Source organism: Hyperolius riggenbachi, chromosome 5 (genome assembly GCF_040937935.1).
Source record: "Hyperolius riggenbachi isolate aHypRig1 chromosome 5, aHypRig1.pri, whole genome shotgun sequence".
NCBI classification, from domain to species: Eukaryota; Metazoa; Chordata; class Amphibia; order Anura; family Hyperoliidae; genus Hyperolius; species Hyperolius riggenbachi.
Window position 1 is genome coordinate 382,908,828 of NC_090650.1, and position 288,358 is coordinate 383,197,185.

General features: G+C 44.6%; 3 protein-coding genes across 12 annotated transcripts; 2 read left to right on the plus strand and 1 right to left on the minus strand.

The window, feature by feature from the left end:
• Positions 1-16,128: 16,128 nt before the first annotated feature.
• CCNE2 (cyclin E2) lies at positions 16,129-39,091 on the plus strand. Of its 7 annotated transcripts, none has more exons than XM_068237684.1 (12): positions 16,129-16,210; positions 24,620-24,654; positions 25,434-25,554; positions 26,125-26,184; positions 27,235-27,389; positions 28,597-28,732; positions 29,570-29,719; positions 30,722-30,817; positions 30,908-31,042; positions 31,231-31,342; positions 32,289-32,446; positions 35,036-39,091. In XM_068237684.1, the coding sequence occupies exons 2-12, from the start codon at positions 24,641-24,643 to the stop codon at positions 35,147-35,149; spliced, it is 1,251 nt and encodes a 416-aa protein (XP_068093785.1). In that variant the 5' UTR covers positions 16,129-16,210; positions 24,620-24,640; the 3' UTR covers positions 35,150-39,091. The 7 variants fall into 7 exon arrangements, with proteins under 7 accessions (XP_068093785.1, XP_068093786.1, XP_068093787.1 ...); XM_068237685.1 differs by having other exon boundaries at positions 16,155-16,219; XM_068237686.1 differs by lacking the exon at positions 16,129-16,210 and adding an exon at positions 16,238-18,056.
• Positions 38,997-109,389, minus strand: INTS8 (integrator complex subunit 8). Its single transcript, XM_068237681.1, has 28 exons — positions 109,308-109,389; positions 107,298-107,487; positions 101,688-101,862; positions 101,019-101,159; positions 99,026-99,097; positions 97,504-97,555; positions 94,502-94,684; positions 92,216-92,323; positions 90,360-90,512; positions 88,411-88,511; positions 84,743-84,884; positions 83,307-83,377; positions 81,720-81,895; positions 81,151-81,284; positions 78,511-78,621; positions 75,982-76,183; positions 55,539-55,660; positions 54,852-55,033; positions 53,074-53,107; positions 50,286-50,342; positions 50,127-50,188; positions 48,903-49,021; positions 48,684-48,787; positions 46,008-46,058; positions 45,825-45,898; positions 44,901-44,965; positions 41,136-41,179; positions 38,997-39,258 (listed from the first exon to the last, which is right to left on the minus strand). The coding sequence occupies exons 2-28, from the start codon at positions 107,470-107,472 to the stop codon at positions 39,142-39,144; spliced, it is 3,027 nt and encodes a 1,008-aa protein (XP_068093782.1). The 5' UTR covers positions 107,473-107,487; positions 109,308-109,389; the 3' UTR covers positions 38,997-39,141.
• A 69-nt stretch (positions 109,390-109,458) lies between these two features.
• On the plus strand, positions 109,459-238,720 carry NDUFAF6 (NADH:ubiquinone oxidoreductase complex assembly factor 6). Of its 4 annotated transcripts, none has more exons than XM_068234879.1 (9): positions 109,459-109,595; positions 113,770-113,869; positions 116,699-116,821; positions 132,126-132,182; positions 174,389-174,491; positions 192,776-192,909; positions 217,706-217,807; positions 233,017-233,073; positions 238,571-238,720. In XM_068234879.1, exons 1-9 carry the CDS (start codon positions 109,495-109,497, stop codon positions 238,697-238,699), a joined length of 906 nt encoding a protein of 301 aa, XP_068090980.1. In that variant the 5' UTR covers positions 109,459-109,494; the 3' UTR covers positions 238,700-238,720. The 4 variants fall into 4 exon arrangements, with proteins under 4 accessions (XP_068090980.1, XP_068090981.1, XP_068090982.1 ...); XM_068234880.1 differs by lacking the exon at positions 238,571-238,720 and adding an exon at positions 233,330-233,420; XM_068234881.1 differs by lacking the exon at positions 217,706-217,807.
• The last annotated feature ends 49,638 nt before the right edge of the window (positions 238,721-288,358 follow it).

Here is a 288,358-nt window from a genome sequence, read left to right on the forward strand (position 1 = left end):
ATAGAACAACAGTGACTGTCCAGCTGATCAAATTTGGTATGTCCACAATGAAGCAACAACCTTATTATCTTTGGTGTGCCACCCCCCGAGTCACTCATATAGCCGGCGGTCATTGCTTCATTGTGATACACAAGCCCCTTCATCGCGGCAAGGTAATGATCACGAAGGGGGATGGGCACACGTACATGCCTTTTGTTTTGTTGTTGCAGCCGCAGTGCAGCCAGAAAAATTAGGCAGGCATGTACACACACCAGAAAAATTAGTATAGCGGCCGCTGCTAGCAGCGGCCTTAAAAATTTAGGAATACGCCTGGAGTCCTGGACCCTGTTGGTGGTGGCGGAGAAGGCAAGCAGCCTGCAGGCAGAGATGCTGTGTGTGGGGACTGACTTAGTCTATGGGCGGGCAGTAGCCCTACGGGATCCATGCCTCATTCATTTTGATAAAGGTGAGGTACTGAACACTTTTGTGACTCAGTGACAATGCCTCCAGCTGCGCTGAAGGTCCTTTCTGACAGGACGCTTGAGGCAGGGCAAGACAGAAGTTGGATGGCAAATTGGGACAGCTCTGGCCACAGGTCAAGAGTGCGCACCCAGTAGTCCAAGGGTTCATCATCGCTGCTCACAGTGTCTACATCCACACTCAAGGCCAGGTAGTCGGCTACCTGCCGGTCCAGGCGTTGGTGGAGGGTGGATCCGGAATGGCTAAGGCGAGGCATTGTACTAAAGAATGTCCGCATGTCCGACATCACCATGAGATCGCTGGAGCGTCCTGTCCTTGCCTGCATGGACATGGGAGGAGGATTACTGGCAGTGGTACCTTTGCGTTGTGATGTGACATTACCCTTAAACGCATTGTAAAGCATAGTTGCCAGCTTGTTCTGCATGTGCTACATCCTTTCTGCCTTCTGGTGAGTTGGTAACATGTCCGCCACTTTGTGCCTATACCGAGGATCTAGTAGCGTGGCCACCCAGTACAGCTCATTCCCCTTGAGTTTTTTTTATACCGGGGTCCCTCAACAGGCTGGACAGCATGAAAGACGCCATCTGCACAAAGTTGGATCCAGACATACTCTCCATCTCCTCTCGCTCTTCCTCAGTGACGTCAGGTAAGTCCTCCTCCTCCCCCCAGCCACGAACAATACCACGGGGACGTTGAGCAGCACAAGCCCCCTGCGACACCTGCTGCAGTTGTTCTTCTCCCGCTGCCTTCTCCTCCTCCACATAAACACATTCCTCATCATCCGAGTCTGACTCCTCTTCCCCACACGACTCTTCGTCCTCCTACCCCCTCTGTGCTGCCGCAGGTGTTGAGAAAACATCTAGTTCTGATGCAATTTGCTCCCACAACTGTTCCTGCCGTAACTATTTCTCTTCACGCTCCTCCACAGCTTGTTCCACCACTCCACGCACGGCACGCTCCAGGAAGTAAGCGTAGGGTATCAAGTTGCTGATGGTGCCTTCACTGCGACTCACCAGTGTAATGAATAGTGACATGTCAGCTGCTGTGGATAGCAGTACCACCACAGCTGCTTCTGGTTCTCTGCCTGTCAGTCTCCCTGCGCCTCGGGCATCTAGCATGCCAAGGACGGGTGTGGGGAGTAATCGCATGTCGGCTGCGGTCATTGCTGGGTCCCTGCCTGCTGATTTTTCCACGTCCCAGGCACCTAGTACGCCGAGGACGCATGTCTCTGCTGTGCTCAGGGGTACATTAGCGTGTGCGCGCGCTCACCGTCAGGATCTTTATGCCAGGAGGAGGCGCATCAGCTGACTGGCTGGTCGGCTGACGTCAGAGGGCACGCTCGCCGCTCCTGATTGGCCGAGGCTGGTGGGCATGCCTTGGGGGTCTCCTCCGCTTCTTAAGCCTCTTGGCTTCACTTGCAAGTTGTCTGATGTCGTGAATACTTCGTGTTAGCGCTCAGACCTTAGTCAGTTCCCTAGTGTGTTAGAACCAGCAGGAGCTGGGAATTCACACTAAAGTTAGAATCGACTTGATAGCTTAAAATTAGTAAATACTGTTATTATCTCTGTTATGACTCTGTGTATGACTCTGGCTAGTTCTGACCAATCTTACTCTCAGTGATTCTGCACCTTTGCCTATCTGATCCTGTTGCCAAACCTATCCTGATTACCGTTCTGTCTCTGTCTCCTGATTTTGTACCTCTGCCCATCTGACCTTGTTGACAACTTTGCCTGATACTCGTTCTGTCTCTGTCTGTTGATTCTGTACCTGACCTGTCTGCCTGTTGCCGATCCGATCTGTCTGATCATTCTACTCTCACCAGGGACCCCCTGTCTCTGGTGAGAGGTACAGTATGGGTAGTGCCCACCAGCTCCTCTGGTGAGGTAGTACAACTACTGCCAGTACTACTGTTACACCAATCACTACACTTAGTGCATTAAAGTGTGATTAGGTTACGTCACTTCTTAGTGGTATATTAGCATTGCTCAGCTAACACATCAGTATCTATAAATCTGTATTATTGGTGATTCTGCAGATCATCATATAATCAGGTATATATCTGTATTATAGGTGATACTGCAGATCACCTGATAATCAGAAACTTTGTTCTTGCTAACACCAATCGTTACAACCAGGTTGGTCACCTCCTCAAACGGCTGCATGAGCCTGCATGCATTTTGCATCAGTGTCCAGTTCGGGGGCCTGAACATCCCCACCTCCCCAGATTGTGTCCTTCTATTGTAATTGCACAGGTACTGGGTGACGGCTTTCTCCTGTTCTAGCAGGCGAGAGAACATGAGCAGGGTCGAATTCCAGCGAGTCGGGCTATCACATATCAAGCGTCTCACCGGCAAGTTGTTTCTCCGCTGAATGTCCGCAAAGCGTGCCATGACCGTGTAAGACTGCCTGAAATGCCCACACAACTTCCTGGCCTGCTTCAGGACGTCCTCTAAGCCTGAGTACTTTGACACAAATATTTGAATGGCTAGATTGAGAACATGTGCCATGCAGGGTACATGTGTCAGCTTTCCCAAATTCAAAGCGGAAAGGAGATTGCTGCCGTTGTCACACACCACGTTACCGATCTCCAGCTGGTGCGGGGTCAGCCACTGATCCACATGTTTGTTAAGAGCAGCCAGGAGAGCTGGTCCAGTGTGACTCTCCGCTTTGAGGCAAGACATGTCTAAGATGGCGTGACACCGTCGTACCTGGCATGCAGCATAGGCCCTGGGGAGCTGGGGCTGTGTAGCTGGAGAGGAGATCGCGGCACCAGCCAAGGAGGAGGAGGATGACGACAGCGAACAGGATGAAGCAGGCGGAGAGGAGGTGGCAGGAGGCCTGCCTGCAAGCCGTGGAGGTGTCACAAGGTGGTCCACTGCCCAGCCACGTACTCCCTGCTTGCCATCATTCACCAGGTTGACCCAATGGGCTGTGTAAGTAATGCAGCGGCCCTGACCGTGCTTGGCAGACCAGGCATCCGTGGTCAGGTGGACCCTTGACCCAACGCTGTGTGCCAGAGATGACACCACTTGCCTCTCCACTTCACGGTGTAGTTTGGGTATCGCCTTTTTAGAGAAATAATTGCGGCCTGGCATCTTCCACTGCGGTGTCCCAATGGCCACAAATTTACGGAAGGCCTCAGAGTCCACCAGCTGGTATGGTAACAGCTGGCCAGCTAACAGTTCCGCCACGCCAGCTGTCAGATGCCGGGCAAGGGGGTGACTGGCAGAAATTGGCTTCTTCCACTCAAAAATTTCCTTCACGGACACCTGGCTGCTGTGGGCAGAGGAGCAGGAACCGCTCAAGGTCAGAGGCGGAGTGGAGGAGGGTGGCTGTGAAGGTGAAAGGGAGAAAGCGGCTGAAGACGCTGCACCTGAAGGAGGAAGAGGAGAAGGAGGGTGGCTTTTCTTTTGTGTGCTGCTTTTCCTCAGGTGCTCTTCCCATTTGTGCCTTTTCTCCAGGTGCCTTTGTAAGGCACTTGTCCCTACGTGGGTGTTGGCCTTTCCATAGCTCAGTTTTTGCTGGCAGAGAGTACAGATGGCTTTGCTCCGATCTAAGGCACACACACTAAAAGATTTCCAAACCACTGAGCCCCCCTGGGGTGATGGCACTATGATGGCCTCAGCAGCTGACTTTGAAGGGCATGTTGGCTGGCTGTACATAGGTGGCAATACAGGGCGCCAGATACTGCCACCAGCTGTTTCTGACGTCGAGCTCTCCCTGCTTCTTTCAGCAACTTGTCTCCTCCTACTCCTCTCTGACTCCCCCTCTGAACTGTCCCCCTGTTCATCTCCTCTATTGGGAACATACGTGGGATCCATATCATCGTCATCATCATAATCATCCTGCCCAGCTTCGCTTGCCTCAGACACCTCCAAAACTGCACCAACAGCAGGTACTTCATCATCCTCATCCTCACACGTTACGTCCATAGTGTCGCCTAACTCACACTTGCTTAGCGCCTTCATCTTGTTGTTGCAGTAGTGGCTGTGAATCAGTGATTTCACCACCAAATAACTCCTGCAAAGTGTCAAATGCAGCAGATGTGGTGCTTGTAGTAGCGCTGGTGGCTGCGGGAGATGAGGTGTTCTGTGTTAAATAGTCAACCACGTCCTGACAATCTTGGGAATTGATGGCACGTGCCTTCTTCTGAGCTCTGTACTTTGGGCCAGGGCCGCACGAAATCACATCAACACGACCTCGCACAGACCTGCCGGTGCCGGTAGGCCTTCCTCTGGGTCTGCCTCTACCTATTCCTCTACCTGGTTTGTCCGTTTTGTCCATCTCGGCGGGGATGCTAGGTATATGCTGTGATGAGGTGGGTTCACTGAACACAACAGCTAAGTATATGTTGTGAGGTGGGTTCACTCAACACAAAAGGTAGGTATATGCAGTAAGGTGGGTTCACTGAACACAACAGCTAGGTATATGCTGTGATGAGGTGGGTTCACTGAACACAACAGCTAGGTATATGCAGTGAGGTGGGTTCACTCAACACAAAAGGTAGGTATATGCAGTGAGGTGGGTTCACTGAACACAACAGCTAGGTATATGCTGTGATGAGGTGGGTTCACTAAACACAACAGCTAAGTATATGCAGTGAGGTGGGTTCACGCAACACAACAGCTAGGCATATGCGGTGATGAGGTGGGTTCACTGAACACAAAAGGTAGGTATATGCAGTGAGGTGGGTTCACTGAACACAAAAGGTAGGTATATGCAGTGAGGTGGGTTCACTGAACACAACAGCTAGGTATATGCAGTGAGGTGGGTTCACTCAACACAAAAGGTAGATATATGCAGTGAGGTGGGTTCACTGAACACAACAGCTGCTAGGTATATGCTGTGATGAGGTGGGTTCACTGAACACAACAGCTAGGTATATGCAGTGAGGTGGGTTTACTGAACACAACAGCTAGGTATATGCAGTGAGGTGGGTTTACTCAACACAAAAGGTAGGTATATGCAGTGAGGTGGGTTCACTCAACACAAAAGGTAGGTATATGCAGTGAGGAGGGTTCACTCAACACAAAAGGTAGGTATATGCAGTGAGGTGGATTCACTCAACACAAAAGGTGGGTATATGCAGTGATGAGGTGGGTTCACTCAACACAAAAGGTACTAGGTATATGCAGTACTGGGTATTACAATGTGCACCTGTTACACAGGTAGTCACTGAATGTGCTGGGCCTGGCTGGCAGTGGCACACACACAGTATGAATTAACAAGGCTGTCTATGCAACACAAGTGTCAGTGGGACACACAGAAAAAAAAATAGATCACAAGAACAAGATTAGCTCTCAAAAGAGCTGTTTTGGGGTGCTATTATAGCAATAAGAATCAGCCAGGAGCAAGCTAACAAGCCAAGAGCCTAACTAATCTTTCCCTAGGAGAAACAGTCTGCAGCAGCTTGCCCTTCTCTTACTATAGCAGGCACACGAGTGAGTTTAATGGCCGGCGGAGCCTGCCTTATATAAGGGGGGGGGAGTGGCTCCAGGAGTGAGTGTAGCCTGATTGGCTACAATGGGCCAAAGTTGACCCTAATGGTGCACTATGGGGGCGAATCAAACTTCCGCAAAAGTTCACCTTCGCTTGCGAACGCGAACCACCGGAAGTTCGCTTGGAACCGTTCCCCGGCGAACCGTTCGGGCCATCTCTAAACATCACCTCCACCCAGAGGAAAGCCCAGCAGGGACTTTACTTTCTTTGCCAACTGAAGGAGTTTTGTATAGCCCCACAACACAATTGAATTTAATTCATCCTCTGTTACTCCACCCTGGTTTGGTAAGCAGGCTCCTCTGCCAATGACAGACACAAACTACAGAGGGCCATCAGGAAAGGATTATTGGAAAACCTTTCTTTTTTTCACCGCAAAACGTGTTGTCATTTAAAAGTGCCGAATAAAATATTTATTTCTTATATAACCTAGTGGGTGGACTACTTTTTTTTAAGGTAGGACCATCTATTACTTCCGAATTGAACAACTGTACTTCACAATAATCATACAAAATATACACACTATGGGCGCCTCCTCCTCCATCCTACTGACGATTCACCCCAAGCTTGGCGTCACCACTCTGGAAAGTGAATCTTTTGAAGGAACTGCGACCACCGGCAGACAAGGCCGAGCGGGGACAGTACTTCCCCGCATGCGCATTAAATGGTTGCCTGGCTTGCAACCCAATTTTGTGAGTATAACAGCCTAAGAATTACTGTATAAAATTCCAACCATAACTCACAATACTACACTAGATTGGGCTCCCGGCTTTCTTCCTGTCCTTTTCTCTACCTACCCTACACCTGTTCAGTTTGGCATTTGCAGAAATATAATGTTTGTTGTGTTAATACTTCACCCTACTACCAATTACTGAATCTGAGAGAGCCTAAGCGCTTTGAGTCCTATGGGAGAAAATAGCTATAGAAATGTTATTGTTATTACATCAGCCTGTTCCAGCGCTGGGACACCTGAAGAGTGTTTTTCCTGTGCATGCATATTAGCACTCTCCTGCTTGGGCTCTGGAGGAAATCGCCGAGCCTGATTGGGTCCGTGCTACTGCACATGCAGCTTGTACCTGCACAGCAGCGTGGACCATATCCGGACTGGCTTTTTCCAAAGAAAGCCAAGTGGGATGGTGCTAGTGTGCCTGGGCGGGCTGTCAATAAGCTCTTTTTCGTTAGTCCCAGGCCAGCACTGGAACGCCTAAGTCTCTTTAGAATCCTGAAGTTTTTCCCTCCTGAGTCAAGTACCCCCTTGGGACAGTGTTTTCGCTTTAGGTTAAATTTAAAGGAAATAAACATGGCAGCCTCCATATCCCTCTCACTTCAAGTGAACCTAAAGTGAGACGGATATGAAAGCTGACATATTTATTTCCTTTTAAACAATACCAGTTGGCTGGCAGTTAAGCTGATCATTAAATCAAGTATGTAGTTAATCTTGTCAGATTTTTGTCAGAAACACATGTTCGGCATGCTTGCTCGATGCAGATGATCAGCAGGACAGCCAGGCACCTTGTACAATAACGGAAAATTGTTACTTACCTATCGGTAATTTTCCTTTCCCGATGCTTACATGTCACAAACACTTGGGTAGATGCCCCGCCCACTTCTACCCCATAGGACCTTGTAATTATAAATTCTAATCGTTCCCGCCCCCTCCCCCCCCCCAGTCTACGTCCGCCTCCAACTCACGGAGGCGAACATAGAAGGGAGGGCTAGTGTTGTGACATGTAAGCATCGGGAAAGGAAAATTACCGATAGGTAAGTAACAATTTTCCGTTTTCCCTATGCTTCCATGTCACAAACACTTGGGATCTAACTAGGAAGAATGAAGGGAGAGCACAACATTTGCAGAATATACAATTTTTAATTTAGGAATTTGTAGTCAGTACAGCTTTCCCAAATACCAGTGAAGATTGCGCCGCCACATCAACTCTGTAGTGGTGCATAAATGTATAAATGTTCGACCAATTCGCAGCTTGGCATATCTTGTCTGCAGGAACCTTGTTATAGGCTGCCCATGAAGTAGCTATCCCACGTGTGGAATGGGCTCTGATTTGTTCTGGTGGTTCCAATTTGAGAATTTTATAGGCAGTTTGGATAGTTTTAACTAGCCATGAGGCTATGGTTCTGGCCATGGCTGCCTGCCCCTTTCTGTAGCCAGATGGTATAACCCACAATCTCTCTGTGGCCCCGAATTGTGATGTTTTTTCTAAGTAAGTTTTGAGTGTTTGAACCACATCCAAGGGGTGTGGATCATTGGAATCCTCAATTGTAAAGGAAGGTAGAGTCCAGGCCTGATTGAGGTGGAAATTTGAAGTCACCTTTGGGATAAACTCCTGTATTGGTCTCAAAACCACTCTATCTGGGAAAAAGGAGAGGTACGGTTCCTTTGAACCTAGGGCCTGGATTTCTGACACTCTCCTAGCCGAGGAAATCGCTACTAGGAAAACTGTTTTAAGAGTCACATGCCTCACGCTACACTGTTGTGCTGGGTGGAATGGTTGTTTGGTAAGTGCCTCCAATACAAGAGGTAAATCCCATTTAGGGAATACGTTCTTTATTGGTGGTCTCAGTTTTAGTACCCCCTTGGTAAATTGCTTTATTAGTGGGTGAGTAGACCAGGAAATTCCAGTGAGAGCTGTAAGAGCTGATATGTGACTCTTCATGGTATGGTAACCGAGTCCCTTTGAAAGGCCATTCTGTAGGAAATCCAGGACTGAATTTGGTTCCAGTTTTAGAGGTTCAAACTTTCTTTCGTTAGCAAAGAGTTGGAATATTTTCCATACTCTACTATATGTGGCATTCGTAGTTGGTTTTCTAGCACTTAATAGTGTTTGTATTACTTCTTCCGAACACCCGGATTGTTTAAACCTTTCCCTCTCTACACCTTTACCATGAGTCTCAATCTCTCTGGATTCTGATGATGCACCTTCCCTTGAGTCAGCAGGTGTTTGTGGTATGGGAGAGGAACTGGACACTGTCATTTCAATTCCCACAGGAGGGGGAACTATGGTCGTTTCGGCCAATATGGAATAACTGCTATAATCGTCACTTTTTCCCGGTAAAGCCTGAGAAGTAGAGGCCGGATTATCGGTGTCGGAGGATAAACATATGCTATTGAAAAATTCCATGGGACGGACAGCGCATCCACTCCTGCCGACTGTTTGCATTGGAAACTGGAGTAGAAAGTCCTGCACTTCGTATTCTCCGGGGTAGCCATGAGATCCACCTCCGGCATACCAAATTGGCTGCAGATCCATTGAAACGTCTCCTGGGATAAACTCCATTCGTTGTTGTTGAATTCCCGTCTGCTCAGATAGTCTGCTGTTTGGTTCTGTTTGCCCGGTATATATAAGGCTTTTATGTTCCACAGGTTCGTCTCTCTGAGAACTGGAAGACTGCTGCTGCTTCCTGCAGTAATGACATACTCCTGGTGCCGCCTTGTCTCTTTATGTAGGATACTGCGGTCTTGTTGTCCATCTTCATGAGTACAGTTTTCCCCTGTATTAAATGCTGGAAACTGATAAGTGCATGATATGCTGCTCTCAGCTCTAGGGTGTTTGCTGGTATCTGATAGGTTGAGTGAGTCCACTGACCCTGAGCATACTGGCCCTCGCAGTGGGCTCCCCATCCTCTTTGACTGGCATCCGAGGTGATGATGGTCATTACATTGTCCTGTATTAAATTATACTTGCTGAGGTTGTCCATTGACGTCCACCATGTCAGGCTGTTCTTCATGAGTGGTGTAAGTATGATCTGTTGATTACATTTTTTGTTCCATTGATTTAGAAATCCCCATTGTAATGGCCTCATGTGCCAATGTGCCCAGCGCACCATTGGTATGATAGATGTCATCACGCCTATTAAACTGAGGCATTGTCGTGCTCGCATCCTCAACCTGGTCAGTGTTAGTTGGACCCTCTGTATTAGGTTTTGTGCCTTCTGTAGTGGTAAGGCTAGTGAGTTCTGGACTGTATCTAATAAGGCTCCTAGGAAGATCATTGTTTGCGTAGGTTCCAGCTGGCTCTTGGGATAGTTTATTGTAACGGTTGTGGAATTCTCTCCGTGATCAGCGCACAAGACGTGTGCGCTGACACTGCGGAAATCCTCCACAAACGTATAATTTGCGGAAACCCAGCAGAAGATGCAATGCACCTGTAGAGGGAAATTCCTGTCGACAGGGGGAGCTGTGGAGTGCAGAGGAACAGCTCCTCTGCCCTACCACACACGCCAGACAGGAATTGCACGAAGGGACGGAACGCAATCGCAAGAGAGGCGATTGAGAATGAGCACAGAGACAGATTGTATGTGTGTGCACCAAACTAGTCGCCAACCCGCGATGGTGCACACACCACAGCAGATATGAAGTAGGAACGCGATCGCTAGAGGTGCGATCGCCAGACGTGACACAAGGTTACAGCAAGGCAGAGCACGAGAGTAGCAAAGGCACAGAAAATCATACAATGAGGAGATACGGAAAATAACAAACGCTAGCTAAACGCGAACACCGCACTCATTTGCAACAGTACACGCGTTTATGCGCGGTCTCCACGTGATAAGCACAAGAGAGACAAACACGCCTAACTAACCACCGACAGACAAACATGAAACAGAGGACGCGAGCGCTTGCTTAACGGTTACCTCACCGAGCCTCCAGCAAGCGTTCGTAGCAGACAAGACAGACACACAAAAACATGAATAAGCGAACGATAGGATCCACAGCACTAGCGAAAGTGGCTAGCGCGATCCAGGAAGACAGAACAGAAGGATCCACAGCACTAGCGCAGGATGCTAGTGTGATCCAGGTACAGAGTAGCAGAACAGAAGGATCCACAGCACTAGCGCAGGATGCTAGTGCGATCCAGGTACAGAGTAGCAGAACAGAAGGATCCACAGCACTAGCGCAGGATGCTAGTGCGATCCAGGTACAGAGTAGCAGAACAGAAGGATCCACAGCACTAGCGCAGGATGCTAGTGCGATCCAGGTACAGAGTAGCAGAACAGAAGGATCCACAGCACTAGCGCAGGATGCTATTGCGATCCAGGTACAGAGTAGCAGAACAGAAGGATCCACGGCATTAGCGCAGGATGCTAGTGCGATCCAGGTAAACAGATCAGAAGGGGCTACCAGTAACAACCGCTGTTCCGGTTAGCACCCAGACACACAGAACGATTTCCTGTCGACCACCGCTGGGACAGGACAATCGCAACAGACAAACAAAACAGATAAGCAATCCTAACTGCACTAAGGAAACCTGCCCAGTGCAGTCCCAGGAATTACTCTAGGCTAATCTTCAACAAAGAGCAAGGCTGACACTACCGGGGAGTGTTACACAGGATCTAACTCTTATGACCAGCAACTTACTGTGGTATCACATAGTATTTATAGAGCAAGCCCACAAGGGATGTGGCTAGGCAATCTGCATGACAAACATATGCAAATTCCTCAGCAGCAAGCTGCAATACTGACAAAAGGTCTCTCCTCCAGAGACCTGCAGAATGCAGACCTGAACAGTGGTCAAAAGGCTGCCTGCCTGCACAGGCAGCTGAGCAGATCATTACATTTATCTTCCATCCGAAATGTATTAATGTTTCCATTAGTATCTTTCTGTGCTGCAACAGCGTTTGTCTGTCTGACGCTAGAAGGAGTAGGTCGTCTAGGTAGTGATACAACCTTAGTCCTTTCTCTCGTGATAACGATACCACGGCCAGTAGGACCTTGGTGAACGTCCTTGGCGCCGTGGAGATTCCGAAAGGTAGGCAGGTAAATTGGAAGTGGTCTTCCGCAATCGCAAACCTTAGATACTTCTGGGACCTCGAGTGTACTGGGATATGCAAGTATACGTCCTCGAGGTCCACAGAAAGCATCCAGTCTGACTTCCTTATGGCTTGACGAATTGATTCTAGGGTCTCCATCTTGAATCTCTTGAGTCTGATTCTTTTGTTCAGTTTCCTGAGGTCTAACACTGGACGCCATTGTCCTGTTTTTTTTAACACGAAAAATAATGGGGAATATACCCCCTTGCTCCTTTCCTTTACGGGCACTGGTATTATTGCTTCTTTTGTTAACAGTTCTTGGATGTATTGTTCCATGATCTGTCTCTTGTCTGTCTGTGTTGGAATGTTCGTAATCTGGAAACAGTGTCTTGGCGTCGATGTTAAGCTCCATCGATGACCTCGAGAGACTGTCTTTAATACCCATTGGTTCTTTATGTATTCCGCCCAAACTTGCCTGAAGTGACGAAGTCTCCCTCCGACTGGGTAAGCTTGGACGGGTCTCCCATCAAAAGGGCTTCTGTTGTGTTGTTGAGGAAGTGGTTGTTCTCTGTTTGTTTAGGCGTTGTAAATTAGATTGCGAGCTTTGCCAACTTCTTTTGAACTCCTTGCCGGGTCAATAGGATCTTGCATTTCTGTATCTAGCTTGTTGCAGGCGGTTAGTCTGTTGATTAAAAGGTCTTCTTGGTTTTCTGTCTTGTGGTATTAACCCCGACCTTCCGCCGGTTACTCTTTTAATCGCGTCGTCCATTTCTCTGCCGAAGAGATTAGTGCCATCATATAGTATAATTCTTGTGGGAGAGAAGGCAGGCACTCGGGGGCAGCTGCGGATGACTGGCAGGTGTGTGGTTACATCCAGTGGAACTATGTGCTCAGGACAGTAGACATAGAAATGCAAAAAATAGGGAGAACAAGAAATGTCCGGCACTATAGCTCATAATTTATTGTGACAGCAATGCAGAGTAAACGTGCTGTGGCAAAACAACATGGAGTGTGACAACATGTGAGATGCTGAACATCGCTGAGCATAAGCGTCACTGAAACATCTGTGCTGTACCTGGATGCGTTGGAGGTGGCTGGTGTGGGCGCCAGAGGGTGCACGGTCCCTTACGACCGTTTCGCAAGGCGGTTGCCGAGCTTCTTCTGCCTTGCGAAACGGTCGTAAGGGACCGTGCACCCTCTGGCGCCCACACCAGCCACCTCCAACGCATCCAGGTACAGCACAGATGTTTCAGTGACGCTTATGCTCAGCGATGTTCAGCATCTCACATGTTGTCACACTCCATGTTGTTTTGCCACAGCACGTTTACTCTGCATTGCTGTCACAATAAATTATGAGCTATAGTGCCGGACATTTCTTGTTCTCCCTATTTTTTCCATCATATAGTATCCTGCACCAATCCTGTTTTGATGCGGGATCGGCCGCCCAGGATTATAGCCATAAAGCCCGTTTGGTGATGACGGAGGAAGCCATTGCTCTGGAGCTACTGCGATCTCTCCAACAAAGTCAGCCGTGAGGTTGAAGTCATCTAATGCGGCTATTATCGCATCCCTGTCTGTTCCCACTCTTAGTGCTTCCTCTATATTCGATGTCCAAGCTCTCAAAGCTCTAGAAATGGACGTTAACGCAATTGTATAAATTTTCTTTAATTCCACATCCATTCTCTTTTCCAATACATCTCTGAATGATGTTGCGTTTTCCCTCGGTAACGTCATTGGTCTTGCAAGGCGTACTACTGAGGCATCCACAATTGGTGGGTTATCTAAGGATTTAGTTTCCTCCGCTTTGAGTGGGTATAATTTTGAGATTCTATTGTTTATAGGTGCTCTTTTGTCTAGCTTTTCCCACTCTTCCTTGATTATATCTGCGATTTCATTCATCACTGGAAAAGTGGTTGTCTTCTTCTTTAAGTGTGTAAAGTATTCTTTATGCCTAGTGGCACTGGGGGACGGCTCTTCTGTATCCTCAGTGTCCCATGCTATTGCTTCTCACACAGATTGAATATACGGTTGTACCAGTGCGAAATCAAAACCGCCTGCGATGTCGTCGGGTTCTGCTGCTGTTAGTGTTTGGTTCTGTTCGACTGATTGCGAAGGTATTCTTGGCAATGTTGCTAAATACTCCTTCATGGAGTCTTGAACTGCCTGTGTAATCATCTGTGAAATGTCCATAGGAGTTTGTTCTCTGTCTCTAGCCATTTCACTGAAACATCTTCCGCAGACCGCCTTGTCTGGGAAAGCTTCTCTGTGGCAGGCCCAACATTTCTTATAACTAGGTGGAGATCTTGATCTTCTCCTGTATCTAGGAGTAGGGCTCTTCCTTCGAGATCTTGACCTCGAGTGATTACTCTTTTTCTTCCGATGTTTCCTAGGACTAAATGAAGAATAAACAATTGTTCAGCTCCAGAGCGAAATATAGGAATCGGGTAAGAACCTACCTTGTTGCCCGACGCTGGTCTACTGGTGGCACAGTGGGAGGAATAGAAGCAGCAGAAGTGGCTGACGGAATGAAGTAAAGAAAGATAATAAGCCCCCCGATACGGATAGCTACATCAAGCAATAATTATAAGTTACTTATGACAGTTTCTAATCAAAATTGCACTTACTCTGTCTGGGAGCATCCGGAGGTGCTAGATCTGGACCAGTCTCGCTGGGAGCATCAAGCCCGGGGTCGACATCCATACCCCCGGCCACTGCTCACGAACAGGGAGCCAGTCAGCGAGAGGCAACACGCTGCTCCGCCCACTGAACAACGCCCGGACCCAATCTGAATAGGGGATCGCTGGGCGGAAGTGCGCGAGCGGAAGTGCGTCACTGAAAGTGACGGATGCGCTCCAACTCCGGCCAGACGAGGTGCGCATTACCCGGAACTAAGATAGAGGAAAGAAAAGGTATTAAGCTCCCACCGCGCTAATACAGTGGCATATTTAATGCTTACACAAAGCAAAGTCGGCATATGATACGCGGCATAAGAGTCATTTAGACTACCGCCGCGGAAAGCCGCCCTCCGAGACCAGCAGATACGAGGGGACCCATGCTAAATTATAGCTTAAAAGGTCATGCATAATAACAAAAAAATTAATACGGCTGCTATTTAAGTAGCCAGGTAGGGCGTATAAAATTAAAAATTGATAGGCAAATCATGCCCCTCCGGCGATGGTCCTGTGAGGTGAGGTGGAGGACAAAAAAAAGACTGGGGGGGGGGGGGGGGGGGGCGGGAACGATTAGAATTTATAATTACAAGGTCCTATGGGGTAGAAGTGGGCGGGGCATCTACCCAAGTGTTTGTGACATGGAAGCATAGGGAAACTACTTTTAGGCTCGGTTCCCACTTGCGCCGGATCAACGGGAGAGGACAGTGTAATACCCACATCAATGGTCCAACTGTAGCCCGGAGCAGATTTGTTACCTTCACAGGCTATAGGGGGGGAATGCATTCGCCTGCCCGGGATTAACGCGGACTGCACAGGAGTGCAATCTGATTTTTCTCAATGGATCCCACAGATCCGTTGCAGTGACAAGTGTGAATGGGTCCTATTTATAAAATAGGAACCATTCACTGTCTGCTTCGCAATGAGTGGAGAACATACGAAAAAAATGTACGTTCTCTGCTCCAGTGGGAACACAGCCTAAGCCAGAGACTCTGGAGTCTGGACAAACACACAGATCAGATATTTCGGACAAAAATCTGACAAGATTAGTTGCATGCTTATTTCTGGTGTGGGATTCAGACACTAGCCAGAATGATCAGCAGGACTGCTATTGTTTAACAGTAAATAAATATGGCATCCTCCTTATCCTTTTCACTTCAGATTCCCTTTAAAAGTAAATAAATATGAAAGCCTCCTTATTCAGATTCCTTTTAAAAAAAAAAAAAATCGCATTTTTCAGTTTTCAATGGCACAAAAGTAACAAAAACATTTCCATTGTTGTATCACATAAACTAAAGTCTGGTGTCAATCAACATACTCCGATTCCCTTTAAAAGTTAGTAAGTAAATATGGCAGCCTCCTTATACTTCTCCCTTCTGATGTAAATAAATATGGCAGCCTATTTATCCTTCTCATTTCAGATGTCCTGTAATGTGCTGGAAGTTGTGCTGCCTCCAGAAGCAGTGGCTGCAGAGGAAATCCATGTAGTGTTTGCCTTTGGCAGGCCTCCCCCTGCTGTCAGCTTAGAAGACACACACGCTGCTCCGGCAGCCAGTCAGACAGCTCGCGCTCTCTCCACTGACAGCCAGACGGCCCCGCCCCTCCTCCCCGGCCATGTGCTGCCTCTGTTGACATTCGCCAGCTGGCCACGTTGTACTGACTCTCTCTCCCGCGATTGGTCGGCCTTGCCGGCAAATTCTCGCCGAGGGGCGTGGCCTCTCGCACCAGCTGCAATCTAGCGGGAAATTTGAACGCGTGACGGCTGACAGAAAAGAGCGGGTTCACCCGGCGTCCCCCCCCGCTCTGCGCGAACAAAGGGGGGCGAGGTGGGCGCTGTGAGTTGCGGAGCCCGCTGTATCTCCGTCCCCCCCTGCTCTATAGCAGCCCGATGAGCGGGGAGGGGAGAGAGGCGCCCTGTGCAGACGCGCGAGAGTACAGGAAGCCGCCTGATCACATCAGCAGGACGAGGCAGACATATTCTGGGATGTTGCAGCCACGTCACTCATACATTTCATATACATAGCTTGTCCCCCGTGCTATATGCGTATAATATGCATGCAATGCCATGCAGAGAGTGGCTGATAGCAAACCCTATAGATGAGCAGCAGCTGCACCGTGCTACCTTTGTCTGCTGCACTCCTCCATGCCCGCCCGTGGGGGGGTGAGAAAGGCACGTGGCCACGCAATCACGTGCAATTATTAGATTACCATATGGTATGGAGGCTTACAAATACTTTTGAGTTTTATTATTTGTGACAGTTTTCTTAGAGATTTTCTGGCTTCCTGTTATCACAGGAAGTAGTTGATGTCCTCTGGCTCCATTAGGGACAGACACAGTTATACATAAAATGTTCTTGTAATTATGACCCTATGAAATTTGTTATCCTTTAAAGAAGGGATCACACTTGTGTCTGTGGCAAACACAGACGATTTTTCACAAGCGTCTTGCTGCCACGGTTATGTGCAGCAAATCGCTGCACATCTGCGATTGAACGCAGGCATTTTTGTTTCAGTGAATTTTGTTATCACATGCGTTGTGCAAAAAAGTTGTACAGGTTGTATCTGTTTTTAAATGCTATACAGAATTGCAGATGGCTCCTGAGAACGCAGCAGGACCGCAAACAAAACATTTTTTCGCATTGTGGCAAAGGCCTGCGATTTCAACAAGCATGACCCCTGCCTCATTGGATGTGTATTCTCCTGTCACATGATCAGAAATCAATTTTTATTTCAGCGGTTAAGCAATTGGATGCAGTAGTAAATAACGGCAATTGCAATGTCATGTCGTGTGGATGGCCGATTGATTAGAGTGGCAGAAGTAAGAAACTTGCTGGAAGTAAAAATCAGCGTTTTCATACACGTGTGCATTTGGCGATTGCCCAAAAGGTTGGCCAGGAATCTGTATGTACAGTGGAATCCCTTTGGGACCAGGAATAAACCAGACATTGGCTACAATATAAACGCCGGGTCTGATGAAAATCTTGACTGAGGAGGCCTGTTCTCGGCTGATGTTTGATTGGTACACTAGCTTTGTTGTGCATTGAAAAGGACAAAGCTAGTGGCTGTAAATTATATCAGACCAGATTCTAACATGGAGCAGGACAACATAGCACATAAACAATCTGGTGGCTATTGATCTAATGGTGCATGTTGGCTGTTGAACACTGTCTCTGTCATATTGGTGCGTACATGTATTATCGCCGCCCATCATTTTGAGGCGAGGTAAGCCGAATGACGGTTAACTCTGCTGCTGTATAAATTCCAGGTGGTGTTAATTACTATTCCCTCTCCAAGCCGTTGCAACTCTGAAAAGTAATTTGGGGTCTGGCAACTGGATAACAAGCATTTGGGTATTTTGGCTGTTTGCTTTGTACTGGGTGCTGTTGGAAGACTTTCGCTTCTACTCACCTCTCCATAGGACAGTACTTAAAGCTCAAACTAAACCTCCACATACTTTACCTGCTCTTACGTGTTGTTGCCTAAAATGATCACAAACTATTTCAGCCTGCAAGAAAATGGTGTGTGGGTCTCTCAAAGTACAGAACAGCAGTCTCCTGCAGCAGATGGGAGGTTTGGCTAGCGAGTTACAGCGGAGGCTCATGTTGGGTACATTAGGATGCTGGAAGCATGCACAAGGTCTTGGTATACTACTAGGCCACAGCCTAGCCTCAAGTGAGTGAAACCCTTCAGTTCATGAGGTGTAACAGAAACTAGGCCACAGCATATAAATGAATGGCTCCCGGCTTACAGGTTCAGGAGTACCTATAGTTGCTGGAAGGCCAAGGCACCGAACTCATTGGCGGTGTACATAGCCGAACATACTCTTTATCATATATATCGTACCTGCACAGGCTTGACTAGTTGCCCAACCCCACTTTTTCAGTGATATTGGGCAATCAATGTTATCAGGTGCTAGCTTACATTGCTCAATTGCAGTCAGGGCAACATAGGAAAACCTCCCCTGATTGCTACTGTCATTCCAGTCATGAGGCACCCCTTGTCTTCAACACCACAACCTCTTTCATAGACGCAACAGGGGTGTTTGACCAGAGTGTCCCTGCTAAAGCACAGCTGCGTGGATAGTCCGATCATATCTAAATATCTGCGCTAGTATGTTTGTGGGCAGCTTGTGCCAGTATAGCCAGAGTATCAGCTCAGCAGGTAATCAATAAAAACTGATCTACTGTACTGTGTAATAGGGTTTTACATAATGTTGCCAGTTGAGTGGTTGCACTAGTGGAATTACTTCAACAAATTCTCTGAGCAGTGACTGTAAGCTCAGAGGATCAAGCCTGCTGCTTGAGCATGGGAACTCACATTTACATTACAATCCTGTGAATCTATAAAATGGCTGCCACTGTTTCTACTGAAAACAAATGGTGTTCTCCTGGGAACTGTCTGCCTTTGAAGGAAAATTCAATTAGCTATTTAGATTGTGTTACAATTAGATTCTCACCTCTACATACCAGTATGTACATAGGGAAGCTTTTGAATATTAGTAGCACTAGCTTAAAATGGCTCTAATGCATGCAACACACACAATGCAATTTCCAGTCCGATCGACGTGTGATCGGACATGAAGTTGTACTGTGTATACTTGTACAACCTGCTCCTGACCGATAAAGGAATCAATTTTCTGATAACTTTGCAAAAATTGATCACTTTCTTGTTTCGGAAACAGGACATTTTGGAAATAATCACCCGATACTCGTCGATTGGACGGGAAATTGCATTGTGTGTTCCTAGCATTAGGTTATGTTTACAGTTGTGTTACGACATAAAGACCACAATGTGGAACGTTGTACTGTAACGTGACATCCACAGCGTGACGCGGTTTAACAATCTGCGGCATCCGAACACACTGCATGCAGTGCCTTACTGCAGAATGCCTGCGTTGATGTGAAGCATGCTTTTCATTGGCTGTATAAGTTTCAGCGCGCAGATAATGTGCGTTGCCACTTTTACAGGGAATGCAATGCCCACTGTGAGCATAACTTGATTTCTGATGCCATTGAAAAGTTGAGATCTGAAATGTGCCCTGACCTATGCATCTACTCTGAATAGTAGCACTGAATGTTTATATATGTATGCATGTAATATGTTTATATATGTATGCATGCACACATACAGTATAATATATCAAACACCCCAAAACACTTTCTCAGGTTGGTGCTGCTGGCTCTCTCCTCATCCCTCCCCCACCACATAACACCTGTGAGCCTTGTTGTTGCTGCTGTGTGTAGGAATACAGTAGTAGGTGAGCTCCTATTGATATGCACCCCCTCCCCCAGCCTAGCCCGGCAGTGGGGGGGCAACCTGTGTAGTGGGAGCTGGGCCAGGGGGCGGGGCGCATGCGCAGTCCCTCCCCAGTCCCATAAAAGGGGCTTGGCGCCGGCGGATCAGCTGTACTCTGCCTATAGCTGTTGCTGCAGGAGGTGCTGCTTCTCCCCGGTGAGTGTTTAGCGCTGGCGGGACATTGAATTGCTGGGATGACTAGTTCCCAGGCTCTGGCCCCGCTCCTTCCCTGGACCTCCATGCCCTGCCCGGAGACTGATCTGCAGCTACGTGGCCGGGACAGGATCTGTGGAGGATGGATAGGGGATCTGTGTGGATTTTAGCGGGTGTCCGGTGTATCTCCCGCCCGATTCCGCACACCGAGGTTGGGGGAAGTGCTGGGTCTCCCCTGCACGATCACAGTCTATATACATGCATCTATATGTATATATTTCATATGGATTTCCTATGGGGGGGAAGGGGCTGTGTGCTGCACTCCTGGCAGGGAATGGGTTAAGCCTCTGCAGATTGCCCCCCATTACTGATGATAGGTGGGGGGGGGGGGGGGGGGCAGTGCAGATGGGACCTGGGGGGTCGCCGGATGGGGCTATTGATTCTGGCGCCTGATGCAGATCTCATATTGATTATGTTTTTTGGAGGGAGCTCTCTCTCTGCTGCTTGGCTAGGTGTTGCGCCTCTGGCGGTGAGAGGGTTAATAGGCATGGGGGGAGGGGGGTCGTCTTGCAGCTGCACCCCAGTATTGTCCTGGGGGTACAGGGTACACTATAGGTATATGGGGTGAGGGTTATTCTATTGATCCTTGCTGCAAATTTCATTTGATTTTTTTTCTTTTCTGAAATTTTTTTTTTTTTTGGGGGGGGGGGGGGGGGGGGGGTGGATTGTTGAGGTTCAGAAGGGGGTTAAGGCTAGTGGGCCCTTTAGCTTTCTTTTGGGCCCCTGTATTTTTGGCGGGGTACAGCTACATTGGTAGTGTGGGGGTGCTCTGGAGCTCTGCAGCTGTACAGTATGGAGGGGGCAGTGAGAGGGTTAATGGGCAGAGTGAGGGGTTGTCTTGCAGCTGCACCCCAGTATTGTGCTTTTGGGTTCAGGGTACAATATATAGTTTATGGGGTGAGGGTTACTCTATGGATCCTGGCTGCAAATTTCATTGATTACTTTAATTTTTTCTTACTTTATTTTGTGGGTGTATCAAGGAGGATCACTGAGGATCAGAAGGGGTTAATAAGCACCTTATTTTTTCATTTGCCCCCCCCCCCCCCCCCCTGTATTGGTGGGGTACAGCCACATTGGTGTGGTGGTGTTCGAGGGTGCTGAGTGGAGATCTGATGCTGCTGGATGGTAATGGGGGGGTGACATTAAGGGGGTTCCTGACACCCCAGATTGGCATGAGGGACCCCAGGCTTGAGGTACAGGAGTGTGATGTGGGGGAGGGGGGCACAGATTGTACATAGGAGGAAGTGAATAGTTTGCAGCAGTGGAGGGGTTAATAAGCACCCCTATAGTGAGATCAGTAAGTGACCCCCTGGTGCTGGCCTGGCTTGGGGGTGAGAGGCCTCCCGTACTGAGTGATCGGAGTGGGGGTCTGTGTGATCGGTGGGGGGGTTGTCTGTGTGATCGGTGGGGGGGGGGGGACTGGCCTGATCACCGCCAGGAAGTGTGAGCAGAGAGATGTGGCGGGTAATCGCCATCTGCCAGGTTTCGGGTGTAGGTGCCGCGGGTGACCCGCCCCCACTCTCCGGCTCTGGAGGGAAGGAGGGCGGCCGCCGGTTCGGGCGGTTTCTCTAATTTGGCGCGGAACGTCCCCTGTGTGGCCCGGGCCTCTGTGTGACCATCGCGGGTGCGAGGAGGGGACCCCCAATCCCCCGACCCTAAAACCTGCAGCCTGCTGGGTAATGGCGGGAGGGGCCGATTGGGGTTCCGTATTGTGCTGCCACCACTCTGTACCCCGATTATACTGTAATGCCTCAGTGTGCCCTGCTCTGTACCCCGATTATACTGTAATGCCTCTGTGTACCCAGCTTTACCCTGTGTGCCCTGCTCTGTATCCCAATTATACTACAATGGCCTCAGTGTGCCCTGCATTACCCTGTAGTGGCTCAGTGTGCCCTGCATTACCCTGTAGTGGCTCAGTGTGCCCTGCATTACCCTGTAGTGGCTCAGTGTGCCCTGCATTACCCTGTAGTGGCTCAGTGTGCCCTGCATTACCCTGTAGTGGCTCAGTGTGCCCTGCATTACCCTGTAGTGGCTCAGTGTGCCCTGCATTACCCTGTAGTGGCTCAGTGTGCCCTGCATTACCCTGTAGTGGCTCAGTGTGCCCTGCATTACCCTGTAGTGGCTCAGTGTGCCCTGCATTACCCTGTAGTGGCTCAGTGTGCCCTGCATTACCCTGTAGTGGCTCAGTGTGCCCTGCATTACCCTGTAGTGGCTCAGTGTGCCCTGCATTACCCTGTAGTGGCTCAGTGTGCCCTGCATTACCCTGTAGTGGCTCAGTGTGCCCTGCATTACCCTGTAGTGGCTCAGTGTGCCCTGCATTACCCTGTAGTGGCTCAGTGTGCCCTGCATTACCCTGTAGTGGCTCAGTGTGCCCTGCATTACCCTGTAGTGGCTCAGTGTGCCCTGCATTACCCTGTAGTGGCTCAGTGTGCCCTGCATTACCCTGTAGTGGCTCAGTGTGCCCTGCATTACCCTGTAGTGGCTCAGTGTGCCCTGCATTACCCTGTAGTGGCTCAGTGTGCCCTGCATTACCCTGTAGTGGCTCAGTGTGCCCTGCATTACCCTGTAGTGGCTCAGTGTGCCCTGCATTACCCTGTAGTGGCTCAGTGTGCCCTGCATTACCCTGTAGTGGCTCAGTGTGCCCTGCATTACCCTGTAGTGGCTCAGTGTGCCCTGCATTACCCTGTAGTGGCTCAGTGTGCCCTGCATTACCCTGTAGTGGCTCAGTGTGCCCTGCATTACCCTGTAGTGGCTCAGTGTGCCCTGCATTACCCTGTAGTGGCTCAGTGTGCCCTGCATTACCCTGTAGTGGCTCAGTGTGCCCTGCATTACCCTGTAGTGGCTCAGTGTGCCCTGCATTACCCTGTAGTGGCTCAGTGTGCCCTGCATTACCCTGTAGTGGCTCAGTGTGCCCTGCATTACCCTGTAGTGGCTCAGTGTGCCCTGCATTACCCTGTAGTGGCTCAGTGTGCCCTGCATTACCCTGTAGTGGCTCAGTGTGCCCTGCATTACCCTGTAGTGGCTCAGTGTGCCCTGCATTACCCTGTAGTGGCTCAGTGTGCCCTGCATTACCCTGTAGTGGCTCAGTGTGCCCTGCATTACCCTGTAGTGGCTCAGTGTGCCCTGCATTACCCTGTAGTGGCTCAGTGTGCCCTGCATTACCCTGTAGTGGCTCAGTGTGCCCTGCATTACCCTGTAGTGGCTCAGTGTGCCCTGCATTACCCTGTAGTGGCTCAGTGTGCCCTGCATTACCCTGTAGTGGCTCAGTGTGCCCTGCATTACCCTGTAGTGGCTCAGTGTGCCCTGCATTACCCTGTAGTGCCTCAGTGTGCCCTGCATTACCCTGTAGTGCCTCAGTGTGCCCTGTAGTGCCTCAGTGTGCCCTGTAGTGCCTCAGTGTGCCCTGTAGTGCCTCAGTGTGCCCTGTAGTGCCTCAGTGTGCCCTGTAGTGCCTCAGTGTGCCCTGTAGTGCCTCAGTGTGCCCTGTAGTGCCTCAGTGTGCCCCGTGGTGCCTCAGTGTGCCCTGCTTTACCCAATGTGCCCTGCACCCCATTTATACTGTAATACCTCAGTATACTCTGCTTTACCCAGTAATGCCTGTACCCTGCTTCACCCTGTAATTCAGTGTGTCTCTCTATCCAGCTTTGTACTGTTCCCCAGTGTGTTCTGTACTGTTTTGCTTCAGGAAGCCCAACTCTGTGCCCTGCCACATTCTTTGCTGGGTACCATATGCTGGCTATGCTGTAGCCAATAGGGCCAGTTAGTTTACTGCCAGGATCCACTGCATCCCGTATTAAGATGAATGGAAGCATTCGTCTAACTGCCTGTATCCGCCAAGCTCCTTGGCCGGTGGCACTTTCCAAAATGCTGCATCTAGCAGTGTTTGTCGCAGTTTTGTATCCCCCAAGGGATTCAAGATATGCCAACATGAGACCATGCCAAACTCATTTCTGCCCGCTAGCAGAGATGCATGTGAGTGGCTGAAACTCGCCGGTCGTGTGAACTCACCCGCGCCCCCTGCAGCTGCAAGGAGAAATGGAGCAGATAGCGATTGGCTTACTAGGGAGAACTGCATTTGTAGCTACTTCACATTGGGGCATCGCAGCATAATGGCTGCTTTGCAACGTGGCATGTCATTGCCTCTGTGATCTTCACAGTGCAGCGCGTGTGCTGCGGTATACTGCATGCATACTGCAAAACGCACCTAGTAACAGTGAAGCATACTTGTTTTCATTGAGGCAAGGCTTTTGAACTGTATAGATTTTTTAGGAAGTAAACCTGTGATGAAGTCAGCATAAGGGTTTATACTTATCTGAGGCTTCCTCCAGTCCCCTGTAGCTCGCAGCCTCCCTAAGTGTGCGTCCGCTCACATCCAGTAGTTGTGGATGACTGCAGAGCCATGGCCACGCACCTCCTTGGTAGAGCCTCCCATGGCCGAGAACGTTCTGCGCAGTTAGTTGAGGGTGCAGGCACAGAGCGCAACCAACAAGGTGTGCAGCCATGGATGGCAGTGTATGCACGGTTGTCCCGACTGGCTCAGATAGGGGCTATACCGGCGCTTACTGTGGGGGGGAATGGGACCAGATGGACACAGAGGGAGCCAAGGGACTACAGGGGGCTGGAGGAATCCCCAGAGCAATATAAATCTTGGTGCGGTCCTTGTCACAGGTTCTCTGTAAGCGTGTTTATATTTTATATTAAATTTATCATTATTTTTTCTTTTTCAGATCATTTGTCACTTTTGAATAATGTCAAGAAGGAGGTAAGATTTTACTTTTTATTTCCCAACAATGTTTTTACTGGCCGGAAAATGTTTTGACTGTTTCAGTTAGCAAGTATAGACTCACCCGAATTTGGGTGCGATTCCATTCAGGTGCCGTTTCAGGGCCCAATGCTGTGCAGATGTCACTAGGGTCCAGATTAGGGACACTTCCTGTTGCTGTGGAGGAGGGCCAATGGCATGGCACAAGACACACATGGGGCTAGTGGGAGAACAATGCCCTCAGCCTGTGTTTGGCTGAGATGTTTTGCCAGTCTGATCACTGGCAGACTCTACAAGAGGGACCAGGGACCACCGTAGTCCTGATATATTATATATACATTTTTAGTATTCTATAAAATCTGTTATTTTATTTCTGTCATTTTCCACCAACGGAATATCTCTGAGGCCTGGAACCCACTACAAAGAGCAAAACGCTATCACGACTGCTAGCGATTTGTGGTAGCGGTTCGCAAGCGATTTTTGGTAGCGATTTCCCTGCTTCTATACAATTCATTAGAATGGAAACGCTCCGAAAATGCTGCATGCTCTGCGGTTTTTTTTTTTTTACATCCCCCCCCCCCCCCCCCCCCCTAATCGCAATCGCTCTAGTGGAATCAGTCCCATCCATTTACATTGGCAGAGCATTTGGGGAAAGCGCTCCTTAGTCCATAATGCTCTAGTAGGTTCCAGGCCTCATAGATATTTCGCAGTCAGTGGTATTTAGAACATTTTGGTAAATAGTGTCTTCTATTATTTATGTGCTTATTTCACTTTTGCAGTGGACGTCTTCAAGCTAAAAATGGAAACTCCGATGCAGAAGCCGCCTGTCCTTCGACTGTCCCCCGAGTGTCTACGATTGCTTGTGTTGCTGCGGTCGCTGTAAGAAAGCGAAAATCTGAGGTAAGCTACTGCTTGTATATCTCTGCTATTCTTCCTGACAGCTGGAGCTGTGTAGAATGTCATAGGAACTACTGCTGGATGCAGGATCCAGGACTTGGATCCCTCCGGTGACAGGTCCCAGGCCAAGTGCTGTACAGACAAACTCCTCTATCAGGGGAGGAAGGACAACAGTGTGGCGCACGACGTAGTGGCTTCTGGTGGGCGGGGTGAGGAGGGGAAACTCACTTAAGATGGTTGGGCGTCCAATCTGATTGTGGGCAAGTTTGTGTACACATGTTGGCTTCTCTGCAGAGTCCATGGTCCTTTTGTGTATCTAGCTTTAGAAAGATGAGAAATCATAGTGCAGCTGTCTTTATTGGTGAATTTAAGTCATTCATTTACTTAGGCCAACAACAAACTAGCAGAAATTGATGGTTAATCCAGACTGCACCATTGCTGATTAGCTTCTAAATAAGTCAACTGGGGGAGTTAAAATTACCAGTAAGAAGTAGTGGTGTGTTTACTTAGCAAAGTATACAAACAACTTGTCAACCTGCCCTCTCGCTTAATCTTGTGACACTGTTTTTTCAGGAGCAGAAGCCTGCCGGAGTATCCCAGCGTGAAGCTAAGAAACAAAAGTATGAAATTCAGGTAAGTTGATGCTTGCCTGCACCAGCATCCGTTATTTCATACATCAGGTATTTGGGGACCTCTTGCTGGGTAGATATGGCAGCGGGTTGGGTGGTAGTGTTTGTTTTGGTGTTGTAGACGGCTGTTTATTACAAGGAACACCTGTAAGTAGAAAAAAAGAGGGGGGTACTTACCTTGGGAGGGGGAAGCCTCTGGATCCTAATGAGGCTTCCCTCGTCCTCCTGTGCAGCACGGATCCAGCGCTGGGACCCCAGACAGCAGCAGACTGCAATATTTACCTTTGCGCCGGCACGGTATCCTTTTCTCCCTGTTGAGGCAGAAATGGCAGAGTCTGATCGGGTCTGCTCTACTTCACGGGGGTGCAATCGGGCTTGGTTATTTTCGACAGACCCCTGGGGGGGAGGGGGGGGCAGATGGTATTGTGCCTGTGCTGGATCTCAAAGGTAAATATCCAGCGTGCTGCAGGCGCTACTGCATATGTGTGCATCTTGTAGAGGGAAGTCTCACTAGAATCCAGAGGCTTCTCCCTACCGAGGTGATTAACCCATAGTGGCCTTTTATTTCCATACAGATTCTCTTTAAAGGAAATGGGGCAATTTTACCACAATGACGTTTACCTACCCGGGGCTTCCTCCAGCCCCTTGAAGCTTATGTGTCCCTCACCGCAGCTACGATCCAGGCCAATCTCCCGGTGTCCCCTCTGTAGCAGTCTCTGACCCGGTGAGCTCTGCGTATGCACGGCTGTACTCGCGTAGCTGGGAGCTTTGTGTGCAGCACTTCTACGTGAGCAGTGCGGGCTCGCGCATGTGCAGAGGCCGGCGGCTGTTACGGAGGGGAGACCGGCCTGGATCAGAGCGGCGGTGAGGGATACCTAGCCTTTCAGGGGCTGGAGTAAGCCCCAGGTGAGTAGATCTCATATTTCCTTAAAGAATCTGATGAGGTGGACCTTATTGGCGTATAAAGCTATGTGGTGGTGGGTCTTATTGGGGTAGTTTTTCTAGCTGTGATATTCTTTTCTTTGTCACTGATGGCTTATGTTGTGTTCTGCAGGGTTGCTGGTCGCAGATAACAGCCGGGGTGGTCACGCCATGCGTTCTTATTGAAACACCGGATAAGGAGTCTCCCGTTTCTCCAAATGTCTCAAGATTCACGCATTACAGATTTCAGAACCTTTTTATAAACGTCTCTCCATTACCGGAGATTAGGTGGGTAGTTACAGCAAAGCATACCTTGCAATTATTAGGCTTTACATCCTGGTTACCTTTAACTGAAGGGTTTGGGTGGGTGGGGTGATGTGGCTTGACCTTATCTGCTCTTTTAAAACCAGTTATAAACTGCGTTTAAATCTTCACGGCAGCTCCCATCCTCCTGTTAAATTACTAAAATTGTTCATACACAGTGCTGCTAAAAGGTACATTTTATGATCTGTACAATAAAATTCAACATAAAACAGTTGTATGGGCCTTTGCATTGTTTCTGTTCTAGAACTTTTTCTGTTCCAAAAATCCATCTTGTTTAGAAGCTGTAGGATGCTGAGCTTTTCAGGTTGTTCGTGGCCCAATTTTTATAGAAATAATTCTCTGCAATCGAAGTAATCTGTTCTCCACATTAAGACTTTTCTGGCTTAAATAAAATAAAAAATAACTGTCGCTCTACCCGCCATGGCTACATTTTTTTTTTTTTTTTTTTTTTTCATACACTTTTTAATGAATTGTGTAAAGCAGATCAGATTGGCGTTGAAGAGATGACTGACAGATTGGAACTGATCAGGTCTGCTTTTAAGAGACCTCTTGTATGGATACCTGCAAGTATGTCTTAAGCCATAGGTTTATAGATTTCCACCTAATGTTCAAAAATGATCGAAATTTTTCTTTTCTTAGGGCCCGTTTCCACTCTCGCGGAAACGGCCGCGAATCCGCAGAGTTTCCCCGCAGGCAAATCGCGCGGGGAAACTCTGCCATAGGGGACAACGGCGCCGCCGGCCGAATCGCTTGCAGTAGCGATTCGGCCGGAAACCCCCACAGAATTCGCGGCGGAGGCTGCGATTCCCATAGCCGTGCATGGCACGGCTGATGGGAATCGCCTGCGATCCCGCCCACCCGCTCAGTGCCGGCGTGCGTCTACGAGACGCACGCCGCACTAGTGGAAACGAGCCCTTAAAAAAGATTCCCTACCACACACTGCACATCAATTTCCCATAGATTCCAGCAGGTAATCCATTTGAAAATTGATCAAAAACAGATTTGATATTTTGGGGAATCTATTCCCAGCAGATGAATCTAATTAAATGAGAACAAATGTTGTGTATGGCCACCTTTAGAACATCATGTTAGTATTTTATCTGATGCCACGTATGGAATTCTTCAGGTTGCTTTTTTTTCCCTAACAGTATTTTGCTCTTCCTCTTTGCAGCTGGGGTAACGCTAAGGACGTTTGGATGAAACTTCTTGCGAAAGAGAACAAATATGTCCATTCCAGTAAAATGCTAGTGCGACATGCCTTATTAACCTCTGATATGCGCTCAATACTGTTGGATTGGCTAATGGAGGTAAGGGTTTGTGCAGGATCTGTGTCTGTATAATGGGGTTAGTATTGTTTCTCAAGCAAATGACTAGAGGGAAATATTGGTTGCGGTGAGAGTTGATTGTCCTTTTTTCTCTGGATGAAAGATCCTGTAGTGGGAGAGATGGAGAGGTTGCCATATTTCTTGGCTGTTCTACTGATCCCCTCAGCTGCAGTAGTGTTTAAATTGCGCACCTGACATAAGCGTGTGGCTAATATGGCCAGCCTTTAACCACAGCATCTTTATGTTCATATTCGTTATGGGTGAGTGGCTGAAAGCATTAAACATGGGGATCAGCAGGAGAGCCTGGAAACGGGCATCTAAAACTCTCACAACTACTCACTGCTGCCTGGTAACTGCTCGTTGCTGCCTGGTAACTGCTTGCTCAAGTCTGTGGGAAAGAGGCCTTAGTTTGGCAGGAAGGTTTGAACGGGTGGTTCGAACTATGCTGCACACATGTAAACGGTCAGTTCATGCAAAAGACCCAAGAGCTTTTTGTAGTCTATTTCCCATGCTGGCGCTGTTCGCATGAGGGTTAAGAAATATCTAACTCTCTCTCACACACACCGTTGGCAGCAGAACATATCTGCTCGGATGGATTTGAGACAATCCTTTTGTCGCTATCGTTGGAGGTCTACACATTTTATAATTTGCAGATTGATCATTTTCTGAAGATTTGTATCTCGCATTGTGTATGTGACTTTAGTCTCGCTTGTCCTTCCTCTTGGAGTTCTGGTTTAAAATGCCCTCTACTTGTCATGTCACTGTTTTTAGCATGTTTGGATTCTGCGCACGTTCCATGATGGTCTCTGCTTTTTTCAGGTGTCTGAAGTCTATTCTCTGCACAGAGAGACCACGTATCTTGCTCAGGACTTTTTTGACCGATTCATGCTGAAACAAACGAATACGATCACTAAAGGCATGCTGCAGCTCATCGGTGTCTCGTGCCTCTTCATTGCTTCTAAAATAGAGGTAAGAGCCAATTCCAGTCCACGTCCTTGCTGTATTCGCTATGGCAAGCCTTGGGTTTCCTGGCTGTATTGTTGTGGAAGCAAAGCTTTCTGGTGTAGCCAGTGGGGTCATGTAAACAGTACCGTTATGCTAGGTACACACCATACAATTTTCTGTTAGATTTACCTGCCAGGTAATTTCCAACCTGTTGCAAATTATCTAACCATCTATCTGCCTAGCAATTAGGCATTGTTCTACTCAGCAGGAGATAACCAGAAGACAATGCACCAGAGATAATGACCAGTCTCTCTACCAGTACGTTACAGAAAATCGTAAAGTGCGTACACACGCACTACAGCAGCCAACGACTGGTCCGTCGGCACCTCCTGCTGGGCGGGTTTTCAGCAGACCGTAGTGCGTGTGTATGCACTGTCGGTGGACTGATAAGGCTGTTCCTGAATGATCCGCTGGGCGGATCGTTCAGGAACAGCCTTATCAGTCCGCCGACAGTTCGTACACGCACTAGTCTGCTGAAAACCCGCCCAGCGGGAGGTGCCGACAGACCCGTCGTTGGCTGCTGTAGTGCGTGTGTACTAGGCATTACTGAAGGAAAGATAATTAGATCTCTTGCAGTGTTTTGCTGAAACTACTCCCCGCCCCCCCACCCCACGTTTTGCTGCATACAGAAAATGCATGTGGAATCGTATCATAATGCTGCACTTTACAAAGGCATATGTGAGTTCACTTGGGTTGAAAAAAAAATACAACTTGCTCTACCCATGTGTTTTTTGCATTGAAATAATGGCTTCTGTAAAAAAATAAATGCAAGTTAAAATGCACTATTGTGTGGGAAAACGCTTGCAGGGAATGGTCTGTGATTCCTGCAGATGCAAGTGTGATCCCTCCCTAGGTTCAGCATTAGAAGCCTTGCAAGGAATTGAATGGAGCATGTCTTCTCGTCTGATGGGCCCCAAGCTTCGTTTTTTGCACAAAATGAATCTTAACTTTCTCCTCCCTTTCCAGGAAATCTATCCTCCGAAGCTCCACGAATTTGCCTATGTGACAGACGGCGCTTGCAATGAAGACGAGATTATGACCATGGAGCTGGTTGTGTTAAAGGTACGTTGCCGTTGAATTGATGATTTGGGGCGGCTGGGAATGGTTACTTGTGTTTGTGACTTACAATTTTTTGTTTTCCTTTTGTTACAGGCGCTGAATTGGGAGCTGAGCCCCGTGACTGCTATAGCGTGGCTAAACCTTTACCTACAGGTGTCATCCCTCAAGGAGGCTCCAAAGCTGCTGTTACCTCAATACTCTCAGGAACAATTCATACAGATAGCACAGGTAATGCAAGTTCTGTGTGTGTTACAAGAGAATCCCACTTTGCTGGACTGCTGTATACATCTGTCTCACTTCCTGGAAATGGCAGTGTGTCTCTGGCCCAGTGCTGCTGCTGGTTTAGGCGATAGTTTGATGAGCACAATATGTTCTGCAGATTAGACTGTGACTGTATTTCTTCTTCATTATTGCAGCTTCTGGATTTATGCGTGCTTCATATAACCGCATTGGATTTTGGGTACCGGATCCTGGCTGCCTCGGCTCTCTTTCATTATACCTCTATGGAAGTAGTAGCCAAATGTACAGGTAAGACTTCCTGTTAGTTTTAAGCACACTTGAAGTAAGAGGGATTGGGAGGCTGCAGTATATTTCCTTTTAAAACCATACTGGTTGCCTGGCAGCCCTGCTGATCTCTTTGGCTGCAGTGGTTTCTGAATTGCACGCCTGAAACGCGTGTGTGGCTGATCTAGTTACATTTTTTGCAAACACTGGATCTGCATGCTTGTTCAGGGTTTATGGCTTAGAGTATTAGAAGTAGTTAATGTTTAACGTGGACCTGAACTCTTGCACAGGACATAAGGCGAACCTAGAGAAATCCACCCTGTATGTATTTAGAAAGTTTAGCCTGTCTAGTTCCTCCTGATCTGTGCCTAATCACAAGTGTAATTTGACCTCTCAGCTATGTCTGCTCAGGAATCTCCTCTGCCACACAGAGCAGCTAATTTGTAAACACAGGATGTTAACCCTATGTCTGCTTCCATGAAAGCAGGAAGTAGAGACACTGCAGATTTATTGCAGGATTAAAGAACCCGACCCAAAGCTCTGGTTCATAAACCCATACTTGCCGAAGGAGAGGAAGGTTTCCCACACTGTCTTCCGCTGCTGCCCAAAACACTCCAGCTGAATGGAGCCATGTGAGCTTCTCCGACTTACTGCTCCTAGCATTGGAGTGTGGCCCTGATGAGATTACCGGCAAGCACTCGTCAGTAATCTTTGGAAATAAGGCAGTGGGAAGCCTCCTATACGATTTTGTAGACCTGTCAGCCTCCAAATCCATCTCACTTTAGGTTCCTTTTTTTTTTTTTTTTTTTTTTTTTAAGCCTCAGCCTAATGTGGTGGTCTTACCCGCATGCTAGTTTTTATACTACAGATTCATTGCCAGTGTGTTTTTGTCGGACTATGAATTTACTTATTTTTTTTTTAGTGACCTCTTTAGCATAATTTCCATTTTTTTTTTATTTACTAATGTCAGGACTGAACTGGGAGGACATTGCAAAATGCGTCCGCTGGATGGTTCCTTTTGTGAGAGTGGTTCAAGCAAACCCACCTGTGAAGCTGAAGATCTTTAAGAAGGTTGCAAAGGATGACCTTCACAACATCCAGACGCATACCAACTACCTGGATATGCTGGTACGTGTAGAGATGCCGCGCTCGGTCATAGCCTATGCCGACTCTCATGGCAACGTCGGTGCTGCCCCGCCACTCCCTCTGCAGTGCAACACCGTAACCTCTAGTGGTGATCTAGAGCCTTGAATGTGACCCTCTGGCCAAAGCGACAGCCTGTAGTTCTGCTGCTACTTTCCAACTGTTCTTCAGATGCAGTAAAAGGGCCTTATAGAGGGTGGACTTGGACACGCACATGCAGATGGGCTATGTTAGTTCATGAATTGTATAGTTTTTGCCCTCTGTGAGGGGTAAGGGGAATGAAGCTCTGTTGACCAGTGAAAAAAAAATGGCATGATATAGAGTTTCCCCCAACACTTTTGTTTTTGTCTTTTATCTGACTCCCTGTCCGTCCCCATCTCCCATTCCCCCCCCCCCCCCCCCCGGTTTTTTTTTCTTTTTTCCTTCACCTAGACTGGGAAGAGTAATCCACATTTTCTTATCCCAGTTGGGGAAAATAATCCCAGTTGGGGAAAATAAACATCTTAAAGGGTTGCTTTGCCTAAATTCTGTTTATTCTACAAACTGACACTTTTGTCTATTATAATAACCTGTTCCGCCCCTGCTAACAGCTCTTAATAAAGTTCTAAATGGCTGGAGCAGAAGGACAAGCGGCTAAAATTCTTGCAGGAAATGGTTATCCTGAACCTGCAGCCTGCGTATCTTCCATTGTGAAGGGGCAGGCATGTCTGTAGGGGTGCAAGCTGTTCTTGCACTGGGGGGGGGTTCTACAGCTGGTTGGAATGGTGTGTGTGTGTGTGTGTGTGTGTGTGTGTGTGTGTGTGTGTGTGTGTGTGTGTGTGTGTGTGTGTGTGTGTGTGTGTGTGTGTGTGTGTGTGTGTGTGTGTGTGTGTGTGTGTGTGTGTGTGTGTGTGTGTGTGTGTGTGTGTGTTTTAATAAAGGTATTTACACCCACATGTGGTATAAGTTGTGCTGGTAAAAAGCAATGGGAAATGTAAAGGGCAAGTTTTTAAGTGACTCTAATAAACAGGCCTTAACGCTCTAGCAGTATTGACGGTTATACACTTCAATACAAAAGATATTGTGAACAGTTGGCATGTATACACATCATTACTCTCCTGCACTGTATACCAGACCCTTGGTTGACACATTTTGGCAAGTTACAGGAAAAAAAGGTTATGAAAATTAATTGGATCACTTTGCACAGAAATCCTGGGGAAATTGAACGCCAGGGAGGTTAAAGCTGTTCAGCGTAGACTGTAATGGTTTTCATATTGAATCAAATACAGGTTTACGCTTCCCTAACAATTGCCATTGTTTTAAATTGTGAAGACTGTTAAAAAAAAATTGCCACGTAGAAGATTGTACAAGCATTCTACAGACCTCAGACGATCAGTTTAGTGGCTTCTGTCTGGTCAGTTGTCCCTGGACTGATGCTGTTCCAAGTTGTGTGCTTTTTATTTCTTTCTACACAATGATTTATAGGAATAAACAGTAGTTAAGCTGTAATGAGAAGTCTGGTAGCTTGACACGAGCGACAAATGTCCTACGAAGCAACTTTGATTAGTTGTACTGAACAGGCCATGCATTGTAAAGTCTTTTACAGACATTGGTGGGGAAAAGTCTGACACCGACACTCAGGCTCTTTGCGCAAGCGATCTTCCCTTGTGTAGCTAAATACACCCTTGTTACAGTGACACTCTTTGCTGAGACTTAAGCAGTGCTTCTCAGCGCTGCACTACATATTGGCAGTAACTGCACATATTCTTTCATCCTGTGTACCTTGATATATTACTGTAATGAAATGCTCACACTCCATAGGGATTGGGCAGTTTAGAGCTTGCTTTGTGCATGCGTACAAATAAGCAGTGGTAATGCTCTGTGCAGCTGACTGCCTTTGCAGGAAGAGGAAATATGTGGGTTGTCCATACTGATATCTGCAGCACAATACAGTACAATGCTAGACCAGAAAAGAGATGCACAACTTTGCCCTACATTCAGGTTTTTTTTACGAATTCCTAGCTGGCTGTAAACTTGAATTGGAACGTTATACTTTGTAATCTGTACAGTGCTACGGTGAATGTTGTCACTATTGCATTAAATAAAAAAATTTTTTTATCAAATAATTGGTATTAACCTAAAACAATAAACAGCATTGATTAAGTTTTAGAAAAAGTAGCTTAATTCAGTTACCATTATCCACAAACCTTTCTATAAGTAATACAGCTGCTATGAATACTGAGTGGGATTGCAGGTTTTATGGCGTAATTTTTATTTTTTGGGACAATTCTTGCCCGGGGAATGAGACTCGCATGGCGATCCTGGCAGGAATGCTGCATGCAGCACATTGGAGACTTGTGCAAATAGCAGACGCTGTCGTGTGAATGGTCCCATAGGAATACCTTGTTACAGCTCCCCAGTGTGAACCAGCTCTGACTGCATGCAGATTGTGGAGTATATCTGTCTAGATTGGCAAGATCATTGTTCAGATCCCACCAGACCTTCATATGAATGAGTAGATTGTCTAATGAATGTAGTATCTGCTGGTATAAAGTAAAGCATTCTGATGACTGAATTTTGTTCTCTCCCTTTTAGGATGACGTGAATGTGACGCCTGAAACAGTGTTGCTGGAAGAACAGTCTCCATCCGTGTCTGTTGCTGGCATTTTAACTCCTCCCAAGAGTACCGAAAAGACTCATATTTTATGATGCGGTTTCCATGGAGATGTTTTACTTGGTGTGATGTCACGGAGTTCTCTCCGGATCTCCTGTTGCCGGAGCTGGAGGGATGTACTTGATGCTGTAACGTGTTCTTTTGTTCAGCCCAACACCTTTCTGCCCCATCCTGGTTCTCTTGCACTCCTGCCTTGGTGCTCTTGTATGTAACTGACTAACTTATTTATTGCCCCTCCCCTCAGTCCTGTGGGGACCTGGATCTCTAGACTTTGCACAGGCAGCTTGCAGATCTACAAAAGTTATTTTTCTATGACTAGAACAGCTTTTATGGATATAATTTTTACTGCTTTACTTGGCTGGTTTGGCCATTCAGTATTCTTCCTCCTAAGGAGACTTGTAATATATGGAAATGTAATTTGTGAGTGTATGTATACATGTGGAATGCTTGCCTTAACGTACATCTATCGTCAGGGCAACATGGAGACTGCTACTGCCGGTACCTAACGTAGTACTTGTTTTACTGGCTGTAGGTGCTTATCATAAGTCGCATGCCCAGAACACGAGGGCAGAGGGAACATTTTTAAGTCTGATGTGAATTAGAAAGGATTGCAGCTTTTTTTATGTGTGAAATCTCTAACTGATCCCAACATTGAGGGAAGTTCTGTCAGAAAACAGAGACCAGTGCCTATAAATGTTGTGTAAGAAGTGCTTTAAATGGGTCAGATCTTACCAGTGCCTTTTGGATGTCTTTTTGTGAGTGTGTGGATCAGCCATGACCATGTGACAGAGCAGCAAGAATAGATGCTACGACTCCATTTCCCAGCATTGCAGCAGAACATGCATCTACATGAGGATGCAGACTAGTAGTTCATGGCAACTGAAAGACCACACTCTGCTATAGGAAGCTATGTGGTCTTGAGGCTATACTGCCAGATGCACAGCAGTACAGTGGGGTTTTGAACGGGAAAAGTTCAGTCTCAAAAGTGCAGTGGTATTTCTAATTAACAATCAACATGATTGTTCTGAGAATTTTTTGTTTAATTTGGTTAGTGACGATTGCTAAAATTGAATGAATTGAATAGTGTATGGCTAGCTTACTCAACTTCCAGAACCAAACAGGTCCACTTTTCAGCCACAATCTTGCGCAGAGATATAGATTAGGGCCGGTTGCCACGGAAGGATGATGGTCGTGACACTCACCGCTGAAGTGTGGACAACCATCTGTATGGTGGTTTGTGCTACATTAGGGGGAATTCTCCAATGCAAATCTGCTGCATTTTACTACAAATGAAAACAAAGCAACCCTATTAGAAAGCTGCCACTAGAAGATCCCTGACCCCCGCCTCCCCCCCCCCCTCCCCCTTTATCTGTGTCCACCGTCCTTGGGAGATCTCCAGAAACTGCCTATGTAATCAGATCACTTCCTGGCTGTGGGCAGATAAATCCGCCTTTACAAAGCAATGCCTGACCTTGCAAGGCCTGGACATTTCAGGGGTGGAACACTTCATCTAGCTATCTGCACACAACTCTGAGGGGGAGGGAGTGTCAGGAGTGGTAACTGCCATTGTGTGCGCCTGTATTTAGCATAGGCTGAACCTTGCAGGAAAGGTAGATTTAGAGCTGCAATGGCCGATCTGCTTAATATTTTGCTGGGATGTTTTCTGGCTGTGATGATTGGTGGAACAAGTATAAGAGTGTGATAGCCAGCTAGATAGCTGGTCAGTTGTGCTAGGTACACACTATGCAATTTCCCATCGGATCAAATCGATAATTTCTAAAATGTTCCATCTGCTCCTGATAAGGATTGTTTTTTTTTTTTTTGTGCAGCACTGATCTGAAAAATCAATCCCGTTATCGATTTGGGAGCCGACTGGACATGTGGGAAATTACTGATTCAATCTGTCAATCGAATGGGAAATTGCATCTTGTGTACCTAGTATTAGCTTATAAGGATTCTGGCTTTGGCCCGATTTAGACTATACAATTTGCATCAGTCAAAACTATCAGGAAGTGAATTCCATTAGCCTAATTACAAACTGCATGCAAGCCAGAAATGGCATTTCATAGGCTAGCTCTAACTTATTACACTGTTATCTTTACTTCTCCTGCACTGAATATGCAGATCTGCATACGGCTTCCAGGACCAGAACCTTTCACACTAGCAAATTTGTTGTAAAGTTGTTGGCAGCCTCCATAGTGCTCAGTCCCGGCGTGTCTTCTCTTCTGCCAGGTGAAGGTAGTTGGCAGTGTTTGCTCATACAGATTACTAGGGACTCCAGTAGTGGCTGGCGGTTGGGGAAACATGCAGGTACTGGACATCTAAAACTGGATCTGGGCAGCATTTGTTTATTTATGGTATCAGTACCGCTTACTGGGTTAAGGTAACCCTCCTAACATCTATCTGGGAAATGGACTGTATCCCAGCATGCAGCCTTGCCATTACTCCCAGAATGCAGTGTCTTGTATGTTTCATCACTGCTGTTAGAATCAGTTCACTTGTATACCTCTGGTTGGTTGTTTTACCCTTTTTATAACGCAGGTTTCTTTGTTGGTGTTAATGTCACCTGTACTTTAATAGGTTGGTAGTGCCTTTTAACTCAGAACTTCCAAAGACATTATCTTTAGCCCCTAAGAATGTTTTCTAGTCAAAAATGACTGAGAACTTGTACAGATGCAAGTGTCCAGTCACCGTTGCCTTATTCTGAGGAAGGAGGATATAGTTTATATGCCCCTCCCCTGTAGCTCTTCACTGATCTCTGCACTGATTGTTTCCAATGAGATCTCTGGGCAGCAGCTATTTCTCACACTTTCTAGCCCCACCCCTTAACCCCATCATTACAAGTTTCAGATCAGCTACTGAAGATGTAATATAGTCCTGTATATTTTATACAGTGAGTACTATCAGGGGTTGGATGTCAATCTTTAATTTGGAAATGAAACTACTGTATGAACGGTCGTGGGATGCTTAATTGACAAACCTCTGCCAGATTTTTATTGGTGTCTGCAGTGATGTCTCCTCTCTTCCTGCCTTTTGTGACACTGTCACAGAGAACGGGTCTGATTTGAAATGTCTCCATTGGGTACAGATGGCAATAAGACACTTGGTAATGTAGGAAGGTTTACAGCCTTGGTGGTGTTTTATTGCTATGCCCATGTTGAGACCTGGTTACTGAAAACAGGAAGTGAACATTAGGGACATACACCGCAATAAATCCTGATCTATTGTATAGCCCATAGGGCTGGCTCCTTGTCGCAGTTCATGCATGCATGTCTTAGTGAGGCTGTTTTGCCTATCTTAACAAAGCCTGCTGTGCACTTAGGATGGATGCTAGTCTAGCTTTGGGGATCCAGCAGGAAACCTCATAGGGAACAGTTCTCCAATCACAGCATCTTCTACAGCACAAAGTGTTCCGACTGGCCAGATAGGTTGTAGTAAACTATGCTTACTATCTGAAACCTAATGGTTTGAGAAGAGGGCTGTCTGCCCAATCATTAGCGGAATTTCTGCTGGGTCCCCTAAACTAGACTAGTGCCCTAAGACGCTTGGGCAAGAGGTATATTTTTATTTTCTTGGGATATGAAGTGACTTTCTCTTGAAAGTCGAAACGTCCAACATCCCAAAACAAAGGCTGGCTTGAGTATGAAATGCCTTTTGTAAGTATTACTTTGTCACACTTGGTGCTTTTCTTACGTACTGTGAAAGCTCATTGCAGTGTGTTCTGAAATGTGAAGCTGCTCATTCTGTTTTATAGTTATTTCTATTTTGTATTGGACAGGTAACCTATAGACTCTGCTTGTACTGTACAGGGTGGTACTTGAGGCTATTCAACACTTGTATTCCATTTTTTTACACCACTGTTTGTTTTATAAAGAAAAACAATTTGTACATTTTTGTAAAGTTTGAATTGTATATTATCTCAGCATGAAATGTTTTACAAAATGTAAATATGTAAAAAATAAACCAGTTAATATTTACACTGTTACTAATTTATGTACATGGGAAGGGGGTGGGGCTTGTGGGGGATTTAGAAATAGAGCTTGGCCATTGCTTGTAGAAAGGTCTTCTTCCGCCTCTGTGCAGCCAGCTGCAGCACCTCCTCTGGGTTACTGGTGTTCAGTTCTGGTTGGCCAATGGCTTTAATCTGGATGGAAGAAGAGATCTGTGCATTATTACCAAAAAGGCAAGATAAATCACAAAATCTTTATTTGATCAGAAAGATCTATTACCTGCCAATACACTGCAGTTCGATTTCAGCATGGAATCTAAAGGTGGCCACTAATGGTCCAATTTCTAGCGAAAAATTGTTCGAGTGATCAAATTCTGATCGGAAGAAAAATCGCTCACTACACCATCGGCAAACCAATCTTTGCTTCCTATCAACCAATCAAAAAAAAATCCAAATTTTGGTTTGACCAAAATCCAATCAGACGACTATTTTTATAATCGTTCATAATCGATTGTGCCCATCAAACTGAGATTATTTTCAACCAATCGGATCAGAATTTGATTGGTTGAATGATTTTTTTTTTTGCCAGAAATTGGACCATTAGTGGCCACCGTAATTGGCCTAGCAACAAATGCCTCCCTGACCACGCCCCACAAATGTTAAATGATAGTGTGACTATTTTGGTCAAGCACTTGTTCTATTTGGCTTACTGAGGAGGGCACTAGGATATGCATCTAATGCTGGGCATACACTACGTTTATGCGCCGAAATCGAGCCGCCGACTCGGTGAGTGGATAGATTCCCGCTCGTCCCTGCGGGCAGTTCCATATCAGCGCTAGTTGTCCGCCCGTGGGGATCGAGCGCGGTATCAATCCGCCACGGTGATCGAAACAGGTTGAATATTATCAATCGAGCCATCAGCGGCTCGATTAATAACTATTGCATAGTGTATGCCTAGCATAAAGGAAGACGTACACTTTTATAATTCCACCTAATGTTCCAAAACTATCTTACTACTCAATCAATTCAGAAAGCATGGATTCCAACTATACACAAATTTCCAGCAGGGACAGGTTGCTTTTAACGAGTGTCAGTGTACGCGTAGCTACTCTGAATCAAAATTTAAATGAAATGGCTGTGACCGCGGGGGGGTGGGTGGAGGTTGTGTGTTAACTTACCAGGGCAGTCCAATGCATCCCACATCACTCCCAAGCTTCCTCCTCCAACCCGGCAGGAGTGGCAGGGAAAGAGATGCGATGTGGGGCACATCTGCATGGGTGTGTTATCAACCCCTCCTATGGTCACAGCCATTTCATTTAAATTGATTCAGAACTACTTAAAAGCAACAGTAGCTGAGACTGCTTGAAAATAACTAATCTGCTTGAGTGGATACATGAATCACAAATTTTGTTGCAATGTGCGTGCAACTTAAATTAGATAAACAGTTGCTTACTATTTTAAACTGGCCAATTCTAAGCTGCACACAAATTGACAATTGCATTAAGTTGGAAAAATGCGCAAGTTGACACTAGACAAGACAAAATATTTATATCGCGCTTTTCTCCTGGCGGACTCAAAGCACCAGAGCTGCAGCCCCTGGGGCACGCTCTATAGGCAGTGGCAGTTTTAGGGAGACTTGCCCAAGGTCTCCTACTGAATAGGTGCTGGCTTCCTGAACTGGCAGAGCCCCGATTCGAACCCTGGTCTCCTGTGTCAGAGGCAGAGCCCTTAACCATTACACCATCCAGACGCTAAACTGGTGCCAAGGGGAAGGCAGCTACATTAGGATTTCATGCTGAAATCTATTGCAAATTAGGGGGTGCAGTACGTGGGCAAGTAATAGATCCCTTTCTGATCAGAGAAGGCTCTCTCAGATGGTCGATCTGGTGGACTTCTAGTAACCTATGGCCACCTTCAATCCACGGAACACTCTGGTCTGCATACTCACAAGCTCAGGCTGGAAGCAACCCCATGATTCCTACTAATGCCAAATCTGTCATGCTGGCAGGAATGTGTACCGATAACCGTGTATTCATAATGAATAACCACTACCGTGATCAGATCTCACTCACCGCTATTTGTCTCTTATCCACCTCTCCTCTTTTATGGTGTAAATCTTGAAGGACTTGTGAAGGAGATTAAACAAAGTATTAAAAAACAAAGAATAAGTGGGCTGGGCATAGGAACAACTGAAATTCAAAGTTCCAAGTCTAATTTTTACTGAAAAAAAAGTGCATATCTAATCTTGATTGCCCAACTTTACAACTTGCATGTAGTATGGGGGCCAACAGGTCTTGAATACTTGTGTAGGCAAGCTCTCCTACAACATGCAAGCAGTAATAAAACAATTGGCCAACAGTTTGGATGTGTGCACACGCCTTCAGCTACCCATAGACATTGGTCTGTGGCAGGCTAGTGGTTCCTTGTGCTCAGCTGCCACAAAAATTCCATTGTCTAACCCAGGCATGGGCAAACTTGGCCCTCCAGCTGTTAAGGAACTACAAGTCCCACAATGCATTGCTGGAGTCTGAAAGCCACAGCCATGACTCATAAAGGCAAATGCATTGTGGGACTTGTAGTTCCGTAACAGCTGGAGGGCCGAGTTTTCCCATGCCTGGTCTAACAAATGCTCTCAGGATGTTTTCCATTTGCCACACAACAATCATACAAGTGTGTGGTGGAGTTGGCAGAATTCTCTTAAAGCGGACCCAAACCAAAACCTTTTTTTAATTCAAAATATTTAGTTGCACCACTCTGACACATACAAAGATAAACACTCCTTCAAGCCTATGAGCATTTCAGTGCATGCTTTTCACCCTCCTCTTTGCATAACTAGGGATATACTGGGGGCAGTCATTAGCAATTCCTCCATTGCCAGACACCATCTACTCCAGCAGTTTGCTGGATTTTTTGCCGGCAATATGAAAGGAAGGGAGGGGTTTCTCCAATAAATGTAAAATATTTTATATTTGTCATCATGCAGCTGAAAAGACTATTATTATAATTTAGAAAATAGATTTTATTTTTGAAATCTTGTATTTTTAGTTTAGGTCCACTTTAAAGACATTTATATTGTGCTTTTCTCCTGGCGGACTAAAAGCACCAAAGCAGCAGCTACTAGGACATGCTCTATAGGCAGTAGCAGTGTTAAGGAGACTTGCCCAAGGTGCAGGCTTACTGAACAGGAAGAGCTGAGATTCAAATCCTGGTCTCCTGAGGCAGAGCCCTTAACCAGTACACTATCCAGCCACAGAAGGACCACTATCACGCAAAATTATAACCTTTTTAATACATACGTCTAAAAAGTATATTCTCTCTCCTGAGGAAGATTGTGGAGAAGGACCAATTCCAGACCTTGGGGGACCTGCGGAAGCAGTGGACTGAGTCTGGAGTAGAAACATCCAGAGCCACCGTGTACAGGCGTGTGCAGAAAATGGGCTACAGGTGCCGCATTCCCCAGGTCAAGCCACTTTTGAACTAGAAACAGCGGCAGAAGCGCCTGACCTGGGCTACAGAGAAGCAGCACTGGACTGTTGCTCAGTGGTCCAAAGAACTTTTCGGATGAAAGCAACTTTTGCATGTCATTCGGAAATCAAGGTGCCAGAGTCTGGAGGAAGACTGGGGAGAGGGAAATGCCTGAAGTCCAGTGTCAAGTAGCCACAGTCAGTGATGGTCTGGGGTGCCCTGTCAGCTGCTGATGTTGGTCCACTGTGTTTTATCAAGGGCAGGGTCAATGCAGCTAGCTATCAGGAGATTTTGGAGCACTTCAAGTTCCATCTGCTGAAAAGCTTTATGGAGATGAAGATTTCATTTTTCAGCACGTCCTGGCACCTGCTCACAGTGCCAAAACCACTGGTAAATGGCTTACCGACCATGGTATCACTATGCTCAATTGGCCTGCCAACTCTCCTGACCTGAACCCCATAGAGAATCTGTGGGATATTGTGAAGAGAAAGTTGAGAGACGCAAGACCCAACACTCTGGATGAGCTTAAGGCCGCTATCGAAGCATCCTGGGCCTCCATAACACATGAGCATTGCCACAGGCTGATTGCCTCCATGCCACACCACATTGAAGCAGTCATTTCTGCAAAAGAATTCCCGACCAAGTATTGAGTGCATAACTGAACATAATTATTTGAAGGTTAAATTTTTTGTTTTAAAAACACTTTTTTTATTGGTCGGATGAAATATGCTATTTTTTTGAGATGGGAATTTTGGGTTTTCATGAGCTGTATGCCAAAATCATCAATATCAAAACAATAAAAGGCTTGAACTACTTTCAGTTGTGTGTAATGAATCTAAAATATATGAAAGTCTAAAGTTTATCAGTACATTACAGAAAATAATGAACTTTATCACAATATGCTAATTTTTTGAGAAGGACCTGTAGGTCCATACTAGCATAGTGTTATAGGATGGGTGCAGGTATAGGTCCACGCTAGCCTAGAGCTATAGGATGGGTGCAGGTATAGGTCCACGCTAGCCTAGAGCTATAGTATGGGTGCAGGTATAGGTCCACGCTAGCCTAGAGCTATAGTATGGGTGCAGGTATAGGTCCACGCTAGCCTAGAGCTATAGGATGGGTGCAGGTATAGGTCCACGCTAGCCTAGAGCTATAGGATGGGTGCAGGTATAGGTCCACGCTAGCCTAGAGCTATAGGATGGGTGCAGGTATAGGTCCACGCTAGCCTAGAGCTATAGGATGGGTGCAGGTATAGGTCCACGCTAGCCTAGAGCTATAGGATGGGTGCAGGTATAGGTCCACGCTAGCCTAGAGCTATAGGATGGGTGCAGGTATAGGTCCACGCTAGCCTAGAGCTATAGGATGGGTGCAGGTATAGGTCCACGCTAGCCTAGAGCTATAGGATGGGTGCAGGTATAGGTCCACGCTAGCCTAGAGCTATAGGATGGGTGCAGGTATAGGTCCACGCTAGCCTAGAGCTATAGGATGGGTGCAGGTATAGGTCCACGCTAGCCTAGAGCTATAGGATGGGTTCAGGTATAGGTCCACGCTAGCCTAGAGCTATAGGATGGGTTCAGGTATAGGTCCACGCTAGCCTAGAGCTATAGGATGGGTGCAGGTATAGGTCCACGCTAGCCTAGAGCTATAGGATGGGTGCAGGTATAGGTCCACGCTAGCCTAGAGCTATAGGATGGGTGCAGGTATAGGTCCACGCTAGCCTAGAGCTATAGGATGGGTGCAGGTATAGGTCCACGCTAGCCTAGAGCTATAGGATGGGTGCAGGTATAGGTCCACGCTAGCCTAGAGCTATAGGATGGGTGCAGGTATAGGTCCACGCTAGCCTAGAGCTATAGGATGGGTGCAGGTATAGGTCCACGCTAGCCTAGAGCTATAGGATGGGTGCAGGTATAGGTCCACGCTAGCCTAGAGCTATAGGATGGGTGCAGGTATAGGTCCACGCTAGCCTAGAGCTATAGGATGGGTGCAGGTATAGGTCCACGCTAGCCTAGAGCTATAGGATGGGTGCAGGTATAGGTCCACGCTAGCCTAGAGCTATAGGATGGGTGCAGGTATAGGTCCACGCTAGCCTAGAGCTATAGGATGGGTGCAGGTATAGGTCCACGCTAGCCTAGAGCTATAGGATGGGTTCAGGTATAGGTCCACGCTAGCCTAGAGCTATAGGATGGGTGCAGGTATAGGTCCACGCTAGCCTAGAGCTATAGGATGGGTGCAGGTATAGGTCCACGCTAGCCTAGAGCTATAGGATGGGTTCAGGTATAGGTCCACGCTAGCCTAGTGTTATTTGGATGAGTGAAAGCTCAGATATGCAATTTTGCAGTACTTCTCATTCTAGCCAATGCATAAAAGGATACAAGTTAAATACTCCAGAATGGTGACATCCCAAATGTGTTCATAGTAGGAATCCATGGCATCATGGCTGGAACAGAGCAGGTTACAGAGAGACAGTGTGCAGTTATTGCAGAATACAGTACATGACATACATATATGTGTACATGCCTATGATTGGAGGTAGAGTACCACAACACTCCATTGCTGATAATCCGGCACATCATTTAACCCATTAGCAGCTTCAATAGAGATATCTCATTTGAGATAAGCACACTGCTTTTGACCTCAGTCGGCAGAACTCGTTGTGTTGTAAATTCTCAGAATGCTTTGATCCCTCTTTACTAGCAGGAAATATAGAAACTGAAAGCAGAAGTCCTCTTATTGTCTCACACTGCCCCCTAGTGACAAATGGCCATAAATACACATTACGTCAGAACTAATTAGGAGCAATGAAATATAACACGAAATACAAAAAAAGAAAAAAGTGCTAACATAAATTGGCCTAGAGGACTTATAAGCCTCTAAATAAATTGGCTGCTAAAGGGTTAAGCTATAGAACAATGAAATGCCAGCATCAATAATATCCCTCCCCCCATTGCCAAAGATAGTATGTCAGTGGACAAAAACCCCACTGCCAAAACTACTTGCTCCAATTGTTCGTGTTTGTTTTGGCCATACATTTGATGTTCATAAAGGCATCTGACAGCATGCAGGTGACAAGCTATCAGCTGGACTGGATATCTTCAGCCAATCAACTTTGTCCCTGGGTGCTTCCTGCCTCTACCCTCTTCACAGGACAGTACACGCCACTCGGCCATGTTGAAAATGTGTGACCTGCAGGCTGCCACATGTACGATTTCACAAGATGCACCCAGAAATGTGTGCTTATCAACATGTACAAGACTGTAGGATACAGGACACAACATGCACGTGATCTTTTGTTTTACCTATTTTGCTCTTGGAGAGCCTTGAAGGCAGTTTTGTAATCAACTTCCCTGAGGAACTGGCAAAGTATTGCGACCTGTCAACAAAGCAAGGCATGTAACAGAGTCTAATACAGTCAGAATACAGAATACAACCCTTCCTGTGTAGTTCTCCACTCCATCTACATAGAGGCAGCAAACGCTCACCTGAGTGTGACAGTTCAGAAGGGAACAGCACTTTATCATTCTTTTGATCACCTGCAAGTAAACAAAAACAAATACCACATTATCCCGGCTACCTCATGCCATTTTTATTCTATAAACAAATTACAAACTGAGCATTCTTTTTGGGCTTTACACACAGCAATTAAATCAGACCCAAGGTAAACCTCAGGTCAAAAATCAAATACTTACCTAAGACAAAGGAAGCCTCTATCCTCCAGAGGCTTTCCATGCCAGCCTCTGGACCTCAGCCGCTGCCCGGGACCATCCTGCACATTGTGACCGCACTCCTCATCATGTATGCGCACAGCCTTGCTCACACAGCCGCAGTACAGCTGAGGAGCGCGGTTGTGAGCTTGGAATCTGAGAAGAGCTTGTCTGATTCCTTTTTGGCAATGGTGGACCAGAGGACAGAGTGGGAAACCTTTATGGGATCCAGAGACTTAACTCTTCTTAGGTAAGTATTTAATCCGAGGTTCACCTTGGGTAAACTTTAAGCTTTACAGGATTACAGGAGCAAAATGGTGTCTTCCTAAGAAAAAAACAAAAACTCTACACTGAATAAGGGACTACATCTCAGTCCTCCTTCCTTGACAATCTCCCACCTGTTCTGTATAATGTACGCCCAGCAGTGGGGGTGGACTAGGCAGAAGCCCGCGTGGGGCGAGACTGGACTAGGCAGAAGCCCGCGTGGGGCGAGACTGGACTAGGCAGAAGCCCGCGTGGGGCGAGACTGGACTAGGCAGAAGCCCGCGTGGGGCGAGACTGGACTAGGCAGAAGCCCGCGTGGGGCGAGACTGGACTAGGCAGAAGCCCGCGTGGGGCGAGACTGGACTAGGCAGAAGCCCGCGTGGGGCGAGACTGGACTAGGCAGAAGCCCGCGTGGGGCGAGACTGGACTAGGCAGAAGCCCGCGTGGGGCGAGACTGGACTAGGCAGAAGCCCGCGTGGGGCGAGACTGGACTAGGCAGAAGCCCGCGTGGGGCGAGACTGGACTAGGCATCTGTGGAGAAGTGCACTCCCTGCCCGGCCCCTAAGCCATGCAGAGTATGCCAGAAGAGCTTACACTCACCTATCTGCTAATGCATGTCTGCTCTCCACCGCCAGGCTCTTCTCCCGGTGTCTTCTCTCCCAGGGCATCTGTGACAAACACTAGAGGCACCATTGTACCTTACATGGCCACTAGAGGCCTCTAAGGTTTGTCACATGACACAGGCGCCCCGAGAGAGAAGAAACAGTGAGGAACACCCAACGGGGATGGAGAGAAGACACATGCCACCGGATAGAGGAGTGTAAGCTCAGCTGCCAACACTGCACGCCAATTGTCCTGTAACCGAACGCTGCTACTGCCGCGCTCCCGACCCACTGCCCATCAAGGGATAGATTATGTCCGATGCAACTGTCCGATGTCCAATTGTTCAGGCATTGTTTGTAGCATAGATATCTAACAGATCTGCTGGATATCGACAGAAAACATCAATAAAAGTATGGCCACCATAAAGGAAACACAATGCGAAAATAAACTGATGAGATGAACAATTGTATCTACCCTCCTCTTCCTAAAAATTACTTTTTTTTTTTTAGATATCCCACAGTTATTTTATTTTTAAATCTGCTTTTTAATTTTTTTTACAGTTTTATTGTCTCTGCTCAATGATGCATGCATTGACGTATGCCAGAGCTAAAATCTATAAACTATTGACCCTTTTTATCTCGTTCCTGCTTTTAGAAGCCATTTTCTGCCAGGAAAGTGTTTTATGGCTGTAATTCCTTATCAGTTACGCTATCGTGATAGCTATAGCTGATTTTTAACTCTTTCAGGGGGGGGGGGGGGAGGAGGAGAGAGAGAGAGAGAGAGAGAGAGAGAGAGAGAGAGAGAGAGAGAGAGAGAGAGAAGGGAACACAGCACAGTTATTTGGTCATTTGTGTGCTGTCACGTGTCACCTAGGGTATCCTCTATGAGTGTTCAAATCATTTGTAGGCATGTAAATCAAATGCAAAACATTAACTATCATCCATTTAAAGTGTAACTGTCTGGCATAAAATCAATTATTTTTATCTGGCAAACAAGTAATAAGGATGCTAACCAGGCAATCCAAAAGTTAAAAAAAAAAAAAAAAATCATTATTACTTTTCTTCTTGATAAATTATCATTCCCCAGTTTAATTGACTCTTATTTGGTACATTGCCGCACAAAGGAAGTTGCAGGGCATGTTTGGTTGTCTCTTTTTGCTTCTTTACTTTCCTCTCAGACTTAACTAATGCAGCCTGATTGGCTGAAGCCTCTTTCCCTCCTGTTTTACCCTCCACACCTCTGTTCCTCTATGATTGGCCAATATTTCTCATGCTGAGACAATGCACTTTCTATTGCAGAGTTGGGTGGGAGTGCCTGAGGACTGGGAGGAGGGTGGCAATGCATACACAATCAGGCAGAGAAGAGTAAGGGAGGGAATGACATCAGGATTGGCTTCACGATAGACACAGTTAAAATGGAGAATCCCAAGAAGGATTTTCTCTCTTTTAACTTTAGAAAAATCACTATAATTAAAACGTGGACAGTGCAATACTGTTATGTAAGTAGAGCAAGTATTTATCTATTGATATAGGTGGTTTTTTTTCTGAGATATTATGGCTGACAGCTCCTCTTTAACAAGAGGATTACCTGGTCAGTGTAGACATCGGGTGGGACTTGCTTGGTGAAGAAGTCAGAGGAGACGGCCCCAGCCTGAAGATAATAGTTTAAAGCAGCGGAATACTCATTGGTGGCTAGGAATAGAAACACAGCAGTTATGACATTACTTTCTCCAGTTACATTCCCGCTAGTCTAGACCTCATTTACTGACAACAACATGCCTGCTGTACGGCACCAAATCTCACCCACCGAAATAGATATCGGCCTGGATGATGAGCCAGGAGTGGTTGTTGGAATTGATTTTCAGTGCATATCTGACCAGCTCCTTCACTGTGACAGCAACTGCATCAAAATCTACTGACTGGAAGCTGGAAGACACAAGAGGTCAGGGTAACAAGAAATGATGGTACAACAATGTAAAATTCCACAGTGCTGTCTGTCTACATGGGCTGGTACACACCAAGAGCGCTTCTGAGCGCCTTCAAAAACATTAGTTTCAAAAAGCACTTGGCTAATGCCTAGCTATGGGCTACTTTACATCAGAGCAGGTTCTGTAAAATTGCTTTAAAAATCGCTATAGAGCGATTTTTCAAAGTGTTTCCACCAAAAGTTGTTCACTTCCAGATCAAAGTGTACAAGAATTACAAAATTGCTAAACCCAAATGCTCTAAAATCGCTAGGCACATGCCTGGAATCCCTACTGCAAATCGTTACAAAAAGTGCTAAGCATTTGCAATTATGCTTAGGGATTTTTGGTGTGGATTAGGCCTATCCCAGCCTCTGTGCGGCCTACAGGCACCCGGGGGGAGGGGGGGATTTATGCAACAAGTAATATCAAACTCACATTGTGGGTCCATTCACGTTGAACCCAATGCATAAATCCGTATTACAATATTGTACTTACTCCCAAGTAAAGTGCAAATTGATCAACACTAATAATACCATCAGTCAGCTGATATAATGATTGCCAGTCCTTTCCCGACCAGGTTTCGGCCTTCCACCGTCATCAGGGTACCCCCTGATCCCATACTTACCTCAGAAGAGTGAAGACTCTGGAGCCTAATGAGGCTTCCATTGCAGTCCCCTATCACCAAACACGGACTACCAAAAGATTACCGACACGAGCTTGTTGGTAATCCGATCGGGGCTGCGCTCCTCTTGAAGCACACGTGTGTTATAGTGCCACTGCACAAGTCTGGCCACGCATACGCATTAAGCTGGGGTCGCTCAAGCAAATAAGCCCGGCCCTAATAAACTGGAGGGTCCCGCACAGCAGCGGCGGGCAGCAAGGGAAGGCTTATTAGGATCCATAGGCTTCCCTCTCCTTAGGTAAGTATCTTTTTCTGGTCTCTTTAAAAACAGCTTGAAAAAAAAAATTGAAATACTTTAAAAATCCTGCAAAAGCATGAGCTGACTGGTTAAACTCTGTATTACATTACAATATAAACCGAAGAATCAACTTTCCCAGCTTACTTTGGAATGCTTGTTGGCCAGATTGAGATGTACTCAGCAGTGATGTCATTGACAATGTCCTCCTGTGCGATAAATAAAAACCAACATTATATGCATTAATCAGTATTAGAAGATATTCTGGCTCGTATAATAAATGCAGTCTATGAAGAAAGCACCTACCCGGAGATTATGAAGCTTGACAAACAGAGACAGCAGTGTTGTCAGCACTAGAGGCTCCTGGAAGAAGGGGAAGTCATGAGTAATTAAAGGGAACCCGAGGTGTGAGATCTATGGAAGCTGCCATATTGCAATACCAGTTGCCTGGCAGTCCTGCTGATCGCGGCTGGGCCTTTCTTAGTATGGCCACGCCTGCGCACTAGCCCCCCCTGCAAAATAAGCAGCGCGCGCACACACACACACACACACACACACACACACACACACACACACACACACACACACACACACACACACACACACACACACTGTCCCTGTAGTTACGCCACTTTGAGACTTCGATGAATGTTAAATATTAAAGGAATACTATCGATGTATGCATTTATATTTAAATGCTGTATGTTGTAGCACACATTAGGGCAAGTACTAGGAGCAATTTGTTTCCTCACACAGCTGTTCCTCTCAGCTGTAAAATCCTCCGTCAGTTTTGGCGTCAGTGTTGGATACAAAATGTATCTAATACTGACTGCTCCCAGAGGGCTAGACCATGTCTGCACAGGGGAGTTGCTATCAACTCCTCAGTTTATAGTTTAATTATCACCTTGCTGAAAGAATCTTGTTGATATGGTGGTAAGGGGTTAAAGATTCTAGCAATGTGTGTTTATTATCTTTGCTTCTCTTGACTGATAAAGATACTAATAATGCTAATTGTAAACAGTGATCTGCCCCTCTCAGCAGCTTGTAAAGTGGATGCAGCCTGGAGTGAATCACCTCAGCAGACAGCCAGGCAAGCAGTCTGAGTGTAAACACAATAGCTAGTTATATTCCAGCAATATTACAGCTCATTTAGTTACCTGTTACCACCTCAGATCAGCCTATTTCTCCTCATGTTTTCTGCATGCTGTGAGTGACACAGTGAAATATATTTGTGAACTGTGTGACAGAGTAACCAAGCAGCTCAGGGTGACCCAAACTACTATGAGCTGTGTGAGAAATGAATTTTTAAGCAGGGATAGTGAGAGAGAGACCTGGGTGAATAAATAAAGTGCCCCTAGCACTAGTGGTAATGTGTACACTAATATAGAGTATTAAAAAAAAAAGTCGTTTAAATCGATAGTACTCCTTTAAGAAACAATGTGGCCTGCGTCATAGACCAAGTTTTAGATTTTGACCCGTTCCGTGATTTCATTTGACACCCCTGTTCTACAGGATTCTTAGAGAAGTATCTGTTTTTTCGTTTTCTTTATTTTATACAGTCTCGGGTACACTTTAACGTATTAGAGGCAGCCCATCAGCACAACAGTCAGGCAACTGGCATCCTACCTAATAAAAGCCCTGGCGGTCATTCTAGCGCTAGTTTTTGAAACAGGCCAAATGGACTAGTTATTTATAAGGGAATGAAGATAGCAGCCTTCATATCCCCGTCACTTCAGGTGAAGTACAGCAAATCTAACATTTCCATGAGTCCTAGCATGTTTAAAGAATAACTGTACAGTATGCAGTGCAGTAGAATCCCTTTATAGTAAATGCCAAGGAAACTGGCTAAAAAGATTACTATATCAGAAGTGGTCAAAGTCATTAAAGAGAATCTGTATTGTTAAAATCGCACAAAAGTAAACATACCAGTGTGTTAGGGGACATCTCCTATTATCCTCTGTCACAATTTCGCCGCTCCCCGCCGCATTAAAAGTAGTCAAAAACAATTTTAAAAAGTTTGTTTATAAACAAACAAAATGGCCACCAAAACAGGAAGTAGATTGATGTACAATATGTCCACATATAGAAAATACATCCATACACAAGCAGGCTGTATACAGCTTTCCTTTTGAATCTCAAAAGATCATTTGTGTGTTTACCTTCTGTCCCCTTCTTCTCTCATGCACTGAACATTACAGGCTTCCTGCAGACAGCTCTGCCTGTGCCTGTGTTTGTAATCCCTCAGTATGTGTCAGCCAGCTACTTTCACAGCCTAAAGGTCCGTACACACGCCGGACTTTAGGCAACGACGGGTCCGTCGTTGCCTCCCGCTGGGTGGGCGTGCCAGCGACAGTCCGGCATGTGTACGCTCTGTCGTCAGACCCGTCGTTGCCTAAAGTCCGGCGTGTGTACGGACCTTAAACAGAGGAGGATTTTTATCCAGCTCTCTTCTATCACTGATAAGATAGCAGAGAAGCTGCTGGCTTATGTAAATAAAACACACACTGGAATGTGCATAGAGGAACAGACCAGCACCTAAGAGTTTGGCAGCCTTCCAGACACAGGCCGACAAGTCTGACAGGGGAAAGATACATTGATTTATTACAGAGACCGTGATAGTACAAAGTGCTGCAGTGAGCCAGAGCACATTAGAATAGGTTTAGGAACTTATAGGATGGTAGAAAAAACGTTGTAATTTTTGTTACAGAGTCACTTTAAGGCCCATGGTCGGGACCTGGGGGATGCGTTTACTACATTGGAATTTCACTGTACTATGCATGGTGTGGGGTTTCATTTTTTTTTTTTATATTGACTTAAAATAATTTTTCACAACATCCAATACGGCATTCATCAAATTTTCAACAAAATTGATTGAGATTTATCAAAGTAAAACCAAACAAACAAAAGTTTGATTTGAGGTTTCCTCACAGTCCAAAATTTTTATGGAGTAGACCTAAGCATCCAACAATGTGGTTCTATGGTGTACGGGGAGCTTTGGCCAGCAGCAGCAAGCAGTATGTCACATGTGCTTCATAGGACAATCCGCTGATAAGGGAAAGATATACAAGACATAAGAGAAGAGACAAATACTTGCCCTTATCTTCTTTATGAAAGATACAAGTTCACTCCTAAAACAAAAGAGCATGAATTAAAGTAGCAGTTCAACAAATTAGAAAAACAGTCATTACTGCAGGTACTGAGGGTACTCATCAAAAAAAAAAAAAAAAAAAAAAATAAAAAAAAATGTAATGCATCTTTACTTACCTGGGGCTTCTTCCAGCCCCTAGAGGTCTCTGTGTCCCTCGCCGCAGTTCCCCTTCTCACTCAGTCTTCAGCACTGAGCTTGCACAGAACGCAGCTGGCCACGCATACTCAGAAGCCGCCGACCCGGCCAGGTTGCTGTCCTGCTGTCCCCTCCGTAGCGAAGACCGGGTCAGAGGGGAACTGCGGCGAGGAGCTGGAAGAAGCATCAGGTAAGTAAAGATGCATTACTTTTTTTTCGCCTCATGTATCCTTTAAAGAGAATCTGTACTCATTCTTACAATAAGAAAGCATACCATTCTATTCATTAGGTTCTCCTGGGCCCCTCTGTGCTGTTTCTGCCACTACCTGCTGCAATCATGGCTTGTAATTGCCAGTTTTAGGCAGGGTTTACAAACAAAAGACATGGCTTATAACTAGAGTGTGATAGGCTTGAGAGTAGCTCAGTCTCTGACTCATACAGAGCTTGGAGAGGGTGTGTATAGCTTATGCCAATGACAAGCAGTGCAGCACATTCCACACATTCCAGCCTCAGCCGACAGAGCCGACACAAGAGAGAAGATTAGATCATATAACAGAGATAACACAGCCACTGTGCAACTAGAAAAGGCTGCAGTAACACAGACCACATTAGAACAGGTATAGGAACTTATAGGATAGAAGAAATAAGGCTGAGAATTTTGTTACAGAGTCTCTTTAAGCTTCTGTCTACACAAGTGCTGGGGAGTTTACGAAGAGCCCTACTTTCTTCTTGATATATAATTTAGATATTTTAAATTTTGGAGAACACCGCAGGAGTGGGAGCACCCACGCAAAGTCAGTGAGGTTGGTGCATTTTTAATGGGTTAGCATCAGGTAACATTAGGCAAAAATGAGTTCCCTCCAAGTCTAATTCATACATTGCAAAGATTTGTGACAAATCTATAGCACGCTTATACCGCTATCTATTGTAGAAACTCCCCCTTTCACTTTGCGTCCCTGTCCCCATCCATGCACAAGCGCGACCATATTGCGCATGCACAAATACAGTCCACACATGCGCAGTTACAGGAAGCCACGCGTGCACGGAGGAAAAAGCCATGCATGAGCAGCTTCATGCTACCAGGCATGTGCAGACTCCACTCAATACTGCCCAACATCACAAGGAGTGATTACAGGGACCAGGGAGGGCGAGGTGAGCAATGGACAACACACAGAGGTATGCCGATCCAGCATGACCACACCTCTGTACTTACCTTTGGTAACTTTGCATGGGGTCAAGTGTGCCTTAAAGGCGACACGTGTCCTTGATTGCATGCCCGCAGCTGGGAGTGCCCTGTGCATGCGCACCACGTTACAACTAAACAGAGCGCTCCCGACCGCGCGATCAAGGATGGGCGTCGCCGGAAAGTGCATGCGCAGTCATCACTGGCCTGCATGACCAGGAAGTAGGGTCAGTGCACAAAAACAAAGGGTGAAGGAGGAGAATGGGAGAAGCGATGGGTATGAAGAGAGCCAAACACACATGCATGCTTCCATTATTTTTAATTTTTTTTCATGGACTAAGGTATCCTTGAAGGCCAATATAGATATCAATAAAATGATTTCCAGAGCGTCAGTCCAGACACCTACCTGTACACGATGCCCATGGTAGACTCGCGGTGTTTGATCAGGCTGACCCTCCCATCGCTGTTCCTCTTGTGTTGGTTGGAGATGCTGAATATATGCAGCACCACCTCCCAGAGGTCCTTGGCGGTCCTCCGGCTCTCTGGACCAGAAAGCTCTTTACATGTGGCTGCCAGGAGCTGACCGAGCTGAGGAACAAACAAAACCTCATCAGTGGTCTGACAAGGAAACCATGGCAATAATAACCAAAAGCTCCCCTACAACCAATACAATAGCATGCTTATATAATGGGGCAGGATTGGAAGAGAATCTCAAGGTAAAAACCACTACCCCCCCCCCCCCCCCCCTCCTATATGAAATGATTCAGGCAGTTTGCAGCTGAGGTGGGGGAAAAAAATTGATGAAATCTCCCTCGATAATCACAGAAGTACAGAACTAAACATAATTGCACTGCCTTGCACGATGACATCATCAGCAGACGCCTTGCATGATGACATCATCAGCAGTAGCCATGCTCAAATCAGTCTTACAACAGTTACAGTCAAAGAGTCAACTGGTTTAAGTATCTTAAGTTTCGTCATAAATACAAAACAAAACATTTTTCCTTTTTTTTCTACTCCACTACGGAGTGGCGAGAATACCTCACTGCTGACAAAGAAAGAAACACTGCCGTAATCTGGAGGTGACTCTTACCTTTACATATGGATTATTTTGCACTAAAGATGCAGGTGCCTGTAATATCAGGTACTCATTCTCCCGCCAGTTCAACAGGAAGGCTACACACTCCTCCGCAACTACCTGTCGGAGGGGAATATCTGCGGAGACAAGAGATTACAAAATGGAGACTATAGATTATTCTATGAAGATTAGTACATGCCAGAAACACCAAGGGCTTATTCCCACTGAGTACCGCGTGCGTTTCCAAACCATGTGTAGCACCCATGCTGCTGCAATGCTATAGTCCAATCGGTATAGACGTGCCATGCATGGCTATTGGTATCTGGCTGCGTGCTATGAAAAACTGCTGCATGCCGTACAGTATCGACCCGGTATGTGATTCGCACAGCATGCTGACAGAATAGACAGCACCTCCCTGTCCGGCTCGGATGCGGGGAAACTCTGCATATTCTTACGTAATGGAAACAGTATTGGTCAAGACCACAAATGACCTGTCAAGAGTACTTCCTACTAGACACTATGGACCTGAACTTCGGGCAGCACATTCAAAATGGCTCCAAGGGTTACTACACTGTTACGAGGGGGTATCGTAAAGTTTTAAAGAAAACCTGTAAGGAAAAAAAGTGCCCTGAGGGGTATTTACCTCGCGAGGGGGAAGCCTCTCGATCTTAATAATAGGCTTTCCCTGTCCTCCTATGACCCTCGGTTCCAGCGCTGGCTACACCAAACCAAACATGGCAATAATGTGGAAATATGCGCTCCTGTGCAAACGCAGTACCTACTTCCCCCTCCAGCTCCAGCGGAAACACCTGAGGGGAAGCGGGTACTGTGTCTGCGAAAGAGCACAGATGTAAATATTGCCGTGTGCTGTACCCGCTACTGTGGATTTCAGGGCTGCCAGCGCTGGACGCCGCTGACTGAGGACGATTGGGAAAGACTCTTTAGGATCCAGAGGCTTCTCCCTCCTGAGCCAAGTACCCCCCCAGGGCTACATTTCCCTATAGGTACACTTTAATTATCACCCGGAAGTCATTATGGTATATTGTATACTGAAAAAGTCATAACTGCTCATGAAGTGCATGAAGTTGAGTAAATCAGTCCATTGCATCCTTTAAGGTGGACACACACACACACACACACACACACACACACACACACACACACACACACACACACACACACACACACACACACACACACACACACACACACACACACACACACACACACACACACACACACACACACACACACACACACACACACACACACACACACACACACACACACACACACACACACACACACACACACACACACACACACACACACGATTTTATGGAAATTCGATAAAAAAAAGATTGGATTTTCTGAAAAATCAAAACCTTTTTCGAAACAAGAAATCCGATCAGATTTCCCATTTTTATGCGATAAAAGTTGATCGGTAATGGTGGATTTTTCTGATCAATTTTTGTGAAAATTTAATGGTGTGTGGTAGAATGTCAATTTATTAATATATACACCCAAGCAATTTTCTCAGAGTTTCCAATCATTTTTATCATAACTGAGGAAAAAAACGTGTGTGTGAGGTACATTGGTCAGATTTAATGTTACAATCAGTCAGATTGCAATTCTTGAATTGAACAGATATTTAAAAAATTCTATGGTGTGTGGCCACCTTTGGTCACTTCTGGCACAATCTGTAAAATATAAATGTAGTCAGGGGTGCGCTGGACATGAGTAATACACAGTTGCTGTTCTTAATTACAAGTTTTTTATTGTGAATATTATCACCAAGTACCAAAAAACTCAGTCATATACACTCTCATGCATTCATCCTTTCGTACAGAGAGCGAGCTGGTTCTCTTTTAAAAATAAAAATAAAAACCTCAACAGTTGTGGGTTTTAAAAAAATGCCACAGCTGTCGCATAAATGACAAAATGTTAAAATATAAAAGATATGTCGTAGTGTATACTCTAAAAAGTAAACTAATTGCCTAAATACTCCGTATATTCCTAGGGATACCGTATAGTACCCGGACAAAGGTAGATCCTGAACCTTTTTCTCTATTTTTAACTTGCAATTATATATGTGTATGGGTGAATTTCATGGAGCTAGATAGGCAGTTTGATAAAAGAAGAATTCTAAAAGTTGAATGATTGCAGCATTATGTGAGGAATACATCATGGAATTGTACAAGCAGCTACCACTTTAACAGATTGAAGGGCGGAGCGGACGAGTTTAGACCATCCCTACATATATAAAATGGCGACTTCTACACCAACTTATAGATTCTGAGGAAGACGGCCGAGCCGTTGAAACATGTTAATCGTATAGCTGTGAAACTGTTTTGATATAGGGGCGCCACCACAGAGGACTGGAACGCAAGGAAGTGGCCACAGCTTGGGTTGAGACGCACTAGGAAGTGACGTCTCTCCCCTGAAGTTGGTAATCCGGAGAACCGGAAGTTGCAGGTCTGAGCCGATCCGGCGTCCCTCTGGCTGCTAGCAGTTTACCGCTTCAGCGGTTTTACCTGCCGAGTGATTGAAGCGGTTCCCCGCATCATTGAAGAAGCTCCCCGGAGACTATCAGGACTATCTGATCTGGGAAACTCTGGGATATGTCGTAGGAACTATCGCAGGAGTGGTGAGAATCATTAAGGCATCTTACGTATAAGGGCCAGTGACTGCTATTACACAGTTAAAATCTGCACTATTTGGGACATACAATTCCTGGTTCAGGATCTACCTTTGTCCGGGTACTATACGGTATCCCTAGGAATATACAGAGTATTTAGGCAATTAGTTTACTTTTTAGAGTATACACTACGACATATCTTTTATATTTTAACATTTTGTCATTTATGCGACAGCTGTGGCATTTTTTTAAAACCCACAACTGTTGAGGTTTTTATTTTTAAAAGAGAACCAGCTCGCTCTCTGTACGAAAGGATGAATGCATGAGAGTGTATATGACTGAGTTTTTTGGTATTTGTCCAAAACTTCAGCGCTACAAGGTCTCTAATTCAGGAATCCGCCACCAACACCCCTCACAGTGCAGGCTTACCAGCTTCCTGTAAGACCCAGATTATAAGGTCTAAGCGTATATGTGGTCAGCATTACTGTAAGTGGTAACTGCATAGATTAATGTGAATATGTTATACTGTGAAAACTTGTTGAAACGGGGTGCCACTTTAACCTCTGCACATCCTAATATAAGGAGCCTTCTGGAGCGGGCCTGAAATGGTCTTGCTTTAGATGGGGAAGGAGATTCAATGTACACCTTCCTTGCGTTTCAAGCTTATCCCCGAATGACTGAGGGGGAATAGCGATATACTTTACCTTCCGTGCGTTCCACGCGGCGGAATTTCGGAAGTGACGTAGCGGAAGCTACGTCACGCTGATGCGAACGCGCGGCTTGATGCGCTGGCGGCGTTTAAGATGTAGGTGAGAGGGTATTTAACACCCACCCGGGTTGCCAATCCGTTAAGAAGCCCCTGAGGACGCGTGAGCGAAACCTAGGTCGGGCGGAACGGATGGCAGAGGGGAGACTGGCACCCTGCAAAACTATTTGTTTTAAAAGCTTTGTCTACTGAGGGTCCCTGTAATAAGGGCCCTTATGTGAGTATCTGTTTACAATTTTATGAAATAAAGTGCTTGTCTTAAATGAAAACGGAGAGCACTTAGATTTTTCTACTCTTTGATATTATACCCTCATATGCGGAGAACATCTTCAGAGGAGGAATATTTTGGGATCGCAGAACGTGGAAATCACAGATCGGTGGGGTTGCTGACCACATATACGCTTAGACCTTATAATCTGGGTCTTACAGGAAGCTGGTAAGCCTGCACTGTGAGGGGTGTTGGTGGCGGATTCCTGAATTAGAGACCTTGTAGCGCTGAAGTTTTGGACAAATATTATTATGAAGTCAATCTGAAGGACTTTTAACTTCTGGGCAGCTCTCGGGACTTTTTAGCTCTTTGCGCGGAGATTGTAGATAATTTTTTGTGTTACTGTTTTCAGAAATTTCTGCAGCAAAGTGTTTTCTATTTTCTATTTTTAATTGATACTTTAACCTCAGAAACCATGTTGGATGTATTTGATTATATGTCTAGACGTAATATTGAGATTGGTGAGGCATTTGGAGAAACTCATAGTGAGGTGTTTGAAGAGAATTTGGAAAGCCAGTTTAAAACACTAAGTCATGTCTGTGAAAAGAAACTGGCGGTTTGGTGGGACATAGCCTCCCTTGAAAGATATCGTGAGGCAGGCTATGTCCCACGTAGATGCAGATGGGATTTCAGTCCCAATGAAAGTGAGAGAACTGATGTTTCAGATGAGGACTGGTACATATTTTTTAACAAATGTGGGAAAGAGTTATTGGGGCTACTAGTAAAAGGGAAAAAAGTGAAATTGCAGAATCTGGATAAAGAAATAGAAAATATTAAGATTAAGTTGGAACCTTATAAATGCTTATTTGAATATAAGCAATTATCCAAAGATTTACAAGGATATCTGAAAAAAACGGATGAGGATTTAAAAAACAAAAAACAAAAGAAGTTTACTAGAGATTTCAATGACTATAAAGCGGGAGAAGTATTTAAATGGCAGAAGAAGATAACCCCCATAGATAAAGTGAAAGATACCCAACTGAGAGAGGAGGGGGCTGAAGGGGGAACACAAACCCCAATAGTGGTCAGACCTAAAATTAATAAAATACCTGAACAGAAACCGAGATGGGAAAGGAAAGAAAATAAAAAATGGGTGAACCAACCCCAATGGAGAAATAATCCTAGATATCATTATATAGAAAAACCAATGGGATATTATCCTGCCCAATCTCCATATAATAGGATACCGGCTAGAAACCAACATTTAAATCCCCCCAGTGATTATAGACCCAGACAGAAATATGGGGCATATGGAGGGAGGTATGAGGAGAAAAAGTACGGAAAAGGAAAGGAAATAAAGAAAAGACCACAGAGGGGGTGGAGACCGAGGGTTGTACATAACCCCAATCAGATACCTATCCATAATAGATTCGAGGTTCTGAGTAAGGACTGGACAGAATCAGAGTCAGAATGCCCAAATACTCCTTGTGATGCACACCCTTTTATAGATCCCCGTGTAGGGACAAGAGAGAGAAAGAGAAAACCAGAACTAGACGAGGAAACAGAGGAGGAAGAAGATATCAACAACGCCTCAAAAAAATGGAAAGAGTAGAAGGGGAAGGAATATATAATTTGAGCTCCATAACGTTAAATCCGAATCAGATATCCTTGCTAGATCAGGGTTTGAAATTTGCTCCACCTAAGAAATTGGACAAATTCGGAACTTTCATTGATATACATAAGTTCATACGAAAATTAAGTATAAAGAAATTTTTTGCGACCAAAACGGGTCCCACTGATAATACAGTGGACAGTAGTTTGGAAAGAAGTTTTGTTCACAGTGGTTTGAAGAATAAATCTATTTTTAAGCCCCCACAGAATAGTAACCATCAAATTGAAGCATTCAAAAAGATGGTGATTAAAGACTTGAGAGAACTGACTATTCCAAGGTCATATAATGATATGTGGATAAAGAAAGGCATCAAAGAGTTTAAGGAAATTAATGAAGTGGTAATAAAAGCAGCAGATAAGGGGGGTGGGATAGTGATTTTAGATAAGAAAGATTACAATCGAGAAATGCTGCGCCTACTTGAGGATGAGAATACGTATGAGAGATTAAGGGGAGATCCGGGGGCAAAATATAAGAAAGAACTAGAAATTTTGATGGACTGGGGTAATAGAGAGGGGATTTTGGATGAGAAAGAGATTAAATATCTTAAACCCTCGACTATTAGGACTCCAGTAATTTATTATTTGCCAAAGGTGCATAAGAGCACTACTAACCCCCCAGGGAGACCCATTGTCAGTGGGATAGGTTCAGTCACCTATAGATTAGGTGAATACATAGATAAATTCTTACAGCCATTAGTAACTACCACAGACTCTTATTTGAGGGACTCAAAACATGTTATTAATATTATCAAAGATTTAAATTTTGATGAACCCCCTTTTCTAGTGACTGCTGATATAACATCTTTATATACAGTGATACCACATTCTGCGGGTCTTAAAGCAATTGAATATTTTATGCATAAAAAAGGAGAATTAGAAGAGAAACAGATCCAGTTTGTAATTAACTGTACTAGATTTGCATTAGATCATAATTACTTCTGGTTTGGGGGTAACTTCTATCTACAAAAAGTGGGAGTGGCCATGGGGGCAAAATTTGCACCCAGTATGGCAAACTTGTATATGGCTCTGTGGGAGGAAGAACACATATATAGACATATAGATCAGAATTTGATTATTTGGAAAAGATTCATAGATGATATCATGTTTATGTGGAGAGGGGATGAATTTTCCTTAAAGAATTTTATTGAGACCCTAAATGCCACAACCCCAAATTTGATATTTACTTGTGAATACAATAGAGATGAAGTTCACTTTCTGGATCTAGTTATAAGCAACTCGAACGAGATAATCAAAACTAGTACGTATACAAAACCTACAGATAGGAATAGTTTCATCCCCGTGACTAGTTGTCATCATCCCAACTGGTTGCGAGGTATCCCGAAAGGGCAATTTATGCGTCTTAGGAGGAATTGTGGTGAAATTACTGATTTTTATGCAGAAACTGATATATTGAGAAAAAAATTTGAAAAGAAAGGTTATGATAGAAGTAGATTAGAAATCCTCCGCAATGAGGTAGCAATAATAGAGAGAGAGACCATTCTGGGAGAAAACACTAAAGAAAAGAAAGAACTAATATGTCCATTTATAACAGGATTTAGTCAGCAATATAAGAAATTGGGAAAGATGTTTAACAAACACTGGGCCCTTTTGAAAGAGGACCCAGTGTTGAGTGGAATATTACCGGAACGCCCAGAAATGATCTACAGAAAAGCTCCAAATTTGAAAGATATCCTAACTTCAAGTGCTATAGAGGAACCTAGATATAAGGGAGTGAGCTCCTTTGGGGAGGTAGGTTTCTACAAATGCAGAAAGTGCCTGCCTTGTAGGACGTGCATTCTCACCCCTAGAGTACAACAAACTTTCTCCAGTGAGGAATATGAGATAAAACAGTTTATAACTTGTGAGACAAAATATTTGGTTTATCTGCTTACCTGTCCCTGTGGAAAGTATTATGTAGGAAGAACCAAGAGACCCCTCAAAGAGAGAATTGGGGAACACATAAACAATATAAAAAGTGGTTTTAAAGAACACTCGGTATCTGAACACTTTAGAATCTGTCATCAACAGGATCCCTCAGGTTTGAGGTTCTGTGGGATAGAGAGGAATTTGGGTAACTGGAGGGGTACACATAGGATAAGAGAGATTTCTAAGGCAGAAACCAAATGGATTTATTTGTTAGACTGTATGGACCCTAAGGGTTTAAATATTGAGTTAGATTTAAATTGCTTTATAACAGATGAGTAATGGAATTATGTAGATTATTTTATTGAGTTTAATAGTAGTGGTTGATTACCATAGAGAGGGGTCTGTGTTATCATTTTAATCACTTTAATTGATCATGGACTGTATTTATATAGTGTTTAATATGGGATTTCGACTTACTGGAATGAGGTGGAGTTTCCCTCAATTTGCCTAAATCTGAGGTGTTTTATTGTTTTTAGTGTTTTCATTTTATTTTATTTTATTTTATATCATTGATTTTATTTCATTTTATTTTTGTTTATATGTGTATCATCTTCAGTGTATTTTTATTACTGTAAGTGGTAACTGCATAGATTAATGTGAATATGTTATACTGTGAAAACTTGTTGAAACGGGGTGCCACTTTAACCTCTGCACATCCTAATATAAGGAGCCTTCTGGAGCGGGCCTGAAATGGTCTTGCTTTAGATGGGGAAGGAGATTCAATGTACACCTTCCTTGCGTTTCAAGCTTATCCCCGAATGACTGAGGGGGAATAGCGATATACTTTACCTTCCGTGCGTTCCACGCGGCGGAATTTCGGAAGTGACGTAGCGGAAGCTACGTCACGCTGATGCGAACGCGCGGCTTGATGCGCTGGCGGCGTTTAAGATGTAGGTGAGAGGGTATTTAACACCCACCCGGGTTGCCAATCCGTTAAGAAGCCCCTGAGGACGCGTGAGCGAAACCTAGGTCGGGCGGAACGGATGGCAGAGGGGAGACTGGCACCCTGCAAAACTATTTGTTTTAAAAGCTTTGTCTACTGAGGGTCCCTGTAATAAGGGCCCTTATGTGAGTATCTGTTTACAATTTTATGAAATAAAGTGCTTGTCTTAAATGAAAACGGAGAGCACTTAGATTTTTCTACTCTTTGATATTATACCCTCATATGCGGAGAACATCTTCAGAGGAGGAATATTTTGGGATCGCAGAACGTGGAAATCACAGATCGGTGGGGTTGCTGACCACATATACGCTTAGACCTTATAATCTGGGTCTTACAGGAAGCTGGTAAGCCTGCACTGTGAGGGGTGTTGGTGGCGGATTCCTGAATTAGAGACCTTGTAGCGCTGAAGTTTTGGACAAATATTATTATGAAGTCAATCTGAAGGACTTTTAACTTCTGGGCAGCTCTCGGGACTTTTTAGCTCTTTGCGCGGAGATTGTAGATAATTTTTTGAGTTTTTTGGTACTTGGTGATAATATTCACAATAAAAAACTTGTAATTAAGAACAGCAACTGTGTATTACTCATGTCCAGTGCACCCCTGACTACATTTATACTTGCTCTTTTTTAGGTGGGGAAAGGGGAGTATCCCACCCTAGGTGGTTGCAGCAGGAGGCAGCTTACATAGTATAGGGTTACTGCCATTGCTAATAACCCAACAGCCCTCTTTGAGCAGCGCCCTCCAGTGTGTCTTTTCAGTGATTCATTTATATCTCCCCTTTGGAGTATGGCAGCAGCTGACCAGAACCACAACATCTGGAAATTTAGAGATCAACAGACTAGCAGAATTGATGCTTTCTTTAATCGACATGAATACAATGAGAGGAAAGGTATATACTGGGAAGATGTGGTATATGATTTCAGACTTCTTGAAAAACTGCTGATTAAAGAGACAAAAAACCAATGGGAAGTGGCAACCCTAGACCAGTATCTATTATGGGAAGTGTCACCTGTTGGTTTGACAATATATAAACAATTAGCAGCAGATCTTTCAACACCTTCAGTGCAGGAGGAATGGGACAGGAGGTTTCATGGATTTTCCATGCAAGTTGTCTCATTCATCAGGGACACCAGAAAGAGCCAGTGTTTTGGTTTAACCACTTCAGGACCACAGTCTTTTCGCCCCTTAAGGACCAGAGCCTTTTTCTCCATTCAGACCACTGCAGCTTTCACGGTTTAATGCTCGGTCATACAACCTACCACCTAAATGAATTTTACCTCCTTTTCTTGTCACTAATACAGCTTTCTTTTGATGCTATTTGATTGCTGCTGCGAGTTTTACTTTTTATTATATTCATCAAAAAAGACATGAATTTTGTCAAAAAAATGACTTTTTTAACTTTCTGTGCTGACATTTTTCAAATAAAGTAAAATTTCCTATACATTTGAGCGCGAAAGTTATTCTGCTACATGTCTTTGATAAAAAAAAACCCATTCAGTGTATATTTATTGGATTGGGTAAAAGTTATAGCGTTTACAAACTATGGTGCCAAAAGTGAATTTTCCCATTTTCAAGCATCTCTGACTTTTCTGCGCACCTGTCAGGTTTCATGAGGGGCTAAAATTCCAGGATAGTACAAATACCCCCCAAATGACCCCATTTTGGAAAGAAGACATCCCAAAGTATTCAGTGAGAGGCATGGTGAGTTCATAGAAGATTTTATTTTTTGTCACAAGTTAGCAGAAAATGACACTTTGTGACAACAAAAAAAAAAAAAAAAAAGTTTCCATTTCTTCTAACTTGCGACAAAAAAAAAATGAAATCTGCCACGGACTCACTATGCTCCTCTCTGAATACCTTGAAGTGTCTACTTTCCAAAATGGGGTCATTTGTGGGGTGTGTTCACTGTCCTGGCATTTTGGGGGGTGCCTAATTGTAAGCACCCCTGTAAAGCCTAAAGATGCTCATTGGACTTTGGGCCCCTTAGCGCAGTTAGGCTGCAAAAAAGTGCCACACATGTGGTATTGCCGTACTCAGGAAAAGTAGTATAATGTGTTTTGGGGTGTATTTTTACACATACCCATGCTGGGTGGGAGAAATATCTCCGTAAATGACAATTTTTTTATTTTTTTTTTACACACAATTGTCTATTTATAGAGATATTTCTCCCACTCAGCATGGGTATGTGGAAAAATACACCCCAAAACACATTATACTACTTCTCCTGAGTACGGCGATACCACATGTGTGGCACTTTTTTGCACCCTAACTGCGCTAAGGGGCCCAAAGTCCAATGAGTACCTTTAGGATTTCACAGGTCATTTTGAGAAATTTCGTTTCAAGACTACTCCTCACGGTTTAGGGCCCCTAAAATGCCAGGACAGTATAGGAACCCCACAAATTACCCCATTTTAGAAAGAAGACACCCCAAGGTATTCCATTAGGAGTATGGTGAGTTCATAGAAGATTTTTTTTTTTTTGTCACAAGTTAGCGGAAATTGATGTTAATTTTTTTTTTTCACAAAGTGTCATTTTCCGCTAACTTGTGACAAAAAATAAAATCTTCTATGAACTCACCATACTCCTAACGGAATACCTTGGGGTGTCTTCTTTCTAAAATGGGGTCATTTGTGGGGTTCCTATACTGCCCTGGCATTTTAGGGGCCCTAAACCGCGAGGAGTAGTCTTGAAACCAAATGTCGCAAAATGACCTGTGAAATCCTAAAGGTACTCATTGGACTTTGGGCCCCTTAGCGCACTTAGGGTGCAAAAAAGTGCCACACATGTGGTACCGCCGTACTCAGGAGAAGTAGTATAATGTGTTTTGGGGTGTATTTTTACACATACAGATGCTGGGTGGGAGAAATATCTCTGTAAATGACAATTATTTGATTTTTTTTACACACAATTGTCCATTTACAGAGAGATTTCTCCCACCCAGCATGGGTATGTATAAAAATACACCGCAAAACACATTATACTACTTCTTCTGAGTACGGCGATACCACATGTGTGACACTTTTTTGCAACCTAGGTGCGCTAAGGGGCCTAACGTCCTATTCACAGGTCATTTTGAGGCATTTGGATTCTAGACTACTCCTCACGGTTTAGGGCCCCTAAAATGCCAGGGCAGTATAGGAACCCCACAAGTGACCCCATTTTAGAAAGAAGATACCCCAAGGTATTCCGTTAGGGGTATGGTGAGTTCATAGAAGATTTTATTTTTTGTCACAAGTTAGTGAAAAATGACACTTTGTGAAAAAAACAATAAAAATCCAATTTCCTCTAACTTTTGACAAAAAATAAAATATTCTATGAACTCATCATACACCTAACAGAATACCTTGGGGTGTCTTCTTTCTAAAATGGGGTCACTTGTGGGGTTCCTATACTGCCCTGGCATTTTACGGGCCCAAAACTGTGAGTAGTCTGGAAACCAAATTTCTCAAAATGACTGTTCAGGGGTATAAGCATCTGCAAATTTTGATGACAGGTGGTCTATGAGGGGGCAAATTTTGTGGAAGCGGTCATAAGCAGGGTGGCCTCTTAGATGACAGGATGTATTGGGCCTGATCTGATGGATAGGAGTGCTAGGGGGGTGACAGGAGGTGATTGATGGGTGTCTCAGGGGGCGGTTAGAGGGGAAAATAGATGCAATCAATGCACTGGGGACGTGATCGGAAGGGGGTCTGAGGGGGATCTGAGGGTTTGGCCGAGTGATCAGGAGCCCACACGGGGCAAATTAGGGCCTGATCTGATGGGTAGGTGTGCTAGGGGGTGACAGGAGGTGATTGATGGGTGTCTCAAGGTGTGATTAGAGGGGGGAAATAGATGCAAGCAATGCACTGGCGAGGTGATCAGGGCTGGGGTCTGAGGGCGTTCTGAGGTGTGGGCGGGTGATTGGGTGCCCGCAAGGGGCAGATTAGGGTCTAATCTGATGGGTAACAGTGACAGGTGGTGATAGGGGGTGATTGATGGGTAATTAGTGGGTGTTTAGAGGAGATAAGAGATGTAAACAATGGATTTGGGAGGTGATCTGATGTCGGATCTGCGGGCGATCTATTGGTGTGGGTGGGTGATCAGATTGCCCGCAAGGGGCAGGTTAGGGGCTGATTGATGGGTGGCAGTGACAGGGGGTGATTGACGGGTGATTGACGGGTGATTGACAGGTGATCAGGGGGGATAGATGCATACAGTACACGGGGGGGGGGGGGGTCTGGGGAGAATCTGAGGGGTGGGGGGGTGATCAGGAGGGAGTAGGGGGCAGATTAGGGACTTAAAAATAAAATAGCGTTGACAGATAGTGACAGGGAGTGATTGATGGGTGATTAGGGGGGTGACTGGGTGCAAACAGTGGTCTGGGGGGTGGGCAGGGGGGGGTCTGAGGGGTGCTGTGGGCGATCAGGAGGCAGGGGAGGGGGAAATCAGTGTGCTTGGGTGCAGACTAGGGTGGCTACAGCCTGCCCTGGTGGTCCCTCGGACACTGGGACCACCAGGGCAGGAGGCAGCCAGTATAATAGGCTTTGTATACATTACAAAGCCTATTATACTTATTACATGCGGCGATCCGGGTGCTAGTAACCCGCCGGCGCTTCCGAACGGCCTGCGGGTTACAACGAACGGTGGGCGGAGCCAGTCCCCGGCGGCTGATCGCGTCACGAATGACGCGATCGCCGCACAGCCACTCCCGCAGCCGCCCCCGCCGATGGGCGTATTGCGGTCGTTTGGGCCCGGTCTTTGCCGCCGCCCATCGGCTGGGGGCGGTCGTTAAGTGGTTAAACAAGGAGATTAGAAATATGAAAGAAGATATGCAATCATTTAATGAGGTTCCTGAATATCAAAATTTGGAAAAAAACATTTTCAGCAGGTTAGAGAATCTCGAGAGAGAAATTATAACTAAAAAGAAAAAGAAATTTATAAGGGACTCTATCCCCATCCACACACTGGTTCCACATGGAGTCCCTGAGGCTGTGAATGAAATGGAATGTGAATGGAGTATACACGACCACTCATTTGAAACAGTGGACGCAACTGGAGTATGTGACATAGATGGGGTAGGGGAAAGTGATGGAACAATGAACTCAAATCAGGAAGAAGTCACAATGGATTGGGGGAATCTTCGGGGTGCAGAAGGCGGGGGGGAACATGGCAACAATCTGATAGTAGATGAGTTGCCACAAGAAGATACTGTGGATAATGGTAGTATCCTTAGCACCCCAGATTCCCTGGGCACACCCCGGGTGGATTATGCACAACAAGTTAAAGAAGATTGGAGTAGACTCATTAATAGAAACAGTAAAGATTACGAGGACAACCAGTTGGACAGGGTTGTGAGAAGGAAGGAGTTTAAGAAAAACATAAACACACACAAGATGTCCACTAGAGGTAAAGTTACAAATGGTGGAGATTATAATATTCCAATCCACAATAGATTCTCCACCCTGGTAGATGCACCAGGAGAATCCCAAGGTGACCTCAGACCCATGCCCAAACAGGCCCCTAAGGGACATAAAAAAGCCCCAAACTTAATCTTTGATAAAAAGGCCCCTAGGAAGAACTCTTTAACAAGAGGCCTCGGGAATCAAGGGACCTCCAATAAAAATGGACCTAAGTATAACTCAAATAAAAGAAGTAGTGGCACCATTAACCACTAATTTTTAACACAGGGTCACAGACCAGAATTTTTAACACAGGGTCACAGACCAGAAAAAGAGGTAGGAAGAGGAAGAGGGGGACTAGAGGGGGGAGGGGTAGTCATGGGAAGACAATGAATGCAGATATCAGTGTGAAAACGAACAAAGAGAGGGGTATCTACAATTTAAGTGGGGTAGAACTGAGTGAGATCGAGAAAAGGGTATTGGAGAAAGGATTAAAATTCGCCCCTACCTCCAAATTGAATAAATTTGAAACCTATATTGATATTAAAAAATATATGAGGAAATTATGTTTAAAGAAATATTTCCATAAAAATGTACTAGCCCCAAAACAGACCGACTCAGTCTTCATACATACCAACTTAAAAAATCCCTCTAAGTTCAACCCCACACATGAGATCAGTAAGGAGATGCATGTCTTTGAACACAATGTTGTGAGAGACCTTAGAAAGATTAAGCCACTGCCCATATCCCTGAACAATCTGTCCCGGGAGGAATTTAAAGCTATCAATGATCTTCAACAAAATAAAAACATCATAATACGTCCAGCAGATAAAGGGGGTGGGATAGTTGTCCAAAGGGAAAGGGACTATAATATAGAAGCTCTCCGTCTGCTGAGTGACACCAATACATATAGACGTTTGAAGGGTGACCCCGGAAATAACTTTGGTAAGGAATTAGACCAGTTATTAAAAGATGCATATAGGGAAGGAATCCTAAATAAAAAGGAGTTCGATTTTGTGAGCATAACCCACCCCAGGACTGCAATATTTTACCATCTCCCGAAGCTACATAAGAACCAGGCTGATCCTCCAGGCAGGCCGATTGTCTCTGGGGTGGGGTCGGTCACATCCAATCTTTCCAGGTATGTTGACACCTTCCTCCAGAGATATGTAAGATCTACTCCGGCCTTCCTGGAGGATACCAAGCACGCCCTGAACATTTTGGAAGGGTTGGTATGGGAAGATGGTTGGCTTTTAGCTACCCTTGATGTAGCCTCGCTATATACCATAATTCAACATGATGATGGCTTAAGGGCGGTGAGCCAATTCTTGAGTCTAGACTCCACCATGAGGGAGGAACAGAAACTCTTCATCTTGAGAGGGATACACTTTATATTAACACATAACCATTTCAGGTATGGGGAGGACTTCTACCTCCAGACGAGTGGGACGGCGATGGGGACCAGGTTCGCGCCGGGGTATGCTAACCTCTTCATGGCCCATTGGGAAGATACCCATGTATACGGGCGTGGGGGGCCCGGCGCGGACCTGGTCCTATGGAAAAGGTTTATTGACGACGTCCTGCTCGTCTGGAAAGGATCTGAGGAATCTCTTAGAAAATTTGTAAAAGATCTAAATTGTAATACTGTAAATTTAAAATTCACATCCGAGATCAGTAATAGGGAAATTAATTTTTTGGATATTAACATATATGTGGAGAATAATGAAATTAAAACCCGTACGTATACTAAGCCTACGGATGTAAATAGTTATATCCTAACCACAAGCTGCCATTTCCCCCCATGGCTGAACACCATCCCTAAGGGACAATTCATTCGCCTCAAAAGGAATTGCACAGAAGAAGGTGAATATCAGAGGGAGGTGGAAACACTTTCAAAGAAATTTAGTGAGAAGGGGTACACAGAAGATATTATTGAGGGAGCTAGAAAAGAGGTGGACGTTATGGACAGAAGGGATTTACTTATTAAGAAATATGGTGGGGTCCAGAAAGACTTCTCGCTAAGACTTAATTTGAGATACGGCCCACGTAGTGGAGTGATACATAACATTATCTCCAAACATTGGACGACCCTCAGACAGGACAAATTCCTGAACGAGATCTTGCCTACTCATCCCTCAATTACATATAGAAGGTCTGGAAATATAGGCCTCAAATTAGCAATGGCAGCTGGGGACTATGTAAGTGGCCCCAGGTTGACGGGTGAGGGAGGTTTCGTGAAATGTGGGAGGTGTATTAATTGTAAGAAAACTAAAACTTATAAAAAGATTACACAAGTAAGAGAGGGGGACGTAACATATAAGATTAAAGATCTGATCACATGTGACACTAAGGGTGTAATCTATTGTTTAATATGCCCATGTGGTAAGAAATATATTGGACGCACCAAGAGAACACTGGCAAGTAGGTTAGGAGAACATCTAAATAACATCGGGAAGGGTTGGGAGGGGCATCCTCTGTCCAAACACTTTAGGGATGTTCATGAATGTCGTACATGGGATATAGTATATTTTGGGTTGATGGTGGTACAGAGGGACATAAGGGGAGGAGATTATCTAGCCAAAATGTCCAGGCAGGAGAGTAGGTGGATTTTCAATTTAGATACTTTAATGCCCAAAGGGTTAAATGATGAAATGGAACTTTTCGGTTTCATGATGTAATATACATATGTACACATACACGTAAGTTAGGATCCATGACCCTCATTCTATCAATATTTTATGAGAGCAATCTGGTTCTCTATTGAGCTGCTGGTTTCTCTATTTTTAACTTGCAATTATATATGTGTATGGGTGAATTTCATGGAGCTAGATAGGCAGTTTGATAAAAGAAGAATTCTAAAAGTTGAATGATTGCAGCATTATGTGAGGAATACATCATGGAATTGTGCAAGCAGCTACCACTTTAACAGATTGAAGGGCGGAGCGGACGAGTTTAGACCATCCCTACATATATAAAATGGCGACTTCTACACCAACTTATAGATTCTGAGGAAGACGGCCGAGCCGTTGAAACATGTTAATCGTATAGCTGTGAAACTGTTTTGATATAGGGGCGCCCCGCTATATTACAGATTGGCCCACGTTCCTTCCATCCACATTGTTATACTGGATATACATAGAAACTACGGAACCACAGAGGACTGGAACGCAAGGAAGTGGCCACAGCTTGGGTTGAGACGCACTAGGAAGTGACGTCTCTCCCCTGAAGTTGGTAATCCGGAGAACCGGAAGTTGCAGGTCTGAGCCGATCCGGCGTCCCTCTGGCTGCTAGCAGTTTACCGCTTCAGCGGTTTTACCTGCCGAGTGATTGAAGCGGTTCCCCGCATCATTGAAGAAGCTCCCCGGAGACTATCAGGACTATCTCATCTGGGAAACTCTGGGATATGTCGTAGGAACTATCGCAGGAGTGGTGAGAATCATTAAGGCATCTTACGTATAAGGGCCAGTGACTGCTATTACACAGTTAAAATCTGCACTATTTGGGACATACAATTCCCGGTTCAGGATCTACCTTTGTCCGGGTACTATACGGTATCCCTAGGAATATACAGAGTATTTAGGCAATTAGTTTACTTTTTAGAGTATACACTACGACATATCTTTTATATTTTAACATTTTGTCATTTATGCGACAGCTGTGGCATTTTTTTAAAACCCACAACTGTTGAGGTTTTTATTTTTATTTTTAAAAGAGAACCAGCTCGCTCTCTGTACGAAAGGATGAATGCATGAGAGTGTATATGACTGAGTTTTTTGGTACTTGGTGATAATATTCACAATAAAAAACTTGTAATTAAGAACAGCAACTGTGTATTACTCATGTCCAGCGCACCCCTGACTACATTTATACTTGCTCTTTTTTAGGTGGGGAAAGGGGAGTATCCCACCCTAGGTGGTTGCAGCAGGAGGCAGCTTACATAGTATAGGGTTACTGCCATTGCTAATAACCCAACAGCCCTCTTTGAGCAGCGCCCTCCAGTGTGTCTTTACAATCTGTAAAATAAAGCATGAGATGATAAAGACTGAGGCTTGATGACAATGCACCAGCTCACTCTTCTCAAGTAGCAGTTCACAAAGCAAGGGCATGTGGCTTGGAGTTCTTGAAGCATCCGCCTTTATGCTAGGTACACACCACACACATTTCTGTTATGCTGGGAATACAAGGGTCAATTCTGAGCCATTTAGATGGCTCAATAGATAATTTCTGACACGTCCAATCTCCCGCCCCATCGTTTCCGCGCCCGATTCTGCATCGAGGACAATGGAAAAAGATAAGAAAAACGAGCGGAAGATAAGAGAATCGCCCGCAGAAAACGATTGGGTGCGGAATCGAGCAGCAAAATCGACCCGTGTATTCCCAGCATAATGCTGGGAATACACCATACAATTTTCTGTTAGATTTACCCGTAATTAGATTATTTTCTGTAGAGACTGGCCATTATCTCTGGTGCATTGTCTTCTGGTTATCTGCTGAGTAGAACAAGGCCTAATTGCTAGGCAGATGGATGGTTAGATAGATCATTTCCAACATGTTGGACTTTATCTATCTGGCAGGTAAATCTAACAGAAAATCTAACATAAAATTGTATGGTGTGTACTAGGCATAAGATTCCGATCTCGCACCAAGTTACTTTTTCTTGTTCACAGAAGTGAGAAATGCCATTCTTGAAATGGAATAGTGGTTTAAGGAGCAATCTGCAAATTTCTACGATAACGGTATTTGGAGCGTCAAGAAATGCTGGAAAAAAAAAAAGTGTAAATCTGGACAGTGACTACGTAGAGAGGAGTTAACAACTACAAATCAAAACACAAAAAAAACAAAAAAACTTTGTAAACATTTTTTAAAGGTGATGATTAAAAGCTACTTCTTCACTATGAAATGCCAATACATGGGCCCAAAAAAGAGCCAGAAGTAAAAATGAGGAAAGGACAATAGGAGGATAGAGAGTCTGATGAAAATACTGAACAGAGGCGTCAGTATTTTCGTCAGATTGCCTAGTCCACCCTTTTCCTTTCTACAGAGAACGACTTCTTAACCTGAATGGGGGTCAGGTCATAATCTCACCACCTGCCTTTATAGTGGTTGTCTGTATCGGGCAGCACGGTGGCGTAGTGATTAGCGCTCTCGCTTTGCAGCGCTGGGTCCCCAGTTCAAATCCCAGCCAGGTTAACATCTGCAAGGAGTTTGTATGTTCTCCCCGTGGCTGCATGCGTTTCCTCCGGGCACTCCGGTTTCCTCCCACATCCCAAAAACATACAGATAAGTTAATTGGCTTCCCCCTAAATTGGCCCTAGATTACACTAAATACACTACACAACATACAACTATGGTACGGATTAGACTGTGAGCTCCTCGGAGAGACAGTTAGTGACAAAACTATTCTTTGTACAGCGCTGCTTAAGATGTCAAGTAATGGTAACCCACACTTGGGAGTATAACTACTTTATGTTGCTACTTCCATAACCTGTGGTCCACAACATACTATACCATATTGGGCTCTCGGTGTCCCTTTCTGTCTCCTTGTACAAGAAAGATAGAGAGGGAGGGGCAAATATATAATAAGAGGGGAAGAGAATGATGAGAAAAAGCTGCTTTGCACATGCAGCAAGTTTAGAGGCAACAGAACCTCCTGCAGGTAATCTGGCAGCCACTAGAAGTAGGTCCGACACTGTGGAAGCCTCCCCTGAGAACCTAACGCCAAAACCAATTTTGTTAAAGTGGATCCGAGATAAACTTTTACTCATTGCATAATTGTGTTCCTTTCATATAGTTTACTAGTAGACCCAAGCTCGTTTAAAAACGGGCTCTAGGTCGTTTTTTTTACCGCCGCTGTCGCCACCAGTCGCTGCGCATGCGAACGCAACCGCCCGTCCACCCACCTCGCTCCTGTCCAGCTGTTCGTTACTGCGCACATGCACAGTAACAAAATAACAAGGACACGGACGCTGCATAACTGCTGGACGCAGCGACACAGGGTAATTATTATATAGGACTAGTAGACCCAAGCCCGTTTAAAAATGGGCTCTAGGTCTTTTTTCTGCCGCTGCCAGTGCGCAACCGCGACACACGCGCACTGGCCCGCCTTGCCCACCTCGCTTGCCCGCCCGCCTTGCTCCCTGGTCCCGTCCAGCTGTCCGTTACTGCGCACATGCGCAGTAGCAAAAAAAAGGGACACAGGGACAGCTGGACGCAGCGACACAGGGATTTTATCGTATAGGATAGGGCATTCCTCAAGTCATACTTTTTTTTTGTTTTAATACTCTAATTCCCTATAGATTAAACAAGCCTCGCCCAGAGCTTTTCAGAGTGCCTTGGCATTTTAAGACAGTAGCAAGGGCTCATGGGAGCTCAGTCTGGGCAGTAGGAGGGGGAGGTGTTACTAGCTAGAGATTTCAGAGGCAGAGGGGTGGAGGAGGGGGGAGTGAAGTTTTCACAGGCTGAGGGCTGAAGATGCAGAGCAGCTTGCCTGTGTGTAATGTTTACAAATAGAAAATGGCTGCGGTCATTGTATCACAGGAAGAAATAATCATATACTGTTGAAGCTGTTTGCAGCTAGATATGCTGTATAAACTATCTAAACTTTAGATAAGATATATAGACAAGTTACTTGTTATAATTCGTTTTTCATCTCGGATCCGCTTTAAGATAAAAATACACGAAAGAGAACAAAATAAATAAATAAAAAATCTCTGGAAAAGATGAAACCTCTGACTAGAAATGCATAGCAGCCACCACCTTCAGACACAGCGGTGAGATGGAAGCCTGAGGCACACGGGATATAGCATCAGGGATGACGTTTCTTTGCTTGCTACAGACACGGAATAAGCAATGATAACGAGTTGTCCCTCAAAAAGGACAGGGAGAGTTGGAGTCAGTCGGAGAGAGACGCTGGCTGCAGGTCACTCACCAGGAACCCTCATTTCCAGGTAGCCCCGTACTCTGCTGACCAGTTCCGGCGGCGCTCGATCTCCAGAGTCTCCAGTCCTAGCCTCATGAGTGTAAATGTCCAGCAGCAGCATCTCATTGAGCATGACCTGCCGCAGCTTGGGAGAGAATTCTGTCACCAGTTCCAAGCAGGCAGTGAGCAGCTGCTTCGCATGAGGAAAGCCCTGTAAAAAAACAACAATTATGTAATAACTAGTAAAAAGGTCCGCCCGTTAAAAACCAGGCGCTAGGCCACGGTGGCTACACTCCCTTCCCCCCACAACGTGCGCACAGACGCATCTCACTCTTCTGTCCCCTCCACTGTCTGAAGTATATGCACACAGGGAGCTGCTTGCTTGGCAGTTGGAAAAAGCTGTTATTTCCCACAATGCAATGAGGTTTACAGACAGCAAACTGTTAGGTCTGGAAGCACGGACACAAGGGACACAGGAGGACGCAGAGACACAGGGGTTTTATTATATAGGATGAATTATAAACAAGATAGAATGCTGAGAGATCGGAGCTCAAACCAGCGTGTGTGCGCAGTTTAAGTGTATGTGCAGCTTTAAAGAGGACCTGAACTTAAAACTTCCTCTCTGCTCTAAGAGATAAGCAACAGCATAATAACCTTTAAAGAAAAAAACATTTGTTACAGCTGATACAAATCCTGCAATAAATCTGCAGTGTGTCTACTTCCTGCTTTCATGGAAGCAGACATATTGTTAACATCCTGTGTTCACCAATTAGCTGCTCTGCCGAGGCAGCCAGCTGACACAGTTGAAATCAAATTACAACTTGTGATTAGTCACAGATGAGGGGGAATTAGACAGGCTAAACTCTCTAAATACATGTTGATTTCTCTTTGCTTTCCTTCTGTCCTGTGCAAGAGTTCAGGTCCACTTTAAAGCCATTGAGCACCAGTCTTAAAGCATACTAGAGATAAACCAAAGTAAAAAAGTTTTATACATACCTGGGGCTTCCTCCAGCCCCCTACGTACCAATCGCTCTCACGTGGTCTTCCTCCTCTTCCTTGTCCGCCCAGTAGCAGCCTCATTAGAATGACCAGTTGGGGCCAGCCGGCGCAGGAGCAATTTGCCCGCGTGCATCCTCATCTCACTCCCGCGGGTGGGAGTGTTCTGTGCCTGCGCAGTAGTATTGCGCAGAGCACTCCTGGCCACGGGAGGGCGGCCGCACGCATGTGCAGTACGTCCTGACTGGCCAAGTTAGCGGTTCTTCCAGCAGGTGAATGAGAAGGTGGAGGAAGACGGTGTGGGAGCGATCTGCACGGAGGGGGCTGGAGGAAGCCCCAGGTATGTATAAAAAAAAATAATCTTTATTATCTCAGGTTTCCTTTAAATCAGGTATGTCAAACCGGTCCTACGAGGGCCGAGATCCTCACACATTTTTGATACAGCTCAAATGAATTGATGGGTCTGAATCAGGAAAGGTGTGGTCCATCAGGTAGAACACATTCCTCTCTTTCCCAGTCCATCCTAAACACTGGCATGGATCTGACCCTCCAGGCCTGGAGTTGGACACATGTGTTTAAATGAACCTCCCTATAAGGAAGGTTTGTAATTGAGTGTGCTGTTGGGGAGGTGGGGTTACGATGAGCCTCACTACTTACCTACCGGCGCTGCTCACTGTCCCTATGGGATCCGCCATCTTCTCCACGGAGAGACCGCAGCTGCCGAATTCTCACCTTCCTAGCATATGTACTGCAATACATGCCTGGAGATGTAGTATGTAGATGAGAGTACAGGGATGTTGTCACATCCACAGACTACATCTCCCAGCATGCATTGCAGTATGTGACACTGCCAGGAAGATGAAGATTCGGCAGGTTCATTTTAACAAAAAATGTTTCCTGATACTCTGTTGCCTTTAAAGGTGCACATACACAAGCTACATACACACGCTGGTTTGAACTTGGACATGGCAGACGATAAAAACCACCTCGGCCCAAGAATCTTGGAAGAAACCAGTGTAATGACGTTACTCAGCGGAAAGGGGGGGGGAGGACAATGCCTACAACTGGTGCTCGGCTGAAACAATCTGTCAGCGCGCGTGCATGCATGTGTAGGGGGGGTGGCGGCAATCGGGGACCGCTGTACATACACTAGTTTCTTAGCAGAGGTGGTCACTATTGGCTTAGAGCCTCATACATGCATACAAGGACTGCCACTTGACAGGGATTGGGGCTTCTTGGCTAGCGATGTGTTCTGTTGCTATGTATGGGAGGAGGGCCAACAGAGAGGAACTGAGTAAGCGGGTAGAACAATATTCTTGGCCATAAGCCTGATTGCTGGCAGAGGAAAGGGGTTTGGTCGGGGGCTGGTGTGCACATGCTGGATACTCGACAGTGGTGGCGGCCCCCGCCAAGAAACTTTTATGCGTACACAGTGCGATTTGAGATCTGAGATTTTGTTCCAGATTAAAAAAAATGCTTTAGTACAACAGCAAATAGCTAAGTAAAACTCAGCCAAAAATAAATTATAAAAAAAGGCATTACCTTAATTGCACTGCAGTGTAATCCTTTGGCCAGCAGTATGTATACCAGATCCCTCGTCAGGTTGTCTTTAATTCCTAAGATTATTCCACTGTATACGGTTGGCACTTCCCACTGAAGGAGTAGAAAACCACACTTATTATTCGCAAAACTATGAATGGAACAGAAAGCCACAAAGTACTACTGCTTAGTTAAAGAAGACGATCACCTCAATACCTTCAAGTATTCCACAACAGTAGCTTATGTGATTACGAGGTGGAGCAATACAATATACAATTGTATTGATACAATTTGCTGAACGATTCATCGGCTTCAATGCACTAAGACCTGTTCAATAAAAATTACATGTTCGGGTAATTTACCTTATGCGGTAATTTAATTCACTAAAAATTTCACACGTGGTAATAGTTTGGTAATGTACCAAAAAACGTAACCACTTAAGTCTATCTGGACGGATATATCCATCCAGATAGACTGTGCTGCTCCTGCTGCCCGAGGCGCGCGATCGCGCACGCTCCCGCCGCCTGCCGTTAGCCCCTCGATCCATGAATTGAAACATACTTTCCATTCATCGATCTAAGTCCCCCGCAGAAAAAACGATGGTCTCTTATCAGAGGCCGCGGTCTTTCTGCAAAAAACAAAAAGAAGTTTCCTGTCCTCTTTCTAGTTCCTGGAAGTGAGATTGTTCGCTTCCAGGACTTTGACTGTGGCCATTTTGTGGCCAAATAGTAAACTACACCCACATACATTTTTAATTAAATACCGTAATTACATTATATTACATTTAAAATTAGCGGTTTATCTCCAACACCAAAAATTACCCAAATACATTTTTTAATTAACAAAAAATAAAAAAACTACAATTAAAAAACAAACAAACAACATAAATAGTTACCTAAGGGTCTGAACTTTTTAAATATGCATGTCAAGAGAGTATATTATATTTTTTTAAAATGATAAGCTTGTAAATAGTAATGGGTGCAAATTGAAAAAAATGCATTTATTTCTAAATAAAATATCGGCACCATAAATTGTGATAGGGACATCATTTAAACGGTGTAATAACCGGGACAAATGGACAAATAAAATACATGTGTTTTAATTACGGTAGCATGTATTAATTTCAAACTATAATGGCCAAAATCTGAGCAATAATAATTTTTTTACATTTCTTTCTTAATCTTCCTGTTAAAATGGATTTAGGAAGAAATAATTCTTAGCAAAATGTATCACCCAAAGAAAGCCTAATTAGTGATGGAAAAAACAAGATATAGATCAATTAATTGTGATAAGTAGTTATAAAGTTATTGGCAAATGAATGGGAGGTGAAAGTTGCTCGGATGCATAAGGTGAACAACACTGTAGGCTGAAGTGGTTAATTACTGCATAATATTGTGAAAATCAGGTTGTTGTTTTTTTTTTTTTTTATATTAACTTTATTATTTTACTGAACAGGGTAATTAGTTTCCACCTTTTCTCTGCTCTCTTTCTTCTCTTCTATAACGTTCCAAATGGCTGTTTGTTGTCTTACCGACAGCTCCAGACTGGAGGTAAAACAAAGAACATCTAACTTGTTTACCGCATGCTCTATTCTTTGTGAATTGACATTTATGAGGCTTTTACCTCACAAGTTGGTAATTTACCTCACTAGTCTGGATATTTTAGTGGTAACAGCATTCGTGAATTGACATTATACAAAATGTTCCGTAAAATCAGCTGTTTTCTGCTGTACTGAATGTGGTAATGCTTTGTGAATTGGATCCATGGGAGAGAGCAGCAAAGGGCAATGTTGTAGGGGGGCATTCTATACAAAGGTGCAATGCTTGTAGGGGGGCATGCTATACGAGTTGTAAGGATGTAAGGATGGCTATACTGTATATAGTTATGCAGGAAATTAATGATTATACTTTTTTCTTTTATTGACATACTTCAGAATTCACATTTTTCAACCTAAAATAGTCAAAAGTTGGGAGGTAGAGGAAATTATGAAAATGGAGGACCTCTTTCTTATGGTCCATGGCCAGTCGGAAAAGTTCCGGAAGACATGGAGTGCCTTTAAAAATACAGATTATTACATACATGCCCTCACTGAATAACCCCTCCTGGACGTCTGGCTAGCACAGAAAATGGAGTTGTGGGCCCTTTGGCCTGGGTGGGTTTTCCCGCCGGGGAGGACTGGGGAGGTGGCGACCTTTTTTTTTTTCTTCTTCTTTCTTTTTTTTCGTATGAGTTGGGATGAATGATGGTGGTGATTGATTGGACGGCTGAGTGGTAATGGAGATTAGATCCCCGGAGCTCCCTTCTAGTACACTGATGAGGAGAGGGAGCTCTGGGGGTAGTAGATTCACACTGGATAGAAATCCGAACAAAGGAATAAGATTTATGTAGAAAGAAGAATATGTTGCGTGGATTATAGTTGAGAAGTGAGAAATAGATGCACTGGGGCGAGCTCACCCCCCAGGTAATGTTTTTTATATTGGAAAAGTGTGCGTATATATATATATATATATATATATATATATATATTTAGGGCCAACTTGTGCTCAAAAGCAACTTTGTATGAGCATATATGGTAATTCCCCAATCCAAGAAATATTCACAGAGTTCTTCTTTATCTAGGCGTAGTACGGAAATTAATCACACCTTGCTGTTCACCATCCAGTATTGGCTGTCGGAGGTCATGCCATGTAGTTCTATCAGGATCTGCCGAATTCTCCAGGGATCCACCGTGAGGATGAGCTGATGTTCCAGCTGTCCAATGTTAACACTGGCAGATGCTAAAAAAGAGAGAACATCATTACCAGCGGTGAAACTCTCCACACCAATTTACTACACAGGATTCCTCACAAGGCACGGGAGCCCATATGCAATTCACTTCTTCTCCTGAGTTTTCTCCTAGATGATATTCTCCCACCTTGTCAATAATATGCCTTTCAAGCCACCAACAAGCAAGAAAATACTCAGAATAATGACAGTACCTTTTCACCTACTTAGTATTTTTTTCAATTGCAAAGTGCTGAGAAAGATGAAAAGTGATCTCCTAGGAGAAAACGTAGGAGGAAAGTGAATTGCATACGGGCCAGAGGCTGAAAAAAAAAAAAAAAAAAAAAAAAAAAAGCCAGCGGAAGGGCTTTAGGGTTAGCAAAAAAAAAAAAAAAAAAAAGTATCTGACAAGAATTGAATGGATTACAGGGAACAACATTGCAGCTTACCTGGTATGTCATAGAAGGAGGTGACTGGCTTGGTACAGAGGTTAGTGTGTGAGGTTCTCTGTCTGATCTGATCCACAAGCATCTTTCTCTCATCATCTGTTAGCAGCTTCATGAAAAGCTCATGAGAGGAAATCATAAACACCAGCTGTAAATCCTCGATGCCGAGACATGCGTTCCTTGAAATGAAGTGAAAAAGAAACTGAGGGATTCTGGCAATCAGTTGTGCCAAACAGTGTAACGCTGGGTACACACGTTACGATTTTCCATACGATAGATGCATCTGATTGATAAATACCCTCATGTCCTATATTACTCCCGATCAATTCTGTGCTCAATTTCTTATAGAAGTGAATTGAAAAAGATAAGAAAAACGAGCGGAAAAAACGATCGGTGGGAAAATCGAGCGGAAAATCGTAACGTGTGTACCCAGCATTAAACACGCCAAACACAGAAGATGGCTAGACTAGAAGTCGGGGTGCCACTACACACATAACATGTCATATGTCTGCTATAGGAATGGGGGAAATGGATAATGCTTGGGGAGTGATACATTACTGAAGAATGATATAATGAAGATGGCAGTACGGCCTGGTGCACACCAAAAACTCCTAGCAGATCCGCAAAATGCTAGCAGATTTTGAAACGCTTTTTCTTATTTTTCTGTAGCGTTTCCCCTAGCACTTTGCGGTTTTGGGAAGCGTTTTTGGTGTAGTAGATTTCATATATTGTTACAGTAAAGCTGTTACTGAACAGCTTCTGTAACAAAAACACCTGCAAAACCGCTCTGAACTGCCGTTTTTCAGAGCGCTTTGCGCTTTTCCTATACTTTACATTGGAGGCAGAAACGCCTCCGCAATCCAAAATCTGCAGCAGCCCAGGAGTATGCGTTTCTGCAAAATGCCTCCCGCTCTGGTGTGCACCACCCCATTGAAATACATTACCCTAGCGTTTCCACATCCGCAATCGGATCTGAAAACGCGACCGAACCGCTCTGGTGTACACTAGGCCTACTAGGATAGAGCAGCCTTTAGTAGTTAAAGAGACTCTGAAGTGAGTCTAAATTCTCTTTTTTAACCTGTATTCATGTTAAGCCCCATAAGACCAGTTAAACCGCCGCTATCCCGCGGCAAAACGAGGGGTTAATACCCCCAAATCCCCTCCGTGAGGCCTGGGGAGCGCTTCCTGATTGAAGCAGAGCAACAGCCATAAGCTCTGCCTCAAGCGCGTCAATCCCCGCTGATCGCCGCCTCTCCCCCGCCCCTCTCAATCTGCCTTCACAGAGAGCGGCGGGGAGAGGCGGAGATCTGTGCAGCGACTGACGCCCATGGAGGCAGAGCTGCAGCTCATAGCTCCTCCTCCATGAGCAGCAAAATCCACGACCAAGAAAGTCGTGGATTTTGCAGAGGGGATTTGGGGGGTATTAACCCCACGTTTTGCTGCGGGATAGCGGCGGTTTAGCTGGGCTTATGGGGCTTAACATGGTTAAAAAAGAGAATTTAGACTCGCTTCAGAGTCTCTTTACGCCAATATTAAAAAAAAAACAAAAAGAAAACAAAACAAAAAAAAAAAAAAAAAAAAAAAACTTACTTTAAAAATGAAGCCATGGTTCTTCTTTGAGTCTCTGAAGATTCCTCAAACTTCAGTGACTTGGAACACACCTAAAGAGCAACCAGACCGTTATTGCCTAATGTAGCATTACTGGAAATCGTCTGCTTAAAATGTAGTATAGTAGGGAGTTTTGTTTTTTTTAAACATTTCAGCACAGTGGCGTGTAGTCGTTAGCTCTCTCGCCTTGCAGCGCTGGGTCTCTGATTCGAATCCCAGCCAGGGTACTATCTGTACAGAGTTTGTATGGTCTATGTCTGCGTGTGTTTCCGCTGGTCACTCCGGTTTCCTCCCACACCCCAAAAACATACAGATAGGTTAATTGGCTTCTCCTAGAATTGGCCCTAGACTACGATACATACACAACACCATACATAGACATATGACTTTGGTAGGGATTAGATTGTGAGCTCCTCTGAGGGACAGTTAGTGACAAGCCTATATACACTCTGTACAGCGCTGTGAAAGCTGTTGGCGCTCTATAAATATATTCTAATAATAATACTGCAATATTCAAAAAAAACAATTTGATGGCGATACTAGGTAAATATAACATTTTAATATGTGTTATTTATACCTGTAGCAAACAGAAGGCTAAGACTCTGTACAGACAGTATTTTTAGATGGCCAAACATATTGCTTGTAAGTGTTTTGGCCCACACCTTCATCCTTGCTGAGGTGTGTGTGTGTGTGTGTGTGTGTGTGTGTGTGTGTGTGTGTGTGTGTGTGTGTGTGTGTGTGTTTGGCCCACACCTTCATCCTTGCTGAGGTGTGTGTGTGTGTGTGTTTTGGCCCACACCTTCATCCTTGCTGAGGTGTGTGTGTTTTGGCCCACACCTTCATCCTTGCTGAGGTGTGTGTGTGTGTGTGTGTGTGTGTGTGTGTTTTCTGGGACATAGACAAAATAGACATCAACTGAACTGCCAACACCGGTTTCTACGCAGAAATAACTGTTGCACTTTGTTAATCAAATCCCTACAATGGTTTGCCGACTTAGAAAATCTGTATTCTGTGTAAAATATTTAATTATATTGTGAACCTAATGTCAAATAAATGCACACACATAAAAAACAAAATAAGGGTGCCATTTTATTAATGCATGAGGTTAGTTCTAGCTGGTGGCGAGCACTATTCTGTTCGGGGGCCATCTCTCTGCACGTCACGCTGGCCATCTCACTGCGAGCATCCAATCAGCGGCACAGCCAACCACAGTGGGCAGGAAGGGGGACGTGTGCGGGGCGGACACGGCGCCGTGGCCAATCAGAGCTGGACGGGGCAAGTGTGCTGGATGTAAGAACATACAGAGACACAGTGGATGGCTTGGAAAGTATTATTATAGATCCAGGAAACCCACACTACGTATTAGATCATGGTTACTGAGGAATAATGCACAGCAGATTATGAAAGAAGAGCCATACCTCAAGGAGATAGTCTATTTTCTCATTGTTTGGCTTCATGAAGAGTTGATGGAACTGCACGCAGACCGGCTGTCCATTCAGAATGTCGCGCACTGTGTTACACGCACAGATTTTAAAGCAGACTTCAGTCAGAGCATCATTTCTGCAGAAAGGAGGAATCAGACAGATGTCAGCGTGTTAAGGTAGCCACACACTTATTGAAATTACAGTTGACATTCAACTCCCTTAACATTTTGGGCCCTGGATACATGAGGGACTTGCTGACACTGCCTCACAGCCTCAGATCAGCAGGTTCCATAAACTTGGTCACTTGGAGCCGGAGCTTTCTGTCATGCTGCCCCTACCCTTTGGAATTCCCTAACAAACTCAGCGCCATCCCTGGAGTTATTCAAATCCAGCCTGAAAAGCCACCTGTTTAGCCTGGCATTTGCAGACTTGGTAAATTTTGGTACAGAGGAAGAATTCTACAATTACTGGTCTGAGTAATGCTTATGCGCTTTGAGTCCAATGGGGAAAAAAGTGCTTTACAAATGTTTGTTGAAGAAAGATTTCATTACTCTGTGCCTCATGTCTGATTGATCAAAATTTTTATAGATTCTCCCCCCCCCCCCCCCTCCCAAAAAGTAGATCGAAACATTGCCAAAATTTGCCCCAACACAGCCCAACTCCTGGTCCATCCTCTAGTCATCTCCTGTCTGGACTACAGAAAAGCTATCCTTTCTGGAATTGCCGAGATCGGAGTCCAGAGAATTCTAGCCAAGGCAAAACATCACTGGGAGGGCGGGGCTTCTTGCAATAGACAGCAATAAATAGATGAAGTAAGGGTTTCTGATGCTAAAATTGTATCAAATTAATGGGCAGCTTTAGACATAACAAATTAAAGGAGAACTTTGTTAAGTTTCATCTGATTGGGCTTTTTATACTTTTTCTTTGAAGTTCTCCTCCAAAATGTATAAGCTGCACCAGTTTTAAACGAACACTTTCTGCAGGCGGCTGGTTGACTTTCGCTATTTCAGTAAGAAGAGAACTAGAAAAACAGATCATTTGCAGTACAGCTTCAATGACAACAGATTTATCCTGAAAGACATTGACAGGAGTTTAGCTGTGGGAAGATTATTATTCTGAACACGGCAAAAGATGAAAAATACCAAATTCTAAAAAAAAAATGTCAAACTCACTTCAGGGCTACATGGTGTATTTTAAATCAGAAATGCTGCTTTCAGCGATCTTGCAAAGCATACTTTAACCAGCATTTTAAAGGCTGATTGTAATAATTAACAGAAATGGGAGAATGTGTCTGTTTAACAAGTCTTGGATTTGTCCTTCAACAGCGCTGCAAAAGAAAATAAATAGTTGGACATTTGTGATGTGATTAAACAGGATTCTACTCAGTGGGGTGAAAAGGGACACGTGAGCCTTAACAGGTCTTCTCCAAACTATATTACAGAAACAACACACAATCTGAGGAGGGGGCAGTGATGTAGAAATATATATATTTTCGCTTCAGTGTCCATTTAAGGTGGCCACTAGCGGTCCTATTTCTAGCGAAAAATCGTTTGAGTGATCAGAATTTCTGATTGGATGTAAATAATCTCCGCTGATGGGCACAATCAATTAAGGAAGATTATAAAAACAGTCGTCCAATTGGATTTTCGTTTAACCAAAAATTGGATTTTCCAGTTGGTTGGGATAGATAGGAAGCAAAGATTGGTTCGTTGATGGTGTAAGTGAACGATTTAACTTCCAATCAGAATTATCTGATTGCTTGAACGATTTTTCACTAGAAATTGGATTGTTAGTGGCCACATTTATACTGTCCCCCCTCCCCGTCCCCCCTCTTCTTACACCTCTCTGACACTGCAGCTGTCCTTGGCAGGTTTTGGTGCGCCATATTAATTGTTATGTATAGAGTGCTGCACTGGGGCCCACAGCACCTAAGCTACGATACTAGGAGAGGGGGAAAGATTTGCTGATACTTAAAGGGGACCTGAGGTGAGAGGGATATGGAGGCTGCCATATTTATTACCTTGTAAACAATGCCAGTTGCCTGGCAGCCTTGTTGATCTGGCATAAGTAGAGTCAAAACCCTCGAACAAGCATATGGCTAATCCAGGAAAATCTGAGTCAGAGTACCTGATCTGCCGCATGCTTGTTCAGGGTCTAGGGTTAAAAGTATTAGAGACACAGGATCAGCAGGGCTGCCAGGCATCTGGTATTGCTTTACGTCCCTGGCATTATGATTATTTCCAGATTTAGGCTGGTTTCACAGCGGGACGTTAAAGTCCCACGTTACAGCAGCCAGTAATGCAGCCTAACTCACAGCACTGTAAAATCAATGTGCTGTTCACAGTGCACACGTTGCATTACATAGTAACGCAGCACGTTTAAACAAAGTGCTGCATGCTGTACGTTATACTGGGCTAAGCCACGTTAGACTGTTTGCACATGCTCAGTAATGTTGGAGGAGGAGGTCTCCCCTCCTCCTCCGCAGCCAGCCACATGGCTAATTAATATTCACTGTGGAGACTCATGGTGGGACTGTAGTGTTGTCCAGATCATGAACGAATAGTTAATTTGATCCGGATCTTTTTTGTGAGTCGAATCATCCGGATCATCAATCATCCGGATCATCACAATGAAAGATTCGGTTCACAGTGGATGTCTGTCTGGAAGAAACAGGAACATTCAGAATGTACAGTGCAGGGAAAGTCCTGTCCTGCTAGTCATTTTACCCAGTCTGCTTCCCTAGTAAAATGATTCAAATGATTAGGTTCAAAGATCCGGATCTTTTCAATGATCCGATTCAAATGATCCGAATCCTTAAAAAGATCCGGACTTCCGATCACTAACCTGGAGCGGCTGCTTTGAGAGCTGCATAACGCAGCTCAATCTGATGTCCAACTTACCACCATGCGTTGTGTTAGGGGCACCTTATGCGACCTTAACGCCCCCTAAAACGCAACATCTTGGTGGGAAAGTAGCCTTAGGGTCTAAAAGTCGTGCATTTTTCTCACAAGCTTTTGGACCGTAAAAATAAGAAATAAAAGCATACCACAGAGAGATCTGCAGCTGCTCATGCATAAAACTCCCTCTCCCCCCCCCCCCCCCCCCCAAGATCAGAAATGCCGGGAGCACGACCACAAAATTGGACAGCACTGGCGTAAGGGCCCATTTCCACTATCGCGAATTCGCATGCGTTTTTCGCATGCAAATTCGCATAGCAATACAAGTGAATGGGACTGTTTCCACTTGTCAGGATTCCTGTGCGTTTTTCTGTGCAGAAAAAATTCGGATGGCAGAGCCATCAGAATTCGCATACCGCTATGCGAATCGCATACAATGCATTTAATAGGAAATTCGCATGCGGTTTGGGTATGCGAATTTTCATAGAAACAATGGGAAAAGCACACCAGCACTGCCATGGTTAAATTCGCATACATCGTCATCCATGCGAATTCGCATGCGACTTCGCATACACCCGCATGCGAAATTCGCATCCGCATGCGAATTTTTGCCGCGGCGATTCGCACTGCACAAGTTGAAATGCAGCCTAAGGGAAAGGCTATAGTGAAGGTTTTGATATTGCTAAGGTTAAATAGGTCGTTAATCATGATTACCACTGTGACATTGTTATAGGCAGGCCTGCAGTCTCACATGAAATCACTTACCCTTGCTGCACCTTGTGGAAGAGTTCTCTCAGTACAGACTGCCTGAACTGGTCAGGTAGGTTACCATTCACGTTATCTTCATAGAAAATATTCAAGATTCCCTGCAAAGAGCATATATGTACACAAATAAGGATGACCTTTCACAAACTCTCTCTTAAAGTGGATCCAAGATGAAATACTAACTATAACCAGTAACTTGTCTATATATATATCTTATCTAAAGTTTAGATAGTTTACACAGCAAATCTAGCTGCAAACAGCTTCAACAGTATACGATTATTTCTTCCTGCGATACAATCAGGGCAGCCATGTTCTGTTAGTGATCATTACACACAGACAAGCTGATCTGCATCTCCAGCCCTCAGCCTGTAAAAACTCCACTCCCCTCTCCTCCTCCCCTCTGCCTCTGAAATCTCTGGCTAGTAACCTCCTCCTGCCCAGACTGAGCTCCCATAAGCCCTTGCTACATGGGTCTGAGTGCCTTGGCGTTTTGGAGAAGCTGTGGGCGAGGCTTGTTTAGTTTATAGGGAATTAGAGTATTAAAATAAAAAAGGACTTAGTTTAAGGAATGCCCTATAAACTATATGAAAGGAACACAAATATGTAATGAGTGAAAGTTTATCTCGGATTCACATTAACTACAGGAATCTCTAAGGAAGTTCATTAGAAAGCTTTGAATTCTACAATGAAATAAACGCCACTACAGTCAAAATCCCCCTCTGCTCCAATTTTTGAAGGATATCTGAGGTGATAGGTACACAAAAAGCTTTACTTACCTGGGGCTTATTCCAGCTGCTAGGAGTCTGTGTGGTCCCTCGCCTCAGCTCCACTGTGCTTCAGTGATCATCAGTCTGCTCTGTAATGATCACTGACCAGACGGGTCTGCAGCTTCTGCACATGTGCGATTTTGTGCACGTACAGTAACACTGCGCAGGCGCCAGTACTGCCCACGCATGAGCAGTAGCACAAAGCCACTCATATTGCTTTTCTCTCAGTGCACGAGCGACTCTATGGCCTTCGCATTAGCACAATTTTGCCTCCACAGTACAGATGCCCCTGCACATGCCCTTGCAAAGCAGAGGGTGTTGGTGAGCAGTGATGGGGTGGGAGAGGATCAAGAAGCTTTCTTCTACTGAGGTAATTAAGTAATTTTTTTCTTTTACCAGCAGGAATTTACTTAACTACGAGGGGCTGCTTAGCTGCCCTCCTGTCCACATTGCCACTTCCTGTGCTTAAGTACCTGCAGCACAGAGTAGCTGCGGTGATGTTGTATGTTCCTAGCTGCTGGAAAATGTAGTTCATTACAGTGATTACATCCCCAGCTGAGAGATGTAATCACATTAAAAGACTACATCTCCCAGTATACACTGGTGTGGCTGGGAACACGCGTCATCAATAGGTACGGACAGGAAGTAGCAAGATGGAGACCCTCACACAGATGGAAGGGTTATGAAGCAGCCCAACCCCCCATAGGTAAGTAAATGCATGCTGCTCCCACACAAAAGCCCACATCATTTAAGAACCGCTAAGGAGCACATTTTTAAAGTACATGAACCACTTGAACTGCCAGGATGCGAGACTCACGTCCTCTTTTCCATCGTGTAGCTGCGCAAGGGCGCGAGTCCCACATCCTTGAAGTTCTGCAACCCGCTGTGCATGATTGTGCATGCACACTTCCGGTGACTCCAAAGGCAGCACTGATTGGTGCAAGGGAACATTTGTTCCCTGAGCCAATCTGCGTGTTTTTTGTGAGTGATCGCTGTTACAACCAGTAACAGTGATTATTCTTAAAGGGACCCAAGCACCTATGTTAAACAAGGATACAAAACAAACTAAACTATTTTTTATTGGTCAAGAAAGTGAAGTTACTATAAGCAGCAGGGTCCACCACATCTAGATCCTTTGCAGATATACAGTTCATTTATAAGAGAACACATGATCTGCCTTACCTGGTAATTGCCAGTCTTCATAAAGTTATGGATCTGGCTATAGCTTGTCGATTGTTGCACGGTCAGATTTGGTGGGGCCAGAACGCTACATGCCTGGCAGTAGCCGGCCAATCTCTTTTGGTCTATTGAGCAGTGGGTGGAGTCTGTACCAATCTGAAGAAGAGAGATATTGACCAATCAAATATGTGCATACAGAATGCGTAGTCCAGGTGAGTAACAGTAAATAGTTTAAGTGCATCTCTGCACATTTCGTGTAGTAGGAAAGGTATAACTAAAGGCTTTTTTTTATGCTGAGTCCCAACACAGTAGATGCCCTTTATTTTCTGCCCTGGTAAGTAACATGATGTAAAGGGAAAGCTTTTCAGCTGAGAGAAAGTGATAATTGCAGCATTTTAGTTTCAGCTGGCAAGAATTTTGTTGTCATTTATTTGTTGGGAAGAGGGTAGATTTGACACAAAACGACCTTAAAGAGAACCCGAGGTGGGTTTGAAGAATGTTATCTGCATACTGAGGCTGGATCTGCCTATACAGCCCAGCCTCTGTTGGTCTCCCAAACCCCCCTAAGGTCCCCCTGCACTCTGCAATCAGACAAATCACAGCCTCGCTGTGCTTGCTGTGTTTACATCTGTAGTGTCAGTCTCGGCTGCTCCCCCGCCTCCTGCAGAGCTCCGGTCCCTGCCCCCCTCCCTTCCCTCTAATCAGCGGGGAGGGAAGGGAGGCAGGCGGGGACCAGAGTTCTGCAGGAGGTGGGGAGAGCAGCAGACTGACACTATAGAGAAAAACACAGCCCGCTGCGACACGCTGTGTGTCGACAGCGAGGCTGTGATTTATGAGGGATTTCAGAGTGCAGGGGAACCTTAGGGGGGTTTGGGAGACCAACAGAGGCTGGGCTGTATAGGCAGATCCAGCCTCTGCATGCAGATCACATTCTTCAAATCGACCTCGGGTTCTCTTTAAAGGACACCTGAACAGAGATATATGACGGCTGCCATTTTCCTTCTAAACAATACCAGTTGCCTGGTAGCCCTGCTGATCTCTTTGGCTGCAGTAGTATCTGAATCACCCACCTGAAACAAGCATGCAGCTATTCCAGTCAGACTTCAGTTGGAAACATCTGTTCTGCATGCTTGTTCAGGGTCTGTGGCTAAAAGTATTAGAGGCAGAGGATCAGCCAAACAATTGGCATGGTTTAAAAAGGGACACATATGGCATCCTCCACATCCCTTTCAGTTTAGGTGTCCTTTAAAGGGAATCTGAAGATACACACAAAAAAATAAAATAAAGGGCTACCAGGCAACTGGTATTGTTTAGAAGGAAAAAGATATGGCAGCCTTCATATATCTCTGTTCAGGTGTCCTTTAAGGTCATTTTGTGCCAAATCTACCCTCTTCCCAACAAATAAATGGTGTATTCCTAGCATTAGATTTTTTTGTTAGATTTTCTGTTAGAATGCATAATTAGATTATTTTCTGTAGAGAATGGCCATTATCTCTGGTGCATTGTCTTTTGTTTATCTCCTGCTGAGTAGAACAATGCATAATATAGATAGATAGTAAGATATATACATTTCCAACATGTTGAACTTTATCTATCTGGCAGGTAAAGGTCCGTACACACGCCGGTCTGCAGACAGACTGTACACACGCCGGACTGTCGCTGGAACGCCCACCCAGCGGGAGGTGACGATGGACCCGTCGTTGCCTGCAGACCGGCGTGTGTATGGACCTTAAATCTAACTGAAAATTGTATGGTGTATTCCCAGCATTACAAGTGGACTGCTGATAGTTAACAGGTCTTATGAGAAACAGAAAGAACTGGTGAAAACAATGTGCTTCCTTTGGGTGTGAGAATGTTACCTTTGCAATCAGCTGTTTTGTGTTAAAAAAGTGGTCTCTCGTCTTTTCATAATTCACAGGGTTTATGGGTCCTTGTTGGAAGTAGAATGTTCCCAGGTCATAACACACCTGTATGAAGGAAAAATAGTAATCTAATAATAATTCCAACATTTGCATTTCACTTTTCTTGTCGGACTCAAAGTGCTCGAGAGCTGCAGCCACTAGGGACCCGCTCAGTAGGCCACCCTGCAGTGTTAGGGAGTCTTCCCCAACGACTCCTTACTGAATAGGTACTGGCGTACTGAACTGGAAGAGCCAAGAGTCAAACTTTATGGTCTGCTATGTCAGAGGCGGTGCCCTTAACCTCTTGAGGACTGCAGGGCTAAACCCCCCTAGTGACCAGGCCATTTTTAGTCAAATTGGCCACTGCAGCTTTAAGGCCAAGCTGCAGGGCCGCACAACACAGCACACAAGTGATTTCCCCCCCCCCCCCTTTTCTCCCCACCAACAGAGCTCTCTGTTGGTGGGGTCTGATCGCTCCCCCCATGTTTATTTATTTATAAATATTATTGTTGGTGTTTAAAAAAAACAAAACGAAACTGTTTCTTTAACTACCTTCCCTCCCCCCCCCCCCTCCCTCCCCACAGCCAGCCAATTACGGCGATCGGCTGTCATAGGCTTCTGCCTATGAGAGCCGATCGCTCTCTTGTCCCCCAGAGGGACAGCCGTGTGACACGGCTGTCCCCAGTACGGCGCTGCTGCCGATCGCAGCGCTGTACATGGAAATAGACGGCAATCACGCCGTCTAACAGTCTCCCGAGCGGCAATAGCCGCTCGGAGACTGAAGGCGGGGCGGAGCTCCGCCCCCCAAGCAGGAGATGTGCGCGCAGCCTGTGCGCGATCTCCTGCATTAGCTGGCCCCAGGACTTTACGCCAATCGGCGTTAGGCGGTCCTGGGGCTGCCGCCACGGCCATGCCTATCGGCGTGACACGGTCGGGAAGAGGTTAACCAATACCCTATCCAGCCACTGCCACAATGAAAGCAGATTTCTGACCAGATTTTGTTGGCTGCACTAGCTCAGTGTCCTACTGCTGCTCTGATAGGTTGCCCTATACTCCCAACCAGATTACCTGAGAAGTTGGGGGTGAAGGGGGGGTGGGGGGGTGGGGGAGAGGAATGTTTGCCTAATGTCTGCTACAAAAGTCAAAAAGATGGTCTCCGTCATAAAGACACAGATTTCACCAAACCCTCGTCACCACACTCATTTGGTTCCTCATATGCACAACATTATATTACTCTGTTAATATTCAACAACAGCTGTCCATAGAAACATCATATTAAAAGAGGAATTCCCAGAAATATTTATTTACTACACCTTCCTAACGAAGAGAAAAACGTGCCCTCCATCCCATCCTGATCTACACAGTCCTCAACTTTGAGGGTCACATGACATCTCCCTTTTAGAAGCGTCAGGGTCCCAATGAGGCTTCCGCCTTCCCTGTAGCTTCGGGGAATCCAACGCTGGCTCGCCCGGAAACCTCCCCCGACAAGCTTGACAAGAAGAGATTTATTTACCTCTCGGCGATCCTGCGCAGGCGCACTAGTGACTCTTTGTTTGGGCTAGACGCAAATAGTCGAACCCAATTGTATCTGCTCTACTGTGCAGGTGCAAAGGACTCGCGCTTGGACAGTAGAGCGGATCGATTGGGTTCGGCTATTTCCGCCTTAACCCGAATGAAAAGCGGCTAGTTCGCCTGTGCAGGATCGCGGTAGGTAAATTATTTTGGGGGACCCTAGCACTTGAACGGAGGAGGACGGGGGAAGCCTCGTTAGGATCCCCCTCTCAAGGTAAGTATCTCCCAGAGGGCTTTTTTTTTTAAAATGCAGATCCTCTTTAAGGAATAGAGACTGCTGGTAACAAAGAACAGCGCCTCCTAACAAATCACAAATCACTCTCTGCTATCGCTATGATGGCCCAGCTGTGTGAGCAGGTCAGGAGCAGCTTTCATTGGCTCCTGACGCTGTCCATCAGTGTAAGCCAGTGTAAGCCACGGGGTCAGGAGCCAATCAAATCGGCTCCTGACCAGCTCACACAGCTCTGCTGTCATACCGACTGCAGGGCGAGTGATCTGCAGCAGGGAGATTGAAATCTACGCCCTGGCAGGTATAACAGGATCAAAACAGGGAGTAGATTTCAATCATCAAGGTCTGGAAGTGGTTAAGGTAAATATTTAGGTTTATGACTGCCATTTATAGTGGAAGTAAACATGCTAATTTAGGGGCTGAGCAGTGTAGCTCAGCGTTACCTGGCACTGTATTTCATCACTACTGATCATTAGGCCCGCAGTAGAATTCTCTGTTTCTCCATTCACAGCTCCTGGCTCCATCGCCAGCAGGTCCAGCGTCCTCATAGTATGAACATAGAAAGATTTCTTCAGTTTAATAGCTTCCTCCAGCACTGTGATGGAATCCTCTGCTTGCTCCTTTAGCTGTAGAGATTAGATATGAGGAGGATGATAACAGGCAGATCTTCCAATATATTTATTGCAAAAAGCACAAATGTGTCAATGCATAAACTTTGTGCACTTGATAAATCATGCAAATATACCATGAATTCAATGGAAACAGATACAGGCTTAAACAAAGGCTTTACTGATAACGCCAATTTTGCACCTTTGTTTTGTGAGATGCTCAATATAATGTTTACTCTTCTTTTCGGATCCTGCCACCACCCAGGATCCCCATTCTACATGCAACACCAAAAGGGCAGTGCAATCGGCCTCACTTTTAAAAAGCTAAAAGCACTCATGTGTGAACAAGCCCTTTGTGCTGTGTGGGATTAGGCAATTACTGCTTCTTTGGCGTTTGGCATTAACCAATGGTAGATTTTAGGTCAGTGTTCTACTTTAATGTAATGTTGAACCAACTGCAGGGTACAGACAGCGTATGATATATAAAAACCATGATCAGTACATATGTACGGTGAAACTGTGTGAAAGGACAACTGAAATGAGAGGGATATGGAGGCCAACATATTTTTTTCCTTTTAACCCTTTAGGGACCGGTTTCCTAACCCTCCCTTAAAGTGAACCAGAAACGAAGCACCCTCATATTTTACCATATACAGTGGGAACAGAGAAAACACCTACCCTGCTCTCAGTTTCATTATTCACTGCTCAGCCTGCTCCTAATCAACCCTGATAAAATCCCAGACTAAGCATTCAGTCTGACTTTACTCAGGAATCATAGCCGAGTCATTATAGCAGAGCCAGAAGGGGGCAGGCTTGGGCTTAAAAAGACATCAGAGAAGACAGACTTAGCTATAATGATTCCTGAGTAAAGCCAGACTGAATGCGCAGTCGGGGATTTTATCAGGGCTGATAACAAGCAAACTGAGCAGTGTAGAATGAAACAGATAGTGGGTAGGTGTTTTCTCTAATGTTCCCACTGATATATATGGCAAAATACATGAGGGTGCTTCGTCTCTGGTTCACTTTAAGGTCCAGGCCATTTTACATGCGGGTGTGGAGGGGTGGGGAATATGGCTGGGTAGGTATGGTCTTCCCTATGTGGCCAGGTGTCCCCCGTATTGCAGGCAGCCTTTACTCACCTCCCAGGTTCCACCGATGAGCAGCTGTAGACTCCTTCGCACTCGCCGGCATCCCCGATTGCACTGCCCCCAGTCCATTCAATCACCACTGATCACCGCTTCTCCCCGCCCCTCTCAGTGAAAGAAGACTGAGAGGGGCGGGGAGAGGCGGCAATCGGCGGTGATTGAATGGGCTGGAGGCAGAGCTACAGCACAAAGCTCGAGGCAGAGTAACAGGAAGTAACGGAGGATTCTGCCCGGGGGATTTCGGGGGGGGGGGGGGGGGGATAAAGACCTCGGGTAGTCGCGGGAATGCGGTGAATCATCTTGGCTGATACTGCTGAAGAGGATTCTGACATAACAATAGGTACTTTTGAATGCTTCAGACTCTCTTTAAGTGCCCCAATAAACAGGATTGGGTTGAAAAGCTTATAGAAGCTCTTTTGCATATACTGTGTAACAAGTGATGTTTTTTTTTAACTCTTCCTGTACTGGAAAACAATATTCAACTCTTTTCTTCGCTACTACTGTTCTATTTCTTAGCTGTACTACACATACAATTCATTATGTCATACGTTTATTTTCGGTTCAGATTTGCTTTAACTTCCTTGCCGTCCTGATTCTTTCCAGATTTTAGGGTCTAAAAGAGGTGCAATTTTTCCACTCTTTCAGACCCTAAAACCTGAAAAAAAAATTATTCTGGCAGGGAGATCTGCAGCAGAATAAAAAATTTACCTTCCTCGGCTCCTGCGCTGCAGTTTTCTCTTTGCCCACAAGATGGCGCTAATATACATATAAACAAACTTCTCTATATTTCTCTAATATAGAGAAGTTAGTTTTAAATATTAGCCCCGCCCCCGATGTCACGCCGCCGCCACCGCCGCTCCGATTGGCCGCCGGGTCCCCGGAAGAATAGCAGGGACATGGGGATCCCGGCGGCCAGGGAAAGACCCCACACTGCCGGGGAGAGAGGCTGGAGTCCCGCTGCGCGCGGGACTTTACAACTTTCAGGTAACGTGCTGCACTCCCTACCCCGACCTGAGCTCGGGATCACCGCTAACAGCTTCTTTTTTCTACCCCGAGCTCAGGTCGGGAAAACCGGCAAGGAGGTTAACCACTTTACCACCACAGGTGTGTATATCCCTTTGCACAACCTTTAACCACCAGGGACGGAGATATACACACTTCCCGCCTCTATGCGCACTCCCGCACGCTGCCGCCCGCAGATCAATGAGCGGGAATAACCATTCACGTTCGTTGATCTAAGCCCCCCAGCAATGATCGGCTGCTTCTATGAGACTGATGCCTTGGACAGATGCCGGTCTTCACAAATTCCTGTTATAACAACACAGACACAGATATTTCCTCAGCTGAAGGCATGTGCGGCAGTCGTGGCTCTGACGCAAGCAGTCACATGTCGCTCTGCCATAGACTCCCTCTCCCAGAGTCATGTTGCATTTACACTTTCCAAGTATCAGAATAAATGCTATTCATCTCATTCATGGGTCATTTCACACAATAACAAATTACCCTGACACATGAACACACTGCAGAGAGCCAGCTCCGCCATGACCTAATACCGCTGTCACAATGTGTAGGTGTCACGACTTCCTCCAGACATGTATAAACTGGGACTCCAGACACATCAGCAATGCCTGACTGCTTGTGTAGAGTACACAGCGCACAGCGATCGCTATCTACTGTAACACCAATACCTACCACTTTCAGAATGTTTTCAGTCAGCTCCTTTTCTTGCTGCATTTGGTTCATTCTGTTAAAAAATATAAAAGGTAATGAGAGGGATTGAAGCATGCCGGTACTGTGCACACAACCACATTCCACAGAGAAGCTGGAAGAGTCATCTATGCAGAAAACACAAGTGTTGGTGGCGAGTCAGACCTGTGCTGCCCACATTCTAAATCCTGGAGATTCTGACATCAGAGCAGATTACACCTTGCATCCCCAGATTCCCTTCCCATATGTAAACCCTTCCTCAGAGGAAGCCACTCATATGCCACAAAACAATCATTAACCCTCAGAACTCAGACACTCACAACAAGCTAGAACTCTAGTACTGATCAAAACAACTTGAATAGAAGTTGTATTTGGTTGCACTAATGGAGGATATTTGCTTCTAAAATGGTTTGCATGCAAGAGAATTATGTACTAAACCCTTTCACCAGCGTTGAGTTTCCCTCCAAGTCAAAGCACCACCAGCGTGAAACAGCTCTAAGGCAACTCTCCTCCCCTGCACCCACCAAATAACCAGGACAGTATGAGCCCATTTGCATAAACATGTAATGCCCTGAGCCTTTTGAATAAATGAGTGTATTTTGTTCTCCTCTAGAATTACCTCCTCGCATTCACGTATACAAGATTTTGCACGTGCTTTACCCCTCCTCTTGAATGCCCTTTCACAACACTTCCGTCACTCTCCAACCTTTAAATGCTGTCTCAAAACGTACTTTTTCTGACATGTATACGCTCTACCTTAAACTATTCCTCCTTTGACCACTGGCCAGGTTGCACTCCTACTAGATATTCTAAAACACAGTGCCTCTAGGTATGTTTATTGTATACTACCCTACCTCGTTTCCCCCTATTCATTTAGATTGTAAGCATGTAAGGGCAGGGCACACTCTCACTCTTTTGTGTCTTAGAATGAATTATACATTTTATTCATCATGTTACTTTTGCCACTGTCATTACCAGTTCTGTCATTTGTATCGAATCTGTATTTTGTATATTGGTGTACACTATTATCTGTATTATTATGTAACCCATGTTTGTTTCCTACTTTGTGCAGTACCATGAAATATGTTGGCACTTATAAATCAATAATAATAATGATTAAGCAGTGCCGACCTCTGTTTTCGTCTATCCTACCATAGTACTCTGAATCCATGCAATGCCAGAGCACGCTCTTAGTCCAGCTGCAGGTTTACAGACAGCCCATCCACCACATCTGCACCCACCGCAGTGCCAACATGTGCTGGTAGCTCCTCTATTCGTTATACAGTGATGTGATCTACCCCTGACAAGGCTGCAATCCCCTATAGGCTGTACAGGCTGATTTCTGCGACTAGCGATACACTTTATATTCCTTAGCACTGAAAGCTCATAATCTTCAATAAACACATTTATGGAATGGGAATCCTAACTTCAAAATGTTGAATTTTAGGATTCTTCTATAATATTTACATTATGTAACATTAATCACAGCACAACATTGATGACTTACACATTTGGCTGTAGTGGCCCCTGCTTAATTGGCTTCACATGGAAACTGCTCTGCACAATAGTCCTGATTGCCCTACAAAAGAAAATACATAAAGATAGAAGAAGTGGATAAAAAGATGCTATTATGCCACTATAATACTATGAAAAATGACACATGGGTTCACTATTAAACAAACATGGTGACGGGCCTAAAAAGCAAATACACACTAAGCTGGTGGAGAGAATAAACCCCGCCTCCACCTGGGGCTCCCGATCATATCTAGGGTTGTCACACGCCGAAATAGAAGGGGGTAGCGAACCCAACCTTCCACCAAGGTGGGAAAATAACTGATACAAGGGAGGTGCCAAGGGATATACAAATTAAAATTAGTAAAAAAAATAAAAAAATAAAAAAAACAAACAAAAAAAAAAAGGGAGGAGGATGAATGGTGGACTGACCACGAGGTCTATAAGAAAAACGAGACCACGAGGTCTATAAGAAAAGAGTTTTTACAATAAACAATTCCTGACAATGTGTTTCATGGCACTAATGACTTCAGGGCAGTCAACAATATAGTGGATGCAACAGCAAAAAAAGAAGCACCACCAGAGCATGTCATTTTGAGTTAAAATAAGAATTGGGGGCTTTTAGGACCATTGTAGTCCCTTACACACTCCAATGAGTTCTGGGTCACCATGATCTTGCTGGTTAGTCTGCACCTCTGGGTGTTTCAAGCCCTACCCCACAGAGCCAAATTAATCTATGCCATGCACTGATGAGGATCAACCAATCCGAAACAGTCTGCACGCATGTTGGATTATTCTGGCTCTGTACAAATTAACAAGCTGACACATCATTGCATTCCAGCAGTTCTGGAGGTGTGTTTAGCTTCTAAGGGTACAATGGTTAATTTGCATATATTCAGCAGTGTTGCTCTGGGAGATATCTCAAGCTCACTTCAACCTGAATTATCGCAAATTCTTTCTGTTTTAGGAAAGCAAACTTGTTTTTGAGCTATAATGAAATACCCTTTTTTTTGGTTTTAAAGCAGGCAAGTTCACCAATTATTCTTACTTTAAATGAATTTAATTGTTTTCTATCCCTAGCATGCAGGAAGCTCAAAAGTCAGGCCAAACAATACATAAAGGAACTTTAGCTCAAATTCACATGAAGCTGTGGCTACACTCAATACCTTCAATAAAACTGTGACTGTTAGTGCCACATTGATAGATATGAGAGTAGCAAGTGGTTGTATCGTCTGGCTTCATATGAGCTTCAACCAAGGTCACTTTATAGTCTCTCATGTATAATATGCCTCACTCTGAGACAGAGTAGGCTTGTTTTTAAGCCTTAGGCTTTTAAAATAAAACCTTGTAAAAAGGTACAGACAGACAATATAAGGGACGCTTTGCAATTGCTCTGGAAAACAGCCCGGTGTCTGTATAGGCATCCCCCACTTTATGCACCCCTGTAAGCACAAGCAAACAAATGGCTGCAACAGAATTTTCCCACCTATTTCCCTCCCATCACACAAAACAGTATTGCTCCTACACCTCCATCACTTCTTACAGGTCACTGCCTACAGCTCGGCTAGGTCCAATGTTCACAACAGTCATTGGCTGTTGAAAACCATCAACAGAAGCTCCCCCTACAAATCTGCTGACTATACAGGACTTCAATATTCATTCATCTTGGAAGTTGATGCATGAAGACGCAGTAAAATTGCTGTGTACAGACAGTGCACAGCAATATTACTGTTACAAGTAATTAGCACGACCTGTGGTACTAGAGTACTGCAAGCGTTGCTATGGTAACGTTCATGTTATAACACCATTACCATAGCAACTCTTGCATCACTAACGTACTGCGGGTCGTGCGAATAGTTTAACTTGTAGTAACCTGCTGTGCGTTATCTGTTAGCAACAATATTACCGCAGCTTTGTGCATTAACCCCCACAGAAAGGTTTTTAGAAGTTGCTGGACTTAATCTAAAAATGAGATTGATTGAGCTTACCATCTGTTGTAGAGTATGACGGCCATGGCAGTGGTTGGAGGCAGGCTGGAGAGGTCCATGTCTACATGTTTAGTTCCCGGCGGAACTTTACTCACACAAAGCAGCTCATTCAGTAGCATGTTCAGCACGGGGACCGACAGACTAACCAAAGGGAAAAAAGTAGAAATTCTTAGGAACGTAGGTTTCCATAGACAAACATGCATGCAAATCAAAAATTGTTTTAGCAAAACACCTAAAAGGTGAGGCTTTGTTTATACTGAATGCCTTGTGCCAGCATCTACAAAGCCAGCCAGATGTTTTTTGCGTTGTGGTGGTGATGTAATGCTCCCGCTGCATCCCACCGCACAAAATTACAAACATGAACCTGTGGTAGAGTGCGCTGACAGGCTGGTACGCATAGTGCCGCCTCCCCGCTCAGTGACATACTTCCTGGTCACTTCCCATGGTACGCGCATGCGTCCAGTGACGTACCGTGTTCCATCGTTTACACTATGCTCGTCGCCCATAGACTACCATTGCCCCAAGCACCGCACGTTAAAGAGAATCCGAGGTAGGCAGATGGGACACAGAGGCATGCTCTCTGCCTCATGACATGCCTCTGCCCCGCCCCCCCTACAGTTCTCTGCCCCCCCCCCAAGATTAGGGTACTTATGTGTACTGCATTCATACCTTTTCTCCAGCACATCAAGATCCCACTTCAAGAAAGCTGCTACTTTCAGAGCCAGTAACTTCAGGGTGCGATTCCTCTTGTTGTCTGTAGGGGGCTGCACTTGATTCTGCTCATTTACGCTGGGTTTGGAAGCCTGCTCTAGAAACTGGACAATCAGCTGCACAGGGGCTGGATCTAGAGATGATAGAAGACATATAAAATAGTGAGAAAATAAAAATTGACTTATAAAGTACTGTGTTTCCCCAAAAATAAGACCGTGTCTTATAATAATTCCAGGGCTGTGTGTCCTCCTGGCTTCCCCAGTGTGCCGCCTCTTCCACTGCTGGATCCACCTCTTGTGTGCCCCTGTATCCCCCTTGTACCTTTAGTGTCCTCCTGGTGTACCCCGTTATAAATGTAAGTAGGCCTCAGTGATTTGGACTGAGTTAGGCCACATACAGACATCAGACCATAGTCTTTGGAAAATGAAAGATCACAGACCAATCTTACCACCCTTCCTGTAGTATAAGAGCCATACTCTACACAGTCTTTTCTATGGAGCTGAACTCCACATCAGGAAAAAATCTTGGCAAGATGCTGCACACACAGATGCTGTACAGACACAAAAGATCAGTATCTGCAAAAGATCTGTTCCTGCCAAAAATCCATTCCTGCAAATTGCAATGATAGTCTATGAGATCTGCAGATCATCATACACACATGATTTAACTGACATTCATCTGCAGATCAAGCAATCATCCGCAGATCTGAAAATCCATCCTGGTGGATCTGATCTGCAGATGAATGTCAGTTAAATCATGTGTGTATGATGATCTGCAGATCTCATAGACTATCATTGCAATTTGCAGGAATGGATTTTTGGCAGGAACAGATCTTTTGCAGATACTGATCTTTTGTGCCTGTACAGCATCTGTGTGTGCAGCATCTTGCCAAGATTTTTTCCTGATGTGGAGTTCAGCTCCATAGAAAAGACTGTGTAGAGTATGGCTCTTATACTACAGGAAGGGTGGTAAGATTGGTCTGTGATCTTTCATTTTCCAAAGACTATGGTCTGATGTCTGTATGTGGCCTTAGTCAAAAAGGCTTGGGGTGCAGACTTGCCCTTTAAGGAGATTTTCTCTTAACCAGTTCACCCCCAAGGGTTTTTATCCTAACGGACCAGAGCAATTTTCAGTTGTCAGTGCTCCTCCCTTTTATTCCCTAATAACTTTATTACTACTTATCACAAGAAAATGATCTATACCTCGTTTTTTTTGCCACCAATTAGGCTTTCTGTGAATAGTACATTTTGCTAAGAATTTTTTTTATTCTAAATGCGTTTTAATGAGAACAACAGAAAAAAAAAGAAAAAAAAATCATTATTTCTCAGTTTTCAACCATTATAGTTTTAAAATTAAACATTCTCCTGTGGATAAAACAAACGTTTTATTTGCCAAGTTGTCCCGATTATTAAACAGTTTAAATGATGTCCCTATCACAATGTATGGCGACAGTATATTATTTTGAAAAATAAGTGTTTTTTTTCTGTTGTGTTTTTTTTTATTCTGGCCATAATTACAAGCCCCTATGTAATAAATTAACATTAATTTCCCCCATAAAATGTAAATTAACAAAGCTGAGTCCCTAAGGTAACTATTTATTTATTTTGTATGTACTTGAAAATGAATGTATTTTGTAGGTGTAATGTACTTTTTGGCCACAAGATGGCGCTAGTGAACACTCATAGGAAATGTTCACTTTTTTTTTTTTCCTTCACTTTAATTGTTACATTTCCTGTTATTGGGAATGGACGTAGCCGCTGTTCGCGGTCACGTCCATTCACTCCAGGCACTGCGGCGGTAGCGGCGGACACACGACGGTAGCAGCGGCGGGAACGCGGGACGTATTAAAACGTCATGTTGCTGTTAATAGCGGTAAGCATGACGTTTTAATATGTTAGGATGTCAGTAAATGGTTAAACCTAGTACACACTAGCAATTTTGATAGGCCAATCATTGGTCAATTTTACCACCTCCATGTAGTATGACCATTTACCTATATAATCTGCATAGAATTGAAAATCTGTTTGGCCCTCATACTACATGGAGGTGGTAAAATTGACCAATCATTGGCCAATCAAAATTGCTAGTGTGTACTAGCCTTTAGAGAGAAAATCTACAGTTCTGACTGTCAGCAGAACTAGGACATACCAAGAAGCTGTTCTATGGACAAGGCCACAGGTCTCACTGACCTCAACATGTACACCACAAGAACAGTAAACACAGCCATGTTTAATCAATATCAAATTCCTTGCAACTAGGCCAAGGTTTCATAGAATATTAATCAAGTAGGTGTGTATCATGACATCACAAGGGATCTGAACCAATCCTAGGTTTAGGGGGAGGGTTCAGATGATGACAGTTAACTCTTTCCTGGTCAGTATTTAGGTTCATGACGAGCCAACGGAGGGCTCTGAGGCTGCATTTCCACTTGTGCGGTATCGCCGGGAAATCACCGCAGACGAAATCGCATGTGGGTGCGATTTTGCATGCGTTTTTTCCCGCGATTTCGCATAGGGTAGTAGGTGGGCGATTTTAACCATGTCACTGCCTTTGTAAATTAAAGAGGAGCTGTTAGGTATAAGGTCTCAGAGAAAATAAACACATATATCAGTAGCTAAAGATTGGCTGTACTTACATTACATATGCATTTCACTGTCCACGTTTGGATTTCACAGAATTTGTATATAGTATATGCAGAGATAGATGCTCCTGACAGCTCATGGCAGGCTCCATGTTTTTCTGTCAAATGTGTCGTCATGTCCTGCCTGCTTCCTGATCACAGATAAGCTCCTACTTGAACAACACAGTGTGCAGTGAATATTAATGAGCCATGTGGCTAGGAACAATAGCTGACTCCTGCAGTGTACTCTGCCCGAGATTTATCAGTGCTACGCGATTACAAGCTGCTGTAACGTCTCATTAGCAGCCGAGGGGAGAGCCCCAGAATGCTTTGCAGTATGGTATGCGGCTTGCGTCTTCTTAAGAATAACAGACTTGCTGATAAGCACACATCAAAGGTAACTGAGATTTTTATCTTCACTAATTGCTTTTGGGCTTCCTTCTAAACTGTTTAACACAGGAGAATAGAGGTTTAAATTAGCTTCTGCAGCCTGACAGTTACTCTTTAACATTACCTCCTATGCGAAATCGCGGGGAAAAACGCTTGCCAAAACCGCATGCGATTTCCCTATTAGATACAGTGTATGCGATTCGTTTAGCAGTGTGCTGGGAGCGAATTCTGGCAGATTTTCCCCGCACACAAAAACGCTCCGCACAACGCACAAGTGGAAACAGGCCCATCCACTTGCATTGGCTGTGCAAATCCGCATGCGGACAACGCATGGGAATTCGTTATAGTGGAAATGAGCCCTTACTCTGACCTTCACGCTCTCTATCTACTGGCTGGAACCCTTTACTTATATATATATTTATTTGTGTCTCGTTGGTTTATCTTGTATGCTGTATATACTTAGTTTAGACGTAACTTAGTATAGAAAGAAGATAACCTGACTAACATTCAGGAGGAATGTTAGTCAAGAGCTTGTAACGCAAATGGACTTAAAGAACGATTGCTTCGCTAAGATGTAACGACATGTAGAGATGAGGATCTGTATATCTGTTGACTTAATAAACTCCATCAAACTTTGAAGACGCCTAAGTCTATCTCCTGCTTGCTGTGGTGAGTCGTGTTTGCAACTCTTGCTGATGAGTTGCTGGTGCCGGAGCAAAAGGTGATTTCTAACATACCCCTCTGTACTTGTTTCCTGCTATCCCCTGGCCTCCTGTGTCCCACTGTGTCTTCTGCTATCCCACATGTACTTCTGGTATCCCCCAGCATCCTCCCCAGCTCCATGCCGCTGTGTCCTCAAGCTTCACCCTATGGGAAGAAGTACAACAACTCGGGTTTCTACTGCAGCAGATGGTCTCGCAGGTGAGATCATGGCTTTTTTATTGGGCAAATCACTGCACTTGCTGAGTAGCAGTGAGTGCAGTGATTGGCCCAATGACGGAACCATGGTGCCACCTTTGAGACCATGGGCTACGGTAATAACACAAGTTGCCATACTTTTTCCCCTTACTGCCGGTAGGGCTTACATTCGGGGTAGGGCTTATATTTCAAGCATGCTCAAAATTCCTGCAAGGGGGCTTTCTTTTGGGGATGTCTGAATTTCAGGGAAATAGGGTATGTAAAGTTTTACAGAGTTTTTACTACCTAACCACTCCTCTGCATTAGGTAACTAGAGCACATCTAAATACAATCCAGATCCCTTTTTTGTATAACCCATTAGCTTCTGTTTGGGAGGGTCCATCTGTCTTTTGTCTGTTTCACTCAACCATATTCACAGGCAAAACCCATACAAAAGAGATCTCACACTCCAATGAGATGAGCAGAAACTGGCAATTCTAGAGGGGTGCCGATACATCCTAATTCTATTCCCCGATATTTCGTCTCTCAATAAGGTAAATGTATAAAAAAAAAAAAAAAAAACACCTCTGAAAAATCATATCACAACATGCGCTATCTTAGAGAACCACTGTTTCCAACTCAGGCAAACAACAGGATGCAGGAGAGGAATTATAATACAGAATTATACAGCCCACTATAGCCACATCATAAATGGTGTATTATTAAAATACAATAACTCAAAACTAATTAAAACAAATTGTACTTAACAAACAGAATTTTAGTGTAAAAAAAAAAATCTGGTTGCCTGAGAGTTTTCCAGTTAAGCGAGTTCTGGGTAACAGAGTCATACATTTTGGTTTAAAATAATAATAGCTTTAAAATAGAAGCCTGTAGACTAGAGGGGTGATGTCTGCTCCCCATTCCAGGAGGCTAGCATCTCCCTCTGCCAGACTCCGCCCTCATAGCACAGCACTGAATGGGTCACCTGGGTGACTGGAAATAGAAGCGTTACCCCTGTGAACGCCTAGAAAGCAGCATCACACTGTATTTGCTGAACTTATCATTCCCTGTCCCTTCCACATTCCAGGTCAGTGGCTTCTCTGCTTTGCCAGGCTGCTTTATTTTCTTCTCAACACTTGAGCTCACACCATGTAAGAATTATTGGTTGCTCAGCACATTAAAGGATACCCATAGTCACTTCCTGTCTGAGTCAGGACTGAGTCAGCCACTTACATACCTGATATTTAACTCTTTCAGACAGAGAAAGAAAAAAAAAAAGGAACACAGCATAGTTATTTGTGTGCTAGGCACTGTGCATACACATGTCTATCTCATCATGTCACATGTCAGTTCGGGTATCCTTTAAGCTATGAGCCATGTCTGGAAAAATGGCACAGCTGCAGAGATTGATCTGCTCATACCATGGATAGTGTGCTGTTCCACCTCTGACACAGGTGACCAGGGTTCTAATCCTGGATGAAGCTAGTACTTATTCAGTAAGGAGTCATTGGTCAAAACTTACTAACACTGCAGAGTGGCCTGTTGAGCGCACCCTTTTCGGCTGAAGCTCTCAAGTGCTTTCAGTGACAGGAGAAAAGCACTATACAAATGTTAGCATCATTATCTGTTCATTTTCCACAATAAAGAGATGCTCTGATTACCTGGAAAGGACTTTTGTAGGTGAGTCTCCAACAAAGAATCATCCAATAAAAATTCAAACCACGATGTCTGAGGTGGAGTACACGGCCGGCTGGATGTCGCTGCCTCTCTGTCTGCAGCTTCTGCACTCATCTTTTTTGCCTGAACTTTCTCATTGTTGGCGTTTTTCTTTTTCATTTTTTTTAGCGGAGTCTGGAAAAAAAGCAGAGCATTCTGAGCCTGAATGCTGTTTCACAATGCTAATAAAATATGACATCAGTTACCACTTTAAGAGAACCTGAACTGAGTAATTTATTTTTTAGTTAAAGGAATACTGTAGGGGGGGGGGGGGCATCCTGTGCCCACACAGCCACTCACCGATGCTCCGGCCCCGCCTCTGGTTCACTTCTGGAATCTCAGACTTTAAAGCCAGAAAACCACTGCGTTTGCGTTGCTGCGTCCTCGCTCCCGCTGTGTCACCAGGAGCGTGCTGCGCAGGCACAGACCATACTGGGCCTTTGCAGTACGCTTCTGGTGACATCAGCGGGAGCAAGGACACAGCAACGCAGGCGCAGTGGTTTTTAGACTTTAAAGTCTGAAATTCCAGAAGTGAACCAGAGGCGGAGCCGGAGCATCGGTGAGTGGCTGCACAGGCACAGGACGTCTGCGGGGACCATTAGAAGCTCCGGGTAAGTTCAATTCATTTTCCCCCGACCCCCCTACAGTATTCCTTTAAGTAAACATATGATGTACCTGAAAATGAATATTACATACTTACCTCACCGTCATTTCCTCTCAAAGCTCCCCATTTTCTTTTAACAATGATTCCTGAGATTAGAGTTCTGACGAGATCTAATCTGAACTGGAAGCCTTGGAGGCTCTTTTACACTATATCAGTTGCAGTCACTTATATGTAAAAGTATACCTAATGTGCGAGGTAAAGGCCATGATTCCTAATGGCTCAAGCAATATTACTGGTTAACATAGTGATGAATGAACCCTGGGAGGATGACCAGTAGCAGGGAATCTAGCCCACCATGCGATTAATTCCAGCTATAAATAAAGTATGACATAAATAAAGATAATGTGTATTTCAATGTATTATCCCATCTACCAATTTTGCCTGCCCACTAGCACAGTTCTGTCCGCTTTTCAGCATCTTTAACATTGATGTGTTGCTGAAAAGCAGAAACAACTGCCTTAGTGGGCTGATGCCCTAAAATACATTTCCTCTCATTTAAAAATATAAATATCATTGGAGAGAATCTTGGCTTTCATTTGGACTATGCCATGTGTCAGAGTGATGAATTATGAAGTGTTGAACACTCCACCCTTCTGACAGAAGCACTAACCTGCCAACTCGATTTTCCAGCTCGAAGCCCAGTGAGCGGGTGAGAGTCCTGGTGTGCAATGTCCACTATGCAAGTGGACATAATGGTGCCCATACGTGGTACAATTTTTTTTTTATTTTTACGTTTGATTATTCCATTAGATCAGATATAAAGATTTTTCCAGCATGTCCGATCAGATTTTTATTGAAAAAACGGGATAATCGTTCATTTTTCTTGATTGAAAAAAAGAGATTATTTTTTACTTTCATTAGATTCGATTGCTTTAGTTGAATAAATGGGAAATTCAAACGTTTTTATTGTACCTTGTATGTATGGTCACCATTAAGTAAAAAGTTGGTAAAACAAAGCGAGGATCAAGCCCACAGCCCAGCAAACAGGCAATGGGACAATGATTCCAGTAAAGTGGGGAATATCACTTTAAAAGGTGTGGACGCACTTAATTCAATACCCCCTAACTCATGAAAGAGGAACATTTTGCTTTCTGAAACAACAGCTGTGACGGGTCCTCTTCTGTCAGCCTACACACTGTACAGGGAGGATTTACAGCAGGAAGTCTGGCTTTGCCTGGGAATGAATGAAGAGGTTCAGCCATCATCACATTCCTTATATCTACTGCACATGCTAGAATAATATAATAATAATGAGATACTGTATTACATTAACACAATAGCAGCAACTCACCTCCACACTCTACCGAGAGAACACAAGCAGCAGCACTATATATCCAGCGCCCTGATTAAGCGTCACATCAAGTCATGTGACCACAACACAGGCTCTGAACGATGACGCGTTATGTCACGCTTGGAACTTTTCCACCAATGCCTGGCCGGACTGCAGACACGCCCCCTAACCTGGGGGTGACATTGCAATGGCTGTGCGGGCGCTTCTGCGCTCCCATTCATGTGTGCACAGGAGGGACAGCCGGAGCCACAGCAGCCAGACTGCCTCCTACTGCCTGCAGCTGGTCAGGTACTGACTTATTACTGCTCACTAGAGAGAACATGCTACAGACACAGAACTGAACACATCATGTGATGATTCCACTCCAGGTGCCCGGGAATTTTAAATCAAACCTGTAGTGATTAAAAACAATCTAAACTTATATACCTCAGCAGTTGGAAGCCTCTGGACAGTCCAGATCTTTCCTGGATCCTCCAAGATTCCACCATTCCAGTGCATCCATTGGGAACGCTCCAGTTACTATCCGGAAGACCAGCGAGCGGGCGAGGGTCCTGGTGTGCAATGGCCACTATTCAAGTGAACGTAGAGGTAGAATAAAAAGTTGTCGAAGCGAGGACCGAGCCCATAGCCCAGCGTGTGAATTGAGGGAGGCAGAGGCGGACATAGGCCCGTGCAGCCGCACAGGGGCCCCATGTCCTCCTCTAGGGCCCATGCAGTTGCACCAGTTAGGGCCTGATTATCCTCTATGCCTTTCTCCATGTATTTCTCTCTAAAACTCAAGAGAAACAGTGATAATAACTTGTACCCCAGTCATATGCAAGTGTAAAATGTGTGCTACATTAATACAGTGCCTACAGAATGTGACCTAGTCTCATGTACTTTTCTTATCGGCATTGTCTGGATCCAACCATGATGTTATGATCACGCCCACTCACATGGGGCCCGCTTTATTTATTCTGCACAGGGGCCCATTGTTGGCTTTGTTCGCCACTGAAGGGAGGCAAGGGGACACTGATTGTACTGAAGGGGAGAATACTGCATAACTTTAAATTGGAGCAGTGCTTTTCAGCACAGGTAGATTTGGGTGCAGCCATAGACTAATAGGAATTACAGCTATAGCGTCGCTCAGTGAGTAATGTTGGCGCCATCAGAAGACTGAGCTGAAGTTGCTTTTAAAACACAATAATTCGGCCTCCAGCAATAGCTTGAAGCCAAATTATTTCATTCCCCACCATCCATGGCGGCCTGGAGGGGGAATAGTAATTAACGCGGCCCGGACTTGTGCAGAAGCAGGATCAGCCATATACCGGCTGTATCCTGCACCAAAGTCTCCTGTGCCGATTTTAAATGTGTGCCTTTAAATGTATTTTATTTAGCACTATATGCTAAAATGTTGGAACACCTGTTTGCACGGATGTTTTTGTGGTGGTAAATGACATCTAAAACTGTTCAAACGTGTGGACAGCTACCGGCGCAATTGTTTAACCTTGGTTTTTGCAAAGGCTGTCTCGTTTCTACTGGGACATTATATGTAGCATTCAGGGTCAAGTAACTGCAGTGCTTCCATGTCCCCCTCCGGGGGGTCAAGACTCTACGCATCTGTCGGATGATGGGAACCAATGCCAAACACTTCTCTGTTCATTTGCATAGAGGCTTTTGGTGTCAGCTAAAATGCAACGTGCCCGAGTGCTCTATGGGAGCCGACCCTAAGGTTTGTGCATGCCCAGTTGAAGTAACCGGTACACAGCATTTGTGCAGAACAGATTAATTATACTGGGCATGTGCCAGCCTTACTTACGCATGCACACTCTAGATGCGCTCGTCTGCGACCAGAAGAACTCAACTTAGAACTAGAAGAATTCAACTTGCATTGATTTGAACATGTACCATATAGAGGGACCCTGGGATAGGCTGTTAGGGGGTCAGGTAGTCTCTGCTAACTTTTTCATTCTTCTTTTCACTTTTACTTTAAGAAGGCTCAAAGTGCAAAGTGTACCATTTGACAATCTGGTAATGGAAGTAACCTATCTTAAAGAGTTAATAGTAAGCACTGTGGGCAGGCCTATTGCAGCTGTTTGGCCCAGCATCATCATTCTATTCAGACAGCAAGGCCATTCCTGCATTCTTTACTGTGTTCATTTGTCATGTTTTCTCACTGCAAGGGTTAAACATTCAGGTATGTAAGTATTCAGTTTCTCTCTAGCTGAGACATATATAGTCAGACTATAGCCTAACCTTCACTTCAAGTAATTACAGTCATAAAACTCTTGCCTAGCTGAAAACAGCTTCTGAGTGAAGGGAATAGATAAAAAAAAGTTCAATAGTTAAATTAAGTGTGTAACTTTCAGACGCTAAAAAAACGGTCTGTGTTCTCATCAGTTTATTTTCAGTTCAGTTTTGCTTTAACCAGCCTGGCGGTATGGACGAGCTCAGCGATCAGAAGTACGCAACAGGAGCGCCCTCTAGTGGGCTTTCATGCAGCCAACTTTTAGTTGGCTGCATGCAATAGTTTTTTTTTTTTTTTAATTTTAATTAAAAAAAAAAGAAAAAACGTCCGGTCACCAGCCTGGCGATCTTAATAGAACGCCAGGTTGGTTAATATGGGTGATGATTGGACAGGTTTGATTGCTATTCATTCTAACCAACCCGCATTTGACATTCACAGCAGGTCGTACTGATACATGCCACAACGCTTGTATTAGGACTTTAACTGGCATTAGCTATTCAAGCATACACATACAGTAGCATGAAAAAGTATGTGAACCCTTTGGAATTACATGGATTTCTGCACAAATTGGTCATAAAATGTGATCAGATCTTCATCTAAGTCACAACAATAGACAATCACAGTCTACTTAAAGTTGTCTGAAAGCCAGCATTTCTACTTTGCTCTACAAGATTCCTCACAGCTTGAAAGCTACTATCCCAGAAGAAAATTCTAGCAGAACATCTCTGAGAAACTCTCTGCTTCAGGCATACACAGAGCTCAGAATAGCTCATTAGAAGGTTTAAATAAATAATAAGCAGTTATAATAGAAAAATAATAAAATGCAATGGCAGCTTTCAGGGTAAAAAAAAAAACCTACTCTTTGGAAACTTGTAATTTGTAAACAGACAATATTACTTATGCACAAAAGCAAATATGATAACTGTATGAGTAATAAAAAGTAGGAAAACACATTTTTATTGAATGTTATGTCAGAGTTTCAGACCACTTTAAGCTTATACCACACAAATAATTAAACATTTCCATGTTTTTATTGAACACACCATGAAAATATTCACAGTGCAAGTATTCAAGTATGTTGTTTGGTTGAACGTGTGTACGGGCCTTAATGCAGCTGCAGCTAGCCTGAAGAGTAAGCAAATTAGTTGTTTGAGCACTCACTGCTGATATCGAGAGAGCTAAAAAAAAATTAAATGTTCACTATTTCTATTTTTCCTCAGCCGAATGAGCCAGATTGTACGTCAAACTGAAATGGATGCATTGCAGACTTCAGAGTTATACTGGAAATACACGGTTCATTTTTAAGCTGATAAGATGTTTTGATAGATCATTTCCGACATGTCCAATCTCACTTTTTCGATTCCTTGGCCGCTTGTTTTCTGATAGAAGTGAATGGAAAAAGATAACAAAAACGAGCGGAAGATAAGAATCGAGAGCTGAATCGAGTGGCAAAAACGAGCAGAAACGAACAGCAGAAACAAACTGTATTCCCACCATTAAAATGTAACCCCTTAAATTGAAAATAGTAATATGAGACCTCAGGGAGTTACAGTATGTTTACTACTGCTACACATACAATCAATTATACTATAAGTTTTTCAGTTCTTTTTTGTGTTGAATGCAGTGACACTTCCCTTTTTCCACCTGTATTGCTCCTCTGCCACTGAATTGTCCAGCAGTAGTCATCACTCAGGACTGGTGCACACCAGAGCGGTTCTGAAGCGTTTTAAAAAACCCTAGCTGTTTGAAAACTGCTTGGGTAATGTATTTCAATGGGATGGTGCACACCAGAACGGTTCGTTTTTTTTCCACAAACGCAAACTCGGGGGCTGAAGCATTTTTTTTTTTTTTTTTGATTTTTGAGGCATATCTGGCTCAATGTTAAAGTATAGGAAAGTGGAAAACCGCTCTGAAAAGCACTAGATCAGAGCGGTTTTCCAGGCGTTTTTGTTACAGAAGCTGTTCAGTAACAGCTGTACTGTAACAATATATGAAATCTGCTACACAAAAACGCTCCAAAAAACGCTAGGCATGTTTAGAAAACATCTCTAAACATGCCTAAAATCGCTCTGTAAATCCACTTCAAAAACCTCTAGCGTTTTGCGTATCTGCTAGAGGTTTTTTGGTGTGCGCTGGCCCTCGGGCATTGTATGAATGACATGCATTAGCTGAAACCTTCAGAAATGTCATAGCATTTAGTCTGTGCTTATGAACTGTTTTGTGTTATTTCTGCAGGCAGCGGGACCATGATGGCTTCCTGTGTACATTGCTGCTGCCTCCGGAATCCCAGCATTCTGTATTTGCACTGCGGGCCTTTAATGTAGAGCTATCACAGGCAGGTATTTTATTATTCTAACAGTGCTCTTAATTTCAGATTCTGTCATTTGCACAGATAAATACTATCTACAGGTCAGCACTGAGGCGCGGTCCCCCAGCACAGGTCCGCTGAGGCGCGGTCCCCCAGCACAGGTCCGCTGAGGCGCGGTCCCCCAGCACAGGTCCGCTGAGGCGCGGCCCCCCAGCACAGGTCCGCTGAGGCGCAGCCCCCCCTGCACAGGTCCGGGGTCCCCCCCAAAAACAGGTCCACTGAGGCGGGGTCCTCCCACACAGGTCCACTGAGGCGCTGTCCCCCCCTCCCACAGGTCCGCTGTGGCGCGGTCCCCCCTGCACAGGTCCGCTGTGGCGCGGACCCCCTGCACAGGTCCGCTGTGGCGCGGACCCCCTGCACAAGTCCGCTGTGGCGCGGACCCCCTGCACAGGTCCGCTGTGGTGCGGACCCCCTGCACAGGTCCGCTGAGGCGCAGACCCCCTGCACAGGTCCGTTGTGGCGCTGTCCCCCTGCACAGGTCCGCTGAGGCGCTGTCCCCCTGCACAGGTCCGCTGAGGCGCTGTCCCCCTGCACAGGTCCGCTGAGGCGCTGTCCCCCTGCACAGGTCCGCTGAGGCGCTGTCCCCCTGCACAGGTCCGCTGAGGCGCTGTCCCCCTGCACAGGTCCGCTGAGGCGCTGTCCCCCTGCACAGGTCCGCTGAGGCGCTGTCCCCCTGCACAGGTCCGCTGAGGCGCTGTCCCCCTGCACAGGTCCGCTGTGGCGCGGACCCCCTGCACAGGTCCGCTGTGGCGCGGACCCCCTGCACAAGTCCGCTGTGGCGCGGACCCCCTGCACAGGTCCGCTGTGGCGCGGACCCCCTGCACAGGTCCGCTGTGGCGCGGACCCCCTGCACAGGTCCGCTGTGGGGCGGACCCCCTGCACAGGTCCGCTGAGGCGCTGTCCCCCTGCACAGGTCCGCTGAGGCGCTGTCCCCCTGCACAGGTCCGCTGAGGCGCTGTCCCCCTGCACAGGTCCGCTGAGGCGCTGTCCCCCTGCACAGGTCCGCTGAGGCGCTGTCCCCCTGCACAGGTCCGCTGAGGCGCTGTCCCCCTGCACAGGTCCGCTGAGGCGCTGTCCCCCTGCACAGGTCCGCTGAGGCGCTGTCCCCCGCACAGGACCACAGAGGCGCTGTTTCCCCCGTGCACAGGTCCACTGCACTGATTCGCAGTCGCCCCCGCACAGGTCCACTGAGGTGCTGTCCCCCCCGCACAGGTCCTCAGAGGCGCTGTTCCCCTCCCCTTCCCCCGCACTGGTCCACTGAGGCACTGTCCCCCCGCACAGGTCCACCGAGGCGCAGTTGTGTCTATAAATAGGTTTCACCATCCCTATCACCATTTAAGGGGATTTTTTTAAATTGCTTTTATATGTTAATTTTTGAATAAAGTATAATGTTCTATATTGAACCAGTCTGGTGCTACTTCTGGGTACTTTTGCTTAGTTTTTGCTTCCAATTTTTTGCCCTTAGCACATTCTGTGTTTTGAGAGATGCACAACATGCTTGTGTATATGTTATGCACATAATTGTTTGTGCGTCCTCAATTAGTTACTAATAATTGATTAGTATGGTGCTAATCCATCCTTTTTTTTTTAACTAAATAGTTACAGTAGGGTCAGTTACTATGTATATTATGCAACATTCAAAATTCCATGTTTCATTCACTCCTCTAGGATGTTAAATTATCATAATCTATAGATGGAACAGAAGTATAGCGAGTACTATGATCTTCTATGGGAAACTATTGTTTAATGTGTGTGATATTTTAATTACATGAGCTACTTTTGCGATACATCCCAGGTGTAAACTGAATAACCCCATACAGTTATTATTCTTCTCATCCAAGAGAGGTGATTAACTGAATGCGTGATTAAGCACTGAACTTATTTACGTTTTGATTTTGATTAATTATTTTTTAGCCCTTAAGACTTCTGACACCTCTGTAGAATTGCTAATAAATTGAAAACTGTGGTGTTATTGCACAGCATGATGGGTGCTGGATATCTGGAATGCAGTGGATTATTCTTAAAGGACACCCGAGGCGAAAATAAACTAATGAAATAAACGATTGTGTATATATCTTCCTTCTCCTAAAAATGACTTTTTAAGATATTCCACAGTTTTATTTTATGTTTAAATCTACTTTTTAAGTTTGAACGGTTTTATTGTTTTTGCTCATTGACACATTCATTAAAATATGCCAGAGCTAAAATCGATGAACTATTGACCCTTTTTATCTCTTTCCTGCTCTCAGAAGCCATTTTCTGCTAGGAAAGCGTCTTATAGTTAGAATTTCTTATCAGTGAGGGTCACACTGTAGTCACTTCCTGTAAGTCAGGACTGAGTCAGCCACTTACATACCTGATGTTTACTCTTTCAGACAGAGAAAGGAAAAAAAAGGAACACAGCATAGTTATTTGTGTGCTAGGCACTGTACATACCCATGTCTATCTCATCATGTCACATGTCAGCTCGGGTATCCTTTAATGAACCAGAGCTCAGACATGGCACTCATAGGCCAGTGCTCTGATAGACATTACTCAGGAGCCTGAAATGCTGAGCTCCATTACCACAGTCCTAAAACAGATGCAGGGCCTGCTTGTTGGCTACACACACACAGTCCTGCCTGCTATGACAGTCATGAAACAGAGAGCAGAACTCTAATCACATGACCAGACTGTATCCACTTCATTTGCAGGGATAATCTATGTACAGCAAGCCATTTTCCTCAAATACTCTGAGTTGGAAAGCAGACAAGAGATGAAGCAGTCTTCTTATTTATTTTTTTATTTTCCTGGAAGGTGAAGGACTCTGTGTCGCAGAAGAACCTGGGCTTGATGCGTATGCAGTTTTGGAAGGACAGTCTTCAGGACATATATGAAGACAATCCCCCCCATCATCCTGTGGCAGTGGAACTGGCTAAGGTTTTTCATGTTTTATAACTATTGTTGTCTGTAATATTTCCTTAAAGAGACTCCGTAACAAAAATTGCATCCTGTTTTTTATCAAAAAATTCCAAAAGCTATTCTAATGTGTTCTGGCTTACTGCAGCACTTTCTGCTATCACAGTCTCTGTAATAAATCAATGTATCTTTCCCCTGTCAGACTTGTCAGCCTGTGTCTGAAAGGCTGCCAAGTTCTTCAGTGTTGTGGTTCTGCTATGAACTCCCCCTTCCAGGCCCCTCTCTGCACACTGCCTGTGTATTATTTAGATTAGGGGAGCTTCTCTCTTCTCTCATCTTTTACAAGCTGGATAAATCGTCCTCTGAGCTGGCTGGGCTTTCACATACTGAGGAAATTCAGACAAGGGCAAAGCTGTTTGCAGGAAGAAACGAGCAGCCTGAAACTTCAGTGCATGAGAGATGCAGGGGGAAAGAAACACACAATGATCTCTTGAGATTCAAAAAGAAGGGTGTATACAGCCTGCTTGTGTATGGATGTATTTTCTATGTGTGGACATACTGTACATCAACCTACTTCCTGCTTTGGTGGCCATTTTGTTTGTTTATAAACAAACTTTTTAAAACTGTTTTTAACCACTTTTAATGCAGTGGGAAGCGGCGAAATTGTGACAGAGGGTAATAGGAGATGTCCCCTAACGCACTGGTATGTTTACTTTTATGCGATTTTAACAATACAGATTCTCTTTAAGACCCGGTTCACATTAGCGTTTTTTTCGAAACGTATACTGTACAAATGGAACAGATGTGAATGGATCCAGTGTTAACCTATGGGTCCATTCACATGCGTCCGTTGGTACTGATACGTTCCGTACGTTCCGGTCCCCGGACCTAAAAATTGCTGCAAGCCCTAATTTTCCGGACCGTTCTGCTTAGCGGAACGGATTTGGACAAAAATGCAGCAGCATTGGGGGTAATGGGGAACGGAACGTTTCTTCACACTAGTGAAGAAACAGACCGTTCCACGGGGGATGGGGGTATAGGCCGACGGCAGCAGCAGCCGGACGAGTGGGTGAGGGAGACTTTATACATTATCTTCATAGGCAGCCGGCGGTAGAGGCTTCCGTCGTCTTCCGCGTCATGTGATTAGTCACATGACGCACTGTGTAGTCACAGCGGAAGAAGAGGAAGCCTCTACTGCCGGCTGCCTATGAAGATAAGGTATGTATTGCTGAGTGAAAACGGATCCGATCAATCATTGATCACATCCATTTTCACGAATGTGAACAGGGCCACAGACAGGCCATCCTGATCCGGTGAAGCAGAGACCGGATCCGCTCATCGGATACTTTAGGCTCGGAAACGCAATGTGAATCGGGCCTAACTGTATTTTTACAAAGAAAACAAATCCCCTTTGTTTGTACATACTGGAAGTTGCCTTCTTAAAACAGAAGGTATTTGTGTTTAATCAGGTTGGAGTGAGCTCTGTGGTGTCCCACAATGCATCACTGCTGGATATGCTAATCATCTTTTTGTAGTCCCTGATGGCTAAACACACCTCCAGATCCGCTGGAATGCACTGATGTGTCAGCTTGTTAATAGAGCCAGAATAATCCAACATGCATACAGACTGTTTCGGATTGGTTGGTTCTCATCAGTGCATGGCGTGGATTAATGTGGCTCTATGGGGTAGGACTTGAAACTTCCAGAGTATTGCCCAGCAAGCTCATGGTGAAACAGAACTCCTAGGAGTGTGTAAGGGGCTAAAAAGGACTAAAAAAAAGCACACTTAATATTTGCACCTCAGGAGCTCACTTCAGCTTAAATAATTGCAAATACTTGCTGCTTTGCGTAGCATTTCAATAAGAGGGCATTTAGTCCTTTTTAGCCCCTTATGCACTGCTGGAAGTTCTGGTTCACCATGAGCTTGCTGGGCAATCTGTTACTTTGTGGATACTAGGAGTATATAACTATATATATATATATATATATATATATATATATATATATATATATATATATATATATATATATGTATATATGTGTAGTTCCGTTACACTGGTTCCATAGAATATGTTTTTGGTTAACGGTCTATGGAAATTAGTGATGGAGTTTCACAAAATTGTCAAATGTGGTTTTACATTGAAAAGTGAAAATGCTGTAAGCAACAAGCAATGTTGCAAGTATTTTACAGGGCAAAGGCTGTGAGTGAGGAATGCTTGGGGAATGTAAATACAGTTGTACCTTGGTTTACGAGCATAATTCATTCCAGAAACATGCTTGTAATCTAAAGTGCTCTTATATCAAAGCAAATTTCCCCATAAGAATGCATAGAAACCCAGTTGTTTTGTTCTACAATCCAAAAGCAGTTATAGTAAAATAGTATAACATAAAAATGTAAACAAGACTTTCACTATAACAGAATCATTGCCATCTGTTGGGTCACCCAAACTTTTTTTTGTGTGTGGCTTTAAAGGAATCATCAGGCAAATAATAGGAAAGCCGATTTACTTGGGGCTTTCTCCAGCCCCTTTTAGCTGTCTGACCACGCTGACAGCTCCGTTTGCAGCCTCCTGCCCGGGGTCCCCGCATGACCTCCAGGTTGTCTTTACTGCGCCCGCGTGAAGCGTCGCTGTCAATTAATCCCGCGTTGTCAGCAGCGTACTGCGCAGGCAGCAGTATCGCTGCCATATTTATTTCATTTCAAGCAATACCAGTTGCCTGGTTATGCTGCTGATCCTCTGCCTCTAATACTTTTAGCCATACACCCTGAACAAGGATGCAGCAGATCAGGTGTTTTTTACATTATCGTCAGATCTGACAAGATTAGCTTCATTCTTGTTTCTGGTGTAATTCACACACTGCTGCAGCTAAATAGATCAGCAGGGCTGCAAGGCAACTGGTATTGTTTAACAGGAAACAAATATGACAAACTCCGTTTTTCTTCTCACTTCAGTTGTCCTTTAAAGAGGAGCTGTTAGGTATGGGGTCTCAGAGAAAAAAAAACACATATATCAGTAGCTAAATATTGGCTGTACTTACATTACATATACATTTCACTGTCCACGTTTGGATTTCACAGAATTTTTATATAGTATTTGCAGAGAATGATGCTCCTGACAGCAAGTTCCATGTTTGTCTGTCTCCTATGAAGCCAAATGTGATGTAATATCCTCCCTGCTTCCTGATGATTCGGATCAGGATCAAAGATCCTAATGGTTCATGATTCGACAACACTACTGTGCAGTGAATATTAATTAGCCATGTGGCTAGGAACAATAGCGACTCATGCAACTGAACATGTGCCCTGTGATTTTTCAGTGCTGTGAGTTTTAGGCTGCTGTTACAAGCTGCTGTAACATGAGCCTGTAACTTCCCACTGTGAAAGCAGCCTTAAAGAGAATCTGTATTGTTAAAATCGCACAAAAGTAAACATACCAGTGTGTTAGGGGACATCTCCTATTACCCTCTGTCACAATTTCGCCGCTCCCCGCCGCATTAAAAGTAGTCAAAAACAGTTTTAAAAAGTTTGTTTATAAACAAACAAAATGGCCACCAAAACAGGAAGTAGATTGATGTACAGTATGTCCACACATAGAAAATACATCCATACACAAGCAGGCTGTATACAGCTTTCCTTTTGAATCTCAAAAGATCATTTGTGTGTTTACCTTCTGTCCCCTTCTTCTCTCATGCACTGAACATTACAGGCTTCCTGCAGACAGCTCTGCCTGTGCCTGTGTTTGTAATTCCTCAGTGTGTGTCAGCCAGCTACTTTCACAGCCTAACAGAGGAGGATTTTTATCCAGCTCTCTTCTATCACTGATAAGATAGCAGAGAAGCTGCTGGCTTATGTAAATAAAACACACACTGGAGTGTGCATAGAGGAACAGACCAGCACGGAAGAGTTGGCAGCCTTCCAGACACAGGCCGACAAGTCTGACAGGGGAAAGATACATTGATTTATTACATAGACCTTGATAGTACAAAGTGCTGCAGTGAGCCAGAACAGATTAGAATAGGTTTAGGAACTTGTAGCATGGTAGAAAAAACGTTGTAATTTTTGTTACAGAGTCACTTTAAGGCTGGATAGGGAAATGAAGGGGGAGGACCCAAGGTAGTGCAGTGGGGAGAAGCAGCCCCAGAATGCTTTGCAGTATCTGTTATGAGTCCTTAGGAGCTTGTGAATAACGTGCCTTGCTGTTCAGCAAACATCAAAGTAAAAGAGATTTTTAACTTCAGTATTGCCTTTTTGGCTTCCTAAACTGTTTAACACAGGAGAATAGAGGTTTAAATTAGCTTTTGCAGCCTGATAGTTACTCTTTAAAGTCACTAAACCTCTATTTACCAAATTATATGAAACTAAACAAACGAGTCCCACAGTCTTTATGCTGGCATCCATCTTCTTTGATGAGACCTGCATTTGCCTCAAATTGAAACACCCAGCATTCTTGCACGCACGCGGCCACCCCAGTGCATGCCGGGAAATGTAGTCCTTCAGTGGGAGTATACTTCCTGGCCGAGAGATGTATGTACATCAGTGTGTGACTGTGTTCTTTATCTGATGGCTATCCTTTCTGGTCTCTTTCCTGGCAGCTCTGTGCTGATAACATTCTGGCCTGCAGCTTTTCTGATGTTTAACTAACTTTCCCTGAATTATTTTGCTCTCCTAACTTAAATGGCTCCATAACCCCTAAGCTGTGTCATTATTATTTAGTATTTATATAGGGCCGACTATATATTGTCTTGTCACTTAAAGAGTACCAGAGCTGATAAATGAAAAAGATTTATACATACCTGGGGCTTCCTCCCTTTCTGTGGGAACCAGTCTAGCATAAGAGAAGTGCACTGTTTGCGTATCTCTCCTGCGTAGCTGGCCGCGACTGACGTCAGTGGCGGGACCTGGTTCCCGAAGCTGCAGGCAGCGGAGGACGGCAGCGTGGGAGCGATCAGAGCAGATGGGGCTGGAGGAAGCCCCAGGTATGTCTAACATCTTTTTAATTTATCAGCTCTGAGTCCCTTAACTGTTCCTCAGAGGACTCGCAGTCTAATCCTTGCCATAGTCATAGGTCTGGCTGGGAGTAGAACCAGGGAACCAGCGCTGCAGGCAAGAGTGCTATCTACCTTGCCACTGTGCTGCCCTAAAAATAAAGCTCCATACACACGCTAGATGAAACTCGGCTAAGGCTGCCGATAATGACAGCCCCTGCTGAGAATCCAGCGTGTGTACAGCTACCCTGACAACCCTCTCCTCCCCTTTCCTTGCTGCTTGGCCTCCTGATCTGAGTGATGGCCGAGGGCAGTGTTCTCTCAACTCACCCTGCTTGCCGTGTGGTGTGCCTTCACTCCTCCACTGCTTTGTCAGCTCTCTGACCCCCCCCCCCCCATAGCAACAGAACACGTTGCTGACATGCAGGCTAGCGACTTGTCTGTACAGTGTCGGCCCTTCAGTGGCGTACGAGAGATAACGGCGCAGGAGACTTGGGCGCAGAATACTGCCTGTATATGGCTGATCCTGCTGCCGCACAAGTCCCGGCCGTATTAAATACTATTCACCCTCCAGGCCGCTATGGATAGTGGGGGAATGAAATGATTCGGCTTCCAGCGATTGCTGGAAGCCTAATTATTATGTTTTGTAAAGTAAATTCAGCTCCGTCTTCTGACGTCGCTGAAGTTACTCCCTGTGCACTGCTATAGCCGTAATTCCTATTACGACCTATGGTGGTGCTGGCTGCGCCTAAATCTCCTGCGCTGGATCCAGCGTTTCCACTACAGTGGGAGATTGAATGCTGCTCTGATCCCCGCTGGGCAATGTGTGTGTGTGTAGTGTAGTGTGTGTGTGTGTAGTGTGTATATATATATATATATATATAGATGTGTGTGTGTGTGTGTATATATATATATATATCTTAAAGAGAACCTAAACTGAGAAGGATGTGTATTTTTCCTTGCAAAATAATACCAGTTGCCTGACTCTCCTGCTGATCCTGTGTCTCTAATACTTTTAGCCACAGCCCCTCAACAAGAATGCAGATCAGGTGACTGAAGTCAGACTGGATTAACTGCATGCTTGTTTCAGGTGTGTGATTCAGCCACTACTGCAGCCAAAGAGATCAGCAGGACTGCCAGGCGAATGGTATTGTTTAAAAGGAAACATCCACATCCCTCTCAGTTTAGGTTCCCTTTAAAGGGGAGCTGAAGAGAGAGGTATATGGAGGCTGCCATGTTTATTTCCTTTTAAGCAATACCAGTTGCCTGGCAGCCCTGCTGATCCTCTTCCTCTAATACTATTAGCCATAGCCCCTGAACAAGCATGCAGCATATCAGGTGTTTCAGACTTTAAAGTCAGATCTGACAAGACTAGCTGCATGCTTGTTTCTGGTGTTATTCAGATACTACTGCAGAGAAATAGACCAGCAGGGCTGCCAGTTAACTGGTATTGATTAAAAGGAAATAAATATGGCAGCCTCCGTATACCTCTTACTTCAGTTCCCCTTTAAGATCCACAAAGGAGGAGAAACACAAGCTCCAGCTTGGACGCAGTAAGGAAGGACTGGTGTAACTCATATCTCCCTTTGATTGAAATCGCCAGCACTTAAAGCAGACCTGAAGCAAAAAAAGATGATATAATAAATTGTATGTGTCATAAGGATAACAAATCATCAGTTACATAGCTTTTTTTTTTCTTCTTTTTTTCTTTTCTCATATTTGCAGTTTAGACACCACACTGTCTTTTATGCTAGAAAACAAATCGGAAAAAATGACCCTTTGAACTTTCCTACAGTGAAATCTTATCTCTAGCTGCCTCTGTGTTTCTTGGCTGTTGAAGTGCTTCAGAAAACAGGACTGTATCAGACCCAGTGGGTCGAAGAGCTCAGAGAAGCTCTTTTGCAAAGATAACTAAATTTTTTTTTTTTAATTTTTTTTTAATTTATTTCTTTTTTTTACTCTTCCTGTACTGGAAAAAAATATGAAACTTTTTTTTTTCTTTGCTACTAACTACTATTTCTTAGTTGTGCTACACATACAATTCATTATTTCATAAGTTATTTTCACTTCAGGTTTGCTTTAACACCTATGTGCAGATCGAATTTTCCACCGAAACAGCCCCCAGATGCAAAACCTTGGGATTGGCCGGTGCCTCGACCAGATTGCTCTAACGGTCCAGGTACAACCAATCTAAAGAAAGAAAAAAAAAACACACATATCCAGGCACATCGCCTGTAGTTAGGACATTGAATAAACTATTAACCTCCTTAGCGTTCTGGACAAGCTGAGCTCGTCCAGAGACGGCGGAGGGTGCCGCTCAGGCCCTGGTGGGCGGATTTTAATAATTTTTGTTTAAAACACGCAGCAAGCACTGTGCTTGCTGCGTGTTGTAGACGATCGCCGCCGATGCGCCGCTATCCGCCGTGTAACGAGCGCCCCCCAGACCCCGTGCGCTGCCTGGCCAATCAGTGCCAATCAGTGCCAGGCAGTGCTGAGGGGTGGATCCCTATGACGTCACGACGTCGATGACGTCATTCTGGCCATCGCTATGGCGACGGGGGAAGCCCTGACTGAGATCCCGTTCAGAACGGGATCTCCTGAAGGCCATCATCGCCGGCGGCGATCGGAAGGGTGGGTAGGATTCCGCTGGGAGGGGGGTATCATGTAGCTAGTGCTAGGCTAGCTACATGATTAAAAAAAAATTAAGTGTAAAATACCATGCGCAGCCGAACGCCAGGGAGGTCAAGGAAAGAGAGGTGCTGAAGGGGGTGTGGCCAGAAAACTAGCAAAAATCAGTAACCCTTCGCACTCTCGCATGCACATGTTCAAACAATTGCTGTTATGATTTGCTTGGAGTTTGTGCGCTGCACCTGGAGCAAACGCACAAACCCGCAATCAGGCAGAGATGTCACTGTGTAGGAAAAGACTGACAAACAAGAAGTAAATGAATAATAAGGATTTATTATTAAATGAAAAATAAAGTAATACTGTGCATTAACCTCATGCACGGAAATAATCAGTATCAACTTGCAGGCAACGTATTCTACACACATACAAAACACTGCATCAAAATAATACAGGCAGATATATACAATAAGCAAACAAGGTATGAAAATCAGGGTTTATACAAGGACCTCTCTGCATAAAGCGAGTTATGCAGAGTAGGTCCAGTGTATAGAACTTGTGTGCACACAGACCCTGGATCCAGAATAGTAACCACAATAGATATATATAAATGCAGGATAAACAATCGAGGAGGCGACACACAGATAGTCAGCAAGCATAGGTCATACACAGGAGATCAAACAGTACAGTAATCGCTAGGCAAAGAATAGTCGGTATACAAAGCACAGGTCAACACGGGAGATCAAAACAGCAGGGAATCAAGGAACTAAATTACCAGAAACAGGGAACTCAGGGCAGGATGGCTAGGACCAGGAACAAAGAGCTAGCAACTAGTTAGTTTACAGGTGTGGCTTAAATGGCATGCTGAGAGACCATGTGACAGTCCAGGCCTCCTCCCTGTCTGTGGAGAGATCTCTATACAGTCCGCCCTCTGCTGGTGGGCAGAGGAAAGTTCAGGTTGTACATTCATGGAGGAGGCTGGTGAAGCAAAGTTAGTTCATGCAGGAATTTACCAGCAGATGCAGATCGTAACATTACCCCCCCCCCTCAAGGAGCAGCCTCCGGATGCTCCACTTGAACTTATGCCCACCTGGGTCCCAGAAAATACTGGCAAAGAGGCAGGCCATAAATTGGTCAGCAAATGAGGCCACAACCCGGGTATTACCAGGCTGACTGGACAAAAGGACCCAGAGGCAATAGGACATGTTGCAAGTCCCTCTGAAGACCTTTGGGTGAAACAGAAAAATGAAGGACACCAGAAGGAGCCATAGATTGGACATCCACAGGAGCAGGGCATCTGAGGTCATCAAATAAATCAGAAAACTGGATGCCATCAGGAAGGGATGCATAATGGCCATAAACAGGAGGAGCAGGATACCACCAGGAGAGGCACCAGACAGGATCTCATCAGGAGAGGCACCAGCAGGAGATGGGAGGGCATCGGCAGAAGCAGCAGACGGGAGGGCATCGGCAGCAACTGCGGACTTGGAGACAACAGGAGCAGCAACTGCAGACTCGGAGGCAACAGGAGCAGCAACTGCAGACTCGGAGGCAACAGGAGCAGGAGCTGCAGACTCGGAGGCAACAGGAGCAGGAGCTGCAGACTCGGAGGCAACAGGAGCAGGAGCTGCAGACTCGGAGGCAACAGGAGCAGGAGCTGCAGACTCGGAGGCAACAGGAGCAGGAGCTGCAGACTCGGAGGCAACAGGAGCAGGAGCTGCAGACTCGGAGGCAACAGGAGCAGGAGCTGCAGACTCGGAGGCAACAGGAGCAGGAGCTGCAGACTCGGAGGCAACAGGAGCAGGAGCTGCAGACTCGGAGGCAACAGGAGCAGGAGCTGCAGACTCGGAGGCAACAGGAGCAGGAGCTGCAGACTCGGAGGCAACAGGAGCAGGAGCTGCAGACTCGGAGGCAACAGGAGCAGGAGCTGCAGACTCGGAGGCAACAGGAGCAGGAGCTGCAGACTCGGAGGCAACAGGAGCAGGAACAGCAGACTGTAGGTCATCAGGAGCAGGAACAGCAGACTGTAGGTCATCAGGAGCAGGAACAGCAGACTGTAGGTCATCAGGAGCAGGAACAGCAGACTGTAGGTCATCAGGAGCAGGAACAGCAGACTGTAGGTCATCAGGAGCAGGAACAGCAGACTGGAGGCCATCAGGAACAGCCGACTGGAGGCCATCAGGATGGATAAACCGAAAGTCACTTTCCAATAGAGCAGGCAAAGCAGCAGACTGGATAACAGTTTGTAAATGCATGGTATCTGGAGGAATCTGTGGGAACTGAATACCAGAAAATGTTTTTGAGGACGAGCAATCAGCAGAGATGAGTGTGCATTTAGCCTCAGCAGAAAACTGTGGGAGCCCTCTTTCAGCAGAGCATTGAGGGAGCTGGATCTCAGCAGGAGTCTGTGGAAACAGGGCATTAACAGGGGTCTGTGGTGCCTGAGTGTCAGACATCTGTGCGGGTTGAACTTCAGCATAAGTCTGTGCTCTAGCAGAAGTTGAAGGGCAAAGGGCATCAGCAGAGACTCGAGAAAGCTGGACCTTTGGCTGAGCGACTGGCTGGACCACTGGCTGCATAGCTGACAAGACCTTTGGCAGAGCAATCAGCTGAACCTCAGATCGAGCAACCTGCAGACCAACTGATCGAGCACCTGGCTGGGCCTTTGGCTGAGCTGTGGAGTATGATTCTGCTGGAACGGCAGACTGAGACTTCGCCGGAGCAGCTGGCAGGAGACCTGCTGAGACGTCTGGAGGACCCACTGCCGAACCAACTGACAGAGGTTCTGCCAAGCTGTCTGACTGGGCCACTGCCAAACTGACCAACAGGGACACTGCCAAGCCGACCGACAAGGACACTGCCAAATCTTCTGAAAGGGGAAACATTGGACCGACAGACATGGGTACTGCTGAGCTGACTGGCACAGGCAGGGCTGAGGAGACTGGCACAGGCAGGGCTGAGGAGACTGGCACAGGCAGGGCTGAGGAGACTGGCACAGGCAGGGCTGAGGAGACTGGCACAGGCAGGGCTGAGGAGACTGGCACAGGCAGGGCTGAGGAGACTGGCACAGGCAGGGCTGAGGAGACTGGCACAGGCAGGGCTGAGGAGACTGGCACAGGCAGGGCTGAGGAGACTGGCACAGGCAGGGCTGAGGAGACTGGCACAGGCAGGGCTGAGGAGACTGGCACAGGCAGGGCTGAGGCGACTGGCACAGGCAGGGCTGAGGCGACTGGCACAGGCGACTGGCACAGGCAGGGCTGAGGCGACTGGCACAGGCAGGGCTGAGGCGACTGGCACAGGCAGGGCTGAGGCGACTGGCACAGGCAGGGCTGAGGAGACTGGCACAGGCAGGGCTGAGGCGACTGGCACAGGCAGGGCTGAGGAGACTGGCACAGGCAGGGCTGAGGAGACTGGCACAGGCAGGGCTGAGGCGACTGGCACAACAAGAACAGCTGGCTGGAGAGAAGCTGGATTATGTTTCTGTAAAGATACAGTCTGTAGATCTGCAGGAACCGGCAACATAACCATGGAAGTCTTTGCGGTGGTAACTGGAAGGATGGAGGCTGTAGGAAAATATTTCCGTTTGAACTTAGATTTTTGACTCAGTCTGGAAGCAGGGGTGAGTTTAACAAAGTCCTGATGTGCAGAAGAACAGGGCAGGTAGGATGTAGGTAGCTGGAACGACCATGGAGTGGATCTAACCGCAGTCTGTAAAGGAGCAGTTCTTTTATGATTTTTGGATACAGGTAATTCCAAGTCCGTGGAACAGGTTACTGAGGACAGAGAGCATGTCTTTCCCTTGATGCCTGGGGCAGAATTAACAGGTGGTGTGCTCTGAAAATCATAAGAATGAGACAAAATTCTTTGCCAAGCGATTACTAGACCAGAACCTGATTCATATTTACAAGTCTTGTGATCAACCATAGACTGGACAGCACGCATGCATGCAATTATATATGAATCACCTTTTTCTAGATAGAACTCAAGAAATCGATCCCAGTCACTCTTAAGGTAACCAAACATCTGATCAATCTGTTCAGGATGGAATACTGGATCAAAGCTGACAAACTTATTGCTGGAACTGACAGGGTTAACATTGGCTGCTGAATGCTGCACCAACTGACTACCAGAAAACTCAGAAGGATCTTTTTTATGCAAAATCTTTTTCCATTCATCAATCAAGGGAAGCACACAGTCAGACTTGCAAACATTCAGGTTCATCAGAGAAGTAGCAGATTTCATACATGCATCCAAAAATCTCTCATCTTTTGTGGAATAGAATTCATTAAATGACTCCCAATCATACTTTAATTCATCATTCAGTGCATTAATTTCCCATCTACTGAATGGGGGATCCCAATCACTCTTAATGGGAGCTTGCAGATTGCCCTGAGCATAATTGGAGGACTGAACTGTCTGTTTGGAAGGGACAGGAATATGATTAGTTTTAATTGGTTTGGTTTGATTTATTACTGAGGATGAGTTATTGCAATAGACAGGCAGGGATCTAACTTGAGTCCAGGAGGTAGAAGGATCTCTTACTGCAATTAGGGTTTGCAGAATCTGCAACAAGGATTGCATTTTGGATTCTGCAGAGTTGCCCTGCTGCATAAAAGATTTAACATGCACAACAATTTGCATTAGCTCTTCACGGGAATATGCTGACAATTTCTTATAACAATCATCTTTGTCTTTCTCTGCTAGCAAGGAGTAGAAGTTATTGTGCTGAATAGTCCAGTAAACTTCCAGAGCTGAAACAAATGAGATTCCAGTATTAATGGAAGTAGCAGGATCAAGAGTGGACTTAATTGATTGAATCTGGTTAATTATTGGCCAGGATTTGTCTTGATTCACAGTGGCAGAAGGACAATTAATGGGGCCTGATAAATTACCCGGAACATGTATTGTGGAATAAGCAACTGAATTTTGTTGGGCTTCAGAACAACATTCCTGCAAAACTGACAAAAAGTCTTTTAAATCATAAGGAAAGGTTCTTTCATTACTCACGGACTGAACCCATGAAATCAACTGCTGCAGATCCTCATAGGAATCGTCTGCAAACGTATGATAGCAAAGTTTCCTTTTGTCTTTTGCTAGGATAGCGTATTCAGACAGGTGCATTAAATCCATGTCAATCATGGCTGGAGAAACAGGATCTCAGACCTTTTCTTAGTGACAAATTGTTCTGGCTAGCTCTTCTGTTATGATTTGCATGGAGTTTGTGCGCTGCACCTGGAGCAAACGCACAAACCCGCAATCAGGCAGAGATGTCACTGTGTAGGAAAAGACTGACAAACAAGAAGTAAATGAATAATAAGGATTTATTATTAAATGAAAAATAAAGTAATACTGTGCATTAACCTCATGCACGGAAATAATCAGTATCAACTTGCAGGCAACGTATTCTACACACATACAAAACACTGCATCAAAATAATACAGGCAGATATATACAATAAGCAAACAAGGTATGAAAATCAGGGTTTATACAAGGACCTCTCTGCATAAAGCGAGTTATGCAGAGTAGGTCCAGTGTATAGAACTTGTGTGCACACAGACCCTGGATCCAGAATAGTAACCACAATAGATATATATAAATGCAGGATAAACAATCGAGGAGGCGACACACAGATAGTCAGCAAGCATAGGTCATACACAGGAGATCAAACAGTACAGTAATCGCTAGGCAAAGAATAGTCGGTATACAAAGCACAGGTCAACACGGGAGATCAAAACAGCAGGGAATCAAGGAACTAAATTACCAGAAACAGGGAACTCAGGGCAGGATGGCTAGGACCAGGAACAAAGAGCTAGCAACTAGTTAGTTTACAGGTGTGGCTTAAATGGCATGCTGAGAGACCATGTGACAGTCCAGGCCTCCTCCCTGTCTGTGGAGAGATCTCTATACAGTCCGCCCTCTGCTGGTGGGCAGAGGAAAGTTCAGGTTGTACATTCATGGAGGAGGCTGGTGAAGCAAAGTTAGTTCATGCAGGAATTTACCAGCAGATGCAGATCGTAACAATTGCATTCACAGATTCACTCATCCAGGCACCACTGTTATCCCTACAGCTAAGTTAAAAGCCGGGGTCTTAGTTCACAGAAGAATGCATTCTTATGCTTAGTCACCTATACTGCGCAGAAGTACCCAGGTAAACATAGGTGTCCTAACTCTGGCCCTGTAACATGCATAGTGCAGACATGCAAACATTCATTGCATCAAACTGATTTAGGGATTAGGAGCACACATCCTGACGTCCTCTCCTGGGACAGATAGCACATCATACGAATCGCACAAGGGAGCTAATGTAATGTATCCATGCGCACCATGCACATACACCAGCATAAGCTGTGTGCATGCTGACAAACACATACAGGGGAAGGAGGGAGTGCACTGAATTAAAACCCTGGCCACAGGGGTCAGTAACAAGAAAAAAAACTAATGCATTCACAGATTCACTCATCCAGGCACCACTGTTATCCCTACAGCCAAGTTACAATCCAGGGTCTTCGTTTTTCTTGATACTGACCCCTGTGGCCAGGGTTTTAATTCAGTGCACTCCCTCCTTCCCGTTTGTGCTTTTTGTCAGCATGCAGACAGCTTATGCTGGTGGATGTGCATGGTGCACATGGATACATTACGTTAGCTACCTTGTGCGATTGGTAAGATGCACTATCTGTCCCAGGAGAGGACGTCAGGATGTGTGCTCCTAATCCATTGATAGGTTTGATGCAATGAATGTGTTTGCATGTCTGCACTATGCATGTTACAGGGCCAGAGTTAGGACACCTATGTTTACCTGGGTACTTCTGCGCAGTATAGGTGACTAAGCATGGGAATGCATTCTTCTGTGAACTAAGACCCCGGCTTTTAACTTAGCTGTAGGGATAACAGTGGTGCCTGGAGGAGTGAATCTGTGAATGCATGTGTTTGAACATGTGCATGCGAGTGTGCGAAGGGTTACTGATTTTTGCCAATATAAAGAAAGAGGTGGAAACACTACATGTGCATAACCTGATGAAGGACCCGTGGGTCGGTAACATGTAGTATCTGTTCCGCAGTACAAGCAACTTCTGCAGCCAGCGGTGTGCCGCCTCTATTTTTTTTTATATATTGGTTGCTTTCACTCCTGCCTGTATGCAAAGCTTCAAAGAGACACTGAAGCGAAAAAAAAATATGATATAATGAATTGGTTGTGTAGTACGGATAATTACTAGAACAAAGGTAGTAAAGAAAATATTCTCATATTTTTATTTTCAGTGACAGTTTTTTTTTTTTTTATAACATTGCATTATTCTCTAATATTAGCAGTTTACACACTACTCAGCATTCTAAATGATTTTACAGAGCAGGCTAGTGAACTTTTGAACTTTTCTTCTCAAGAAAAAAAAAATACAGTGACTGACACTTGAGATAATAAGCTTAAGAAGACAGAGCTCTCTGCGACTTTGAAAGTCGTTGAGATCAGTTGCTCTTTTGCATAGATAACATCTGGAGTTTCTTAACTCTTCCTGTACTGGAAACAATATTAGACTTATGTCTCTGCTCCTAATGTTCTATTTCTTAGCTTTACTACACATACAAATCATTATCCTATAAGTTTTTCACTTCAGATTCCCTTTAAGAAATGTAAGTGGATACCACTTTATCAACAGATCATTGTGTTTGTGTATGTGTATATATAATCCTATTATCATCTGTACTTCTTTTATATAGGCGATCCAGAAGCACAAACTGACCAGGCGATGGCTGACTCGGATTATCGATGATCGAGTAAGTTTTTATGAATCTGTGCTTTTATGTCTCCTTTGATAAAACTGGAATACTTGTTAAAACCCGAATAAATGTGACCCAGAAAAGTGTAAGCTCTTCTATGCTGAAATGTCAGGAGATGGAGCTGCGGGTGAAGCGGTTGATTTTGGTTAGCCGGTTTCCTTCTTATAGCCGGCTTTATATGTTGCACAAGGACATTACAATCATGCTATCAACCTCAACCCTGTCTAAATGCAATAAGCTAAACCTGGTACAAATCTGTGCGCATTTCTTCTTATCTGTAAAAGCTTATGTTTCTATTACTTCTCCACTGTGCAGAGCAGGTCACACTGCCCTGTACCAGCCTCTCATTGCTGCTTCCCTCTTATATGTTTTCATATTCACGCTGAGCCTGGTGGGTAGATCTGGTCATTTGGGCGTAGGATGCGCAGCCATCTAATAGACGCCTGTGGAAATTAACAGTAATTGGGCACCCAAGCTGTCAGCTACTACATAGGAAATAATGGTTGTAGCCACTCTTAGTGTTAGGGTTAGTGTTAGTGTTAAGAATTAGCAGGTGTAGTCAGGGTTAGTGCTAGGAATTAGGAGGGGAAGTTGGGGTCAGTGTTGGTAATTAGGAAGAGTAGCCAGGGTTAGTGTTAGGAGTTAGGCGGGGTAGTCAGTGTTAGTTTTAGAAATTTGGAGTAGCCAGGGTTAGTTTTAGGAATTTGGAGTAGCCAGGGTTAGTTTTAGGAATTTGGAGTAGCCAGGGTTAGTGTTAGGAATTTGGAGTAGCCAGGGTTAGTGTTAGGAATTTGGAGTAGCCAGGGTTAGTGTTAGGAATTTGGAGTAGCCAGGGTTAGTGTTAGGAATTTGGAGTAGCCAGGGTTAGTGTTAGGAATTTGGAGTAGCCAGGGTTAGTGTTAGGAATTTGGAGTAGCCAGGGTTAGTGTTAGGAATTTGGAGTAGCCAGGGTTAGTGTTAGGAATTTGGAGTAGCCAGGGTTAGTGTTAGGAATTTGGAGTAGCCAGGGTTAGTGTTAGGAATTTGGAGTAGCCAGGGTTAGTGTTAGGAATTTGGAGTAGCCAGGGTTAGTGTTAGGAATTTGGAGTAGCCAGGGTTAGTGTTAGGAATTTGGAGTAGCCAGGGTTAGTGTTAGGAATTTGGAGTAGCCAGGGTTAGTGTTAGGAATTTGGAGTAGCCAGGGTTAGTGTTAGGAATTTGGAGTAGCCAGGGTTAGTGTTAGGAATTTGGAGTAGCCAGGGTTAGTGTTAGGAATTTGGAGTAGCCAGGGTTAGTGTTAGGAATTAGGAGGAGTAGCCAGGGTTAGTGTTAGGAATTAGGAGGAGTAGCCAGGGTTAGTGTTAGGAATTAGGAGGAGTAGCCAGGGTTAGTGTTAGGAATTAGGAGGAGTAGCCAGGGTTAGTGTTAGGAATTAGGAGGAGTAGCCAGGGTCAGTGTTTGGAATTAGGAGGAGTAGCCAGGGTCAGTGTTTGGAATTAGGAGGAGTAGTCAGGGTTAGTGTTTGGAATTAGGAGGAGTAGTCAGGGTTAGTGTTATGAATAAGGAGGGGTAGTCAGGGTCAGTGTTAGGAGGAGTAGGAGGGGTAGCCACGATTAGTGTGATGGCCCATACTCACGAGGGACTTTTGTCGCCTCAACACGCGGCGCGCGCGTGTTGCGGTGACAGGTCGCCCGTGAGTATGGGCCGTTGCACGCGCGCGCACCCCGAACTGTCGCCCGTCGCTCATGTCGCCATGCGATTGAAAGTTTCAATCGCATGGCAACAGTCGCCGCCGCACCTCCGCCGCAACTGTCGCTAGTCCGCGTGAGTACGCGGACTAGCGACAGCAACATGATAGTAAATAAACGGCGCTTCCGGCGGGGGGAGGGACAACGGCGACAGCTTCCGTCGCATCAGTTGCCAGGTCCCTCCGCCGTGTGTAATAGGAGGGACCTGGCTACTAGCTGTCGCCAGCATGTCGCAAGCACGCTCCCGTGTGCTTGCGACATGCAACAAAAGTTGCCCGTGAGTATGGGCCATCAGGAATTAGGTGGAGTAGTCAGGGTCAGTGTTAGGAATTAGGAGGGGTAGCAAGTGTTAGGAATTAGGAGGAGTAGTCAGGGTCAGTGTTAGGAATTAGGAGTAGCCAGGGTTAGTGTTAGTTATTAGGAGGGGTAATCAGATTTAGTGTTAGGAATTAGGAGTAACCAGGGTTAGTGTTAGGAATTAAAAGGGGGTAGCCAGGGTTAGTGTTAGGAGAGGTATTCGGGGTCCGTGTTAGGTATTAGGAAGGGTAGTCAGGGTTAGTGTTAGGAGGGTAGTCAGGGTTAGTGTTAGAAATTAGGAGGGTTAGCCAGGTTTTGTGTTGCAGTTCATAGTGATTTGCTTCCTTTTTGTGGGCGAGATGCCCCCCTTCCCCCTGGGTAGGCACAACACCCAAATGGCAAATGAGCTAACATCCATGCTTCCCCCTTCCTGGTGATGGAGGTGCCTAAACTACCTGTACTGCTTTGCCCGGCAGGAGTTAACACATGCAAAATAGTTTGCATTTCAACAGGGACACATCGTGTAGACCTCGTACCCCCAAGAAAGAGGAGCAGCACTTGCAATGCCCCCAGCACTCTCACTGTCCAGAGGCACTGCAACTGGTGGGGGGTGGGGTTGGGTGTTAGACCTTTATTACACCAGATGTGTCTGTCAGTCACTGCTGCTTTCAGCTGTTGCTCATAGCTTCACATGTGCTGTCTGTCCATCTTAGCCTCTGCCCTCCTCTTCTTCTTTTGTCCTCAATTTTTCTAAAGGGGCCCATACACTGGTCGATCGACTGATCGATTCGATCAATTGATCGATTTGTGGCCAATTTCAATCGATTTCAATCCATTTGGTCGATCTGACAGGATGCAAGATCTAGGTTGAGCTGCTGCTGGCAGCAGATCGATGGCCCATAGAGTTGCAATGGATCTAATGGTCAAATAATGCAATTAGATCAATTTCCCATAGATTTCATTCTGAAATCTGTTGGAAATCCTGTTCCTAGTGTGTGGCACACATCAGATAGATTGCTGTCAGATTCAGACTTGACAGGCATCTGACAGAAATCTATCTGCTGATCGAATCTGCTGCAAATCTATAAGTGTATGGCCACCTTAAGCATCAAGGATTTCGTCAAAGAATCTGGCCTTCTCAATATGTAACAATACAAGGATATATCAGCGCAACCATCAATAATTGTCAATGATATGATTGAAAAGCAGCCAAAGTCCAAACACTTCAGTGTAGCGTCTTCATCAATTATATATGTAAACCTTCGGCGCTAATCAGACATTCCACCAACATAAGCACCGAAAAGCTGGATGCGCTTACCAGATAGTTACAGACCTTGATTATAGGGTCTGTAACAGAGCGTATGTGATCAACGACCGGTATCTCCCCAGCTGGCCTCCTCTCCAAAATGCAGGTGTCAGCAAAGATTCACAAGCTCCCGTACGCAGTCATTCCCCAATACATGTATAAAAGACAATAATGGGCTCATCTAAGCGTATCAGTCTTATATTTAAGAAAAAATTCTGTTTAAAATACACAATAGAAGGAAATAAAAACACTCACATCTGGGTCCTTATGACAGGGACCCAAAGCAGAATACAGCATGTAAATGACACAGGACGCCGTCCAGCCAAACGTTTCCTCAGGGGCTAAATGACCGGATGGCTGGATCGGCATATATATATATATATACGCTATAGAAGCATAGAGGGGTGATATAGCGGCTGGGAACGCGGAAAATCAGCCGCGTTCCCAGCCTGTCGGCGGCTGTCGCCGAACCCGGAAGTAGCCGACGGCGGGGACAGGACAATCGGAGCGGGGCTGCGAGGGCACCATACAGCTTCCGGGGGCTGAGGGATGCCCCGGGTGAGTAAATGTCATTTTTTTTCCTGACTTAAGTTTGAGAATGGACAGCGTCCTGTTTACACCACATCATTTAAAAGTAATCCTGCACTGCCATCTACTGGATCAAATAAATTACTACAACTTACATATAAATTCCTATTTTTATACATTAGAAATAAAACAATTCAGGTCTAATTCAATATGTAATCCATATTGGTTTATACAATTTAGCTCATATATCCACTTTTAAATATCAAGTTTAGATATTTCCCTTACTCTATTAGAACCCCTCCAATTGTTTAAATATTTTTGAATGCCACAAAAAATTAAACCTGATGGATCTCTGTTATGTTTCAATGTAAAGTGATCTGAGACTGAATGACCTTCAAACCCATTTTTAATATTATTTACATGTTCCCCCAATCTTTCCCTCAATTTTCTCTTAGTCCTACCCACATATTTTAAACCACAAGGGCAAATTAATAGATAAACTACATATTTGGACTCACATGTAATAAATTCTTTAATCTCATAGGTATCAGAAAAAATAGTTTGCATTCTAGGAGTCTCAATACAGGTAGGGCAAACTATGCACTTTCTGCATTTGAAAAAACCTTTCTCTCCAAAAAAGCTTAATCCCCTATAATGTGGTTGAGCTATAGCACTCCCCATTATTATATCTTTAATGTTAGGTGCTTTTCTATATATCACTTCTGGTCGTTTAGGGATCAATGGACCCAATATCAGATCCTCTATTAATATCGGCCAATTCTTATTCAGAATTCTCTTTCATTTATTATGTTGCACACTGTAATCCGTCACAAAGGGGCAAAACATAGTTTTCTTATCCTCTCTCTTCTCTTCTAAGAGTAACCCTCTATCCATAGCCAAAATATCTCTTTCCACTTTCTCCAATTCAATTCTTTCATATCCCTTTTTAATAAATGTAATATGTAACTAAAGTATTTGAGTTTGAGGGCTCGTTTCCACTGTTGCGACGCGATTTCGCCGGCATTCCGACGCTTGTAAAAACGCATGTGGATGCGTTTCCGCATGCGTTTTTACCCGCGATTTCGCGTGCGATTTCGCATGGCAGGGTGCCATGCGAAATTAACCATGACACTGCCAGGGCAAAATAAAATTGAAAAAGGTGCGAAATCGCACGCGAAATAGCGGGTAAAAACGCATGTAACAAACGCATGCGTTTTTACTATTAAATACATTAGCGGCGATTCGCATGCATTCCACTCGCAGGCTAATTCGTTGGCTGTTTTGTGCGTTTTTTTACCGCTGAAAAAAACGCACCTCAACAACGCTACAGTGGAAACAGGCCCATCCACTTGCATTACATGTGCGAATCTGCATGCGTTGGACGCATGCAGATTCGCGATAGTGGAAACGAGCCCTTAAAGGACACCCGAGATGACATATGACATGATGAGATAAACATGTGTATGTACAGTGCAGAGCACACAAATAACTAGGCTATGTTTATTTTTTTACTTTCTCTGCCTGAAAGAGTTAAAAATCAGGTATGCAAATGACAGTTTTTGTACAGGTCAGGACAGGGTCGGACTACAGCATAACCCTCACTGATAAGAAATTACAGCCAAAAAAACATTTTCCAGGCAGAAAATAGTTTCAGAGATACAAAGGGGCAATAGTTCATAGATTTTAGCTCTGGCATACTTCAATGCGTGTGTCATTGAGAAGAAGCAATGAAACAGCAAAAACTTAAAAAATAGATTTAGATATACAATAAAACTGTGGGATAACTATAATAGTCATTTTTAGGAGGAGGAGGATAGATGTAATTGTTTATCTCATTATTTTTTTTTTTTCACCTGGGATATTCTTTAATATGAGTATCAGCCCTTCTGAACTCACTGGCCTTATTTTTTTTATGCATTGACTGGTTAGATCTTCTGGCAGTCGAGGGAACTCTTAGTAGCTTTATCCACACCCACAGTTCAAAAGCATCCATTTTTCTTTGCATGACCTTAGATATAGTCTAACTTTCACAGCCATGTGTTACTAGTGGGAAGACCATATCTTTAACAATCCTGATCGTTGTTAGTATAGTGACATCTCTGTAGTATTTTGTCTAAACTTGCCATAGCGTTCCTCCCAAGCTTAGCGTCTCTTAATCTCATGGCTGCAGTCACCATCTGCAGAGAGCATCAATCCCAGGAAGATGAAATCTGTTACAACTTCTACTTTTTCTCCATCTAATTGTAGATTGATTATTGGAGCAGATGACATGATTAGCTATAGATAGGAGCTTGGATGTGTCCTTTAAAAATACCTCAGAATTTATACTTACCTAAAACTTCCTCCAGCCCCTGGTCCCTTGTATTCCAACTGGTACCCTCTGTTGCGCCACTGTGAGGCTATGCAAGATCCTGGCCGCCTGTATCATCCAATCATCTGTTGCCGGGAGCGTTATGCGCAAGCGCAGTAGAAGTCTTTGTGAACTGCTCATGCGCCGAAAGCTCCCAGCCACAAGAGTGTAATTGGGGGTGCATGCAGCCAGGGCCGTGCATGTGCAGTGGTCTGTGTCTGGGCCAGGTGGGAAATTTATAGAGCCAGACTGTGGGAGAATGGAGAGGACCAGACAGACTTCAGGGGGTGGAGGAAGGCAAGTATAAATCCTGTGGTGTTCTTCATCTCTGGTTCTCTTTAACCTCCTTGGTGGTATTCCCAACTCTGGCTCGCGGTGAAAAAAGATGCAGAGACAGTTTATCCCGAGCCTGGCTCAGGGTAGCTGCCAGAAGGTATTTGAAGAGCCGGCATTTGTAATTCACCTCCCTTGGAAAATGAATGCTCGCTGCCCATCTTTTTCCAGTCCTCTGAGGCTCTCAATCCCTTGGGCAAGATCACCATTTGTCACATGACGACGGATTGTGATCTCACCGTAGGGGTAGATCACCACCCGGAGGATAGGAAGGATAATTACAGCGCTAGATCCTGGTAGTTGTGGATCTGTGTAGGGGCTGCTGGATGATTTTAATGTTTTTTTTCAGAATTTAGGGTCTAAAAGCACATAAAAAAAATTGCAACGCCTTTAGACCCTAAAATTTGGAAAGAATCATGCGGCCAGGGAGGTTAAAGTAGTTCTGCGGAGAAGAGTGGACCAGAATTTCTCAGCAGCTATGTGAAGTGCAATGTCCAATTGTAGAAAGTGTTTGCTTGCGCACCTCTGATTGGAGGCCATTCGGAGGCGGCCTGGTGTTGCGCTGATCCACCTTTTGCGCAATTTTCGATTTTATTTGATTAGCCGCACCCAGGCTATGCATATACATAGGTTAGGATTTAGTTAGGGTTAGGCCCCTCCCATGGAGGATCGACTTCTTCGCAGTGGGAGGGACGAGTACTAAATAGGTTGCATGCTGTTACAGGAAACTAACTTCCTCCTCTAGTGGTAGACAGGCCATGTGTATGCTCGGTGTGTATCCCACAAGTGGGGCTTGCACTCTTTTGCAGGTAGGCACTTGCCTGTTTTTAAGTAGCGCTGTTCATTTCCTTGCTATGTACTAATTTATTTCGTTTTTGGTCAGCTGCTCCCACTTAACAGCCATGCTTTTGGTGTATATGCAGAGCTTCTGTTTGGGTTCAAGGTGCGTTTGTAGTTTCTGGGGGGGCTCAGCGCACCTCTGATTGGAGGCCATTCAGAGGCGGCCTGGTGTTGCGCTGATCCACCTTTTGCGCAATTTGCAGTCATTGCTTCTAAGAATCAGTGAAGTCTATGAGCCCAATGCTTTTTCATGGGGGAGGGGGGTTAGTGTGTTGTGAAAAAACTGCTGTATGTGTTTGGTGGAGTTCTCTTTCTGTAAATGGCATGGAACAGCATTGCCACCTAGTGGTAACTGTAAAAAGGTGCAACTAATTTCCCAGTCACATAAACGTTAAAACCACTTGCTTAATACTGTATTGTGTAGGTCCCAAAGCACTTTAGGTGGCCACACATCATACAGTTTTCATGCAGTCTGGCTTTACAATCAATCACCAAGTGCTGTTATACTACATGGATGCCTTTGAAGATTGTATAGAAATTGTACAGTCAGATTGCATGAAAATTGTATGGTGTGTGGCCACCTTTAGTGTGCCTGTGACGACAAAAAAAGTTATACATATATGGGGCTTCCTCCAGCCCCCTTCAGGCTGATATCTCTCTCACCGTCCATCCAGGCCTCCTGGATCCTCCGCTAGGCGGCCTGGTAAATCTGCAGTCTGGCTGCACGCGCTCCCCTGTGGCATGGTTTGGGGGGATTGATGGGGGGGGGGGGAATACCTGCCATGTGTGGAAGGTCTGTGGGACAGTGACGGGGACAAGCACATGCGCACAGCGATGGAAACAAAGAAGCGCATATAGATACACCCCTGGTCTGAAGTTACGTTTTTTAAGGACGTATATATACGATACAAGAATCCAGAACTGCTGATACATGTCTGCATCTAGCAATGGAACACAAAATGTAAATCGAAGTTATTTAAGGGAACCTGAAGTAAGAGATGTATAGCAGGTGTCATTGCTGAATGTATTTTAGATAATGCTTCATGCCTGGCTGTTGTATAAATTCTCTGCTTCTCAAAGCCTCTCAAAGTTGTGTGACTAAAAGTAAAAAAAGCAAAACACCTTAACAGTCAAGTGTGCTTATTCACATTTCTCAACATTTTCGAAAGCGGACCGGATCCGGATCATATCAGGACCTGATCCGGATTGGAACCATACGGTTCTGATCCGGATCCGGTCCGTTTGCATCAGGACTGCTTCAGCCTGCCATCCGGAACCGTGGGGGGAAAAAAAAATAAATCACAAAATACCTTAAAATTTGTTGGGGTCTGCAGAAGGTGCACCTGTAGAATCAGGTCCTCCGCTGTTTAGGCCTCACCTCCACCTCTGACATACTGCCAACAGCTCCAGCACGTTAGTCACTGCTGCTCCACTCCAGACATGCTGGGCCCATGTGTCCCCATCCGAAATGGCCGCTATAAATCCTCATAGGAAGTGGGGTAGAACGTCTGGTGTTGTCTCCAGTGTGTTCTGTGCTTCCGTTTCCCATTGGCTTTCTTTATCCGGATGGTGCAGTCAGGCTCCGGTCCGGGTGCGTGGGCTGGATGTTCTGGACCAAAAAATAGCGCATGTTGGGAAAGTGTCCGGAGTCTGGATCCGATCCGGCTCCGTTCTGTACGGAACGGACGCGTGTGAACGTCCGCATAGCCTTTGCATTGCTATGCGGAACGTACGTTCTGTTTGTACAGTATTCGGTCCAGATCCGGCCCGGCGAATCCGGACAGGGAACGCTAATGTGAAGCGGGCCTAAAAGATAAATAACAGCATAATAACCTTTAATAAAAACAATTCTTTGTTACAACTTACAGAACTTCTGCATTACATCTGCAGTGTGTCTACTTCCTGCTTACATGGAAGCAGAGAAAGCGTTAACATCCTGTGTTTACATATCAGCTGTGTCTGCCGAGGCTGCCGAATTCCTGTGTTGACACAGCTGAGAGATGAAATTACACTTTTGATTACTTACAGATAAGGGGGAATTAGATAGGCTTTTCTCTCTAAAAACACACAGGGTGCATTTCTCTCTTTTTTTCCTTGTGTGCAAGAGTTCAGGTCTACTTTAACTGCCTAACGACTGTTCAACGGCAATTGGCGTGAGCAGCGCGGCAGCCCCAGGACCACTCCATGCCAATTGGCGTGAAGTGCTAGGGGTGGAGATTGCAGGGGGTCGCGCACGCATCCCTGCTTGAATGATGGAGCTCCGCTCTGTCATCAGTCTCCCAGCTGCGATCACCACTAGGGACTGTTAGACGGCAAAACACCGTCTGATAACACTGTACAGCACTGGGATCTAAGGCAGCACTGTACTGGGGACAGCCGTGTGACATGGCTGTCCCCCTAGGGGAGACAGGAGCGATCTGCTGTCATAGGCTGAAGCCTAGGACAGCCGATCAGTGTCATAGGCAGGCAAAGGGAGGGACTTGTATAAAAATAAGAAAAAATAGTATTGATGAATGAAAAAAAAATCAAATATTTAAAAAAAAAAAACCCCCATCCTGCGAGCGGTCCTCGCCCACCAACAGCACAAAGCTCTGTTGGTGGGGAGAAAAGGGTAGGGGAGGGGGGTATCACTTGTGTGCTGAATTGTGTGGCCCTGCAGTGAGCCCTTAAAGCTGCAGTGGCCTATTTTGCAAAAAATTGCCTGGTCACTAGGGGGGTTTAAGACCGTGGTCCTCAAGAGGTTAAATGGTTATCAGTGATAGCTCCTTTGAACTTCTTGTTGAATTCAATGGATGGATGTCTTTTTTTTTAAACCCAAATAACTATGTAACAATGTAAGTTTTATTTAAATTCTAACATAATGCGCAGTAGAAATGTAAACCTTTCATCCTGGAAATTATTTGTGTTTTTTGATTTTCACTCTTGTACTATACTGTTGGGAATGACGCTCTGCCACCACCTGCCAGCTGGTGGCATTATTGACATTGGCTGCCCTGGACTTCCATGTTCCGTTAGTTTGTGGCCATCCTTTGACTGATAGACTTTACCTGTTCTGCCTGCGGATGGTTCAAGGAGCACTTGCGTTGGAATCGCACACTAGCCACTTGTTTTGCCTCACGGGAAGGGTTTTTAAACCCTCTAACTTCGCTCACCACCGTAGTGGGTAAAATGAATTGCAGCAAAACATGAGGAAAGGTTCAATTATAATATTTATTGAGCTACAATCCTGTTATAATAATTATGTAGGCTTGCAGAATCATAGTTTAACCACATAACGACCAGCTAACGCCGATAGGTGGCGGCTGGTCGTTTGTGGGTTTCCATGGAAACGGCCGCTCGTCCGATCGGCCATTCCATGTCACTTCACGGATCGCAAGCTAATTGTAAACACGCGGGGAAGAAATCCCTGGTGTTTACATCAGCGCCGTAAAGGAGATCGGCGTTCCCCGGCCTCTGATTGGCCGGGGATTGCCAGCATCTGATAGGCTAAAGCCTATCAGAGGCAGCGCAGGACGGATCGCTGTCCTGTGCCGCCCACAGCAAGGAGGGGAGGGAGGGAAGGGGACGGAGGGCAAAACAGCGCTGCGGAGGCGAGCTTTGAGGAGCCTTCAATTAGACACCCCCCCCCCCCCCCGCAAAACCCAAACAGCCGGCGGCGATCAGACCCCCCCAGCAGGAAACCCCCTAGTAAGGAAAAAAGGGGGGGGGGGGGGGAGTCTGATCGCCCTGGCTGAAACACGATCTGTGCTGTGGGCTGAAGTGCCCACGCAGCACAGATAACAGATAAGGGGAAAATCCCCTGGTCCCTAAGTGGTTAAGGGTTAGTAATTATGAGTAAGCATGCATCAACATTTCTTTACCCAGTGTTGTAGCAATATCACCCAAGGAACAGGGGACATGCCAATCCTCTGTAGGGGAAACGCCTGGCGACACAATCCATCACATCTGTTGGCCTCAGCAAAGTCCCGGAGTCTAGGCGTTTTCCCAAACCAATTATACTCCGTAAACCATAATGCATGCAAGCGCATATTCGGTCACTGTCGTAGGCGCGTGATCACAGTACAAATCTATGCTATCCGCTTTTGCGCAATACAACACAGCCAAGCGTGAACACTTCGTGTTCACGTAATAGCTTTGGCCTTCATGAATAGAGATGGCCCGAACGGTTCGCCTGCGAACTTCCGGGGTTTGTGATCGCGGAGAACCACAAACTTTTCCGGAAGTTCCATTCGCCCCCATAGTGCATCATGAGGGTCATCTTTGACCCTCTACATCAGGGGTCCCCAACCTTTTCCAGCCCGAGGACCACTTACTGACCAAATTTTTTTTCCGAGGCCCGGGGGGGGGGGGGGAGTATTGCGCGCGCGACCTAGTGGACAGTGTCGTGCGCAGCGGGTTATGGGGGGAGGGGCTGGGGTGCGGCGACATAGCTAGCATAGTTGCCTTAGTATAGGGAGTTTAGTTGCCCCAGTATGGCTAGTATAGTTACCCCAGTGTAGCTAGTATAGTGCCCCAGTATAGCTTGTATTGACCAGTATAGCTAGTATAGTCCCAGTATGGGTCGGTAGTGCCCTAGTATAGCTAATATAGTGTCCAGTATGGGTAGGTAGTGCCCCAGTATAGCTAGTAAAGTGCACAGTATAGTGCCCCAGTATGGCTAGTATAGTGCCCCAGTATGGCTAGTATAGTGCCCCAGCATGGCTAGTATAGTGCCCCAGCATGGCTAGTATAGTGCCCCAGCATGGCTAGTATGCGTGTATCAAAAAAGGGCGCCTGGAAAAAAGGGCGCGGGGTATAGCCGAAATTTTACGTTTTAATGCAAAACCATATTTTTCTTTTAAGGCGTTGTAAACGAAAATTTAGTGCTAAATAGGTTAAATAAACGGAAATGAAATGGCAAAATACCGTCTATAACAACAAACGAATTCTGAAAAGAAACGTCAAATATCGTCTATAAGAAAAACGATATTTACACTTGTATTAAGCATAGCAATGCAATGGTATGTTTTACAGATATTTTACTGTAATTATACCTAACTGTAGGCTCACACAGATCTCTCCCTATCCCTAACCCCTAGACCCCTCTTTGTTTAAATATATATAATTTAATAAATTGTATATATTACATATATTGTGCTGTAACTATACCTAACCTTACTCTCACACAGAGCCCTCCCTGTACCTATCCCTAACCCCTAGACCCCCCTGGTGGTGCCTAAACCTAAGACCCCCCTGGTGGTGCCTAAACCTAAGACCCCCCTGGTGGTGCCTAACCCTAAGACCCCCCCGGGTGGTGCCTAACCCTAAGACCCCCCCGGTTGGTGCCTAACCCTAAGACCCCCCCGGTTGGTGCCTAACCCTAAGACCCCCCCGGTTGGTGCCTAACCCTAAGACCCCCCTGGTGGTGCCTAACCCTAAACCCCCCCCCCCCGGTTGGTGCCTAACCCTAAGACCCCCCCGGTTGGTGCCTAACCCTAAGACCCCCCCGGTTGGTGCCTAACCCTAAGACCCCCCCCGGTTGGTGCCTAACCCTAAGACCCCCCCCGGTTGGTGCCTAAACCTAAGACCCCCCTGGTGGTGCCTAAACCTAAGACCCCCCTGGTGGTGCCTAAACCTAACCACCCCCTGATTGCGTATATTATACTGTAACTATACCTAACCCTCCCTGTACCTATCCCTAACCCCTAGACCCCCCTGGTAATGCCTAAACCTAACCATCCCCACCGCACAAACACCCTAAACACATATAAACAATAATATATTTAATCCTTAAAATACTTCTCTACAAATAACATGAATAAAATAATTTATATACTTGTAATAGAATAAATAGCTTTAAAATAGCCTTAAAATCACGTATACATTAATATTATAAATAGATAAAAGTATATATAAATATATACAATACAATAGATAGCCTTACAAGCATTAGAAATCTTAAAATAACAGTAACATTAAAAGCGATATTTTAGTAACTATAATCAACGCATTATAAGTGTCAAAAAACAAAGTTAATACCAAAAGCGATGTATTTCTAATACAATAAGGTTGAAATCGGTATTTACGTATTATACATATGAAAACAAATTTTTAAATGATCAAAGAAGTGTAAACGAAAATGTAGTTGTTATACTTTTGTAAGTGAAATTTTTAAACGAAAAATTAGGTAAAAACTGATATAAGCGAAATTTAAAAACGAAAAAATAAGTATAACACAAACTCAAAACGAACTTGTAAACGATATTTGTTATAAACCTTATTCTGTAAACGAAAACTTTTGTTAACAAGATCCCTGTAACCGCTATTTCTCGGGCGCCCTTTTTTCCTGTCGGGCGCCGAATAGCCGATATTTTGCATTGCAGTCTATGGCGGCGCCCTTTTTGTCCACTATCCCTGTGCGCCCTTTTTTACTAGCACCGGCTAGTATAGTGCCCCAGCATGGCTAGTATAGTGCCCCAGCATGGTTAGTACAGTGTCCCAGCATGGCTAGTATAGTGCCCCAGCATGGCTAGTATAGTGCCCCAGCATGGCTAGTATAGTGCCCCAGCATGGCTAGTATAGTGCCCCAGCATGGCTAGTATAGTGCCCAGCATGGCTTGTATAGTGCCCAGCATGGCTAGTATAGTGCCCAGCTATAGCTAGTATAGTGTCCCAGCATGGCTAGTATAGTGTCCACAGCATGGCTAGTATAGTGTCCCAGCATGGCTAGTATAGTGCCCAGCTATAGCTAGTATAGTGCCCCGCATGGCTAGTATAGTGCCCCGCATGGCTAGTATAGTGCCCAGCATGGCTAGTATAGTGCCCAGCATGGCTAGTATAGTGCCCAGCATGGCTAGTATAGTGCCCAGCATGGCTAGTATAGTTCCCCAGCATGGCTAGTATAGTTCCCCAGCATGGCTAGTATAGTGCCCAGCATGGCTAGTATAGTACCCAGCATGGCTAGTATAGTGGCCCAGCTATAGCTAGTATAGTGCCCAGTATGCGTAAATGGTGCGCCCGCCGCTTCTGTTACCTTATGAGCGGGCGGGCGGCCGCTTCCGGATTCTCCCATGCGCGCTCTCCTCCATGAAGTACTATCTCCTCCTATAACAGCAGCGCGTCTTGCGTCTGCTGTAAGGAGGGAAGGAGGCGGGGCAGCGGTTCCCATGGTAGCGGCGATGCATATCGCCGCTACAGGAAGCAACTGCCCCGCCTCCTTCCCTCCTTACAGCTGACGCAAGACGCGCTGCTGTTATAGGAGGAGATAGTACTTCATGGAGGAGAGCGCGCATGGGGGAATCCGGAAGCGGCCACCCGCTCATAAAGTAACAGAAGCGGCGGCCGCGGGGGGGAGGGGAAGATGACAGACCCGCCGCGGCCCGGCTGGACACTGCCAACGGACCGGCAGTGGGCCGCGGCCCGGTGGTTGGGGACCCCTGCTCTACATCACAGTCAGCAGGCACATTGTAGCCAATCAGTATACACTCCCTCCTGGAGCCCCACCCCCCTTATAAAAGGCAGGCAGTGTCTGGCAGTGGACTCAGTCGTGTGCCTGCAGTAATTAGAGAAGGTTGAGCTGCTGCTGCTGCAGAGAGAGCTATAGGGAAAGCTTAGTTAGGCTCTTGTTAGGCTTGTTAGCTTGCTCCTGGCTGATTCTTATTGCTAAAAAAACACCCTCAACAGCTCTTTTGAGAGCTAATCTTGTTCTTAGGATCTATGTTTTTTTTTTTTTTTTTTCTTGTGGCCCACTTGCATTATATACAGCCCTGTCAGTCAGTCGCAGCTGGCCTTCCGCCCCTTGGTGGTAATTCCTACTGTGCCTGTGTGCCGCTGTCAGGCCCAGCACATTCAGTGAGTGACTACCTGTGTGTTTGTGTGTGACAGGCAGCACCTGTTCACTGTTCAGTGCACCTACCTACCTATACCTACTTGAGCGCCTGCATTGTTAATACCACCAGTCATTGCACCTCTTCACAGTACGTGTGTGTGTGTGTGTGTGTGTGTGTGTGTGTGTGTGTGTGTGTGTGTGTGTGTGTTTGTGTGTGACAGGCAGCACCTGTTCACTGTTCAGTGCACCTACCTACCTATACCTACGTGAGCGCATGCATGATTAATACCACCAGTCATTGCACCTGTTCACCGTACCTGTGTGTGTGACAGGCAGCTGCACATTTGTAATCCCAATCACTGCACCTGTTCAGTGCACCTACCTACCTACCTAGCAGTGTAATATACCACCAGTCATTGTACCTGTGTGTGACAGCTGCACATTTGTAATTCCAATCCCTGCAGTGCATACCTGTAACCTGTTCAGTGCACCTATGTGAGCGCAAGCAGTGTAATATACCACCAGTCATTGCACCTGTGTACATGTGTCAATCCCCCTTCGTGATCGTTACCTTTCCGCGTTGAAGGGGCTTGCGTATCACAATGAAGTAATGACTGCCGGCTATATGAGTGTGTTGGGGGGCACACCTGACCCAAGAAGATAGATAATAAGGTCGTTGCTTCATTGTGGACAGACTAAATTTGATCAGCTGGACACTCAGTCACTGTTTTTCTGTCATTCAGCTACCTCAGCCCGGCAACCATATTGTAACGATTGCGGAATTATCTCCGAGATCAGCGCACAACATATTTGCTGACACTGCGGAAACCCTCCACAAGCACTTGGAAAAGGGAGCCCAGCTTTGGTGCAAATGCACCTGTAGAGAGGAATTCCAACCGGCAGATGGAGCTGTGGAGTACAGAGGAACTCGGTCTCTGTACAACCACAGATGCCAGATGGAGATTGTATGAAGTGAAGCAATACAGGGTGAGATAGCCTCTCGAGAGAGAGTGAGCACAGAGACAGAATATATGTATGTCCACCAATCTAATCGCCACCCGGCGACGGTTGACATACAACAGCGAAGACCAAAGTGAGAAGGCAATCGCAAGAATGGCGATTGCTAATAGAGACACAAGACTGAGTAAAGACAGATCATAGGATGAATAAAGACAGAACCAATTAACAAACTGTAATCCAACACGAAGGAATAGACAGGACTAGCTAAACGCGGTCACCACACGTTAAGCACAATAGCGACAAAACGTACCAACCCTGACTAACAAATGAAACATGGAAAATGAAAACAAACTGAGAACGCGAACGCTTGCTAATCTGTTGCTTCACCCAGACAACAGCAAGCATTTGTTCCAGACAAGACAGACAGAAGGAGTAACCAGTAGCAACCGCTGCTCTGGCTTACACTCCAAGACAGAGTACAGAAGGATCCACCGCCTCTACCGCTGGGGCGAATGCGATCCAAACAGACAGAGCGATTCACTGTCAGCCGCTGTTGGAGAAAGTGCAATCGCAACAGACAAGACAAGACAGAACTAGGCAATACAGATAATACACAAACTGACTGCACTAGAAGGAATGCTAGTGCACTCCCAAGGATGACTACTCTAAGACAATATTTAGCAAACAATTAGCAGAGGGGCTGAAACTCAAGGTAAGTCTAGCAGAACCAAACCTTTATGACCAGCAGGGAATTCTGGGAGGAAATGGTATTTATACTGCAAGCCTTCAAGAGAGGCAGAGCTATTAATAGCCAGATAAATGAATGCCAATCCCTCACCAGAACAGCAAGTCTGAAACTTGCAGAGTGAAGACAGGTCTCCTTTCCAGAGACCTGCAGCATACAGACCTGAAAAATGGTCAAAAAGCTGCCTGCCTGTGCAGACAGCAGAGCAGATCATTACAGTACCCCCCTTCTAGGGACGGCTTCCAGACGTCCTTCAAAACTGACATTTCCAACAAAACAGTCTGGCTGAACACTCATTAAGGTCGGGGCAGCCCGACAAGGCCCAATTCCAGAATCAATCCTCCCGAAACCGAACTCATTGGAAGCAGGACCCACCGAAACATGCCCATCAGTACTACAAGCCTCAGCGTAACACCAATCAGAACTGTGAGTGCCAGAGAAAAACCCATCGAAACTCTCCGAGCAATACCCACCACCTTCCAGGGACCGTCCAAAAATACCAAACCTTCCACAATACCCATTAGAAGTGTCCCTATCAACACAGAAGCCACTGTTGATCCAATCCAGGGTACCAAGATACATTTCTCCCAGAATCCCCCAGAACACTTTGAAGCTCCGCAGAGGTCCCAAGAGGACAGAATGCTCTTTAGGTTCACATGGAGAACTATCAAGAACCCCTATGGAACTTATGACAATTCCGGATTCAGGGTTACCAGGACAACCATCAAGATCAGGGCTTTCAGGAACCATTTCTGGGCATGCAGGCAGGCAGGCAATATCAGAACATGTCTCCACTGAGGAAGCATCTGAGCATGCTGGCAAACGAGACACACTTGGGCATTCTGGCTCACAGAGCGCATCTGGGTACACTAGTACAAGAGAAACTTCTGGACATGTCAAGGAACTGCAAACCTCAGAGTCAGTCACGACAAGACCAAAACCAGGACCAGGCAGAAAATCGTCACGAGTAGTGGTCACAAGTACTGGTCTTTCAAAAGAAGACTTGGACTCAGACTTAGAAGTCTCTGTGACTGTAATTGTATCTTACAAAAACTCATCATTGACTACGCATGACTGAAGCTCCACAAGAGCTGCAAAAGTAGTCAGCATAACAACAATGCCTACTGAAGTGGGCAATACCTCAGAAGGACCTGGGGGGCAGGAGGCATCTCCTAAAAGTTCTGCACCCTTTGGGAGGAACTCAGAGACCTCCAGAACATCAAACAAAACCTCAGGAGCATAATTTCCCAAGTTTTCTGACAAAGTAATCAAGGATTCTGAACTATCCATGTTACAGGGCAAAACATCAAATACACAAATACATTCTGCGGACAGGGCAGATGTCCCAGGGATGGTTCTACAATACGCTGAGACTATGAACCGGATGCACAGGAATATCTACTGGAACAAACACTGACTCCCTGACTCTAGTTTCACTGCACGCAGAATCCTGCATAGCAGTCAAACTAGACTGCAATTCCAGAATGGCAGAAAAACAGGTGAGAATAGTTGCAATACCTAGACGAGCCTCTGGGCTCACTGCAGGAGATTTTATGCAAGGCAACATTGACTCATCCAGAGTACAGGGTGGAAAGTCAGCACCTTCTTCAGAGCAAGAAAGGGACTCACAAATGTCCGTGCGAGTGGCTTTTACAGTTTCATTCATGGTACAGGGCAGGCTCACAGAAATATTCCCTGGACAAAGCAAAGATCCCTCCGTATCAGATTCGCAAAACCAAAGCGCTGTCTCACCCTTAGACTCGGCTAACAATGTCGAATCAGAACACAAAATTTGCGAATCCAAGATCTCTTTCGGTTGTGAAACTGAAGCTTCTAAAGCGCAAGCCTCCGAAATCTGTGGACCAAATTGTAAAATGTCCAGGACAGGAATATTGGAACAATTTTTATCTGGCAATGTGCTTTCACATGTGTGAACAGAGTGAGGCATAGATTTATTTGCAGAAGAAGTTGCGACAACATAAGGAACTTTATTAGTCACATTAACATTACTCTTGAGGTTGCATAGTTTAGGAATTTTCCCCATAGCGGGATCATAGATGGAGGATCTTAAAGAATTACTGGGAGAAAAAGATCTGTTTTTAATTGACAAGGGATCCCATATATCTTTGACAAAACTGACACATTCATGTTGATCATAATTTGCAGGAACACCTGAGAAGAAGGCATCAGATCGCACAGAGTTTAAACCAGGGCTGTGGAGTCGGTCCAAAAATCCACCGACTCCGACTCCTCAGTTTAGGATTCCACCGACTCCACGACTCCGACTCCTCTAATTTGCATATTACAATTTTGTTGATTAAAAGTATGTAACATGAAATTCGTCTCATAACTGCCAACGCTTAGGAATTTTACAAGACAACTGAAGTGAGAAGGATATGTAGACTACTATATTTATTCCCTTTAGACTAAAACTAGTCCTTAGTAATAGTACTTGTAAAAGGTACAAACCGGAACAAAGAACATCTATCAGGCCCTAGGCAATGTAAGTGTGGGTGCATGTAAGAATGATGTGCAGGTACTCTGCAGGGGAATGAGGAGATTGTAAACAGACAACACCTCTGTGTTCAATGTGCACAGCATTCTCAGTGGATTCCCTGCAGCTCTGTGAGGAGTGCATATGTAGAGTATAGTACTACTGTGTAACAAAGTAAACCTGAGACAGATGAAATTAAAGTTTTATACATACCTGGGGCTTCCTCCAGCCGCCTTCAGGATAATCAGTCCCTCGTTGTCCTCCTCCACCACCTGGATCTTCTGCTATGAGTCCAGGTACTTGAGCCAGTCTTGCGTAGTGCGCATGAACACACTCCACCGCTAGGAGCATACTACACCTGTGCAGCACTATTGCGCAGGTGCAGAATGTTCCTGGCTGTGGGAGTGGCATGCGGCCGGACTGCGCTGACTGGCTGAATTACCAGGACTCATAGCAGAAGATCCGGGTGGTGGAGGACAGTGAGGGACTGATTAGCCTGAAGGGGGCTGGAGGAAGCCCCAGGTATGTATAAAACTTTACTTTTCATCCGTCTCAGGTACCCTTTAATTTGTAGTCACCAAACCAAATTTTAATAACATATCAAATTATTTGATTTCATCAGCAAAGGGAGTGCATACATTTGCATAAATCAGCATCAGTGCAGAATTATTTCCATCTCATTGACCATCTCTATTAGTGACACAGCTACACATCAGGCTTTATTCTTACAGCATAGATGTTATTTAGTATATATAAGAGATTCCTGTGTACGCATCATATATACAGTCACAATCAGATATGTATATCTGACCTTAAAAATACGGGGACTGCTTTATTGAAGCAGCACAAGTAACTAATTTTGATTGGTTTATTTCATTTTTGTGGACTAAGCACAGCTATTACTGTATATATACATTATTTTTAATGACTATTATCTGAGAAATAGAACATTTTATCATATTTTCTATTTTAATTACAGTTACAAATTCATTAGGAGTCGGAGTCGGTGCATTTTTTCCCGACTCCGACTCCAGGCACCCAAAATTGCCCGACTCCACGACTCCGACTCCACGACTCCGACTCCACAGCCCTGGTTTAAACTCACTTGCTTTACCCCAGAAAGGCAGAAACAGTCATCCGACACCATTGTCTCTTTATTGGAGTCAATTGGTTGGTGTGTGTGCAATTCATACAACATCATCTGCCACACACAAATCACCGGATCCACAAAACACTCGTCACACTCACCAGATTCAATCAAAGTGTACACAGAATTAATACAAGCATTAAGAATCTCTTCGCTTTCTGTGATGTAAAAATTGCAAAACGCCTTCCAATCAATATCGAACTCCTCAATCAAAGCCCCAATCTCCCATGGAGCAAATGGAGACTCAAACAACCCTGTATCAAGGTAACACTTATACGGGTTGGGATCAGAAACATGCATAGATTTTCTTACTCCTTTAATATACTGAATAACTCTGCTTATCATAGGATCCACATATGCTTTTGCTTGGGGTAATAAAACCTGAGACTGAGAAGTTTCTCTGGATTTATCACATTCAAGTGTGTTCCAAATTTCAGACTTTACAGAAATAATTTTTTTTATTTGTAGTTGCTATGGGCAACGGATCTTTCAGCTAGGAAGCCTTCCTAGACTTTCTCCTTTTAGTCTTAGCCGCTATAAGTGGCTGCTGTCTAGATGCAAGGGAGCTGTTACTGCATTCATTATCAAACTGAATGGTTTTGCATGGAATGGATAGAACAGCTGATTGATTTGCAGGTACACACCCATCAAGAATAGGTGGTAAGGAAGGCAGTTTAAACCAGTGAGAAAAAAATTAATGTAAGAAACTGATAAGGCTTATCATTCCAGGAATTGCTTTTCAAAATCTCATAAGCCCACTGAAACAGATCTCCTTGCAATAGAACATAAGGTATTTGTAGAACCCACGTGGACGAATCAGTGATTTGAAATGCAGGGTTAAGAAAAAGTCTTACACATTCAGAAAGAAAGTCCTCTTTGGTTTCAGAGTCTAGTTTTTTAAACCTCTTAAAGGTACAAGAACCATATTCGACAAAATCGTACAAATCGGAAATTCCCTCTACACTGGGAATTTCGGTTTGGCTGGTCATTGTAATGGATTGCGGAGACACCGGCGCGCGGTCTGGCAGCGGGGCAGCTGTCTCCGCGTTTAGGCCGATGGTTTCCGCACAGCAGCGTGCGTCTTATGTGTCTGAGCCTAGTAGTGCACACAGATGGAGCTACGCGCGTGCTAGGAGACAGGACCTTTATGCCAATAGGAGAGGAATTAGCTGATCAGGACGATCAGCTGATCCCAGCGTAGTAGGTGATTGGCTAAGTGGGGCTGGGCGGCGCTGAGGAGCTCTGCTCTATATATACTTCTTGCCTGTCAGTTGCTGGTTGTCTGCCGTTGCGAATACTTACGTGTGAGCACTCAGACCAGTCAGATCCCACAGTGTGTTAGAACCAGGAGGACCTGGGAATTCACACTTAGCCAGAATACGTTTGTGTTATATGCAGGGCTGTGGAGTCGGTCCAAAAATCCACCGACTCCGACTCCAACTCCGACTCCTCAGTTTAGGATTCCACCGACTCCGACTCCGACTCCTCGACTCCGACTCCTCTAATTTGCATATTACAATTTTGTTGATTAAAGGTATGTAACATGAAATTCGTCTCTTAACTGCCAACGCTTAGGAATTTTACAAGACAACTGAAATGAGAAGGATATGGAGACTGCCATATTTATTCCCTTTAGTCATAGACTAAAACTAGTCCTTGGTAAGAGTACTTGTAAAAGGTACAGGCCGGAACAAAGAACATCTATCAGGCCCTAGGCAATGTAAGTGTGGGTACATGTAAGAATGATGTGCAGGTGCTCTGCAGGGGAATGAGAAGATTCTTCCTCTATTACACATTCTTCATGCACAATCTGAACAAGGTTTATGGGTGACAGACAACACCTCTGTGTTCAATGTGCACAGCATTCTCAGTGGATTCCCTGCAGCTCTGTGGGGAGTGCATATGTAGAGTATAGTACTACTGTGTAACAAAGTAAACCTGAGACAGATGAAATTAAAGTTTTATACAGACCTGGGGCTTTCTCCAGCCGCCTTCAGGATAATCAGTCCCTCGTTGTCCTCCTCCACCACCTGGATCTTCTGCTATGAGTCCAGGTACTTGAGCCAGTCGGGCGTAGTGCGCATGCACACACTCCGCCGCCAGGAGCATACTACACCTGTGCAGCACTATTGCGCAGGTGCAGAATGTTCCTGGCTGTGGGAGTGGCATGCGGCCGGACAGCGCTGACTGGCTGAATTACCAGGACTCATAGCAGAAGATCCGGGTGGTGGAGGACAGCGAGGGACTGATTAGCCTGAAGGGGGCTGGAGGAAGCCCCAGGTATGTATAAAACTTTACTTTTCATCCGTCTCAGGTACCCTTTAATTTGTAGTCACCAAACCAAATTTTAACATATCAAATTATTTGATTTCATCAGCAAAGGGAGTGCATACATTTGCATAAATCAGCATCAGTGCAGAATTATTTCCATCTCATTGACCATCTCTATTAGTGACACAGCTACACATCAGGCTTTATTCTTACAGCATAGATGTTATTTAGTATATATAAGAGATTCCTGTGTACACATCATATATACAGTCACAATCAGATATGTATATCTGACCTTAAAAATACGGGGACTGCTTGATTGAAGCAGCACAAGTAACTAATTTTGATTGGTTTATTTCATTTTTGTGGACTAAGCACAGCTATTACTGTATATATACATTATTTTTAATGACTATTATCTGAGAAATAGAACATTTTATCATATTTTCTATTTTAATTACAGTTACAAATTCATTAGGAGTCGGAGTCGGTGCATTTTTTCCCGACTCCGACTCCGACTCCAGGCACCCAAAATTGCCCGACTCCACGACTCCGACTCCACGACTCCGACTCCGACTCCACAGCCCTGGTTATATGTTAGACCAGTTCCAGGGTGTTGAGACCACGGACCTCACACCCAAGCTTAGGGATACTGTGTCATTGCTGTGTTATACCTTAGACCAGTTCCAGGGTGTTGAGACCATGGACCTCACACCGAAGCTTAGGAATACTGTGTCATTGCTGTGTTATACTTTAGACCAGTTCCGGGGTGTTGTGACCAAGGACCTCACACCCAAACTTAGGGACTCTGTGTCATTACTGTGTTACTCTAGACTAGTTCCCTGGTGTCGAGATCAAGGAGCTCACACCCCAGTCTAGGACTCTGTTATATTTATATGTTATGACTATTTGCTCTGTCGACCTTTCTCTTGCTTTCTGATTCGGTACCTCTGCATATCTGTCTACCTGTTGCCAGACCCTGCCTGTACCGTTTACCGAATCAGTCTTCTGTCTCTGTACCTCATGTGCTCGTGTGTTGCCGACCTGACCTGCTCGACTATCCTAGCTGTCACTCTCCCTGAATGCTCAGTATATCAGTATTAGCAGTGACACCATTCCATCAGGTGTCAGCTGCAACCAGGACTCCCGCTCCTCAGAGAGTCCGGCCTGTTAGCAGCCAGTGGTCCCTCCCTCTGGCTGCAGTACAGTTCACCATCTAATACTGTTATCCCTGGTTACCAGGTCCTCACTATCAAGAGATAGTTTCTGCACTGCCCGGGGTCACCTGCCCCTCAGGTGGCTCTTGGCCGAGTCTCTTATATCTCCCACTCCTCGGGAGATATCCTCCAGTTCATCCAATACATTTAACTCATTAGGTGTCCAGAGGTTAGTCATACTTGTATTATTGGTGATTCTGCAGATCATCCATAATCGAATATACATCTGTATTGCTGATGATTCTGCAGATCATCAACAATCAGATTCTCTCTGTGTGCTGACACCGATCGTTACAGTCATACTGTAACGATTGCGGAATTATCTCAAGAGGTCAGCGCACAACATGTGCGCTGACACTGCGGAAACCCTCCACAAGAGCTTGGAAGAGGGAGCCCAGCTTTGGTGCAAATGCACCTGTAGAGAGGAATTCCAACCGGCAGATGGAGCTGTGGAGTACAGAGGAACTCGGTCTCTGTACAACCACAGATGCCAGATGGAGATTGTAGGAAGTGAACCAATACAGGGCGAGATAGCCTCTCTCTCGAGAGAGAGTAAGCACAGAGACAGAATGTATGTATGTATGTATGTCCACCAATATAGTCGCCACCCGGCGACGGTTGACATACAACAGCGAAGACCAAAGTGAGAAGGCAATCGCAAGAATGGCGATTGCTAATAGAGACACAAGACTGAGTAAAGACAGATCATAGGATGATTAAAGACCGAACCAATTAACAAACTGTAATCCAACACGAAGGAACAGACAGGACTAGCTAAACGTGGTCACCACACGTTAAGCGTAATAGCGACAAAGCGCGTGCAAGGCACGGTCACCACACATTAAGCGCAACAGAGACAAAACGTACCAACCCTGACTAACAAATGAAACACGGAAAATGAAACCAAACCGAGAACGCGAACGTTTGCTAATCGGTTGCTTCACCCAGACAACAGCAAGCATTCGTTCCAGACAAGACAGACAGAAGGAGTAACCAGTAGCAACCGCTGCTCTGGCTTACACTCCAAGACAGAGTATTATTATTATTATTATTATTATTATTATTTATTGTATTTATAAAGCGCCAACATATTACGCAGCGCTGGACATTCATTTAGGTTACAGACAATATTTGGAGGTGACATACAGCAATATGACAATACAGGAATACAAGAAAACCAGATCACACAGCACTGTATGAGTACAAGGTAATGCTTAGTCAGTCACTGGAGGGAAGCATGGAGATTAGGCAAGCTAGGTTCACTCAAAGGCACAGCATGGGTGCACAGTAATGGAGGTGCATAATCAGGTAGGACACAAAAGGAGGAGGACCCTGCCCAAAGGCTTACAATCTAGAGGGAGAGGTAGGGACACGAGAGGTAGGGGACCAGAGTTCAGCTGTGGGTTTAGAGCAATTGTGAGGGGTGGTAAGCCAGAGTGAAAAGGTGAGTTTTGAGGGCCTTCTTGAAGGTGTTGAAGGAGGGGACTGTCCTACTGGGTGGAGGTAGGGAGTTCCATAGTGTTGGAGCGGCTCTTGAGAAGTCTTGGAGGCGTGCATGGGACTGGGTGATGCGGGGGACGGTCAGGCGAAGTTCATTGGTGGAGCGGAGTGAGCGGCTTGGTGTGTATCTCTGAGTAAGATCATAAATGTAGGTTGGACAGGTTTTGTGGACAGATTTGTAGGTCAGACACAATATCATGAATCTGATTCTGGACTGGATAGGAAGCCAGTGGAGGGATTCACGAAGGGGAGCCGCCCTGGTGGAGCGATGGGAGGAGTGGATAATTCTGGCTGCCACATTCAGCCACGCCCCCTGAGGAAGCCGGAAGCCAGCGAAACTGTCGGGAGCGCTCTCCCTTCCGCACATGGGACGCCACACCGCCCCAGCTCCAGCCATTCAGCAGCGGGATCCGTCTGGCAAGAACCATCCGCCCTGCACCTAGCCCAGCGTAGCTAACTGGGCAATTGTGCTTGGACCCGCTCGCTGCCGGCCGCTCCGCTCTACCCACGCCTGTTGGGGACACCGTTCCAGCGCACCACACGTGCCAGCATCTACATCTGCTTCAACCATTAAGCATCCTGCAGAATCCCGGTGTGGTGAGACCCTTTTTGTAATGCATATGGAACTGCTTATGTCAGCTGTTGCAGCGTTGGCCGCCTTCATGCTATGACTGCATACTGCTTATGGCTTTTCTTGCTTTTCTGACTCGCTGAGGACTGCACTTATTACTAACAGAGTTTGCTGGACTAATCCTTTTTTCCAAGTGGAGCTATATATATATTTTTCATGGAACTGTCTCAGAGACTGCACTTTATAAAGGGTTTTCAGCTTTATTAGCTCCTGGAATGTTGAATATCACGGCCGTGGTGTGCCTGTGTGAGGTTGTATGCGGAGTCATTTATGGTTGTCTGTGGCGGGGTGGCCATCCCATGCTGTTTTAAAAGCACTTTTTTGATATTTGATTAATGAAGTAACCCTTTTTATATTTTCGTGAATAAAGGCATTTGAGTAGTCTTTATGATTATGGAGTAGACGACTTTTTTAACCCATTCGCGTTCCGTCGTTTTCATGTGAGAAATGTTCACCTCCCATTCATTAGCCTATTACTTTATCACTACTTATCACAATGCACTGATCTATATCTTGTTTTTTCCGCCACCAATTAGGCTTTCTTTGGGGGGTACATTTTGCTAAGAGCCACTTTACTGTAAATGCATTTTAACAGGAAGAATAAGAAAAAAATGGAAAAATTCATTATTTCTCAGTTTTCAGCCATTATAGTTTTAAAATAATACATGCCTCCATAATTAAAATTCACGTATTGTATATGCCCATATGTCCCGGTTATTACACCGTTACAATTATGTCCCTATCACAATGTATAGCAACAATATTTTATTTGGAAATAAAGGTGCATTTTTTCCATTTTGCATCTATCACTATTTACAAGTTTAAAATAAAAAAAATATAGAAATGTTTCATCTTTACATTGATATTTAAAAAGTTTAGACGCTTGGGTAAATATTTACATGTTTTTTTTTTGGTTTTTTATTGTAATGTTGTTTTTTTTATAGTAAACATTTTATTTGGGTAGTTTTGGGAGGGTGGGAGGTAAACAATAGATTTATAATGTAAATGTGTGTAAATTTTTTTTTTTTCAGGTGTAGTATTACTTTTTGGCCACAAGATGGCGGCCATGAGTTTGTTTACATGATGTCATTCTAAGCGTAGCACACGCTTAGAGTGACGCATCGGGGAGGGAACAGCCAGAAAAAGCACAGCTTCCGAGAGAAGCTGTCGCTTTTTCAGCGGGGGAGAGGAATCAGTGATCGGGCACCATAGCCCGATACATTGATTCCGTGGCTACCGAATCCGCGGCCGGGAGTGCGCGTGCACGTGCGCAATCGGCCGCTGGAGCGCGCGGTAGCGCGCATGGTTCCTGGACGTAGAAACTACGGCCAGGAACCAAAATAGGTTAAGCAACACACGTATGTCCCTCTATACTTCTTGCCACTTTCATCTTTGGAATTGTGCCGCATTCATGATGGACTGCAGTGGGGCTATTCGGGTCATAGGGAGACCAGACAGAAGGGCATTGCAGTAGTCGAGGCAGGAAATTATGAGGGCATGGATGAGGAGTTTGGTGGTGGCAGAGGTCAGGAAAGGGTGGATCTTACAGATGTTACGAAGGTGGAAGTTGCAGGACTTTGTGAGGTTTTGGATGTGGGAAGTGAAGGAGAGTGCGGAGTCCAGGGAGACACCCAGACAGCGAGCTTGAGAGGTAGGGCGAATGGTAGTGTGGTTAACAGTGACCTGCACATCTGGGAGGTCCAGGGATGACTGGGGTGGGAACATCATAAATTCCGTTTTGTCTAGCTTTAGTTTCAGGAACCTAGCGCACATCCAGGAGGAGATGGCAGATAGGCAGGAGGAGACCTTGTCCATGGTAGTGGTGGATATGTCAAGGGTGTGGAGGTAGATTTGGGTGTCATCTGCATACAGATGATAGCTAAAACCCATGGAGGAGATAACCTTGCCATTGGAGGATGTGTATAGGGAGAACAGTAGGGGGCCAAGGACCGAGCCTTGGGGGACTCCCACTGAGAGGTGGTTGGGGGTGGGCAAGCACTCATTGAAGGCGGTCGTGAAGGAGCGGTTGGAGAGGTAGGAGGAAAGCCAGGTCAGGGCGAGATCGTGAATGCCTATGGATTGGAGGGACTGGAGGAGTAGAGGATGATCTACTGTATCAAAAGCTGCTGAAAGGTCAAGGAGGAGGAGGATGGAGTATTTACCTTCAGCTTTAGCTAAGGCAAGGTCATTGACCACTTTGGTGAGAGCCGTTTCGGTTGAGTGGGCAGGCGAAATCCAGATTGCAGTGGGTCTAGTAGTGAGTTGGCATTGAGGTACTGGGTTAGGCGTTTGTGAACCAGACGCTCAAGGAGTTTTGAGGCGAAGGGGAGGAGGGAGATCGGGCGGTAGTTGGAGGGTAGCAAGAGGTCGAGGGAGGATTTCTTGAGCAGGGGCAGTACTGTGGCCTGCTTGAAGTCTGATGGGAAGGTGCCTGTGGATAGGGAGAGGTTAAACAGGGTAGTGAGGACTGGGGCCAGATCCGTGAAGTGAGGCTGAAGTAGATCAGAAGGGATAGGGTCAAGGGGGGAGGTAGTGGTATGGGAAGTCTGCAGTAGGTGGTTGACTTCCTCAGTGGTAGTAGGAGTGAAGGAGTACAGAAGGATCCACCGCCTCAACCGCTGGGGCAAATGCGATCCAAACAGACAGAGCGACTCACTGTCAGCCGCTGTTGGAGAAAGTGCAATCACAACAGACAAGACAAGACAACTAGGCAATACAGATAATACACAAACTGACTGCACTAGAAGGAATGCTAGTGCACTCCCAAGGATAACTACTCTAAGGCCTGGTGCACACCAAAAACCGCTAGCAGATCCGCAAAATGCTAGCAGATTTTGAAACGCTTTTTCTTCTTTTTCTGTAGCGTTTCAGCTAGCAATTTGCGGTTTTGTGAAGCGTTTTTGGTGTAGTAGATTTCATGTATTGTTACAGTAAAGCTGTTACTAAACAGCTACTGTAACAAAAAACGCCTGGCAAACCGCTCTGAAGTGCTGTTTTTCAGAGCGGTTTGCGTTTTTCCTATACTTAACATTGAGGCAGAAACGCATCCGCAATCCAAAATCTGCAGCAGCCCGGGAGTATGCGTTTCTGCAAAACGCCTCCCGCTCTGGTGTGCACCAGCCCATTGAAATACATTACCCTAGCGGATCCGCACCCGCAAGCGGATCGCAAACCGCAGCAGAACCGCTCTGGTGTGCACTAGGCCTCTGACAATATTTAGCAAACAATTAACAGAGGGGCTGAAACTCAAGGTAAGTCCAGCAGAACCAAACCTTTATGACCAGCAGGGAATTCTGGGAGGAAATGGTATTTATACTGCAAGCCTTCAAGAGAGGCAGAGTTGTCAATAGCCAGATAAGTGAATGCAAATCCCTCACCAGAACAGCAAGTCTGAAACTTGCAGAGTGAAGACAGGTCTCCTTTCCAGGGACCTGCAGCAAAAAGACCTGAAAAATGGTCAAAAAGCTGCCTGCCTGTGCAGACAGCAGAGCAGATCATTACACATATGGGCTTGAAAACCGCTATCGCCTGCTCTCTGGCCATGGTGCTCGCCAGTCCAGCATGGCCGTCACTACACAAACAGCTGTTTGCGGTGCGTTTACACAGTGAGTTTGGTGTGTCAGTGTGAAGCAGTACTCTAATTACACTCCCTGATTGATGTATACACATGCAAGATGTTTTAAAGCACTTTAGGCCTCCAATTTAGCATTCAATTTGATTTCTGCCCTTAAAGAGACCCTGAAGTCTCCATAAAATGAGGTTTTTAGTTTAAAAACCTCATTACCATTATTGTCCCATTGTAGTTCTGTTATTAAGGGCCCTGCATTATTACATCCTCATCAGGGTACTAAAATTGCAATTAAAGGAATGGCATACGTGTGATTCGGATTATGTGGTCTATGCTTTAAAGTGCCCTTGTGGCTTATTATATATTGGATAGACCACGCAAAAACTTAAAAAAACGATTATCATCCCATAAACATGCAATTAGGGAAAAGTTAATTGATCAGGCGGTAGCATATCATTTTACACATGCAGGCCACCATGTTAGCCAGTTAAGATTCATGGTTATTGAAAGGATGTCACCATTAAGGAGGGGAGGAGATCGCTTGAGGAAACTGCTTTGGAGGGAGGCATATTGGATTAAGAGGCTGGACACAATGGAACCTAGAAGACTCCACAGAGAATTTGACTTGTTACCTTTTTTATAGTTTATTTGGTTCCATTGTGTCCAGCCTCATCCATGTGCAATCCCTGAGTATAATTATACAGTGAATCTTGAGACTATATGGTGTCATCTGTTGAGTTGGAACAGATGTATATGGTGCGCTCTTTAAATTATTTCTCTTTTCCCTATTTTTATTTTTTTCACTATATTACCTTTCTATTTTTACATTCTTTCCCCCTCTCTTCCTTACCCTGCCTTCCCCCTGCTCCTTTCCTCCGTTTTACTGTGTCTATAGACGAAGACTGCTGAATGCTTTTGTTCAGCTATGCCACTTCTGTTTATGTATTTAAATTAGCCATGTGTAGTGGAAGCATTAGAATGTATGTTTACTCTTGCTGCGGTGCGACGTCTATGTAGCGCTTACGTAGATGAGCACTGATTGGCTTTCGGCTGCCACTCTCCCCACCTCCATCAGGTGACGTCAGCGGCTGTCAGCCGCTTGTGTCTCCGCAGTATCTGCCGAGACACGCTGGGATGGCGCTTGGGCGCCGCCCACCGTGTGTTTGCATACAGGACTCCTATCAGGTCCGCCATGGGCGGGGTGATGGAGTCACTGTGATGTCCGGCGGACCCAGGGAGACGGGGCACAAACAGCCAAGAGGGGCATAACAGGTGGGAGGTTCTACCACACTTTATCCTCTCATAGCAGCTACATAGTAAGTTCCCCATCAGGTCCGACAACTTAGGACTGTTTTGATTGGGGCAGATACATTTGAATTGTATTGGTTGCTGGCAATCCTGTCTGGTATAAATTGTGATGTGTGCATGCTTGATATGTATTTGACTTCCAGCAAGCTTGACAAAGAGGTGTGCAACCTCAAAATGTTGCTTTACCTGCTGGAACATCCTTTTGAAATAAAATAGCAGAAGAGCTGGAACATCCTTTTGTAATAAAAGAGCAGAAGATTATAAATAGATGGTGCCGGCTCCTTTCTCATTATCTTGCTGACCGTTGCAGAGTGCTGCTGGACTACTGGCCAGGCACATCGACCAAAAGCCATCTTTAGAGTTGTGCTGTTGCATAACTATCCATTATTGTCCCACCTAAAATGCTGCAGAACCGCGGCTTGAAAACCCCCTCGATCACCCCAAACTCACGGGGGCACATGGCAGGCAGCTTCCACATAGAGGCAGCGCAGCTCTGCCTCTATGCGCATCAATCAGCGGGGGTTTTCAGCCGCGGTTCTGCTGTGTTTTAAGAGCGACAATAATGTTAATGAGGTTTTTAAAATAAAAACCTAATTTTAGGGAGACTTCAAAGTCTCTTTAAAACGCTGCTTTGCGTCAAATCCAGATTTTTCCCTGGGACTTTTGGTGTCTATCCCACTCCTCCATGCAAAAACTCAGTTTTGCATGCGTGTGCAAGCGAATTTTCGTGCGAATTCGCATGGATGACGATGTATGCGAATTTAACCATGGCAATGCCAGTATGCTTTTCCATTGATTTCATGCGAATTCGCATGCGAATTCACATGAAAATTCGCATACCAAAACAGCATGAAAATTCCCTATTAAGTACATTAGCGGCGATTCACATGCATTCCACTCGCAGGCGAATTCTGCGGCTCTTTTGTGCGTTTTTTCACCGCTGAAAAAAACGCACCTCAACAATGCTACAGTGGAAACAGGTACATCCACTTGCATTACATTTGCGAATCCGCATGCGTCCAACGCATGCGGATTCGCGATAGTGGAAACGAGCCCTGAAACCTCTTTACCATCACTTTTGTGGCCAGCATAAATGTTTCTAGTTTTCAAAGTTCGCCTCCCCGTTAAAGTCTATTGCGGTTCGCGGAAGTTCGCAAACGTTTGCGGAGGTTCGCAAATGCGGTTCACGAATCGGAGGTTCGGGACATTCCTATTCATGAACCAGATAAAACTGGTTAGGACAAGATAAAGGTGGAACTGCAATGTTACAAAACATGTTATCCTGGCCTGAAGTTAACTCCAGCTCGCGGGTAACTCCAGGGGCTCAATTTTATAGATCAGATGGGATGTGAGCAGCAATCTAATCCATACATACAATGCATATAGTCCATACAGTACATATATGTCACATGTGTATCACACCGCTACATCCTGATATTGATTGGATTGCATATTTAAAGAGGAAATTCGGCCTAAATAAACATACTGTCATTAACTTACATTAGTTATGTTAAAATAGATAGGTAATATAATCTCTTACCCACCCTCTTTTAAAAGAACAGACAAATGTTTGTGATTTCGTGGAGGCAGCCATCTTTTTGGTTGAAAGGAGGTGACAGGGAGCATGAGACACAGCGAGGCGGTTGGAACAACTGTCCTGTGTCCTGATCACCCCACCCAGTTGCTAGGCAACGAGAACAACATCATCAGAAATCCCATCATGCTTTGCACAGCATCAGGGGAAAAATGCCCTGGAAGTTTTCTTTAATCAGGCTTGGGTAAGAAAAACAAAGTTCTGATGCTGTGAAATTGTTAAAGAAACACCAAGCCTTTTTTAGTGCTGCTAAGTAGATTTTTAGTCTGGAGGTTCACTTTAAAGAGGAACTGTAACGACAAAACGGCCCCTGGGGGGTACTCACCTCGGGTGGGGGAAGCCTCAGGATCCTAATGAGGCTTCCCACGCCGTCCTGCGTCCCTCGGGGGTCTCGCTGTAGCCCTCCGTGCAGCGGTGACGCAATATTTACCTTCCTGGCTCCTGCGCAGGCGCTCTGATGCCTCTCGGCGCCGAAGTAGGCGGAAATACCCGATCGCCGTCGGGTCTGCTCTACTGCGCAGGCGCAAGTTTCCGGCGCCTGCGCAGTAGAGCGGACCCAACGGAGATCGGGTATTTCCGTCTATTTCCGTGCCGAAAGTCGCCACAGCGCCCCCGCTGGAGCCAGCAAAGGTAAATATTGAACTGACAGTCGGCACAGTCGCCGGCTGTTCGGAGGGCTGCGGCGAGACCCCCGTGGGACAGAGGACGGCGTGGGAAGCCTCATTAGGATCTGGAGGCTTCCCCCACCCGAGGTGAGTACCCCCCAGGGGAGGTTTTTGTTGTTACAGAGTCTCTTTAAGGACTGCTATTCCTCTTGCCAAAAATTTCTTTGTCGTCGGCTCTGTACAATCTTGTTCCAAGACCTGAATCTGCCCTTTTACTTGCTAACCTGTTGCCGTACTCTGCATTCTGCCCTGACTTTGCTGTTACCTGCTCCCTCTTGTAACGTTTCCTTGTTGTATATGTTATGGCCAGAACCCGAAGTGTGGCCGCTTAGCGTTCTGGCCAGCTACTTCGGGTGCTGGCCGGCCAATGTTAGAAATGTAATGATTACAATAAGTTCAATGTATTTTACGGCCGTCTCGCTGCGGCCAAATGTATTACAACTTGGTTAATTTAATGAAATGCAGCCGGCGGCAATGTAATAGATGAAGTTGTAATACATTTGGCCGCAGCGAGACGGCCGTGAAATGCATTGAGCTGAGTGTAATCATTACATTTCTAACATTGGCCGCTGCGCTGCGGCCACTTCGCACATTGGCCGGCCAGAACGCGAAGTGGCCACACTTCGGGTTCTGGCCGTAACATATACATGCTTGTATACATTTCCTGTGTATATATCCTGTGTATATATTTAGTTAGGGCATTGAGGTTTTGTGTACACACTGCATTAACTTGTTTGGTGATTCCCTGGTATGTACATTGTATATAGAGTGATTGTGCATGTGTGCATAATACTGTGCTGTTCTTGTATGATCATTTCTTTGCACGAAAGTGCCTTGAAATAAACATTATTGCACAGTATTCCCTGTCCCAGTATTGCTGCAACCAGTGGTCTTCCCCTGGTTTTCTGTCCAGTATTTGTCACACCCTCTCATCTCACTCAGTGCTGCAGCTTCCTGTCAGTGGTTGCTCCACGGGCAGGAAATTAGCAATGGTAGTGCTGATAATATATCTAATTAGCATGCAACCCTTCTGACAACCTTTCTAAGTGCTGTTTTTCTTTCTGTTTTTAGTCATATGCCTTCTTCTAGTCAGGATTTGCCAGTAAGTCTGTTCTGCCACATGGGGGAGCTGTTACTTCTCTGTTTTGGGCCACAAATACCTCTGGAACGCAATCATTGCTGTTTGATACAAACTGTGATTAATCATTGGTTTGTTAGTGCAGGAATGGCAAATTAAGCTCTCTAAAATAACAAACCCTATACTTGAATGAGCAATTAAGATCTTTTTTCCATTTCCGTAATGAAAGTAAATGAACCCCTTTCCTTTTAATTATCGTCTTACATGGTAAACCTTTTCTTGTTCTGGGGGGTATCCGGGGCATCCAGTCTTGCTTAATAGCACTAGGATTTATTTTCCAAGAAAGAAAATCATTTTGCAAACAGGATGAAGTGAGCATCTATGCAGAACTCACAATTGTTCCTTCTGTTGGATTCAAATCCTTTTTTTTTTTTTCCTTCTAATGTCCCAATGTATGGCTCTGTATAAATGCATTTACCTAATAAAATTGGTTACATTGGGCATGATTCACAAAGCTTTTTCACCTCTTTTTCCTCTGTTTTCACCTAATTGTATCTATCCTCCTTCTCCTAAAAATGACTTTTTGACTCTTTTTTTTTCTCTTTCTTGCTCTCAGAAGCCAATTACTGACAGAAAAGTGTTTTATGGCTGTAGTTACTTATCAGTGAGGGTTAGGGTTTTTTTCCACTAGCAATCACAAAAGCCAGCGATAATGAATTCTGTTTTGCGATTGTGATTGCGTTTTCATTTGCATTGCATTATCACTCTAAAAATCGCTCCAGAAAGTGATTGTGATTTGCGTTTTCCAAATCAAATCTCTATGGAGGAAAATACTTCTCATGATTTCTATGATAAAGTAACCACCCTAGCAATTTTAAAATCACTATTGATTTTGCGATTCAGCTGTGTAGTGGGAAAAAGCCCTTATGCTGTAGTCTGACCCAAGCTGAAGTGGTCACTTCCATACCTGATGTTTAACTCTTTGAGGCATACAAAAAAAAAAGAGAATACAGCATCGTAATGTGTGTTCTTGGCTCTGTACATACACGTCTATCTCATCCATGTCACATGTCCCCTCGGTTGTCCTTTAAGGAGGACCCGAGGCGGAATATTGAAATCTTAATAGGACCCAGAGGCATGTCATGTGCACAATGACATGCCTCTGTGTCATTCTATCGCCGTTGCCAGCTGCCCCCCCCCCCCCCCCCCACGCTCTGCTGTCACCCCTGCAGATATCGCTAGGCTAGTGACAATCTGCTTGGAAGTACTCCTGGGTCGCGGCTTGGCTTCTGATTGGAGGAAGCTAGCAGAGGTGGGGAGCAGTGGGGGGAGCCTGTCATGGAGGCGGCGATGTTGAAGAGGCTGACTGACAGCCTCAGGTAAACCAAGCAGGCCAGCGACCAGCAGATTGTCGCTAACCTGGCAATATTTGTAGGGGGGCTGGCAGCGGCGATAGAACAACACAGAGGCAAGTCATTGTGCACATGACATGCCTCTGGGTCCTATTAAGATTTCAGTATTCCACCTCTGGTTCTCTTTAACTATGTTACATTTATAAGCTCCCAAAGAGCAAAAATATAATCTAAGGTAAGAAAGTAATATTGAAATGAAGAGGAACAACTTACTTTGAGTGATTATTTTGCTTGTAAATGTGCTGAAAGGTTATTTTTCTCAATTAGATGATAAATAAGTCATGTATGAGAAGTTTTGGGAATAGAGCCCATTGTGCTATGTTTTATGTACAATCAGTAAAATATTCTATTTCCTATCTCCCAATGCTAATCAAAAGGAAGACTAATGATGGTAGAAATAGATGGAGATTTAAAAATGAAAATGTGTTTTGCTTGTAAGTTCTTTATAGCGTACCTGACTATAGCTGTAGTGGAGGCCTGGCTGGGAAGTATCTGGAGGTGAGGTTGGGGTGTGTCTGGAGGTGTGGTTGGGGTGTGCCTTGAGGCGTGGTGGGATGTGTCTTTTACCCAAGTATGTTTCACCTGCGACTGGTATCATGGCCATTGTGGACTTGCACCTCTCCACCATGAGATGGCCTCCTACAGAGCAGACCTGTAATTCACTATTTCACCTGCAGGTGGTATCAGGAGCATGGATCAATGTGGTTGTGCATATCTCCACTTGCATGTATGTGTTCCTTATTAATATGGGAAATAACTATGCACCACCTGGTGGACTCCGTATATAAGTGCTCATCCATACCAGAATCCTTTGCCAGAATATTTGTATTGCCAGGTTTGCCAAGTTTTTTTTTTCCCTTGAATCTGCTCTCTGTATCTGAACTTGCTCTGCTCCTTTGTTGCCCTTGTCCTTGTATTTGCCTTTTCACCTTGTTTCCGCCTGCTGAGTCTGTATCATGCCATGTTGTAAATGTATAAATATTGTTTGGTTACTTGTTAGTTAGGTTTTGCGGACTTGCTGGGATTTGCTGTTCACCTGTGTGAGTTTTACTTCTTGAACACTATTTGTTTTTCTGGAAACCTTATATTCACAATTATCTGTTGCCTGGTCCTTAGTTATTGCTGCAAATTAATCTGCTATTTGCATGTCTGTAACAATAAGCAGGCACTAATATACAGGGCTGTGGAGTCAGTACAAAAATCCTCCGACTCCCCAGGTTAGTATTTCACCGACTCCCACTCTTCGACTCCTCTAATTTGCATATTACAATCTTGTTGATTGAAAGTATGCATCTCTTAACTACCAACGCTTAGGAATTTTAAAATACAACTGAACTGAGAGGGAGGCTGCCATATTTATTCCCTTTTAAACAATACCAGTTACCTGGCTATCCAGCTGATCTTCTGCCTCTAATACTTTTAGCCATAGACCTAGGCCTCGTTCACAACATACACGCTTCTGTGCGCATTTGGAAGCACGTATGACGTGGTAACGTGCAAGAACGGCAGAAGGGTATAGACGGCCCTTCTGCCATTCTCATCAAATGCGCTGCGCAGCAGTACGATGCGCTATGATGCGCTTGCGTACTGCTGCATGCATTCTGCCTGCAAGCGCAGAGCTGACCCATTGACTGTCACTGGATGGCTACGCGTCATCATGGTGGCTGCCGTGACAGGTCTGCGCATGCGCGATTTTCTACTTCTAAACCGCGCATGCGGCCGGTGTGATGACACAGAGCGTCAGGATCCAGGAAGAGCCAGCCCGTGTGTCACCAGTAACTGGAGCCGCCGGAGGGACATGGAGAGGAGCCAGGAGGACGCCGGGGGACCTTGCGGCTTACGGTGGGCTGGAGGGCTGGAAGGTGGGCTGGACCCTGAGCAGTGCTCAGGGTCCCTTTAAGTACCCCAATAGTAGTTACTTCACACATACAGGAGTATCGCTTTGTATTTATTTTTGTTAGTGGGGTTTTTTAACATCCATGTGAGCCCTGTATGCTGGCTCAGTGCAGAGACTGACGGACACTGAGAACTATCTAAATCAATGGTTCCCAACCTTTTATGAGGTATCACCCCTTAGGGGAAGCTGACTCACCCCTGTCGCCCCCCTTCTCTTAGTACGGTATACCCTTACGCCAGGTGGTGGTGCCAGTGGAGGGGGTAGCGCTGTGACCTTGCCAGCTAAAAATAGCCGGTGACTCAACTACTTTGCGCCAATTCCCTTACCGGCGTAATGTCAGCTATTGCAGCCCTGCACGTTGTGCAGCCCCGCATGCGCAGTAGGAGCCTGCGTCCCATTAAATTGTGCAGCCACGTAAAACGTCCTAAATATCTCCGCTTCCGCACCACGTACACTCCTGAAATTTTTAGGGGAGGGAGGGGACCCCCAGATCTAGCTCTGTGCCGAATTGCAGCCCCTGAACCCCGCTGGTTCCCGAGACTGATTGCAGCAAACCTATCTCGGGAACTAGCGGGGCTCGGGGGCTGCAATTCGACACAGAGCTAGATCTGGGCGTCCCCTCCTTCCCCTGAAAATTTCAGGAGTGTATGTGATGCGGAAGCTGAGATATTTCAGGTAAATAATATCTAACTTCCCACTGAGCATGTGCGATACTCAGTGAGGAAGGCTGCTTCCGGGCTGCAATATCTGACATTACACCGGCGCGTGACCAACGAGCCCTAAGGAATTACGCAACTCTATCATGCACACTTGCATATTTTATACAGATCATATTTTTTGCCCATAATTTTCTTAAAAACGAGTGACACTGCGACACTTTATTTTTTCTGCCTTTTCATACTGATCGCCCCCCTGTCGCCCCCCACAAATTTACCGCCCCCCTTAGAACCCAAATCGCCCACCTGGGGGCGATCGCCCCCAGGCTGGGAACCACTGATCTAAATAAACAAACAGGCTTTTTCCCTCACCCTCCATCATATAAATCATTGGAAGCACTTGTTCTGTTTCTCCTGTGGCTCGCACACACATCTAAAGACACCGCCCCCCTCCCCTTCCCCGTAGGCAATTACCAAGGCAGCTTTCTGCTGCTGGAGCCTCACGGAAGCCCAATTGTCACAGTTATGGAGGGTGATAGAAAAAAAGACTGTTTATTTAGAGAGCTTGCAGTTACCGTCAGCGTCTCTGAACTGAGCCAGCATACAGGGCCCACTAAAAATTAAATAGAAATACACAGTGATTCTTCTGTATGTACAGTGGCTTGCAAAAGTATTCGGCCCCCTTGAAGTTTTCCACATTTTGTCATATTACTGCCACAAAAATAAATCAATTTTATTGGAATTCCACATGAAGGACCAATACAAAGTGGTGTAAATGTGAGAAGTGGAATGAAAATCATACATGATTCCAAACATTTTTTTCAAATCAATAACTGCAAATCGGGGTGTGCGTAATTATTCAGCCCCCTTTGGACTGAGTGCAGTCAGTTGCCCATAGATATTGCCTGATGAGTGCTAATGACTAAATAGAGTGCAACCTGTGTGTAATCTAATGTCAGTACAAATACAGCTGCTCTGTGACGGCCTCAGAGGTTGTCTAAGAGAATATTGTGAGCAACAACACCATGAAGTCCAAAGAACACACCAGACAGGTCAGGGATAACGTTATTGAGAAATTTAAAGCAAGCTTAGGCTACAAAACGATTTCCAAAGCCTTGTACATCCCATGGAGCACTGTTCAAGTGATCATTCAGAAATGGAAGAAGTATGACACAACTGTAAACCTACCAAGACAAGGCCATCCTCCTAAACTCACAGGCCGAACAAGTAGAGCGCTGATCAGAAATGCAGTCAAGAGGCCCATGGTGACTCTGGACGAGCTGCAGAGATCTACAGCTTAGGTGAGGGAATCTGTCCATAGGACAACTATTAGTTGTGCACTGCACAAGGCTGGCCTTTATGGAAGAGTGGCAAGAAGAAAGCCATTGTTAACAGAAAAGCATAAGAATTCCCGTTTGCAGATTGCCACAAGCCATGTGGGGGACACAGCAAACATGTGGAAGAAGGTTCTCTGGTCAGATGAGACTAAAATGTAACTTCTTGGCCAAAATGCAAAACGCTATGTGTGGCGGAAAACTAACACTGCACATCACTCAGAATGCACCATCTCCACGGTCAAATATGGTGGTGGCAGCATCATGCTCTGTGGGTGCTTCTCTTCAGCAAGGACAGGGAAGCTGGTCAGAGTTGATGGGAAGATGGATGGAGACAAATACAGGGCAATCTTGGAAGAAAACCTCTTGTGGTCTGCAAAAGACTTGAGACTGGGGTAGAGCTTCACCTTCCAGCAGAACAATGACCCTAAACATTAAAGCCAGGGCAACAATGGAATGGTTTGAAACAAAACCTATCCGTGTGTTAGAATGGCCCAGCCAAAGTCCAGATCTAAATCCAATCGAGAATCTGTGGCAAGATCTGAAAACTGCTGTTCACAAACGCTGTCCATCTAATCTGACTAAGTTGGAGCTGTTTTGCAAAGAAGAATGGCCAAAGATTTCAGTCTCTAGATGTGCAAATCTGGTAGAGACTTACCCTAGCTAACACTGCACATCACTCAGAATGCACCATCTCCACGGTCAAATATGGTGGTGGCAGCATCATGCTCTGTGGGTGCTTCTCTTCAGCAAGGACAGGGAAGCTGGTCAGAGTTGATGGGAAGATGGATGGAGACAAATACAGGGCAATCTTGGAAGAAAACCTCTTGTGGTCTGCAAAAGACTTGAGACTGGGGTAGAGCTTCACCTTCCAGCAGAACAATGACCCTAAACATTAAAGCCAGGGCAACAATGGAATGGTTTAAAACAAAACCTATCCGTGTGTTAGAATGGCCCAGCCAAAGTCCAGATCTAAATCCAATCGAGAATCTGTGGCAAGATCTGAAAACTGCTGTTCACAAACGCTGTCCATCTAATCTGACTAAGTTGGAGCTGTTTTGCAAAGAAGAATGGCCAAAGATTTCAGTCTCTAGGTGTGCAAATCTGGTAGAGACTTACCCTAGCTCACTCCAACCTGAATTATCGCAAATTCTTTCTGTTTTAGGAAAGCAAATTTTTGTTTTTCTTAACATCTTAGTAAGGGGGCTTTTAGGACCATTGTAGTCCCTTACACACTCCAATGAGTTCTGGGTCACCATGAGCTTGCTGGTTAGTCTGTACCTCTCGGTTTACAAGCCCTACTCCATAGAGCCAAATTAATCCATGCCATGCACTGATGAGGATCAAACAATCCGAAACAGTCTGTATGCATGTTGGATTATTATGGCTCTGTACAATTTAACAAGCTGACACATCATTGCATTCCAGCGGTTCTGGAGGTGTGTTTAGCTTCTAAGGGTACAATGGTTAATATGCATATATTCAGCAGTGGTGCCTGGGAGACATCTCGAGCTCACTCCAACCTGAATTATCGCAAATTCTTTCTGTTTTAGGAAAGCAAATTTTTGTTAGACTTACCCTAAAAGACTGGCAGCTGTAATTGCAGCAAAAGGTGGTTCTACAAAGTGTTGACTCAGGGGGCTGAATAATTATGCACACCCCACTGTGCAGTTATTGATTTGTAAAAAAAAATTTGGAATCATGTATGATTTTCGTTCCACTTCTCACGTGTACACCACTTTGTATTGGTCTTTCACATGGAATTCCAATAAAATTGATTCATGTTTGTGGCAGTAATGTGACAAAATGTGGAAAACTTCAAGGGGGCCGAATACTTTTGCAAACCACTGTATGCACTACTTAAAGTGGGATTGTCACTATAAAAATCTAATTTCAACAGCAACTGGTCTGAGTGTATCAAGTGATAAAGATGCTAATCTTGCATTCAAAACTTTCAAAACTTTTCTGCTGTTATGATTTGGAGTTATCACATACTTAAGGAGCACTGGCCCTTCAGTGCCAAACAGTTGCATGCTGGGGGTTATTTTTATCTATAATATATTCCTCCTCTTCCATTTATTTTCCTGCCTAGCTACTTATCTGAAACACAATCCCCTGCTCACTTGTGTTTACAAGCAAGGCTGAGGTGACTCGGCAATAGGAGAGAAGAAACAATTTAAGACTAGAATTGACATCAGGATTTAACCTAAACTGTGGGCACCAGAAAAAGAATTCTCTTAATTTACTATATACTGTAACATTCACTGAAATAAAAACCTGGACCGTACAATACATGTGTTATGTAAGTAGATCAAGTATTTATTTACTTATATATGTGTTTTCCCCCCCATCATAGTATGGCTAATCCTATTGCTTTAAAAACCAAAAAGTGTTTCGCCATAGTGGTCCTTTTAAGGCCAATGTAGATGTGACTTCCGAGGGTATAAACAAGGAGTCCTTGAACAGCTAATGTAGACAATAGTTATTTCTAATTATTCTTTGCCTTGCTGAGACTTGATTTTCTTTGTTTCCTTCTAGGAAAAGAATCTAGATGATCGAGCATACCGCAACATTAAAGAGCTGGAGACCTATGCGGAGAATACGCAGAGCTCTTTGTTGTACCTCACCTTGGAAACACTCGGTACGTGCTGAACGTGGCCCAGCCCTGTGTTTGCATGCTCGCATTGTGATCAGGATAATGAGTTTCCATACGATGTAACCCCTCCCTCCTTCAGGGGTCATTTTATTATATTTGTGTTTTGATAAAAATACATTAAAAAGGTAGTGGAAGTGGGAAAGATACAAGCTGAAATGTGTATTATAATTGATATAAAAGCAGAACTCCCAACGGAAGCATTGATTTGCTTGGAATGGAGAGTGTTTAGAACACACCCGGGTTCTTACTACAGGCTGTGTTTACTGTAAGGAGGTTTGTTCTCATCTTCTTTCTTCAGTTGACCCTGTAGGAATAGAATACTGCCAGCAGTATACATCTTGTTCTTGCTTTTTTAGAAGGTATTTCCAAACTTGTATAAACAGTTCTGCCCATAATTTTGACTTAACGTTACTTTTATTCAACCAGCAAGTAATTTTTTTGATGGGAAATGACATAGGTGTCTCCCAAAAGATAGTAAAACGATGTACAAGAGGCATTATTGTGGGGCAGAAAACATTTCTCAGCTTTTATTTACATTTGAGCAAAAAGTGTCCAGTCCAAAATTATTCATACCCTTCACAAACTGTCACAGTCTGTGGGAAAATCCAAAGCTCTATATCATTACAAATAGTCCAAGCTGTTCTAAAGCATCCTAATTATCCTGATGAATTGGGAACAGCTGTTTTAACCTCCTTAGCGGTAACCCCGTGTGTGACACGGGGTAAGCCGCCGGAGGGTGCCGCTCAGGCCCTGCTGGGCCGATTTACTTAATTTTTTTTTTGCTGGACGCAGCTAGCACTTTGCTAGCTGCGCCAGCACCCCGATCGCCGCCGCCGCGCGCCCGATCGCCGCTATCCGGTGCGGCGCGCGGCCCCCCCCCAGACCCCGAGCGCTGCCTGGCCAATCAGTGCCAGGCAGCGCCGAGGGGTGGATCGGGTCTCCCAATGACGTCCCGACGTCGCTGACGTCATTCCGCCCCGTCGCCATGGCGGAAGCCCTCCAGGAAATCCCGTTCTTTGAACGGGATTTCCTGATCGCCTATCGCCGGAGGCGATCGGCGGGGCTGGGGGGATGCCGCTGAGCAGCGGCTATCATGTAGCGAGCCCTCGGCTCGCTACATGATTTAAAAAAAAAATAATTAAAAAAAAACTGCTGCGCTGCCCCCTGGCGGTATTTTTCATACCGCCAAGGGGGTTAATCTACTCAAAAGTTGAAAAACAGCAGCTCTCTCAGCAGCTCTCTCATTACTATGACAAAGGAGCTCAGTGAGGACCTGTGGCTGTGCACAAGTCAGGAAAGGGCTACAAGGCCATTTCTAAATGTTTTCAAGTTCCAGTGGCTACAGAGCGAAGTATTTTTGAAAAATACAACATGTTCTGCACTGTGGAAAATCTCAGAGGACGTGGTCGGAAGCCAAAAGTGACACCTTTGCTGGCCAGGAGGATAGCGAGAGAGGGGAAAGAGAATCCAAGGATCACCATCAAGGCCGTCTTGGTTAATCTGGGCTCTGCTGGTGGCAATGTCTCAAGGCAGACATTCCAATGGCAGTGGCGGCTCCAGGATTTTATTTTTTGGAGGGGGGAGTGCTATGCAGGTGCTGGACCAATTTCTGGGGTAGCTGATGACCCGCGGCGTGCTTAATGCAAAAAATAGGTAAAGTGAACCCGAGGTGAGCGTGATATGGAGGCTGCCATATTTATTTCCTTTTAAACAATACTAGTTGCCTGGCAGCCCTGCTGATCTATTTGGCTGCAGTAGTGAACTGAATTACATCAGAAACAAGCATGCAGCTAATCTTGTCAGTTCTGACAATATTGTCAGAAATCCCTGATCTGCTCTATGCTTGTCCAGGGTCTATGGTTGAAAGAATTAGAGGCAGAGGACCAGCATGGCAGCCAGGCAACTGGTATTGCTTAAAAGGAGATAAATCTGGCAGCCTCAATATTATTCACCTCGGGTTCCCTTTAAAAGTGCAACGCAAAGACAGTGGGCTCAAGTTTTAGTGACCCTTTCCCCAGAAAATTCACATAATTGTGCAGGTTTTCTCAAGAAAAAACACATAATGGGAGCAGATTTGCCCAGAAAATACATTCAATCATGTGGCAGATTTGACCAAAAACACGTTCATTCATGTGGCAGATTTGACCAGAAAATACGTTCAATCATGTTGGCAGATTTGACCAGAAAATAGTTCAATCATGTGGCAGATTTGACCAGAAAATACGTGCAATCATGTCGTCAGATTTGACCAGAAAATATGTGCAATCGTGGCAGATTTAACCAGAAAATACGTGCAATCATATGGAAGATTTGACCAGAAAATACATGCAATCATATGGAAGATTTGATAATAAAATACGTGCAATCATGTCGGCAGATTTGACCAGAAAATACGTGCAATCATGTGGCAGATTTGACCAGAAAATACGTGCAATCATGTGGTAGATTTGACCAGGAAATACATGCAATCATGTCGGCAGATTTGATCAGAAAATACGTGCAATCATGTGACAGATTTGACCAGAAAATACGTGCAATCATGTGACAGATTTGACCAGGAAATACATGCAATCATGTTGCAGATTTGACCAGAAAATACATGCAATCATTTTGCAGATTTGACCAGAAAATACATGCAATCATGTCGGCAGATTTGACCAAAAAACACGTTCAATCGTGTGGCAGATTTGACCAAAAAACACGTTCAATCATGAGGCAGATTTGACCAAAAAACACGTTCATTCATGTGGCAGATTTGACCGGAAAATACATGCAATCATGTCGGAAGATTTGATCAGAAAATACATGCAATCATGTGGCAGATTTGACCAGAAAATACATGCAATCATGTAGCAAACCTGACCAGAACATACACCTGCTAATATAAATAAAATAAAAAAAAACATTTACTCACCTGCAGCAGACCTCCTGTCCCAGAAAATACGTGCAATCATGTGACAGATTTGACCAAAAAACACGTTCAATCGTGTGGCAGATTTGACCAAAAAACACGTTCAATCATGTGGCAGATTTGACCAAAAAACACGTTCATTCATGTGGCAGATTTGACCGGAAGATACATGCAATCATTTCGGCAGATTTGACCAGAAAATACGTGCAATCATGTCGGCAGATTTGACCAGAAAATACGTGCAATCATGTCGGCAGATTTGGCCAGAAAATACATGCAATCATGTCGGAAGATTTGATCAGAAAATACATGCAATCATGTAGCAAACCTGACCAGAACATACACCTGCTAATATAAATTAAAAAAAAAAAAACATTTACTCACCTGCAGCAGACCTCCTGTCCCGGCCTCCATCCGGCGTGCAGCTTCCATGATCCTCTGCAGCCAGCAACTGAAACTCCCGTGATGAGAGCAGGGCTACGGGAAAATGGCACCCGAAGCCCTGCACTGCAGACTCAAAGTCTCTAGAGCAGGGCTTTGGACGCCATTTTACCGCAGCCCTGCTCTGCCGCTGCGGGCTGCTGCTGCCGGTGAACTGGCACGGTGTCTATTAGACGCCAAAAGTCAGTTCACGCTGGGGGGTGCTTTAGGGGTGCTTGATGAATTTTAGGGGGTGCTTCAGCACCCCAAAGCACCCCCCTGGCACTGCCACTGTCCAACGGACACTGCACACTGCTGGGTTCCAAGGATGCAGACCAAGGAGGATGCCACGTCTCCAGATAAGGCACACAGAACCTCGCTTGGCCTTTGCAAATGCTCATCTGGACAAAAAAAGAAGACTTCTGGTCTTTGTGTTATGGTCAGATGACACAAAAATTGAATTGTTTGGTTACAATGATGTTTCGTTCATTTGGCATAAAAAAGGAGAATCCTTCAACCCAAACACCATCCCCACCGCCAAACATGGTGGTGGGAACCTGACACTTTGGGGGTGTTTCTCAGCCAGTGGACCGGGGAACCTAATCACAGTAAACCGCACCATGAAAAAAGAGCAATACATGAGGATCCTCAATGACAACACCAGGCAGTCTGCAGAGAAACTTGGCCTTGGGCACCAGTGGACATTTCAGCATGACAATGACACAAAACACACAGCAAAAGTGGTGAAGAAATGGTTAGCAGACAACAACGTTTTGGAGTGGCCCTGCCAGAGTCCTAACTTGAATCCAATTGAGAATCTGTGGCGGGAGCTAAAGATCAGGGTGGTGGCAACAAGACCCTCCAACCTGAAAGATTTGGAGCTCATGGGCAAAAATACCTGTGGAGTAGACATGCAAAAAGCTGGTCTGCAATTATAGGAAGTGTTTGATTGCTGTAATAGCCAACAAAGGCTTTTCTATTGATTATTGAGAAGGGTATGAATAATTTTGGGACTGGACACTTTTTTTTGCTGAAATGTTAATGCTGATCGTTTTTTTTTTTTCACAATAATGCCTCATGTACATCTTTTTATTATCTTTTGGGAGACACCGATGTAATTTCCTGTCAAAAAATTACTTGCTGGTTGAATAAAAGTAACTTAACCAGTTCGGCCTATCTGGACGAGCTTCCTCGTCCAGATAGGCAGTGGTGCTGCCGCCGGCTCGTGCGCGCGATCGGGCGCGCCCCCGCGCGCGCTCCCGCTGCCCGCCGCTAGCCCCCCGATCAGTGAATGGGAATATAATTCCCATTCACCGATCTAACTTCCCCGCAGAAATACCGACGCTTTCTCTCCAGAGAGCGCGGTATTTCTGCCCCCAGGAAACAACTCCTCAGCATTTTAGTTCCTAGATGCGAGCTGGTTCGTATCTAGGACTTTTTTCACTGTGGCCATCTTGTGGCCAAATAGTAAACTGCACCCACATACATTTTTGATTAAAAAAAAAACATTATTTTACATTCAAAATTAGCAGTTTCCCTCCCACACCAAAAATTACCCACATACACTTTTTTTATTAAAAAAAAAAATTAAAAAACAAAACAAAAACAACATAAATATTTACCCAAGGGTCTGAACTTTTTAAATATGCATGTCAAGAGAATATGTTATTATATTATTTAAAATTATAAGCTTATAAATAGTGATGGACGCAAATTGAAAAAATGCACCTTTATTTCTAAATGAAATATCGGCACCATAAATTGTGATAGGGACATCGTTTAAATGGTGTAATAACCGGGACAGATGGGCAAATAAAATACATGCGTTTTAATTACGGTAGCGTATATTAATTTCAAACTATAATGGCCAAAAACTGAGAAATAATGAACTTCTTCCGTTTTTTTCTTATTCTTCCTGTTAAAATGCATTTACAGTAAAGTGGCTCTTAGCAAAATGTATCACCCACAGAAAGCCTAATTGGTGGCGGAAAAAAAAAGCTATAGATCAATTCATTGTGATAAGTAGCAATAAAGTTATAGGCGAATGAATGGGAGGTGAACGTTGCTCGGATGCATGAGATTTTCGGACCGCGGCGCTGAACCGGTTAAAGTCAAAGTTTGCCAGGGGTATGAATAATTACGGGCTGCACTGTACATAATCCATAGCAGAAGTCAATCCTTCACTTACACTTTGAGTGCACAATTTTAGCGGCATTTTGTGCATTATAAAGATGAACTTTAGCAAAAAAAGGAGGGGGGGGAAATGCATTGCAAAGTGGGAAGTTAAAAAATAGAAGAGAGATCAAGAAATAATTGATATTTTTCACGTAATTTGTTCATATTGTTTGATCCACAATCAGCCTGCACATAATCATCTTTACTACTGGCAGACATGAGAAAAAAAACAAACAGCACCAACTGCCATTATCTATAACCACACCCACTAACCGTGTGATAGGCTAAAAGGTTGTTTTTTTTGTAGATACAGTATACATATGCACAGAGGGCGATGCTGCTTGCTTGGCAGTTGGAAACCACCGTTATTTCCCATAATGCAACAAGGCTCACAAACAGGAAATTGTCAAGACCTAGGTCATGACATCACACTGTGGGAGGGATTTCACCACAATATCACCTATACAGATCCCCCTGATGATCTATTTGAGAAAAGGGAAAGATTTCTCACGGGAGAAGGGGGGTATCCGCTACTGATTGGGATAAAGTTTAATCCTTGGTGTTGTGGTTCTGCTATGAACTCCCCCTTCCAGGCTCCTCTATGCACACTGCCTGTGTATTATTTAGATTAGGTCAGCTTCTCTCTTATCTTTTACAAGCTGGATAAATCCTCCTCTGAGCTGGCTGGGCTTTCACATACTGAGGAATTACATACAGGCAGAGCTGTCTGCACTCTGCAGGAAGAAACAGCCTGACACTTCAGTGGATGATAGCTGCAGAGGGAAAGAAACACACAAATGATCTCTTGAGATTCAAAAGGAAGGCTGTATACAGCCTGCTTGTGTATGAATGTATTTTCTATGTGTGGACATACTGTACATCAACCTACTTCCTGTTTTGGTGGCCATTTTGTTTGTTTATAAACAAACTTTTTAAAACTGTTTTTAACCACTTTTAATGCGGCGGGGAGCGGCGAAATTGTGACAGAGGGTATTAGGAGATGTCCCCTAACGCACTGGTATGTTTACTTTTGTGCGATTTTAACAATACAGATTCTCTTTAAGGCCACTTGTTTAAAGAGGCACTGTAGTGATATATATTAGAATGCAGCAAATTATTACTGGCATTTTAAATTATTCAGGATACCCACTTTTGTGGTAATTTTCCTGGTTTTAGCATCAGAAAGCTTTCCTATATCTACAGGTTTATATTGCTGTATATTGGTATGCAACCCCACCCTCCCAGTGATGTCACAGCCTAGGCTGTTCAGATATGTGAAATTCTCGTCCCAGAGCATTCTGGGAGTAAACAAACATTCAGCAGAGATCACCTGCCAGTACTAAAGATGTTGCCACCCTGATGTAAATCAAGGAGAGGAAAGCTTTTATGCAAACACTGACTATATGAATAATTTATAAATGCATACTGTAAAATAAGCAATTGTATTCACTACATTATTTTCAGTACAGTTACTCCTTAACCCCCCTGGCGGTATAATTCCCGCGGCTGCGCAGCCGCGGGAGGTTTTTTTTAGCCATTTTTTTTTTTAGCATGTAGCTAGCCTAGCGCTAGCTACATGCTTCCCCCCCTCCCCGCGGTGTCCGCCCGTCCCCTCCGATCGCCGCCGGCGCCGCTTGCCCATAAGGAAATCCCGTTCTGAACGGGATTTCCTTGAGGGCTTCCCCTGTCGCCATGCTGCCTCCCAAAGCTCTGCCTCCCCTGTGCAGCAAAATCCACGACCCGGAAAGTCATGGAATTTTGCCCCGGGCTTTTGGGGGGATAAATATCTTGTTCTGCCGCGCTTTTGCGGCCAATCAGCTTTGCTCTTACTGCTTAACTTAAGTGGGCAATAAAAAGAGAAAATTTAATTCGCTTCAGACTCTTTTTTTTTTAAGCCTTGTTATTTAATTCCGAGATTTTTAGACTCTTTAGCAGGCGTCCTCAAACTTCTTAGACCAAGGAACAGCTCATTGTTTTTGAGGCTGTTTGAGGGCTAATTCTGCTTAGTTATTGGTTTAGAGTTTCCGAAGTTTAATGTCTGTGAACAAGTGCATTTGTAATGGGCATGGCTCAGTTCCGAGCTGGGCATGCCCAGTTAAAGAATGCACTTGTGCACAAGCACATCTTTTTGAGGCATAGCCTTTGACAAAGCGAGAAGACAGCTGTCAGGTTACCTTTTGCAATTCCCCACTGTCCACCACTGTATCGCTTTGCCCAACTGACTGATAAAGGGATTTCAAAGGTCTCTTCTACTACTGAACTTTTACTGGGTGTGTACGCTTTGGAACTTGGGCATGCCCAGTTTTATTATGCTCATGCACAGCTGCAGGTGCTTCCTGCAGAGATGATTTGACAGCTCAGGCAGTCGAATATTAAAAATGACAATAACTGGTAATGGGAGGGGCCTTGAAGGTAACTAGCATTGGAAATCGTTACTGCAGGAAGAGCATTTAAGGGGACCTGAACTCAGAACTTCCTCTCTGCTCTTAAAGATACTCAACAGCATAATAACTTTGAAAGAAAAATAGTTTTACTTGTTACAGCTTATGGAACGCCTACTGAGGTTTTGCAGAGTGGTTACTTCCTGATATGTTGGGGGCACAGAAAGTGTTAACCTCCCATGAATTGTCAGAGAGCTGACAGCTCAAACTACACTAGCTCATTACTTGCCGAGAAGGGAGAATTAGTCAGGCTGTTATCTATAAACACACACAAGGTGGATTTATTTGTGCTCTCCTTGTCTCCTGTGCAAGAGTTCAGGTCCCCTTTAATACAATGCGTATTTCATGTACATGTTTTGCTTTGCTTCAGGTACACTTAAAGTCTGCTTTTGTTCATTTTTCAATATATGCTGCTTCCCTCAGTATTGCTGTTTTTGTCTTAAATGTCTTGGTGCAGCGATGGTGAATAAAGCAGGTACAGGGGACATCAAACTACAATACAAAAGACCAATGTCATCGGAAATATTTGTTCATTATAGTTCCTATCTTTTCTGCAGTCATTCATGCTGGATTTATTTGTCTGTCAACTAAAGAGGTTGCATAAAACCATTGGGGTGATAATGTCTGTATAAGGCTTCAACGCCTCACTCGTCTTCTGCTCAGAAAAGACATATACGGTAGCTGCTGAGTTAAACAAATACCATTCATTCAGAGACGTCTGTATGTCATTTTATCTCAATAGATCACGTGCCGTACATACTGATAAAAAATGATTTTGCATCAGGAACTTTAAGAAAAAGGGGGAAAAAATAAATTGATACATTACAAAATGAGAAGTAAAAAAATGGAAGAGAGATCAAGAAATGAATTATGTTCACCATGTAATTTGTTTATGTTGTTTGAGCTAACAATGAGCCTGCACATCATCACCTTTACTACTGGCAGATATGAAAAAAAAAAAACAGACAGCACCAACTGCCGTTATCTATAACCACACCCCCTAACAAGGGGATAGGCTAAAAGGTTGTATTTTTTTATACTGTAGACATACATATGCACAGAGGGAGATACTGGTTGCTTGGCAGTTGGAAAGAGACGTTATTTCCCACATTGCAACAAGATTCACAGACAGGAAACTGTCAGGACCTAGATCCTGACATCACACTGTGGGAGGGATTTTCACCACAATATCAGCCATACAGAGCCCCCTGATGATCTCTTCGAGAAAAGGTAAATATTTTCATGGGAAAGGGGTTATCAGCTACTGACTGGGATGGAGTTCAATCCTCTTTAAAGAAAGCCCGAGGTGGGCTCATAAAATAAAAAATTATGGATACCTGATCCAGGGGGCTGAACGAACCAGGTAGCCACAAAAACCGCCTTTCTCAGCTGCTCCTGTGGGCCACACTGGCCCACTTTCTCCTTTGTGACCTCTGGGTCACGACGCTAGAATGAGAGATTCATTCTCTCATTCACAGTGTGCAGAGACATGGGGGGAGTGGCAGGGGGTGGGACCAGTGAGAGGGAGCTGCCCAATGGCAGCTCTGGAAACCCTGCAGGAGCGGCGGTGTGGGGACATAGGCAGAGAACATGCCTCTGTGTCCCATCTGCCCCCCATGGATCCGCCTCGGGTTCTCTTTAAATACCAGACAGTAGTTAGTGAATCATCTGTGAGTGAAGTCATTGTGGCATTTTTTTTCCATGTTTTATAGAAACTTTAGTACAATGCTGACCCTGAAAGTCCATTCAAGCCATTTATCTGCAGCTTTGTGTGCAGTGTGTGTAAGTGGCGATGTAATGTGGTGATGTTGAAAGCGGCAGCTCACACATGCCTATCGCCGCTCCCTGACTGCATTCTGATGTGAGCCTTGTTCATTTTCGGTTTGAACAGCCCTTGTGTTTTTCAGGGTCCTTTTTTTTTCTTTCTTTTATTCAAGCTGATTTTTCTTTTGTTACGGACACACAGTTTAAACACATTTCTGTGTACATTTAAAAACACAAATAATGGTTTGGACAGCAGGGGGCATGATGAGGTCATACCCATTATATGCCTCGTTCTGTGTGCTGCAGAATCCATTATAGTGCATCTCTTTGTAGCTTGTTCCATTACAGCTCTCATAGTTATAATGCACCAGTTCAGTTATAGTAAGAGTTACAGTTCCTCTTATTATAGATCCCCCAATTATGTTGCCCTTTGTTACAGAGCCCTCTATATCAAATTCAAAATGAGCATATATTTTTCCTGAAACAACTTCAGAATGCAATGTATTGTCTTTGTGTTGTTTTATTTAAGTACAGAGTTTAAATGATTTGTAAATTTTGGTGTCTGGCTTTTGATCCTATTTTACATTCTGCCCTTAGGGCTCTTTCATATCTGAGCCCGTCTTCTGCGGTTTAACGCAAAGTTAATACTTAACCAAGGTAAAATTTAAAGTCCATAGACTTTCATTTTACCTTTCACACCGACGCTGTGTTTTGGTGCGTTGCGGTTCGACACACCCGGAAGCTTTTAATCGTCGGGAGCCGGCGTTTTCCTGTCGTGTGAATTAATAACTATCGCCGCTGATTGCGTCGCACCGCAACAACCCCACGACACGCTGTAGGCATATAAGGCGTGCAGGAGAACGGCTCATGCACGCGTTGTAGATGTGAAAGAACCCTAAAGGTAGCCATACACTGGTCGATTTGCCATCAGATTCGACCAACAGATAGATCCCTCTCTGATCGAATCTGATCAGAGAGGGATCGTATGGCTACCTTTACTGCAAACAGATTGTGAACCGATTTCAGCCTGAAACCGTTCACAATCTGTTGTGGTGGTGCTGCTGCTGCCGCCGCTCCCCCCACCTGCATGCCCGCATACATTACCTGCTCCGCCGGTGTGACTGCCCCCGGTCACCGCTGCTCCGTCTCCGCTCTGGTCTCCAGGTCCGGCATGCTTTACTTCTTCCTGTCCGGCAGGAAGTTTAAACAGTAGACCGCCCTCTACTGTTTAAACTTCCTGCTGGGCAGGAGGAACTGAAGTATGCCGTAGACCATAGCGGAGACGGAGCAGCGGTGACCGGGGGCAGTCGCGCCGGCGGAGCAGGTAATGTATTGCCGCTCTATTGCGTCGGTCGTCGGGCACTCGAACGCCGCTAGCGATGCGCTCCCTACCCGCGGGCGATCGACGGTAATTTTCCGCACGGAGCGATCGACGGGATCGAACGAAATGGATCGAAATTCGGCGTGTAGCGCGAACAATTGGCAGTAGATTCGATCCCAGTGATCAAATCTGCTGTCGAAACGGCTGCAAATCAGGCCAGTGTATGGCCATCTTTACTGTTTTGGAAGCTGTGATGTAGCAGACTGAAAGATGAATAGCGGATTTAGGTGTAAAATGGAATTTACATTGTTAGCACAGGCATTAGAAGTTGTAATAGATCATGGACAAAAAAATACTTTAACCACTTCACCTCTGAGGGCCCGTTTCCACTATCGCGAATTCGCATGTGCATCCCGCATACAAATTCGCATGGGCAATACAAGTGAATGGGACTGTTTCCACTTGTCAGGATTTCTGAGCATTCTTCTGTGCAGAAAAAATATGCACGGCAGAGCCATCAGAATTCGCATACTGCTATGCAAATCGCATACAATGTATTTAATAGGGAATTCGCATGCGGTTTTGGTATGCGAATTTTCATGCAAATTCGCATACGATTTCACATAGAAACAATGAAAAAGCACACAGGCACTGCCATGGTTAAATTTGCATACATAGTCATCAATGCGAAATCGTATGCGAATTTGCATGAAAATTCGCATACAACCGCATGCGAAATTCGCTTCCGCATGCAAATTTTTTCTGCAGCGATTCCCACCACACAAGTGGAAAGGGGTTTTCACCTTAAAGAGACTGAAAGATAAGCCAACATTAAGATTCTTTACTTACCCGGGGCTTCCACCAGCCTCATAAGCACGGATGCGTCCCTCACCGTCCTCCCGTTGTTCTCGGTTCGTACGCAGTCAGCCCCGGTAACTCTGTCGGCTTAAGCCTGGGTCTTCTGCGCATGCGCAGACCTCCTTCGCATGCGCAGAACACCCCGGCTGATGTCACTGAGCCAGTTACCGGGGCTGATTGCTGCTAAACGGAGGACAGCAAGGGACACATTCGTGCTCATGGGGCTGGAGGAAGCCCCAGGTATGTAAAAAATATTTGTTGTCTCATCCTCTGAGTCTCAGAGCAATTTTTACATTTCAGTGCTGTGTCCATTCATTCGCCCATAACATTATCGATACTTATCACACTGAAATAATCTATACAATTTTTTTTTTTACACAAATTAAGCTTTCTTTGCATGGTATTTTTTTTGCTAAGAATTATTTTATTTTGTATGTATTTTAATGGCAATAAGAAAAAAAATTACAAAAATCATTATTTCTCAGTTTTCAACTAATATAGTTTTAAAATAAAACATGCTACTGTAATTAAAGCCCATACTATTTATTTGTCCCGATTGTTACTGGTGGATACAAACAGGGACGCATATCTACGCCCCTGGGAGCTCAAGGGAGATTTTCAGGGATGTATATACTCAGAGTAAAGGCTCATACACACATCAGACTATAGTCTTTGGAAAATAAAAGATCACAGACCAATCTTACCACCCTTCATGTAGTATGAGAGCCATGCCTTCACAGTCTATTCTATGGAGCTGATCTCCCCATCAGACAGAAATCTTTGCAAGATGCTGCACACACAGATGCTGTACAGACACAAAAGATCAGTATCTGCAAAAGATCTGTTCCTGCCAAAAATCCATTCCTGCAAATTGCAATGATAGTCTATGAGATCTGCAGATCATCATACACACATGATTTAACTGACATTCATCTGCAGATCAGATCCACCAGGATGGATTTTCAGATCTGCAGATGATTGTCTGATCTGCAGATGAATGTCAGTTAAATCATGTGTGTATGATGATCTGCAGATCTCATAGACTATCATTGCAATTTGCAGGAATGGATTTTTGGCAGGAACAGATCTTTTGCAGATACTGATCTTTTGTGTCTGTACAGCATCTGTGTGTGCAGCATCTTGCAAAGATTTCTGTCTGATGGGGAGTTCAGCTCCATAGAATAGACTGTGTAGGTGTGGCTCTTATACTACATGGAAGGGGGGTAAGATTGGTCTGTGATCTTTCATTTTCTAAAGACTATAGTCTGATGTGTGTATGAGCCTTCACTTTAACCCAGGATTAAACTTCATCCCAATCAGTAGCTGATATCCCCTTTCCCATGAGAAATCTTTACCTTTTCTCAAACAGATCATCTGTGTGGCTGATACTGTGGTGAAACCCCTCCCACAGTGTGATGTCATGACCATGGTCCTGACAGTTTGCTGTCTGTGAACCCCATTTGCATTGTGGGAAGTAACGGTTTTTTCCAACTGCCAAGCAATATCTTCCTCTGTGCATTTAACTCTCAGTAATGAACATTCCGTACAGATCACCTGGCAAGACTAAAGATGTCGCCACCAGTGATACATTTTAGAATGTAAATCAGGGAGCGGAAAGATTTTACGATAGGTAAACCTTGACTAAATAATCTATAAAAGAATACTGTTAAATAATCAGTTTTGATCATTGTTCGTTTTTTTTTTTTTAATGTAATTTTTGATCATTGTTCTTTTAACTACAGTTCCTCTTTAAAGGACCTGTGTCGCGAAAATTATTTTCTCCTATGCTGCTGTCACTTACAGTAAATAGTAGAAATCTGACATTACCGACAGATTTTGGACTAGCCCATCTTCTCATTAGGGTTCTCAGGGTTTTCTTTATTCTTAAAAGCACTTATTGAATGGCAGTTGCTCCGACCAACTGTCAAAGAAGTGTTCGTCGAGCAAGGAGACTGGCCAGCATCTTTGTATAAATCTTTTTCAGGGAGTGTCTTTATTAATAATAAAGGCCATGCTGAGAATCCCCTATGGAGAGATGGACTAGTTCACAACCTGTTGGTAATGTCAGATTTCTACTACCTACTGTAAGTGAGAGCAACCTAGGAGAAAACGAATTTATGGCTCATTTTACTCTGGAAGAAAAGTACTTCTTATTTTCATGTGTTTTAAATTTTAAGATTTTCGCGACAGTTCCTCTTTAAGTGCACCTGAGGCAAACCTAATATATGAAAACAGATACTTGCCTAAGAAGAGGGAGGCCTCTGGATCCAGCAGAGGCTTCCCACATCCTCCTGGCCCCCACCATTGCTGCAAAAGGACCCCTGAAAGAAATCCATCAAGTGCTTTGTGCATGAAGAGGATCGCAGTCACAATATTCAGGAGGGGTCAGGGCAACTGCGGTGGTCTCCAAGAGGACACAGGAAGCCTCTGAGGCTGATCTTTGCTACAAAATACAGATTTTGTTGGTTAGCCACACCTCTCCTGATAAGCAGAGCTCTGTGAACTGGCAGGGAACGATCGCGCATGCATGCACGCATTCCCTGCTAAACTGCAGCTCCAGGACTTGACGCCAATCGGCGTTAGGCGGTCCTAGGGCTGCCGCCGTGGCCACGCCCATCGGCGTGACGCGGTCGTTAGGTAGTTAACAGAACATTTCTGAGTAATAGATTTGGCCAAAGTGTAGCTTTAAAATGTAATTTCCATGGACAAAATTAAATATACAATCTCATATCTTTATATTTTTTGCTTTATTATTCCTTCCTTCCTTTTATACATAAAGAACCAATTTGTTATGCAGTGCTGTGCAAAAATGACAAACCTTTATAAGTAACAAGCATAAACTATGATACAGCTAATCCAGCTTTACTTTGTATACGTACTAGATTAAACTCAGCAGAGGCAGTCATTATCCAGCATCTGCCTCTGCTGAGAATCCAGCGTCCGAGCACCAAACCACCCCACCCCTGCAGCCTGGCCAGCATTCTCCTTGATGGATACATTTGGCCAAGTGCTGGATGAGGATGTTGTTCTTTCTTCTCCCACTGAGTGAAGCTCCTCGTGCACCACTAAGTCGGCCTTCTTCCCTACATAGCAACAAAATGTATCGCTAACCTGGAGTCTAGCGATGTGTCTGTGCAGTAGCAGTGTTTATTTTAAAACTATGGTGGATAGAATTGGAGAAATTGTGTATTTTTTCCCATTTATCCCTTTAAAATGAACAGAAAGTAAATGAATTACTAAAAACAGATATTACCCCCCAAAAGCCTAGCTTGTGGCGAAAAAAAAAAGGTATAGATCATTTTGGTGTGATAAGTAGTGATCAAGTTATAGGCAAATGAACAAGAGGAGGTGAAAATTGCTCTGGTCTTTAAAGGGAACCGGAGACGAAGCACCCTCATGTATTTTACCCTATATATCGGTGGGAATATTAGAGAAAACACCTACCCTGCTTTCTGTTTCATTCTTCACTGCACAGCTTCTTTCTTATCAGCCCTGATAAAATCCCCAACTGAGCATTCAGTCTGGCTTTGCTCAGGAATCTTTATAGCTGAGTCTGTGTTTTCTGGTGTCTTTTCAAGCCCAAGCCTGCCCTCTGCTGGCTCTGCTCAGGAGTCATTATAGCTGAGTCATTATAGCAAATGCAGACTGAAGTGCTCAGTCTGGGATTTTATCAGTTCCAATAAGAAGCAAGCTGTGCAGTGCAGAATGAAACAGAAAGCATGGTAGGTGTTTTCTCTAATGTTCCCACTGATATACAGTATATGGTAACATACATGAGGGTGCTTCGTCTCTGGTTCTCTTTAAGGGTAAAAAACCCTTATTGGTGAGCTGTAGGTGGGAAGGGTGAATGGACACCCTAAAATGAAAAAGCATAGAGACAACGGGAGCCCCAATAGTGTAATACGTCACAAAAGAGTCAAATATAGTGTAAAGAAAGTGGATATTTGCAAAAGGAGGTTGCAAACGGGGCAGTGCTACATTGTGTGCTCAGTTCTAGGCTACAAGCACACTCTGGCACTTTAATTGGCCTGAGGAAGTGGGCACAGACCCACGCAACGTGTTGCCAGTACACAATAGAATTCATTTGGTACAGTATACTCTTGTTATAATAAACTCTGGTATAGTAAGCATTTGGGTATAGTAAACTACCTCTCCAGGTCATAGCCAATCTCCATTATAAGTCTATGGGAGCAACGCCTGTATAGTAAACTCTGATATAATAATACTCCTGTTATAGTAAACCTGTTTTTTGGCCCCTACGTGATGCTGACTCTGGATATAAGTAAACAGTGGGCAGTGCATGCGTCATGTCAGTGTGAATCCCATGGACAGCTGCTCTCTTCAGGTTGGTTGCAGGTGAGTTGATGCCTAATGACAATTGTAAGACAAGAATGGCACCGGTACTGGATATACATACTGTACAAATAAGCAGCCTGGGGAAAATGAGGAATAATGCAAACATAAGCAAAACAGAATGCAGAAATACCACTTCCACTTTGCAATCACTGATAAAAGTGCCGTTGCAGTCCTCCGATTGTACACACTCCTGGGTATCTCTTCTCTTGTTAGCGATGACGCTCCTGGTAGCGTGTGGAGCGCAGTACAGGTTACTTTCACTTGTAGTGCAGATCAGAGTGGGACTACTCGCTGCAAAACTAAGGAGAGTGGAGAGGAGAGTGCGAAAAGCCACTCGCATTACAGATGCAAGTGGCTTATCATGATTGGCTGCATTTTGAACAGAGGCTTCATGATTGGCACAAGTATAAGCAGAAAGTTTTGCAGGACATGTGCTGCAAGTCTCGCCCGCAGATAGATCGGAGCCACGCACAGGAAGCAAGTGGCTGCCTTTATTCAGTGACGGCAGCAATTTTTAAGGAGCCCTGGATACTGTACCAGCAATTTGTCCAGCCTGGTTATGCATCCCTAAGGTAAACTTAGCCTTGTAGTCCAGCAAATGTGCAAATGCTTGTTCTGTACCTCCAATGGGAGGGCAGAGTTGCTCCTTTGCAGCAGAAAATGTACCAGGGCATGCTGGGCCATTTCTAGGACAATTTCTGATATAGTAAACTTTTTTCCCCTGGTCCCTTGGAGTTTACTATAACGAGATTATACTGTACTAATCTACCTAAACTGGTTTAAAAAACGGGCTCTAGGTAGTGATACCGCCGCCACATGTTTGTGCACACGCGCACACCTGCCCGCCCTGCTCCCTGGCCCGTCATCCTGTCCCAACGGTTGACTGTACTGCGCACATGTGCAGTACAAAAAACCACAGAGACCGGGAAAGAGGATGACACAGGGACAGCTAGGTTTTATTATAGAAGATATGAATTTGTCTTCTTTGAGGTAAGCCATCTCATCTCTTTTTCTCAATTCATTGTTTTTAACTTTTAACCGTTTTAATATACCCTGGGTGCCTCTTCTACTCCCTCTGCCTTAGTGGTGAAGTGGTTAATAGTGTTACACTTTACACTGAAGCTTAATTCTAAGAATACACAATGACATTTGTCTGCAGATATACTGTCCAATAGATTTTCCGATTGTTTTTCTGATCAATTTCCATTCACTTCTATGAGAAATCGATCAGAAAAACGATTAAAAATCAGATTGGACCTGTTGAAAATTATCTATCAAACCATCTATCTGCCAAAAAATCTCATGGTGTATTCCCAGCATAACAATCCCATGCTGCAGTGTGTAGAGCTCTTCTAACCGCTAATTACAGTGGATAAAGGTGAGTAAATAAAACAGAAAAGGTTTTTTTTTTTTTTTTTTTCCAGGATTGTGCGACTGTAAACAAAGGAAAGAAAGTTGGCCTCGTTGTAAGTTGTTTTAGTTTTTTTAATGAATTCATTAATTGCAATGGAGGTTCCCAAACCTGATGTATTCTATGCTGGTAGGACTTGTGATTGTTACACAGATGACATTACTTTGTGATAATTAGCAGGTAGGAAAACTATGGGCAATAAAGAGTAGGAAAACAAGTTATATTATGTTACACGATGATTCCACTTAAAGTGAAATACTCAAAATGAATGTGTTGGCTACAGAAGTACTAGGGGCACTGATATCCTATTCACCTTGATGCAAGGCACTGTGCATTGACCTGAGGAGGCGTGCTAGTACCCGTGAAACGCGTTGTCCATTTTGTGATTTGAATAAATACTTTTCCAGAGCTGCTATTTTTTTTCTTCCAGGAGAGGTAAGAGATTACCTCTAATTCTTATTTTAACTATAAGAAGTTTATATTTAAATATTTTAATTAAGTTTATATATATTTCTACATCTCTATCCTTGTAGCTGCACAAGTGCTTTTTTTCAACCCACCTTTTGTTACACAAATTGCTTTTGTTTTGAGACTCTCCCCCCTCCTCTGCAGATGTTCGAGACGTTCATGCGGACCACGCCGCCAGTCACATCGGAAAGGCGCAGGGTATCATCACATGTCTGAGAGCTGTTCCATTTCATAGCAGCTGCAGAAAAGTCTTCCTGCCAGTCGACATCTGCGTTCTGGTAAGTGTTCAAATCCATTCAGTAAAGTTTTGCGCGTTTGATGTGTAGGTTGAACGTATTGTTGGAAGCGCCATCTAAAATTATTATGACTCATCTTGAAATGCCAGTGGAAATGAGCCTTTATTTTAAACCACAATGTATTATCCAACTCATTATGTTCAGCAAGATTTCCACCCAACAGGTTGTTGCCGTAACGGAACAGTGCATCATATGTTTTCCTCAATCATTTGTTCCCGTTCTCAAGTGGTTGCCATGGAGACATACTAGGATTTAATTTAAAAAAAGGCTTACACACCACAATCATTTGTGAATGGCTTTAAGAACGACACTTGTGTTAATTCTGTCACACACTGGATGTCACAATCTTCCACTAGGCCAGGAGTGGAGACTAATTGGTTAGCTCTTGCTCTGTCACGATATTAAACTGGTAGTATAAGAGAGCCGCCAACAAGTATAACCTGTATACAAATTGTAAAAAGGAGTAAGTGGTATACTTAACTCCTAGTAGATGAACCAAGCAGTCCATTTCAAAAATACTTTTTATTTAAAGAGGAACTCCAGTGAAAATAATGTAATAAATATTGCTTAATTTTACATTAATTATGTATAAATGATTTAGTCAGTGTTTGCCCATCGTAAAATGTTTCCTCTTCCTGATTTACATTCTGGCATTTAACACATGATGGCATGTTTACTGCTGGCAGGTGATGTCAGTGGAAGGAGATGCTGCTTGCTTTTTTGGCAGTTGGAAAGAGGTGTAAACAGCTGTTATTTCCCACAATGCAACAAGGATCCCACAGTATGATGTCAGAACCATGGTCCTGACATAACACTGTAGGAGGGGTTTCACCACAATATCTGCCGTACAGAGCCCCCCTGATGATCCATTTGGGAAAAGGAAAAGATTTCCCATGGGAAAGAGGGTATCAGCTACTGAAGGGGATGAAGTTCAATTCTTGGTTACGGTTTCTCTTTAACACTTTTTTAAACTCCAAAATGTGACGCAATTCGTTGGACGCAGCCCACTTCCTCAGGATAAAAAGGGGAGTATCTGGGAGGCCCAAAATAAGCACACTAAAGATCCTAACAAGCGAGCTAAAAAGTCATTTTACATGAATAGAATAAAATAGATTTTCTCTCTTTGTATATATGCTACTATCAATGGTACAGCGTCAAGCTGCCTACCTTAAAACAACCACTACTGGACAAAAATATTATTCAATTCTAGATCAACAATACATTACAACTGTACAAGATATATGCAGTAAAATTAAATATAAGCGTGCCACCCACCTGAACATTTTTGTTATGTTGCATGGATGTCCCTACAGGCTCCCACGATCAGAGGTGCACGACCCATGCAGATGCAGAGATGTGCCTGCACTGTGTATGTATACTGTTTGAGTTCATGCCGGCATGGATTCGTTTATTTCATTTTGCTTTCATTTTATATTTATTTTACTACAGTATATTGTATAATTATAGTGTATTGTTGATGGTGTATTGTATTTAGTGTATTGTTGATCTAGAATTGAATAATGTGTTTTTTGTCTAGTAGTGGTTGTTTTAAGGTAGGCAGCTTGATGCGGCACCATTGACAGCAGCATATATACAAAGAGAAAAACTATTTTATTAATGCAAAAATGTTTTAGTTCTCTTGTTAGGATATTTAGTGTGTTTATTTTGGGCCTCCCAGACACTCCCTTTTTTTACCTGAGTAAGCGGGTTGCTTTAGGCGAAATGCGTTGCATTTTGGAGTGTTAAAGTCATTTTTGAAATTGACTGCTTGGGTCATCTACTAGGAGGTAAGTTTATTACTTAATCCTCATTACAATTTTCATACATTTCAGAATTGGTGCCTCTGTTATACTTCCAGTTTCTTGCTAACTGACCACCTTTGGCGGAGGGGTGTTACCCCTTTTCTCACTACAGAGAGCGACATCCTGACCTGAGTGGGGTCAGATTCAATCTCCCCACCTGCCTTTACAGTGGTTACCTTGGATGTAACCCTTACTTGTGAGTATACCACTAGTTGATATTTCATTTACTCTCCGATATACTATGTTGGGCTTTTGGTTGTCTTCTCATTTTTTTTCTACAAGCTTCTGTCACAACATTAGCTACCCTGCTCTTATACTAACCATTGGGATTTATCAAAGTGTTATCTTTTCAGTTAGGTGGAAATTAAAGTTCCTTGTTATCCACCTTTGTGACCAGCAATTAAAGGGCATTCATCACACCTTCGGGGAATAGTAACTGAACTGAAAACGAAAACATAATTAGTTTCAGCAAAAGGGAGAAAAGCGGGGCACCACTTCTTCAATAAAAACCCTTTATTTTCCAGTTGGGTATCAGCAGGTACAAAAAAGCAGTGGAGGTGTCAAGTGCATGACAGCTGTTTCGCTGATTACACCAGCTTCTTCAGAGGCAGAATATACACAGAGTATATTCTGCCTCTGAAGAAGCTGGTGTAACCAGCGAAACAGCTGTCAGGCACTTGACACCCCCACTGCTTTTTTGTACCTGCTGATGCTCAGCTGGAAAATAAAGGGTTTTTGATGAAGAAGTGGTGCCCCACTTTTCTCCTTTTTGCTGAAACTGACAAACTTGTGGATGAGCAGGCTCCTTGCCCTGGTTCCGGTTGATCCGCCCTGCTGCATTTGGTGCCAGGTACTGTTTTCTCTTTCCACATATTATAGAAAACATAATTAGAGGGGAACTTCCAGGAAAATTATTAGTAGTTTCAGAGATGTAATCACTGGAAGTATTGTACATATTTCAGCTTTTTTGCTTGGTCCCTCACGTCTCAGTTCTTTCAGTTAAAGAAGGACTCCACCCAGTGCCATTCAAAGACATGAGTGAAGATGAGCATGGGTATGAAGTGGATCAGTTCAATTGGTCGCAGGTTTCAGAAGGCATCTCAAAGACTAATCATTGTTGTCTTCAGGCACCACCATAGTCCACAGTGGCTATGGAGCACTGGGTGCTTGAGTTGGATGCCAGGAACCAAACGGCTAGGCCATGAAAACGGTCGGCTAACACGCTGTGATTCGGCTAAATTAACAGAGTTCCAGATATTTTGCAGGAAGTAGCGGCGAATGGCGCAGAGAGCTTTGCTATCACAAGCGGAGCTCCAGATATCAGAACCTATAGATAGAAGTAGGAGGGTTAATGTGAAGGGATAGGTAAGGAGTAGGATAGAAGTTATAGCCATCACCAGGCACAACCATAGACCACAGTGGCTATGGAGCACTGGATGCCGGAAACCAAGCGGCTAGACCATGAAAAGCGGTCGCCTAACACTCTGGGATTCAGCTAAATTAGCCGGAGCTCCAGATATCAGAACCTATAGATAGAAGTAGGAGGGTTAATGTGAAGGGATAGGTAAGGAGTAGGATAGAAGTTATAGCCGTCACCAGGCACAACCATAGACCACAGTGGCTATGGAGCACTGGATGCCGGAAACCAAGCGGCTAGACCATGAAAAGCGGTCGCCTAACACTCTGGGATTCAGCTAAATTAGCCGAGTTCCAGGTATCGGCAGGAAGTAGTGGTAAATGGCACCAAGCTCCAGATATCAGTACCTATAGACAGAGGTAGGAGGGTTAATGTAAAGGGGTAGGTTAGGAGTAGGATAGGAGTTATAGTTACGGATAAGAGGTTAGTATGTGGCATAAATGGGCGAAGCATGTGTTTTTGGCGCATGGCCACCTGTTGTGGCTATCCATAGACCACAATAGATGTTTCGGCTATGGGGTGCCTGTCACAACATCCCTGTCCCCTTGTATAACCTCTCACAAATTGCACACAGATTGGATCGGGGAAAACTCTGGAGTATCCAGAAGCTTCCCTCAACAAGGGTAAGTATCAAACTTTTTGGGTTTTTCTCTTTTTTTGGCTTCAGGTTTTATTTCAAGAGAAACATTAACCAAGGACTGAACTTCATCCCAATCAGTAGCTGATGCCCCATTTCCCATGAGAAATCTTTACCTTTTCTCGAATAGCTCATCAGGGGGGTATGGCTGATAATATAATTAAACCCCTCCGACAGTGTGATGTCTTGACCAAGGTCCTGAAAGTTTGCTGTCTGTGAACCTAGTTGCATCGTAGGAAATAACTGCTTATTCCAACCGACAAGCAAGCAGTATCTCGCTCTGTGCATAGAACTCTCAGTAGCAAACATTCCATACAGATCACCTGGCAGAACTAAAAATGTAAAAATGTCACCCCCAGTGATACATTTCAGAATGTAAATCAGGGTTAGGAAAGATTTTACAACATGCAAAACTGGCTATATAATAGTTATAAACTATAGTTATTTTGGTTGAAAAAAGACATACGTCCATCGAGTTCAACCAGAGAACAAAGTACAACACCAGCCTGCTCCCTCACATATCCCTGTTGATCCAGAGGAAGGCGAAAAACCCTTACAAGGGATGGTCCAATTAGACCCAAAAGGGAAAAAATTCCTTCCCGACTCCAGATGGCAATCAGATAAAATCCCTGGATCAACGTCATTGGGCATTACCTAGTAATTGTAGCCATGGATGTCTTTCAACGCAAGGAAAGCATCTAAGCCCCCTTTAAATGCAGGTATAGAATTTGCCATAACTACTTCCTGTGGCAATTTATTCCACATCTTAATAACTCTTACTGTAAAGAACCCTTTCCTAAATAAATGGCTAAAGCGTTTTTCCTCCATGCGCAGATCATGTCCTCTAGTCCTTTGAGAAGGCCTAGGGACATAGAGACAAAGCTCATCCGCCAAGCTATTATATTGCCCTCTGATGTATTTATACATGTCAATTAGATCCCCTCTAAGGCGTCTTTTCTCTAGACCACATGTGTCAAACTCTGGCCCGCAGCACCATAAAACTTGGCCCGCCAGTGCTTTTATAATTAACATTGATTTTGGCCCATGACCATGCTCCCGGCTCTGCCCCCTCCCGCCCGTCATCTTTTCTTGCCTTTTTGTGTGGTCGGGAGGCTTGCACTGCCTTCCCTCTTTTACTAGTGATAGAGCGTGGCTACACTCTCACTCCCTTGCTCCGCCCCTGGATGCGTCTGACTCTGGAGGATGGGCTCTCTTCCTCCTTGGCCGCCGCTCCTTTACCTCCTGGAGTCGGCGGCCCGTCCTGCACTGAAGTCCGCTTCCCTGACCCTCTTCGCCGCCGGGCATGCAGCATAGGAATCAGCTGTGACGGGAAGACAGCAGAGTAGCTCCGTTATAATAGGTGTGTATACTGAAGTATACGCAACGTTATCTGGGGAGCCGCTCTTCTGTCTTAGCGTCACTGCTAATGCCTGTGCTGCATGCCGCGCCACCAGGCATGCAGCGAGAGGGAGCGGACTGCAATGCAGGATGGGCCGCTGACTCCAGGAGGTAAAGGAACTGTGGCTGTGGAAGGAGGTGGAGGCTAAGGCTGGCTACTTACTTAGCTAATACTTAATAGAGTACTCGGGGGATTTGTATAGGATACGTGTTCCCTGAACAGGGTTAGGCCCCTAGCGCACTAAAACATAACTTTTATTAGTTCTATTAAAATCAGGTATATCAAAGGTACAGCATTTATAAAACATAAACAGCTGCGTTGGTGTTTGACACTAATGTGTCACATATGTATCATATCACTGGGATGGATCACTTTCAGGTAGATAAAGATTGTACATCTATGTGCATGTGTCATGGAGAGGAAAAGGCTCTCCTCTCCAGCACCTATGCACAGCTAGTACATGCACAAATAGGACCTGCTGATCACACCCTCTTGCACCAAACACAGGTATAATGGACAGTAGGGGATCACACCATGCAAACAGTGTACAAAATTACAAATAACTCGACATGTTTCGGCTAAACGCCTTCGTCCGGAGTGAATACATATATACAGTGCTGTGCATCAAACATATACAGTGCCCCTGCCCCACATAACTGTCAGCATATATAGCCCCTATCAGAGCTGAATGCCGCCCTTAACTCACAGTCTTATATACTGAGCATTTCCTCTCTCCCCTGGGCGTCGCCCAGCAGGGTGTGTCCTACCTGTCCATCATGTAGTATATCTCATTCATTATCCAGGGTTCTCCTATCTCCCCATAGTTCCTCCATATCCCCCCTATTATCTGTGCATATGGCTGCATGTTAAAGCAATCTGATCAGCGCATTTGTCACCTATAAATCATGATCAGGCGTGCATAACTGTTAGACATTCGCCCCGATTTTTTCCTCGGGAGTCCCTCTTTTTGCTCTGTCTCATGCACCTTCATCTGCGCATATGGCTGCATGCTAAAGCGGCCTCAGCGGCCCATTTGTCCCCTATAAATCATGATCAGGCGTGCATAACTGTTAGATATTTGCCACGATTTTTACCTCGGGAGTCCCTCTTTTTGCTCTGTCTCATGCAACCTTATCTGCGCATATGGCTGTGTGCTACAGCGGCCTGGTCGGTGCATTTGTCACCTATAAATCGTGATCAGGCATGCATAACTGTTAGGTATTCGCCCCAATTCTTTCCTCGGGAGTCCCTCTTTTTGCTCTGTCTCATGCGGCCTTATCTGCGCATATGGCTGTATGCTAAAGCGGCCTGATCGGTGCATTTGTCACTTATAGATCATGATCAGGCATGCATAACTGTAGGCCTGATCATGATTTATAGGTGACAAATGCGCTGATCAGATTGCTTTAACATGCAGCCATATGCACAGATAATAGGGGGGATATGGAGGAACTATGGGGAGATAGGAGAACCCTGGATAATGAATGAGATATACTACATGATGGACAGGTAGGACACACCCTGCTGGGCGACGCCCAGGGGAGAGAGGAAATGCTCAGTATATAAGACTGTGAGTTAAGGGCGGCATTCAGCTCTGATAGGGGCTATATATGCTGACAGTTATGTGGGGCAGGGGCACTGTATATGTTTGATGCACAGCACTGTATATATGTATTCACTCCGGACGAAGGCGTTTAGCCGAAACATGTCGAGTTATTTGTAATTTTGTACACTGTTTGCATGGTGTGATCCCCTACTGTCCATTATACCTGTGTTTGGTGCAAGAGGGTGTGATCAGCAGGTCCTATTTGTGCATGTACTAGCTGTGCATAGGTGCTGGAGAGGAGAGCCTTTTCCTCTCCATGACACATGCACATAGATGTACAATCTTTATCTACCTGAAAGTGATCCATCCCAGTGATATGATACATATGTGACACATTAGTGTCAAACACCAACGCAGCTGTTTATGTTTTATAAATGCTGTACCTTTGATATACCTGATTTTAATAGAACTAATAAAAGTTATGTTTTAGTGCGCTAGGGGCCTAACCCTGTTCAGGGAACACGTATCCTACTTACTTAGCTAACCTATACTGGGCATCTACCACCTATACTGGGCATTTACCTACCTAACCTATACTGGGCATTTACCTAGCTAACCTATACTGGGCATTTACCTAGCTAAGCTGTACTGGGCATTTACCTAGCTAACCCATACTGGGCATTTACCTAGCTAAGCTGTACTGGGCATTTACCTAGCTAACGTACTGGGCATTTACCTAGCTAACCTATACTAGGCATTTACCTAGCTAACCTGTACTGGGCACCTACCTAGCTAACCTATACTGGGGGAATTTACCTAGCTATCCTATACTGGGAGCATTTACCTAGCTATCCTATACTGGGCACCTACCTAGCTATCCTATACTGGGCACCTACCTAGCTAACCTACTCCACGACTCCGACTCCACGACTCCGACTCCACAGCCCTGTAACCTATACTGAGTGTACCTATGCCTGACTAACCTATACTGGAGGCACCTACCAAGCTAACCTATACTGGGTGCACCTATGCCTTGCTACCTATACTGGGGGCACCTATACCTGACTACCTACCTACCTATACTAAGGTTTTTTTTCCCCCCACCGTGGCTATAGCATGCAGTGCAAATTGTTAGGTGCTGTGCGATCATTCCAAATGGGGGGGAGGGGGGGTTAAATATGACTGTTGGCCCTCGACCTTGTCTACGTTTTTCATTTCAGCCCTCCATCTATTGAGTTTGACACCCCTGCACTAGACTAAATAAACCCAGTTTATCTAACCTTTCTTGGTAAGCGAGACCTTCCATCCCAAGTATCAATTTTGTAGCTCGTCTCTGCACCTGCTCTAAAACTGCAATATCTTTTCTGTAATGTGGTGCCCAGAACTGAATTCCATATTCCAGATGTGGCCTTACTGGAGAGTTAAACAGGGGCAATATTATGTTAACATCTCATGTTTTTTTTTCCCTTTTAATGCATCCCAAAATTTTGTTAGCTTTAGCTGCAGCGGCTTGGCATTGAGTACGATTATTTAACTTGTTGTCGATGAGTACTCCTAAGTCCTTCTCCAAGTTTGATGTCCCCAACTGTATCCCATTTATTTTGTATGGTGCTAGACCATTGGTACGACCAAAATGCATGACTTTACATTTTTCAACATTGAATTTCATCTGCCATTTATGTGCCCATATAGCCATCCTATCCAGATCCTGTTGCAATATGTCCCTATCTTTTTGAGAGTTGATGAATCTGCACAATTTTGTATCATCTGCAAAAATAGCAACATTGCTCACTACTGCATCTACTAGGTCATTAATAAATACATTGAAGAGCACTGGACCCAGTACAGACCCCTGTGGGACCCCACTGCTAACAGTCACCCATTTTGAGTATGATCCATTGACCAATAGTAGAAGCAGTAGAGTGTTAGCCATCAGTAAAAGCAAGGAGTTTTTAATCAGGATGATACCATTTATTGGCTAACTTAGAGATGAAAAAACAGTGAGCTTTCGGCTTATAAAAAGCCTTCGTCGGGCTGGTTCCTGACAAAAACTGAAAAACACAGCTTATATACAATGACATACAGAGGAGAAACATTCTTTAGCAGACATAAATGTAATTAGATGCCTTAACTGTTACTCAGGAGGCTTTCCCAGGCATCCTGGCTAAATTGATAAGATCAACAGTTCCCTAAGTTCCCGAAGTTCAACATAACATAAAGTAGACTCTGGTGATGGGGAGACATCGTAAATTCCGATAAATGGTATCATCCTGATTCAAACCTCCATCCATTGACCACAACTCTTTGTTTTCTGTCCATTAGCCAGTTCCCTATCCATGCACACAGACTCTTCCCCAGTCCTTGCATCCTCAACTTTTGCACCAGACTTCTGTGGGGAACAGTGTCGAAGGCCTTTGCAAAGTCCAAGTATATCACATCTACAGCATTCCCAATATCCATATTAGCATTCACTACCTCATAAAAGCTGAGCATGTTAGTCAAACAGGACCTGTCTTTAGTAAACCCATGTTGATGCTGAGAAATAAGATTATTTTCTACTATGAAGTCATGTATAGTATCTCTTAGTAACCCCTCAAATAGTTTGCATACAACTGATGTTAAGCCTTACAGGTCTATAATTTCCTGAATCTGATTTTTTTGCACTTTTTTGCCTACAAATGAATGTTGTAAACAATAAGCAATTTTATTCATAATGTTATTTTCACTACAGTTCCTCTTTAAAGGTAGAACCTGACATTGCCTCAGCTTGAATTTCAGGTTCAACAGCATAAAATGTTGGTTCGCTTGCTGACTGGTATAGGTAGGGTAGGGACCAAATGTTAATATATCCGTATTGTAGACTCACTTTAAAGCTTATTGCTGTTATTTTGCTACATGCTTCTACATTTGCCTTTCGTTCTGCTGAATATTTTGCTCATAAATAAACATGACTGAACTTCAACCGTGACATATTTCGCATTTAAATAAATTAAAGTGAAATTAAATTGTCAGTCATTCTGATGTGTCCTCAAATGTTTGAGGTATATCAGAAGTACAGCTCTGGAACGGCAGTAATAATGTTTTATGTGCAGAATTGTGCACCCAGCCTGTCTTGTAAAAGTCATAGTAGCTTTCACCATTCTTATAATTATTATTTAGTATTTATCTAGAGCTGACATCTTCCGTAGCGCTGTGCAGAGTATATAGTCTTGTCACTAACTGTCCCTCAGAGGGGCTCACAATCTAATCCCTACCAGAGTCCTATGTCTATGTATGTATCGTGTAGTGTATGTATCGTAGTCTAGGGACAATAGGGGGAAACGGATTAACGTATTTGTATGTTTTTGGGATGTGGGAGGAAACTGGAGTTCCCAGAGGAAACCCACGCAGACACGGGGAGAACATACATATGTATCATGTAGTTTGTGTATCGTAGTCTAGGGACAATAGGGGGAAACCGATTAACCTATTTGTACGTTTTTGGGATGTGGGAGGGAACCTGAGTGCTTGGAGGAAACTTACACAGACACGGGGAAAACATACAAACTCCATGCACATAATATCTTGGCTGGGATTTGTACCAGGGGGCTCAGCGCTGCAAGGTGAAAGCGCTAACCACTACACCACCGTGCTGTCCACAATGTGGTAGCTTATCTCTCCTATAGGGAATCTCTCCTACAGAAAGTAGCGTCAGCACTAGAGAAAGGAGCATCCACGGTAGAACGCCGGAAGGTATGTGTTCCTGCCCGCCCCCTGCACAGACACTGATTGATGCTGGAGGGGAGCGCAGAGGTGAGAGCCCGAGGTGGGGGGGACCATCCCCCCTCCCCGCCGATATGTGCCCATGGCTTTTCCCTCATGCTACAACCCCTCCAGCCCCCCAAAACGGCCCTGAGCGGGCCCCAGGGCTGAAGCCCCTATTGTTACGCCTCTGAAGGCGAGGGAAAGAAGTTCAGTTTAACATTCCTGTGGCTTCTTCCAGCACCCGCAGTCTATCAGGTCCCTCACTGTGATTCCAGAGAGGGAACTGCTAGGCTGCTATGATCACCTGATTTGCTATAATCATTCTCTTCCCCACCTCCCACCTTTGTCTGGTGAGAGGGACATCCTTAAAGAGGAACTGTCGCGAAAATCTTAAAATTTAGAGCACATACAAATAAGAAGTACATTTCTCCCCGAGTAAAATGAGCCATAAATTACATCTATCCAATGTTGCTGTCAAAGGGACTCCGAGCTCTACTTAAAAAGTAAAAGAGTACTCACCGGGAGCTTTCTTTAGTCCAGCGCTGGTCGGGAGGTCCCACGACGGCGTCCTGGCTCCTCTCCTAGGCCCCGCTCCAGAATGGCTGGACGGCGGCAGCGTATGACGCGGCTGATGTCACACGCCGACCGCCTCGCGTCATCACGGCTTTAATCGCGCATGCGCCGTACTGCCACGCCGGCCGGCGTGATGACGCGAGGCGGCCGGCGTGTGACGTCATACGCGGAAGAAGGAGCCCGACACTCAGCCGAGTGTTGCCCGGGCTGCCGCCGTCCAGCCATTCCGGAGCGGGGCCTAGGAGAGGAGCCAGGACGCCGTCGTGAGACCTCCCGACCAGCGCTGGACCAAAGAAAGCCCCCGGTGAGTACTATTTTACTTTTTAAGTAGAGCTCGGAGTCCCTTTACAGTAAGTAGTAGAAATCTGACATTACCGACAGATTTTGGACTAGCCCATCTCCTCATGGGGGGTTCTCAGGGTTTTCTTTATTTTGAAAAGCACTTAGTGAATGGCAGTTGCTCCGTCCAAATGCCAAAATATAGTGTGCAGCAAGCAGGAAGGCTGGCCAGCATCTTTGTATTAATCATTTTCAGGAAATGTCTGTATAGAGAATAAAGGCCATGCTGAGAATCCCCTATGAAGAGATAGACTAGCCCAAAATCTGTCGGTAATGTCAGACTACCTACAGTAAGTGACAGCAACTTAGGAGGAAAGTATTTTATGGCTCATTTTACTTGAGGAAAAATGTACTTTTTATTTGTATGTGTTTTAAATTTAAAGATTTTCGTTACAGTTCCTCTTTAAGACACGCCCCTGCCACATAGCTGATCATCCCCCGCCACACCCCTATTCACACATACCATAAAGAATTCATAAAGATGTCATTTTTTAATTCCAACCAACACTGGGATTTTACTATCATTTGCAAATACGAAATGTAACACTTTAAAGGGCAACTGTAGTGAGAGGTACATGGAAGCTGCCATATTTTTTTTTTCTTTTAATTAAACAGTACCAGTTGCCTGGCAGCCCTGCTGATCTATTTGGCTGCAGTAGTGTTTGAAACCAGAAACAGGTATGCAGCTAATCTTGTCAGATCTGGCAATAATGTCAAACACCTGATATGCTGCATGCTTGTTCAGGGTCTATGGCTAAAAGTATTAGAGGCAGAGGATCTGCAGGACAGCCAGGCAACTGGTATTGCTTAAAAGAAATAAATATGGCAGCCTCCATATACCTCTCACTTCAGTTGTCCTTTAAGGTATGGTAATAAAGTTTAGAGTCAATTCTTTGTAAAACTGCTTCTTTTTAGTGAACAGAGCTGCCCTCAGCACCAAACCCCACCAACATCGAAGCAGCAGGTGGCTCACTCCCCGTGCCCTGTGTCTACAAACATTCCATACAGATCACCTGGCAGAACTAAAGATGTCACCACCAGTGATACATTTCAGAATGTAGATCAGGGAGAGAAAAGGTTTTATAATGGGCAAACACTGACTAAATAATCTATAAATGGATATTGTACACAATAAGCAATTTATTCATTATGTTACTTTCACTACAGTTCAATTACTCTTTACAATTGGCTATAGAATTTTTGCCTGACCACGTAGAAAGTAATGGCTCCCATTCCTGTGAGTGGAGGAACACTTTAAGTTCTTCAAGTTCCCACCAGTCCTCCTCCCCTCTGAGGTCTATGACGATCTTTCATCGCCATGGTGAAAGCGTAGATATGGATGTGAAGATGGAAAGCCATGCTGATGCTCTTATTATTTGTGATTAGAAAGAGGACTGGAATGAGCGGTATGCTCTGTGGAGAGCTTTGCTCTGCCGAATATCATTTCATCAGCACACAGATGTCGGCAATCAAGCTGCAAATCTGGGGATTCATTTCCGCTGCCTTGTCTGTATGTTTTATTCGATGCCTCAGCGATCTGTCATTTATAGTACCTGAAGTACAGGTCAGTCAGTGCACTGGGAGCGGGTCCGCACTGCTTTGTTATATGCTCAGCTGAAGCTATCTGGATTTGCAGCATTATTAATCTAGTTGCACTTCAAACTGTACAGCTTCATTTTTCTTCTTTCATTTTTTTTCAGATTAGGAAGAAGTGAGAACGTCCCTCATATTGTTGTAGTTAGAAAGGAATTGAATTGGAGGATGTATATTGGCCCCGATCCCTTCTTGTTAACGCGTGTGCTCTATCTTAGGGTGCCCATACATTACTTGATTTGGGGCATCAATATCCCGCAGATTTGATCATAATGATTGAATCCGGTAGAGATCAGTGCTGCTAAGTGGCTGTCTGATCGTCGTTTCAGCTGATTTCTGGTTGAAATTAATTGGAACCTATTGATCCAGCATGCTTGAAGGATAGCCGTGTTCAATTACTCAACAACCGATTGCCAATCCATCCCAACCGCCCCCCCCCCCCCCCAAGCCGGTCTCTTCCCCCTCCCCTATGTAATGTATAGGGATGATCGGAAAGAGCAAATTCCGTTCCGCCGGAATTCGCGGATTCCACCAGCGCTAAATTCCGTCGCTGTGAAAATTCCGCCGGAGTTTTGCGGAATTCCGGATTCCGGCGGAAAAATTAAAATAATCGCAAATGGAACCTTATTTATGCTAAATGGTAGCCCATAGAACCTACTGAATGTTCCCGTAGGGCCCGTCCACACTACACGCGTTTCCAGCCGCGTTTTGGAAACGCGTGCGGGTGGCCCGACACGCACGACATCAGACAGTGCATAGAGTGCACTGTCTGATGTTCACACTGCATGCTTTCCGGACCTGTGCGGTCCGGGAACGCATGCTGCACGCAGATTTAGCAAAAACGTGTGGCTGTCCCATTCACTTTTCATTGATGGGATTAGCCATGCAACGCATACAAACGCGGATGGCGTGCGTTCGTATGCGTTGCGTTCCACATGCGTGGCCATCCGCGTTTGTAATGTGAACCGGCCCTTAGTCCTTTTTTTTTCCTTCCTCACTCCTCCCTTCCTCCCTCCTCCCGGAGGGAGGAGGGTCTTGTCTTCCAGGGAATTGTAGGATTTCAAATGCGGTGGACTGGAAGTCGTGTAAGACTCGTGTGTGTTAAAATGCCCGCTCCAGGTTTTACAAGTTGCACATGCATGGAAGCGTATTTCAGCAATCCGCGCTCGTCATCGCTTCGGCCACAGGAAGCGAGCGTCACTTCCTGCTTGGCCGTCTGCCAGAAACGGATTACCGCGTACTAACGTGGTAATCCCCCGAAGGCTTGCTTTTGGCGCTGCGGTGCAGTCCCTGGGCCACCAATCCGCAGTGTGAAACCGACATTAAGCTTTTGGCCAGATAATCTCTGCATTTTGTAGCTGTGGCTTCTGTTACGTTTTTCCTTGTTGTCGGTGACATGCCCTTTCTTTGTTTCAATCAGTATTTATTGGATTTCTAAAATCTTGTAACAATGAAACAATGCTGACACAAATAGCTGTCAAATGTGAACATGGGAGCTCATTAGAGAGAAAGCTGAAGGTCGCTAAGGCTCATGGCGTTCCATTTTACGCACAATCGTTTTCCAAGACCTGTGAAGTTACTCCAGAGCAGGGGTTATTTTTATTTATCTATAGCCTCCTTGATTAGTTAATGTCATATAACTCACTAGTACAATTTTAGAGAAAAGCTGTAGCTAGCCGCTTAGACTCCGCACCCTGGGAGAGCTCAAGCCTTCCACTGGTGTTAGGATCAACCCCTCACCTGTCCATAACAGGCCACTTCCTGCATGACAGAATGTCTGCACTATAGGCAGCAATGTTCTCAGACGGATTCAAACTGCGACTTCCCCTCTCTGAACGGTAATGCTGGGAACACACAATACAATTTCCCGTACGATCGATGGGAATTGGGCGATTATTTACGACATGTGTGATCTTTTTCCGATCCAGAAAGGAATGGATTTTTGCATAGTTATCATTGGAAAAATCAATTCCTCTGGATCGTGAGCTGTTTGGACAAGTACACACGGTACAACTTCCCGTCCAACCACCCGTCAATCGGACGGGAAATTGCATCATGTGTTCCCAGCATTGGGATGATGCAATTTCCAGGCATTCGAAGTAGCCACACCCACAGAGACTGAAAACTCTTGCTTAATTCATGCAGCGGCCGAGATCAGTCTCTGACTCATCAGTCGACGGGGATTCCAGTGCTTGAACACGAGGACCGTAAGAGGAGCAAGAAGGCTCTGTAGGACCCAGATCCTTCCCTCTCCTTAAGAAATTGTCTGTGTTTTTTTTTTTTTTATACTCCCCAGACTCTCTTTAAAGAGAACCTGCGCCGAAGCCTGTGTTCAGTAACACACACTTAAAGTGTACCAGAGATCAAAAACTATAACGAATCGATACTTACATGGAGCTTCCTCCAGCCCCATAAGCATGTGTGAGTCCCTCGCCGCCCTCCCTCGTTCAGCCGCGATCAGCCCCAGTAACTGGTTCAGGCGCAGCAGTCCGAAGGTCCACGCATGCACAGAAGAACCATACCGGGGCTGACTGCCGCTGAACGACAGACTGCGGGAGGACGGTGAGGGACTCGCACGTGCTTATGGGGCTGTAGGAAGCCTTGGGTAAGTATCGAATCTTTATAGCTTTTGATCTCTGGAGCACTTTAAGTAGAGGGAAGCCTATGGATCCTAATGAGGCTTCCCTCGGTCCCCCGATGTGATTGGAGAGCGCGGCCCCATTCAGAACACTGACGAGTCCTCAGTAGCTTTCATAGTTAAAGGGAACCAGAGATGTACCCAAGATGAAAAAATGAAAAAGAAGTTATACATACCTGGGGCCTCCTCCAGCCCCATACGCGCTGATCGATCCCACGCCGTAGTCCTCCGCTGTCTGCATCTACGAGAACCGGGTCTCGTCACTGACGTCATCGGAGCCAGCTACGCAGGAGAAGTGCGCCCTCTGCGTATCTCTCCATACACTGCTGCAGAGATACACAAAGAGCGCACTTCCCTTACGCTTAGACTGGCTCCGACTGACGGAACAGCGGAGAGCCGGTTCTCGTAGCTGCGGGCAGAGGAGGACGGCGGCGTGGGATCGATCAACGCATATGGGGCTGGAGGAAGCCCCAGGTATGTATAAAATCTTTATTTTTTTTTCATCTTCATTTAAAATCTGAAAATCTATTTTGTTAATTTAAAGGGGCACTACAGCGAAAAACTGTAACACTTAAAATATGTGCAAACATACACAAAAGTAAATTTTTTTCCAGAGTAAAATGAGCCATAAATTACCTTTCTCCTATGTTGCTGTCACTTACAGTAGGTTGTAGAAACCTGACAGAAGTGACAGGTTTTGGACTAGTCCATCTCTTTATAGGGGATTCTCAGTGATATATTTATTTTCAAAAGCACTTAGTTGCTCTGTCCAACTGGCAAAAAAAAAACTGTGTAGGGAGCAGGGAAGCTGGCCAGCATCTTTGTATAAATACTTTTCAGGGAATATCTTTATAGAGAATAAAAGCCTTGCTGAGAATCCCCTATGAAGAGATGGACTAATCCAAAACCTGTCACTTCTGTCAACCTACAACCTACTGTAAGTTACAGCAACATAGGAGAAAAGTAATTTATGGCTCATTTTACTCTGGAAAAAAATGTACTTCTTATTTGTATATGTTTGCTCATATTTTACATTTTACAGTTTTTCGCTGTAGGGCCCCTTTAAGCTTGACAATTTCACCCGCTTATATCCTCCTTGGCTAATCACAGCTTTCCCCCAGGATTAGATATTCATTTACAATGTCAATGGTTTCATTTAAGGTTTTTCAATCAGAGAAATTGGATCCTGCCTGATAACCTTTATTTTATTTCAAACCTTTAGGGGGAAAAAAGGAACTAATGTCTAGATTGGTGTGTGCATGTAATCTGACAGTTCCGTTGTATCATATCCACGGGACTGGGAAGGACCTAGTAAAGCTGGCCATACACATACAGATGTCCACGCAATGTACCAAAATGGTTAATTCCTTTCTGAAAAGAATCCATTGAGAAGGGATCGATTCCCACCACATGCTGCAAATCGATTCCCAATAGATTCCAGCAGGTAATCTATTGAAAATAGAACCGCAACATTGCAGTGTTCAATGCAGTGCAACATTATGGGCCATCGATCTATCAATGCTCTTCCCCCTCCCATAGATTGACCTAAATTTTCCATCCTGTCCGGTCTAAACTTTAGAACTGATTTTTGGGCAAATTGATCTGACCTTTTGGGGGAACAGATTCCCAACAGATTAATCGAATATACAGCGAGTCAAATGGGAAAATCATTGAGTGTATGGCCACCTTAAAGGGACTCCGAGCACCTCTCATGGGCATGCCTTTAAGCTAGACTACTTCCAACAAAGTCGTGCTATGACCCCACTGGAGGAGCCTCTTGCAATGGCCATGCATGTCACTTCCTCTTCCTGCTTCATTCAGTGATGCACTTCTCTAACAGAGAAGACAGGGGTGACCCGGAAGTTATAACAGCCAAGATGGCAGGCGCGATTTTTAAATTGAAATTGAATGAAAACTACATAAGGGTATGCATCTTTAAAGGGGAACTGAAGTAAGAGGTATACAGAGGCTGCCATATTTATTTCCTTTTAATCAATACCAGTTGCCTGGCAGCCCTGCTGGTCTATTTCTCTGCAGTAGTATCTGAATAACACCAGACACAAGCATGCAGCTAGTCTTGTCAGATCTGACTTTAAAGTCTGAAACACCTGATCTGCTGCATGCTTGTTCAGGGGCTATGGCTAATAGTATTAGAGGCAGAGGATCAGCAGGGCTGCCAGGCAACTGGTATTGCTTTAAAGGAAATAAACATGACAGCCTCCATATACCTCTCTCTTCAGTTCCCCTTTAAGTACTTTGCAGTACTGCTCTGAGCCTTAAAGGCATGCCCATGAGATGTGCTCGGAGTCCCTTTAAAGGAAACCTAAAGTCATTTAAGAAAAGCTAGTTTAACATTCCTGGGGCTTCTAGCGGCCCCCTGCAGCCTCCCTGTGCCCGTGCCGAGACAAACCCATCCTCTAGTCCCCCGCAGCGACCCAGTTTCATTTTCGTTAACTCAGCCAATCGGTGACCGCTGCGCCTGTGTGCCACCTCGTTCACACTCCTGTCGCCAGGAGCATCCTACACATGCGCAATATGAGATTTTTTACAGAGCAGCTGCAGGGGGCCGGGAGAAGCCCCAGGTAAGTATAACTGGCTTTTTTTTTTTAATTACTTTAGGTTTTTAGGTTTCAAAATGCCAATAAAGACAACGCGTTTAACGGGTACTGGCCCGCTTCCTCAGGTCAATACACAGTGCCTTACAGCAAGGTGCATAGGATATGAGCACCTCTAATCAAATATGGTCAAATCTGATGATATAGCCTTGTTATTTTAACATCAGCAAAAAAGTGAATTATCCATATACTAACAGCCAGTATTCTGGCTATAGCCGCTAAAGGGAAAGACCACCACCAAGATTGGATATTGTTAAAGAGAACCTGAGGTGGGATTTACTTATGCTAGTGGGGCACAGAGGCTGGTTGTGCACACTAAGACCAGCCTCTGTTGCCCCATGGTGTGCCTCCAGGACCCCCCTGCGCGCCGCTATACCCCCCGCAGTGCTAGCGACACGCAGCGTGTCGCCAGCACAATGTTTACCTTCTCCTGTCTGTTAGCGCCGCTCCCCCGCCTCCTCCGTATCACCGCTACCCGCCTGCATCCCTTCCCTCCAATAAGCGAGAGGGAAGGGACGCGGGCGGGTAGTTTTACAGCATTGGCAAAAGATACAATTTGGGACAGATGGAATATGTGTGTTGGTTGGGTTGAGATTATATGTAGACAAGATGTTCTATGAATCCTATCCTGTTGAGACCCTTATCTGTATCCTGGCTTGAAGAGGTACTGTAGCATCATATAGTATAAAGGTAGCCATACATCTAGCAATTCTGATTCAATCGTCAAAGCGATCAATTTTATTAAGTAAACAACTTCAGTATGGTTGATCGAAAGTCGAATGACTAGTGGCCCACACACTACCAACGATATCCTATGCGATTCACATTCGATTTGACCAATGTTGTGTCTCCATGCTCTGAATGCAAAAATCAATTCAGAGTTGATCGAATGACAAGTGAACAGTAACCGATTCCTGTGCGATTCACAAATATCTTGCATCCAGCTCGATCGACTAAGCTGGTCGATTCTACATGAAATCAGCCACTTTTCATCGATTGGGAATTCTTATTCTGGAACACACTCAATTCTCTCTCGATTCTATAAAATGATCGACTCGAATAGTCGATCGTACAGCCAAGTCGCTAGATGTATGGCTACCTTAATGCACCACATTTTTCAGGATATCCCGTTTTATGTTAATTATTCAGGTTTCAGCATCAGAAGCACTTCCTATATCTATATAGTGCTTTGTATTGGTATGTAGCCCTCCCAGTAATGTTTAGCCTAGGCTATGATCATGATGTCACCAAGCCTTCTCCTCTCAGTGCACTCTGGTAGATGAGAGGTTAGTTCTAGGGATGGTAAATGACATGCTAATAATTTGATGCATGACTATGCAAAATTTGTATGCAAAAAAATTGAAATTATTTGCATCTCATTGACCATCCCTAGTTGTTTCTTCTTGCTTTGGAACGCTCGCTCCATCCCCCTTCTTGGCAGTGCGGCGGCCATGTTTCCCTAGACTGCCGAAGGTCTTCAGAAACCCCTGTCTGCGTGGCCGTGGCCTGCCTCTAACTCCGCCATCAATCAGGACTCAACTGCTGAGTGGGGGGGGGGGGCTGTGGGAGTGGTTAGAGCCTTGGTAGCAAATTTAAAAAAAAAAATGCTTGGGTACATTTTGAAAGTGAGGTGGAGCGATCATCTGCCTGAAGGGAAGACATCAGAACAGGTAAGTATTGAACCCCGCGACCTGCCATCCTCCCTCATTCAAACAGAGCATGTCATTACAGGCTAAGTCAGTTCAGCTTTAGTTTTGTTTTTGGGGTTTTTTTTTTTAACAGGAAGCTCCTTGTTTGGATATTTGTTTAAAGTCATTTAAGGAAAGTCTTGTACTCTACCCTAGAGGAAGCCCTACTGACATTTATACTAGACTGAATTTTACAGATTAAGAAATCTCTGTCCTGCTATCTGCTGACAGTAGGGTGGCTCCTCACAGCTAGACACTGGAAATTGTATCACAGACCTAAAACATAGTAAAACAGAATAGAATTACGGTAATCAAAGGCATGAGGATGGAAGAGCTTGTCCTGGTGGCTCAAGGCTAACAGGAGACCTTTCTGCAATTGTGGTCAGTGGGAAGATTTTAGGGGCTCTGACAAGGCTAAGAACGCCACTGCTTGAGGGCAGTAAATTGAGGAACTCATCATAAATGAGACCATGTATTGGCTGGTCCATAGGGATGTAGGGGTGGATGGAGGGATAAAAGGTCAGAGACGAGTTCTGCTTCAGTCTTTCTCTTCCTACTCTTCTGTATTCAGTGTTGTACTGCTACGGTTGTTTCATAAAAGGCAAGACTGTTAAACAGTTGGTGGATGTCATAGGATCATCCTAATGCAAGAAATATACAATATCTCTGGCATAGCATTGCCAAGGATGAAAGACGACACGCTGTTTATGATTTTTTTTTCATAGGTTTTTAATTTGACATTCCTGTTCTACAAATAACATTTTATAATGCAGTATGATCCTGTACTGAAGTAAGGTTATTTAGAGATCAGTTTTGGATAGTACATGTCTATTTTTTTTTTTTTCACAACACATGTAGAAGTGCAATACAGCTAGTTTACTAGGGTTCTTACAGTAATTGAAATGGAAGTTTGGTGGGTTTAAAATATTTATGCTAGGTATTTATATATTGTTAAAAAGCATAATAAATAGCTAAGTAATCCTTTTGATGTGGGCATATTGTTTCTTTGCTCACTTTGCTGCAACCAATTTAACAATATTTCAGTATTTTTTTTAGTTTCTAGTTTTCTTCATATCCTATCCATAATCTTAGTTCTTGCATAGTTTATCCAATATACACAAGCTTGGCAGCATGTGTTAAAGGGCAGATAGCGCTATCTTTCTGGACCAGATAATTAACCAGTACTTGGTAAGAAAAAAAAAATTAATGTACAGAGTAAAATTGATTTTTTTATTTGTGTAAGACAAAAACTATCCTTATATAAAGGGGGTGTTTACACTTCTTATTGTGGTGGTGGTGTTGTTAATAATAATAATTGTGATGATCCCCATTCTTGTTGTATTAATTGATTATTGTCATTTTTTTAGTTTATTATTTACTGTTAAATTATTGGTGGTGGTATTTTGATTTTAATAGATTAGTATTGTATTTATTTGAAGTTGCTGAATACTTTGTTAAATACAATATATTGATTGATTGAACACGTAACATTTTGTCTGTATTTTTATTTACCCTGTTTTTTTTCTTACTCTGTACAATGCCATGGAAGATGATGGCACTATGTACATGTTTTTATAATTATATATTTATATTTTGATAGTTGGTTTTCAAGCTAATGTGTTTTTTTTGTTTTTTTTCAAAAGTACTGAAAGATAAAACAACCAGGAAATGAGTCTATGGCCCATCAATTCACTTTTCTTCCTAGGAGATAATTTTTCATCTTCTTTTTAACATGCTAAGGGGCCCAGGCCTATATGCAATTATTTTTTTTCTCTCGAGTTTTCTCCTTGGAGATCATTTTTAACCTTCTATTTAGATTAATTTTCTTGTACTTTTCAACTGAAAAAGTACAGAAAAGTAGATGAAAAGGTACTATCAAAGTTATTTTGAGTATTTTCTTGCTTTTTGCTGGCTTAAAAAGCATTTCATTGACTTAAGTTTAAAACTATCACCTAGGAGAAAACTTAGGAGAAAAAGTTAACTGCATATGGGCCCCACAGCCTTCCCAGCTGTTGTGAAATATATCACCAATCAGTCTCTAGGAAGTATAGTATAGGTTTATGTACTGTACAGGAGACATACACTAATTCATAGCAATGTCTGCCAAAGGAAGACTTGAACAGAAGTTGTATACAGTACTCCAAATTACATATTACAATTATACCTCCTACCTTGACCCCTATTGGATCCTGACATAGAAGCTAACTAACTATTGGGTGATACAAAACTGCAAACATGAATACCTATGAGTAGATGAGGTCAGTCAGTTGGTAATTGTAATCAGAGATACTTATTTAAGCAGTAGTTACATTTCAAGGCTAGTTAAATTTATGGACTTAACTCTGCAAGTTTAGTTAAACTTATATTCCAAAACCCATGAAAACATGTAACAGAAGAGAACCATTTTTATAAGAATAAATGTAGAAATATATAAAAAAAACAGTCTGGCAGAATGGGTTACTTCCATTTTACTTCACCCAACTTCAGTGAGCAACTTTTTTTTTTTTACATTACAGTTGTCCTTTAAATGCAGAACTCCAGGCTTCACAATTCTCTCTCAAATATCATCATTTGTGTTCCTAGCGAAAAGACTGGGCTTTATTGTCATGCTCTGGTGCTGGGATTTACAGTAGTTTCCATCAGTGTTTATACCCAATGTGTGCTGTAAGGGCTCAGTGAAAGTATTCATTGGTTTAAAATGTAACCCTGCATTCCATAATGCCTTTTTGGGATAAGCCTGACCTTTAGCTTCTCTATCTCCACCAACACCAGTCCAATCCTACATCTGCTGACCTTACTGTGCCTTCTATCCATACCTAATCTCTTCCTACAGTGTGATTTATCACCTGCCTCCCTCAGCATCTCAAACTGTCTATTATATAGAGCTCCTCCTCCTCCCACGGCTCCTTATTTCCCTACACTTTTTAGAGAGGTCTTATTAACTTTATCAGATTTTTCTTGTTTCCTTATTGCTATTTTATCATGATGAACCTTTTTAGGGTTTTTTTTATTTTGTTGTAGGTTGAAAGTTTTTAATGTCTGTTAAAGTGGTCCTGAACTCTTGCACAGGACAGAAGGAAAACAACAGAAATGCACTCTATATGTCTTTAAAGAGTTTAGCCTGTGTAATCCCCCCTCATTTGTGTCCAATTACTAGTTGTAATTTGATCTTCTCTCTGTGTCACATGAGTACCTATGGCAGATAAGTGATAAGGTCATTTGAAAGCACAGGGTGTAAACAATATGTCTGCTTTCATGAATCAGGAAGCAGAAACAGTGCAGATTTATTTTAGGATTTGTATCAGCTGTAACGAAGAAACTTTTTTGTTTAAGGTCATTATGCTGTTGTGTATCTTTTAGAACAGAGATGACGTTCTGAGTTCAGGTCCACTTTAACTGAGGTCAAATCCAGTGATTCCTAAGTATTTCCTGTTGATAGGCTATAGAAATGCTATGGCAGTGAACAAAAATGTGTGGTTTTTCACCGGAAAATCATCAATGTCTGTCCTGCTGGTTGGCAGAGCGGATACAGTCATTTAGGAGTGCCCCGTCCATTTGATTGCTATATGGTTATGTTACCTTGCCTTCCCATTGATGTTTGGCCTACGATATGATGTCAAACAGCTTTCAACCCCAGAGTACTCTGGGCGACAATGTTTCTACTGGCTACACAGGCAAGGGAAACAAAAAAAAATCCACAGGGATTCACCTTGCCAACAGTAAAGATGCTGGCATCACTGATAAATTTAAGAATGCTAATCAGAATGAGGTACGATTTTACAAAAGGCAAACCTTGACTAAACAATTTATAAATTGATATAATAAAAGAATTACATTAAAATGTACCTGTAGGGAAAAAATGGTTAAAGTTTGCTACTTACCTCATCCATCCCCATTGAGCTCATGGTACCAGTGCTGCAGCCCTCTAAACCTGTTGAACAAGCGCTTTTTATATAGGTTTGCATGGCCACACACTCACTGTGTACCACGCAGGCGCAAGACAGCCATGTCTGCGTAGTAGCATGAAGTCACTTCTGCACAGCTTTTAGCTCTGTGCTACTGTGCAAGACATAGATTTGACGCTTTTTGTGAAAGAAGCTTCACTTCTTCAGGAATTATTGGACTCTTATGTAAGAGACCTATTTATTTACCTACATGGTGTAAGAATTTCATGTGTCATGAGACCAATCCTATAATCTAACTTTTGTTTTTTAGAAAGTCACAGGTTTAAGTTATGTTTAGTAAAGTATCACTTCAAGTGTCACATGACTAGTAATGTTGCTTTCCAATTTAGCTTCTCCCCCCCCCCCCCCCCCCCCGCCTTTTAGAGCAGTAAATATGCAGCATCTGCACCGGGCAACTATAAGTTATTTCTTTTTTCTAAGGTAAAAAAAAATTATAAATTTCACCTAGGAATTTGATTATAGCATTGAGTTTGTGACTACAGTCTTACATAGATGGGCAAAGGCGAGTTTTCTATCACGGAGCTTCTGTCACTGTCATGGATTTTATTAAAGAACCGAGGGACTGTTTACATTGGGCTGGGGCACTAGTCTCTGCCGGTATCCTTTATTATGTGGCCTGTGTGTTTATTATCTAGTAATTGGCAGAACTGCGGTTTCCACATGAAGGGCATTACTGCAGGATGTGTCTAGCTGTAGCCTGGCGGAGAGACTTCCAATCTCCGCTACTTCACTGTGACGTGAGGCGGGTCAGGCATGCCTTATTTTCTGTAATTCCCACGGGTTTCAGATGTTTTTTTTATTTCTGTATTTTCCTTCCCTCAGCACGGGGCTTCGCAGGAGGATTTCATCCGAGGTAGCCAGGAGAAAAATGTCAAAGACGTTATATTCGATATTGCCAGCCAGGCCTATGTACATCTGGACCACGTAAGTGTCTCTCATCCCTCCGTGAGGTGCGGATCTTCTCCTGGCTGGGGATCCGCACTGTTCAGTTTCCTGCCCTTTGGTAGCTTTTCTCAGCTAGAGGTAGATTATTTTGCAGCCTTCCTCTTTATTCCACATGATTAAAATAGAATTATACTGTGTTTGAAGATCAAGCGGAGTTCTGACAGTCGGCTTTCAGCCCTACTTGGGGCGCATTTCTAAATATACCATCTGATAGCTTGGTAAGCCGAGAGATCATAATGTTCTCTTTTTCTCAGTTGAGGCTTCTTCCGCTAAAAAACTCTTCTTTGAAGATTTGGTCACATGTCCTGTGGCAGTTTAGCTGAACATTTTGAAGCGGACCTGAACTCTCTTTGCTCTAAAAGATACGCAACAGCATAATAACCTTTAAAGAAAAACATTTCTTTTGTTACAGCTGATACAAAATAAAATAAGTTTGCAGTGTTTCTACTTCCTGCTTTCATGGAAGCAGACATATTCTTAACCCCCTGTGCTGTCAAATGAGCTTATGTGCTGTGGCAGTCAGCTGACACAGGGGAGAGATCACATTACAACTTGTGATTAGACACAGAGGAGGGGGAATTAGACAGGCTAAACTCTGTAAATACATACAGGGTGCATTTTTCTCTATTTTCCTTCTGTCCTGTGCACCAGTTCCAGTCCACTTTGGATGGTTGTTTCTTGCCTTGCATTACAGTATAATCTTGTTTTAATGAACTCTTACATAGTAAAACTTTGGGTATAGTAAACTAAGGTCCCAGGCCAAGCACCATTATAAAAGTTTTCATAGGAGTAACAGCTGGTATAGTAAACACAGATATAATAGAACTTCTGTTATAATAAACCTGTATTTTGGCCCCTGCGGTATTCTTCATCTGGCTATAGTGGAAAGTGGCCGGGCACATGTGTCATACGTCAGTCAGAGACCCATGAGCTGTGGCCGGGGGACCGGCTGGCAGCCAGTGAGAGCTACACTTCCTGTGTGAGCTGCTGCCTGATTACTGAGGGAATTGCTCATCATCTGTGACTTGCTTGTGCATGGCTGCAATGCTGTAGTATCATACAGGCTGTGCAGAAATGTGAACAGAAGGGCACACAATTAGTACTGACACCAGGAAACTGTTTAGTGGTGTGAGGGGAGACCACTTGACACCAGGGAACTGTTTAGGTGTGGAAAGGGTGACCACTAGACACAAGGGAACTGTATGTGGGATGGAGGGTGGAAGAAACCACTAGACACCAGGGCACTGTATAGGGGAGGGAGGAGGCCTTACACACAAGGAAATTGTATGGGGAGGACGTTGGACACCAGGAAACTTTATAAGAGAGGGAGATGGTCACTAGTCAGTGGGGTTGGCCCCGTGACTTGGTCCCAGTGTTCAATTTCGGCCCACTTTTGTATGAGTTTGACACTCCTGCGCTAGATTCTCAGCAGTCAGCCCTGACCTGCCGTCTCGGCAGAGAACTATAGCGTGAGTACACACCCTTACTTCAGAAAACAGGGTGAGCCCACTTTGCAGACACACTGGGAGAACACACAGGACTTGTCCAAGCTGCAGCGTGTAGTGCTGACAAGATGGCATACATAATGACATCATAAGATTAGGCTGTCTCTATTTGTGTTTGCAGGCCTCTTCAGAGGGTATTCTATGGAGAGGTGTTTTCCTTTTAGCTGGGCCTGTTTACCAAGTACAACTTTTATCTCTGCTCAGTTTATTGTACGTTCACTTTAGGGCGTATCCATGGAAACCAATTTGTATACATACAAAACAAAAACGCTCAATTACATATCCGGAAACACATTTCCGCAATTACCGAATGTTGACATCACATAAAAAAAGATCATCGCCGCAAACTGCTATTCCTCGAAAGCTTAAATGAAGCCAAGCAGCTTGTTGTCACGCTGTGACATGAATGAGCTCTAGTGAAAAGATGCTTTTATATGTATTGTCCACACGCTGTAGAAGGGATTTTTATGGCTGTGGAGATGTACACAAAGTCTGCAGATATACACATAATAATATGTTGGCCCAGAGCCGTTTCTAATCTAAGTAGCTGTAAAGAACAGATGCTGTGTGGCTGCAAACCCCACTTATCTGAGGATGAATTGTGATTAATCCTTGTCTAAACAAGCAGACTATTATTGACTTTAAGGGCTAACTATTCTCTCTGGTGTCGTCTGGCTGGGTACACACAATCTATTTCTTCGGTCGATTTCCGTTTCAAAGGATTTTCGATTCGTTTTTCCACCCGATTTCCCACTCGATTTTCTTATCAATTTCCATTCACTTCTATGAGAAATCAAGCAGGAAAACGATCAAAAATAATATTGGACATGATGGAAATTATCAATCGAACGTATCTATCGATATCACAATGAAGGCTGACTATTCATTACACTGTAGCTACTTTACTGTGAGTTAAGGTAGCCATACACTGCTCGATTTGCTATTAGATTGACCAGCTGACAGATCCCTATCTGATCGAATCTGATCAGAGAGGGATCGTATGGCTGCCTTTACTGCAAACAGATTGTGAATCGATTTCAGCCTGAAACCAATCACAATCTGTGGAGCCGCCGCTGCCGCTTGTCCTCCCCCCCCGCGCATACATTACCTGACGCTGGCTCCCGGGCATCTTCTCCGCATCTTCTCCACGCCCTCTATTTGAACTTCCTGGTCACTGCAGTGACAGGAAGCGCCGGGATGGAGCGGGTGCAGCGCGGAGAAGATGCGGAGAAGACGCCCGGGAGCCAGCGTCAGGTAATGTATACCTGATCGGATCGGCCGCCGCTAGCGACGCGCTCCCTACCCGCGGGCGATCGAGGGTAATTTCCCGCACGGCGCGATCGACGGACCGATCCGATTTCGGGGGGAAATCGGATCGGCGGGTGCGTTTAGCGCGAACGATTGGCAGCAGATTCGATCCAAGGATCGAATCTGCTGTCGAAACGGCCGCGAATCGGGCCAGTGTATGGCCACCTTAAATGTTTGTGGTGCACAGACTGAAGGGGACAAAACTGGACAAAAGGGGACAAAACACTAACTTATCTACATATCTTATCTATCATGTAGATAGTTTACACAGCAAATCTAGCTGCAAACAGCCTCAACAGTCTTATGTTTATTTATTCCTGTGATACAATGACAGCGGCCATGTTTTGTTTGTCACATTACACATAGGCAAGCTGCAACTGCATCTTCAGCCCTCCGCTCACTCCCCTCTCCTCCTCCCTCCTCCCCTCTGCCTCTGAAATCTCTGGCTAGTAACCTCCTCCTCCTCCTGCCCAGACTAAGCTCCCATAAGTCCTTGCTACATGGAGTGCCAAGGCACTTTGAGCTGTGGGCGAGGCTTGTTTAGTTTATATGGAATTTAGGGTATTAAAACAAAACAAAAAAGTATTTGGCTTGAGGAATGCCCTATAAACTATATGTAAGGAACACAATTATGCAATGAGTAAAAGTTTATCTTGGATCCACTTTAAAGTCAATGGGAATCACTAAAAAAAATAAAAAAATAATTATACTTACCCAAGCAGAGGGAAGGCCTATAGAGCCTTCTCGCTCCTCTCTCGGTCCCCGTTGCAGCCCTGGCTCTCCGGTAGCAGTATCCAACCAATTTGGTTAAATACTGTTCTCTCTGCCACTGAAGGAGGCTTCAGAGCCGCCTGTCTTCAGGAGGACTCGGCTGCCGAAGACTTTCAAACTCCTCCGCAGCACCGGGAGAGGAGAGGGAAGGCTCTATAAGACCCAGAGCCTTCCATCTCCTTAGGTAAGTATCTAGCATTTTTTTTTTGATTCCCATTGACTTTAACTCTTTCTGAACTGGAAACCATGTGAGACTCTTTTCTTTGCGACTAATGTTCTATTTCTTAGCTGCACTACACATACAATTCATGATATCCTAAGTTTATTTTCGTTTAAGGTTTGCTTTAAGTAGACACAGACTAAGACTTTGAGGTTTAGAAAATGTAAAACCCAATGTGACAGCACAGATAACAACCTCTGCAGTTCATTATTCAGCCGTTACAATTCAGTTGATGAAAAGAGCAAGAATTTAATTATTCACGGGTGTTTTCAGTCACAAATTGATGCCTAAGCCGGCAATAAGCTCAGATTCTAAAACCTATTAAACTGCAAAAAAAGATTAGTTGCTGAAGAAAACAGGTTTCTTAATCTATAAGGGATAAACCTGGGCTAACATTAGTGTCCGCCTAAAATCCCAGGAATCTGACAGGAACTGAACATAATATTGATTACATTATACTGATTGTTGCTTCTGTTTTGTTTAAATATATTCTAGCAGGGAGTGTAAAAGTGACCCTGGGATGGGGGATAAGCCATAAAATATACATACCTGTGGCTTCCTCCAGCCCCCTCTGGCCTGATCTCTCCCACGCTGTCCTCTTCTCCCTCTCCGTTCGCCCGCAACTGGCCCTGGAAAATCCATCAGTCGGGGCCAGGTGGTGCATGCACAGTCCGGCCAGGTGCACTCCCCTGTCTCATTCTGCATCTGCACAATACCACTGCAGTCGCTCCAGGTAGAAACACATAAAGGAAAAAAGGCAATTTCTCACGTGTGTTATGGGGATGCTGGGGATGTAATTAAAGGTGGCTGCTGAACGGCAAGCTGGTGCCCGGATCTTTTTTTCCTTTATGTGTTTCTACTACTGGTGTTTATCTGGAGGCACAGCGACTGCACCTATACCCCCTGAGCCAGCTGTCATCTAGTGCCGATCTACTTTCTCTTGTGGTTATGCACTTGCTCCAGGTGATGTGAATGCAGCGGGAGCGTGCGGCTGGGCGTGCATGCGCAGTTGGCCCTGGACTGAAGGACATTCCAGAGCCAATTGTGGGCGAATGGAGCGAGAGAAGAGGACGCCATGGGAGCAACCAGGCTGCAGGAAGCCACAGATAAGTATATTTTATGGCTAATTCCCCATCTCAGGGTCACTTTAAGGCCTCTTGCACACTGCAAGTGATTCTGATTCAGATTCCGCTTTTTAATCAGTTTTTACATCCGATTCAGATTCCGATTTGCAGTTTGCTCCCTGCACACTGCAAATCGGAATCTGAATCGGATGTAAAAACTGATTAAAAAGCGGAATCTGAATCGGAAATGCACGCAGTGTGCAAGAGGCCTAAGACTGTCACACCTTATATAACACTGAATGTACAGCTAGAATTATTTGCTGGAGCAATATAGACTCTATGGGCTTCATTCACTAGGACAAATAGCATACCTTATCAGAGTTGGCATGCCTTATCTGAGTTAACACTCCTTATCAGAGTAGCATAGCGAGCGCTACAAACTTATGCCTGCTAATTGGCAATGACGAGAACTCCACTCGTCCTGCCCTGAGCCCCTGCGGGTCCAATCACTTTAAAAGATATTATCCCGGCACTTTGACTGGCCCAATAGGCTGCCTGTCACTTGACAGGTAACTTGACAGGCAGCCTATTAGGCCAATCAAAGTGCAGGGATAATGTCCTTTAAATTGATTGGACCTGCAGGGGCTCAGGGCAGGACGAGTAGAGCTCTTGTCATTGCCAATTAGCAGGCATAAGTTTGTAGCGCTCGCTATGCTACTGTGATAATAAAGTGTATTGTGGGGTGCTCAGATTACAGTGGCATGTGGGAAATCAAACTTGGCATTGAAGATGTCAGCTGATAGGAGGCACCAGCCCTCAACCACCACCACTGAATTCAAATGTGGTAAACCAAAAATAAATTGAGATATGATTGTCAATGACCTAGTTCATGTGGAAAAAAAAAAATCATGAGTGTATATAATGCCATTTTTGTTACACACACACACACTCACACCTCACATAAAGGGCTTGATTTGCTAAGACAAATAGCACACCTTATCAGAGTTAACACACCTTATCAGCGGTAACACGCCTTATCAGAGTAGCATAGCGGGCACTACAAACGTATGCCTGCATAGTTATGTATGTGCTAGGCACTGTACATACACATGTCTATCTCATCACGTCATATGTCACTTCGGGTATCCTTTAAAGGCATGCCCATGAGAGGTGCTCGGAGTCCCTTTAAAGCTAACCCATGAGGTTTGCAAATTATTTTGATATATAATTACCTCAGGAGAGGGCAGCATCTCCCTGCAACTCCCCATTCCAGAACTGTGTCCTCCTGAGGCTTGCTGCACTGTGTCTGTGCAGTAGCATGGACCTGCTTATTTGGAAAAACTCGAGCCCAATCGGGTATGTTCTGCTGCCCAGGTGCAGATGGCTCATGCATGTGCAGTAGCATGGACCTACTTGGGCTACAGTGGAAAAAGTCGAGCCCGATCAGGTCCATGCTACCTTACATGCGGGTGAGCCACCAACAAGAGCTTGTCAACAGTTTTGTGGAGGGGACAGCACTGGAACGGGGGATGCCTCTGGATTATCCTCAGGCTTCCCTCTACCTTTGGGGCACTTTGTTTCACTATTGGTTTCCTTTAAAAGTAACCTAAACTGAGAAGGATATGGATTGTTCCTTTTAGAATAATACCAGTTGCCTGACTCTCCTGCTGATCCTGTGTCTCTAATGCTTTCAGTCACAGCCCCTGAACAAGCATGCAGATCAGGTGCTCTGACTGAAGTCGGACTGGATTAGCGCCATGCTTGTTTCAGGTCTATGATTCATCCACTACTGCAGCCAAAGAGATCAGCATTACTGCCAGGCAACTGGTATTGTTTAAAAGGAAACAAGGTTCCCTTTAAAGAGAATCTGTACTGTCCGATTTGTACAATAAAAAACATACCAATCGAGTCACTGTGATCTCCTGGGTCCCTCTTGGCTATTTCCGCCGCTCCCCGCCGCGATCCTGGCTTTTAATCGCGTGTTTTAGGTAGTGTTTACAAACAAAAAAAAAAACCTGTTAACCAGGAAGTGATGTATGTGTAAAATATATATACCGTATATTCCGGTGTATAAGACGACTGGACATATAAGACGACCCCCCCCAACTTTTCCAGTTAAAAGATTGAGTGTGGGATATACTTGCCATATAAGACCACCCCTCTTTCAACGCACACCAAATAAAAAAAATCATATACTGGTGCTATATATGAACAGATACTGGTGAGGTACTGTGTGTGGTACCCAGTATATAACAGTATAGAGGCGACATTGACTTGTTGTATTGGTCAACTCTAAGTGGATTGGTCAGCTCTCCTTGTCTACCTGTTTATCAGAGCGGTATGAAAGAATAGAGCGTGCTGTGCTCATAAAACACGCCTCTTTCACCTGTCTGGCCCACCCTTGTATCCTATTTACCTCCTTCTCTGCCTCTCAGATCTCGCACATATGCGCTTGCGCCGCTTCACTACAGTCCTCAACAGCGAGATCTGAGAGGCGGTAACAGGATAGGGCGGATCACCCGGCATCAATGACACCCGGCGTATAAGACGACCCCTGGCTTTTCAGAAGATTTTCAAGGGTTAAAATGTAGTCTTATATGCCAGAATATACAGTATGTGTGTGTGTGTGTGTGTGTGTGTGTGTGTATATATATATTATTATTTATTTTAATATTTATTTTAATTATTTATATAGTGCTGACATATTACGCAGTGCTGTACATAGTATACTGTCTTGTCACTAACTGTCCCTCAGAGGGGCTCACAATCTAGTCCCTACCATAGTCCTATGTCTATGTATGTATTGTGTAGTGTATGTATCGTAGTCTAGGGCCAATTCAGGGGGAAGCCAATTAACTTCTCTGTATGTTTTTGGCATGTGGGAGGAAACCGGAGTGCCTGGAGGAACCCCACGCAGACACGGGGAGAACATACAAATTCCATGCAGATAGTGCCCTGGCTGGGATTCGAACCGGGGACCCAGCGCTGCAAGGTGAGAGTGCTATCCACTACGCCACCGTGCTGCCCACAACCCTAGCATTAAAGACCTACAACATGATCTTGCTGCAGATGGAGTCACGGTGCATCGTTAAACCATTCAGCGACCTTTACACAAGCTAATTCTGTACGCAGAGGAAGCCTTTTCTCTGCCCACAGCACAAACAGAGCCGCTTGAGGTATGCTAAAGCACATTTGGACAAGCCAGGTTCATTTTGGTGCTGTGGACTGGTGAAACTAAAATTTAGTTATTTGGGCATAACAGGGGGCGTTATGCATGGAGGAAAAACAACACAGCATTCCAAGAAAAACACCTGCTACCTACAGTAAAATATGGTGGCGGTTCCATAATGCTGTGGGGCTGTGTGGCCAGTGCAGGGACTGGGAATCTTGTCAAAGTTGAGGGACGCATGGATTCCACTCAGTATTAGCAGATTTTGGAGACCAACGTCCAGGACTCAATGACAAAGCTGAAGCTGCACCGGGGCTGGATGTTTCAACAAGACAACGACCTTAAACACTGCTTAAAATCCACTAAGGCATTCATGCAGAGGAACAAGTCCAACGTTCTGGAATGGCAATCTCAGTCCCCAGACCTGAATATAATTGATAATCTGTGGTACGAGTTAGAGAGCTTTCCATACTCGGAAACCATCAAACCTGAATGAACTAGATATGTTTTATAAATAGGAATGGTCCAAAATACCTTCAACCAGAATCCAGACTCTCACTGGAACCTACAGGAAGCGTTTGGAGGCTGTAATTTCTGCAAAAGGAGGATCTACTAAATATTTCATTTATTTTTTGTGGTGCCCAAATGTATGCACCTGCCTAATTTTGTTTAAACAATTATTGCACATAGTTACATAGTTATTTTGGTTGAAAAAAAACATACGTCCATCGAGTTCAACCAGAGAACAAAGTACAACACCAGCCTGCTCCCTCACATATCCCTGTTGATCCAGAGGAAGGCGAAAAAACCCTTATAAGGCATGGTCCAATTAGCCCCAAAAGGGAAAAAAATTCCTTCCCGATTCCAGATGGCAATCAGATAAAATCAGATAAAATCCCTGGATCAACATAATTAGGCATTACCTAGTAACTTTCTGTAAATGCAATAAACTTCATTTCACTCCTCAAATATCACTGTGTGTCCCCCTATATGATATATTTCACTAACATTTTTTATCGTAATAACCAATGATTTATTCAGGAACATCATGACGATTAACAAGGTTGCCCAAACTTTCGCATCCCACTGTGTATGTGTGTGTATGTGTGTGTGTGTGTGTGTGTGTGTGTGTATATATATATATATATATATATATAGATAGATAGATAGATAGATAGATAGATAGATAGATAGATAGATAGATATATATATATATATATATATATATATATATATATATATATATATATATATATATATATATATATATATATATATATATATATATATATATATATATATATATATATATATATATATATATACAGTGGAGGAAATAATTATTTGACCCCTCACTGATTTTGTAAGTTTGTCCAATGACAAAGAAATGAAAAGTCTCAGAACAGTATCATTTCAATGGTAAGTTAACTTTAACAGTGGCAGATAGCACATCAAAAGGAAAAAAAATAACCTTAAATAAAAGATAGCAATTGATTTGCATTTCATTGAGTGAAATAAGTTTTTGAACCCTCTAACAATAAAAGACTTAATACTTAGTGGAAAAACCCTTGTTTGCAAGCACAGAGGTCAAACGTTTCTTGTAATTGATGACCAAGTTTGCACACATTTTAGGAGGAATGTTGGTCCACTCCTCTTTGCAGATCATCTCTAAATCCCTAAGGTTTCGAGGCTGTCTCTGTGCAACTCTGAGCTTGAGCTCCCTCCATAGGTTTTCTATTGGATTAAGGTCCGGAGACTGACTAGGCCACTCCATGACCTTAATGTGCTTCTTCTTGAGCCACACCTTTGTTACCTTTGCTGTATGTTTTGGGTCATTGTCGTGCTGGAACACCCATCCACGACCCATTTTCATTTTCCTGGCAGAGGGAAGAGGTTGTCGTTCAGGATTTCACGATACATGGCTCCGTCCATTTTCCCGTTAATGCGATTAAGTTGTCCTGTGCCCTTAGCAGAAAAACACCCCCAAAGCAAAATGTTTCCACCCCCATGCTTGACGGTGGGGACGGTGTTTTGGGGGTCATAGGCAGCATTTTTCTTCCTCCAAACACAGCGAGTTGAGTTAATGCCAAAGAGCTCTATTTTGGTCTCATCAGACCACAACACCTTCTCTCAGTCACTCACAGAATCATTCAGGTGTTCATTGGCAAACTTCAGACGGGCCTGCATATGTGCCTTCTTGAGCAGGGGGACCTTGCGAGCCCTGCAGGATTTTAATCCATTGCGGTGTAATGTGCTTCCAATGGTTTTCTTGGTGACTGTGGTCCCTGCTAATTTGAGGTCATTCACTAACTCCTCCCGTGTAGTTCTAGGATGCTTTTTCACCTTTCTCAGAACCATTGACACCCCACGAGGTGAGATCTTGCGTGGAGCCCCAGAGCGAGGTCGATTGATGGTCATTTTGTGCTCCTTCCATTTTCGAACAATCGCACCAACAGTTGTCACCTTCTCTCCCAGCTTCTTGCTAATGGTTTTGTAGCCCATTCCAGCCTTGTGCAGGTCTACAATTTTGTCTCTGACATCCTTGGACAGCTCTTTGGTCTTTCCTATGTTGGAGAGTTTGGAGTCTGCTTGATTGATTGATTCTGTGGACAGGTGTCTTTTATACAGGTGACTAGTTAAGACAGGTGTCCTTAATGAGGGTGACTAATTGAGTAGAAGTGTCTAACCACTCTGTGGGAGCCAGAACTCTTAATGGTTGGTAGGGGTTCAAAAACTTATTTCACTCAATGAAATGCAAATCAGTTGCTATCTTTTATTTAAGGTTATTTTTTCGATTTTCCTTTTGATGTGCTATCTGCCACTGTTAAAATAAACCTACCATTGAAATGATACTGTTCTGAGACTTTTAATTTCTTTGTCATTGGACAAACTTACAAAATCAGTATATATATCTTATGTTACAGTATACTGTACTGCGGGTTTTTATTACATAGTGAATTATCTGCACTCCAGTCTACAGACAAGGTGAAACTGAGAGCAATAAACAAAGCACACACACAAAGCCTGGAGGGGGCGTGCATAACTTCTCCCTATCACAGCAGAGGCAGTGCAGTCCTCCCTAGGTCGACAAAGCTTGACAAAGAAAAGAAGATTTGATACATTATAGAGACAGTGCAACTAGAAAAGGCTGCAGTGATCCAGACCACATTAGAACAGATATAGGAACTTACAGGATAAATTAAATAAGGCTGACATTTTTGTTACGGAGTTAAAGCACTCATACTTTAGTTATACAAAAGTGGATACACTACTTTTTTATTATTTCCTTATTTTATATTATCATTTTGCTTATTGTGCATGCCTCTCTTGCAGTGATTGATTTTAGTTGTGTTTTTGTTTTGTTTTATTTTTATTTTTTGTTTATAATTACTTATTCTGCTATTCTCATACTACATCATCCACATCTGTGAGAACCAGGCTGATTAAGGCTACGTTCCCACCAGGACGTTGCTGCGTTTTAGGGGACGTTATGGTCGCATAACGTGCCCCTAACGCAACGCCTGGTGGTGTTGGCTGTGGACGTCAGACTGAGCCGCGTTGTGCAGCTCACTCTGGCGTCCGTGATGCCGTGATGCCTACTCTTGGACGCATGCGGCATCACGTGGTCCCGCCAGCTAATCACCGCAAAGAGCGGCACTCCAGGAAGTAAACACTGCACGCCACACCATGCAGTGAATATTAATTAGCCATGTGGCTGGCCGAGGAAGAGGAGGGGAGACCTCCTCCTCCAACACTACTGAGCATGTGCAAACAGTCTAACGCAGCTTAGCCGCTTGTAACGTGCAGCACTTTAAATTGACGTGCTGCGTTACAATGTAACGCAACGTGGGCACTGTGAACAGCCCATTGATTTTTCATTACTGTGCGGTGGGGCTGCGTTACAGGCTGCACTAACGTGCACCTGTAACGTCCCACTGTGAAAGCAGCCTAAATGTTATAATAGAGGCCTCCTGTGTTTTATATAAGTAGATGTACAGAGGCGCCAAAAGGATAAAATATGCTAAAATGTTTAAAATATTCGGGTGGCGGCGGTGGACCGGCCAATCAGAAATAGACTCGATGCTGTCGCTTAAGATAAAAACAATTTATTCACATACTCCATGAACAGAACTGCAACGCGTTTCACGGGTATATTCCCGCTTCCTCAGGCAATAAACAGATAGGAGTACACGGTACAGTCTCAAGGTCACGAATAGCGCCTTTCTGAGTGGCCGGTCCACCGCCGCCACCCGAATATTTTAAACATTTTAGCATATTTTATCCTTTTGGCGCCTCTGTACATCTACTTGTCAAGATATCCACCCTTGGTGGTTGGAAGGGTGACAAACCCTCCTTTCCTTCTTCAGAGAGCGACATCTTAATCCTGAGTGGGGACAGGTCTAATCTCCCCACCTGCCTATATAGTGGTTGCCTAAATGGTAACCCATGTTTGTAAGTATAATACTTACTCCACACTAATTCTCCCTGATCCAATACATACTGCACTATATTGGGCTCTCGGTTTCTCTGTGTTTTATATAAAACTAGGTACTAATTTGTTTTGAAGCATTTTTACTCTCCTATAAATAATTTTGGGTTGATTTGGTTGGATACCCTTTAAAATTGAATGTTTCAAGAGACAATAGAAGTTTATTTTTGTTATTATTATTCAGTTGACCTGATTAGCTTTTGCATTTCAATTATTAATACAGCAAGTGAGACATTATTATTTTCTAGGTAATCCTCTGTTGATTAAATTAGCCTTCCTCTGTGTCTTTAATGCTTTCTCATATGCCTGTTCAATACACTTATTTTTGTTAACTTCATTTTATTTATAGTGGCTTGTGCTATAAAACTTTCTTATCTGTGCACTTTCTCGCCAAGCTGTTGAACTCGCCTTTGGGTAAATTCTTAATCCATGGATGATGGTCACAGTTATCTACTGCAGCATTCCCGTTTTGTCCGTATCTTCAAAATACATTTTAGCAATGAATTTGTCTCACTTCAGCCGTCAAGTCTAAGAAATGCACAATTGATTGGCTCAACTCTGCCACCAATTTCATTCTCTTGTAGTTATAATTTGAAAACTCAGTTATTTTTTAAAGCGGACCTGAACTCTTACACAGGACACAATGAAATTCCATGTATAGTTGCTGAAGAAATTCACCTCTCTGTCTTTAGTTTTTTAGGCAGAGCAACCAGTCTAATTAGTTCTTATCTGCAACTGTTAATAGACTGCCAGAGAGCTCTGCTTAGGCAGCTATATATATAGTAAACACTGAGGCTTAACCCTTTCAGTGCCTTCTGCAAAAGTGAAACCAAGTAAAACTGTAGGTTTTTTTGTTTGTTTGTTTTTTTAGGATTTCTATAAATTGCAAGGAAGTAATGTTTTTGCCATAAAGGTTATCATGGTATGGCTATCATTTTAGAGCAGAGAATACATTTTGAGTTTACTTCCACTTTAAAAAATTCCTCTGTGCACTGAAAAGCAGTCATCTGTGTAGAGCTTAGAGTTCTTGATTATTTCCCTAATTTTGCTTTCGGTTTAATTCTCTTCTTGTTGCCATTTGCAGCCTCTACATTCTTTTAAAGATAATCTGTACTCTAAAATTCTTACAATAAAAAGCATAAAAAATGGGTAGCAGTCAGGACGGGAGTTAGCGGGCACACCTGGGTCCCCGCTCCACCTCCAGCTATATGCAGCAAAAGTAAAGAGCGAGCGAGAGGGGAAGTTTACTTTTCTTCCTCTGCTCGCTGCGTGCCTTCTGGCAATGCCGCCCACTAGAGGGCGGCATTGCAGGAAGTCACAGAGAGCAGAGGCTGTAAGGCAGGGGTCCCCAACCTAAAGCTGGCCACTAACGGTCCAATTTCTAGCGAAAAATCGTTCGAGCAATCAGAAATTCTGATCGGACGAAAATTGTTCACTACACCATCAACTAACCAATCATTGCTTCCTATCTATCACGACTACCAAGAAAATCCAAATTTTCGTTCGACGAAAATTCATTCGGCCGACATTTTTTTCACTCGTTTATAATCGATTGTGTCCACCAATGGAGATTATTTACAACCAATACGATCAGAATTTCTGATCGCTCAAACGATTTTTCGCTAGAAATTGGACCGTTAGTGGCCAGCTTTAGTTGCCCCAGTATGCCTAGTATAGTTACCCCAGTATAGCTAATACAGTGCCCACTATGGGTAGGTAGTGCCCCAGTATAGCTAGTATAGTGCCCAGTATAGGTAAGTACTGCCCCAGTATAGCTGATACAGTGCCCACTATGGGTAGGTAGTGCCCCAGTATAGCTAGTATAGTGCCTAGTATAGCTAGTATAGTGCCCAGTATGGTACCCTAGTATGGGTAGGTAGTGCCCCATTACAGCCGCCCCCTCCCCGCGGCCGGCGATGCTGTTACCTTAGCCAGCGGCCGCTTCCTCTCTATTCCCTTCTCCTGCCCGTGTAACTGATTCACAGCAGCGCGCCCGTGGCTGCTGTGAGGAGGCAGGAAGCAGGGCAGCGGCTTCCTGTAGTGGCAATGTGTATCGCTGTTACTATGGGAACTGCTCTCTCCTGCTTCCTGCCTCCTCACAGCACCTGCGGGGCGCGCTGCTGTGAATCAGTTACACAGGCAGGAGAAGGGAATATAGAGGAAGCGGCCGCTGGCTAAGGTAACAGCATCGCCGGCTGCGGGGGGAGCGGGCGGGGGGTTAGAGGACAGTCCTGTGGCCCAACTGCAAACGTCCCACGGAGCAGCAGTGGGCCGCGGACCGGTGGTTGGGGACCCCTGATGTAAGGTACTTCCCTGCTCGCTCGCTCTTTACTTTTGCCTCAAATAGCTGGAGGGGGAGCCGGAAACAAGGCCGAATGTGGTACTTTCATACTGGAGACTTGTTCCACATCATTGAGTGACCAAGCAGTGAAATATAACAACCTTAATACTTGCTTCGTTAAATACACTGGAATGATAAATTCAGTGTTTTGTTGTGTATATATACAACTCTGTTCTATTTCTCTCTCACCTTGTTTACCATTTGTTAACTTTATGTTGGAGATAACTTGATGCTTCTTGTTGCGTATTGTGCATTGTCGCTCTACAGAGCAATAAACACAGAGGGTACATAACAGACTTTTCTCTTCTCTGTGTGATTCAGGCCCGGTCTTTCCAGAAGAAGGTTCACGGCAAAGCTTTTCCTGCATTTAATATCACGGTAAGAATTCGAATGGCTCGCTGCTATTCTGTTCACTTTCGCTAGTTGAAGTTTCAAGGATAACTCCACTTCACTCACAGATCAGTCAGTGACTCACTTCCATTGAGATTAAAAGTTTTGCAAACCACAGAACTTTTAAAAGCGTTAGTGCACATTTGCAGCAACCTTATGCACAATGGCTTCAATGATCCGTTATGTAATTGTTATGTAATTGTGTTACAAGATTGAAATTCTTCTCTTTCTGCATTTCGACAAGGCTACTGCAGCACTCTGTTTTCTTGAGGTCCCGCTATCTGGCGCCTGCCCTTCTTAACAAGTCCTGCTGCAGACAAGTTTTGTTGAACACTTGGAGAAGACCTCTACATTCTATCCAGGGTATTCATAAATACCATTGCAGTAGAGTGTTGTACTTAGAATAAGCGTGAGCTTTCGGCTGTGCAGCCTTCATCAGACTTCAATCCTGTTTGCTTACAAAATGTTGGAACAACTATATACATGCAACATCAATAGGGGCATACATACATTTTTGCAATCATATGCCTTAAAAGAAAAATCTAAATGTTACATTACTGCTATGTCAGCACCTAGTTTCGGCACTGACCACCATGTGCCGAAACCACCTGCTTTGCAGTTGCAATCCCATTCATTTATAATGCATTGAATCTGGGCCGGATTTTTACTTTTTTACCGCCCAAGGCCCACTGGCATGAGCCTCCCCTAACCAACAGCCCCCCTTTAGTATAGGTAGCCTGATGCCCCCCCCTTTAGTGTAGGTGGCCTAATACCACTCCCCCATCCTTTTGTTCAGGTAGCCAATTGATGTTCCTCCCCTTCCCCTTTTAGTATAGGTAGCCAGATGCCGCCCCCTTCCCCTTTAGTATAGGTAGCCAAGAGTGCACCCCCTCCAGTATAGTTAGCCTAGAGTAACCCGGCTCCAGTATAGCTAGCCAGGTGTGCTTTCCCTGCATCTAGTGTAGTTAGCCAGCTGCACCATCCCCCTTCCTGTGTAGGTAGCCAGGTATGCCTTCCCCATTTCCCCTCCAGTATAGGTAGCCAGATATGCATTCCCTTCCAGTGTAGATAACCAGGTATGCCTCCCCCCCCCCCTTCTTATTTATTTATTGTATTTATAGAGCACCAACATGTTACACAGCGCTGGACATTCGTAAGCGTTACAGACAATATTTAGGGGTGACATACAGCAATATGACAATACGGGAATACAAGAAAAACCAGATCACACAGCACAGTATGAGTACAAGGTAATGCTTAGTCAGTCACTGGATGTAGCATGGAGATTAGGCAAGTTGAGTTCACTTAGATCCATAGGATGGGTGCACAGTAATGGAGGTGCAGGATCAGGTAGGATATACAAGGAGGAGGACCCTGCCTGAAGGCTTACAATCTAGAGGGAGAGGTAGGGACACGAAAGGTAGGGGACCAGAGTTCTGTTGCGGGTTGAGAGCACTAGTGAGAAAGGTGAGTAGGTCCGGAAGACTTGTGGTGAAGTCCAGGGAGGATTAGTGGAGAACGGCGGCTGACTCAGCGGAATGGAAGGAGCAGAAAGTATAAGCTCTTCCTCCCCTACTCCTCTGCTTATTAGGATTTTTGACATCTGATACCCTTTAATCCAGTGACTCGTAGCAAATTTTGCTTATTATTATTATTCCTATCTAGAAGAGTTTAAGAAAACAGGATCCTCACCTGTCGCTGTACAATTGTGATGATCAAAAATGTGTGTTTGCGTGTGTGCTGTGTTTTATATGCCCATACAAACATAATCAACCAGAAGTAATGTTTGCCATTAAACTGAATGTCAAGTGGATTTTTTTTTAAAGAGGAGCTGTCTGCCATACTATGTCAGGAAAAAAACAAACACGTACGTAAGTAGATAATCACTTGCTCTATTTACATAACAGATGTATTGCACTGTCCTCATCTTGACTTCAGTTAATTTTATATAGTAAAATAAAGAAAATTGTGTTCTCGGCAGGGGCCATCTAGGCTCCCACAAACATGAAGCCAATCCTGATGTCCTTTCCTTTCCTCCCCCCTCCCCCTGCATCTCTCTGCAGCATCCTCTCTTCTCCCCACAGCATTACACAGCTTAGCGGGGAGGAGTAAAGCAAGCGCACCCAGACTCCCCTCCTTATGGTTCCATGCTTGAGTTCCCCTCTATACTCTGTACTACCGTTGGCGATAGTGCAGAGAGTATAGTCGGGAACTTCAGTGCCTGGAACAATAACGAGGCGAGTCTGTGTGCGCTTGCATTATTCCTCCCCAATAAGCTGTGTAATGCTGCAGGGATAGGAGAGGAGGGGAGCGGATGCGGTAGAGGGGGCAGACAGTGGCCAATTCAGGAGGGGGGCCGAAGTTAGTGACAGGACAGGTGCTAGCCCCTTCCCTGCTCCAAACAGAAGTGAAGAAGACTGCCATTCAGAGAGGAACAGAGGTGTGGGAGGGGTAAACGGGAGAAATAGAGGAAGCAGTCAATCAGGCTGCATTAGTAGATTAGGGAGGAATAAGTAATGCAGGGGAAGAACATAGAGCAAAACAGAGGAGAAAAAAAGACACCCAGCATGTACTGCAACTTCTCTTTTGCGGCTGATGTATGATTTAGGAGCTGGGGGACAAGAGGATCAATATTCATCTGACATTCTGACATAAAAAAGTAAGGTTAATTTTTAACTTTAGCATTGCCTTTTTAGCAACCTTTCTAACTACAGGGAGTGCAGAATTATTAGGCAAGTTGTATTTCTGAGGAATAATTTTATTATTGAACAACCATGTTCTCAATGAACCCAAAAAACTCATTAATATCAAAGCTGAATATTTTTGAAAGTAGTTTTTAGTTTTTGCTATTTTAGGGGGATATCTGTGTGTGCAGGTGACTATTACTGTGCATAATTATTAGGCAACTTAACAAAAAACAAATATATACCCATTTCAATTATTTATTTTTACCTGTGAAACCAATATAACATCTCAACATTCACAAATATACATTTCTGACATTCAAAAACAAAACAAAAACAAATCAGTGACCAATATAGCCACCTTTCTTTGCAAGGACACTCAAAAGCCTGCCATCCATGGATTTTGTCAGTGTTTTGATATGTTCACCATCAACATTGCGTGCAGCAGCAACCACAGCCTCCCAGACACTGTTCAGAGAGGTGCACTGTTTTCCCTCCTTGTAAATCTCACATTTTATGATGGACCACAGGTTCTCAATGGGGTTCAGATCAGGTGAACAAGGAGGCCATGTCATTCGTTTTTCTTCTTTTATACCGTTTCTTGCCAGCCATGCTGTGGAGTACTTGGACGCGTGTGATGGAGCATTGTCCTGCATGAAAATCATGTTTTTCTTGAAGGATGCAGACTTCTTCCTGTACCACTACTTGAAGAAGGTGTCTTCCAGAAACTGGCAGTAGGACTGGGAGTTGAGCTTGATTCCATCCTCAAACCGAAAAGGCCCCACAAGCTCATCTTTGATGATACCAGCCCAAACCAGTACTCCACCTCCACCTTGCTGGCGTCTGAGTCGGACTGGAGCTCTATGCTCTTTACCAAACCAGCCACGGGCCCATCCATCTGGCCCATCAAGACTCACTCTCATTTCATCAGTCCATAAAACCTTAGAAAAATCAGTCTTGAGATATTTCTTGGCCCAGTCTTGACGTTTCAGCTTGTGTGTCTTGTTCAGTGGTGGTCGTCTTTCAGCCTTTCTTACTAAGGCCATGTCTCTGAGTATTGCACACCTTGTGCTTTTGGGCACTCCAGTGATGTTGCAGCTCTGAAATATGGCCAAACTGGTGGCAAGTGGCATCTTGGCAGCTGCACGCTTTACTTTTCTCAGTTCGTGGGCAGTTATTTTGCGCCTTGGTTTTTCCACACGCTTCTTGCGACCCTGTTGACTATTTTGAATGAAATGCTTGATTGTTCGATGATCACGCTTCAGAAGCTTTGCAATTTTAGGAGTGCTGCATCCCTCTGCAAGATATCTCACTATTTTTGACTTTTCTGAGCATGTCAAGTCCTTCTTTTGACCCATTTTGCCAAAGGAAAGGAAGTTGCCTAATAATTATGCACACCTGATATAGGGTGTTGATGTCATTAGACCACACCCCTTCTCATTACAGAGCTGCACATCACCTAATATGCTTAATTGGTAGTAGGCTTTCGAGCCTATACAGCTTGGAGTAAGACAACATGCATAAAGAGGATGATGTGGTCAAAATACTCATTTGCCTAATAATTCTGCACTCCCTGTATTTAACAGAGGGAAATGCAGAATTAATTTTGAATTTCATGCCTAACAGTTACTCTTCAATCTGATACTTACCTATGGAAGGGAAAGGCTTCTCAGCATTTTATTGGTATGCACTCCTTGTAAAACGCTGTACTCACCAAGTACCCCCTAGCATAGTAAACATTATCACAAGTACCCCCTGACAAATATATATTTAATTCTAGTACATGATAATTGGTTCTAAACCATTTCCAAGCATGTACTATTGCTTGTAATTAGCTAAAACACTAATTTGGTGTTTAAATAAGATTTATCATATCATTTTCTAAAACTCTAAATTTGTCACTCTTGGTTAAAGGAGTCATCCGTCAATGTGTCCTACCCCATGAAATACTTACCTGGGGCTTCCTCCAGCCCCTTGGGGCCGACATGTCCCACGGAGCATCTCTGCCGCAGCCGCCAGCCCGGGGTCCCCGCCGATGCAGAGGCCGACCTCCTACTGCACCTGCGCAAGTGCCGCTGTCAATCAAGTCCACGTTGTCCGCAGTGTACTGCGCAGGCGCAGAACTACTGGTGGACTTGATTGACAGCGGCGCTTCACACTGGCACAGAAAGGACGACCTCGAGGTCGGCCTCTGCACCGGCAGGGACCCCGGGCCGGCGCTTGCGAGCGGAGATGCTGCGTGGGAAATGTTGGCTGCAAGGGGCTGGAGAAATCCCCATTAAGTATTTCATGGGGTAGACCAAATTGACTGATGACTTCTTTAAGCATATCAAGACTGAGTACTCCCTGGGGTACATGTACCACATGTTGAGAACCTAGGATATAGAGTCTTTCTGTTCCTTCTACGATCCCCACCTTCCAGCAACGCAGGGGCCGTGAGAGGGAGCAGGAATGCTCTATAGCAGAGTTCCCCAACCCTGTCCTCAAGGCTCATCAGCCGTTCATGTTTTGCAGGAAACCACACACAATCACAGGTGGGGTAATTAGTGTTGCAGCAGAACTGATTAACTACTCTGTGGATTTATACAAAACATGCACTGTTGGTGGGCCTTGAGGACAATGTTGGGGAAAACTTGCCTTAAAGAACCCAGAGCCTTCCCCATCTTAGGTAAGTTTTTGATTTTTTTTAAATCCACTTGACATTAGCTTTAATCTTTGTGTTATTCTATATAAAAACTGTATTTCACTTTGTCCAGGAGTTTAGCAATGAAGTAATCCGCATCTGGATTATTTTGTGACAGGTTCCCTTGGACAGTTATCTGAGAAGGCTTCGCAGAGCAGACTTCAATGTCTTCCACCCCGGCCTACAGAGGCGAGATCCCTGGCTGCCGTTATCTCTGTATATCAGGTCCTGGAAGAAAACCTATTAAAATGGAACTGTTTTCTAAAAATATGCCCTCATGTGCTTTATTTTTCTACTTCTCGTTTCTGTGGCCTAAATGCAAGACTAAACCTTTTAAAATTGTGAAAGGCAGCTTTTCTCTCTTGCTTTAAAGGATTACACCGTCTGCATTAGAGCACAGATTGCGCCGTTCCTCCTGGACGACGTAGCCTTGAACGGCATGAAGCATCCATTATGAATTCTTTGCTGTGTTCCCATCACTCTCCTTAAAGTGGACCTGAACTCTTGCTCAGGACAGAAGGAAAACAGAGAGAAATGCACCCTGTATGTATTTAGAGAGTTTAGCCTGTCTAATTCCCCCTCATCTGTGACTAATACCAAGGCTAATTTAATCTCTCAGCTGAGCCAGCTGGCTGCCTTGGCAGAGCAGCTAATTTATAAACACAGGGGCGGGGTCCCATATGCAATTAACTTTTTCTCCTGAGTTTTCTCCTTCCTAGGTGGTATTCAAACTTGTCAATAAAATGCCCTTTATGCCACAAGAAAATACTCAAAATAATGTTGATAGTAATTTACTTTTTGGTACTTCTTTAGTTGAAAAGTACTGGAAAGTTATTTTAAATAAAATATTAAAAATTATCTCCTGGGAAAAAACTGAGGTGAGAAAGTGAATTGCATATGGCCCAGGATGTTAACCCTATGTCTGCTTCCATCAGGGCAAGGTTTTTACCATAAGGCACTGTAGGCACGTGCCTACAGGCACCTAGTGATGGAAAAGCGACCCCTCCCTGGGCTCCTCCCTTCTTCCTACTCTATGCAGAGTCCTGATGAAAATGTAAATGAGAGGTCACTCACGCTCTCAGCATTCCACTGATGAGGTCTCCCTTCAGTCAGGGGCACCTCTAGCTACTTAATACTGAGGTTCCTCTACCTACTTGGGGGCACCTCTAGGTAGTTAATATTAAGGGTACTTCTGGCTACCTAATACTAAGGGGCACCTGTAGCTACATATGACTGGCAAGGGAAGTAAGGGTGAAGTGACAGCTGGGATGGCCAACACACTTGCGGTACGGTTTGGCGGGGTTTTGTAGGTTTATGGAGGTGAAGTCTAGGGTGTCAGGACATCTGTGCCTATAGGCTCCTGTGAGGTAAACCCGGGCCTGGCTTCCATGAAAGCAGGAAGTAGACACACTGCAGAATTATTGCAGGATTTCTATCAGCTGTTAGGGCCCGTTCACACTGCACGCGTTTCCAGCCGCGTTTTGGAAACGCGTGCAGGTGGCCGACACGCACGACATCAGACATTGCATAGAGTGCACTGTCTGATGTTCACACTGCATGCGTTCCGGACCTGTGCGGTCCGGGAACGCATGCTGCACGCAGATTTTGCTAAAACGCGTGGCTGTCCCATTCCCTTTTCAGTGATGGGATCAGCCACGCAACGCACACAAACGCGGATGGCCATGCGTTCGTACGCGTTGCGGTCCGCACGCGTTCCGCACGCATGGCCATCCGCATTTGTGATCTGAACGGGCCCTAACAAAGAAATGTATTTCTTTAAAGGTTATTATGCTGTTTCTCATCTTTTAAAGTGGAGAGGAAGTTCTGAGTCCAGGTCCGCTTTAAAGCAAACCTGTCGTTGGCACTGATGTGCTTGAGTCAAAGGCTAGAACAGGGCTGGGCAAACTACAGTCTGCGGGCCGTATCCAGCCCGTTGGTGCTCTAAATCCGGCCCGCCGATAGTGGAATGGATTCCTCTCCGCTCTCCCTCCCTGTAAAGTGGAGCGTATTGATAAGTTTATCTCACCTAATCGCACTTTACCAGGCTGATCTCCACGGCCATAGCAGTGTCATGTGACCCACCATCAGTCCGTTCCAGCGTGTCACATGACGCTGCTGTGGCCATGGAGATCGCCGCTGAAAGCTGCGTTTGGGTGAGTTAATCCTATCATTACGCGCGCTTGCAACTCAGCAGGGAGGGCAAAGAGGAGAAACGGGTTGGCTGCAAATATGCAGTTTTATCAATTATGTTATTTTCACTACAGTTCCCTTTAAAGGGAACCTAAACCCTAGAAAAAAAAATAAGTTTCACTTAACTAGGGCTTTTACCAGCCCCCTGCAGCCACCCTGTGCCCACAACGTCACTCCTGGATCTTCTGGTCCCCTGCCAGCAGCTAGCTTCGTTTTTGCCCACTCGGAGTCGGCGGGCCAAAACGGGAATCGTTACCGCGGTAACAGGATGCTATAGCGGGTGTCAACACGTATCTTTGTACGTGTTGACACCCGCTATAGTGTCCTGTTACCGCGGTAACGCGTGTAATGATTCTCGTTGCGGCCCAACGACTCCGAGGCAGCAAGAACAAAACTAGCTGCCGATGGGGGACCAGAGGATCCAGGAGTGACGTTGAGGGCACAGGATGGCTGCAGGGGGCTGGTAAGTGAAACTTATTTTTTTTTTCTAGGGTTTAGGTTCCCTTTAATGTATGCTTTGCATGGATCTATTAGCTGATGTAATGACTTTTTCAGAAGGTGAAAAGTTCTTCTTTTTAAAGATGTGTGCTGAAAATGGTTACCTGGTCTAAGAAGCCAGTGTGGTATTAGCAGTATTTTGAAGCGAGGTTCTTTGTGCTTTTGTTATACTGACCACACAAAATCTCTTTGCTTCTCCATAACATGACTAGCGACCTTCATTCTATTGTTTTGTGTGGTGTATGTAGGTTTCCTTCCACTGACCCCTCTGCGAGTTGCTATTGTGCAGCTGTGTGTTAAATAAGGGGATCTGAGTGGAAAGCAATATTTCTAATACTCTTCCTGCCCTTGTACTGTTTATTCTTGAAATGAACAAAACTACTCTAACTACAGATTTTGAATTGATAAAAATGTAAAGGCAACAAACAACAATCCTATGAGGGGGTTCATGGTCACACGGCTGCAAATGATGTGTTGGTAAGTGGCTGAATGAATGAGCGCTGACATTCTGTCCTGTTCGCTGAATTGCCAGAACGCCATGTTCCCCAGAACAACATAATTTCACACACCTATAAACACTAGGATAGATGTCACTGCAGTGCTACTTATTTTCGAGTCAATGTACCGGTTTTATTCATTATGCAAATGTAAGCTCCATTTTGGTGTACTGAAAAGTAATGATACCTTTTTTTTATTCATAATAAGACAACTCCAGAAGTTTGCAACATTTTTCTTTTGTTTATTTTATGCAAATGTGAGCTCCATTTTGAACCTGAAAAGTAATGATACCCTTTTTTAATCATAATCAGATGGCTCCACAGGTTTTTCTTTGTTGGAGCAGTCTTTCAAACTGAATATATTTTTTTATGTTTCAAAGACGAGCAACAGAGGGTTTTGCAACATCACGCATCCGCCTTTTGGCCTTGGGGGGGTTTTGACCTGAGGAGATCTGTTTTTTTGCGCAGTTGTTGATTCAGTGTTTGGAATGCGTACATGAATATTTGGGCATCCAGAAAAGTCGATAGGTGAGTATCAGTAAATTTACCAATACAGTATTGTACTGTTACAGTGCAAATGGTGGGGGGTGCGGCTCATAGTCCAGTGACTTCGTAGGACGTGATCCCCACACTTTGATTGACCCAATAGGCTGCCTGTCGCGTGACTAGCAGAAAATATAGACACTGGAAGCAGAAGTCCTCTGTTATTGTCTCACACTGCCCCCTAGTGACAAGTGGCCATAAATACACATTACAGCAGTACTAATTAGAAGCAAGAAAATGTAACGTAAAGAAATAAAAAAAATGTGCTGAAATAAATTGACCTGGAGCACTTGCAAGCCTCGAAATAAATTGTCTGTTAAAGGGTTAAAAAGCCATTTTCTTGCACCGTGTCCTGCTCCCTGCAGTCAGCCCGGCTGATTCAACGTTAACGTTGTTTTTTGATCACTCAGAATTGTAATGCAGAGTGTGGAGTATTCTGCAGTGGATGTGCTGAGTCACAGCTGCTGATCCACAAGAAATGGCTTTTCATAACCCGGGATAAAAGGTAGTAAGCATCTGCTTGAAGCATTAACGTTTTCCTTTAATTGATTACCTAAAAAGAATTTATGAAGCCAAGAGGGAATTATGCATTGACTACTTCTGGTAAAAAGACCAAAGTCATAGGAAGCAAATTTCCATAGCAAAGTCCACAACTAGGAACATGCTAAGAGTCCCCAAGCAATGAAAGGGTGAGGACTGTCGGAAGTATCAACAGGATTATTACCGGTACCTAAACTGCAGTGTAGGAAAACAACCACAAGATGTCACTGTGTGTAAAATGTGATGATGATCTCGGTGGCATTGCTATTTCCCGTATTCATTCTGCGTTCCTCTCTGTTCTAAGCTGCATTTCCTGATGGTGATGTATGATTTGTCTCTGCATGGTTTTTCTTCAGTAAACAGTTCTAGCTTTTTATACTGGGTGCCTATCTGAGTCTACAGACCACTCTGCTCCATCAAGGACTTTATTTGCCAGCCCCCCAGCCTATAACTTGTGGACAAGCCAGCCTTGTGGACCTACCATACCCGCAAAGTCGTCGTCCTAACCATAAAGAGGTTTCCTCAGATGTGTCAACAAAGCCCATGTGATTTGTCATGTGATGGAGGATAAGCAGAGGTAGTAGACCTGCACTGGAGGCTGAGAAGAGAGGCCTGGAGTCACCACCACGGCCCACCCAAGACAAGAAACGGCTTCAGGGCCTGGACAGGTAAAACCGAGGAGAGGAGTGTGCAGGTACTGTACACATACAGCAGGCTCTGAAAGAGGAACTGTAATGACATACAGTACAATGTTGTAAATTACTCAGGATACCCACTAATGTTAAATATCCTGGTTTCAGCATCTGAAACACTTATTGTTGTATATTGGTACATAGCCTTCCCTCTCACCAAGGCTTATCCCAGGATGTTTATTTCGTGCAATTCCCCCCCCCCCTTCCCCCGAGCATAATGGGAGACAGTCTATGTTTCTGTACTGGCTCTAGGACTCTGAATAAAGAACATTCCGTACAGTTCACCTGGCAGCACTAAAGATGTCATTACCTGTAATGAATATCAGAAAGTATATCGGGGACAGGAAAGCTTTTACAATGGATACATGCTTTATAAATGAATAATTTAGACACGGGACATTAATATTGTGCTTTTCTCTTGGTGGACTCAAAGTGGCAGAGCTGCAGCCACTAGAGTGCGCTCTATAGGCAGTAGAGTCTTGCCCAAGGTCTCCTTAATGTATAGGTGCAGGGCAGGCTTACTGAACAGGAAGAGCTTAGACATTAAACAATAAGCATTTTTATTTATAGTTATTTTGGTTACAGTTCCTCTTTAATAGTCATATGGGATAGTCAATTAGATGCAATTATTTCTGAGTTGATGCAGAATTATGCCTTTTATTATAGCGATGTACCATGTAGCTTGAATAGACTTGAAATTGAATGAAACTAAGGTGGGATTTGATTGGTCCATTTTCAAGCTGCATGTATTTGCATAATCCTATATCCGCTCTAAATTATTTGCATCTCATTGACCACTTCTAAGCCAAAGTTTGTTGATGCAACCCCTTCCTTTAGAATTTTGAAACTGTGTGATTTTTAAATGCGAATTTGCATAGGTGTTCCCCAAACATTTCGGGGTTTGATTTTACAAGGAAGAAAGTCCTAGTATTGTTATTGTTCGTGTGTGTGTGAAAGTTGCATCGCATGCGATTTTCCTACATGCGATGTCCAAAAAATAGAAACATTTTTGTCAGTTTTTTTTCCTGGATGCGATTTTGGCATCTAACAGAAACAGGCCCATAGCAATTAATTGCTGTGTGCATTTGTGTGCTAAAAAAGGCACAAATTCGCACCTAGTGGAAACAGTCCATTAACCACTTGAGGACCACAGTCTTTTCGCCTCTTAAAGAGGAACTCCAGTGAAAATAATTTAATATAAAAAGGTGCTTAATTTTTACAATAATTATGTATACATGATTTAGTCAGTTTGCTCATTGTAAAATCTTTCCTCTCCCAGATTCACATTCTGACATGTATTACATGGTGACATTGTTACTGTGGGCAGATTATGTAGCTGTTCTGGCTTTAACAGACAGCTATAAACAGCCATTTCCTGTGTGTGTCATTGTTACATTGTGGCAGTTTGCCCAGAGTACCGTACGGTACCAGAGCCTCTTGTGGGAGGGGTTTCAGCACAAAATCAGTCATACAGCGCCCCCTGATGGTCTGTTTGTGAAAATCATTATATTTTTCATGTAAAAGTGGGTATCAGCTACTGATTGGGATAAAGTTCAATTCTTGGTCGGAGTTTCTCTTTAAGGACCAGAGCCTTTTTCTCCATTCAGACCACTGCAGCTTTCACGGTTTAATGCTCGGTCATACAACCTACCACCTAAATGAATTTTACCTCCTTTTCTTGTCACTAATACAGCTTTCTTTTGATGCTATTTGATTGCTCCTGCGAGTTTTACTTTTTATTATATTCATCAAAAAAGACATGAATTTTGGCAAAAAAAATGATTTTTTTAACTTTCTGTGCTGACATTTTTCAAATAAAGTAAAATTTCTGTATACATGCAGCGCGAAAAATGTGGACAAACATGTTTTTGATTAAAAACAAAACCCATTCAGTGTATATTTATTGGTTTGGGTAAAAGTTATAGCGTTTACAAACTATGGTGCCAAAAGTGAATTTTCCCATTTTCAAGCATCTCTGACTTTTCTGCGCACCTGTCAGGTTTCATGAGGGGCTAAAATTCCAGGATAGTACAAATACGCCCCAAATGACCCCATTTTGGAAAGAAGACATCCCAAAGTATTCAGTGAGAGGCATGGTGAGTTCATAGAAGATTTTATTTTTTGTCACAAGTTAGCGGAAAATGACACTTTCTGACAAAAAAAAGAAAAAAAAAAAGTTTCCATTTCTTCTAACTTGCGACAAAAAAAAAAATGAAATCTGCCACGGACTCACTATGCTCCTCTCTGAATACCTTGAAGTGTCTACTTTCCAAAATGGGGTCATTTGTGGGGTGTGTTCACTGTCCTGGCATTTTGGGGGGTGCCTAATTGTAAGCACCCCTGTAAAGCCTAAAAATGCTCATTGGACTTTTGGTCCCTTAGCGCAGTTAGGCTGCAAAAAAGTGCCACACATGTGGTATTGCCGTACTCAGGAGAAGTAGTATAATGTGTTTTGGGGTGTATTTTTATACATACCCATGCTGGGTGGGAGAAATATCTCCATAAATGACAATTGTTTTATTTTTTTTACACACAATTGTCTATTTATAGAGATATTTCTGCCACTCAGCATGGGTATGTGGAAAAATACACCCCAAAGAGGGCGCATGCGCGAACCACCCAAGATGGCCGCTTAGGAGATACGCTCCGCTCACCGCCGCTCTTCACAGCCGCCTCCTCCGCCCCAGGAACAACAGCAGCCGGCGGTTTTGCTGGGAACAGCCTCCGCAAACCCCCCTGACCAGAATGGCGACTAAAGGGGGCCCCAAATCTTCGTCCTCACCGGGCACTATGGACAAATTCCTCCGTCCCTCCCCCAGCCAAGATGGCGCCGACCACGCAGCGCACCCAGACGCTCCTTCCTCTGACCAGGCAAGTGATAACCACGCTACACAGCCACTTACTGCAGCGCTATTAGAACTATCTTTGGACAAACATTACCACAGCTTACAAGACTCTCTGCAGAAAGTTATCATGGCTGCAGTGGGGGAAATACGTGCTGACATGGCAGGGCTGGGGGAGCGCACACAGGCCCTGGAAGAAAGGGTTGATGCAATTGTTATAAAACAGGCTGACTTAGCAGAAGATCAACAACTTATACAATCTGATATAAAATCAATGCGTTTAGCCCAAGAAGATATGGAAAACAGGGAAAGGAGACAAAACGTGCGCATTAAAGGGGTCTCTATGTCTCTTAAGAATGATCAGATCGTTTCCTATTTGAAAGAACTGTTCCACACTATTGTTCCAGATCTGCCAGATGAGATGTGGAGAATTGACAGAGCACACAGATCTCTAGGGGAAAGGAAACCAGGTACTAAGTCACCTAAAGACATTATCGCTAGGCTGCACTATTTTGAGGCAAAGGATGCTCTTTTTAAAGCACTACGGAACACATCAAACATTCCATATAAGGGAGACGATATTGCCATCTACAATGACTTGTCTCTAATAACTCTAACAAAACGCAGGATCCTTAGACCAGTTACGCAATTACTTAGGGATGCTGGCATTTTATATAAGTGGGGCTTCCCCTTTCGCCTAATTGTTAACAAACAAGGCCTTATCCTAACATTATCTGATGTAGATGATGCTCCCATGTTCTTAAAACAACTAGGCCTCAAACTTCCACCTACTTCCGCATCCCTCACTCGCCCTGCGATAACCTCCTCCCCACCGAGGAAAATTCGACACATCTCTGAATGGACTAAACAACCGCTGAGGAGCCTCACGTTCTCAGAAAGAACGGAAGACATGGATGATCACCCCGCTTGACTATATCCTCACAAAGCTATAGTTCTCCATAAAAATCTTGGAAATTTATTACAACTTCCACACACCCATTTTTTCTATCTTTTTTTCTTTTTATCAGGACTGATAGCTGAATATATACTTTTCTGATCTCAAGCTGGCCTAGCAGAGAAATATTTTCAACCATATTCTGATATATAGCATAATTCCCCCCTTCTCCCCTTTCTGGGATGTATTCAAAAGAGTGGCGGGATGGAGCCTATCTCGATATCCACCAATGGTTTATGACATGTTCATCTATATGTTCATTCTAATGTTTTTATTCTTGGGATTCGGTATGCACCTCAGGGAGATCCTCCTTCGAATTGTCTGGTTACTACGGCAGCCGGCCAATCTAGGACGATTTCCATCTAGGCAGCAGTTTTATGCTGCCCATATGATTAGCCATTGGTTTAAATATGGCTGGTCCTCAGATGACCGAAACGTTATACTACAATATGTTACCTTTAATACAGTATATATTGTTATACCTTTAAACACGGTTATACCTTTTCTTTCTTTATTGTTTTTCTATTTTTGTTCTTCTTTTTTCTCTCTCTATATTACATATGAGCCTTACATGGTCTGTTCATCAAATATCCACACTATCTCATTTACAACTCAAAAATGGTTAAATTCTTGACACTAAATACTAAAGGTCTAAACACACCTCAGAAGAGATTTTCATTATTTCGAGATATGAAGAGGCTGGATATTGATTTAGCTTTTCTTCAGGAAACTCACTTCCGCAAAACTGATAACATACGTTTATATAACAGATTATATTCTGAGGTGTGTTTGGCCGCCGGCCCTACAAAAAAGGCAGGAGTAGCAATCATATATAAAAAGAGTTTCCCTTTACAAATCTCTAAAACTATTTCTGATCCTAAAGGTCACTACCTAATACTACAGGGATCACTAGCTGGTAAGGAAATCACATTGGCTAATGTTTATGTCCCCAACAACAATCAGTTATCTTTCCTTACTTTATTTCTTAAGAAACTATTCAAAAATACAAAGGGTAGTTTATTGTTAGGAGGGGATTTTAACCTGGCGTTCTCTGACCTTAAAGATCGATATGTCCCCCCCAGCACCATTACAACGGCTACTCACGAACGCAACTCCCGCAAGTTTAGAATCCTTATGAGACAATATAAACTGCTTGATTTATGGAGGATCTCTAACCCTACCTCTATTGAGTATACCTTCTTCTCTCCCCCACATGCATCTCACTCCCGCCTTGATTATTTCTTCTCAACATCCAGTCTTCTGTCATCACTGAAGGGAGCTGAAATACTTCCAATTGCATGGTCAGACCACCAAGCAGTCATCACAGAAATTGACTTACTCTCCCATACTCACAAACCGATTTTTTGGAGATTAAATGAAACTCTATTACAAGACAAAAAGATCCTATCTAGGCTTGCAGATGAATTGCAATCTTACTTCACAGTTAATACTGAATCAGGTCCCCCTTATGGGATGGTATGGGAGGCACACAAGGCCTTCATCAGGGGTCTGTTTATATCAGAGGCTACTAAACGTAAAAGAATGTCTTCCTCAAGACTTTCCAAGCTCTACTCAGATTTAGACTCGGCCCAAAAACTATATAAATCTAACCCAACCCAGATACATTACTCTGCAGTACAAACTCTCAAACAGGAAATACAAACCCTTCAATGCACACAACTGGAGAAAAGCTTGAGATGGACGAGACAACTTTTTTATGAAAGAGGCAATAAGCCACATACTATTCTGGCCCGTAAATTAAACCCAAAATCTTCCAACCATTCCATATACTCTATGAAAGATACCCACGGAACTGTCCACTACCACCCACGAAAGGTGGCACAAATTTTTACAGACTATTATAAGACTCTCTATAACTTACCAAAATATCCCAATCTCTCTACACATCTATCTAAAATAGATGCGTTCCTAGATCAATTAAATATGCCTTCTCTAACTGAAGTAAACATTAACTCACTTAATGCCCCTATAACGGATGAAGAAATCACAGAGGTTATAAAACATCTTCCTTCCACAAAGGCCCCTGGTCCAGATGGCCTACCGTACTCTTACTATAAAAAACTTCAATCCACTCTGGTCCCTTATTTGACTAAACTAGCAAATGCACTTATGAAGGGGAATGTAGCACCTAACTCATTTCTGAACTCCCTGATCACTATGATCCCCAAAGAGGGCAAGGATCCACAACTTCCACAGAATTTCCGGCCTATATCTTTACTTAATTCGGATTTAAAAATTATCACAAAAGTAATGGCAAACCGCTTAAACCCAATCCTTACTTCTATGATTAATAACGATCAAGTAGGTTTCATTTTAGGCCGTCAGGCGGGAGACAACACTAGGAAAGCTATCGATCTGATAGAATTGATGAACAGATCTGGGAAGCCTTCTCTGCTACTAAGTTTGGATGCAGAGAAGGCTTTCGATAGGTTGTCATGGCCTTTTTTGCTTAGGGTCATGGAACGTCAGGGCTTTTGTGGAACCTTTTTGACTTTAATTCGCTACTTATACTCTTCTCCATCTACAACGGTTAAACTTCCCTTTGCTTCGGCATCTCCCTTCCCCATAACAAATGGCACACGACAGGGGTGTCCTCTATCCCCACTCTTGTTTGCTATAAGTATTGAACCCCTGGCGTGTGCCATCAGACAAAATCAGGATATAACTGGAGTCAAACAAAACACTCAGGAATATAAAATATCGCTTTTCGCAGATGATATCTTGTTAACGTTAACTAACCCTCTCACCTCTCTCCCAGTGCTACACTCAATTTTAAGAGAATTTGAAGCCATTTCAGGCTTCAAACTTAACCAAGACAAGTCTGAAGCACTTCCTATTAAGATACCACCGACAATGCTCCTTAACTTAAAACAATCCTTTCCCTATAAATGGAAGACTCACTCTATTAAATATTTAGGGATTCAGTTAACAACTAATTACGCTACTCTATACAAAGCTAACTTCCCCTCATTAATACAATCTATCTTACAAGATTTACATAAATGGACAGCATACAAAATCTCATGGATAGGTAGGATCTACTCCTTAAAAATGAATATACTCCCACGTTTACTATATTTATTCGAGACACTACCTATCCAAGTTCCCTCTCTACAGTTTAAAATCTTACAGCGAGCCTTCTTAAAATTTGTCTGGAACAATTCTAAACCACGGATCCACTCCTCTGTTTTATTAACCTCTAGAGAACTGGGGGGTTTAGGTCTACCTAATTTGAAACTATACTATCAGGCCACCCACCTACGCCAACTCCCTGAATGGTCGGATCTAAAGACATACACTAAGTGGGGCCTCATAGAGGCGTTCAGTATTTACCCAATCTCCCTAGCTTCTTTGATTTGGTCTCCATCTCCTCCCAAGCTACCCCATATTAAACTTCTTCCCACGATTAAATTTACTCTTCAAGTATGGCACTCAACAGTTCTGAAAGCTAATCTCAGATCCTCAATATCTCCATTATATCCTATACTAGGTAACCCTGCTTTTGCTCCAGGTATGACAGAAAGATTCATGGGTAGATGGTTCAGTCTTAATTATGCCAATCTCCATAATTGGACGAATGTTCTCACCAGAAAACTCCTCACCAAAACTGTACTAGAGGAAAAAATAACCTTCACGCCACAATTGTCTATGGAATACAATCAAATTAGTCATTTCCTTAGAACTCTCACTAAGGGAACAGATCTCCTTCCCATGTTTACTCCTTTTGAAAGATTGTGTCACAACAAAGGTCACCAAAAAGGGCTTATCTCGGCTATTTATGTGCTACTTCTAGACAATTCTGGTACCCTCAAACTTAAACATTCATATATGACCAAGTGGGAACAAGCTCTTGGACAATCCTTAGAATTGGAACACTGGGTTTCAATATGGGAGAATGCGAAAAAAACATCAATATGCACACAAGTAAAGGAAAACATTTATAAGTTGATTTTTCGGTGGTATAGAACACCGGAAGTATTATCAAAAATATATCCGGATGTACCCAATCAATGCTGGAGGGGATGTAATCAGATAGGCTCTCTAGAGCATATATTCTGGTATTGTCCAATTCTTCAACCACTATGGGTAGAGATTCAATCATTAATAGCAAGGGTAACAAATACTAATATTCCTTTAGATCCCCTCTATATGATCCTAGGTAAACCGATACCAGGAATAAAGAAACATGTGATGAGACTGATTACACATATACTAACAGCTACTAGACTATCTATAGCATCCCATTGGCGTAAACCCCTCTCTCCTACAATTTCTGAAGTTACTGCAAAAATTAATTGGACTAAGGTGATGGAATATCTCACTTCTCTTCTAAGAGATACGGAAGAGAGATTTAAACAAATATGGGACCCATGGGAGACGTACTTTCTCAACTACTTCCCTCCCTGATATGTGTCCTCACCTTCTAACCTTCATTGAAACGACCTAAGGGATACCAGACGGGAAACAAATTCTTATTGGGATCCCACAGATTACCATGAATGGCCTAACTAACATACACCATAATGATCCATGATTCTTTCTTTCTACTCCTCCTTAGTGGGGCACAGCTCACGCTAGTAATGTTACGCTTTCCTTTCCAAATTGATGAACAACAGACCACAGGAACAAATACTCAGGTTTTAACTTAACTTCTATTGTAATAGCATGTTATTTCTTTTTCTTTTTCTTTCTTGCTTTTGTTTTTATTGTCTCATGGATAAATGGAAATGTAGGACAATACAAACTCACACGATAACCCATTTTTCATATCTCCAATTTTATTGTATTATAGACAGAATATATGCCTTTTTGTTGAAATGGACATTTGCTGACAATTTCAAATGTTTGTATGATACAATATTTGTTTAATAAAAACAGTGTTACAAAAAAAGAAAAATACACCCCAAAACACATTATACTACTTCTCCTGAGTACGGCGATACCACATGTGTGGCACTTTTTTGCACCCTAACTGCGCTAAGGGGCCCAAAGTTCAATGAGTACCTTTAGGATTTCACAGGTCATTTTGAGAAATTTCGTTTCAAGACTACTCCTCGCGGTTTAGGGCCCCTAAAATGCCAGGACAGTATAGGAACCCCACAAATTACCCCATTTTAGAAAGAAGACACCCCAAGGTATTCCGTTAGGAGGATGGTGAGTTCATAGAAGATTTTTTTTTTTTGTCACAAATTAGCGGAAATTGATTTTAATTGTTTTTTTTCACAAAGTGTCATTTTCCGCTAACTTATGACAAAAAATAAAATCTTCTATGAACTCACCATACTCCTAACGGAATACCTTGGGGTGTCTTCTTTCTAAAATGGGGTCATTTGTGGGGTTCCTATACTGCCCTGGCATTTTAGGGGCCCTAAACCGTGAGGAGTAGTCTTGAAACCAAATGTCGCAAAATGACCTGTGAAATCCTAAAGGTACTCATTGGACTTTGGGCCTCTTAGCGCACTTAGGGTGCAAAAAAGTGCCACACATGTGGTACCGCCGTACTCAGGAGAAGTAGTATAATGTGTTTTGGGGTGTATTTTTACACATACCCATGCTGGGTGGGAGAAATATCTCTGTAAATGACAATTGTTTGATTTTTTTTTACACACAGTTGTCCTTTTACAGAGAGATTTCTCCCACCCAGCATGGGTATGTGTAAAAATACACCCCAAAACACAATATACTACTTATTCTGAGTACGGCGATACCACATGTGTGACACTTTTTTGCAACCTAGGTGCGCTAAGGGGCCTAACGTCCTATTCACAGGTCATTTTGAGGCCTTTGGATTCTAGACTACTGCTCACGGTTTAGGGCCCCTTAAATGCCAGGGCAGTATAGGAACCCCACAAGTGACCCCATTTTAGAAAGAAGACACCCCAAGGTATTCTGTTAGGAGTATGGTGAGTTCATAGAAGAATTTTTTTTTGTCACAAGTTAGCGGAAAATTACACTTTGTGAAAAAAAAAACAATACATATCAATTTCCGCTAACTTGTGACAAAAAATAAAATCTTCTATGAACTCATCATACACCTAACAGAATACCTTGGGGTGTCTTCTTTCTAAAATGGGGTCACTTGTGGGGTTCCTATACTGCCCTGGCATTTTACAGGCCCAAAACTGTGAGTAGTCTGGAAACCAAATTTCTCAAAATGACTGATCAGGGGTATAAGCATCTGCAAATTTTGATGACAGGTGGTCTATGAGGGGGCAAATTTTGTGGAACCGGTCATAAGCAGGGTGGCCTCTTAGATGACAGGATGTTTTGGGCCTGATCTGATGGATAGGAGTGCTAGGGGGTGACAGGAGGTGATTGATGGGTGTGTCAGGGGGCGGTTAGAGGGGAAAATAGATGCAATCAATGCACTGGGGAGGTGATCGGAAGGGGGTCTGAGGGGGACCTGAGGGTTTGGCCGAGTGATCAGGAGCCCACACGGGGCAAATTGGGGCCTGATCTGATGGGTAGGTGTGCTAGGGGGTGACAGGAGGTGATTGATGGGTGTCTCAAGGTGTGATTAGAGGGGGGAAATAGATGCAAGCAATGCACTAGCGAGGTGATCAGGGCTGGGGTCTGAGGACGTTCTGAGGTGTGGGCGGGTGATTGGGTGCCCGCAAGGGGCAGATTAGGGTCTAATCTGATGGGTAACCGTGACAGGTGGTGATAGGGGGTGATTGATGGGTAATTAGTGGGTGTTTAGAGGAGAGAAGAGATGTAAACACTGCACTTGGGAGGTGATCTAATGTCGGATCTGCGGGCGATCTATTGGTGTGGGTGGGTGATCAGATTGCCCGCAAGGGGCAGGTTAGGGGCTGATTGATGGGTGGCAGTGACAGGGGGTGATTGATGGGTGGCAGTGACAGGGGGTGATTGATAGGTGATTGACAGGTGATCAGTGGGTTATTACAGGGAATAACAGATGTAAATATTGCACTGGCGAATTGATAAAGGGGGGTCTGAGGGCAATCTGAGCGTGTGGGCGGGTGATTGGGTGCCCGCAAGGGGTAGATTAGGGTCTAATCTGATGGGTAACCGTGACAGGTGGTGATTGATAGGTGATTGATGGGTAATTAGTGGGTGTTTAGAGGAGAGAATAGATGTAAACAATGGATTTGGGAGGTGATCTGATGTCGGATCTGCGGGCGATCTATTGGTGTGGGTGGGTGATCAGATTGCCCGCAAGGGGCAGGTTAGGGGCTGATTGATGGGTGGCAGTGACAGGGGGTGATTGATGGGTGGCAGTGACAGGGGGTGATTGATAGGTGATTGACAGGTGATCAGTGGGTTATTACAGGGAATAACAGATGTAAATATTGCACTGGCGAATTGATAAAGGGGGGTCTGAGGGCAATCTGAGCGTGTGGGCGGGTGATTGGGTGCCCGCAAGGGGTAGATTAGGGTCTAATCTGATGGGTAACAGTGACAGGTGGTGATTGATAGGTGATTGATGGGTAATTAGTGGGTGTTTAGAGGAGAGAATAGATGTAAACAATGGATTTGGGAGGTGATCTGATGTCGGATCTGCGGGCGATCTATTGGTGTGGGTGGGTGATCAGATTGCCCGCAAGGGGCAGGTTAGGGGCTGATTGATGGGTAGCAGAGACAGGGGGTGATTGACTGGTGATTGACGGGTGATTGACAGGTGATTGACAGGTGATCAGGGGGGATAGATGCATACAGTACACGGGGGGAGGGGTCTGGGGGGGGGGGTCTGGGGAGAATCTGAGGGGTGGGGGGGGTGATCAGGAGGGGGCAGTGGGCAGGGGGGGGGATAAAAAAAAAATAGCGTTGACAGATAGTGACATGGAGTGATTGATGGGTGATTAGGGGGGTGACTGGGTGCAAACAGTGGTCTGGGGGGTGGGCAGGGGGGGGTCTGAGGGGTGCTGTGGGCGATCAGGGGGCAGGGGGAGGGAAATCAGTGTGCTTGGGTGCAGACTAGGGTGGCTGCAGCCTGCCCTGGTGGTCCCTCGGACACTGGGACCACCAGGGCAGGAGGCAGCCAGTATAATAGGCTTTGTATACATTACAAAGCCTATTATACAATGTAAGTGCGGCGATCCGGGTGCTAGTAACCCGCCGGCGCTTCCGAACGGCCGGCGGGTTACTACGAGCGGTGGGCGGAGCCAGTCCCCGGCGGCTGATCGCGTCATGAATGACGCGATCGCCGCATAACCACTCCCGCAGCCGCCCCCGCCGATGGGCGTATTGCGGTCGTTTGGGCCCGGACTTTGCCGCCGCCCATCGGCTGGGGGCGGTCGTGAAGTGGTTAAACTGAACTTTTCGACCGCCAAACGAAACAGGTGGTTTTGGCACATGGAGTTCACTGCCGGGTGCCAAAAGCAGGCGCCCCTCAGCAGCAATGCAGCAGCAATGTTATACTGCGCAGGGAGTGTAAGGGTAATTCGGAGCTTCGGCATCTGGACCCTGAGATACATCTTCCTCCGAGTTGCAATGACTCGGAGGCAGAATTGTATTTAGCGCCACCAGGGAGTTTTGCGCCAGCAGGGAGAGCCGTCATTCGGCTCTCCCGGGGCTTGTCAGCACACAAGTGATTTCCCCCCTTTTTCTCCCCACCAACAGAGATTTCTGCTGGTGGGATCTGATCGCACCCCCAATGTTTTTTTGTCAATATTTATTTATTTTTATAATAAAAATGTGTCTTTTTAAAAAAAAATGTTTTACTCCCTCCTCCCGCCAGCCAATCCCAGTGATCAGCTGTCATAGGCTTCAGCCTATATCAGCCGATCACCCCTGAGCCACACGGCTGCCCCAGTACAGCACTGCCGTGGATCGCAGCGCAGAACAAACTAAATAGACTGTTTCGTGTCTAACAGTCTCCTAGCAGCAATCGCCGCTGGGAGGCTGAAGGCAAGCGGAGATGCGCGCGCGATCTCCTGCAAAACAGGCCCCAAGGACCTTACGCCAATCGGCGTTAGGCGATCCAGGGGCTGCCACCGCGTCCACACCCATCAGCGTGACGCGGTCGGCAAGAGGTTAATTATGTTATATCTTTGCTCTTTGTGAGCTTAAAAATGTTACTTCGATAAGGTGAAAACAGAGGAAAACTCGTGAAAAAGCTTTTTAAATCATGCCCAATGTGACGGTCTATTCAAATGCCTTTAACTGAAAAAATGATATTTTTGGAGATAAGTGGCGATCATTTCAGCTGACTGACACTTATATAAATATGCCCTGAGGTTGTACTGTTGCCTTTGGGTTGTATTTGCATACAGAGAGCTCAATGCCCAAAGGCTGTGCTTTTAGATGTTTGAATTATCTGATTTTCTTTTTATTGTTTTGAAATTGAAAATGATCTACAGCCGATGGCACAAAAACGCTCAACTGAACATAAATATGCAGATTTTCTGTGACTTGAGCTCAAAGATAACGAGATAAGGTAATAGCTTGATAGTTAGATATATTTTTATTCCTTTCCCTCTAGGGTAGTCAGACAAGTACAGTGCAGAGAGCTATTCTAAGCCGAGCATTATTGAAGTGCAATTTCAGAAAGCTGGAACTTTTAGAAGATGCCAAAGAGAAAATACACATACTCCCATAAACACAGCTGTACAGACGCTTATTCATTTCTTAGAGAATCAAGAAAGGTAAAGCATATGTGTATTGCAAATTATGTAAATTTGGCATGTGTATTGTGTATAATAAAGACTTTGGTGATTGCAGTGGTGCCCATATGTCAGACGATGTATGGGCAGATCAATCAAGAGACAGATCCCTCTCTGATCGAATCTGATCAGAGAGATCGGTTGGCTGCCCACACATTGCAAGCCGATTCCTGATCGATTTCAGCCTGAAATCTCTCAGGAATCGGCCTTGTAACGCCACATCCGCCGCCTCTCCGGTCTGACGGTGCCCCTCCTAATGTTAAATGTGACCCCCTGCGTGAATACATATGAAGTCGGTGCGGGAGACTTGGGCGCAGGATACAGCCGGTATATGGCTGATCCTGCTGCTGCACAAGTTCCCGACCATGCTAAATACTATTCCCCCTCCAGGACGCCATGGATGGTGGGGAATGAAATAATTCCGCTTCCAGCTATTGCTGGAAGCCGAATTATTGTGTTTTAAAAGTAACTTCAGCTCCGTCTTCTGACAGCGCAGGAGTTACTCTGTGTGGGCTGCTATAGCCTTAATTCCTATTACGACCTATGGTGGCGGTGGCTGCGCCCAAATCTACCTGTGCTGTAATTAAAGTGCTCGCCCTGCGTCCGCTGCTAGCTCCGGGCTACGCTGCAATCTGCATACATACACTCCAGCGTACACACCGGCACGTGTGTGACAACCTATGTTACTCCGGCAACCACATGGGGCGTGTGTATGGAGATTGTGGCAAAGCCCAGAGCCAGCAGTGGATGCGGACAGGTAATGTATGGTGTATCGGGGGAAGAAGGGGGCGCATTTAACATTAGGGGAGACCTCGGAGGATTCGTCGCTAGTCCCGATATCGCTCGTTGTTACCGCCGCGCACTGGACGACCGCCCAACATCTTGCAGCATGTCCAATTGACATGCTCAGCTTGAAATTGGTTGCATGTCGATCGAACGGGCACTTGGTGGCACTGATTTTCCTCTGATTCGATAATAATTATTGCATGGTCGATCAGCCGCCACGTCGCTAGAACTTAAGGTGCACGCACACACGCCAGGATCAGGACTAAAAAAAATAAACTTTTAGCCTTAAGGGGCCCATACAATGGTCGATTTTCAGCCAGAAATCGATCGATCGACTCTATAGAATCGATCGATCAGAAATCGATTGTATCAAATCTATTGATCGATCGATTTGCAGCCGATTTCGATAAATTTCGATGGATTTGATCTATCTGACAGGATGGAAAATCTAGGTCGATTTGCTGCTGGTAGCAGATCCATGGCCCATAGAGTTGCATTGGATCTAATGGTCCAATAATGCATTTAGATAGATTTCCAATAGATTTCATTCTGAAATCTATATCCCATCTACACGATACGATTCTTTGTACGATTCGATTACGATTCTATTTACAATCCAATTAAATCTGACATGTCCGATCAGGATTCGATTCAATTCGATTTGCCATTGTTTTGCAATGGCAAATCGAATTGAATCAAATCGAATCCCGATCGGACATGTCGGATTTAATCGGACCGTAAATAGAATCGTACAAAGAATCGTATCGTGTAGATTGGGCTTATTGGAAATCTGTTCCTAGTGTGTTGCACGCATCAGATTCCTGTCAGATTCGACTTGATAGGCATCTGATAGATCTATCTGATGGTCGAATCTGCTGCAGATCTATGTGTATGGCCACCTTTAATCGGGGACAAACAATCTGCCATTTAATGAGGACTTCCATCTTGAGTGTTTGTTCCATCGAACTTGCAGGTAGATTAATATAAAGATACAGCAGCTCCTTCTAGCTGAGTCACAATACATACCTTCTTCACTGCTGCCTCAGGATGGATTTTAAATGTAATTTCTTCCGTTTCTAAATGATATTTCATGAATTGGGGACACTTTGACATACAGCTGTTCTGTTCAGACTCATCTTGTCCTCCATCTCGAATGTCAGATGTAAAGAAAAAAGAAATCAATCGCAAGAGACGATTATTAATAATGTTACCTAAAGCGCTTTATCAGAAAAATGGAATGTAGGCAATGCAGAAAAAAGATTATCTCTGGACTCAATGCTGCTGCTGCTGAACGTGTGGATATTATGGAATATTAGTCACAGTACAAGGTGTATGGAATGTGGAATGTACATACAGAATGAATAGAATGATAAATCTGTTCCTGACCCTTGTTGTGTTCACAGAGAAGTGGTACCAGCGCTGGAAATAGCATTGAGACATCCAGTTCTTTTAATCATAACTCCAAAGTTCCTCCAAATATCAGGATTTAATCCAATTCTAGTCTTGAGAATGTCATACACCATCTTTTGGAGGTTTAGCACCCACGGTCCAAAACGGGCACTCGGGCGTAACTACAAATCATGCCCCCCCAGCAAATCTTTGATGCCCCCCCCCCCCAATTTTTACACCCCTTCCATTGCCTACCCCTGGTGACCCTCAGAGCCTGGGGGCCCATCTTGCAAAGGTCATATGACAAGTGTGACACTTTGCACCCATAACAAGTGTGGACACAACAATGCTTGGTCTGAAGGGCGGACCCCTTTATCAGAGGGAGTGAAGGAGTAGTTGGGGCACCTTTACAGGTAGTAGTTATACCCCTGGAGGCATTATATAATTATATTACAAGATCATTCAGCAAAGGCAATAGATTGCTGTTTTAGAGACTCTGTGGGCACGATCCAGTTCACTTTTCTCCTAGGAGATAATTTTTGATCTTCTCTTTAAAATAACTCTTTAAAATAACTTTTCAGCACTCTGCTATTGAAAAAGTACCAAAAATTAGGTGAAAAAGTGCTGTCCAAATGATGATGATGATTATTATTATTAGAATTTTCTTGCTTGCTGGTGGCTTAAATGGCATATTATTGATAAATGTGAAAATATCACCCAGGAGAAAACTTAGGAGGAAAATTGAATTTAATCGGGCCCAATATCCATTTTCAAGCAAAACACGGATCCTTTTTTTTTGTCTAGAGAATGGGCGTTAGATTGTCCCATAAAAATTGGACGTATGTATGCGCTTAAAGCTGAAGCGGAAAAAAAAATGATCATATAATGAATTGGTCCCGTAGCATGGATAATTACTAGAGCATTAGTAGCAAAGAAAATATTCTCATATTTTTATATGCAGTTATATATTTTTTTTATAACAATGGCCTCAATTCACTAAGATCATGCTGGAGATAAGGCAAGAGAAAACTTACCACCACACATCGATCTTGCCTTATTAAGGTGTAGAGATACATTTTTACTGTGAGAGTTATCTTATCTCTTCATTCTTTAAGTTACCTCCTCTGTAGTTATTTTCACATGCGGTAATTACAGCCTGTCTTTAACTTTACAATTCTATAGTTATTTTAACAATAAACACAAAAGGAGTTTGGATCCGCACCCATCAAAAAACGTGTGCCCAAGCATTCCCCACCACAGGAGCCGTTACTTCAGTAAATCCACTTGGATCAGGCACTAACGATGAAAACAATCGTCTCTTTATTGATCACATCAGTTTAAAAGCAGCAGTATAACAACGACAGACCGCTGTTTCGAGCCACCATGCTCTTTATCAAGTTGTAAAAACTGCAAATTTGTCGTTGTTAGGCTCCCTGCACACTGCAAATCCGTTTTCCGATTCCGATTCCGTTTCCGATTCCGATTCCGTTTCCGATTTTCCCTGAATACATTCAACAGAAAAACGGATCAAAAAACGCAGCATGCAGTTAAGATTAAAAATCTGAATCGGAATCGGATGTAAAAACAGATTAAAAAGCGGAATCGGAATCTGAAATGCATGCAGTGTGCAAGAGGCCTACTGCTGCTTTTAAACTGATGTGATCAATAAAGAGACGATTGTTTTCATCGTTAGTGCCTGCTCCAAGTGGATTTACTATAGCTATTTTAAGGATTGAAATGTTAACTTTAGAGATCTCACCTTAACTTAAAGACAGAAGCGTTAACTTTAGGTTTGCCTGAAGTGAAATGTTTCTTGAATACTACATGCCTTATCACCATGGTGATAACTCTAGAAACATTATTAAAGGGGCACTATGGCGAAAAACTGTAAAATGTAAAATATGTGCAAACCGGCAAATAAGTAGTATGTTTTTTTTCAGAGTAAAATGAGCCATAAATTACTTTTCTCCTATGTTGCCGTCACTTACAGTAGGTAGTAGAAATCTGACAGAACTGACGGGTTTTGGACTAGTCCATTTGTTCATACGGGAATCTCAGCAAGGCTTTTATTCTTTATAAAGACATTCCCTAAAAAGGATTGAAACGATGATGCTGCCAAGCTTCCCTGCTCACTACACAGTTTTTTGGCAGTTGGACACAGCAACTGCCATTCACTAAGTGCTTTTAAAAAAAAAAAAAAATCCCTGACAATCCGCCATGAAGAGATGGACTAGTCCAAAACCTGTCTCTTCTGTCAGATTTCTACTGCCTACTGTAAGTGACAGCAACATAGGAGAAAAGTAATTTGTGGCTCATTTTTTTTCTCAGGAAAAAACATACCTCTTATTTGTATATGTTATGTACATATTTTAAATTTCACAATTTTTCGCCATAGTACCCCTTTAAAGACAGGCGATAAGCTTAGTGAATTGAGGCCATTACAGCATTCTCTAATATTTGCAGTTTACACACTACTCAGCATTCTAAATGATTTTACAGAGCAGGCTAGCGAAATTCTGACCTGACCTCTGCAGGAAAGCCAATAATTACTCTTAATTGGATTTCTGCGTAGACTCCGCTCCAGGTGAACAATGAGATTGTCGCGCCTGCCTAGGGGACAGGAAGCACAAGGTGCAATTTAAATAGCCTCCTACCTATCCTCAGTGCTAGACTATTACCTTGACTCTGTAGGAGACTTACCGTTAGATTTGGGTGGGTGTGCCCACCTGGAGTGGAGTCTACGCAGAAATTCAATTACAGGTAAGAGTAATTATTGGCTTCTGCTCGACTCCCCTTCAGGTGAACAATGAGAGTTAGAATATTACCTCTCTCAGGGCGGGACCACCGCAGACAAGACTTTCTGACCAAACCCCTTGATGACTTGGTAAATCCAAACGGTAGTGCTTTATGAAGGTGTCATAAGAGGACCATGTGGCAGCCTTACGAATTTGGAGTACTGAGGCAGAATACCTTTATGTCCAAGAAGAGGAGACAGCCCTAGTAGAGTGTGCTTTGACATTTACTGGAGCTGGCTTACCTGCCATTTCATAAGCTTTGCTTATATATAACTTTAACCAGTTACTGAAAGTACTCTTGGATGCTCTTAAACCTTTACAAGCACCCTGAATCTGAACAAATAAATTATCCTCCTTTCTCCATTCAGCAGTTTTATCCAAATAAAACAAAATAATCTTCCTGACATCCAGGGAATTAAATTTTTCCTCTTTGCGGTTAGAAGGATTCGGACAAAAAGAAGGTATACAGATTTCCTGTTCTCTATGGAAATCTGTGACAAATTTTGGAGAAAAAACTTGGAGGTAACTTAAAAGTGATTCTATCCGGTTGGACTGTCATAAATGGTGGCTTTATGTTTAAGGCTTGTATTTCCCCAATACGCCTGGCTGTAGTAACTGCTACTAACAAACACGTCTTTAGCGTTAAGTCCTTAACCCATTCAGGTTCCGTCGTTTTCACGTGAGAAATGTTCACCTCCCATTCATTAGCCTATAACTTTATCACTACTTATCACAATGCACTGATCTATATCTTGTTTTTTCTGCCACCAATTAGGCTTTCTTTGGGGGGTACATTTTGCTAAGAGCCACTTTACTGTAAATGCATTTAAACAGGAAGAATAAGAAAAAAATGGAAAAATTCATTATTTCTCAGTTTTCAGCCATTATAGTTTTAAAATAATACATGCCTCCATAATTAAAACTCACGTATTGTATTTGCCCATATGTCCCGGTTATTACACCGTTAAAATTATGTCCTTATCACAATGTATGGCGACAATATTTTATTTGGAAATAAAGGTGCATTTTTCCCATTTTGCATCTATCACTATTTACAAGTTTAAAATAAAAAAAATATAGAAATATTTCATCTTTACATTGATATTTAAAAAGTTTAGACCCTTAGGTAAATATTTACATTTTTTTTTGTTTTTTATTGTAAAGGATTTTTTTTTATAGTAAACATTTTATTTGGGTACTTTTGGGAGGGTGGGAGGTAAACAATAGATTTATAATGTAACTGTGTGTTAATTCTTTTTTTTTTTTTTTTCAGGTGTAGTATTACTTTTTGGCCACAAGATGGCGGCCATGAGTTTGTTTACATGACGTCACTCTAAGCGTAGCACGCGCTTAGAGTGACATATCAGGAAGGGAACGGCCAGAAAAGGCGCAGCTTCCGAGAGAAGCTGTCGCTTTTTCAGCGGGGGAGAGGAATCAGTGATCGGGCTCCATAGCCCGATACATTGATTCCTTGGCTACCGAATCCGTGTCCGGGAGTGCGCGTGCACGCGCACGATCGGCCGCGGGAGCGCGCGGCAGCGCGCATGGTTCCTGGACGTAGAAACTACGTCCAGGAACCAAAATAGGTTAATGGAAATTTGATCCATGGGTTCAAAGGTGAATGCTATAAGAGAATCTAGGACTAAATTCAAGTCCCAAGATGGAACAGTTGGTTTCTTCACCACTGTTTTCCTTTTAACCGCCTTAATAAACCTTTTAATCAAAGAATTTGAGATAAAAGGAAAATCAAAGTATGCACCCAGGGCTGCTAACTGCATCTTAAGGGTGTTCAATTTTAGACCCATATCTAGCCCTTTCTGCAGGAAATCTAGAATATTTGGAATGGAAAACTTTACAAGATTTTCTGGAGTGTCTTTGTTAAATTCACAAAACACTTTCAAAATCCTGAGATAGTGGAAGTGACAGGTTTCTTTGCATGTAGCAAGGTAGAAACCACTTTCTTGGATAGGCCTTGATTCAATAATAAGCGCTGCTCAAAAACCATGCCTTCAGGTTCAGACTGGCCACTGAGGGATGGTATAATTGTCCCTGATACAGCAGATCTTCCCCGATGAGCAGGACCATGGTGGGTTCCTCTACTGCTAGGGAGAGTAACAGAGGATACCAAGGAATTCTTGGCCAGTCTGGGGTGATAAGAATTATCGTGGCCTGGTCTTTGATTACTTTTTGTAGTACTCTCCCGATCATTTTCAAGGGTGGGTGTACAAAGCTCTCTCCAGTCCCCAGTGAAGCAGGAATGCATCTAGACAAACCGGAGAGCCCCTGGTGTTGAGGGAGCAGAATCTGGGAAGAAGTGCATTGTTCCAGGCAGCAAACAGGTCTATGGATGGAAGACCCCACTTGCTGCAAATCATCAGAAAGACCTCTTTGTTCAGACACCAGTTGCTCTGATTTAGCTCCTGGCGGCTTAACCAATGCGCTAGAACAGGGATGTCAAACTGGTCCTTCGAGGACCGAGGTCCTAACACATTTTTAACACAGCTCAAATTAATTGATGGGTCTGAATCAGGAAAGGTGTGGTCCATCAGGTAGAACACATTTCTCTCTTTCTCAGTCCATCCTAAACACTGGCATGGAACTGGCCCTCCAGGCCTGGAGTTCGACACCTGTGCGCTAGAACATTGTCCTTTCCCTTGAGGTGAACCGACTTTAAGGAAAGAACCTTGTTCTCTGCCCAGCGCAAAATCTGCAGAGATGGAGAGATTAGCGGAGGGCTGTGAGTCCCTCCTTGCTTGTTTATATGAGTCACTGACATCTGGTTGTATGAGTAAACAATCACATTTTTGTTTACAAGCAGACTTTTCTATCTCTGTAGAGATTTCCAGGTCGCCAATAACTCTCTGTGATTGGATGAGAAGGTCTTTTCTATTAGAGACCACCTGCCTTGGATGTATTCTCGACCCAGATGAGCTCCCCATCCCCAGAGACTCGCATCTGTCGTAATAATCACTGGATTTTGCAAGATCCAACTTACACCTTCTTGCAGGTTTTGCCTGGAAGACCACAAGTTCAGAGAATGAATCACTGCATCTTACAAATCGATTTTTTGATCTAGATTCTCCTGTCTGCCTTACCACTGATGTATTGTCAGTTGGAAAATTCTGAAGTTTTCCTGAGGCCAAGCCACAGCTGGAATACATGCTGAAAACTTGCCCAGGAGAGACATAGCTTGTCGTACTGTGACAGACTTTGCTCTCAGAAGTTACTAAATACAAGTGATCACTTGATCCACTTTCCTTTGTGGCAGACAGGAGATCTGGTTAACCCCAAGAAATTATTTTCTCTGATCTGGTGTAAGGTCGGATTTCTTTAGATTCAAGATCCATCCCAGGTCCTTCACAACTGTCTGTCAGAACCATCTGAATATGCTATTGGAGAGTATCCTTGGATTTTGCAGCTATCAGCAGATCGTCTAGATAAGGTACTAGAATGATCTTCTGCATTTTCAGATGGGCTGCAATTTCTATCATGATCTTTGTAAAGATCCTGGGAGCACTTGAAATCCCAAAGGGGAGTGCCTTGAACTGCATGTGAAGGACCTGGGATCGAATGCAAACTGCTGCTCTCAGATATTTTCAATGAGCCGGCAGAATGGGTACATTAAAGGGAAGGTTCAAGCAAAACAAAAAAATTAGTTTCACTTACCTGGGGCTTCTACCAGCCCCATGCAGCCATCCTGTGCTCTCGTAGTCACTGCTGCTCCAGTCCCCCCCTGGCAGCTTGCGAACCTCGGAGGTCGGCGGGCCGCATTGCGTACATTTTTACGCATTCGCGCTAGTGCAGGAACATTAACACATACATTTTTTACGCGTTACTGGTTCAATACGTACATTTTTACGCATTGAACCAGTAATGCGTAAAAATGTATGTGTTAATGTTCCTGCACTAGCAGGAATGCGTAAAAATGTACGCAATGCGTCCCGCCGACCTCCAAGGTCGAAAAGCTGCCAGGGGAGGACTGGAGCAGCAGTGAGTGACTACGAGAGCACAGGATGGCTGCATGGGGCTGGTAGAAGCCCCAGGTAAGTGAAACTAATTTTTTTATTTTGCTTGGACATTCCCTTTAAGTAACCCTTCACCAGAAGCTATATTGTGGAAGTAATTGATTCCATGCAAGACTTTTTGTATTTTACAAAACTGTTCAAAAACCAAAGATTTATAAATTGCAGTTCGGTTTTGGAACCAGGAAGAAAGTGGAGTAAAAACCCCTTCCTCTCTCCTGAATTGGAACCTCTTCCACAACCCCCTTCTGGAAAAGATTCTCCACAGCTTTTTCCATAGCAGACTGCTTCACTGGGGACTGCAAAAAAACATGTCACTCTGAAATTTGGAAAATTGAATTCTGTACCCTTCCTTGATTGTCTGGCAAATATATTTGCTTTTTGACATTTTTTTGCCAAGCTGGGAAAAATGAAAAAATGCTTTCAACCTGCCCCCCACCTGAACAGTCGTTGTTCAGCATTGCGTTGTTTGGTGGTATTTGAGGATTGTGGATTGAAGAGGAAGCCTTTGCCATTGAGGCCTTTTTTCGCCTGCCAGTTTTTGTTCGCTTCTTTATTTCTAGAATTTTTCCTAGGGCCATGAAATCTCTTTCAGGGAGCCTGTTTTCTCTTTAAAGGAGGAAGTCTTTTTCTTTGCAGCTGCCCTTTCTAGCGCTTGCTCAAGGACTGAACCGAACAACAGGTCTCCTTCAAATGGGAGGCCACAAAGTTTGACTTTAGTTGTCATATCACCTTCCCAATTTTTTAGCCATAAAAATCTGTGAACAGAATTGATCAACGCTAGACTCCTACCAGAAATTTTGACAGCCTCACCAGAAGCATCCGCAAGGAACTTAGCGGCTAGTTGTAGGGTAGCAACCGATAGGGAAATGTTTTCAAGTGGAGCACCATCTTTTAAACGAGCTTGCATCTCCTGCAGCCACAGAATTAAACAACGAGCAGTGCAGGTGGCTGCTAAATTAGGAGATAACGAGGCAGAAATTGCCTCCCAGAGCCTCCATTTTCCTATCTGAAATATACTTTAACCACTTCCGGATTCTCGGAGCGTATATACACGCCCCTGAATCCTGAAGTGTATTCCATGGAAACGGCCGCTCGTATGAGCGGCCGTTCCATGTCAGTTCCCGGAGGGTGTCTCTGTGAACACCCTGCGAGCCGATCGGCGGCTCGCAGGGTAAATGTAAACACACGGGGAAGACCTTCCCCGGTGTTTACATGTATACGGCGCTGCTGCGCAGCAGCGCCGTAGAGGAGATCGGTGATCCCCGGCCTCTGATTGGCCGGGGATCACCGGCATCTGATAGGCTAAAGCCTATCCCATCAGGCGCAGGACGGAAATCCGTCCTGCGCCGCTCACAGGGGGAGGGAGAGGGAGGGAAGGGGAAGGAGGCCAGGAAGCGCTGCGGAAGGGGGGCTTTGAAGAGCCCCCCCCCGCAAGCGCAAGCAGCCGGCGGCGATCAGACCCCCCCAGCAGGACATCCCCCTAGTGGGGAAAAAAGGGGGGAAGTCTGATCGGCCTGGCTGCTAGCTGATCGGTGCTGCGGGCTGGAGAGCGATCAGAATGACGCGTTCGGAGCGCCCTCTAGTGGGCTTTCATGCAGCCAACTTTCAGTTGGCTGCATGGAATAGTTTTTTTTTAATAAAAAGAAAAAAACCCTCCCGCAGCCGTCCTGGTGATCTTAATAGAACGCCAGGGTGGTTAATAATCCTGTATCCTCGAAGGGAAGAGGTAAATCTTTGGATAACTTTGAAATGGCAGCATTAATTTTAGGACATTTAGACCATAAAGTATCCAATATTGGTGGGACTATCTGAGGAGTGGTTGGTAAAGTAGGAGCTTCTTTTGCAGCCAAAAACCTTTCTACTAATTGCTCTTGAAATTGAGATAACATATCATTAAACATGTTTTACAACTTGCAGTATACAGGCGTTGCACAGGGGTTTAGGATAGGAAGGAGCAAGCTTTTTCTGGCATATACCACATTCCCTGTTGGCTTTAAATGGCCTGGGGTTCTGAAAGACACAAGCAGAGAACAAGCCCAAGTGTTAGATTACATACATAAAAAGCTTTGCCCTCAAAAGTACTGACAAAAAGATCTTACCTGGTCGGAGTCCGTATGCGCCATAGTGTCCCTGCCCTGAGAGGCATCCTCCATGGCGGATGGCAGAGGGAACACTGAATCGGCACACTATGCCGCCGCGTCTATGCTGAAATCTAGACGCCTGTGGAGCTCCCACGAAGCATGAAGTCCGCCTCCCTGCCGGTGGAAGTTCTGGGTAGCCACCAGTGACTCCTTCCGCCGGAGCCTCCAGTGTAGAGCGCCGCCCACCGCTAGGCTCTCAAGTCTATGGCCGGACGCAGTGGATGTTCTGAGACCTGCAGCGGTGCATATGCACTTGCAAGGTCACAGCTGAACCTGGCCTGGCTCTTCTACTGACCACATATGCTATTGCTCCGTTGTTATTGCCTGATGAAGCGGGATCAAACCTGCGAAACGCGTTGCATATTTGGAGTTCATAAATAAAATATATTGACTGTCTTTACTACAGTCGTTGTGTTTCTACTTGGAGGAGGTAAGTTCACCACTACCTCCTCTATTTACCAAGAATTTGGTTTTTAAGCTCATTTAGCTTCCTTTTATCCTTTTGGCGCCTCTGTTCTCCTGCATAATAGTTTCTTTAGTGACTGGTAATTAGAACAAACAAGAGATCCAGTATTTGGTTGCTTGAATATGTTTTGATTTAGCTGTAACGCAGCGCAGGTATTCACAGCAGAGTATGTGCAACGCTGCTCTTTATAATCATGGCACAGCGTGCGGACCGCTTGCACAACAGCTGGGCTGACAAATTAACAATGCAGCTCTTATTAGCAAAAAGCAAACTTGAATTTTAAATTGTGCTGTTCTTACCGTCAAAGCTCATTCTCCGGTAAATAATTGTCAGTACCATATATACCGGCCTATAAGGCGACTGGGCGTATAAGAGGACCCCCCAACTTTCCAGTTAAAATATAGACTACCCCCCAGTGTCAGCCGGGTGTCAGGCTGTGGTGAAATTACCTAATCGTGCAGTCTTCCTGTGAATAGAAAAGTAGATTGCGCTCTGTGTTTAAAGAAAAGACTTGCTGTAATAGTTTCTTGCGGGTATCAGTGCGGCTTCCGGGGTCACCTGACTGGTGACGTGTGCGCTCTACCGATGAGATTTCCGGACTGTATTGTGGAGCGCACACGTCACCAGTCAGGTGGCCCCGGAAGCCGCACTGATACCCGCCCGCGCGAGCGGCTGCTCGCAAGAAACTATTACAGCAAGTCTTTTCTTTAAACAAAGAGCGCAATCTACTTTTCTATTCACAGGAAGACTGGACGATTAGGTCATTTCACCACAGCCTGACACCCGGTACCCGGCACTCCAACTACTGACGCTACCTTCAGATTGATACTCGGCGTATAAGACGACCCCCCACTTTGCAGAAGATTTTTAAGGGTTAAAAAGTCGTCTTATACGCCGGTATATACGGTACTCATTTGTGTATTAAAGACTAGATAACAGCGTAAATCAAATCTCTCAATTACTCATATTTATTATAAAATTTAACTTTTGTTATGATTATCTGTGATGATTCAGGGATAACAGAGCTAAAGGTGACCATGCACTTGTTATTTTTTTTCATTGATATACAAAATTGTTTTGATTTGGGTGATCATGCCAGACCATCACTAACCTTTCCTTCTCCATTTTTAACGCTAACTTTCTCCTCTTCACACCTAACACTAACCTCAGTTCCTCCCTTTCCAGTCCTAACACTAACCTTCCCCTCTCCACTACTAACACTAACCTTCTCCTCTACACACCTAACACTAACCTCCCTCTCCACTCCTAACACTAACCTTCCCTTCTCCACTCCTAAAACTAACATACCCCTGTCCACTCCTAACACTAACCTCTCCCCTTCACATCTAACACTGACCTCCCCTCTCCTCTCCTAACACTAACATACCCTCTTCACTTCTAACACTATCCTCCCCCCTTCACATCTAACACTGACCTCCCCCTTTCCACTTCTAACACTAACCTACCCCTGTCCACTCCTAACACTATCCTCCCCCCCTTCACATCTAACACTGACCTCCCCCTCTCCACTTCTAACACTAACCTACCCCTGTCCACTCCTAACACTAACCTTCCCCCTTCACATCTAACATGGACCTCCCCCTCTCCTCTCCTAACACTAGCATACCCCTCTCCACTCCTAACACCAACCTTCCTCTCTCCTCTCCTAACACTAACCTACCCCTGTCCACTCCTAATACCAGCCTTCCCTTCTCCACCCCTAACACTAGCCTACCCCTCTCCAATCTTAACACTAGCCTACCCCTCTCCACTTCTAGTGGTAATGGGTCTGTGCAGTTTATATTATTCCAGTGGTATTCTTGTAATTAGACTATTGCATGTGTCCTGGAAATCAGATTGGAACACTTGCAATGGAAAGGGGCCCAAAAGGAGTTTTTTTTTTTTTTTTAAATTGAGATTTTCATATTGAGGCCAATATGTTTGACAGTTATTCCTTCTCGCTACCCCAGCGTTGCTGTCAAATTATCGAAATAAAATTTCTCATTCTCTTTTTTTTTCATGAACAGGGATATTTTTCTGTTTAATACCATGGCAATATTCAAGATACAGGTGACAGACAATGGGCAATTAAGAAACTGCAAGCCTAGAAAAAAAACAAGAACTAGAATAAGTGTTTTGAACAAAAAAAGTGGTGGTTTTTTTTTTTGGTTTTTTTTGTTGTTTTTTTTTGCCTAAAACAGTCTAGTTCCCACATTTATAAATAAATCCCGAGGTGCCTTGTCTTCACACATTACCCCACCAACAGGTTCAGGTTTACTTCTGTCAGTGACTCATTGCTGTATCTCTGCCAAAGCTGTGCAATGACAGAAATATCTACAATTAGGAAGAAATAACTGGGAGCCAGAAGGACATGGTGATGCCCACAGGAACATATTGTGCTGATTGTTTGTGTCTGCAGAGAGCTGGCGGTCCTATCAGAGCTGTGCAGGCAATACTCTCATTTGCTGGACTTGATTTGAATTTAGTTGACTTGTAAATAGACAAGAAAATGTCTACAAACCCTGCAGGAGAGACAGAGCGGTGTGGGTTCTACAAACACTGCAGGAGAGACAGAGCAGGGCGGGTTCTACTAACACAGCAGGAGAGACAGAGCGGTATGGGTTCTGCAAACAATGCAGGAGAGACAGAGCAGGGCAGGTTCTACAAATACTGCAGGAGAGACTGAGCAGGGCGGGTTCTACAAACACTGCAGGAGAGACAGAGCGGTATGGGTTCTACAAACACTGCAGGAGAGACAGAGGGGTATGGGTTCTGCAAACACTGCAGGAGAGTCAGTGGTGCGGGTTCTACAAACCCTGCAGGAGAGGCAGAGCAGGGCAGGTTTTACAAACACTGCAGGAGAGACAGAGCGGTATGGGTTCTACAAACACTGCAGGAGAGACTGAGCAGGGCGGGTTCTACAAACACTGCAGGAGAGACAGAGCGGTATGGGTTCTACAAACACTGCAGGAGAGTCAGTGGTGCGGATTCTACAAACCCTGCAGGAGAGGCAGAGCGGGGCAGGTTTCTACAAACACTGCAGGAGAGACAGAGTGGTGCGGGTTTTACAAACACTGCAGGAGAGACAGAGCGGTGCGGATTCTACAACACTGCAGGAGAGACAAGAGCGGTGCGGGTTCTGCAAACACTGCAGGAGAGATGGAGCGGTGCGGGTTCTACAAACACTGCAGGAGAGACGGAGTGGTGCAGGTTCTACAAACACTGTAGGAGACAGAGCGGTGTGGGTTCTACAACACTGCAGGAGAGACAGAGCGGGGCAGGTTCTACAAACACTGCAGGAGAGACGGAGCAGTGCGGGTTCTACAAACACTGAAGGAGACAGAGCAGTGCGGGTTCTACAACACTGCAGGAGAGACAGAGCGGTGCAGGTTCTACAAACACTGCAGGAGAGGCGGAGCGGTGCGGGTTCTACAAACACTGCAGGAGACAGAGCAGTGTGGGTTCTACTAACACTGCAGGAGACACCAAGCGGTGTGGGTTCTACAAACACCGCAGGAGAGACTGAGCAGGGCGGGTTCTACAAACACTGCAGGAGAGACTGAGCAGGGCGGATTCTACAAACACGGCAGGAGAGACTGAGCAGGGCGGGTTCTACAAACACTGCAGGAGAGACAGAGCGGTATGGGTTCTACAAACACTGCAGGAGAGACAGAGCGGTGCGGGTTCTGCAAACAATGCAGGAGAGACAGAGGGGTGCGGGTTTTACAAACACTGCAGGACAGACAGAGCAGTGCGGGTTTTACAAACACTGCAGGAGAGACAGAGCAGAGCGGGTTTTACAAACACTGCAGGAGAGACAGAGCGGTGCGGATTCTACAACACTGCAGAAGAGACGGAGCGGTGCGGGTTCTACAAACACTGCAGGAGAGACGGAGCGGTGTGGGTTCTACAAACACTACAGGAGACAGAGCGGTGCGGGTTCTACGAACACTGCAGGAGAGACAGAGCGGTGCGGGTTCTACAAACACTGCAGGAGACAGAGCGGTGCGGGTTCTACAAACACTGCAGGAGAGACGGAGCGGTTCAGGTTCTACAAACACTGCAGGAGAGACGGAGCGGTTCAGGTTCTACAAACACTGCAGGAGACAGAGCGGTGCGGGTTCTACAACACTGCAGGTATCTTGAGTATGGCTCTCGTACTACATGGAATGGGTTAAAAGTGGTCTGTGATCTTGCCTTTTCCAAAGACTTTTTTATCTCAAGTGCGTATGTAGCCTTAGGCTGGAGACACAATATGAGCCCTTTCTGAGCGTTTCTTAAAAAACGCTCCCATAGACTTGCATTGAAATTGCGATAAAATTGGATCGATCGGGATTTTTTTCAAAATGTGTGATTGCACCAATTTTGCCACGATTTTACCACGATTTTAATGTAAGTCAATGGAGGTGTTTTTTTAAAAAATGCAAACGACTTGCAAAACGCTATGTGGTGTTTCAGGGCCGGGCCGAGGCATAAGCTGGAGAGGCTCCAGCCTCAGGGCGCAGTGTAGGAGGGGGCGCACAATTCATTCAGCTGTCATTCCTAATTGTGTATGAAGCAGAAAGAAATAAGAAAATGGGATACATAGCAGTGACTGCACGCCAGATAACTAGATATTAAGGTGTTGGGGAGGTTGTGGGCCCTGTGGCCCTCTTAGTCTAATAGCAATCAGTGTGTGACGGCTGGGGTGGGAGGGATGGAGGGGCGCACTTTGTTGTCTCAGCCTTGGGTGCTGAAGGACCTTGTCCCGCCTCTGGTCAGGGCCCATAGTGTGTTTACAGCTAAGTGTTTTTCTGCGGGCAACAGTACTTGGTTGCATTGCTTATACGTACCTAAAATTGCAGCAAAAGAAAATGTTTTTGTACCGTGTTTGTCCAGAAAATTATGTAGGAAGGAAAAACAAAATATTGTGGTAAGGTGCTGTGTACCCTAAAACAATTACAATTCTAAATTTTAGCAGTGCGGTGTCAGTATTCAGTGATTCTAAGCTAATAAAAAAAAAAAGAAAAAATAGGTAAAACCATAATTGTGTAGCAGACATGATAATGACAGAGTTCCTGGCAGCTTTAACACCCCGTCAGGATTCCTGCAGGCTTTAGTCACTGACTTCAAGCTAATTATGTTAAATAAGGTGTCATGTAGCCACTTCCACAATTCCCACCCACCTGTCAGCTTGTTAAAAGTTTTACTGAACTTGTATTCTGAAACTTTTTGCAATTGTTCTGATCTGAAATCGCCTTTGAGCACGAGATAGAAGTGGGAAATTAGGGAAAATGTAACTGCAACCATTACTTCTTAAAGGGGCACTATGGCTAATTTCTTTGTTTTAAGTGCCTTTAACATAAGTACTAGTATGTGGAGCATTGTTAATGACATTTCATTTGGATGATTAAAAGTTTTTTTTAAACTGACACTAGCCATTTATACCTGAGAAGGCACAGCGGAAGATTTACCTTCCCGACGCCGAATTGGCATAATCCATTGTCATGTAGGAGGCATCTGTAACAGCACACAGTATTGCTAATGTTTCCACCCCCGCCGGACCGCTCAGCAAGGGTCAATCCAACTGTAACGTGCCGTTACTGAGATCTGTGTAGGAAGCAGCTCTATAGCTTCACACTGCCCGCTGAGGACCCCTGGCACAGCGATGGACACCTATTGTCTCGGCTTTTAAAATAAATAAAATAATATATATATATATACTATACCATTGTAAAAAAGCTTTTAAGCTTTTACAGTTGGATTGCAGTTACAGTTGGATTGACCCTTGCTGAGCGGTCCGGCGGAGGTGGAAACATTAGCAATACTGTGTGCTGTTACAGATGCCTCCTACATGACAATGGATTATGCCAATTCGGCGTCGGGAAGGTAAATCTTCTGCTGTGCCTTCTCCAGGGACGGATCTAGACCAAGTTGCCCCAAGTTGCGCCTGGGGCAAGGTCAGGTTTTGGCGCCTAAACTGCCATTCCCCATCCAAATTTTGCCGCCTTTTTAAGAATTCAACCAACTGCGCCTGGGGCAAGAGACCCGCTTGCCCCCCCCCCTAGATCCGTCCCTGGCCTTCTCAGGTATCAATGGATAGTGTCAGTGTAAAAAAAACTTTTAATCAGCCAAATTAAATGTCATCAACAATGCTCCACATACTAGTACTTCTGATAAAGGCACCTAAAACAAAGAAATTAGCCATAGTGCCCCTTGTGAAGTGTACCGAGCACCATTGTTAGCACCCAGAGCATCTCAATAGCACATGAAAAATGCATGCCAACAATATGTCTCATTATTAAATCAAACGGTACTTATCCGTTAGCTGGGCGCATCCGGCAGGTGGCGCTGTTGTTGCTAATTTCATTCATACTTACTTCATGTAAGTAGTGTGTGAATGGAACCGCCGCAGGTGGCGCTAATTACATTTCTACGGAAAGTAACCATACAGTGTTAATGTCAACTAACAGATTGTGTTTGAAGTGGCCGGAAACCGCTAACGGATAAGTACCAAATAAACTTCCATTTTGCTTTTTATTTTACATTGAAAGTGTTAAAGGGACACTTAAGTCAAACAAAAAAAATGAGTTTTACTCACCTAGGGCTTCCAATAGCCCCTGCAGCTGTCCGGTGCCCTCGCCGTCTCCCTCCGATCTTCCTGACCCCGCCGGCAGCCACTTCCTGTTTCGGTGACAGGAGCTGACAGGCTGGGGACGCGAGTGATTCTTCGCGTTCCCAGACACATTAGCACCCTCTATGCTGCTATATGGTATATGATATATGCTATAGCAGCATAGATGGCGCTATTGTGGCCAGGAACGAAAAGAATCACTCGCGTCCCCAGCCTGTCAGCTCCTGTCACCGAAACAGGAAGTGGCTGCCGGCGGGGCCAGGAGGATCGGAGGGAGACAGCGAGGGCGCCGGACAGCTGCAGAGGACTATTGGAAGCCCCAGGTGAAAACTCATTTTTTTTGTTTGACTTAAAGGGAAGGTCCAAGCAAAAAAAAAAAAATGAGTTTCACTTACCTGGGGCTTCTACCAGCCCCATGTAGCCATCCTGTGCCCTCGTAGTCACTCACTGCTGCTCCAGTCCCCCGCTGGCAGCTTTCTGACCTCGGAGGTCAGGGCCGCATTGCGTACATTTTTACGCATTCCCGCTAGTGCAGGAACATTAACATATACATTTTTACGCGTTAGTGGTGCAACGCATACATTTTTGTTCCTGCACTAGCTGGAATGCGTAAAAATGTATGCAATGCGGCCCTGACCTCCGAGGTCAGAAAGCTGCCAGCGGGGGACTGGAGCAGCAGTGAGTGACTACAAGGGCACAGGATGGCTACATGGGGCTGGTAGAAGCCCCAGGTAAGTGAAACTCATTTTTTTTTTTTTGCTTGGACCTTTCCTTTAAGTGTCCCTTTAAGGCCCGTTTCCACTGGCATGGAAGCCGCGCAGAATCCGCAGAGTTTCCCCGCAGGCAAATGGCGCGAGGGAAACTCTGCCATAGGGATGAACAACGCCGCCGGCTGAATCGCTTGCGCTAGCGAGCAGCTGAGAGCCTCTTAGAGCCTGTTAGAAGGCTCTCATAAGCGGTAAAGGGGCGTTTTGTGTGTGTTCCTAAGGCCCCGTCACACTTGCGGTTTTGTAAAAACCGGAACGGATGTCAGGACCGGACCTAATCCGTACGGTTCCTATCCGGATCAGGTCCGGATCCGGTCCGTTTGCATCCGTTTTCCGTGTGGTATGAACACGGTTGCAGTCCGGATCCGGTTTCTTAAAGAGATAACAACCTGTAAATACCTGGGGTCTGGGAGGTCAGCAGAAGCTCTGGGGTCATTGTTGGAGACAGGTGGACGTGTGGAGACCATCCGTGGATACAGAGACTGCAGTTGGGACCATGGATCCAGTCATTTTTTACTCGTACCTGGGAATTCTCTCCTTCCTGTTGTTCACCTACTACTATGTGGGGAGAAGGCCTCACCTCCTCGTTATCAGACATATCATCAGACATGTTGCTGCCAAAGAGCTCCAGCATGAAATCCCTGCTGCTCCACTCTGTGAACGCTGGGCCCATGTGGTCCCCATCCAAAATGGCCACTAGAAAAAGCATAGGAAGTGGGGTAGAACGTCCGGTTTTTATAGCCAGTGTGTTGTGCGCTCTCCGGTTCTCACTGGTTTGTATTGGCCGGATGCAACAGTCCGGCTCCGCTCCTGATACGTCTAGAATAGACTTTCATTGCTATGCCGTGCATCCGTTCCGCACGGCGATTCCGGACGGCGACCGCTAATGTGAACCGGGCCTTAGCCTGCAGTGGGATGCCCCTTCCCCGTTAAATTGTTGACATCCTGAATGTCACAATGTCTCCAGATTGTGCGGGGGCGGCTAGCGGGGCGCAGCGGGTACAAAGAACAGCGATCAGGGCACACAGAGGCATGTCCTGCAGATGGGAACATGCCTCTGTGTCCCTTTTTTTGAGATGTAATAGCCCTCCTGTGGTTCTCTTTAAGTAATTATTTTATTGTACTCTTTAGCAAGAATGAATTTTCATCAACAGGGGGTGGGTAATTAGGACAATTTCTTCAAAGAGCTTATCTAGAGGGAATGTGTAAAGATAGCATCTGTGACTTACCGTATGTAAATAAGGAAGGCGAGGAGAAGGGAAGAGGGGAACATGGCCGCTCCTAAAGCTATTACAAGCAGGGTTGGACTGGGCCACAGTAGTACAGTTTTTTTCCCTCGGTTCCCTCCAGGTCTCTGGTGGCCCCCCCCCCTCCTTGTCTGACAGAGCTCCAATTGCTGCCTGCAGCACAAAAATTCTCTTCTCAGTGCTGTAATCACTCATGCTGAGAGCAGTGGCGTAGCTAAGAAGCTGTAGGCCTCGATGCAAATTTTACAATGGGGCCCCCCAGGCACTCTATACTTAACAATTGATACGACGCACCAAAACCTGCCAATGGCAACTACAGTGTCAGAGGTGCAAGAAGGGGATGGGAAATACTGTAGCTTGTTAATGATTACCACTGTTCAAAGTATCTATAGAAGTCATTATTATGAGCAAAGGACCAATAGAGAGGTAAAACTGTAGTTGAGGGAGGGCCCTTCGGGGCCCCTTTGGCCCATGGGCCCCAATGCGGTCGCAACCTCTGCGGTCGCAACCTCTGCAAAGTAGGACATTACTTTATATTGAAGGAGGGGACTCTATGCAAAGTTTTGCTGGGCGGCAGTGTCTCTGAATTACAATGTGTAACGATTGGTGTCAGCACGCAGAGAGAATCTGATTCTTGGCGATCTGCAGTACCACCAAGAATGCAGATATACGCCTGATTATCGATGATCTGCAGAATCAGCGATAATACAGATGTATTGCTAACCTCTGGATACCAGAATAGTGAGAGAGTTTGGTGCAACAGTAACAACTCTGAGAGGAGACCACCAGAGGAGCTGGTGGCCTAAGACTCTTGAGGAATTCACCCCTGACTGTGAGTGATATTCCTGTAGCCTGTGGACCCCTGGGTGAGGGACCGAGGCTGGGTTGCAGGAAGCCCTGCAGCTAATATGAAAGGTATTGCCCTGGACTGGGCTAACGTAGTACAGAAATAGCACAATCCTAGTCTGGGTGTGAGGTCCGTAGTCACAACACCCTGGAACTAGTCTGGAACATAACATAAATGATAATACAATTCCCTAGTCTTGGGTGTGAGTTCCGTGATCATCGACACCCTGGAACTAGTCTGGAGCATAACATAAATGATAATACAATTCCCTAGTCATGGGTGTGAGTTCCATGATCATCAACACCCTGGAACTAGTCTGGAGCATAACATAAATGATAATACAATTCCCTAGTCTTGGGTGTGAGTTCCGTGATCATCAACACCCTGGAACTAGTCTAACAAATAAACAGTGCAATGTAATCTGGCTCAGTGTGAATTCCCAAGTCCTCTTGGTTCAAACACACTGTAAGGATCTGACTATGGTCTGAATGCTTCCACAAAGTGTTTGCAATAGCAGACAACCAGCAACTGACAAGCAGCAGAATATATAGTAGCTGGACTCTGCCACCCCGCCCGAGCCACTCAGCCAATCATGAGTCCTGCAGAAATCAGCTGATCTTCCTGATCAGCTGACACTTCCCCTGCTGGTATAAAGGTCCTGAGTTCAGGCCCGCGCGCGCGTAGCTCTCCATCTGCCTATGTGCACTAACAGACCCAGCCACACCAAGCGCACGCCGCTGCATGCAAACCGCCGCATTGGACGCGGAAACGGCTGCTTTGCTGTCAGGACATGCGGCGGCCTTTCCGCATTCCACCATACTACCAGACGCGTGTCTATGCGTGCAAACCGCCGCGCTGGACGCGGAGTCAGCCGCCTTGCTCTTGACACACGCGGCGGCTTTTCCGCGTTTTCTCACACAGTGCTGCTAAGATCATGTACTTTTGGCCCTGTCCATAATACATCATGACCACGCCCACCTCCCGGTGCATGGCCATGCTCTTTTTTCACCGCAATCATGGGATGTGTGGGCCCCAGGTTGAAATGTCTTTGGTGGGCCCCCAGTGTCCCAGTCCGACCCTGATTACAAGCCAGGAGAAATTCCACTTAAAGAAAGGGTGTTTAGTTCCCTTTGAAGACAGGACCTTGGACAATTTTCCTGACATATACCAGTACTTCCTTCTTTTGATTATCCTACGGTAGTGCATTATCTGAATGAGGAACCCCAGTCACATTTTCTTACTGAAACAGAAGGATCGAGATCTGCTCCTATGTAGAGAGTTTATAGGACTTCCCTATTACCTGAGACAAATATGTGCCTGGGGAGACACTACCAACTGTAGGGTTACCCCAACGAAAATTTCATGAGGCCTTCTCCCTTCCACCCCTGTGGTGACCCCCACATCAAATTCTGCTAACTCCCAAGTAACAAGTGAATACTCCTCCCTCACCCCACCCACCATGCTATTGTGGCCACAGTATAAACCCACTCTTCCTAGCAAGTAACCACCCCCAAGGCACCTTCTTCCCATGCTTTCAGTGTAGGGCAGTCCTCTCTCATCTGCAACCATGCAATAAGCTGCAGTGTACTTCTGCTCCGTGCGTCTCCTGGTGCAAGTCACATGACATCATGTATGGGAAGCGGTAGGAGTGGCGGTATCCTGCCACACCTCCCCTGGCTGCGGAAAGGAAAGAAGACCACCCAGCACTGGAAGTGGGTAAAACTCCATTACACTATAGGATGGCATAGCTCCCAACTGTTCCTCTTTCAGAGGGACAGTCCCTCTTTGGGAGCCCTGTCCCTCTGTCCCTCTTTCCTCCTCATTTGTCCCTCTTTTAGGACTATGTCCCTCTTTCTATGTAATTATATATATTTCTCTACTAAAAAATGTGTTTGACTCAAAACTTTATTCCCATCCTTTAAATTGATACATTACTGATTTTAAAATGTTAATATGAAGGAAAATGAACCAGGATAGAAAGGACCAGTTAGGTTTGAATTATAAAACAACATATATTTTTCTTATTAAATCGTTATGGTATGCGTGACGGGTTTGTGACCAGGGGTGTGGCAGGGGCATGGCTTAAGTGTCCCTCTTTCTCATCTCAAAAAGTTGGGAGGTATGGGATGAAGTAGAGCAAAGTTGCTGTTTTTTCAGTTATTGTAATTCTCCTTAATTATTATCATGGAAGTTGTACTTAACCTCCCCGGCATTTAATTTCCCTGCATTTTTTGTATCAAAAGCAGTACAATTTTATTTTAAGTGTTTCTTTATATTGTAAGCATTTTTGCAGGCTGCTTGCAAGTTGTGGTCTTGCAAGCTGTCCACAAGCATGTGTACAATATTAAAAAAAACACACTTAAAAAAAAAATTACTTTATTATTATTAATATTTCTTACTTTATTATTTGCTGCTGTGGGCAGTGGTGCTGCCCACGGCTTTTTTTCTTTACACTTAGAATTTTTTAAAATTAGAGTTTTCTGCCTGATGTGATGACTCTGTGCATGCCCGATACCGGGGGGTGCATGTAGCGTCATCACAGACACATACCGGGGGGACATGATCGCCGAGGGACAGGAATCGATAAAAGGAGAAAGGAGAGGAGATCACTGTCGGGGATCGCTGCTAAAAGATGGGAATCCGTTTGCAAGGAAGCCGCAAGGTACCGGCGAGGGATCCCTCATGCCAGCGATGCCGCAGGTGAGTAAAAGGAAATTACTGGATGAGCCTGACTCATCATTAACGATTCCAGCTATTTTTTTTTTAGGACGAGTCAGGCTTGTCCTTAACGTTAGGGAGGTTAAAGGATACCCGAGGTGAACTCCCCTGTACTAGTGGAGGCTCCAGGCATGTATGGGCTGAAGTCCTCATGCCCTTGACTCCCTCCACTCACCACCGTCCCCCTCTGTTCCTGTGTCAAAGCCCCCACAAATCGGCCAAGTTGCGCACTTCTGGGCAAGCGCTGGCCCACCAGTGTGTGTCTTTGACTGCAATCCCGTTGCTGGGATCGCTCTGTGCATGTGCACTATGTAAAGACTCTGTGTGCATGTGCAGAGCACTCCTGGCCTTGGGAGAATGATCAAGGGCACGTGCCACCGGGCCAGCGCTTGCACAGTAGTGCACAACTTGACAAACTTGCGGGAGCTTCTACACAGGAACAGAGGGGGACAACAGTGAATAAGGGGAGCAAAGGACATGAGGACTTCTGCCCATACAATCCTGGAGCCTCCATTTGTACAGGGAAATTCACCTTGGGTTTCTTTTAGGACTTTAAAACAAAAAGGAACCTCAACCTGGTTAAACTAGCAAAAACACTGTAGAAATGTAGAAGAAAAAGTTTTGACATTCATCAACCGTAAAATGATACTTTTTTATTTGAACTCCAGGAAACAGCAGGTATAAGCTTAAGTATTTCAGACGTAATAATCAGCCCTTAATGATTAAGAAGCGGTTACTAAATCTGAAATGCTTAGGCTGATACCTGCTGTTTCCTGGAGCGCAAAGAGAGAACTTTGATGTTACTGTCTGTGAGCTACGGAACTTTTTCTTTTCTGCTTCTACGTACTTGGCTCTGAAACACCATATGGAGGCCCATCAGGTGGAGTTGAGCCTAGTTAAACATAGCATAGTAATAAGACTGTTCAAGGTAAGACAGAAGACTTTCTGTTTTGCGTGCCCACTATTTGTAACTGCAGTTTGATCTGTGCCAGTCCTGACACTATTTTATTGGGTGTATGCTGCTGGTTTAGGGTTAGGCATCAGGGGAGGAGGGTTTAGGATTAGGTATTGGCAGGGGGGGGTGGTTAGGGTTAGGCATCGACCGGGGGGGGGGGGGAGTGCTTAGGGTTAGGCACTGCATTGGTGGGGGGGGGGGGGGTTAAGATTTGGCATCCGCATTGGCGGGGGAGGGGGGGGTTAGGGTTAGGAAGCGGTAGAGGGAGGGTTCTATGTGAGAATAGGGTTAGGTTTGGCTGTAGTAAAATATCGGTATCGGAGTTAGCACTGCTAAATAGTAGAGTATCAGTAAATTTACAGATATTCTACTTGCGACTATTTCTATGCCCAAATTTCTGGGCACCTTTTTGCATGTAAGCATCTCTGCCCCCTCATTGGTTTAATTGGGTTTGTTTACCTTTGAAAAGGGTCCTTATGTGACTCCAAAATATTGAAATTTACAATAACACTAGTGCACTTATTAGAGATTGATTTACTTAGAGTGCTTGCTAGATTCTTCATTGCACAGATTGATTATTTGGGTGATGATATGCACCAAAAAAGGTCAGGAACACTCCTTCCTATTAAATATTTATAAACAATTTGTCCCACAACTTAGACAGTATTTTATATTTTGGCCCGTTTGGTGATTAAGTTTGACACTTCTGACAAAGTTTTTGACCTTTTTGAGACAGATAGTAACAACCATTCCTCCAGGGAGGGTGCCTCCTGGGCTGACCAGCTTTTACACCTGTACTACTGAATTCATCCTTTGCTCCTCTGTTATTGTCTGGTATGCAGCTGCAACCACAAGTAACAAGTATAACCTCCAAAGGGTTATTGGGGTGGCGGAAAGGATCATTGATTTGCCTCTGCCACCTCTAGACCTCCTCCATACCGCTAAAATAAAGACAAGGGTCACCAGGATCTCACATGACCCTTCCCACACAGGCAGCCGTTTCTTCAAACCCCTCCCATCAGGTCAGCATTACAGGACCATCCATTCCAGAACCAACCAGGTACAGGAGCACCTTCTTCCCCCAAGCAGTCCTCCTGCTAAGCTCCAGTGCATCCCCCTCCCGCCGGTCAGGCTTGGCCTTCTGCCGCACTCCCATGGACAGCTTAACATCCTAGACTCCCAGCTCAATAGCCCCAGCCTGTGGCACAATAGCCCCTTGGTCAGCTCTATATCCAACTGCCCACTTCCTTCCTAGCTGTGCAGTACTACCTCATACCCAGGTTAGAGTCTCAGGCTGCCCCCCTATGCTCTAATGTATGTTCTTACAGTTTTGTTTGTCTCATCGTATATCTCCCATGCTGTCAATGTTATGAGTGTTTTTCTGTTCTATTGCCATTGCCATGTGAACCACAAATAATTCTGGGTACGACAATCGTTGTACTTGGCGAATAAGGTCATTCTGATTATTGAAGACAAGTGAAAAGGGTGCCAAACCATTACCAGCTTTAGTCATATATGAGACCAGGGCTGAATGTATTATCATCAACCTATTGGATTAGGGGATGAAGAACCAAAGGAGCACCAACAATGGGATCCTTGTGAAAGAGAAGAACCTGCTATTTTGATATTGGAGACCATCTGTGTGACTGGGGTAGACATAGTGGAAGTAGAAACTAACTTTGGGGATTGAACAAAGATCCCCTAGTAAATAACTGTTGGGAACCGCGTTCTGCCACTTCTGCCTGCTGGTGGAAGCATTGAGTTGAACTGCCATGGACTTCCATTATTCCACCAACAGGTGGCTCTGGGGACTTTGAGTGCCTCAGCCTTCCACAGTTCCACCAGTAGGTGTCTCTATGCTGTCTGGAGACAGCTCTGCCCATGCAAAGTTTGCTCTGTGTTGACTTTGTATTTCAATCATGCAGCAGGTGTGGCCTCCCTACATAAGAGCCCTGCAAGAACTAACCTGTGCCAAACTTTGTGCTCACAGGCCTGAGTATCTGGACATTCCTGGCACTCTTGTGTTCCGGATGTCCTGTGTCTGCTAATCTATTGCCAAATCTATATTCTGTCCTGACCTTTATTCCTGCCTGCTCTCTTGTACTGTGATTGGTTGTTGACAGATTTGTATTATGTCCTAACCTTGATTTCTGCCTGATACCTTGTCCTGCGAGTGGTTGTTTCCAAATTTATATTATGTCCTGACCTTGATTTCTGCCTGCTCCTTTATACTGCAATACGGTTGTATATATTTATCCCGTGTATATTTTCTGTATATATTTAGTTAGATAGATAGGGTTTGGGGTGTAATTGTACATTGCTTATCATTGTATGGTGAATGCTCTGTTTATAGTGTGTATGCACGTGGTTGCACTTCATTTGCTAATATAGTCTGATATTTTTTAAGCATTGTTCTGCTCATTATTTTTTCAATAACCTCTATTGCACAGCATTTCATGTTTCAGTGTCTGCATTGCTGCAAACTGTGATCAACCCCTGTTCCTCCATTGAAGCTTGAAGCAATAACAACAGAATCTAATAGTAACACAGCCAAGAATGCACGTACTACCCAAGGCTGCAGCACTGCTGAAGGCATAACTGCTGCTGAACGGCAGCTGGGAGATTTGGGCGCAGGGTAAAGCTGTTAAAAGGCTTACCCTGCCCCTGCACAAGTTCCGGCGGTGCTAATTACTATTCCCCCTCCAGGCTGGAGGCATGGATAGTGGGGGGGAAGATGTAATTCAGCTTCTAGCTATTGCTAGGGGCTGAATTACAGTGTTTTTGTAGTAATTTGTGCTCCGTGTTTTGACTGCACCCAAATCACTCACTGAGCGCCGCTATTGACGTAATTCCTGTTCCGGCCTATGATGGCGCCAGCTGCGTCCAAATCTCCTGCGCTGTTTTTACAGCGCTCGCTACTGAAGAACTTGTGAATAAACAGCTTGTTTGCTGCCTGTGAATGCTTGTGGAGCAACTGGCATGCAAAAGTGGACATTCAGGTCCCTGGGCAAAGGGATAGTAAATCCCACTGTGGCCACAGCTAAGACCAATGACTGTGCCCCATGCTGGACCAATTTCTACAAGGCTACACGGGCCATGATCTGGGGGTGTCAGGGGGGGGGCACAAGGGGATGATACACATGAAAGAACACTTTGCACATTAATAGGGGTCTGCAAATTCAATAGGAAGACTGCTGCACATGGGAGCTGCACATGCAATAGGGGCTGTTTATTGCTAGATATATAAGGGAGAGGCTACTCTATAAGACTATACTTCAGATCAGGTGTTTTGTGGCTACATGTTATGGGTGTGAAGAGCATGATGGCCACACCTGTTTTATGGCCCTTGTGAGATGTTCCCCAAGGCCATGGAGGACACCAAGGGGAGGCAAGGGAAGGGCTGTGAGCATTGGGGGGCCCCAACAATGTTTCGCTGGGGGGCCCCCTGAATTGTAGTTAAGCCACTGGGTCAGTGCCACTGCTCCAGTCATCTCTAGCTTCGGACTGCTTTGTATGTGACTGTCTATTCCAAAGGAATAAAGCACATGGAAAAGCACCCGTTTCTTCTGTGACTCTAAACGTAACTTTTATCTAGTATATGGCAATACACAACAGGTTGTGGGGTACCTGCCTTCCTCATGTGTACAACCACACAGAACACAGCATAAAAAAAACACCCACCAACAGTGCTATACCTACTGAAACTCCTCCCCCAATAATTAACCCCTCAGGGTACATCCTTTTGGGAACTATACAGTGTCTACCAATCAATTAGCATGTTAACCTGTATGCACCATGCTAAACACAGATCATATTAAAGGGGAACTGAAGTAAGATGTATACGCAGGCTACCATATTTATTTCCTTTTAATCAATACCAGTTGCCTGGCAGCCCTGCTGGTCTATTTCTCTGCAGTAGTATCTGAATAACACCAGAAACAAGCATGCAGCTAGTCTTGTCAGATCTGACTTTAAAGTCTGAAACACCTGTTCTGCTGCATGCTTGTTCAGGGGCTATGGCTAATAGTATTAGAGGCAAAGGATCAGCAGGGCTGCCAGGCAATTGGTATTGCTTAAAAGGAAATAAACATGGCAGCCTCCATATACAGTGATGTGAAAAACTATTTGCCCCCTTCCTGATTTCTTAATCTTTTGCATGTTTGTCACACTTAAATGTTTCTGCTCATCAAAAACCGTTAACTATTAGTCAAAGATAACATAATTGAACACAAAATGCAGTTTTAAATGATGGTTTTTATTATTTAGTGAGAAAAAAAACTCTAAATCTAAATGGCCCTGTGTGAAAAAGTGAGTGCCCCCCTTGTTAAAAAATAACTTTGGGACTCCAGCGAACCACAATGAGAGCCATTATCCACAAATGGCAAAACATGGAACAGTGATGAACCTTCCCAGGAGTGGCAAGCCGACCAAAATTACCCAAGAGCGCAGAGAAAACTCATCCAAGAGGCCACAAAAGACCCCAGGACAACATCTAAAGAACTGCAGGCCTCACTTGCCTCAATTAAGGTCAGTGTTTTTGACTCCACCATAGGAAAGAGACTCTGCAAAAAAGGCCTGCATGGCAGATATCCAAGGCGCAAACCACTTTTAAGCAAAAAGAACATTAAGGCTTGTCTCAATTTTGCTAAAAAAACATCTCAATGATTGCCAAGACTTTTGGGAAAATACTTTGTGGACCGACTGTAACGATCAGTGTAACACAGAGAGGATCTGATTATTGGTGATCTGCAGTATCACCAAAAATACAGATATATACCCGATTATTGATGATCTGCAGTATCACCGATAATCAGATATATTACTAACCTCTGGACACCTGAGAGATATGAGTGTTTGGTGTAACAGTAATACTTTGAGAACAATACCAGGAGGACAGGTACAAGGCAGTAAGGAATACTGCTAGAGTAAGTACCTTTCCGCAGCCTGAGACGCTCCAGCAGGGAGGAGTCAGACTGGGAGAGGGAAGGACCAGAGCGTGAGTGACACTGATAGGAGGATGTCACTGACTGATCTGTGAACTATCTCTTAACTGGGGAGATAGCTCTCAAGGTCGGACAAGCCAGGTCGGCAACACACGGACATACAAAGTACAAAGACAGGAGGCTGATTTGGTAATCCTAAGGCAAGCAGGGTTTGGCAACAGAGTATCAGATATAGCAAAGTACCAAATCAGTGAACAGAAGAGTGGTCAGGTGTAATGATCGCTGCTGCAGCAGCTATTGCTGGAAGTAGTGCTGCAGCTCAGGCAGTTCTGATGTCTTTCCATGCAAGCTGCATAGGTTTGTCTGTCTTTCCCTGCTGTCAGCTTGTGACTGATTATCATTCACCTGTGTGGGAATCTGCATGTCTGCTCCCATTGGATGACCTCAGTATAAAGATCTGCTTCCTGCAGGGTTTCCTTGGGTTTTCATAGCTTCAGCTTAAGCCTGTCTTGCTGTCGCTTTAGCCCCCGATCGTGTTTCTTGTTAAAGTTACTTTGCTGGTCTTTGCATCATATATTGGTTCATTGCCAATATATATGCATACCAGCACGTTTATTATTTTCCTTGTATTTGTGTTACGTTGATATATCAGTGTTGCTGATATATACGTACACGAACTGTTTATTTCCTGTGTTCAGTTAGTCAGTTTTCCAGCACGTTTTGGTAGTTTGCGCGTACCGTGAACACCCGTGCTGAGCTAGTATCCTGTTCCTGGTCCTGCTTGTGGATTGCGTTCATCTCTGCGAAGAGATAACGAATCCTTCTGAATCCTGTTCTGTTACTGTTTGTGGATTGCGTTCATCTCTGCGAAGAGATAACGAATCCTTCTGAATCCTGTTCTGTTACCGTTTGTGGATTGCGTTCATCTCTGCGAAGAGATAGCGAATCCTTCTGAGTCCTGTTCCCTGTATTGCTCCAGTCTAAGTCAGTGTTCCAGCTTATGTCATATATCGGTTCATTGCCGATATATACATATGTTAGTCAGACGTTACAAATAGTTTCATTGATAGCTGTAATTGTAATGCGCTAGGAAAACATACTTATTGTATATTTATCTGTGTTACGTTCATCTATCTCGATCCTGCTATTTTCTGACTATCCTGTCCTGTCTTTGTGAGGCACGCCATCGCCGCATCGCATTGGCTGCCTCATTCCAGTCTGTCTGGTTTTGGACGCTTGCTGTCGCTAAGTAGCCGCTAGCTAGCAAGCGTTCATTCTGTCTACCTGTCCTGATCTCCTCAGTTCTGGTTTATGCGCTCAGCGCTACTTTGCGCTGAGACGTTATAACGAAAGCATTGTTTGTGGCTGTCAGATCTGCACCGGCTCTGTGCGCCACAATCTCCTATTGGAGTCAGTCCTCCCCTCCACTATACTAGGGATAGCCTGTTTCCTGGTGCTAGTGTGTGTACCTCCTCCACGCCAGCTCATGCGTTGCATGCTGACTGTGGAGAATACACCACCAAGCCTCACATCAGGAAAGCAGAAAGTCATAACAGATAATAACAATGCCTAGTCTTGGAAGTGAGCTCCGTGATCATCAACACCCTGGGACTAGTCTGAGGTATAACAGAATGATAACACAGATTACTATCTTGGGTGTGAGGTCCTTGATCATCAACACCCTGGAACTAGTCTGAAGTATAACAGAAAGATAACACAGATTCTGACAATAAGGTCTGAGTGCTTCCACGTAGTGATCGCAACGGCAGACAACCAGTGAATGACCAGCACTCAGTATATATAGCCCAG

Coding starts and splice junctions, on each gene's coding strand:
- INTS8 (XM_068237681.1), bottom strand. CDS start 107,472: ATGAAAAAGAAAAACGCCAACAATGAGAAAGTTCAGGCAAAAAAGATG. Junction 101,160..101,687: donor CTTGATGTGCTGGAGAAAAG/GTATGAATGCAG, acceptor CCCTTTGGTTAG/TCTGTCGGTCCCCGTGCTGA. Junction 78,622..81,150: donor ACTGGATGGTGAACAGCAAG/GTGTGATTAATT, acceptor CTACTCCTTCAG/TGGGAAGTGCCAACCGTATA.
- NDUFAF6 (XM_068234879.1), top strand. CDS start 109,495: ATGGCTGTGCGGGCGCTTCTGCGCTCCCATTCATGTGTGCACAGGAGG. Junction 109,596..113,769: donor TACTGCCTGCAGCTGGTCAG/GTACTGACTTAT, acceptor TTATTTCTGCAG/GCAGCGGGACCATGATGGCT. Junction 113,870..116,698: donor TTAATGTAGAGCTATCACAG/GCAGGTATTTTA, acceptor TTTTCCTGGAAG/GTGAAGGACTCTGTGTCGCA.
- CCNE2 (XM_068237684.1), top strand. Junction 26,185..27,234: donor AACAAAAGTATGAAATTCAG/GTAAGTTGATGC, acceptor TGTGTTCTGCAG/GGTTGCTGGTCGCAGATAAC. Junction 29,720..30,721: donor TCATTGCTTCTAAAATAGAG/GTAAGAGCCAAT, acceptor CTCCCTTTCCAG/GAAATCTATCCTCCGAAGCT.